The sequence below is a fragment of the Clytia hemisphaerica genome, unplaced genomic scaffold, assembly GCF_902728285.1.
Source record: "Clytia hemisphaerica strain Z4C2 unplaced genomic scaffold, Clytia hemisphaerica genome assembly, whole genome shotgun sequence".
NCBI classification, from domain to species: domain Eukaryota; kingdom Metazoa; phylum Cnidaria; class Hydrozoa; order Leptothecata; family Clytiidae; genus Clytia; species Clytia hemisphaerica.
The window spans coordinates 319,635-606,564 of NW_027104597.1; the positions used below are offsets into that span (position 1 = coordinate 319,635).

General features: G+C 35.5%; 21 protein-coding genes, 2 long non-coding RNA genes and 3 other non-coding genes across 31 annotated transcripts; 10 read left to right on the forward strand and 16 right to left on the reverse strand.

The window, feature by feature from the left end:
• The first annotated feature begins 1,227 nt into the window (after positions 1-1,227).
• On the forward strand, positions 1,228-11,286 carry LOC136824068 (egl nine homolog 1-like). The gene is made up of 7 exons (XM_067080227.1): positions 1,228-1,466; positions 2,434-3,082; positions 3,531-3,650; positions 5,340-5,476; positions 5,869-5,939; positions 6,576-6,604; positions 9,966-11,286. Exons 1-7 carry the CDS (start codon positions 1,288-1,290, stop codon positions 10,134-10,136), a joined length of 1,356 nt encoding a protein of 451 aa, XP_066936328.1. The 5' UTR covers positions 1,228-1,287; the 3' UTR covers positions 10,137-11,286.
• A 1,764-nt stretch (positions 11,287-13,050) lies between these two features.
• LOC136824085 (endoplasmic reticulum resident protein 44-like) lies at positions 13,051-22,607 on the reverse strand. 2 transcript variants are annotated; one of them, XM_067080247.1, is made up of 11 exons: positions 22,436-22,607; positions 19,202-19,274; positions 18,879-18,918; positions 18,369-18,438; positions 17,545-17,763; positions 17,094-17,209; positions 16,776-16,833; positions 15,949-16,180; positions 14,679-14,820; positions 14,182-14,326; positions 13,051-13,981 (listed from the first exon to the last, which is right to left on the reverse strand). In XM_067080247.1, exons 1-11 carry the CDS (start codon positions 22,472-22,474, stop codon positions 13,775-13,777), a joined length of 1,341 nt encoding a protein of 446 aa, XP_066936348.1. In that variant the 5' UTR covers positions 22,475-22,607; the 3' UTR covers positions 13,051-13,774. The 2 variants fall into 2 exon arrangements, with proteins under 2 accessions (XP_066936348.1, XP_066936350.1); XM_067080249.1 differs by lacking the exon at positions 18,369-18,438 and adding an exon at positions 18,095-18,164 and having other exon boundaries at positions 22,436-22,557.
• Positions 22,608-27,097: 4,490 nt separating this feature from the next.
• Positions 27,098-29,601, reverse strand: LOC136824080 (cell division cycle protein 16 homolog). The gene is given in 2 exon segments (XM_067080242.1): positions 27,098-28,786; positions 28,789-29,601. Coding segments are annotated over 2 exon segments (1,911 nt in total). The 3' UTR covers positions 27,098-27,688.
• Positions 29,602-31,524: 1,923 nt separating this feature from the next.
• LOC136824047 (synaptotagmin-1-like) lies at positions 31,525-51,746 on the reverse strand. The gene is made up of 3 exons (XM_067080201.1): positions 51,641-51,746; positions 46,054-46,184; positions 31,525-33,406 (listed from the first exon to the last, which is right to left on the reverse strand). Exons 2-3 carry the CDS (start codon positions 46,109-46,111, stop codon positions 31,947-31,949), a joined length of 1,518 nt encoding a protein of 505 aa, XP_066936302.1. The 5' UTR covers positions 46,112-46,184; positions 51,641-51,746; the 3' UTR covers positions 31,525-31,946.
• A 510-nt stretch (positions 51,747-52,256) lies between these two features.
• Positions 52,257-58,542, reverse strand: LOC136824038 (E3 ubiquitin-protein ligase TRAIP-like). The gene is made up of 12 exons (XM_067080194.1): positions 58,425-58,542; positions 57,974-57,998; positions 57,590-57,719; positions 57,301-57,340; positions 57,037-57,164; positions 56,786-56,880; positions 56,476-56,589; positions 56,245-56,332; positions 55,397-55,465; positions 55,145-55,233; positions 54,769-54,981; positions 52,257-53,898 (listed from the first exon to the last, which is right to left on the reverse strand). The coding sequence occupies exons 1-12, from the start codon at positions 58,489-58,491 to the stop codon at positions 53,577-53,579; spliced, it is 1,380 nt and encodes a 459-aa protein (XP_066936295.1). The 5' UTR covers positions 58,492-58,542; the 3' UTR covers positions 52,257-53,576.
• A 1,964-nt stretch (positions 58,543-60,506) lies between these two features.
• Positions 60,507-63,225, forward strand: LOC136824081 (uncharacterized). The gene is made up of 2 exons (XM_067080244.1): positions 60,507-61,812; positions 61,856-63,225. The coding sequence occupies exons 1-2, from the start codon at positions 60,507-60,509 to the stop codon at positions 63,223-63,225; spliced, it is 2,676 nt and encodes an 891-aa protein (XP_066936345.1).
• Positions 63,226-90,995: 27,770 nt separating this feature from the next.
• Positions 90,996-94,279, forward strand: LOC136824042 (26S proteasome non-ATPase regulatory subunit 7-like). The gene is made up of 6 exons (XM_067080196.1): positions 90,996-91,248; positions 91,543-91,635; positions 91,868-91,965; positions 92,440-92,520; positions 92,920-93,011; positions 93,193-94,279. The coding sequence occupies exons 1-6, from the start codon at positions 91,035-91,037 to the stop codon at positions 93,650-93,652; spliced, it is 1,038 nt and encodes a 345-aa protein (XP_066936297.1). The 5' UTR covers positions 90,996-91,034; the 3' UTR covers positions 93,653-94,279.
• Positions 94,280-94,977: 698 nt separating this feature from the next.
• LOC136824056 (chromosome partition protein Smc-like) lies at positions 94,978-97,912 on the reverse strand. Its single transcript, XM_067080209.1, has 7 exons — positions 97,712-97,912; positions 97,373-97,459; positions 96,682-97,077; positions 96,126-96,184; positions 95,907-95,945; positions 95,521-95,548; positions 94,978-95,281 (listed from the first exon to the last, which is right to left on the reverse strand). Exons 1-7 carry the CDS (start codon positions 97,865-97,867, stop codon positions 95,072-95,074), a joined length of 975 nt encoding a protein of 324 aa, XP_066936310.1. The 5' UTR covers positions 97,868-97,912; the 3' UTR covers positions 94,978-95,071.
• A 562-nt stretch (positions 97,913-98,474) lies between these two features.
• LOC136824060 (uncharacterized) lies at positions 98,475-101,267 on the reverse strand. The gene is made up of 2 exons (XM_067080212.1): positions 101,160-101,267; positions 98,475-100,514 (listed from the first exon to the last, which is right to left on the reverse strand). Exons 1-2 carry the CDS (start codon positions 101,260-101,262, stop codon positions 98,512-98,514), a joined length of 2,106 nt encoding a protein of 701 aa, XP_066936313.1. The 5' UTR covers positions 101,263-101,267; the 3' UTR covers positions 98,475-98,511.
• A 5,437-nt stretch (positions 101,268-106,704) lies between these two features.
• LOC136824059 (uncharacterized) lies at positions 106,705-108,580 on the reverse strand. Its single transcript, XR_010849093.1, has 3 exons — positions 108,409-108,580; positions 107,707-107,844; positions 106,705-106,972 (listed from the first exon to the last, which is right to left on the reverse strand). It is a non-coding gene; the product is annotated as an uncharacterized lncRNA (long non-coding RNA).
• Positions 108,581-108,818: 238 nt separating this feature from the next.
• On the reverse strand, positions 108,819-116,338 carry LOC136824062 (tetratricopeptide repeat protein 36 homolog). The gene is made up of 2 exons (XM_067080218.1): positions 116,011-116,338; positions 108,819-109,124 (listed from the first exon to the last, which is right to left on the reverse strand). Exons 1-2 carry the CDS (start codon positions 116,297-116,299, stop codon positions 108,847-108,849), a joined length of 567 nt encoding a protein of 188 aa, XP_066936319.1. The 5' UTR covers positions 116,300-116,338; the 3' UTR covers positions 108,819-108,846.
• An 86-nt stretch (positions 116,339-116,424) lies between these two features.
• LOC136824061 (NAD kinase-like) lies at positions 116,425-154,752 on the forward strand. Of its 4 annotated transcripts, none has more exons than XM_067080216.1 (12): positions 116,425-116,542; positions 137,569-137,699; positions 139,403-139,527; positions 144,708-144,824; positions 148,834-148,963; positions 150,818-150,926; positions 151,599-151,684; positions 151,990-152,092; positions 152,318-152,409; positions 152,650-152,907; positions 153,181-153,266; positions 153,769-154,752. In XM_067080216.1, exons 2-12 carry the CDS (start codon positions 137,598-137,600, stop codon positions 153,932-153,934), a joined length of 1,374 nt encoding a protein of 457 aa, XP_066936317.1. In that variant the 5' UTR covers positions 116,425-116,542; positions 137,569-137,597; the 3' UTR covers positions 153,935-154,752. The 4 variants fall into 4 exon arrangements, with proteins under 4 accessions (XP_066936317.1, XP_066936315.1, XP_066936314.1 ...); XM_067080214.1 differs by lacking the exon at positions 116,425-116,542 and adding an exon at positions 133,203-133,413; XM_067080213.1 differs by lacking the exon at positions 116,425-116,542 and having other exon boundaries at positions 137,434-137,699.
• Positions 154,753-157,072: 2,320 nt separating this feature from the next.
• Positions 157,073-163,302, reverse strand: LOC136824040 (galactosylceramide sulfotransferase-like). The gene is made up of 3 exons (XM_067080195.1): positions 163,051-163,302; positions 162,499-162,684; positions 157,073-157,837 (listed from the first exon to the last, which is right to left on the reverse strand). The coding sequence occupies exons 1-3, from the start codon at positions 163,265-163,267 to the stop codon at positions 157,512-157,514; spliced, it is 729 nt and encodes a 242-aa protein (XP_066936296.1). The 5' UTR covers positions 163,268-163,302; the 3' UTR covers positions 157,073-157,511.
• On the forward strand, positions 158,782-161,704 carry LOC136824041 (uncharacterized). The gene is made up of 2 exons (XR_010849091.1): positions 158,782-159,194; positions 160,088-161,704. It is a non-coding gene; the product is annotated as an uncharacterized lncRNA (long non-coding RNA).
• A 512-nt stretch (positions 163,303-163,814) lies between the features above and the next one.
• LOC136824046 (type-1 angiotensin II receptor-associated protein-like) lies at positions 163,815-177,460 on the reverse strand. The gene is made up of 7 exons (XM_067080200.1): positions 177,229-177,460; positions 166,450-166,484; positions 166,088-166,202; positions 165,757-165,844; positions 165,473-165,506; positions 164,973-165,043; positions 163,815-164,736 (listed from the first exon to the last, which is right to left on the reverse strand). The coding sequence occupies exons 1-7, from the start codon at positions 177,268-177,270 to the stop codon at positions 164,588-164,590; spliced, it is 534 nt and encodes a 177-aa protein (XP_066936301.1). The 5' UTR covers positions 177,271-177,460; the 3' UTR covers positions 163,815-164,587.
• Positions 177,461-178,943: 1,483 nt separating this feature from the next.
• On the reverse strand, positions 178,944-194,135 carry LOC136824052 (pre-mRNA 3' end processing protein WDR33-like). The gene is made up of 17 exons (XM_067080205.1): positions 193,664-194,135; positions 193,328-193,461; positions 192,590-192,658; positions 192,036-192,140; positions 190,937-191,032; positions 190,317-190,468; positions 189,989-190,086; positions 189,495-189,621; positions 188,877-189,028; positions 188,241-188,319; positions 187,719-187,829; positions 184,330-184,418; positions 184,025-184,105; positions 182,951-183,057; positions 181,937-182,081; positions 180,231-180,329; positions 178,944-179,767 (listed from the first exon to the last, which is right to left on the reverse strand). The coding sequence occupies exons 1-17, from the start codon at positions 194,037-194,039 to the stop codon at positions 179,280-179,282; spliced, it is 2,508 nt and encodes an 835-aa protein (XP_066936306.1). The 5' UTR covers positions 194,040-194,135; the 3' UTR covers positions 178,944-179,279.
• Positions 194,136-194,346: 211 nt separating this feature from the next.
• Positions 194,347-195,388, reverse strand: LOC136824053 (bis(5'-nucleosyl)-tetraphosphatase PrpE [asymmetrical]-like). Its single transcript, XM_067080206.1, has one exon. It carries the CDS (start codon positions 195,319-195,321, stop codon positions 194,473-194,475), a length of 849 nt encoding a protein of 282 aa, XP_066936307.1. The 5' UTR covers positions 195,322-195,388; the 3' UTR covers positions 194,347-194,472.
• A 10,961-nt stretch (positions 195,389-206,349) lies between these two features.
• LOC136824075 (forkhead box protein J2-like) lies at positions 206,350-216,295 on the forward strand. The gene is made up of 5 exons (XM_067080238.1): positions 206,350-206,776; positions 212,480-212,554; positions 212,750-212,857; positions 213,014-213,440; positions 213,592-216,295. Exons 1-5 carry the CDS (start codon positions 206,447-206,449, stop codon positions 214,629-214,631), a joined length of 1,980 nt encoding a protein of 659 aa, XP_066936339.1. The 5' UTR covers positions 206,350-206,446; the 3' UTR covers positions 214,632-216,295.
• Positions 216,296-216,614: 319 nt separating this feature from the next.
• LOC136824074 (ran guanine nucleotide release factor-like) lies at positions 216,615-222,878 on the forward strand. The gene is made up of 7 exons (XM_067080235.1): positions 216,615-216,744; positions 217,468-217,584; positions 217,948-217,999; positions 220,720-220,766; positions 220,945-221,002; positions 221,745-221,845; positions 222,243-222,878. Exons 1-7 carry the CDS (start codon positions 216,659-216,661, stop codon positions 222,361-222,363), a joined length of 582 nt encoding a protein of 193 aa, XP_066936336.1. The 5' UTR covers positions 216,615-216,658; the 3' UTR covers positions 222,364-222,878.
• A 166-nt stretch (positions 222,879-223,044) lies between these two features.
• On the forward strand, positions 223,045-239,379 carry LOC136824072 (uncharacterized). 2 transcript variants are annotated; one of them, XM_067080233.1, is made up of 9 exons: positions 223,045-223,198; positions 227,118-227,374; positions 228,682-228,927; positions 229,620-229,972; positions 230,501-230,835; positions 231,662-231,791; positions 235,032-235,745; positions 236,111-236,291; positions 239,330-239,379. In XM_067080233.1, the coding sequence occupies exons 2-8, from the start codon at positions 227,118-227,120 to the stop codon at positions 236,266-236,268; spliced, it is 2,193 nt and encodes a 730-aa protein (XP_066936334.1). In that variant the 5' UTR covers positions 223,045-223,198; the 3' UTR covers positions 236,269-236,291; positions 239,330-239,379. The 2 variants fall into 2 exon arrangements, with proteins under 2 accessions (XP_066936334.1, XP_066936333.1); XM_067080232.1 differs by lacking the exon at positions 239,330-239,379 and having other exon boundaries at positions 236,111-236,877.
• On the reverse strand, positions 223,570-225,042 carry LOC136824073 (uncharacterized). The gene is made up of 2 exons (XM_067080234.1): positions 224,846-225,042; positions 223,570-224,377 (listed from the first exon to the last, which is right to left on the reverse strand). The coding sequence occupies exons 1-2, from the start codon at positions 224,973-224,975 to the stop codon at positions 223,662-223,664; spliced, it is 846 nt and encodes a 281-aa protein (XP_066936335.1). The 5' UTR covers positions 224,976-225,042; the 3' UTR covers positions 223,570-223,661.
• Positions 239,380-247,463: 8,084 nt separating the features above from the next.
• On the forward strand, positions 247,464-256,771 carry LOC136824037 (acetyl-coenzyme A transporter 1-like). Its single transcript, XM_067080193.1, has 7 exons — positions 247,464-247,901; positions 248,506-248,791; positions 249,045-249,226; positions 249,478-249,619; positions 249,975-250,141; positions 255,297-255,524; positions 256,175-256,771. Exons 1-7 carry the CDS (start codon positions 247,467-247,469, stop codon positions 256,331-256,333), a joined length of 1,599 nt encoding a protein of 532 aa, XP_066936294.1. The 5' UTR covers positions 247,464-247,466; the 3' UTR covers positions 256,334-256,771.
• Positions 256,772-261,746: 4,975 nt separating this feature from the next.
• On the reverse strand, positions 261,747-261,818 carry Trnah-gug (transfer RNA histidin (anticodon GUG)). The gene has a single exon. It is a non-coding gene; the product is annotated as a tRNA-His (tRNA).
• A 223-nt stretch (positions 261,819-262,041) lies between these two features.
• On the forward strand, positions 262,042-262,115 carry Trnai-aau (transfer RNA isoleucine (anticodon AAU)). Its single transcript has one exon. It is a non-coding gene; the product is annotated as a tRNA-Ile (tRNA).
• A 123-nt stretch (positions 262,116-262,238) lies between these two features.
• Trnai-uau (transfer RNA isoleucine (anticodon UAU)) lies at positions 262,239-262,331 on the reverse strand. The gene is given in 2 exon segments: positions 262,239-262,274; positions 262,294-262,331. It is a non-coding gene; the product is annotated as a tRNA-Ile (tRNA).
• Positions 262,332-264,845: 2,514 nt separating this feature from the next.
• Positions 264,846-268,688, reverse strand: LOC136824044 (activin receptor type-2A-like). The gene is made up of 5 exons (XM_067080198.1): positions 268,320-268,688; positions 267,259-267,944; positions 266,842-266,980; positions 266,402-266,535; positions 264,846-265,998 (listed from the first exon to the last, which is right to left on the reverse strand). Exons 1-5 carry the CDS (start codon positions 268,654-268,656, stop codon positions 265,729-265,731), a joined length of 1,566 nt encoding a protein of 521 aa, XP_066936299.1. The 5' UTR covers positions 268,657-268,688; the 3' UTR covers positions 264,846-265,728.
• Between the last annotated feature and the right edge of the window lie 18,242 nt (positions 268,689-286,930).

Below are 286,930 nucleotides of genomic sequence, written 5' to 3' on the forward strand. Positions count from 1 at the left end.
TTGCTCAAATTCAAAGAAGACAGTAACTATGACGACTAATTTAGGAATTGCTGCAATTATGTCAAAACATATCAATGGACATTGATGAAGATTTTCATTTTACAAAATGCTTCTGCATTTCAAAATGCATTATGATAGCTCTTGTTGTTTTTGAACTGATACTTTTTGTTGAATCATATCATGTAGATTACGTCATGATTTCTCCCCATATTTGGAGAGCAAGACCTTGTGAGATGGGAGAGAATTCCATTCTGACCAAGCCTATGATGTTTGGGTCGTAAAATGTCAATACTTTCATTATTTTATGTTCATGAAATGGACACTGTTGATTTCAATTAAAAGAAAAATTGATTTGGAAATAGACATCAAGATTCAACTTTTTTTGGAAACCAGTTTGTATGTAATCTATAAATATCTATGGCAAAGTTTTCGGTGAAAATGAATCAGCTGGAGCAGTTTTGTAGTGTAATACATCTCATAATTAATAGCCTTTTAATCATAAGTCATTTCAGTCATTCTTTGAAGAAAAAAAACCGTATACTGTTGAGGAGGTCCATTTTCCATTCCAAGGGGGTAAGGTTTGATACGTGGCAGAATTCCATGGGGGTAGCTTTTTAAATCCTACTAAAATTTCAGAGGGGTTTAAACCTGAAATTGCCTGGAATTGCCTGGAATTGCAGGGGGTTACAGCATTTCCAGCCACAGAGGGATGAACCTCCTCAACAGGGGGTATATGGTTTTTTTTTGGAAAAGCCCATTCCCGAGATAAAATTTGTTTCAATTGAACTAGGATGTTTAGTTATGTCTTGTTTATAACCACTTAGGTTACGTCATATTTTCCTTCGTTTCGAGCGTAAAACTCCTACTCTTCGGGCTATGAGCACTGCTCTTGTTTTGAATATTGAAATTCTCCAGATAAATCGCATGCGCACTGAGGTTTTAATGAAACAATAGAGAGTTTCGAAACCTAAGCCAATCAGCTGTGTTTTAAACATTCTTTTATTTAAAATCTCTATTGATAAACATCTTTAGTGAATGTTGTCTATTATGTTTAAACCTATTAATAAGCAATTCCCGGTGGGGGTCACTAGTGGCCGCCTATAGCAGTGCCTATAGACCAAGAGTAAGGCCTAAAAGCCTGGATCTGTCTAATGTGTAGACTAATAACCACTTTGATTCCTAATCTGATAGGCTTTTAAAACTGAATGAATGTTACGTATATTTTAATTCTAGAAAAATGAAATTTAAAAAATACACAAAAATCTAAAACAATATCATGCATCAAATATGGATTCATCTGGTGGCACTTCTAAAGTAAATGTTTCATCTGAGAAAACTGATGGGGGATCAATTGACATCAACAAAGGAGATTCAACTTCTGGCGATCAAAGAATTACAAAGGAAGATGACAGTGAAATTAAAGAAAAATGCGAATACTGTGGGTCGGCAGAAAATAAACTTTTCAGGTAAGTTTATAAAATGTCTAGCTTATTAAATTTCTTGATACACGCTTTGTTTCGTAAGAACCAGTATAACTCAACTCTTCTTGTTTGTTCATAGGTTTTGGCCTTGTGTTTTTAAAATTGTTCTTAAATTAATTGTTAAAGTTTTGATAAATCGTGCCATTTTGAGCATTCTTTTCTTTTGCTAACATTGTATGTTGAATGTAGGGCAAGCTTACTCATGGCCACACCTGATGCCAGACTTTGGTCTTCATCTACCCGCTTTCCATTTATTTCTCAACTTTCTTTAAATTCACTTACCGGTTTTCTCTCCGCTAAATTTGTAGATTTATATTGATTGTTTGTCTATTGTAAGATTGTTTTTTTTGTGGGTTGTTATTTTTTGGTTCTTTGTTTTTATTTTGTTATTGTTGTTGGTTTTAAGGTTTGTCGCTGTTTTGTTTTGTTGGTTTTCAACTTTTGTCCTTGTTGCGTTAAGTTGGTGAAAATGATTTCTCGCTCTGTTTGAATGTTTTTGATTTTTAGTTTGACACGCGTTTTCTGAATTTTAATTAGCTTTTTCAGATATAAACAAGTTTTTTGGCAAAAGCACTTTTTATAATACAATTTTAATTATATATAGAAATAGTATTATATTTCAAGTGTTCGAAGAAAGCTCATAGAACTATCAGGGACCTAATTTCAATTTCAAGGAGGTTAAAATTTATTTTAAAATTGCTGATATGAAAACGGCTTCTCTAAATTAATTCCTTACCCTTCCAGGCTCTTCAGGATTCCCTACTCCTCTACTCTAAAAGTCCCCTTAAAACGCTATCTACCTTTTCATTCCATAAGCTATTTTGCTATCCTTAGAATCTTTTGAAAGAATTAATCACTTGAGGGTGATAATAAGACCTGCTACCATTTCTTTGAGTTCCAAGGTGGGAAAGAAGAAACCATCAATACAACAACCTCCTTATTTGTTATTTAGATGTGCAAGGTGCAAACTTGTCTACTATTGTAACCGAAACCATCAGAAATTACATTGGCAACTCCATAAACCAGAATGCAGTATCACCATAACCCCTGGTACATCATCTACACCAAGAGATTCTACTGGTGGTGGTGGGATGACATCTAAACCAGTCAGTGTCATTCGACAGACAGCTAATATCCATTCCACAGATATGAACAATCCACGTGCCCACATGATTCCTTTGTACGCTGTTCGTGATTACGATATGGACGTGGATGACTACACAATAACAAGCTCCCCAGCTATCAGTAAATTATCGCAAGATGGTTTTGAAGATCGAGAGGTGGTCCAGAAATTTGCTGATTATTTAGTTAAACAGATGCATGATGAGGGTTACTGTATTATTGATGATTTTCTTGGTGAAACCAAATCTGCCAAAGTGTTGTGGGATGCTGTTACTCTCCTACAGTCTGGCATCATGAAACCTGGTCAAGTCATCAAAAAGAACGAAATCAAAGGAAAAGAAAAGGTCAGAGGAGATGTCATCACTTGGATCACTGGACAGGAAGAGACTTATGAGAATATGCCTCTGATTATGAATCGTGTTGATAGGTTGATCAGGTATTGTAATGGAAGACTGGGTAATATCAAAGGAAGGACACCGGTGAGTTGAGGCATTTTAATATGAATCCTTATAACTGGAATGGTTCCTTAAATTGAACAAGTTTTATGGTTCCTACAATTAACAATACCTTGCTTAAACCTTACTCCATAACGCGGCGAAATTTTCTAAACTTGAACAAATTTTGTATTCCCCGTACATGTTCGAATTATGGAGACTCCACTGTATTTGTTGTGTCAATGTTCTCTTAACGATAATTTCATTTTGATTCTGCCCCTCCAAGTACTACTATCACGATATTTATTTTTACCCAAAGCGTCCATATATATTATTCACATGCAGTTTATTAAGAATCGTATCATGCTTCAATATTACACCCTTATAAGGAAATCTTTTTTCCAAAAGGTGCAGTATTTTCATCGAACTATTCTTCATGGAATATAATATTTATTCTTCAAGTGTTCCCAGTGTATGTAATACTGTTTTTTAGGCAATGGTAGCGACGTACCCAGGAGATGGCACAGGTTATAAGCGTCATATTGATAACACTTTGAAAGACGGCCGTGCGCTGTCTGTGTTGTATTATTTGAATAAAGGTTGGCAGTCGGAGGTGAGTCAAAAGAGAAATGCTGAACACTTTTGATGGGCTTTTCTAGAAAAAAACCGTATACCCCCTGTTGAGCAGGTCCATCCCTCTGTGGGTGGAAATGCTGTAACCCCCTGGAATTCCAGGCAATTTCAGGTTTAAACCCCTCTGGAATTTTGAATTTTATTAGGATTTAAAAAGCTACCCCCATGGAACTCAAGTTATTCTTGACAGATTTGTGTATCTCCCTATGGAATTCTGCCACATAACCTCTTTGGAATGGAAATGAACCTCCTCATCAACAGGGGGTATATGGTTTTTCTGGAAAAGCCCAATTTATGAGATGTTTATTAGTCTAATCGCACGACGAGTTATTTTTTCTCATTTGGCGCCCCTTCAAAGAGAGCAATTAATCGTTAATTGCATCCTGTAGAGAGCAATTAATCGTTAATCACACTCTTCAATGACGGGCCAATGTTTACAAAATAGATTTTAATGTTTTTTCTTACATTTTTACTATCGAACGTTTTAATTGCATTCGAAATTAATTTTATGAGAAAAAAATCTATAAGCAACAATAGAAGAAAAACATAAAGAGAAGAGAAAAATATAAAACTTTCAGTGTAATTTACTTTCCTGACGGGGGAAAAGCAGTGAAACCGATTGTGCGATTAGCTCGTAATCACATGATAACTCGTACAATTCGAAAATTGCACTCGTGATTTTTTTGTTTCGAATTTTCCTCGTCCTTTCGGACTCGGAAAATTAATAACAAAAAAATCACTCGTGCAATTAATCTCGAATTGGACTAGTTATCATGTGATTACATATACTAATCGTATGATGAAATTTTTCCGATGCTATTGCTCTAAGCCCAAACAGTGATATTATTTCCACATCAAGGAGTTGAGCAAGTTTAGAACTAATTTCCCTTTTACATTCTAAAGTGTAAATGAATTTGATTACACTTCGGTATGCCCTCGTGAAATATCCTAAATTGCCCTCCTTCCTATACGATTATTGATACGATTAGCCTGAGATATAGTCAAACCTTTCAGGATACATATTCAACAAAACTTAACAGCGCAATCTAGTTTGTTTTAGTATAAATACCATGAGTCTCAAATTGCAAAAGAAAAAAACATTTGAAAATTAATTTGGTTGGTTCAGAGGTGTAATGAATAAGATGTGTTGTTTGTTTTTTAAACTCGTGTTTTCTAAGCGACCATTCCATCTTTTAACAATAAGCTCAACGAGATAAACCCAATAACTACTATCATGGATATAAATTTTGAGACAAAATAAAATTATCATCTAATCCCCCCCTCCCCCCATTCGCAATGTTCAATGAACGGTTGGATAGTTGTGCACACTGAACCTTGCAAATGGGGAAAGGGCGGGGGGGTTGGCACTGACATTGGCGGCTAACGGGGACGTGCCGCTAGAGTTTGAAAAGACCTTGAAAATTAGTAAATTTTGGTCCCTGTCAGATATCTTCAGAGGATAAAAAAAGGGACCCTGACCAGCAGTACCTCCCCGTTTCCAATTTCGCATGAGTGAGACCCCCGGGGGGAAGGGGGTCTGTTTCTACATATTTACTGCAAATTCCTGTGTTTTTCTCAAACATTTTAGTCGATGATTATAAACTGCGAAAAAATGTCGCACTATTAATATTCATTATCTATCTGTTTTTTTTTGGCTTCATTTTTTCAGGCTTATGGTGGCCAGTTGCGTTTGTTTCCGTTCGCATCGAAAGAGAGTGTAGATATTGATCCAGTGTACGATAGGCTGGCTGTTTTCTGGTCTGATCGCCGTACTCCCCACGAGGTGCTACCTGCTTTCCATCAAAGGTACATGCATAAATTATTAAAAAATATTTGCGTCTATTTCCCAAATGAACTACACTTGAGTCTCTTTAACTCAAAATTCATTTAGAAATACCTTATAAACATTACTCCAAACTAGAAATTTCCTTACCTTGGACTAATTTGTGTTTCCCGTGAGGGATCGAGTTATGGAGACTCCACTATATCTTAAGGGATAATGACTTACTCATCTTTATCCACCAAGTAAGTCTTTTCTGGATGTATTCTTTGCCTTTTAGACTAGACTTCAAAAGTGATAAGATTAAAAATTCCCAGTTACCTTATTATATCCATTAATTTTTGCACTTTTGCTTCGGCTATCAAATTTGTTATGAATTATACATCTTCTTAAATCAAAATCTTCTTGCGATTACCAGGTTTGCGGTGACGTTGTGGTATTTCGACGCGGCTGAACGGGAGCAAGTAAAGGAACAATATTTCTCTACGCGTAAGTCACAACAATTTGAAAATCTGAAATTTATACCGATTTTTAGGGAGAACATTCCATATGGGACTTGATTTTTATAATGCATTGTTTCATGATTTACTATTTCAAAACAATCCTTGCAATAGCGAATTACTTTAGGCGTACAAACTTTTGCGAGCAGAAAGTTTTCGCGATTTTTGCGAATTTTAGCCCTATTTGCGGAAGTAACAAAACACTATTTTTATGCACCCAAAACTTGAACTTTCTACTAAAATTATACCTCATTCGCGAAAATTAAGTTTCTACTCGCGAAAGTTAGTACATCTAAAGTAGCATTAAAAGATGTGGCAGTTATTTATTGCGTAAAGCACTTTTGAAGGTCGATATTTTATTTTCAACTTTCGTGTAACGTTGAAGAACAAACATGTTTTGGCGGTAATTTTCTGTTGGTTAGTACATTGGAAACTCTATAACTCGAATGTCTCCTTTAGTGAATCAAGTTTTATGGTCCCTTTATTTAGAAATACCTTATAAACCTTTACTCGATAACTCGAAAATTCCTTAACTCGAACAATTTTGTGTTCCCAGTGCGGGTTCGAGTTATGGAGACTCCGCTGTATTTACTTGGCTTGACATAAACTCTTTTTTTATTTGCAGTGAAAAACGCTTTTGCCAAAGGAGTATCTGTAAGTACATGTTTAGTTTTTTTCAAACCCCTTCTCACCTATCTGTACCAGAGTGTATCTCACGTTTATCGCTTCGTAGTACACTCTGTGTGCATCGTTTGTTTGATAAAAAAATTCCCGTACGGAGACTTCTGCGATGAATTATGATTTATGAATAGCAACACTTCTCTCATCGTCTCCCTTCTCTCACCAACACTCCATCGCAGCGGTCGGTTTGAAAAATATCAAATAAGAAAAGACAATGACAACAGACCCTTTACGGCGATGAATTTTGAAATTGGCCGTAGATACTGGGTCAGACAATCTTCTCACAGACCCAGTACGGTAGGATTTTTTTCAGACAGTGGGGATAAAAATAACGGACTGAAACTTGATGGGGATTGATATCCAATATCCTTTTATGGCTTGGGATTTCAATTCTTTTATTTTCAAGTCAAAAATACAGTTGAGATAGTAAATATTGTGCAGTGAGGATTGGTTTATTTGATTATTTTCAGTGGGGACAAAAATTGCAGAATAATTTTCCACCGGGGGAAGGGTCTGTGAATGGGTCAGTGAGGAGGAGGTGTTTTTTGGATTTTGTTTGTTTGTACTTTCAAAATGTGTATATGAATGACAATCCTCCAATCAGGAGAGAGAGTTATTCTCAGATGCATTGTAAATCATCATTCTCAACATTGGTCAAAGCAAACTCTATGATTTGGAGCTTTGTTGTTGATGCTCTAAGCCGATTAAACACAATCTCTCCCGTCAAGGATGACAAAGAAGTACAAAGCGCCAATCTGGTAGATTAAGAGCATCCACTGCCAGTTGCTCTCATCATATTACCAAACCCACGCCTCGAAGAAGAACAAAGATCTAGTCAAAATAAAAGAAGAACTTAGAACATCTGACAGTTCACCATTACATAAAAACTTTCTCATTGACAACAAACTATTTCGAATCAACCCTGCTGAAGTTGAACAAGAAGAAGACAGTTTTGCATACAAAGACAGTTTTGCATACAAAGACACAAACATAACTAAGTAATTCCTGAATTTCATAATCCAAATCATATGAAACATATAGGAATCAACGTAACTCTCAAGAAACTGCAACAACGTTATTACTGACGTTCGATGGCCAAGCATGTTGTACGTCTCATAAACCATTGTTTGACATGTTGCCAGGTTAAGGGCAGAACGACAAAAGCACCAGTTTATATAATTTCCTTTATGGACGGATATACCGCCTGGACTGAAGCTTTTCCCAACCAAATTGATCGAGACTGCGGAAGTCGCGTTACGGGACTCAAAGACAATAACAACTGGGGTGTAATTTTACCAGGAGTCTTGTTCGCGTACATGACTACCGTCGTGAGGACAAGAAAATTGTCACCTTTCCAGCTCTTATTTGGAAGATTGCCTGTACTTCCACCTGATGTTGATAATACACCTATCGAGATATTAACCACTAATACTGATGATCATTTGAAGAGGGTTTCAGCCAGCTTATCTCACGCCAAGGGGACTGCCACACAACACATGAACAGGTGCCAAGTGAAGGTGGAGCATGACAATGAAAGAAAGAACTTCGAGCAGTACACGCTTTACTCTTATGTCTGGCTCACGTCTTACATAAGGAAGAAAAGAAGATCACTAATCATTGAGCTGATTGATCCCACCGGTTAGTTATCGATTAAAAACACCAAATGGGTTGATCCTGACGAATCTTGTTTACCATGATCGACTAAAGAGGCATGCCGGTGAAGCTCCAGAAACAACGCCGACAATACCAAGTAAACTGATAGCAGAAGAAACGTGGGAGGAGGAAGATGATGTACCGTTAAATGAACTAAAAAAGAAAAAAAGAGACTCCAGTAGGAAAAGGAGGACAATCTTACGCTCGCTGAGCTAAAACAAAAATTGAAGAAATATTAATCGGAATTATTTTCTTTTTCAGACTATAACAATGAAAAACTTTATATATTTATCAATAACCGTATCAATATGGTATCCAGCTTCGACTCAGACACTGAAAGAAACTTGCCATACTGTTGAAAAATTGAGTAATTGCCAAACTATAATCCCTCTTGGCTATTACACATTACCGAAAATAAAAGAATATACTGACAAGGCACTAAACAGGATAGACTCAATTTCAAAGGCAAGGTTGTAAGATATACCTACTGTGACGTCCTTTGGAAATGTAGACTAGTTTACGTCCGAACTGAATGCTCTGTATGGGAAGAAACCACTATCAAAACCTTGTTCCCTACCGTTACTAAAAATGAATTTCACGGTATGGTTAAACTCGAGAGAACAACGGAATAATAAAGAAACGCAAATTCGGACGTAACTACTAAAAAAGCACCCCAAGAAAACCTGCACCATGCCATATCATTACCAAAGCAAGAACACACTATGCAGCCCGTTGCGAAATTTAAGAATACACCGTCGAGTTTATTGGTAATTCATATATTAACCTTAAACGACATGTTTTACCAAGACTTCCCATACCAGTTAAACAACAATCATAAATTTTATATACTATGTTAAATTTAATTTCAAAGAATATAATTTTTTAACGAATGTGTTATCATTTGCTTACACAGCCTTTTTAAAGATTTTATTTTTACATAAGTGTTTCCGTTTCATATCAGACACATATTTTATATCAGGACAGTGTCTCCCTATTGTTATATTATGCTGACATAAGCAAAGAAATGTTTTTCTTTTCCTCTTTCCGACATCCGTATTATTTCAATGTGAAGAAGCTTGTGAATCAAAATTGACGAGTAAGCAAAAGCTTTTTTCACATGTACGTAAAATTTTACTTATGACCTTGAAGGGCGGGAAGTCCCCTAAGCTTACGTATAGTGTTTTAAAGCCCTTATGTAGAGTTTGCTTTATGTTCAAAAAGTTTTGAACGGAAGGAAAAGTCACGTAAGACCCTCTTAATCAACAAAAACTCTACATAATGTCGGGGAAATTCCCAAAAGACAGCCTTACAAACGATTTCCGCCTTTTTCACATGCACGTAAAGTTTTACTTTAGACCTTACGGAAAATCGTAATCGAGCTTGGTACTAAAATTAAGCTAAGAATAACTGGTGCCTGTTTCCTAAAGATTAGCACGGAATTGCAAGTAAACCCAGCTGTAAACCGAAACCCGTTTACACGTTTTTTTTATAAGAACATCCAAAATTTTTGAACCCTTAGATGTTCTTAACTTTTTGAGTTTTAAGCCTAAAAATGTTCTTAATATGTTCTTATTTTCACCATTTTTATTTTTTTGTCCATTTTCCTAAGAAATTGGGTGTTTTAGAGTCTTATGTTCTTGTATAGTTTCTTATAAAAAAACGTGTATTCTTTTTTGTTCAGGTCGATTCGGATGAGCCGCAAAGTAAAAATGTGACTACTTCATCGTCAGCAACAAGTCAAAAAGCTCAACATCCATCATCCAGCAATAACAATAAAACTCTCTCTGAAAGAAATAATGACTATGACGAAAATGTGAAATATGGACGAGTTCCTACTGACTCAACAAGCTGACATCTATTCTGTTAATGTTTCATTGATTATCGATTGCTTGTGGAGAAATATCACAGTTGAAATGTTCAGTCGAATGAGATTACATTTACACATGCTGAATACAGAATCTGAAGACCACTTCTGAGCTTCAAAATCCTCACTGGGCATTGATCTACAAGTCCATTCCTAGCACTTCACATATGAAAATGACAGCTAAACTTGAATATTACCCCTTATGATGTTTTTGGTACAGAGGTTGAAAAAAGACGTATATTATCTCAATAAGGTATTAAGGGCTACATACACTACACAATATATTGATGAACAATATCTGACAATATGGTTTGCGGACCGTAATGTACTAAGTAAATAGTAGATATTTTATTATAAAAAGGAATTTTCTTTTTGTAAACAATCACCCTTTATTGTTGGAATATTGCAAATAGAGCTGACAATATATTGCGGAAACCTTTTCAATATATTGCCAGTATTCAGCAATATATTATCAATATATTGGCTGACAATATATTGCGTAGTGTATGTAGTCCTTTATGTTTACTGATAACGAGTTTACCGCGAACTAGTGCGGTTCATACAAGACCATGTTGAGAGGTTACACCTCTTTTGACTTATGTTCGGACGGGCACATCATTTCAGCTTTCTCATAGACGATGCTATCATCGTCCGTCAGAGGAGAGGGATAGTAAACGCGGGTAATATGCCCAGAGTTTACAGCCATCACGGCGATTTACGAGAAAAATAGTGGCGGTAGGTTTTTGCCCCCTTTCGCAAAACCTAGTTGTAACTGTAAAGTGTTAAGCTTCGTTAACATGAAGGGCTCATTGTTTTGTTATGTTTTATGAGATTTGAAATTTAGCATCGATTTAAATTTAGCATCGATTTAAATTTTGTATTTATTTGCATTAGTTGTTAGTTCGGGAACACTTTCCTTGTCCTTGTAGAGATTGAGAACAAGTTTGTTGTTAGAGGCTTCAACATACTAGCATGTGGGACCTAAAATATTAATTCAGAGAGGTTGCACTGTGAAATTTAATTATATAGGTAGTGGAATAAAAACAATTTTCATTTTTTAAGAATTTTAAAATACTTTTTTTATTTCGTACACAAATTGTAAATATTATAAAACCAAAGATTTATTATAGAAACTGCATATACTGCTGATTGATTTTCGCTGTTTTCTCGTGTTCTAGCCAATGAGTAAAATCCCAGCCGAAGTCAGGAAAATACAACGTAACACTTAGCACATGCTTAAAAATTCGCCATATCTGAGACTAGATATGCTTATAAGTGCAATGCTTATAAAAACATGTAGCTGAATGCTGCACAACGTTGTTTGTGAGAAAAATCCACCTTGCCTCAACGTACCACCAAAAGATTGTTTAGACAATGAAGGCCAATGATACACTCTCCATCAAAATAGCAAAAAAAAAGTCTCGTATGAAAAAAGTAGGAAATTTTGAGAACATCTCGGAATTTCGACCAATTTCAGGGTCAAATTTCAACAAAAATTTTCAAAATGAGTAAGGTATATATGTTAAATTTTCCATTGGTCAATAGAACTTGTTTTGCAGTATAGAAAGTATTTATAGAAATCATTAATTAAATCAAGCTGCATTTTGTACGTCGTTCATAAATCAATTAATATTTTAATTGCGAAATTTCTCACTGTCACGTAATTTATCTGTGTCGAGATCATCGTGTTTAAATAAAGCTCAAGGGCTAGAGAGGAATCTTCAATCTTTCCCAAGCAAGAAAGTGAAACCTTAAATTTAAACTCGGACGAAGGATTGAATCTAATCATGGAGGTATAAAGAAAAACAGGAGTTGAATTTGTCGATAATTGGTCGTTAAAGTCTTTTGATTTCTTGTTCAATTTCGTTATCCGTTAAATTTTGTTTTGAAAAGATATTTTCTCAAGCCAGAAAATGAAAAGTTCTTTATAAGCACACACGATTTCAGACTCAATTTGTAGACATTAAAGGGACATAACAGTACTTGCGAAATTTGTAAACAAACCGTATGCAGCGGATACAAAATGAAAACAAATGTCACATGTCAAAATAAAAAATCAAACCAAATATGGCTAATTTTCATCGTTCAATTGTTTTACAAGTTTGTTTTGGACATGTGATTGTAATTGTTCTCTTTAATGACACGTGGTTCGCGCAATGTTTACATTTTACTACTGTAATGTCCCTTTAAGTTGCTGGAGAATTTTGGAGGAAAGCATCAAACAATAGAGTTCACCTTTAAAGAAAACATTGATCGAGAAATCTTGTCAATTGATGAAGGCTCGCCAAATTTACAGGCTTTTTTTAATCCAAATATTTTCTTACACTGATGTCAGAAACAATGAATCTCGTCTCATCTAATTTCTAAAGCTTAAATGAGCCAATAAGATTTCACCTATGGATAAAAGAGCTCATTAAAAATGCACGATAATGAGATTAATCGTAGGGCGAGGTTGGTTACAATAGCATACATCTCCCGTTTCTTTATACCTCCATGATCTAATGCTTTTGTTTTCGTGCAGCATATTTTCTGTATTGGAGACTATGCAGGTGAAGCATTTCTGATGGAAAATAAGTGACTTCTTTTTCCATTCAAAATGAAAAGATTCTTCATTAGCCTATCGGGCTTTAAACTTAATGTTCAAGATACTTCACTTTATAATAACGATGCATTTTTAATGGGATAATTCAAGTGATAGTAAAGGCGGGAAAATATTATACGTGCGTAGTTTACAGCCGTTATGGCTTAAATCCGCTAGAGACGGTTGCTCTTCGACTTTACAATTTTGTGCCTCATACCCTGAGAACAAAATTGTGCAAACAGTGACTGAGATCCACAGATGTATAAGCCCCAAGGACTAAATATCCGGCTTAGGCAGAAAAGTTAAAATTGGTTGCATAAATTAGATTTTAACAACAAATGAATACTATCTTTCAATAATACCATAACATAAAATTGTACATATAAATAACTAGCAATTTATTCAAATCTTAAAAATCATTTTTAAATCCCTGGTAAGATAAGAAATAAAGAAATCTGGCAATGCGACAATGTGATGAGTCTTACACAAAAAAAAACCTTTTCGACTTAAAATAATATACTTAGGCCTCTCAACTTACTCAAACAAAACTAACCGATAGTGGAAAAAAATTCGCGAAAAAAATTTCAAATATAAACTTAAAGCTAAAAAAAACTATAATAAAGAAAATTTCAAAGTATTAAACCTTGAAAATAAAGAATTTCATTTTTTGATGAAAAAACTAACCGCAAAAAATAAGGCATACAAATATTTTCGATTTACAAACCTTAAGCCATGACCATTTTGCTGAGTTCAAAAATTATCAGCAACCCAGTCCCTTGGGATCAACATGCTTTGACAGAATAACAATAGCATTAAAATACTTCTATGTAAAACTACCGCCTTCACTGTATGAATAACTAACAAGTCACTCCGCTTTTTATAAAATTCCAAATATTTCCTAGTAAAAATGTTATGTTGTGTATATAAAATATATCCACTACTAGATAGATCGCGATCAAGCGGGATGGATTCTTTTGTATAAAAAGTTTTTCGATATGAAAAGGAAAAATTGATGACTTTGCATTATTTGAACCGATAATTTTTTTTACAATTCATCTCGATAGTTTCCAGAATAGTCTCGCCAATGCAATAACGTGTATCGGTTTTCGGATGGTGCCAGTTTGTTGAAAACCGTTTCGGGTGGTTGTTTTCCCGATCCGGATCCACTGCCAGACGGTTTATCTCCAGAAGGTGCACCTGTTGGTTGACCGTCGGCTGAAGGAGCGCCGGTTGAATCTTCTGATGGTGGAGCCTTTGATAAAAAGTATTCAGAAGTGATAAAAGTTTAGGGGGACCGGCTGGGCTAGAAAACAAGTAAACAAGTTTTATAAGGTATGGTGGGCCTAAGGATGATGTTTTCATATCTTATGTAATTTTTAGCTTATATTTAGAAAATATCACGAGAGAAAGGAAATTTTTAAGAGCTTTATAAAAGGAAAGTATTTAACTTACACCAGTACTATCAGGTTGTTGTTGAGCTGGTTGTCCATGGTGATGACCTTGTGCTGCTTTGTCTTCTGGTGGCGGGTTGTGAAAGTCTTGATGTAATTTGCCAGAGTGTAAGTCAGCAACAAATTGCTTCAGTTTGCCAGGTACACTAAAAATAAGAGAAAATAAAATATGTTTGATAAGATATGTTTTTTGTTTACCTTACATCTGCCTATTTTACTGAATTGCTGCCAAAATCAAATGATTTTCAAAAATGTACAACGTAAATTCCACTTTCTTCTCCAAAAGCTCAATTTTTAGGAAATAAGAACAACTCTATCCTGACATTTCCCGGTATTAAAAAAAGCAAATCTCCTAATTTTAACTGGGTAATTTTGTGAAAACGATTACAAAACCATAAGGAATTTTTATAAATAAACAAATTTAAATCATTCATTTTCATAAAGACTGACTGAGCACTCCAGCAATAAGAACTCCGCATCTGAGGTAAGTAAACTTACTCAATTTCATTAAAATCTTTGAAAAGGTACATGTGTCGGAAGGAGTCGATGCAAAGCAATGGTAAATCATCGATACGTTTGCCGAGGTGGTGAAGTGGGTGAGAGAAAGTCGTTCCGTCAGCCAACAAAAAGTTCATCTTCCCTAAAAATGACATTATAAAGCAATATACAGTGTGTTCCAGCGGACAAATTTGTATATAAAGTAAAAATCCTCATTATTTATGCAAAATTTTATGACTACTTATACTTAACATACAGTATACGCTTTTTTTTATAAGAATGGCATAAATCCATTTCATCATTATCATGGATATTCTTGACTTTTTTGTGAAAATCATCCTAAAATATTCTTACATGCCGCATTCTTAGGTTAGGATCCTAATTCAGACTAGATTTAACATTTAGTACATACATAATTTTTGTGAAAGGAGTGAGCCTTACTTGGAGGTAATTCACAATTCACAATTCAAAATGCTCTAGAAATGGCATTCTTAGCATTATTCTTAATTTTTTAGCCATTTTCATCATGGGCATTCTTATAAAGTGTATTCTTATTAAAAAAAATCGTGTATGAATATTGTCAAAAGACAACTTAGTCAAAAAGAAATCATTGCATTTTATAAGGAGTGCGATCAATTACCGTCAACTGCTCCAACTTGGGACAAGTGGTCGCAACATATCTGGCCTGTATTTTCACTTACTGGTAAATCTCTTTGACAACAAATTTGTTTTGATAACTCCACCAAGTTTATCAATCATATTTTCTGTCATAACATGTCACGATAACTTTCACTGATAGCACGCCCTTTTTAACTTTTGTTTTCATTCAAAATGACCGGACGCCGAATGGAGAATTAGAGAACGCCCGCCGTCTAACCGCCTACCGCCCAATGTGATTAACAAATAGCGAGTGTGTAACTTGCCGCGCGAGTGACGTCAAACGCTCCATCGTTTTGCCACTAATTTGGTCTTCTTCGTTCCAGACACTCGCGCGTGTTCCACTACGGATTTTTTTCATATTTCGATTTAAAAGCCTACTCGGTGCAAAAGAGAAATCGTGTATTTTTTAATACGCGGTTCATTAAACTCAAATCAAATGACTTTGGAGGTTCGGTGAAATGGTGGTGGAATGGCCGTCCCATGTTGCGTCAGATAGTCCCAAGTTGGAGCAGTTGACGGTAGTCAGTTAGGGATAAAAATATACTTCTTTGGTTGATGTGAAACAAGAACATCATTCAGTACAGTTTTTTTTAAAAGCACATTTCCATACCTCTTTCTTGTAACAACTCTTTAGTGACAGCAGCCTTGAAACGTTGGATACTCGTCACATCGTCAGGTTTGTGGAAAAGCAACAAGAAAGGTAATCCTTCTTCCGTCAATTCCTCTCCATTCTCAAAAGTGATTTCTCGTACCAAAGGATTGGCTTTATCGTTTGCCCATGTTTTCAAGGTCTCAGCATCTTCTAGGTTTCCAGTATAAGTGGCTTCTTCTTCTCCGCTTTTCTGTAATAATGAAAATTTGACATCCTTAAAACATGTACACTACGTCGATATATAATCTAGATAAAAAATGACTAAAGCATCTTTATCTTTTTTAAAGCATTCTCTATCTTGTTTTCTTGCAGGAATGTCAAAAAATAATTTTTTCTAATTACACAATCACAAAACTTTGCGCCGTCCATACGAAATCGAAATTTTTTTTACCCGTCCCTTTAAAGCTTCAACCTGGTAGGCAGAAAGCAAACACGATCCGCTTCCAGGTTACCTATGGGTACGACACGCATTCATTCCCCTGTCTTTTAAGGCCTTGTCCAATCCATATAAAAAATTAAACCCCTGCTAATTATTAATAACATTTTTTTCCTTGGCATCAAATATAAATCAGCTCAGGTCAAATCATATATATCAGCTCAAGATATATAAAATCAAAGATAGCCTAGTAGTCGAATAAAGTAACTGATGCTTATGAAAATAATGTACCGTGTGAAAGCAACATTCATATTAAAACCTTAAAAGTTGTAGGCCATCAATTAGCTCGTTATAATTCAGTCCACTAGAAGAATGCACTATATTTTCCATGGGAAAAAAAATGATTTACCTTTTTTGGTTTGAAAGCTACGTGTTCACCAACAGCCCTTTGTTGAGCAGAAGCATCACTAAACAAGAATTATTTAATTGGTTAAAGTACAACACAAAACTGGCAACACAGAATTTCCTATTCGTTAAAAAAAATATCAAACCAAGACCTTTCTTATCACCCTTGGTACCAGAGACCAAGTTTTCATCAGAGAAATATACTGTCGATATTTATTCGAGCTGTGATACTCACGGTACTTTCTTATCTGATCTCATAGTGAAAAACATAGGAATATAAAAACAAATGATAAATTTGAGAACAATGTTGATTTCTTCTTACCCAAGAACAGCGATGAAGTCAATCGACTCTCTCAATTCATCTGCAACTTTTTCAAAAGTTTTGTAGATCGGAGATCCTTTTCCTTCAAAATATGCAATCACTGTATTTGTATTTTCCTGAAAAGTAAGGAGAACTTCAATGGTAGATGGTGGTTTGGTAGATATAGCATTTACCGTTTCTACACATATGGTAGATTTACGGATTCTACATATCTACACATATGGTAGATTTAGGGATGTTTACATATCTACACATATGGTAGAAATAGGTGCCAGATTAGCCTGAATCAGTTAATATTTATTCTCTTTTTTGTTCATCTAGAACTAAACAAAAGATTCAAAGAAGCAAGTATGAGCAAGATGTCATCAAAGGAATGACATGAAAAAAAAGATTTTCATTAATTCTTTGTAAACTACCACCCCTAAATTTAAAAGTGAAATTCCTCCATTACATCAACTTTCATATCTTCGAGCTTGGTGACATCAGTAACACTTGGTTTCAAATGTTGCTTGATGAATTGTGAGAAAGCATCAACTGAACGTTGCCCTCTATATTCTTTACGTAAAGCTTTTCCATCGCGATATATCTTCAGTGTTGGATATTTACTGACTGCGTTTTGCAAAGCAATATCTTGTTGTTGTTCACAATCGACTCTCCCCAGTTTAACATTCTAAAATAGTGCAGAACAAAGTAAATGAATTATTTGCATTCTTGAATTATCTGAATTTTTTAGAATTGACACTCAACTCGAGGAGATTATTGTTTGTTACTAATAGTATTAAGTTTAGTTTGGTGTTATAAAATATATTTTTTATAGTATGGTGAATCACTCATTCAAAATTAGTGGCAAAACAAGCATTGGAAAAGATATCTACTCTAGTATGAATCAGTATAAGTAGCTCTCAAAGAGAATTTTTTTTAAATAATGTGTATTTAATATGAAAGCGCAATTCCTTAATTGTGCTAGAACAAAGTGTTATGTTTATTTATGTTTATCTTACATCATACTGCTCATGAATTACATTTGCAGCTGAATTCCAGATAGGTGTAAGCATTTGACTAAATCGACACCTGAAAATGATCAATGATTATGTCTTTTCTGTTAGGATTTACATTTAATCAGCTTTGTGCACATTTGGAGAGATTACAAAAGAGAGATTACAAAAGTCCCCTTAGATCAAAGAGGCATGTTTTTAGATCTAAAATTTTCTGCCAAATTTTCATAATTTCTCCAAATGGGCAGGCTGCTTTACGGTTTTGTAAAAACAAACTCACATCGAATTCCTCGTGTAATATATCTGCAGCTTTGTGAAAGATTGGTGCTAGTTGTTGACTAAACATACACCTAAAAACAAAATGTGCCAAATGATGTGCTTTACAGTGGAGACATATGTACAGATAATTACAGTGTTGCAACTAAGCTTTGTGAATATGGACGGAAACTTTATAATTAGATTCTCATTTGAACCAAAAACTCATTTTCCGGAAAGACGGACATAACATATTTGTGTCTCAACTAGACGGATTTCCGTCTACAGACGGAAAAGTTGCAGCACTGTAATTAATACTTGAAGGTGTTTGGTGCAATACTTTTGTGGCTTATAGTTATAATACCTTTCACAGTGAAAAAATAATTCATTTGTGTGCTTTAAAACATAATATTGGACAACAAGAGATATAGTAGAGAAGAGCAAAAATGTAAGGTCACATACGAGGGAACAAACATAATTAACACAATAACATTTAATCTTAGAATACAGACAAGAACTGTTGCTAAGTGCTTACCAATCAGCATAAAAATTAATGAAGACAACCTTGTTTTTATCTATAAAAGGAAAAAGAACATAAAGAAAGTTAAAAACCTTTGTTCTTTCATAAATTTTAAAACATTTCTAAAAGAGACATAAAACAGTATTTTCTATGAATAGTACATAAGGTCAAAGATTTTGATTCAGTTTTTTTTTCAAATTTAAAAAACAGTCAAAAAGGACAGAAAAAGAAAGTGTGTCAATAAAAATAAATTTTTCATCAACTTTAATTTAATTTTTGCACTCAATGAAAGCAGATGAGTAAATACATTATTTAAATAAAGTAGAACTTTTATATACCTAAAGTTGGTTGATAAGTTTCACTTGTGAGCTGTAATGCATCCGGTTTTACTGAAGGGACTAAAGTTAGCAACTGAAATAGAAAAGACAAATGAGAAGAGTTCAATTCACAAAACATTTATCCATAATAATATTCAGCAAAGTAAAAAAGATAGTAGCAGATAGTAGATTATTACATATTATTGTCTTGTCCTCTAATATATCTTCTTTGCACCACTGAATTATTCTGCTTACTGTATTTCAGCAATAACTTGTACAAATAAACAATTTCAACATTTCAAATTAAAAACTTTCAAACTCAAATCAAAGACAGAATATTCAAAACTTTCTACTAACTTCAAAGTGTGACCAAGTAGATAATATATTAGAATTCCTGAATGATAAATAACTTGATGAAAAAGTTGATGAGTAAGCAAACGATATCACTCTTATTTAAAGACAAAACCTTTAACATGATGACCCTGCCAGAGCACCAGACTTGTAGAAGCACCAAGTCATTACTTGAAATAAAAACGTATGGTTATATCTATACTGTTACTAAGTTCTGTTTTTTCAGTGAAAATGACTTTATATTGGTAAAAAGCGAACCAGATATACATCAGTTTAGGAAATCCTCTAACTGCATGCTTAGCTGCCTTGACTAACAGAAAAATCAGATAGAAAAGCATGGGAAAGATTCTGAGGCTTACCGCTTGCTCCTTGACATTTCATAGGCGTGTAAGAATTCTTTTAAAAAGTTGTCGTTTTAGCCAGCAACAGCACAACCGCAACACAATGTAAATGAAGCGTGTAATTTAATTATCCAGACTGTATACACTACCATACTTTGTGTAATGTCTAATCCTGTCAGAGCAACTGCCTGGTCTTTTAAATGTTTATAAAAACAAGCTTCTGAGTAAGCTATTGGAAAAAATCACCCTAACTACTTTACAGACCATATAGTTGTTGTGTGTCAGAACTCAGTTCAACAAGTTGCATAGAATGACAGCACTGCAAAATTCAGTGTTGTTTCGGTTTTTCATAACACTTTCACGGGTGCGCTGCTATTCTACGCAACGCTTCCGATCAAAGCCTGTCATTGAAAATGATGAATACCCAAGGATTTTTCCTTTAAATTGCAAACAAAATTAAGCAAAATTTTGCTCTTTTGAACAAATCAGAGCTTTTTGGATAAAGTAGCCTTACTGCCAAGGATGGATTACAGTATGAAAAATCCCTCGGTAGGAAAGTAAAATCCTAGGATGAAAAGTTTACTTTTGGATTGGTCTACAAAGCAAAATTTTTGGTAGGGGAGACATGCCCCAGTGCGTAATTTTGCTGACGTCATCAATATGTGCTTTTCGATACAGCAAGCGGGAATAGTATCAGGACCGTAGACAACCTAGTAGAGTTGGGTTAGGGTGGGGTTGGGTATCAAGAAGGCTTACGAATGGGTTACCCTATTACTTTGTATAAACGCCCGGAGTGTTCAAAATCTAAATTTTTCGATCTTAGAATTATAGAAAGGGCGTTTATTCGAGGGGGCGTTTATTAAATTAATATTATTTATATATTTAGAGCAAATTAATCTACTCTTTTTTTTAGTTTTATACCAGGATTTTAATGCAAATTTCTTTGGGTCGGCGACTAAAATTGCATCAAAACTGATCTGGTTACAAAAAAACTACCTCCCCTACTGTCAGTGAGGCTGGAACTTCGATTTTTGAGGATTACGATTTTACCAGCTTTTTAGCGATTTTTGCCTCGCTAACCCAAATCTCGCAACCTCTTTACCTTAAGGAAGATCGAAATTAGAGTTTTTCAGCGTTCCGAAAAAAATGCATAGCAGAAATTTTTTCATCTTCACAGGATCGATTTGCAACAACAAAATACATCTTTTGGTCTTTGGGTTCGTTTCTGACGTTTTTCCTTCAAAGAATATCGATCACTTTCCTTTTCCCCTTGAGCGCGTGAGAAAAAAATGATTAGCTCACGTTCTCGCGCGGGCGAATAAAGATGAGGCGGCAATCTTGCACTGAGGGTGCTACTTAGTTTCCGCCCTAATTTGCGCCCACGATAGAATGGTCCAAACACGGGGGTATTCCAAATGATAAACTATGTTGTTCTGTAAGTGTTTTTTTCTGAGAGATACAAATAGTATATTGAATATTATTAACTCATTTATTTAAGTATTTTCGAGCGCAAATTTAAATATATGGTTAAATAAAAAACAAATGATGGCAGTTCTGTTTATTCCTCAAACCCCCGGGAAAAGTTTTTTTTGCCGACTTAGCTATTTTACAAATCTCGGAAAAGAACTCCCATAGGAATTCTGATACATAACCCGATTGGTTAATTTCGGAACGACTTCAAGAAAGTCATAATGGCAGATAATTTTAAAAGTTTCTGAGGAAATGTGTGTAATTTATCAATGTTGATGGCTTGTTGACTCTTTAAAGAAAAAAGATAACAGGTATAGCTTTTTCTAATCCTGGAATATCGAGGTTCCAGCTACACTGACTGTAGAGGGGGCGTTGAAAAGAAGGGGGCTTTTATTCCAAGTAATACAGTATTATTAGTTAGGGTCAGAGTTGGAGCTCGAAAGCCCTCATTTCCAATTTTACCTACATGAGATCTGGTCCTTAATTTGTGGTAAATAGGAGTTAGAAACGCTCACTCGGTATGAATTTGTGGCTCAGTGGTTAAGGTGCTGGGTTTCTGATTGACAGAACTTCGTTTAAAGTAGGTTCGAATCCCAACATCGGCGATATTTAAGAAAATCTCTCAAATCACACCATGTCTCAGAAAATAACTTCAAAAACTCATTAAACTCATAAACTTGAAGAAAACAACTCACAAAGTCCAAAGATCAGAATAAGAAAACATAGAGAAGTATCTGGGCATGTGTCTCCCCTAATGTAAATTCTACAAGGTGCACATAATTTTGGAACCCCGTTTGTCATGCTGCGTCATCAAAAACAAGCACTGTCAAATTTTGCAGCGGAAAAGCTGTGATATTTGACAATGTTGCGGAATTTGATGACAAAGTTACGAAGGTAGAAGAAAATGTTGAGTTTGTACAGACTGGACTTAAATATAGGCCGAAATTTGACTGTGTATACTTGGACCTAAATAAGATGTTTCTATTTTTTGGAATTCTAAAAGTCGCCTGTCACGTTTTTCATCATAATTCTACATTTCTAACTTGTAGGAGGCTGGATAAATTTCTGAAAATAAGTTCTAAATTATACTTACAATAAACAGAAGCATAGAACATTTTTGTATATCCCCCATTGTTAAAGAATCAAGTTATAGTTTCACATGTGCTTTCCCCCTTTTCACCAGGCAAGCTGCTGGCTTTGTTTTGATTTTTTGAATTAATGATGTCGTGGAAAAAGATCTGCGTTTTCGGCGGTATCAGAAGCACGAAGGAGGAGTGCACGCCCTTCACCGTAGAACTAAACTGTCGAGACTTTATTAACGCCAAGGCGCCCTTTCACACACGCCCTGAAATGAAGGAGCGCAGCGAAGGCGCAGAGCGGGTCGGAATTTTTACACACGCGGATTTGGCCAATGTTCGCCCAATTTAATTTTTGCCACCATCTGCCAAATAGACCTTTTCATAAATTACATCACGAACATCACTTACCTCGTTTTCAAACAATTACCATGGTGATTATATCCCTTGAGACAGTAAATGGTTTTTTTATGAATAGAAAGTAGTTTTAATAAAATCCGCTGGGAGTTAATCACCTTGGCAATAATTTCTAAACGAGGCAAGTGATGTTCGTGACGTAATTTATGAAAATATCTATTGGATTCCAACAAATTTAAATTATTTTTAATTTTCTTCTACGTTCTAGTCATATCCTGTCTCTCCAAATTGAATTCCTGTCAAAATCCCTTAAGAAGTACTGTGATGGGATGAGCACAGAAAATGGAATGTAAAGGCCGTCCTGGATATGGCATGGGGGGCACTAGGTTAATGAGGTGACTAAGTATGTCCGCACCATAAGTGTTCGAAAATATCGACCCCCCAGGAAAGCCCTGTATGTAGTAAAAATTTGAACATTTCTAATGATCTTCGAGCGAGATCCCCTGACGTATTTCGATGGTGGGTTGGCAAGCTGTACTGAGCTATTTCTCTATCGTGCGATCTAACGAACGAAAACACAGTGATCCAAAATCCCGCGTCGGGGGGGGGGGGGGGTACGGTATGTGCCGCCCTTAAGGGTACCTTTTTTAGACTCCCAAAGTCCCACTAAGGGTTGGAAAAATAGGAAAATTTCAACTTTTTACCCCCTGAAAGATCGAACTTTGGTCAAATTTGTCCCGCTAAGGGTCGTAAAAAAATTGCCAAAATTTTCTTTTGTTTTCTCCTTTTTAGTCCCGGTAAGGGTCCAAAGTTCGAAAGTCGGGCTGCACCCCCCCCCCCCGTCAGCTCGCAACTCTAGTACCCCCCCGGTCCAAAATGCTATATTTTCTTCTTGTGTAGAGGATACTGCATTGTCCAAAATGTTTGCGCCTTATGACCCTTACGGCTGCATGGGCATATAGTAGTGTGTCCTGATCATGGGAAAACAATAAGTGTACTTAATTGAAATCGGCACTTAGATAGGATGGACAGAGGGAAACATCATGATTAGTAAGTATGTCCAAACAATGTAACAATCGAGAGAACGTCTTTTTAAAGTATCAATTGTACACCATTTTTTATAAGAAACAAAAATTCTCTTTAAGTTTAACCTTTTGAGTTTTGAGCCTAAAAATGTTCTTATTTTCACACCATTTTGTGGGTATGTCTTTTGTCCATGTTCCTAAGAAGTCGGGTGTTTTAAAGCCCGCAAAGCTATAAATAAAATTCTCTTAATTAATAATGTTCTTTTAATATCTTGGTGGGAAAACGTGTATACTGCCTAGAAAAAGGTGGAACGGTATTTATTTAAAAGAAAATAATCTTCGTAATTAGTGGATTTTTTATTTAATGACTTGAATAAACGATTTAAAGTTTTCATTCATTTTAAATACTATACCTCTATATTTATTAGTTTTGTCAATTTGACTGGAGTCGATTATTATCAAAAGGTTCGACGGTGTCGTAACGGTTCTTTGATTTATTTATTTGGTTTGCCTGGTTTGCCACATCCTATCATAGTTTTCACGCTTTTCTGGACATACTGTAAGACAAGGAATGTTGTCAAGGAGGTCTATCACCGAAGTAAATCTGAAGTGGAAGACTAAACATACTTCTACTTTTGAAAATTCAAATTAGATACTGTAGCGGTTTTACCAGCGTTGAGAAAATAATCATGAGTTTGAATATTTTCAAAAGAAAAAATAAGTTTAGGTAAAAAAACAACAGGTGCCTGGTTTGTATTTCAAGGAAGCTCCAGGTGCAAAAAAAAACAAAAATATTGAGTACGTTACATTCTTAAATTCTAGGTATGTGGATCAAAATTCGGAAAATTTAGATAAAGTAGTCGCTGCAAGGGCTTGAAAAAGCGATTGAAGTTCATGATCTGATCATTAATTCTTCCTTGTCGAACTAAAAATATTTTTGAAAGCTGAATGACCATGAGAAAGCATTTTCCCCTAACCTTTCCATGAAGTTTTTATTTCTGTGACGCCATCAAAATTATGAAAAAACTCAAAATAATTGCAGTTAACTCTCTAATTCGAGCCTCTACTGTCCCAATCTTTCTATAATTCGTCCTCTCAGCTAGAAATTATAGTATAAAATACTTTCTGTATTTCAAATCTATTTTTATTTCGAAGAAAGTTTTTTAACTCTTGAAGATAGAATTAGAAAAAGTCAACTGTAAAATATTTAGTCATTTTAAAATAAACATTATGCTTGAGAAAAATTATAACAGTACTGTATTTTAAATTTTTCAAAACCATTAAAATTATAAATTAAAATCAAACAAAAGTAAATTACACAAAGTCACACACAAAGAGTGTATTCACACTGTTTCTTGAAAATTTGCACAAGAACTTGAAATTATAATAAAAGTCAAAATTAGTCTATGTTCAATCAGTTTTCTCCATCAACAAAATATTTACTAATGGGGGGGGGGGTTCTCGGGCTAAATGGGCGTCGGGTATGTGCGACCCATAAGGGTTCCTTCTTTAAACCCAGAATGATCTCTTTTTTAAACCCTCAAGGGTCAAAGGGGTAATATAAAATTAGTAATTGATTCTCTGAAAGGGAATATAATATAAACAAGCAACATGCTGAATGGACCTACCTGTTGATCAAAATCAGATAAAAGTAGGTATTCTACATTTTACTATTGGTATTGAGCAAACACGATAAGTTTTAGAACAATGCAAAAACGTCTGATTTATTTTCGTTTATCATTGTGTAACTTGGTCGTCTTTTTTTGAAAATTTTATGACGAAAAAAAGCCACATTTTAGGGTACCTTGCACTCTATCTTTCTGCCAAAAATCAGGAAAAACTAATGAAGCAATTTTGCACCAAGTCCAAAAAACCTTATTTTTAGGTAGTTTTTGGCCCAAATTTGCGAAAATCCGTATTTGACGACGAAAAAAATTTTTCCGAAAAAAAATACTTCAGCCACATTTTAGGGTACCTTGCACTCTATCTTTCTGCCAAAAATCAGGAAAAACTAATGAAGCAATTTTGCACAAAGTCCAAAAAACCTTATTTTTAGGTAGTTTTTGGCCCAAATTTGCCCCCCAAAATTTTTTCTCAAAAATCGGGCTCCGTCACTTTTCAGGCATTGCCATTTTGTATCATTGTGCAAAAAATTAAAAAAAAACTAATGAGCCAATCCCGAGAAAAGCTAGCCATAAGCAAAAAGCTCGTACCCATGTCTATTTTTAGCTGTTAAAGCATAATAATTTGAGTTGAGTTCTTTTTCAGGAGATGAAACTTGGATATTCAAAATCTACTCAAAATTCCGCTTCCACTGATATATAACATGATAGGGTTATTTTCAAGTTAATATTCCGGTTTTTTTGGATTTCGGCCTAAAAATGACCCATTTTTGGCCAAAAAAGTGATGAAACGCTAAAAATCATAAATGAGAAATATGTAATTATTTTCCTGAATTTGTAAGAAATATTATAATTTTAATGTAAAGTTGTCAGAAATACATACTAGAATGAGAAAATACATTAGAACAAAAATTAGAAGTAAAAACATGAGCTAAATCCTAAAAAAAACGGGTTTTTCCAAAATTAGTCTACGAAACATTTGATCAAAATGAGAAAATCCACCTTGCAGGACCTCTAGTTCATTGTAATTCTGCATTTTGACTCTTTTTGCATATTCTGATATACTCTACTATTTGAAGAATTTTCAAGCAAAGAAATCTCAATTCAAGTACAATTGACGAAAAGATAGGGGAATTTTGACATAGGCCCAAATTTTCCGTCACGGCGTGACAAAAACTAAAAAGGGCTACAGAAAATCTTGTGGGTTGATTTTTGAATTTCTATTTTAGGTTTCTGATTAACACTATATGGTTGATGTTTCATGGAGAAAATTAAGGCCTGATTCCACTCTCATAGATTTTTACAGGCTATTGAAAATTTTCCGTCACGGCGTGACAAAAACTCTGACCTAGTACTAGTCAGTGAAAAAATGGATTTGAAAGCCTCAAATCATAGATTAACCAGTCCAAGTCCTATAGAAAGTTGACTCAGCTTGCAAAAGAGGCCTTTTGGTAAGTTTTTTGAATCTATACCTGAAAAAAAAACCCTGTAATAAGGACATCATTCCAAAGCAGTTTTTTCAGTACCGTAGCAGCAGGCTCAGATTTAGCCTATGTTGATTTTTTCGGGAACATATGCATGTTATATATCAAATTGTCGGAAAATTTTATGTAAATTTCAAAAATGGTTAAAAGTAGGGGTTAAAAATGAAGTCAATGAGAAGAAAATGCAAAACTTGATGATTTTTTCTCCTATTTTGGCCTGCGATTTTACAAAAACCTAAAAAATGCGATAAAAAATTTCTAAAGCGAGGTTTAAGCTCTATTTTTTTTTGCTTTTTGCTACAAAATACCATAGCTTCCCATAAAAATAGGTTTTAGAGAGATTTGAAGACCTTCATTTTTTGACATTTTTAAAATTTTTGGGTACGAGCTTTTTGCTTATAGCTAGCTTGTAACAGACGAACGGACAACGGTCAAATTAAAGGACCTCCCGGTAGGTCCAAAAATCGACTAGCTGAAAGGGTCGTACAATCTGATAATTTTGAGCTAAAAGTTGGAAATATAGCCCTTCAAAGGGTCGCAAAAACGTTGAAATTTTTTAGTCTCTTAAATGGTCGATTTTCAAACTTTAGCTCGGACACACCCTTCACCACAAACCTAGTACCCCCCCTGGATACTGTACTGGTTTATGAATTCAGCAAATTTTTCTCAGAAGTTTTAAACGCAGATACTTTACATAAAATTTTCGCCCTTGTGTGCATGAGCAGTATATAGATCAAATCATAAAGTTTGCTGAATAAAATAATGCTTTAAAAATATTATATCTATAGATCAGACATTTCCAATGACATATTCGAACAATCTTCCATTGTGGACTCCATTTCCATGACATCACTCATATTAGTTGTTTTACATCCATCAAAATCTGATGTTTCGTCTGCATCAATAACACTACTGTCTTTCATGCTCAATATCGAGATGCTCTGTTTAGTTGCATTAGATTGTTCTAGAGATTCCTCAAGTGGGTCGATATTTTCTATATTACTTGATTCAATTGCTGACAATGATTTCAATGCTTCATTCAGTAGCTGCATAGAAAGCGTATCATCTCTTTTTAAACTTAAGGCTTTATGAAGAATTGAAACAGCTTCAGTGTACTTTGAGGCGAGCAAATAACAAAGTCCCATAGCAGCACAAGTCCCTGAATTTTTAGGTGCCATTTGATAAGCCTGTTTATGGTAATCTAATGCATCTTCATATTTTCCTAATTTACGCATAACATGGCCAAGGTTATTAAACAATGGCTCCCAAATATCAACAAAAGTATTGGGGTCATTTTCAACATGGCTAACTTTCTTCAAACAGTCGAGCAGAAGGCTTTCTGCTTTTTGGTATTCACCATTTTCATACGCCAAAGTTCCAAGCTCTAACTTGATGTGAGGATCATGTGGAGCAATTGACATTGCTTCTTTATAGAACTTCATGGCTAGTTTTAGATCATGAGATTGGGCATATTCTCTACCAAGATTAAGGAAAGGAAGATGAGATCCTGGCATGTATTGAGATGCGCTAAAATAAGCTGATATTGCTTGGTCTTTCTCTCCATCAGATGAGAAACTATGGGCAAATCCTAACCAGGCAGGGCCATATGTGTTGTTGATTGAGGTTGCTTTACCAAAGTATTTCCTGGCTGATTCATTCTTTTTTATCATGAGATAATATGAACCAATGGCGTACCAAGAAACTGAGCGTGTTGGATAAGTGTTGACAAGGCGATGAGCAAGATTATACAATTCATTTGTCATTTTCAAAATAGAAAGACATGAAATATAAAGTGGTAAACACCCTTCATGTAAGTTGTCTACTTTCAAAACATACTTGGTATATCTCAATGCTTCTCTGAAATTGGAATTATTAAAATATACTTCTCAGCTAATGACACAATGTAATCAAGATTTCCTGTCATTGGTTGCAAAACTGGTGGAAGAAGTTCTTCAACAGGCTTTGAATATTTGTTAATAAGATTCTTATACACAAATCTTAGCAGCTTTGCTTCCTCCTCATTGCATTGGGTGTTGTACGGTAAACTCTCTAAAAGTTGATTTTCCTCAGCTGACGTCAAACTATGGTGTGAAACAAGCAGGTTAAAAGCTTCAAAACAATAAATATCATGCTGTAACGCATCCTTGAAACATTGTGTGGCAATTTGTCTGTTTTCCAAAGCTTCATAAACAGTTCCTTTTAAAAGAGAGACTGCTGCCTCTAACTTTCTACTTTTGGAGCTTCCTGCATATGGAAGAGAAAGAGAGCTTGAAATGATGGCACTGAATTCACCATCATCATCCGCAGCGATAGTTGAGGTGGATGTTGAAATCAAAGGATTTGTGTTGATTGATTCTTTAAAAGTGGTTTTCAGTTCTTGCTCTTCCCCATCTAGAACATCGAGGGCACTTCTCCATTCTTTACATTCCACAAAACACTTTGCTGCCAAGTAGCGCCCAAGAAGATTGGTTGAGGTTAGTCCTTTTGATTTCAGTAACTGGGCTGCTCTTAACGGTTGTTTCGACAAGAATAAACAATGCGCTAACCAAATAACATCTTTTTGATCGTTCTTAGACAATGTACAGACTTTATCAGCCCAAAATAGTGCAGAATCGTAGAGGTGAATGTCGATATATTGACGAACTAAATTTCTAATTTGAGTTAAATTCAACTTCCCGCCGATATCATCCGCCATCTTGAAACTTCAAGTGAATGTTAGTATTATGAATTCCGGTTATTTTTATGCATTCGGGTTATCTGTCTGTATGGTGGAAGTATTGGCCCGGAAAAAGTAATTGCCACCGCAGGAGGGAGCCTAAAGCTAAAAAAGCGACCGAGGATGATGTTGTCTGTACACAGACCCAGTAGCTTACTGTGAAAAGCACAGGTCGATATCATATATCGACGCTGTGCCGACCAATCTTGATTCTATTCAGCGCGCAATCAACGCAGAGAAAAGTAACCATGACGACCATCCAAGATCTTGAATGAAGTTCAAAGTTTTGATATTTTTATTCCCGTCTTCGAAAACACAACTCAAAAATATCATCAATGCTTTTTAAAAAGAGTCAGTGATAGAGAATCATAACATAAAATCTGTCTATTATTTCGATTCAATTAAAATAGCATTTCCATAATTGGTAGTTTAGTAACTAATGTTATGCATTTGGGAATCATGTAAAAGATTTCTTTCGAAAGAAATTTTTGGGGAATTCGTAAACTGCATACTGATGCAGTCTGCTAGACATCAATATGGTAATATCTACTCTTCATCTTTGATTCTTTCTACAGTGATTAGATTGACACATGCGCGATAAAATTTCTATTATTGGTCTGCAGAGGTTGAAACATTCTTTGAAAACTCAACCTCCGATACTCAGGGTACCATCAGTAGCTATATCTAATTTCAAAATTTATTGTACTACAACACGATAAACTTGAGATACACTCTGGTATAGAGTACCGAGGATGGTGTTCATATAGTTTCATGCATAATAAGAAAGTTGGGTAAGTATCTCATAATTTTGTGCGTTTTATTAGTATGGAAAGTTCCGCTTAAATAGATTACCCATTTTAAAGCTCTATTTGTCTTGTTTTTTTATTTGTTTTATTAATTGAATTTTTAAGGCCGGTTTCCACTTACGCGCGCTGCGATCGCACCGTTTAGCTTCAATCCTTTTTGCTTGGAATGGAAAGAAGATTACGTCTTAAAAATGTAGCGCGTGCTCGAAAATAAAGTTGATTACATTCCATTTTTTTCAATTTTTTTTCTATAAAAAGATAATTCGGAGTACTTTAATTTTTGAGAAAATGAAGATGTAAAACGAAGAAGAAAAAAATTAATCCTTTAGGGCTAGAAACTACATCTTTGGTACGAAATTTTAACCCTGTTGTCACAGAAATTAACACATTTCCTATACAAATTAATTCTTTATATCAAATATATCGTTTAAACCGTAATTTATTGAATATTTAGGATAAAATAAGCATTTAATACTCGTGGAACTTTTTTCTAAAGCCTTTGTTCGAGTATAATAGCTATTTATAAGAACAAAGGAAATTTTCGGTTACCTTGTTATATGGCAAGGATCTTGCGTGCCAGATTTCATCCAAAAAGGCCCACTAGATCAAAAGTTAAGGGGTGGTACGGATAACAACTCCCTTGTTTTGAACCACCCCTGAAAGCCTAGTATGAATATGGTTAACGGTATTTATTAGATATGAAGTATTGCATGGCAAGCAAAACAAAGATTAGCGCCCACTTAAAGCGAATGGGTTTTAAAGACACTTCACTCGATCAGCAGATTGATCAACATTTGAATTTTTCAACTAGCCTATTAACTAGCCGGTTCGACTTAATCATCAAAACTGCAGACTCATTGATTGCCTGTTTTATTAATTTCCAGTGACTTTTACTGAGACCACATTTTAGGGCAAGTAGGATACATCTTTTAGGCAAATTATTGAGGCCAAATCTGGTTTAAAAACTAGACAGGCATATCTTAAAGCTGAAAAAGTGTCCTTAGAAAGGAATGTAGAGTGGCAAAGTTTTTTTGGTAGAAGACAATGGGAAAATTCTTGCTTTCTCTTATGTACAGGAAAAACAAAGCTATGCATCTTAAATTTAAACGATGTTGATATATAATAAAAAACACCAGAAGATAAACGAAACTGACAAAAAATAATTCTTAGAATGGTCGTTAAAGCTAAAGACCCCTTTGTCACAGACCCGCTGGGACCCCAACCTCACTAACCCCATCCACTTTGATTCATCCCCATTCGAGATCCAATGTTTAAAAATTGAACTCCAAAACCATCACTGGATTTTTTTACCTTGGAACAATGAAGTTTCTATCCCCATTAAGATTTCAATAGGAATTGCTATCCCCGCTGAGGAAAAAGTTCCACCGGCTCTGTGAGACAGGGGTGTAGCTAAAGGCCGGATAATCTCTTTAAAATACTATTTTTTATTTGTTAGAGGTACTTGAAAATATCTATGTCGTTTTGCTTTTATGTTTTTTTTTAGTCAATCCGTTTCTTTTATTTAAATACTCTGGTTAAAAGTGTGTGGCTTTTATTGACATCGGGACATTCGCATAGGCAATGCCACTGGACGGCGGGTTCATTTAAAGATGATTGGCTAATCATCATGTCCCAGTGTTCTGCTTCGACCTGACCGCTACAATTTCGTCCGAAAGCTATCCAGCCAATTTTCTCTTGTTGCAGCCAACGGGTAGCTGAGTACGAAACACTAAGCATCAATGTGTTCAATAGTAAATCCTCCTGTGGTAAATCGAATTCGAATGGTTTATTAGAGCCAGGGTTATCTTCTGATATACGAAGAAAAGTCGTTTTTCGTTGAACGCACTCGCATGTCGGTGAGACAAGTTCGGCTTGAAAAATGATTTCTCGTTTGGATTCGTATCTTAGCTCGTCTAATTTAGTCGTTTGATCTATGTTGACGATAAGTTTAGCAGACGGTACGTTATACTCAAGTGATAACAAAATCTCTAATTTCTCGCTTTTCGGTAAAACGACAGGTTGTAGCGAGCGTGTTCGTTTCTCGGTCGTTAAAGTTTCACCGAAAGTTACAGTGGTTGGTAACATTTCAGCATTCAAATCTAAACTTCCCAACTTTACAAAGTTTTCTCCTATTGTAAATTCACGGAACAACTTCTTACAAATAGTGACTTTGAACGACAACGTCATTGAAGGTAGCTCGTTTTTAGGGAACAAGTAAAACACAAGATTATCGTCCAAATCTGCGTAAATAACACGTTTGTTACGACGTACGGCTTCAAAAATATTCGATGTACTCTTTTGACTTTTATTCGGGTTCATCAAACAACATTTAACTTTTCCACGAATGCGCGCCCCATCCAAAACAAACTCTTCAATCCGGTTCAAGTTAAATCGAATCTGTTTCAAATAAATCGCCAATTTTCCAACATGTACAGTATAATCTAAATTAATATCCAATGCGCAAGTATAGGGCACATCTTTTCCCTCAATAGGAGAGCTATATCGATTAACAATCCTGGATGGTGTAGAGCTAGCTGAATAACTACTATATCCATTTCTCAAAGAGCAATAATCACGTTTCATTAGAGTCTTATAAGCGTCAGAAATCCCGCTTTCACCATCTGTAGAATGATCCGAAAATGGAATCGGGCTTCCTTGCATATCATATCGATACAAAGACAACACTTCTTCCTCGCGTGCACTACTATTGTACGATCGACCTTCGTTGACCATCCGCCCGTCCATCCGCCCGTCCATGGCGCCACGACCAGGAGCGAAGCGTGACGGGCTCTCGTTTTGTGATATGTTCACGTAGCGACCACCACTTCCAGTTCTTGGATGGTGGTACTTGTTATTACTATTGGTACCATTTTGCATGGAGCTGGTATCGAATTCTACAAGTTCTGAAGCGTTTGTAGAAGCAGCAGTTGAGAGAAGAGTTGTGTCACTTGCACTGACAGCATCCTTGTCTTGTTGATCTAAAGGTAACAGAGTTTGACCATTACCCATTTTGGATAATGTGGGTTCACACGCTATACTTTAACTTTTTTTATTGGTTTTGATGTCTATATAGAAGAATGAGGATAAGGGTTAAAGATACAATTAGAATTAGGAAAGGGAATGCTAAGAGGGGAGGGGGTTAATTAAACTTTAAAATTAGCCGACTGTCTCGATACAAGTGACAACTATCATGCCACAATTTTTGCAAACCAATTTTAAACACTCGAAACTTCTATCACTAGATTACTAGTTTTTCCGTGATCAATTTTTAATATCTACCTTCAATCCAATTAAATCTCGCTAAAAGCACGTCCAGTCCACAGCTAGAAAAACTAGTGCTGTAGAGCATTATTATTACGCTAAACCGAGTTAGAATATCGTTAAAATGAACGATTTCTCACATGAGATGAGCAGTTTTCAGCCTATTATGATTGGATAGTGAAAAATATTTAAGAAAATCTAACTGAAATATTTGTCTAGATGTGATGTCGATTAAAAGGTTGCCGAAGCTTCTGAAAATACCAAACCGAAAAAGGTGGATCGGAATTCATATTGAATAGTAATCTCAAAATATTTCGAAAATCGCTGTAAATTAAATCCTTTGTTCATTCAAAAGCCATCAGAAATCTCAAGTAGATTTCTTCATATATTGAGCCTCACATGGATTTGTAATCTTAAACAGTTGAACAAAAGATGATTCGCGGGGCAAAAAACTAACCTCAATTTGGAAATTTAGTTAGCTTCGTGAACATAATTTTTCGTTGCCGTAAATTTTTACACCTCTTACAAAACCGAAATCAAAAATTTGTAAATATCGTCCCACCTAGGGTAAGAAAATATTTTCCTAAATATTTCAAATATATTACGATTGTTATCGTAAACTTTCTGTCGAAGTTTTTCTTATTTTGCGAAATATAAGGACAAAACATATCACCCTTCTCCTCCCTGTGCATATAGTGAAGGAAAAATGAAATATGAAGAAGATAAGACGATAGAAAAATGAAGAACAAAAATGAAAAAAGACAGAGAAATCTAAAAAGGTAGATCTTCTCTCTGCTGGTGGAGACGAAATATAGAAATATGTTTTCCTTTTTTTCTTCAACGTTTTGTTATTAAATTATGAGCTGAAAAATATATAAAACTATAATAGAATACATTAGAAACATTAAAGATTCGTGGTGAAAAAAAGAAGAAGCAAAGAAAAATAGGCCTAAATAGAGAAAATAGAAAATTTTTTTAGGGAAAAACAAGGTAGATTTTTGACAAATTTTTTTTTGAAGAATTACAGACATTTTGAGACAAATCTGATATCATAAGTCAAAACATGAAAAGAAAAAAAGGAAAAAATCCATGCTCCCACGCTTAACCAAATCCTGTTTCTCTTGGGCTCATCACTACTACAAACGAATTTTAAATATCTTACTGGCTTAAAAATTATGTTTCATTTTTGGGAATCAACTTGTCTAAATCAGTGCGGATTTGAAGAGGTTCTTATTCGGGTTTCAGGGGGTACCCGATTCCCTTATTCCGCCGATTTAACCCTGATTTCCGTCAAATGAAATTTAAATATCCTGCTGGGATAAAAATTATGTTTCATTTTTGTCTAAATCAATGTGGATTCTTGTCAAGATCAAGGGAAGCTCACTCATTTTTAATTCACTATGCCATCAAATTTGGCAAAGCCTTATAAAATATACTAGGTACTCTCTTTTTATTTTATAAGAACAAATTAAGAACAATGTTCCATTGAATTGCTCAATTTCAAGCAATTTAGGGGTCAAAGTAGTAAAAATCCTCTAAAATTTGGATATAAAGCCTAAAATACCTCAATTTCATCTTGTAAGTAAGAACAGGATAGGAACAATTGAGGCTCAAACTCAAGGTGTCAAAAAATAAGAACAGTCGAGCATCGTCAAAAGTTACTGGTTCTTATTAAAAAAGAGAGTGTATACCATGTTCCTAGATTTCGTTTAGTAAATATACCCCAAAACATAGGAACAAATTAAGAGCAATCTAAGAGAGTACTGATTTTAACAAATTTTAAATCCATTTTTAAGAACATCGTAAGAATATTTAAGCCTTAAAATTTCAAAAAGCTAAGAACAGCTCAGTGGAGCCAAAATTTACCGTTTCTTATAAAAAGCATGTATTCGAGACATAAAGGCCTGATATCTGTAAAGGAAACAGCAAAACCATTCGAGTTAAGGTAATATTCGAGTTATAGAGGTTTCTTTTCTAGGAGTTTATAAGGAAATCTCCACAGGTACCAACGAATTTGATCGAGTTATTGAATGATAGAGACAATAGAGGGTTAGAGTAATGGAGACTCTACCCGAGGACTCAACGCTGTGAAAATTTTATGTCTATGAAAAGTTTAGACACGAATGCCACCATCTACAATAGTTTGGAAATAATACAATTAAGTTTACAACAGAAAGGCTATCAATGTACCTTATTACACGAAAATAAGTAGACACAAAATTTACGGCCTTGAGATTAACATGCAAAAAGATTATCACTAATTTTATTTGCTTTTTCAAGGACACCAGGGCTGGTTTTAAGTAAAGGGTTTTAATTAACACTTATTCTTATGTAATAAGGTATATTGTAAATTTAAAGTGAGGGTGGAAGAACTGTAAAATCAGGCTTTTACCCCTGGAAGTTTTAGAAGTTTTACCCCCTGGAAAAATTAAAAAAAACTTTCTTTAGACCCCTGGGAATTGTTCTTCGTATAACCCCCTGGAAATATTCGTCCATCCCCATGTATGAATAAAACTTGAAATGACTCATTGCGATAGGCTTTTGCTCGTCTTCTAACACAAAATTTTCTATGCTGACGTACAGAGGCCTGCGAATCAGTCTTGAAATGAAAACAGCACTGTGCCTAACAAACAACCCTAAACGTACGGCTGTCAAAAATGTGGAAAAAGATCGCTCTAGTTAAAAAATACATTTCAATCCCATTTGAAAATATGTTAAACCTCGTTATATCATAAGAAAGATGGGAGGGTGACACCCTACCCTTCTGTTAATAGCTGACAAAAAGAAAGCTTTCGAATCGAATTGTAAACTGCAATTACAAAACTAAAGTCTGTCTCAAAATAATTTGCAGCTGGAGAAAAATAATTACCATTTTCACAGCAGTGATTCTTCAATCTTTGATCATCATCACTGTGAAAACATTTATCAAAAATATTCATTCAATCAAAAGATATCAAACAAAGTTTATTGCTGGTTGACTCTATAAAGTAGTAAAAAACGTTGAAAACGACAAAAAACAGCCTTTTGTCGATCAACCGGCAATAAACTTAGTTTGATATCTTTTGATTGAATGAATATTTTTGAAAAATCTTTTCACAGTGATGATGATCGTAGATCGAAGAATCACTGCTGTGAAAATTGTAATTATACCACATTTCTACAAGAAATTGATTTTTTTCTTCTTCGTTTTTCATTTTCATTTTCCTTTTTTTTCCCAAATTTTTACTTGATAATATTCCACTCACGAATATCTTTTAAACGAGCACAAAATCCCAACTTGATTCGAATTCTATCAAAAGTTACAGCCATTTTTTCTCCAGCTGCAAATTATTTTGAGACAGATATTTAACTTATTTTAGACCTATTCTACTACCACTTTGTCATAAATATCATTTAGCAAGTTTTACTGACTAATCGGTTCAAAATTTAAAGGCCTTAGAGACCTAAATCCAAATAATTAAACATTATCAACCATTTATAACAACACGAAGAAGAACGAAAAACGAAGAAGAAACACGAAGAACGAACTGAAATAACACAGAAAGATTAATATAAAAATGATTACTAATAACCATTCGTAAATTAACTCTCGTGAATAATAACACAGAAAATATTTTCATGAATGGAGCGAGGGAAATGAAAAAATTTCCCCCTGTAGAAGCAAAATAAATTTCAAAGAAATATAATATGTGAAAAAGAAAAGAAAACCGAAAATGAGAAACCGTAAAAAACACCTGCTGGATAAGCCTTTTTCATCATCTTTTTAGTAGTTTCCCCATTTTTTATCCTTTATTTTTAAGCAGATGACGGTAGAAAGATGTTTCGGCTTTTAAAACAAAACTATGATTCCTTTAATGATCTTATCTCGTATTTCGAAAGGCGGAATTTAGGGCGGATGGGCGTTTGTAAATGAACACTTGAGAGTGAGAATAATGATTTAGCTCTTTTTTATAAGAACGTCCGAAATCTTTGAAGCCTTGTACTTAGAATGTTCTTTATTTCAGCAAATTGCTAATGAATAGCGCTTCGTAATGCAAACATCATGATTATTAGTTCTCTCATTTGACCGAAATTCAATCCCACAGTCCTTTTCGTCTTAATTCAAAAGTCGTGAAAGTTATTACTTGTTCTTTGTAATTGAGTGTAATTTGCGTGCAAGCGTAATAAACGCGAAGGGTGATGGCATTGAATTTCAGTCAAACATAAAGATCAATGTCTATTTTTAGATTCGCGACGGTATGCTATTAGCTGCTTTAGAGTCCACGAAGCATTAAAATGTTTTTAACTTGTTCTTAAAATTTTGTTCATCAATGTTCTTATATAGATTATTCCTATTAAAATGTACAGTTTTCGTTTTGTTTTTTGTCTTCTTCGAGCCGTAAACTGTGGGATTATTAGAGAGGTTATAAGCATGAAAATATTAATGCCGTACAGAATGTACCTTATCGGTCAAAACCTTAGTCGGCCTTAATTTTAGTCGGCCTTAATTATTAGTCGGCCCTAATTTCAGTCACCTCATCAAAATTTAGTCACTAAGGGCCGACTAATATATAATGAATAATAGCGGACGAAATAATGAATTGCCGCGGACGTAATGATGTGGTATTCAAAAAAGTTGGTTAAGGAAAGCGAAATTATAAACTTTTAATTTGTCCCAAATTTTTAGTTGGCCCAAAATTTTAGTCGGCACTAATTTTAGTCAACAAGCCAAAACTTAGTCACTTAGAGCCGACTAAGTTATAACCGATTAGGGTGGACTGATTTTCTGCGGATTTTTCGGGAATTTTCAGGTTAGAAAATAATGACGTCAAATCGCCAAAACTCAAGTCATCTCAGGAAATGTACCGGGTACGCCAAAAGAAGGTATACAGGTTTGTCAAGATATTGCGAGTAGAGGTTACGGTTTTTCGTCGATTCTATTTTATACGATATAGGAAAGCTTTTTGGTATGAAAACTTTAAAATCGGTTCACTTAATTAAAAGTTATGTTAAAAATTTTTAACATATTCCAAATGACAGAATCGGAAGCCCACAATATCTTCAGAAAATTGTATACATTTCTTTCTGGTACATCATGTTTTATTAGAAACTAAGAATATTTTTAGCAAATGGGCTGAATCTTCAGTAAAGTCACAAATTAAAACTTAAATTCAACATCTCCGTATCACAGATCCAGCACCGTCAAAAAGCGAAGTTCCACCAAAAGTACACTCTCGTCTTGAGTTGTACAAATATTTAGCGATGTAATATTTGCGATTTCACTTTTTTCATAGAATTCAAACAATTCAAGTATTCATTTCGCAATGAAAATCAATAGAATATTTCTATAATGGCTGGTATCACGATTTTATGCATTTCGAGAAGAGTGTATTGCGCTGGGAAAGAGAGAATTGTACAACCGACTCTCGCTTATTCGAACTTCTATTATTCGAATCCTTCTATAATTGGGCTCTTCCAGAAAAATCCATTGTCCAAGGTGTCAATCTGTCCAGGGGTAATTCATTGAAAAAATAATATATCCTCCACGGATTTTCTGGAAGAGCCCATTTCGAAGTTTTTCTCAGTTTCCGTCAGGGAGAAACCCTCTTAAATTCTAATCTATAATTCGAATCCATTTTATTCGAACAAATAAGGTTCCCCATTAGAGTTCGAATTAGCGAGAGTCAACTGTCAACTGTATTTTTATCTATAAAGGCTCTAATACGGTTTTCTCTCAGTACAGTCGACGCTCTCTAATTCGATCTTCAAGGGGTCAAGAAATTTCATCGAATTAAAGAAAGATTCGAATTACGGAGAGTATTTTGGAGACTTTCCAGCTGAGGGGACCAATCTTTTAGTTCGAATAACAGAAAAATTCGAATAGTAGAGGTTCGAATCAAGGAGAGTCGATTGTATGAATCATTTTGTTTGAAGCTGTATAAAAAGTGGAGAAAAAGTTCTTTTGTGCTTAGTATCGAAATTGAAAAATTGAAAAACATTTAAATCTTAGACCCAAAAATTGACCCCTTGTTGTTTCCAGGCTGTTGTTTTCAGGCTGTTGTCTCATCGAAATATCATTGGTTAGCATTATACCGCACTGATTCAGAAAAACACAATAGGACAGTGTAGCCAGAAATTGAAAATAAGTACATGAAGGAGACTGAGGATTTCTAAATCTCATTTCTATTCTTTCCTATTCTCGGTCATCAGATATCAATAGATAAACCTTGATGATAGACATGTTTCTAGCAACCAACGACTTATATAAATAAATATTTGTAAGTCGTTGCTGCAACATTGACTTGGCAAGGCAGATACTTCACGTAAAAATATCAGAAAAATTAGTTTAGAAAAAAAGTCAAAGTTTGTGCCGATAGCAGATACTATGCGATTATTCTTTAGCTAGCATAGAAGTTAATCCAACCCCTCACCCGCCCCAGGAGAAGAATTTTTGGACAGAAATCGTGAATAATCGAGTTATGTTAATGTAGGTTAGGTTGTACGCATCCCCTCTGATATGTTTAAATGATATAAGGGATGCGTATCGTGTATAATATTCCTGTCCGCAAGTTTCAATTTTCTTAAAGAGCGTTAGAAACTCAATGATTGTGTATTAACCTCTAAATATTCAAATTTTTAATTCAAATTTTAAATGATATTTAAAAATCTGTCATACAAAACTTACTAATCAAGTCTCTAAAACTGAAAAACAAAAAGACAGGGGTAACTCTCGGGCAGGAATTTTAAACACAATAGACATCCCCTGTATCAAAAAATATCAGAGGGGATGCATGCATCCTAAATAGACGGCGAAAGAAATTCACTAACCTGTAGACTGTGCTAATCGCGTTGATGGCCTGATCCATAAGAAATTGATTTGAAATTTGGAGATCCAAAATGAAAATGACTGACACAAACTCATTGAACTTTTCAAGCAGAAAAAAAGAAAAATTTGAAGAAAAATTTCGGAAGAAGAAAAAAGTTATTTCGAAAAGTTGTTGACTCCCCGTCAATTCATAGAAAAGAAAGAAAGTTTTCGATCTTTTTCAATCAGCGTGAATTCAAGTGACTGCAAGTCGAGGACTTGATCATTATTATGAATACTTTAAAAGGAAATATTTAGGAAAAACAACTAATTTAGAGCGAACAATTAAAGCGGATAAATCTCTCTCTGTGAACTAATTTTTCTAGAATTTTCTTGAATTCTATTAACTCCAAAAGAGTAATATTTGCTGTAATCACACGATGGGTTATTTTTTCTTATTTGGCACGCCCTCAAAGAGAGCAATTAATCGTTAATTGCATCCTGTAGAGAGCAATTAATCGTTAATCACACTCTCCAATGCCGCGCCAATGTTTACAAAATTGATTTTAATGTTTTTTCTTACTTTTTTTTTGCATCGAACGTTTTAATTGCATTCGAAATTTATTTTGTGAGAAAGAAAATCAATAAACAACAAAAAAAGAAAGACATAAAGAGAAGAGAAAAATATAAAACTCTCAGTGTAATTTCTGTAATTTACTTTCCTAACTGGGAAAAAGTAGTGAAAGCCATTGTGCGATTAGCTCGTAATCACATAATAACTCGTACAATTCGAAAATTGCACTCGTGATTTTTTTGTTTCGAATTTTCCTCGTCCTTTCGGACTCGGAAAATTAATAACAAAACAAGTAATACTTTAATGGACCTACCTATTTATAAAACGAATAATTAGAATTTAATGGAAGTAATGTATAATTTTGGGCATTGCCATTTTACATCATTGTGCGAAAAATCATGAAAATCTGTCGAGTATAAGTTGAAAAAATGAAGGAAACCGTTTTACGCCGGTTTTCGCCTGTTCCAGCGATTTCTAAGGAGTTCCGGATTCAAAGGATGATTTTTTTGGAAATCAAACAATGCTAAGTTTTGGGCATCATCATAAAGAACATTTTTCTGTAAAGAAACAATTAAATAAGTCGAAAAAATGTGACGGAAATGTGAAAAAAACGACGATTTCCGGCACATTTCCGGTTCTACAGACCGGAAAAAAAAATTTTTCGACAAACGGTTTTTGACACCTTTTCGGCAGTACTAATGTGCATCTATGTGCAAAAAATCACAAAAAACTAATGAGAAAATCTCGAGAAAATCTCAAAAAACCGCTTTTTTCGGGACATTTCCGGTTCTAGCGGCCGGAAAAATTTCTTTTTCGAAAATTGGGCTCTGTCACATTTTGGGCATTGCCATTTTACATCATTGTGCAAAAAATCATGAAAATCTGTGGAGTATAAGTTGAAAAAATGAAGGAAAACCGTTTTACGCCGTTTTCGGCTGTTCCGGCGATTTTTAAGGAGTTCCGGATTCAAAGGATGATTTTTTTGGAAATCAAACGATGCTAAGTTTTGGGCATCATCATAAAGAACATTTTTCTGTAAAGAAACAATTAAATAAGTTGAAAAAATGTGACGGAAATGTGAAAAAACGACGATTTCCGGCACATTTCCGGTTCTACAGACCGGAAAAAATTTTTTTCGGCAAACGGTTTTCGACACCTTTTCGGCAGTACTAATGTGCATCTATGTGCAAAAAATCGCAAAAAACTAATGATAAAATCTCGAGAAAATCTCAAAAAACCGCTTTTTTCGGGACATTTCCGGTTCTACCGGCCGGAAAAATTTCTTTTTTGAAAATTGGGCTCTGTCACATTTTGGGCATTGCTATTTTACATCATTGTGCAAAAAATCATGAAAATCTGTGGAGTATAAGTTGAAAAAATGAAGGAAAACCGTTTTACGCCGGTTTTCGGCTGTTCCGGCGATTTTTAAGGAGTTCCGGATTCAAAGGATGATATTTTTGGAAATCAAACGATGCTAAGTTTTGGGCATCATCATAAAGAACATTTTTCTGTAAAGAAACAATTAAAGAAGTTTGAAAAAATGTGACGGAAATGTGAAAAAACGACGATTTCCGGCACATTTCCGGTTCTACAGACCGGAAAAAATTTTTTTTCGGCAAACGGTTTTCGACACCTTTTCGGCAGTACTAATGTGCATCTATGTGCAAAAAATCGCAAAAAACTAATGATAAAATCTCGAGAAAATCTCAAAAAACCGCTTTTTTCGGGATATTTCCGGTTCTACCGGCCGGAAAAAATTTTTTTCGAAAATCGGGCTCCGTCACATTCGAGGGTTTATAGTAATGCACCTTTGTGCAAAAAATCAGAAAAATTGAATGAGCCAATCTAGAGAAAAGTTGGTAACTAACTAACTAACGAACACGGGTTAATTTATAGGACCTCCACCCCACCGGGGTAGGTCCAAAAATTACTCGTGCAATTATATTCGAATTGCACTCGTTATCATGTGATTACATATACTAATTGAAAGCAATTTTGAAAAATATATGAAATTTGGCCCAAATTTGGCTAAATCTTTTTTTTTTTATTCTGCAAGTCACATTTTGAGGATTGTACCATTTCACATCTTTGAGTAAAAAATGAGGGAAAAAAATGATACGATTGTGCACAAAATCCAATTTTTAGGCAGTTTTGGCGCAAAGATTTCTTTTGAAGATCGAACTTTGTCATGTGACTATGGTCAGATTTTAAACATTACCATTTTACATCATTGTGCAAAAAATCAGAAAAAAATACCAAGCCAATCGCGAGAAATGGTAATTTTCCCTAGAAATGACAAAAAGGATGATTAAAAAGCTCTTCCAATATCAATCCATAGGGTATTGTTCATAACCAGGGGGGGTACGCAGCTACTACAAGACATTATGACACTTACTACCGTGGTGATACTGTATTCAGAAGTTATGAAAACAGTTACTACACAGTGTAGTAACTGCTGTTTGGGGGAAAAAATTCTTTGTTAAAAAAAATATTTTTGTTATAAATGGACGAAAAAAAATTTGAAATTTTTCTCAGACCCAACTTTGAAAGCCTCTGGTTAGACTGGAGTCGTTTATAATGCGTGTAATACTAATAATACCAATACTACTAATAATAATACGGGATTTAGTTTGTATAAAGTATAAACGACTGGAAGAATCCGGTGTTCCAGCCTTATAGATACAGGGGCTAGCTACGCAGAAACTTGCGTAGCGAGAAAACAATTTATCAAGCAACAACAAACTCTCAAAACGAAATCAACTCAAATGAAAAACTTTCAATATATACACAAATCCACCCATTTTTTTTTCTCAAGAATTATTTTGAGCAGAAAAAATTATAATTGCAATATTGACACTTTTCTTTTGTTTGGAGTTAGTGCACAAAGGTTTCTAGACGACTAAAATTGTTCCATTCATTACTTTTTGCTTTATTTCTACTATGTATAAATTAGTCGTCTAGCTTGCTAGACTATACTCTGGTAGGCCCAACTCGTAACAAATTTCATAAGAATTCTTGATATGCGTAAGTCATTTTTCTAGCAGAAACGCCCAAAAAAATCCGGAATTTGACCCCTCTCTGTTACTAAAAATAGAAACACGGAGGTCAAAATCCGGCTTTTTCGAGTGCTTCCGTTAAAAAATATGACGTCATCTTAATATATATCAAGAATCGTGCAATTTTGGAACAAAGCAATAAATTTGGACCAGACATAATACCAAGCAAATACCAAGCAAATCGCGAGAAATGCTCATTTTCCCTAAAAATTACAAAAGGGAATTTCCCCAAATAAGAAGTTTTTTTACGGCCAAAATAAATTTTCCGAAAAAAACAACCAATTCGGTCACTTTTTAGAGAACCTTTTCTTCTGTCTTTACACAAAAAAATTTGAAGAAACGAGTCAAAAAATTTCCAAAAAACCCAATTTATAGGTAACTTTTTGGCTCAAATTTGCCCCAAAAAATATTTTTTTGCAAATTAGGCTCCATCACATTTTTAACTTTACTATTTAACATCATTGTGCAAAAACTCAGGAAAATATACCAAGCCAATCGCGAGAAATGCTTTTTCCCTGAAAAATCACAAAAGGGAATTTCCCAAAAATAAGAAAAAACTAATGACACAATTTTGCAGAAAGTCAAAAAAAAAACATTTTTAGGCATATTTTGGCCCAAATTTGCCCAAAACATTATTTTTCTAAAATCGGGCTGTCACTTTTTGGGTATTGTTATTTTCCATCACTGTCAAAAATGCATTTAAATCTCAAACCTAAAAAATTGGCACCTGTTTGTGTATTTTACAGACCAGAACAGGTTTCTAGGCTAAAATGAATTTTCTCAATACCGTTAGAAAGCATTTTTCATGCTCGTTTAGAAAAACATTACAACCTACCGGGTGCCTCAGAAAAATCTTTGGACGTTTGGCGAGCCACTGAGGCCAAGCAAAGTCTTTTTTGAACTCAAAACCATTTTTATTAGAAAGAGGATAGTCTAACTTAAATTTTGCGGTATAACTTTTTAAGTTTGGTCAAGTAGTTGTCAAGTTATAAGCTTTTGAAGTTAAAATTCACTTTTCGAAAAGTGTGAAAAACAAAAGCAAAATTTAAGTTAGCATGTCCTCTTTCTAATAAAAGTGGTTTTGAGTCTAAACAAGACTTTGTTCGGCCTCAGTGGCTCGCCAAACGTCCAAAGTTTTTTCTGAGGCACCCGGTATATCTGAAAATGAAGCCAATAAAAGTTATCGTGGAAGGTTGTTTGAAAAATGACGTAATTGCTGACGTCAGCAAAAACTCGAGGACCACCCAAAGACGTTTATTTTTGTGAAATTCAATAATGGACCTCTCAGGTACTGGATACTACTAGTTAGATCAGATGAAAACTTATTTTACAATAGTTTTTCGAGTATGGTTAGGGTGGAAAGTTTTGTCTTTGAAGTGCTTATCATGGGCATGCCCGATGCAACCCATTTAGCCTAAGGCTTTTGAATTGTCATAAAATCCATCCATCCATTTAGACATTGAAAGGTCCTCTATTTAATTTGTTAGAAATTAACTTTTTTGGGTGGTCCTTGAATTTTGCTGACGTAATGTTTTTTTAAACGAGCAAGAAAAATGCTTTTCAACGGTATGTAACATGACATACTTTAGAGAGAAAAAAATTATTTTAGCCTGGGAACCTGTTCTGGCCTGTACACTGTGCACAATTTTTACACAACTAGGCCGTACTAGTAATTTAATTCACTCTATACAATACTACCAAGTATACTGTCAGTACGCTCAGGTGGGACGGGTTGTGTCAAAAACATTCAAACCAAGAAAGATACTAAGAAACCATATCACAAACTCGTGACAAGGACAAAAGTGGCAAACCGACAAATCAATAGCGAAAAAACTAAAACTCAACAAAAATGACAAATCACAGACCAAAAGCTAGCATCAGGTGTGGCCATGAGTAAGCATGCCCTACTACTGCTACTATATGTATAGAATTGGCTTCAAACACCCTTACCTCGTCCCATACCAAACAAACTGGAAACATTCTTCTCCAATAACAAAACATGTTGCATTTTGATGTTTGATTGTTTTCTTGATTTTACATCCCTGTTTGCTCCATACTTTCTTTTCCTCCGATAAAAGGTCCTGTACGAAAGTATAGAATCTATAAAATCGAAAATTTAAATCCATCTGCCAATTATGTGGTGTGCAGTACACAGTGCTGATGAGTACATACGCTGCTCTGCCAGTCAAATCTCCTGAGAGAATATAGTTGGGCAGAAACTCTTATATTTTCACACATAAATGTGAAGATTTTCATAGAATTTAAGCCCAACAACACGCTTTTTTAAAAAAAATTTTTATTTATATTTTTTTCATTTATATTCTTAACTTTTTGGGGAAATTCATTCTAAAATATTCTTAGGGTATTTTCTTAGGTTAGGGTCAAAATTCAACCAAAATTTAACAAGAAATAAACACCTGAAGCAAAAATAGCATTTTCGTTAAAGTTTTGAGCCTTACTGGGAGAAAACTAGCAATTTACAGTTAAGATTGGTCTGTAAATGGCATTCTTAGGTTTTGTTGCCCAATTCCATGATGGTGATATTCTCAGCATATTCTTAATTTTTTGGCAAATTTCATCATGAATATTCTTATAAAGTATATTCTTATAAAAAAGTGTGTTACAGGAGATTTGGATGGCAGTGCAGCATATGCATTTCATCCTTATTAGGACTCGTCAGCACTGCGTACTACACCCTACCTAGCAGATCGAGTAGTGTAGACAAGAGGGGCGCAAAATTTGTGCAGGAGAGCAGATTTTTATAACACTGTAATTATCCATTCATAATATAACAAGCTAGATGCTGAATGGACCTACCTGATGATGAAAGTTAGATAGTAATGCAAGGAGAAAAATGAAAAAAAATCAGTCAGAAAACATAGCGTTTAGCGAAAATGCATAACGCAAGAAATTCATCATTGATTGATGGTAGGAGGAGAGGGAAGGGTTGTAGGGAAAAACTAAATAGAAAGTTCTGGTCGCAAAACTCAGTTTTATTGACAATTGAATCATGCTTGATGGTGAGCATTGTTATCAATAATGTTTTTGTGTGAAGAACATAGAAATATAAGGAAAAAATCCAATGAAAATCTGCAAAAACGGCGATTTCCGCGATTTTCAACCGGAAAAAATTTGTTCTCAAAAATCGAACTCGGCCATGTTTTGAGCATTGCGAATACGCATCTTTCTGCAAAAAATCAGAAAAAACTAAAAATAAAAATTCGAGAAAATGTCAAAAAACCGGTTTTTCCGGCATATTTCCGGCATTTTCGGCCGGAAAAAAATGTTTTTCGAAAATCAGGCTCCGTCATATTTTAGGTATTGTCATATTGCGTCAGTGTGCAAAATTTCATAAAAAAAATATAAAGTACAGCTCGAGAAATTCAAGAAATACTGTCTTTCCGGCGAAAATAGGTTGTTCCGGCGACTTTTAAAATAGTTCCGGCTTCAAAAATCAATTTTATTGAGAATTGAAACATGCTTGATGGTGGGCATTACTATTAATAATGTTTTTGAATGAAAAAACAACCAATTATAAGGAAAATGTCCAATGAAAATCTAGAAAAACGGCGATTTCCGGCATATTTCAGGCATTTTCCGCCGGAAAATTTTTTTTCTCAAAAATCGGACTCGGCCATGTTTTGGACATTGTTAATACGCATCTTTGAGCAAAAAATCAGAAAAAAACTAATGATAAAATCTCAAGAAAATGCCAAAAAACAGTTTTTCCGGCATATTTCCGGCATTTTCGGCCGGAAATGAATTTTTTTCGAAAATCGGGCTTCGTCACAACTTAGGTATTGACATTTTGCATCAGTGTGCAAAATTCCATGAAAAAATATAAAGTACAGCTCAAGAAATTCAAGAAATACCGTTTTTCCGGCGAAAATCGGCTGTTCCGGCGATTTTTAGAAAGTTCTGGCTTCAAAAATCAGTTTTATTGACAATTGAATCATGCTTGATCGTGGACATTGCTATTAATAATGTTTTTGTGTGAAAAAACAACGAAATATAAGGAGAAAGTCCGATGAAAATCTGCAAAAACGACGATTTCCGGCATATTTCCGGCATTTTCGACCGGAAAAGATTTTCTCTCAAAAATCGGACTCAGCCGAGTTTTGGGCATTGCTAATACGCATCTTTGTGCAAAAAATCAGAAAAAACTAATGATGAAATCTTGAGAAAATGCCAAAAAGCCGGTTTTTCCGGCATATTTCCGGCATTTTCGGCCGGAAATGATTTTTTTTCGAAAATCGGGCTCCGTCACATTTTGGCCATTGCCATTTTGCATCTTTGTGCAAAAAATCAGAAAAAACTAATGAGCCAATCTCGAGAAAAGCTGGTAACAGACGAACGGACGGACGGACGAACAGACAGAGGTTAATTCATAGGACCTCCACCGGGGCACCCGGAGGTAGGTCCAAAAAGAAAATTACTTTGTCATCAAAATCTGCTCTCCTACACAAATTTTGCAACCCTCTTGTCTACACTACAGAGATCGAATATAAAAAATATAAAATAATTCCACCCTTTACAAAACCAAACCCTAACATTGACACTAGTTAGTATTCATAGTCTCAAAGTGTTAGAACTTAAAATATTGTGGATCTAACAAATCATTATATCGTTATAATATAATGTGCTTATTCTAATAAAAGACTCTAGCAAGTTTCTACTCTATAATCATATGATGAAAATCTTAAAGGCTTTATTTTTACATAAGTGTTCCCATTTCATATCAAACACATATTTCATATCAGGACAGTGTCTCCCTATTGTTATATTGTGCTGATATAAACAAAAATTTTGTTTTTCTTTTCCTCTTTCTGACCAATCTTGCTCCACATCAGTGTCAAATCAATGTGAACAAGCTTGCAAATTAAAATTGATGAATAAGCAAACAATATCACTCCTATTTAAAAACAAAACCTTTAAGTTTTTACTTTCAACGAACTTTCAGAAGCACAGAGTAACCGACGGGTACACGCAACTCCAAATATAACACTTTCCGAATTCTTGGAATTTTCTTGGCTCATTTTTGTGGTGTATAACCATCAGTTTATTAATACATCCCTGTGTCACAGACCCGCTGGGACCCCAGCCTCACTTGAAAATCTGGCATTAATTTCATCCCCATTCAAAATTCAATGCAAAAAATTGTACTCCAAAACCATCCCCACTGAATATACTTGGAACAATAGAATTTCTATCTACATTGGGTTTTCGATAGAAATTTTTATAGCCTTCCCAGGTGTGAGCTGGATTACCCCCAATTTAACTCTTAAACCTTCTCAAAAAGCTGAAAAAATCGTATTTTTAAGATTTTTCGAAACTTTGCATCGAATTATCTTGATTTTGGTGATAGCTAAACCCTCTGAAACCCTTAATGCTTTTAGTACCGTTGGAAAGCTCTTTCAAAGCTCTAAAAATTTCGCTGATGGGATAGTATAGGATAATTATATTGGGCCATTCCGAGAAATTGTCAACCATGTTCAGAGAGTCTATACCCAATTGAACCCCCTCTATAGGTACTATCAAATGGTCCCTACTGGTGGTATCTACTCAAAAAAGAGGGTGATGTAACGGACCCCTTCCTATGGAATTGCCGTATTATCACAGATTTTTGTAAAGTCCGAAGGGCTAGATGTCATACTTTAAGCCATTACAGGCATAAAAAGTGAATATCGCAAGAAATCTAATTGTTTTTGAAAATCCGCGGAGCTTCTGATTGGTCAAGCGTGGAAATTCTATTGTAATGTCACGTGACGTAGGTAGGATTTCCTACCTAACCACGGCACACTTTTCAGCCAAAGTACGACATCTAGCCTTTCCAGCTTCATAAATCTATGCTTATCATAATTGCACACCTAATTTCGTAAAAAACATCCCAATTTGCATAATGGTTTCAGGTTTGCAAATAAAAAATCGGGATATACATAGCAAAAAAGAAAGAAGAAGGCTTTCCAAAAATAAATTAAAAGAAACAATTCCAGATACATTATACAGAAAACAAACGAAACGAAAATTTCATCAAGCTTATTTTTTCAAACTGTACTCCCTATCGGATTCTCCTCACAGTCTGTCCTCTTTTTCTATTTTTCGTCTTTCTTTCTTTTTTTGTTTTTCTTCAATTTTTTGATTATTTTTCGTTCCTTTTTTTTTAATCATTCCAATTAAAGTTTATATCATAATGAAAATAGCCATCAGTTGGTTTTAGTTAAAAATCTGCAAAACACTCTAATTTATATGTCGAGTCAGCATAAAATTCAATAAATGGAGTGTCATGCATCGAGTAGAATAAAAGCACTAGTTGTTAAGTTTATCAATGCAAAATGATAAATTCATCATCAGATCACAAGACAGTAGCCAAAAATTTATCGAAAAACAGAAATAAAATAGGGGAAAACCTAAAAAAAATATGGACTAGAAATGAGAGAGAGAGAGAGAGAAGTTTATAACGAACAGGGAAAAACGAAAAAAAAAAGTTGTTATCGGTTCAAACCACCTGCCGACATTTCATTGAACTACAGTCAGAAAGAATCAAGCTACAAAGAAAATATGGTACATAATCAAAAACTTTTTTTTCGCAATTGCAACTAGTAACAAATCTCCAAGGACAGCAAATATAATAGCGTGACGACTATGATTATCCTGAAGCAGATACATAGAATCGGATTTCCATGTCTTTAAAACATTATTTTGGTTTTATTTATGTCCAGAAAATATTGATCCATCTTAAAAAGCCCTCTCTCTTTCTTTTCAAATTTTATCTTTCTATAACTCTCTATCTCTCTTTCCATTTCTTTAGCTTTAATAAGCTTTCCATGTCCACATCTCATGTTTTTGGATGTTTGAGAAAGGTTGTCTGTAAAATACGATTGAAATTCCACGAAGCCCTCTATGCCTAAAGATGGATAATTTTTGTTTAATAGAGTAGCCAATGGCTGCACCAGGAGATTGATGGATTTTGAGCAAAAAAACATCAGTAGACTAGACGATTCCCCAGGAAATTTATTACCCAGAAAATTTCGCCCCCCCCCCTCTCGGAAATTTACCCCCTAGGAAATTTGTCTCGGAAATTTGCCTCTCCCCTATTAATTTCGACCAACATTGAGATTTCCAAGTCCTTGCATAATCTAACGATAGTCATTATAAAACACTGGTTCCTTTTTATTGTTAAAAGATGGAGCTTACGTGCCAAAATCGATTTATTTTGCAAACATTTTGATCATGTGATTAGAAAATGGCTGGGATTAAATCTGGCTGATTCGGCGGTTTTTGGTAAAATCCGCCAAATTGAATACCCGACAAATTAAATCGCAACCAAATCTTACTAATTCTACCATCTGCCAGATTGAATAACAAACTTTAAAAAAAATTTTAGGATGGAAATTCTATCTGAAATCAGCATTTTTAAGTAAAAACTATTTAAAATACCATGTAATATTTAATTTACAAGTGCCTAGATTTAATCCCAACAAAAATCACACTGTGGCCAACCGCCAAAATTAATATACTAATATTCATAAGGACATACCTCTAGTTTGTTACTTTCTTTTCCAAGTTTGCATTCTCCAGAACAGATCAACAAATCTCAATCATTTTCAGCATAAGTCTTATAAACACTAAAATAAAAAGATAGAAAAACAAGAAAAGCAGAAAATAACGAAAAATATATTAAACAAAATAACATCAGAAGAATAATGAAGAAAAATATAAAGTAGCTATGATTATAATAGTGATAAGACATTTGAAAGTTAATCAAGACGTTGAAAAAATATGATAAAATTAAAAGAAGGATATGTAAAGAATAGTACTGCAGACCCTGTTCCCTTTCCTTTTGGAGATTGGAAAATAAAAAAGATATTTCATTAGTTTCTCCGTAACCATAAGGCCAGATAGTTTGTTGATTTTTAAATAAGGGTAAAACTTATGGTTCTGTTTTCGAAAAAATAAGTTATAAAGAATGGCGGAATATGAATGAATGAGAAGGGGACGAAAACATTCATAATTAGGACAAAAATCAATAAAGAGAAACTATCAAAAAGGACTAAAAAAAGCAATTTTCTCTGAAAGATTTATGGAAAATCATTTTTTTAAACAGATGGGAATTATAAGACGGACACCAACCAAAACTAGTGAAATATTTTATTTAAATGTTTTTCTTATCTTTGTTGCAATAGCGTATTGTAGAATATACAAAATAATTACAAGAGGTATAGGCATCAAAATAAAATCAGTGACTTTAAAAATGACATCACATAAAAACAATCGCAAAATAACAGCCATGTTATTATTATAGCCATCTGGCAAAATCTAATGTTAAGACTTTAATCAGCAATCCTTACTGTAATTAAGCTAATTTTGGCGAATTCAGCGAATCTTGTCCATAAATCACTAAATTCATTCATGCCAAAATGAAAGAAATTGCTTCCTGATCAAAATAGATTCCTCGCCAATTTTATCATGACTTCCAAAATAACCTAACCTATAATTTTTGTCTCTTTAAAAAAAGGACGAATTGCCCTGCCATTCGCCAAAATTAGTTTTCACGAAATTGAGGGGATAATGGATAAATGGAGCATAAAACAAACAAAAGACCTGAGCAAAGTTACAAAGTTAAGACATACATAAAATAAAATAGTTCTTTAGTTTCTAAATGTTACAAAAGTTCATCCGTACCATAGTCAATCCATATCCGATCCATGCGTGCCATACGAAAAAGCCACCTGATGAAAGTCACAAATTTGACAAAAATGTTGTATATTTATAATCAAATCTATCAGTATTGGAAGGATAATCTATCCCATTGTCCAAATGCTTTCCATTCATCTCATAACAATCATCATTCATTTGAAACATATTAACGGATTTCGCTGAATGTGAATATCTTTTACAACCGTAATGTTTCTTGGTTGAGGTTTAACAGTCTTGACAAATTCATATTACGGTATAATACCATATCACTGAAACTTTGATCAAAAATAAACCATGGACTCTGTACAGAGCTCTATAGTATAAGTTCATTATTTGATCATGAGTATATAAGCACTAGTTTAGACGGCCCCATTTTTTGCCCTGTCTGTTTTAATTGTGAATCGAAGTGGGCAAAAAGTTGGCTGCCTAAAATCAATGTAATGACTCCTTTCAATCTTTGTTAAATAAAGATTTTAATAGCTAACTTTCTGCCCACTCTAACAATAGACCTTATCGAAGTTTTTTATTTTTCTAAAAAAGCGATGCATTCTGGGATTGTTTCGAGTGTATTACAATTCCTAAGAGATTTCTATTGTAATACACTCGGAACAATCCCACAATGCATCGCTTTTTTATAAAAATCAAAAACTCCGATAAGGTCTATTAGAATAGACAGGACAGAAAGTTGGCCTGAACTAAAGCCTCCTGGCTTGGCAGCTCCAATAAAATTTTTCCCACAATCAAGTATCTTCTAAACCATTTCCCAAACACCATTCTCATTTTGGTTTCTGAAAGAAGTTTGTCATCTTCGTATTGTTTTTGGGGATCTTTAGTTTTCTCGTTGTCTCTGTTTTAATCGGTGCCGGCTTTTTGAATCCAGATGTTTTCTTGGGTATATAAAGCACTTTTGATTGTCCACCCATACCGTTAAAACCTTTCTTCAGATGTGGGAAATCGCTTGATGCAGTTCTTTCTAGTTTAGATTTTTGACTTTTCACTGAAAACTTATTGTTAATAATTGTGGTAGTGTTTTTATTAATTTCTTTTAGAGGATCTCTCTTGCACATACTTGTGGTACCAACACATCTCAATCCAAACCTAAAAAAAATTAAACAGATTAGAAAAAATATCTATCATATCAACAGAACAATTAGCATTGCCAGATTTACCAGAGAGAAATGTTTTCAAATAGCTTCCTTTTTTAATTCTCACACTTTAAACCAGGTTACAAAGGAAAGCTAACATTAAGAAGGTTAGCTTTTCTTGTGGCCAAGACCTCCTTGCATGCTTAAATAAAAACCTGGATAAATTGTAGTAAAAATTTGATATTATTGATTGTAAAAGTGAACATTGGTATGTACCAGTTACAATGCTAATATCCAAAATAATTTTTCTGAACTTAAATTTAATTGGAAGTTAACTTGCTATTTCTTTGCAGAATAAAGAGGTTTTTTAATTCTTTGGTTACCCATTTTAGGAACTGTATAGATATCTGTATACTTTAAAGAGAGAAATTTGGTCAGATTTTTATTTGACAGGTGACTGGAATTTAGCAGTTTGGCAGTTGCTGGATATTTTTGGGCAAAAATCTCAATTACATAAACAAAAACCTACTTTAAAGGCTTGGGGACACAAGAAGTTTTTTTTGCGTTGGTGCAGATTTTTGTCCCAGGGACAAAATCAGCGTGTCTTTTCTGGTCTTTCAGGTATTTCCCTCACTTTTTGTCCCATGAAACAAAAAAGAACCATGGGACACACACTTTTTTTCTTGTGTTGGTGGGATAGAGGATGTTGCATTGCACCAATGCAAAAAAATCTTCTCGTGTCCCCAAGCCTTAAGACCCAAAGTAGCCTGAATTTAGGAGATGCGTGTCATGATATAATTTTAAATGGCCAAATTTTCCTTTTGTCTTGAAAGTTTATATGCTTCCCCTGGAAAAGAAAAAGCAAAATCAAACCAATTCATACTCATCAATCAATTCTTTGTCTTCATCTTCCATAGAATTATCATCAGAAATGTTCAATGTATCCACAACAGGCGGTGTGGTTGATAACACATCATCTGATGTTGGTCCATCAAACAAAATGAAACTACCATCATTATTTGTCTGCTCCTCAGCTATTTCGGCGATATTACTGTTGGCTGTTAAGCATTGACGTTTTAAATCCATGGGTGCAGGACTTAAAAGGCAAAATGAAATGCTTGGTTATTCAAAATTAAATTTAGATTAACTAAAACCAATCCCTTCCCTTCCCAGGACAATGCTTGACTGTCACCAAACCTGATTGAAATAAATATGATGGCACGGTAAAATTTCGAATAGTAAGAATTGGTGTTTCAAACCTTTCCATCATAAATCTTTTGATGGCACTTGACCGTGGACTAGGCGAAGAAAAAGCTTGCTCCAATTTTTTCAGTTTTGTTTGCAATCCCTACAAGAAAAACATTTGAAAACGAGAATGAAAACATGTGTTAGGAATGAGATACAAATTGTACAAAACAATTCAAAAGATATGGCTTAGATGCAAACAAAATTTGTAGCTCATGATTCCAATCAACAAGTCTGTTGCTAATTGAAATTTGTATTTGTCATACCTTATTGATCTCGTTAAGATGCTTCAAGTCTTTTGTTAATGTATCCACCTTTTGTTGGCTTTCAAAGACCTAAAATTGAACAATAAAATACCTTAAAGGAAGAAAATTTGGCGAATTTGGCTGATTTGACTGAAATCCGCCAAATTAAGTTCCCGCCAAAATTTCTTTTTTCCGCCATCCGCCAAATCAAATTCCCGCCAAATTAAACATTTTGTATTTTTTCGCTGTTTTGATGCCATCTTAAGGTTAAATTTTTAAGCGACCGCCAAATTAAATTCCCGCCAAATTTAGTTTGTTCGTCCATCCGCCAAATTAAATTCCCTTTAAAAAAACTTTTTTGGCCATCAGCCAAATTAAATTCCCGCCAAAATTTCTTCCTTTAAGGTATCAAAGTTATACAAACGGATACCACAAGTCATAAAAATAAATTACTAATCCCTAACAATAAAAACCGTAAATATACCCTTTAATTCTTAGTCCTGTTCATATTTTTAGGCCCAATGTGGTGAGAAGTTAAGAACAGCCGAGCCTCAATAAAAATTTTGAAATTAGATCTTAGAAATTAGAACTTTTAAATTTATAATGAGAGCCTCTTGTTTCCTTCTTTTTGTTTTTCATTGATAGATAGATATGAGCCCTCCAAAGGAAGGAGTAGGAATCACGGCGCTGACAGACACTGCGACTTGACAGACGCGATCTGCCAAGCAAACGCGAGCTGCCAAGCAATGGCGTATACCATGACACTTGAATAACACCGGGAGACCGATGCTCACGCAAGGCCGAACCTTATGAGTGGTATGGCAAGTCACAATGTCTGTTTTTCGTTGTACATAGTAAAAATAGTGTACCTCTGTTGATGCACTTTCAGCTTGTCTGCGATATGTCTTCTTTTCATTCTCTATCTTTTTCTTTGAGTCTTTCAGTTTATCATATTCCCTAAAAATTAGTGAAGTAAGTACTGAACTAAATAAGAAAAGTACAGCTTTATTCATGTGGGATGAAACACATCATCAAACATCAATTTCTAAGGTTGACTTGAGAGAAGAGCAGAGAAGAAAGAGAAGAAAAAAACAGTATACTTTTTTAGTAATACATATGATGTAGACACAACATTGACAGCGTCAGGTGTATCAGAATAATTCTTAACCATCGCCTCAACTGCGTGCCTTTCTCCTTTCACCAGTTCACTAATGCTGAAAAAAAAATTTATGTATTATGGTTACAATTCATATTCAAATTTTTCATTTTTCCTTATCAAAACCTGTCAAAACACAAGCTTAATCTTTTAAACAAGTTACTTCAAAACTTTAAAAGGATTTTACAACAGTTATAGCAGGTTATAGCAATAAGTGAATAACATAATTCATAAATTTGTTTCTATAAACTTACCTTTTGAAATTTATCAATTCATTTTCAACACTGGCTGCTTTTGCTCTAGCCCTTTGTGCCTCTGTTTTATATTTTTCCAAATAAGATAATTGACGCTATAAGAAATAATAAAATATATTTTCAGTTGTGGTAAACTCTTCTTTAGCCCAATAAGGGAATTATTCAATTGTTTGTAAAAGAATTACAAGAAGAAGGGGTGCTACCTCTGTTTATTATAGGGCAATGATTGAGATCAACCTATCAAAACAAACCTTAAGGGCATCATTTGTTCCTTGGCAGTTTCTCAAGAGTGTGCCAAGAGAAACGACTTCTTCTTTTTTATGATTGAGATCTTTTTGCATAGAAAGACTTTGCTCCTTTATGGTGTTCATTGAGACATCTAAAAATATTGTTGGTTTGGTAAAAAGCACAAAGTAACAAAAGTTTAGAGAAAGTAAGCTAAAAGGGTTATTCAGATTTAGAAAATAAATTAGAGACACAAGCAAGAGTAAATACAAATATCTTATTTATCATACCCTTTTGCTGAATAGTACATTTCAAATCTCTGATTTCATTCTAAAAATGGAGAATTGACAAAGGATAAAAGATTGCTGTGCATCTGCTAACATTAGCATTATTAGGAAAATAAGAATGTTATTAGTTATTCATTGCATGATTTTCATCTACTTGAGGAGGATTGAAGAAAAATTGTTGGAAAAATTGTAAAAAATTGTTAAATTATTACAATTTATAACCATTAGATCATCCTGCATTCAAAATCATTTGATATTACACTACCAGGGAAAAAATCAAAGTTAAATCTACCTTTAACTGTGAAGCATCACATTCGTCAATTGTTTGGTTTGCATTTTGCTCAAAAAAGAGTTTGATTGGTTCTCGAAACCTGACTCGACATTGGGGACAGGTTGAGGATTCTTTCTTCCAACGTATAATACTGAGGGAAAAGAAATGAAAATGTTAACTTCAATCAATAAGACAATACAATAAACAGCGAGTTTGATTTGCATAATAAACAAATTTGCATGCTCAAGAATCTGCATCTCAGATTTCTAGATTTATTATTTAATCTTTAAGATACTAAATTCAAAGCTCCATTGAATAAAAAACTAAGTGTATCAGTAAAAGCATCTTAACATTCAAGCCTTTGTTAGAAAAATAAAATGAAAGCATTCTGTACTGATGACTTACCAATTGTAATGAAAGGTATGACCACCTTGGTTATGAAATCAAAAGTCAAGGAAAAAATAACCGTACCAGAGTAATAAAACAATAATAGCATCCTATATTCTCTTTTTCTAGTTCAAATAGGGTGAAGGCTTTTGCCAACATTGAAACTTCCAGGTAGTGAAAGACTTTATTTAAATAAAACTGAGCTACCAAATTTAAACCAGTTTGAACATTTTAGTTTCCAGTATAGGATCAAAGAAGTCCGAACAGACCAATAGCTAATAGTTAATAGCTATCATTAAAATCAATTTGGAGAGAAAAATTCAGCTTTGTTACTAAAGGTACCACTGTACCAAATTTCATGCTTTCTACTCAAAACGCACAATCGATGCACGCTTTTCCTGGACTAATTATGGTGTAAAAATGCTTGAGACAAACATTAAATAAGAATAGATTTTGTTGAAAAGGATACAAGGACATGCTGTACAGTCTGATATTGAAAGATAATCAGCACAAATGGAACATGTGGATCTATCCATAGCAGCAAACTGATTTTTTTATTAATAGTTGATTTATAAATACATCAATCATCCTGTGTAAATAAAATATATGTTATAATTTATATTGAATCACATAATTATGGGATGAGACAGAAAAATTTATAATCGATTTTGGTTTCCGAAGGTTGATTAAAATGATTCTGCTGTTTGATTAAAAAATGATTCTGCTGTTTAATCAAAATAGCTGCTGTCATTTAATCATCAAATAGCTTTGATTATTTAATCTTCTGGGTGCAGTTGTTCAAAAGTCCTAATCCTGATTACCGCTAATCGCGATTATTATTATTAATTATTAATTGCCTCTTTGTAACTTTTAAGAGTGTTTCTAAGTTCACTTACCTTATTGGTATATATTTTCGCGTGTTACAAATTTTGCGCGAATCGCGAAATTTTTTCGAAAAAACGTGTTTCGCATGTATTAAATTTCGCGATTCACTAAACTAGGTATTTTCAGAAAGTGGGAATATAAAGCAAGAAAAAGACTGATTTTGCTTGAAACACAACGTTTTTGATGTAAAAACACTAACAAAATAGTAAGAAAATTTTTTTCGCGTGTATTTAATTTCGCGATTTTGTAATTTTGAAAAATTTAAACAGTATTAAATTTCGCGAAAAATGACCAAAAAACTCGCGAAATTAAGTACCCGCGAAAATTTGTAACACGCGAAAATATATACCAATAAGGTATATATATTGAAACACTTTCTTCCTAACTTTTAAGAGTGTTTCTAAGTTCTATTTTATCAATTTGCTTTCTTCGACTTCGTAACTTTTGAGAGTGTTTCTAAGTTCATTTTTAGCGAATTGCTTTCTTTGAACTTTTGAGAGCGTTTCTAAGTTCTCTTTTATCAAATTGCTTTCTTCGTAATTTTTAAGAGTGTTTCAAAGATCATATTTTATCAAATCGCTTTCTTCGTAGTTTTTAACAGTGTTTCTAATTTCACTTTTATAAACTTACCACTTTCTCTCTTATCAAAATATTAGTTTTCTAACTAGCTTTCAAACGCTATCCTTTTCCATTGTGGTTAGAAAATATATCCTGCTAGTTGAAAAATTATGACGACTGAATGACCGCATCAGATTTTCCGCTGATTTCCAGACGATCTCAATCGAACGGAATCGACGATCAAACCAGTCGAACCAAATCGAACGCAATCGACCGATTGAAATTCGATTGTCGAACGCAATCGAATCTCAAACGAACGTCAAAATTCTGGGTAATATTCGATTGGTTCGATTGTTGTTCGACTGGTTTGATTGTCGATTCCGTTCAATTGAGATCGTCTGGCTTTATTCTTGCAGTCTTGCAGCTTTCCAACATCCAAGCTCTCAAACATCACAAGCCGTAACAGTTAGTCACACTAGGAAATCTAGCTTTCAGAAAAAACAACATCAGTCATCTACAGGATGTATTTGCAACAACAAGGATGAGAGTTACCTGAATCAAGTTCGCAAGACAATTAAAATTAAAACTTGAAAGTTTGAAACAAAATAAAACGTGCAGCAGCCAAAATCAACCAACCAAAATTTGTCATTCAATTCCCGAGACAACGCTTTGATTTTTAAGGCCTAGTTTATACGCTAAAGTAAAAACATTCCGCACATGTAAATGGGTCATTTTAAAGTATAGCTTTTTCTGACGACCATCGAAAAATTCTTTTGCTCGCGTTACCACCCGCCCCGGGAATGTTTTTGACCGCCCGTCCGCCCGCATGCATTTTTAACACCCGTTGCGACGCGAACAGAGCATTTTTTCGATGACCGCCTTAGTGCAGCTGGAACCTCGATATTCCAGGATTAGAAAAAGCTATACCTCTTTTCTTTTTTATTAAAGAAGCGAGGCAAAAATCGCAAAAAAACTGGTAAAATCCTCAAAAATCTAAGTGTAGAATAGTATTATATTTTATCTTGTTCTTTCTTTTAGTTACAACATTCTTATACAAATATATAAAAAAGTACTAAGAAAGACACTATTGTTTATGTGGTAACTTATCATGCCTGTTATCCAGTGCCCAATCAATGGATGTGATTATCAAACTGATGATGTGGATCCTGCTATTGCAGCTGCTCTTCTAACTGTCCACAATAATGTACATGTCAATGCCCCTGCACAGACCAGAGCAGCTCCATCCAAAGCACCAAAAATCCAAAGGCCATCAGTGTCACGTAGCTCCACGGAAGAGACGTGGAACTCCTTTCTTGCACGATGGAGACTCTTCAAACGTGGCACCGCACTCCAACCCAATGAAGCCTGTCAGCAACTATTCGAGTGTTGTGATGAGGAACTTGGGGATGACATTTTGAAAAATTCCAACACCGATTTAGTTGGAATCACTGAAGATGAACTCTTAGTGTTAATTAAACGTTTGGCTGTCACCCCAGTTGCGGTGAGTGTCAGACGTTCTGATCTGCTGTCATTTTCGCAATGTAACGACGAAAGTGCTAGAACTTTTTACGCACGTATTAGAGGAAAAGCAGCAACGTGTGCTTATGCTATTGAATGCAGTGATGCCCAGTGTAACCAATCTGTAGATTTCACAGACACTATTATCAAAGACGTTTTCATTTCTGGTCTATCAGATGATGAAATAAGACGTGAGGTTCTTGGCTGGAGTGACTTGGACCGGAAATCTATCGAGGAAACTGTAGCTTTTGTGGAGGCAAAAGAGATGGCCCGTGAGGCTTTGAACAGAGGGTCCACAACTGCCTCGATATCCACCTACAGAAAACATAACAAACAAGTTCCTCAGCGCTCACCACCTAACCGCAAAACAGGGAGATGCAAAGAGTGTAAAGTAGAGATTGAATTTTCCGTTTGGAGTAGGCGACAAAAGCAAATGGTCGAAAGACACTTTTGTTCTAAATGTTGGGCTAACAACAAAAAGCCTAGCCAAAAGGAAGTGAATGCAATCGACGATGAGACAGGAGCCATCTCAATCATTGGAGGAATCACCCAACAATCACCACCGATTGATCATCTCATCTTTTCTGAAAACAGTTGGAAGAAAATGCAATCCATGAAGCATCGAACTCTTCAGCTTACCGCCAGTATTACACCAGATGACTATTACTCTCTCGGTCGAGATCCACCAACCATAAAGCCAACCAACGTTGAGGTTGCAACCGACACCGGAGCCCAATCGTGCTTGTGGGACCTTCAGAACTTTTTGAAATGTGGGTTTAAAGAGACTGATTTGATTCCAGTGAGACATAAACTCTTAGCTGCAAATAAAGAAAAGATACCTGTCGTTGGTGCCATCTTGCTTAGATTATCAGGCAATTCATTCAGCTGGAATTATGGTATACATTAGCCCATCAACAAATCGATTCTATTTGTCAAAAGATGCATTGATTCAGTTGAAAGTAATCCCAAAGGACTTCCCTTGTGTTGGCGCTGCAACAACTGTGGAGAATGCATCAATCGAGACGCATCAGTGTGATTGCCCTAAACGAACAACTACCCCTCCTCGACCTGATGAGTTACCTTTTGAGTGCTGTCCGGAAAACAATCAGAAAATGAAAGACTGGTTGATAGAACGTTACTCAACATCAACCTTCAACAAATGCACTCATCAGACTTTACCTGGAATGACTGGACCGGCCATGTCTCTCCACGTAAACCCAGACGCCACACCTCATTCAATCCACACACCGCTCCCAGTTCCAATTCACTGGCAAGACACCGTCAAGAAGCAGCTGGATGATGATGTCAACCTTGGAGTGCTTGAAAAGGTACCATTTGGAGAGCCATCCTTATGGTGTCATCGCATGGTTCTCACCCGCAAACCAGAAGGCAGTCCGAGAAGAACCGTGGACCTCTCACCATTGAATCCACATTGCCTTCGTGAGACACATCACGTCAAATCCCCTTTCCACCAGGCCAAATCAGTTCCTCCAAATACATGGAAAACGGTTATCGATGCCTGGAACGGCTTTCATTCCGTCCCCATCACTCCCGAAGGTCGACACTATACCACCTTCATAACTCCGTGGGGGCGATATCGTTACAAGGTGGCCCCACAAGGGTTCTTGGCAAGTGGAGACGGCTATTCTCGACGCTATGACGAAATAATCGCTGACGTAGAACGTAAAACAAAGGTTGTTGACGACACTCTGATGTGGGATTCTGAAAACGCTCTTGCAGACCACTGGTGGAGGGTAATTGACTTTTTAGATCTCATCGGACACAATGGCATAATTGCCAACATCGAGAAATTTCAATTTGCAAATAAAACAGCTGATTTCGCTGGCTTCACTATCTCAGAGAAAAGAGTCAAACCACTCCAGAAATTCATCAATGCCATTGACGATTTCCCCACTCCATCCAAGATAACCGACGTTCGCTCATGGTTTGGTTTAGTTAACCAGGTGTCACATTACGATAAACTTTCCGAACTCATGTCACCATTTAAGCATCTTCTAAGCCCGAGATCCAAATTTGAATGGACCGACGAACTTGACAAAGCATTCCGTGAGTCCAAAAAGCTTATCGTTGAAGCCATTAAACATGGAGTTGAAATCTACGATATGTCTCTCCCAACATCATCATCATCATCATCCTTCGACCTAGGTCCGAATGGACCTAGGTCGGAAACAAACAATAACCCTCCCTCCACAGCTCTCGATCAGCCATTGCAGTGCCCAGTTCCTCAATCTCTAGCCCTGTTTCTCGTTTCAAAGTATCAAGAAAAGTGCGCTTTCTCGAGCGCCTAGTGCCCGCAGGACACCAAAGTAAGATCTCAGACACCATTTCGTTTTTCGCACGGAAACAGTGACCTGAGAAAGAGAGCATCCTGCTAGTCAGGACAGAGGAAATTCTTGGGAGTCCATGATATATCTCTTGAAGGGTTGGGTGGTTGCGCCAATCAAGATTCTGGACTCTTTTCAAAAGATTTGTATAGCAGCCATCAAGGCTCTTCAGCATGGTTTTTGTCATGGTCCAAGTCTCCGAGCCATATAGAAGAATGGGCTCGACAAGACTTCTAAAAGTTTGAAGTTTAAGAGCGTTAGACAAATTAGAGTGCCATATCTTGTTTAACTTATTACAAGCTTTCCAAGCTAGACCTTTCCTAATTTTAAAATCGTTTTCAGAGCTGTTAATATGAGAGCCAAGATCCCAATTCCAAAGATCCAAAGTTTGATATTGGCACCATTCTTGGAAGTTAAAGGGAGAACAATCCCAGAGGAGCTGATAAATTCAGTTTTTCCAGCATTGCAATAAAGACCGACTTGACTGGCCGAAGTTTCAAGTGAGTGAAGAAGACTTTCAAGATTTTGAATACTCTCAGAAACTAAGGCAAGATCGTCAGCAAAGTCAAGATCGGTCAGAAAAAGGCCGCGGTTACGCTTGCGCAGGGGAACTTTAATTTTGATTCCCTTGTCATTAGATAAGTCAACAGAAAGTCTTAAAACATAATCTAAAACAATGATAAAAAGAAAGGGAGCTAAGGTGTCACCTTGTAGAACTCCAGCATGAATGTCAAAAATATCAGTGTCTCCGTCAGCTGTAATGACCTTTGCTTTGGTGGACACGTAGAGTGCCCTGATGGCTGAAATGAGTTTCTCTGGAATGCCGTACAATTTAAGAATTTCAAACATTTTTACACGAGATATGGAATCAAAGGCTTTTTTAAAGTCAACAAAGCAAATAAAAGCATCTTTGTTAAGTTTTCGCATTTCTTCCAAAATACGCCTGATGGCTAAAATCTGTGTAAGAGTACTTCTTCCCTTCCGAAAACCATGCCTTCGTCCTGATTGGTCAAAGATCGGTATCGGCTATTACCTATCACAGAGGCATTGTGAATGCACCACCGTGTCGCACGACTGTTGCCTAAAGGGTTGGGAAATTACGCTCGCTGGCTCCCGATTTTTGAAGCCTTCAGAAAGTCGTTATGCTCCTGTCGAAGGAGAAGCTTTAGCTATTGCGTGGTCACTTGAACAAACTAGACATTTTACCCAAGGATGTGACGAGCTGCTAGTGGTTACCGATCACAAACCACTTGTTCAGCTTTTCTCCGACCGAACATTGGATGAAATCACAAATCCTCGCTTGTTCAGACTGAAGCAGCGCACTTTGATGTGGAGATTCACCATCCAGCATTCACCAGGAAAGTTAGGTCCCTTCTCTGATGCAACGTCCCGACATCCAGTTAACGACGCATTGTCATGCATCCGCATCGAAGAGGAAGTTGATGATGATGACATTGACTCAGAACTTTTAGAAATTGCTGCCAATCAAGTCAATGATCTTCAAACAATTACCTGGGAAAGAGTGAAGAAACACTCACTCTCCGACCAGCAAACCAAGGACCTGATGGAACTCATTCAGTCAGGCTTCCCTAAGCAACCGTCCAATCTACCTCTTAATCTTAAGTCTTTTTGGAGATGTAGAGATGCTTTACATATCATTGATGACGTAGTTATGATGCAACATCGAATCGTCATACCAGAGCCTCTCCGGAAAGAGGTCCTGCAAGTACTCCATTCAGCACATCAAGGTGAAACAGCTATGGGGGAACGTGCCCGACAATCAGTTTATTGGCCAAGGATTGACAACGACATTGAACACACTAGACGAAGCTGCCTTAGTTGCAACAAAAACGCCCCCTCCCAACCACGAATGCCACCGTATGAGCCACACATTCCAACGACACCCTTTGAAGCAATCTGTTCCGACTATTTCTTTTACAAGGGACATTACTACTTTATTGCAGCAGATCGTTTGTCAGGCTGGACCGAACAATCTCGTGTACGCCCCGGTACTTCAGAATCTGGTGCCAGTGGCTTGATTGCATCGCTTCGCACACTCTTCTCAACATTCGGTGTTCCCTCCGAGCTTACAAGCGATGGTGGGCCAGAGTTTTCTGCAAAGTCAACAAATGATTTCATTGAGCGATGGGGGGTTAAACATCGAATATCATCAAGCTACTTACCTTCCTCAAATGGTCGTGCTGAGTTAGCGGTTAAATCAACCAAGCACCTTTTGATGGACAACATCACAATGAGAATGGCGACCTCAACACCGACAAAGTGGTTCGAGCCTTATTGATGAAATGCAATACTCCCGATTCAGGTTGCAAGCTGTCGCCAGCTGAAGTTTTGTCCGGCCATCCACTCCGTGATTCTTTGCCAAGCATCGAGAAGAAAGTTGATATCTACCACAACCCTCAACTCTCCAACACCTGGCGCACTGCATGGAAACAGAAGGAGGAGGCCCTTAAAGCCAGGTATATGAAGTCAATGGAACGTCTAAACGAAAATTTTCGATTGCTACCACCATTGGCAGTGGGAGATTATGTGTTTATCCAAAATCAAACCGGAAGTCGCCCAACCAAGTGGGATCGTAGTGGAGTAATTGTTGAAGTTAAAGACTTTGACCAATACCTTGTTAAAGTATCAGGAAGTGGTAGAATTACACTGAGAAACCGTAAATTTATCAAGAAATTTGAACCTCATCCACTCGTCGGACGACAGCCAACAATCCCTCCCCCTTCATTTCCAGCACCGCCCTCGGTTCAATTCAAGATTGACCCGCCTGCTCAATCAACCCCAGCTGACCCTGAAGTCACGGTTCCTGCCCAGCACATCGTTGTGCCCACATATCAAGACAAGAATCGAGTTGAAACGTGCCCACCTCGTCGATCCACACGTGAACATCGTCCTACAAAGTTTTATGATCCCCAAACAGGGAGATATGTAGATCAAAATCCGTGAGAAATCCATTCAGTGAAGTCAAGTTTGAAGATATTCTTTATTAGAAAAACAGTTAAAAGCAGTCAAAACGCAATTTACCTTACCTCCTGAGTTTGTCTTTGTTATGCTAAAATATAAAAAACCTTTGTCATTCTGTCTAATTACAAAAACCTCCAATCACTACTTCTCTGCCATCTTGTTTCACTTTAAATGCCGTGTTTTAAAATTCCTTAGCTACATTATATGTACGGAAAAGGTTTTCTCCAGGTTTTTTCAATCCTGGGATTAAACTACGAGGGCGGTTCCGCCCGCTTATTTTTCTTTCGGCGTTGAGCCCTGGGGATACTTAACAATAAAAGAGATTTTAAGATTAATGTTGAAAAGCATATTTTTTCGATAAATTTAGGCGATACTCAACAGTAAGTAAGTAAGTAAGTAAGTAAATCATTTATTTGTCAACGAAAGCGAGACTAGCGACCACACTCATAGACATAATGCTAAACTAAGGAGGTGGCCGCACGATATAATTACAACAACAAGTGAAAAAAATACTAAGTTTATAAAACGATCATACTAGGGTAATAAAGTGAAATAATTTTCGTTTTTTTAATTTCGTTTTTAATAAAAACAGAAAGAAAAAACAAAAAAAAAAAAAAAAAAAAAAAACAGATTTAAAAAAGAAGAGAATCAAAAGAATAAAAAGAAAAAGAAAAGAAAAGAAAAGAAAAGAAAAGAAATGAAAATGTTAAAATTTAAAATCAAACTCGAAAAAGAAAAAAAACACAAATCAAGTGTACGACGAGAGGAAATATAATTTGCTCAAATCTTTAAGACGATCCAATGCTAGTGTAGACAAATCATCGAGAGAAACGAAATTTTGAAGTTCATTCCAAACCAAGATGGATTGGTATAGAATTGAATAGTTACCATAAGTCACTGTTTTTACTTCGGGTATTTTTAGAAGTCCAGACTTACAACGAATTACTTCATGACGGTCAGTATCATTAAGACGTTTGTATTCAAGAGTTTGTAAAAGAGGAAGAGGTAATTTTCGATTCAAAAGTTTGAAAAGAAAGAGGATATTAAGGTATTTGACAAAGTCAAAAAATTGAAGAAGTTTAAATTCTAAAAACAGAGGAAAAGTATGTGCACGAAAGTCAGAGAAAGACATGATTCTGAGAGCTTGTTTTTGAAGAATAAGAACTCGACGGGCGTGGATTGTTTGGCGTTGCCCCCAAATCTGGGCTGCATAAGAGGCGTGACATTGGAAAAGGGAAAAATATAATGATGCTAGGGTTTTCTTGTCGACATAATGCCGAAGTTTACTTAGAGCTCCATTAGCTCGCTTCAATTTATTGCAGACAAAATCAATGTGGTGTTTCCAGTTCAGATGTTCATCGATGTATACACCAAGATACTTTACAACCTTGCTGGGTCTAAGCCGATGTCCGTTGATTTTGATTTTCAAGTCATAATCGATCTTCTTTCGGACAGGACGAAACAACAAAAGCTCAGTTTTACTAGTGTTGAGAGAGATTTTATTTGCTTTAAGCCAATTCATAAGAAGCTTTAGATCGATATTGACTTGCTTAGCGATCGGTTTCAAGGATTCGTTCTCAAAAAAAAGCATAGTGTCATCAGCAAACAAATTGACCAAAGCATATCGAAGTGCAATATGGAGATCATTCACATAAAGGAGAAAAAGAAGTGGGCCTAAAACAGAGCCTTGAGGGACACCATGTTTCATATTTTTAGAAGTAGAAATTTTACCAGAGACTGAAACAAACTGTGATCTATCAGTGAGAAATGATCGAAACCAATCAAGAGCTTTTCCACGAACCCCGTAAAAATCTAGCTTTGATAGTAGGATAGAATGGTCGACGGTATCGAATGCCTTTTGTAAATCGATGAAAATAGAGCATCCATACTTACCTTCATCCAAAGCATTTGATATTTTGTTGATAGCATAGAGAAGGGCTGTTTCAGTCGAGTGGTTTGATCGAAATCCAAACTGTAATGGGTAGATCGAGTTTGATTGGTCGAGAAAGTTCATCAGTCGTGAATGCATGAGTTTTTGGAAGATTTTGTCAATGTTAGAAAGAAGAGAAATTGGCCTATAGTTCTCAGCATCGAATGGAGAACCTTTGTTTTTGAAGACAGGGATGACTTTCGCTTCTTTCAGCTGACTTGGAAAGATACCAGTAAAGAAAGAAAGATTAATAATATCAGTGAAGATAGAAGAAAGTGTGTCCAAGTTGGAAGAAATAATTCGATACGGGATGCTGTTTGGACCAGTTGCCTTATTTTCACTGAGAGACATGAGAGTTTTGATGACTTCTGGTTTTGAAGCTAAAAAAATAAGGTGGTTTTAAACAAATCTTTGACAAATTGGCGTTTCTTTCTGTTCTATATGCAAATCACATCGAAAAAAGAATATATTTCCGCCTTTACGCGATTCCAATTGGATGAATACCGCTCGCTAACAAATTCTGATTGGCTGTAAGTCTTTAGCTTCGGGATTCTGATTGGATCATTTCCCGCGTCACGGTTGAATTTTGATTGGTTGAAAGTTTCTGAGCATGAACTCTGATTGGATGAATACCTGAAAAGTAAACAATAGTATGTAAGTATTTTGCTTATCAAAACCTAAAGAATTCCAGGGGGTTTTATTTACTTTGCATGACGATAATTAAGCCTACAAAACACCGAGAAATAAACCCAACATAGAACAGGTGTATTTTGTAATGTAGAATATGATAGCGTGAATCTTTTTCTCAATGCCTCGTAACTATGCCCGGGGTACTCGTTGCTAAGACCTTATGTTAAAAACGAAAGCGATTACGGCAAAAAGTAGCGATTTTCGTAATACATCAAATATTGATACTTGACTGTACTGCCATTTAAAGAACTTTTATGAACTTTATGAGACTGTTATCTTGGTTGTTAATGTGTTGTTTACTTGTTGCTACAAGCATGTAAAAGACTTCATGAACTTTGAGGCATTTGCCTATGCTACCCACTTTGGTTTGTTACGTTTATTTTATGCACCTTAGGTAGTTTTGTCGTTTTCCTTACCAACCATTAGGGGAAGGGAGATGTAGAATAGTATTATATTTTATCTTGTTCTTTCTTTTAGTTACAACATTCTTATAAAAATATATACAAAAGTACTAAGAAAGACACTATTGTTCCAGCCTCAATGCTCCTACCAATGACCAAGTTTATCAATTTTATACTTTCTGTCATAACATGTCACGATAACTTTCACTGATAGTGCAAGGCCATTTTGGCTTTCTAAGTAGTTGGATTAATGAAATCTTTACCAATTCAATCAGTTACCAGTCACCAAAGGTGTCACTAAAAACAGTTAGATAAAAAGTAAAATCAACTCTGCAACTGATTTTTGCCTGCGAAAATGACCAAATGGGGCCGACCTACCAAGGCGAAAAATTTTTCAAACTGCGGAAACGTTTAGACGGGGGTATGGTGGTTCCATTGAGACGGTTTTCTGTTATTATCAGTTAGGTAGGGTCAGGCTGGGTCAGGGTTGCTAGTAACGGCTTGTCACTGTGCCGGGTGCATACTCAGCGCCTTGGGCCCCGCAGGGTTGTATGGCGCGCCAAAGCGGAAATAAATACTATCTTTCATTTCGCGACACTATCTTCCATTTCGCGACACTATCTTTCATTTCGCGGCACTATCTTTCATTTCGCGGCACTATCTTTCATTTCGCGGCACTATCTTTCAGTTCGCGAAACTATCTTTCAGTTGGCGACACTATTTTTCAGTTGGCGACACTATCTTTCAGTTGGCGACACTATCTTTCAGTTGGCGACACTATTTTCCCAAAAAAACATTATCTTAATTGAAACAATACTATCTTTTTTTACGTGATACTATCTTTATTATGGAAGCCGAGAAGTGCCATCGAGAAAAAAATATTTAATTTTAGAAAAAAATTATTTAATTTTAGAAAAAAAATATTTAAGTTTAGAAAAAAAATATTTAATTTTAGAAAAAAATATTTAAGTTTAGTAAAAAAAATTAAATTTAGAAAAAATATCAATTTAGTTTCGAGAAAAAATTAAGTTCATTTCACTTCAGAAAAAAAATGTTTTAAGAAAAAAGTTTTTCTTTGGAGAGAAAAAAGAGAAAACCTTTTTTGCCTGATTCCGTGCATGCTTACACCAAAAGTCCACCGTCTGAAAAAAATTGAAAAAAGAAAAACTTTTTGATCTGATTCCTCCCGGGCGGCACACTTACTTACAACTTTCGTTTTTCATACTTCCTGGATTTGTCTTTTGTTATTCAGACAAGATTATTTTTAGTTAGTCACTTTCACGTGACTAAACTCTCCAAATAATATGGTTTTCTTCACTTAGCCCGAAAATAGATCTTGTAATTCGACGTTTATAAAACACTAATTAAATATTTCCCGTTTTCCAAAAGGGAAATATTTATTAAAACGGGCTTTCTCCATAATTTCCCGTGTCAAAACGCCTTCCGTACGCCCTGACTGACGCCCGTTTTTAATTTGACAGCGAAAAATGCACCCAGTGAAGTATAAGTAATGTATCATGATTCGAGTCGACTGATAAACTATATATATAATATATGTTACAAGTTCCTTACGGATTCTCAAGCCCGGTTATAATAGAACTATTACATGTTAGTAGCACCTAGTAACAGACCCGACTGGCAATTGTTATGTAGCAGGTTGAAACATGAGTTTTTGCTAGAAAGATGCAGTTTGTTTTCACCAAGTTAAATCTTTAAAATAAATCAAACTGTGTGGGTTTCTTTACTTCCAAACAACCTACCAATAGTTTTGGAACACTCCATAATAAAGGAAGATGGCTGTTCTTGTGGATTGACTTTCTGGTTACCCCATATAAACACGATGTGACATGAAAGTGAAGAGGCATGATTTGTTGGGTATTGTTTGATTTCTTGACTTGTATATCTCATGGCAAATGGGATAGCAAATGACTTTTCATGTATTGATTGGCTCTACATATGATACCTCTAACTTTGAACACCTCCAGAATGTTGAAAAAAGCATTTTATGAGATAAGTTTCGATTGTAATTTTCATGGAAATTTTTAAGCGACAGATTTGACTTGGCGTCAGTTTTGTTTGGTTGATAAATCTTTAGCTTCACCATGACCGTGGGATGATTTTCAATAAACTTTTGTTGTTATACACAGTCACTCTTACACATGATGACTCCAGCCATGATTGGTATCAGACAGTCAGAATGTTGGAAAAAATACATTTTACGAGAAATTGTTGATAGAAATTATATTGACTTATTTTTACAATTTTGGTGGTGTGGGTTTTGTTGGTTGATAATGTTTACACCGTGGGATCCTGTTACGGTATATTGATTGTTGTTTGTTCATAGTGGGAACCCCCCCCTAACTTTAGGGGGGGGGTTGGAGGTTTTCAGAAAAATTTAAGCAGGTGGGGGTTAGCCTGCTCACAAATCTTAGGTGGGGGTTACCCTATACAGGTGGGGTGACTTTTTTCAGGTGGGGGTTGGAGAGTTTATTTACTAGTTTTCTTATTTTGACTCAAAAACTTTCTTTCAACCCTGCTCATCATAAACATATACATTGACAGTAAAAATCTATTTCTTCCCAAGTCTAATAATTATAACAAAAGATGTATGAAGTATAAAAAGCATAGAAAATTATTTTCAAGTGATTAACCTTGCTTACCCTCAAAATTGTTAAAACAGTCAAAAACCTTTTTCAGGTGGGGGTTGGAAACTTTTCAGAATTTAGGTGGGGGTGGTCCAAGAAGGTGGGGGTTGGGTCGGTAGCATTTTTCAGGTGGGGGTTACCCTATGCAGGTGGGGGTGACTTTATTCAGGTGGGGGTTGGAGGGGTGCTGCCCACTATGTTGTTGGAATACACCGTTTAACAGTCTCGCCATCTCCACCGTAGAGGCGGTAGGTAAAAATGCTCACTTTAGTACTGTGGCTGGAAGGTTAGAGAAATGTAAACAATGCCATTTTTTTTTCCTTCCTTTAAAGAGAATGTTTTAGATGTTTGAACATGATATTAATGACAATTTTATGTATCTCTCCTGAAAATTTCACAAAAATTCATCAAGAGGAAAAGAAGTTATGATTAAAAGGAGTTCTTTACCTACCATTTCTCTGCTGGGTTTTCTTATGAGAACTGGATGTTTACCTACCATTTTTTACGGGGGAGAGTGAAGTTTCTTGTGGTTGCCAAAATCAAAACAATAGAAAATTGCGCAACCAACACCTGTTAAACGGTGTATTGATTACCAAAAAAAGAGAACCTTTTTTTGATAAATACTTTATTTTTTTCATGAACCGTGTGGATGGTTGACATCTAGTCTCTAGTCTAGTCTTGTAAACAAATGCAGTGTCTGTTTTCAAATCTTGAATTCTCTATACCTACTGAATTTTTAAAATATGCATGATACAGTAATTATGCATGGCTGTATCATTGTTATGCTGGAGTACATAATTATTCAATATGGCTGCCTCTTTAAAAAAAGGTCTACTGTTTACAAGCTATTTAAATGCTTTAAAACTTTGAGCCACATTTTTTTCTTTGTTGCTATTAAAGATAGATTTTTACTTTGTCGTAATGTAAATTTATTGTAAAGTTTTAGTTTGTGAGTTTAGTTCATCTGCAGTAGTATTTTTTCAGTAATCCTCAAATCTTGTGAATAAAGTAACATTTAACCAGACTTATTGCCCTCATTATATTCAAATTTGTATTTTTTTTAGGACTGATAAGTACATATTTTTAAACACCAAATCAAAGCAAACAACATGCCAGTTCTTTCTGGACAAATATATATGTATACTTTATTATGTGTGCTTTTTTATATATGTCAATAATGACCTTCATTTTTAAGGAAATATTTAGTCGCAATTTTGCGATTCTTGTTTCGGTTAATAAAGGTGTAAAAAATTTGGATTTGAAATTGGAAAAATTGAGTAAAAGTTTTTGGTCGGGAATAAAAAAATCGGGTAAAAAATGTTTTGGTCAGGTGATGAAATGTCGGGAATAAATTTTGTTGGGGAAAAATTTCGTCACCCCTTCAAAATTTTCGTCACTTTCCGCTGACATTTTTTTCCCATAATAACAACGTAGGTAAAAAAATTTCTGATTATCATAAATAGGTAGGTAACGGTTGTGCTAGATTTCGGTAACAAAAATTAATGTACATAACAAACCGCGAAAAGCGCCAAAATTAAAACCCGCGAGAAGTAGTTCCAATAAGGTATGTTTTAAGGTTTTATTTTTTATAAAGTAAATTTAAATTTATTTTCTAAAATCAAATATTTTTCTCTGAATTCAAATTTATTTTTCTAAAATTAAATATTCTTTTATTTTAAAATTAATTATTTTTTTCTGAAATTAAATATTTTTTTGTCGATGGCACTTCTCGGCTTCCGTAAAAAAGATAGTATCCCGTAAAAAATATAGTATTGTTTCAATTAAGATAATGTTTTTTTGGAAAGATAGTATCGTTTTAATAAAGATAGTGTCGCGAAATGAAAGATAGTGTCGCGAAATAAAAGATAGTGTCGCGAAATAAAAGATAGTGTCGCGAAATGAAAGATAGTGTTGCGAAATGAAAGATAGTGTCGCCAACTGAAAGATAGTGTCGCGAAATGAAAGATAGTGTCGCGAAATGAAAGATAGTGTCGTGAAATGAAAGATAGTGTCGCGAAATGAGAGATAGTATTTATTTCCGCTTTGGCGCGCCATAGGGTTGCTAGTAACGGCTCGAATTTCAGTCAGGTTAAACAAGAAGCCCGTTGGGCGTGAAGGCCCAGCGAAGTAACGTGTTGAAAATGAGCGTGCAAAACAGCAAATGCAAATGACCCCGTTGACATGGATCAAAGTGAAGACAGGGAAAAAAATTTCAAAATCACCGCGGTACTTCTCGAATGGTCTCCTACCAACCGGGCCTACACAGGCGCAGGTTCAACTTTCCAATAAAATTCTAGCCTGTGTATCCAGACTCAAAATTTCAGAAAAAAAAATCTTATCTGGTGTAACTAAAAATGTCGGGTACAGTTTGTTTGATACTGCCTGTGAGTGAACCCTTGTTGACAGACTATCAAAACCCAGGCAGACACACATAATTAACTTACCATATAACCTCTTTTACAAACTCAAAAAACTTTCAAAACTACTTTAAACTACATCAAAACATCAGCCACATCAGGCCACATTTAAAAAAGGCTTCTTTCCATTTTGTTTAGAAATGAACCTGTGTTTTCATTTTCATTTGTTCATCTTTTTTCACAAGGTCAGCTTTTTCCATAAATTATGCGCGCCCAAAGAAAAATATATAAAAATCCCCCGAATATTCTGCTTAGTGAGTGATGGGCGCTTTTTAACGAATTATGTGCACTCACATATGCAGGGAGAAATATCCCTGCAGGCATGTTAGTTGGACCGGACCGTAAACAAGAAAAATGATCTTTAAAGAACTAGACGATAAAATAGTTTTTACGGTCTGCATATCCAAGCTAATAAAATTCATGTGGTTAATGTGAGTTAACAGTTAATGCGAAGATCCAGAAATGACCATTTCCCGGGGGGGGTACTAGGGCAAGATGGGTTACGGGGATGCTCCGCTGGTCAGGGTACCTTTTTTGACCTCCACGAGTCCCAGGTAGGGTCGCAAAAACACCAAAATAGAAAAATCAGTCCCCCGTAGGGTGCCTATTTTTGGAAAATTTGGGGAAAAAGTAGAAAATTTGAGAAAATTTTGGAATTTCAGTCCCATTCAGGGTCACTTTTTTCGAAATTTCGAGTCCCACGTAGGGTCCATTTTTCGAACGTCAGCGGAGCACCCCCGTCGGTTGACAAGGGTAGTACCCCCCCCCGGGGACCATTTTCACTGTTCATGCCTTGCAACCATGAGAAATGTTCAATCTAGTTTGAATTTACCCATGAGCTGCATTTTAGTGCCATTAACAGATTCCAGAATCAGTTTATATACTTTGAATAATTACCATCAACTGCTCCAACTTGGGACTATCTGAAAAAACATGGGACGGCAATTCGGCCACCATTTCACCGAACTTCCAAAGTCATTTGATTTGAGTTAAGGAAAGGCGTATTTAAAAATACACGATTTCTCTTTCGATTTTACAGTAAGTGAAAATACAGACCAGATATGCAACAGTCCCATGTTTCGACCAATCGTCCCAAGTTAGAGACGGTTGACGGTATGTGAGTCGAGTTTGAAAAATCAAGCCACCGACTGTTTAATGCGACAGATCCAGAATTGACCATTTTATTTAATGTGTAGAATCATGAAAAAAGTCCCAATCTTGTTAAAGTTTACACATGAGCTGCATTTTAGTCTCCGCTAACATATTCCAATAATCAGATTTGAAATAATTCTGTGTCGAGTTTGAAAAATCAGGCCACCGCACCAATCGTCAAACGAGACAGATCCAGAAATAACCATTTTCACGCGTAGCCTCATGGAAAAAGTACCAATATTGTTCCAATTTACACATGAGCTCCATTTTAGTGTCCATTACCAAATTCCAGAATCAGTTTACTTTTAATAATCATGTGTTGAGTTTGAAAATCATACCACGTCCCACCACAGCGCACAGCCACTGACCGTTGTTAGCGACAGATCCAGAAGTGACTGTTTTCTTGTGTAGCATCAAGGAAAAAGTTCCATTCTTATTCAAATTTACACATGAGCTGCATTTCAGTTTATTTATTTCTATATCAGAAGCCATTATTTCCTAAAAATAAAGTCTTTTCGAAAGCAATAAACTAAAAATAAAAGTGATTTAAGGTAGAATTTTCACTCATAAAACTTTATGAAAACTTGAGCAAAGACTATAAGATATGGCAGAATGTTGAAAAAGGTTTATAAAAGAAAATCATTACAAAATATCTTTGGTTTGAAAGTCTCTTGACCACTAAAGCAAAGAAAATGTTCAAGAAAGTATGAATCAACCTCCTCGCTTCGACCGCCATCTTCTTTTGTTTTGAAATTTGTTTTGAAGGAGCGCGAAATCAGAAAATATATCTTTTATAGCCAGTATCCGACTTTAGCAACCTTTTCCCTCTCCAAACGGCAAAATTAAAAAGTGTGTTACTATGGTTTCAAGCGCCGTTTCTACCAAAACGGACGGACAGACAGCGGACGGAAAGTTGCAAATGAAAGGCCCTATCGCTAGCGCTGGGCCAAAAAGGGGTACTTTTATCCATATTACAATAACATTACCCCCGTCTTTTTTGTCATTCTATAAGTATTTACAAATTTTGTATTCTGCTGTGCGAGTGTGGCTCAACGGATAGCGCGCTGGGTTTCTGATCAGAGATTCTTTCATTTGGTGAGTTCGAATGCCGGTCGGGTCGATATTTGGAGAAAGTTTGAAATATAGAACAGTTAGTAGAAATCCATGGCAGTACCTTTACGGCCAATCACAATTTTAGCTTCTCAAATCTAAAATCAGCCTCTCAGATTTGGAATTCGGCTTCTCAGATTATAATTTCAACTTCTCAGTTTTATGATATCTTTTTACTATTAAAGTTTTTCTTCTTCAAAAATTAAGAATTGATTATTTTGCTTCTCAAATCATCTTTCCAGCTTCTCAGATCATCTTTTCAGCTCCTCAGATCATCTTTTCAGCTTCTCAGATTAACTTTATAACTTCTCAAATTGAATAACTGTGTTCTAATTCAAGTTGATGCCTGATGAGTTAATGCTATTGGGAATAAATATAAGCTGAACAGCTGATTTGAGAAGCTGAAAGGCTGAGAGTAAAAATTTGAAAAGTAGAATCGATGATTGGCCGAAAAATACCCTATTTGTTCCTTATATATGCAGTCCTTCCCAAATGGCAGCCATTTATTTTCGATTTTCCCGCTCGAAGCTCAGCAATCAATCTAAAAAGTTAAAATGAATTAGAGAAACGTATTAGAGAACACCTTGATGGTGGTGGGTTTGCTTGTGGTGTATTTGTCGATCTACAAAAGGCCTTTGACACAGTGGATCATGAAATACTAATATCTAAGCTAGATCACTATGGCATCCGAGGAAATACTAAAGCCTGGTTCAAGTCATATCTCTCGGATAGGTCCCAATATGTTTCAATCTCGGGAACAAACTCAAATCATAAACCAATTAAACATGGTGTACCCCAGGGCTCTGTCCTGGGTCCTCTATTATTTCTTGTATACATTAATGATCTCCATTACTGTATTAGAACTTCAGAAACCTATCACTTTGCCGACGACACTCATTTACTAAATCTCTCTCAAACTGTCTGGTCTCTGTGTGGGAGAGTGAACTCTGACCTCAGAGTTCTTGTTAGCTGGCTGAATGCTAACAAAATATCGCTTAACGCTAGTAAGACCGAATTTATCATCTTTAGGTCCAATAGGCGCCGTCTTGATACTATTCCGAAAATCAAAATTTCAGGTAAGCGCTTAACCCCAAGTAAAACCATCAAATATCTAGGTGTCCATCTTGATGAACACCTCTCTTGGAAACAACATGTTGCTGTTGTTGCTGCCAAACTTCGTCGTGCAAATGGGGCTCTCTAAACTCCGTCACTATCTCCCTCTTCCAAACCTTATCAACGTCTATCACGCTATCTTCTCCTCTCACATTCGCTATGCTTGTCAAACTTGGGGCCTCTGTGATAACACTGTCACCCACAGAATCCAAGTCCTTCAAAACACCGCCATCAGGATTATGACCTTCCAAGAACCAAGGGCCTCTGTCACTCCCACCTATAATGAACTCAAAATCCTAAAATTCTTTGATCTTGTTGAAACACTCAATATTATGTTCATATACCGCTACCTGAATAGATACCTTCCTTCTGACTGTCTTTCTACTTTTACCTTTTCTGTAATTCCTCATGACATTGGGACTAGAGCCAACCATATCAGCCTCCTTTTCATCAGGAATGTCAATACAACCACCTTTGGCCTCCACTCCCTCACACGGCTAGCTTCACGTCAATGGAATAATTTACAAGAGCATCTTGATGACAAAAATCTGCAAATCATAGAACCACTAGATTTATTATCACATATTCATGAATTTTACCTCAACAAATACGCCCCTCAGGAACCCCCTCAGCAACAATAATTGCATACCAGAGTCTTATTATTTTTTAACTGTATATATTTCATGAAAAAACTAAAAATGTAAATACAAAAAGAAAAAGAAAAAAGATTTATTTAGGATATAGGATACTTTATTATTTGTTTTATCATATTTTATTTTATTTTGCTTAAAACTTTTCATTTTTTTATTAGGTTGCACCATTTGTAATTAGGTTTCTAAACTTGGTGTCCCTTCCTTCGGGTAAATATATGTTTTGAATTGAATTGAATTGAATTGAATTGAAAATCAAAGAGATTTTATTGCCGTACAACATTCGCGCTTTCACGACAACTCGGCACAAGCAAACTCTTATTTCCAGAGTATTTGAGATTCTTTTATGGCCCCTGTGCCCAAAAGGTTAGGGTGCAAGTAATCGAAAGTGAAAAGGATGCTGAATCCTGAAGATGGCGGACAAAGAAGTGTTCACGGTTCTGAATTTGTTCAGTGGGTATCATTTTTTTTGGTTTATGAGTAATTTTATTTTAAATCCAACACACATAAATTGCAAAGTTTTTCCATCAGAAATGTATTTAACTATTCTTTTCTCTCGGTTGGGTCTGTGTGTGTGTGTGTGTTTATTTCAATTTCAACCTTTTCCAAGCTGCTTTACGACCCTCTCGACTTCTAGCCGTATTGTATAAAAAGGTTGCGAAGCGATCCAGACTCCACCTCAATTCGCAAGTTGCTAGCAAAATAGGAGACACTCTAAAAATCCCTCTAATAAAGCCGCTATAGAGACAGGGTTGTAAGAGCCTTAATGCCCCAAACACACCACATAATCCAAGGCGGCACAACACCCGCCGCCCCGCCCGCCACGCATTGCTCTTTTTTTCCTTCTAGATATTCTAGTGTAAATGGTGCCTTAAATAAAATCGAACGATATTCGTCGAACGATCAAACATTTTTATTCGAATCACGAATCGTCTGTCGAAATCATCAAAACATAAAAATAAAACAAAAACAAAAATGTACAAAGATGGCTTGTTGGTTCTTGGGCAGTTTTGATTTATTTCTTGACAAATTCGACAAATTTCATTACCTCCGTACTTCTTTATCATAGAATATCCACTTGTTTTTGCAAGGTAAGTTTCGTTCACTAAAGTAAAGAGCACTCCTCCCGCCCGCCCGCGACTTGCAAAAACTTCTCATTAATTGACCTTATTTGAAACTTGATACTTGCTGTTAAAAGTCAAGGGATGATGAAGATCCTTTCTGTCAACATTCAAACTAATTTTTTTCCATTTAACAGCAAAATAAACATTTAAAACCGAAGAACCACTGCTTAAGATTGCTTAGATGCGTGCCGCCCGCGCGGCAATTTGATCAACTTCAGATTCTAAGTCCGTGTTTCGGCTTCCGGTAATTTTGTTGCTGTCCACTGTTAGGGTACACCATTTTAAAACAGTATTTTTCGCAGTCCTAGCTACCAAACCGAGAAAGTTTTCGTGGCTTCAAGCCAAACCATTCAAGGTCATTTTGATAAAATCATCGGTTTGAAGATGTGATTTATATAGCAAATTTTTTAGCAAATTTTCGCTTGGGATAGAAGTTAAAGGTACGTGCACAATATAGCAAAACTGCTTCGCTCATAAATTCGCTTCGCAATAAATTGCAAAGTTTTTCCATCAGAAATGTATTTAACTATTCTTTTCTCTCGGTTGGGTCTGTGTGTGTGTGTGTGTGTGTTTATTTCAATTTCAACCTTTTCCAAGCTGCTTTACGACCCTCGACATGGCCCGAGAATTCTCGGGCCAAAACTTTTATTGGAATTTGCTTAAAGCCCGAGGATGGCCCGAGCTGGCCCGAGAATTCGGGCCGTGTTCGGGCCACACGCGGGCCACGCACGGGCCACACTCGGGCCAATTTTTAAAAACATGATTTAAACAGGCGTGTAATTTCAGGACTGAATTTTTTTAACATTTTCTTTGAGAAAAACTTAGTTTCTTTTAATTATATTAAGTATATGAATGTTGTAAATTCATATAAATATTAAATGTCTTATTTGGTATGAAAACATGGTTATAAATATACTTAGGGTGGAAATATTTGCTAGTAAACTGGTCCTGGTTTTAAAACTGAAACGTGTCAACGGGAAGCTCGTAAGTTTTTTTGAGCGATATAAACAAAACAGACAAATCTTATTTTGTACTATTTTGTTTGACTGGGCATGCTGAATCAATTTAAATATGGAATCTTCTGACATGGCCCGAACATGGCCCGAATGACTCGGGTCATGTTCGGGCCAAAAGAATTGATAGAGTCTCTCGGCCCGAACATGGCCCAAAGAGGCCCGAGAATTCTCGGGCCATGTCGAGGGTTGTGCTGCTTTTCTTCAAAAAAAACAACTAGCCGTATTGTATAAGGGTTGCGAAGCAATCCAGACTCCACCTCAGTTCGCAAGTTGCTAGCAAAATAAGAGACATTCTAAAAATCCCTCTAATAAAGCCGCTATGGAGACAGGGTCGTAAGAGCCTTAATGCCCCAAAGATAGATAGATAGATAGATAGATATATATTTCACCGTGCAAGATCATAAAGAATTTACAACTGACTTGCTAAACTATGGCTATAAACTATATTACATTTAAAATATATCATCTTTGATATAGCTATAAATTTTATGTGAGGTTTTTCAATTATTTGTAAATATATGATTGTAAATCATAATTATATCTTTGATACAAAAGTAAAAGAGAAAAAGCTATAATAAAAACTAATGTACATTACTACTACTATTGACTAAACTTTTATGATCAGTTTTTAATAGAGGAGCTCAATGGTTTGGTATTAGTTACGATAGGAAAACTAAGAAAATTAGATAAACTAGTAAACCTTAGCAACCTTGAAAAAAGAATGTAGTGCCCATAAAATCATTATTGGAGAGGAGTTTGGGTTAAATAGTAAGATTATACAGTGCTTAGTTTTGTTTAATAGAAACAAAAAAAAGTACAGATAACAGAAAAGGAAGAAAATAATTAAAAAAGAAAAAAAACAAAAACAAATGTATAACAATAAGAGAGAGGGAAACTGGTGGAGTTAGACAGAGCTGGTTAAATTAGAGGGTGTCATATAATTAGGGAATAATTCAAAATAAGAAAAAAAAGGAAAAAAAGGTAATAGTGATAATAACAATGATAATAAAAATAATAATATATACATCTACAAAGAAAAACCTTGGGAGTTAGGGAAGGGATTTAACTTGAGGCAAGTTTAGTGAGAAGGTAAGCATGAAGGTGGGCCTTGAAAGTGGATTTGCTGGTAATTTGGTCAAGAGAAGGTAAATGGGGGTGGATTTCATTCCAGTCTTTGGTCTTTGATCAACTTCAGATTCTAAGTCTGTGTTTCGGCTTCCGGTAATTTTGTTGCTGTACACTGTTAGGGTACACCATTTTAAGTAAAATAAAACGAAGGATAATCCGAAAAATTTCACCATCATAATCTTAATTAGAAAAATGACGATAAATGTTGTTGTTAAAAATTCTATATTTCGTGTACATCTAACACATCTTTCAGGAGAAATAAAATTGAAATTCACAAATCTGCATCTTATGTTAAAAAGTAGAGAATAATTACAGTAATTAAAATCGTAAAAAATCGTAAAAAATCGTAAAAAGTTCATTCAAAAAAGATACAAATCCCTAGACGCTTTCAAGCCATTGTTTAGAACTGGCTTGAGGCGTTTGATATATAAAGCTTCTTTGAATAAGAGAGAGGACCAATTATCACTTGAATCAATAACTTTTGTATTGTCATTAACAATGTTAATTCTAATAGAACGATAATTAGGTTTATCAACACCGAAAGTCAAGAGGGTCGTTAAATATTCGATTTCAGAGCACTCCTTCAGATGGTCATGTATAGCACTGTCCTTCTTCGTAGCGTGCTCTTGACAACGAGTAAATAAGTCCCTCTCCGTTTTTCCAACATAAGAATCACCACACCCAGGACAAACAAATTGATAAACCACGTTAGATTTGTATCTCAAAGGTGTCGGGTCTTTCATGTTTGTGTAAAAACCCAATTTATGAGTGGAAAATGTTGTTCTAAACTTAATTGCAACATCTGTTTTGCAACAATATCGCAATTTTCTTTGTAATGACGTAACTAGTTGATCACCAGCAGGACCAGCATACGGAAGACGTAACCAAATAGTTGTAGGTTGTTTTTGTTCAGGATTCTCAACAACAGGTTCTCTAGGTTTGGTTGAATTTTGGATAATTTTGTTCACGATATGACGAGGAAAATTGTTCCAGGAAGCGAATTTTCGAATTACACTGAGTTCCTTCTTCAGTTTTGTTGGATGGCAAAGTTTAGATGCTCGATTAGCAAGGCTGGAAATCCAAGCTTTACGGTAAGACCATGGCGAATAGCTATTAAAATCTGTGTGAATAGCTATTAGCTATTAAAATCTTTTACGATTTTTTACGATTTTAATTACTGTAATTATTCTCTACTTTTTAACATAAGATGCAGATTTGTGAATTTCAATTTTATTTCTCCTGAAAGATGTGTTAGATGTACACGAAATATAGAATTTTTAACAACAACATTTATCGTCATTTTTCTAATTAAGATTATGATGGTGAAATTTTTCGGATTATCCTTCGTTTTATTTTACTTTAAATTGTCAGCTGGTCATGGTTTCACACCATTTTAAAACAGCATTTTTCGCAGTCCTAGCTACTAAACCGAGAAAGTTTTCGTGGCTTCAAGTCAAACCATTCAAGGTCAATTTGATAAAATCATCGGTTTGAAGATGTGATTAGTCCGTCACAAACAGCGATATTTCGATCGCACGGAAGCGCTTCAAAACGCCAGCTTTTTTGGAGTTTTGTCTCGTTTACCCAAACGCTTCAATCTCGCGTAGGCTTAGGGGTCAAGACTAGAACCCCCAATACGAGACATTTGCCTGACCGAAAAAAAATCATCAATTTTGTTAATTGTCAGAATCGTTTACTCACTGGAAATACGCAACTTTTTGAAGTTTCATTTTTTTTCGGTTGTGCTTCATTTAAAAAAAACGAAGATGAAAAGTTACCATCAATCCCGCAAGTAAAAGAAACTATTCCGACTAGTCTACGAAAAATGCGCTCGCGCGGCGAATAGAATATCTCGCAAATTAATATATGCATAAACTTGGTGAAATCCTTTCTTTTTTATGCTTAGGTGACGTCACCATCGATCCTGTCTTGACAATGGAGAACCAAATTTGGCAATGCATAATTATTACGAGCGGCTGAGAAAGTTTGTGTGACGCAAAAATTGCGCGATAAAAACGAAGCCCTAGAGAAACGCCCACTGAAAATTGAAACTAGGAATTTATTGAATATTTCACTAATGAAGTTTTTTGTAATTATTATAAATTCATAATTTTTAAATACTATTTTTTGAAAGTCAAAGGACAATTAAAGTTAATTTAAGCTGATTAGGTAGATATTGGGCGGGCGGGCGTTTTTCACGTTCCGAGATCGGAAAATAGACCAGAGTAAAAGACGGGGCGTCTTAGTATGTTATATTAATTCATTATTATTATTTTCTTTTTTCGCGAATGAATGCAAAATGAATATTTGATTTTTGAATTAAAGGAAATATAATGTAATATATTATATTTGATTGTCAATGCCAAAAGATATTTCTTTACTTTACGATTAATCTGCTGTGTTGCCTTGCCATTTACCCCCGGATTGTTTTAGTAGGCACTTCGGTCATGTGAATAAAAACACGCGTATATGTTGACCCGACTGTGGACTGACCGAAATTGCAATTACATAAATTATTGTGAAAGTGAACGCTTACGACGAAATTTGGGAAATCAAAAAGACAACCTTTGTGAGAATGTTGAGTTTTGTTTATATGGCAGTTTGTGATGGACTGGCGTTTTATATAGCAAATTTTATAGCAAATTTTTGCTTGGGATAGAAGTTAAAGGTACGTGCACAATATAGCAAAACTGCTTCGTTCATAAATTCGCTTTTTTCAAAAAAATATCTTTCATTATTTCGATAAATATACTAAATATTTTACAAATGAACATAAAAAACACAGTAGTGCTGAGTAGTGTACGACGATTCGACAGTTGTCTTTATCAAGTTAAATGTAAGCGTAGAAAAATGGATTTATATAATAATTTGGCTGAATAATTTGAATTACATTACAAAGAAGTTAAACTAGGTATATGGGATTAAAAGGAAAGAAAATGTTAAAAAGATTAATTATGTACCATCAACTGCTCTAACTTGGGATGATTGGTCGAAACATGGGACTGTTGATATTCTGGCCTGTATTTTCACTTACTGTTAAATCTCCTTGACAACAAATTTGTTTTGATAACTCCAACAAGTTTATCAATCATACTTTCTGTCATAACATGTCACGATAACTTTCACTGATAGCACGCCCTTCTTAACATTTTTGTTTACATTCAAAATGACCGGACTCCGATTGGAGAATTAGAGAACGCCTGCCGCCTAACCGTCTATCGTCCGATGGTATTAACAAATAACGAGTGTGTAACTTGCTGCGCGAGTGACGTCAAACGCTCCATCGTATTTAATAGACTCTAGCGTAAGTCTAAAGTTCAATTACCCTTCCAAATCTGTTCAAACCCAGTTCAAATCTCAGCACATTTTGGACCTACCTGAAGGTCCTATAAATTAACCAATGTTTGTTAGCTACTTTAATGGGATAAACTTTTGCGGGATTAAAATAAATTTAGCGGATTCCGCAGATTTGGGTGTCATCCGCGAAAATCCACGAAATTAAATCCCAATGGAAATTTGGAAGGGCCTCATCCGCGAAATATCTCTAATCAAAACTCAAAATATGTCAAATAATTACTTTTCGAATGGTTACTTGCATCAAAGAAGCGCAAATAATGTGTATTTCAACAACCAACATGCATGATTTGACAGTATAAAGATGCAAAATCGTGAAAATATTGCCACCCAATAGTTACTTGTGTTACTTGTTACTTGTGTAGTTGTTTGAGCATCCTGCTTCAGGTAAGGTTCTTGGCCAACCACGCCTCTGTGTGATCAATCTGTCGAGAGAAAAAGAATCTCAGCAGATATTTTTCATGTCTATTATTGAATTTGAATAAGCTCTCCTGCACCGAGTTTATCCATGGATCTGGGGTTCATCTGGGATAGACTTAAGGTGTGTGTCCAGGGCTCTTTTGAATTTATCGATAGAAATGTTTTTGAGGTTTCTGATGCTCTTTGGCATAGCATTAAAAAGTTTAGCACCTTGCACTGCAAGTGTGCTGTCTCTAAATTTTGATGTTTGGTTCTTTGGAATTGGCAGTGTACACATCCGGCCCAGCCGGGGGTTTTCAGTGGTTTTGATACCATTTACAGTAGGTACCATCTTTTCCATCACCTTCCAGACATACATTATTCTGTAACGTTCTCTTCGCCTTTGAAGTGAGTAAATTTTTGTCTGTTTTAGACACTCCCAATAATTTTTTGGGGTGCCATTTATCTTTCGTAAGAAGGACTTTTGAATTTCCTCAAGTCTCTGAATGAGACCAACTGCATTTGGGCTCCCCAGAACGGAGCAATATTCTAATATTGGTATCACCAATGATTTATATAGTACGATCATACAATTTAAAGATCGTGAAGAAAAAGTTCTCAGGATCCAAGATGTTAAGTTTTTAGCCTTTTCGATTACTGCAGTAATTTGCTTCTGAAATGTGCAATTACTGTCCATCAGGATTCCAAGGTCTTTCACAACATCTTTGTTTTCAATCTCAACACCAGATGGTGATGTATAGCTTCCGAGTCTTGATCTCATGGTTCTTTCCATAGCGCAAGAGTTCAAATTTTATATCATTTAGCTTCATATTGTTGTCATCCGTCCATTTATATATTCTATCAAGATCGTTTTGAAGTAGGACAGCATCTTCTAGAGTTTTGACTTCCTTTGTGGCGCGAGTGTCATCAGCGAAAGATTTGAGAAAGCTGTGCACCACTTCCTTGTCAATATCCCCAATCAATCCATGAGGAAAATCAAAGGTCCCAAAACACTGCCTTGAGGGACTCCTGAAATGACCTGTTGTGAGTCAGAAGTGACACCATTCACTAGCACTGATTGTTTTCTCTCTGTTAAGAAGGACTTTAGCCACTGTAATAATTTTCCATCTATTCCTAGTTTCTTTATTTTTCGTAGGACAATTGAATGGTCTACTTTGTCAAAAGCCTTTGAAAAATCTAGGTACACAACATCCGCATTAGTATCTTCGTCCAATATATTTAGTATCAGGTCATATTGTTCCAAAAGCTGACTCAAACATGAACGCCCGCTTCTGAATCCATGTTGATTGGGATTGAACAGATTATTTTCATCCATGTGCTTTACAATATGTGCTGTGAGTACCTTTTCAAATATCTTGATGACATGGGATGTTAGGGCTACTGGTCTATAATTTGATGCCAGTGATCTGCTACCTCCTTTGTAGATTGGTGTGATTGTGCATCTTTTAAGTTCGTCTGGGACAATACCTTTGTCCAAACTTTGTCTCCAGAGGATACAAAGAGGAATAGATAGTTCTTCTTTGCATTGTTTGAGAAAAATTGCAGGGAAACCATCGGGACCTGGTGCAGTTTGGGACAGATTGTTGATTGCTTTTATTAAATCATCTTCTGTAACTTGTAGATCTGAAATGATATCTACGTTGAGTTCATTATTTTCACTCTGCATTATATCGAATGGTTTTGGTGCACTGAAGACGGAAACATATTGTCTTGACAGAATTTCAGCCATTTCTTTGCTTCGTTGCGTTAATTCACCATTTGTGTTCAGCAGAGGGCCAATTTTCTTTTTCATCTTTGCTTTCTTTCTTGCATAAGCAAAGAAATATTTTGAGTTTTTCTTTATGGAATTGATTGCTATATTTTCAACATAACACTTGGAATCCCTAAATGATTTTTGTAAGTCCTTTTCAATTGTCAAAAGTTCCTTTGTTATTTTAGTCTTCTTTGATTGGGATGTGCATTTTAAAAATTGCTTTGTAATTTTTCTTCTTTTTTTCGTAAGAGAGCGGCGATATCTTTCAACTTTTGATTTCTTCCTTGTATCTTTGGTTGTTCTGACTGGTATTCGTCCTCTGCATACGTCCAAACATATTTGATTGATACTTTCAAGAATTTCTTGTGGATCATCACTGTTAAGTTTTACATCCCAGTCAATTTGATTCAAATCTTCTTTTAACTTATTCCACTCAATTTCATTTGAGAAGAAATTCAAAGCGTTGAATTTGGAACGTGGTTCTGGTTTATCATCATCACTAGCAAAATTTTGAACTTTGAGCCTAGTTGATACCATAACAATACTGTGATGTGAAGTGCTTTGTAACACTGGTAAAATTGAGTAGTCATGTATAAGATCTTCATTATTTGACAAGGTCTACGGTGTTCCCATCTTTGTGTGTGGGTTGATTGACATGTTGGGACATGAACAACTCGTTGCAAAATCGATTTAGATCATTCAGCATTGATCTTTCTTCCATAGAGCATCCAGTTTTGGGTAGTCCATCAGGCCATGTTGACTTTGGAAGATTGAAATCGCCACCAAAAATTATGTTTGGGACAGGTTCCAAGGCGGAAAGGGCTTGTTTCGCACATTTGAGCGGTGTAAGAAGGTCTTTAGCTGTTGATGGATTTCCATTACTCTTGTCATCAGGCTGTCTATATATTACAAGCATAGTTTTCAGTCTTTGAGTAAACACAAAGGAGTTGTACACTTGGTGATTTATGGGAATAGATTATTTCACATGAAGCAGCTATATCATCTCATGTAGAAGCAGACTCCTCCAGTTGCTCTCCCTCTTGATTTTTTCTTGCGTGATGAATCACATTTGAACAAAGTATAACCTTCTACTTTTAGTTCTGCATCTTTATGGTTGTTGAGCCATGTTTCTGATAGGCCAACAAACAGTAAACTTTTATGACATATGTTATTTTCGATAAAAGGAACTTTGCTTGGAACATTTTGAGGGTACAGTCCTTGTACATTAAAAAAAGCAAAGTTGTTGATTATTGGAACTGAATTGGATTGAAGTTTGCTTGGTGAGGAATTTGCCTGATCATCGGTACAGTTGGCATCGGAAACTGGGGTATTTGAGAGGTTTGCGTCTGCTGAAGGTGATGAAGATGATTCTCGATCGAGGTGATCTTTTTGTTCAGTGTCTCCATGATTTCTTCCTTCATCAGACGGACAATCGCCACCCGCAAAATTGAATCCCCGCGAAATTTATAAAGTAGTTTGTTTTTTCGATACCAATTTTTCTCTCAATTGGCTCATTAGATTTTCCTGATTTTTTTGTTGCATTTAGGTGTATTACTATAAACCCTCAAATGCAACTAAACCTGTTTTTCGAAAAGAAAGTTTTTACTGTTGCCAGATCCGGTAGATATTTTGATATTTTCCAGATATTTTGTACATAGATGCGTATTGATACTGCCATCCATGTGTTGAAAACCCTTTTCTGTAAAGAAAATATTCCAATCTGTAGAACTGGAAATGTGCTGGAATTTGCTGTTTTTTTTGTTTTTCCGTAACATTTTTTATTTGATTTCTTTACAGAATAAGACTTATTATTATTATTATAGGAGTATATTTCGCAGGTCTATTGACCTCTATGAAACAATCTAATTCAAATTTACAGTTCACCAATAACGGTCTTTTTACATATTTTCTTAACCCTATTCGTACTAGGGGGGGGGCTCTTTCTGTTCGGAGGTCAAACTATTGCTAATAGCTCCTGAAATAATAGAGCTTTTGCCGTGAAATTTTCTGTAAATTCCTAACTTTTATTTAGCTTCAAAATAAAAAAAAATTTGACACCTAAATATTTTCACACCTTGAGCATGATGACATTTCTGACAGTAAGGTGTCACAAAAATTGACACTTTTCCAATACAAATTTATTTTCATTGTCAAATATATCGTTTAAACCGTAATTTATTGAATATTTAGGATAAAATAAGCATTTTAAACTCAGGCAACTTTTTTCTAAAGCCTTTGTTAGAATACAATAGCTATTTATAAGAACAAAGGAATTTTTCGGTTTTTGCTCACTTTGGGCATGATGAGTGACGTCATCAAAAAAATTTTTTGTCAAAAGTTACCTTACGTCACAAGGATCTTGTGTGCCAAATTTCATCCAAAAAGACCCACTAGATCAAAAGTTAAGGGGTGGTACAGGAAAAGCTCCCCCCTAGTTCTGAACCGCCCCTAAAAGCCTAGGTTGAAAAGGGTTAAAGTAGAGCTTAGCCCGAGGGCTACCTCTCACTTTCCATACACAGCATTCATCCTTCTCATTCTTCGTTTTCTCTTTAGCTTTTTCATGCCATTCTTTAATGGTTTCACGTTCTTTCTTGGAGAAGTCATCTGTTACACTGAAATTATCTTCGTTTAGTTTATGGACTGAGGCCATAATTCTTTTCTTGTCTTCTTCATTGGCCAACGTTACTTTCAATGGCCGCCATCTTTTCGTCTTGAACTTATCATCCTTCCGAGCACCGATTCGTTCCGCAGTGACAACATTTATCTTTAATCCCATACGATTTCCTACAACTTCCTCCACGTAATCTTTGTCACCGGCCCGCTGTTCCTCTTTGTTCTCATCTTTATTTTCACCTAAATGATGGACAATGATGTTACATCTAGTTAAGTTCTTCCAGCGATCTTCTTCTCTTTCTTCTTTTTCATTTTTGATAAATTTCTTGATGATAACCTCCTGTTTCTTCACCTCTTCCTTTGTGATATCTGCATATGTTGCCCGTTTTGGTTCTTTAGTGACGTCTTCTTTGTTCATAGCTATAAGTTCCTCCATTTTCTTCTCTAGATTATGCAATCTAGTGTTGAAAACAGATTCAAATATTTGCTGACCTCCATCTTGACATTCTGCTTCCGTTATTGTTTGCGTTATTTGGTTACTTCTGATTCTTTGCTTACTTGTTTTGATTTTTTCCAAAAGTATTGGCGTGACTGTAACACATTTTTTACATTCGAAGCGTCGGCTTTTGTATTGCAGACAAAGCTGAATTTGGTATGCGGGAAGCTCCGAACAAGCATAATGAACGAATCTCTGGCATTTCCTACATTGTAACATGTCATTATCCTTTATTATTTCATTCGTGAAGCATTTATTGGCGGTACAGGATCCATATTTTTCAGCATTTTCAGTGGATTTTTCATCGATTGTTGCCATTCTTTTTCATTCATTCGCAAGAGCGAAGAGCGATTATGGTGATGCCAAAACTTGACATCGTTTGATCTCCAAAGTAATCATATTTTTGAAACCCAGAACTCCTTAAAAACCGCTGTTAACATCCCAAAACTAGCCTAAAACAGTTCTTTTCCTTTTTGTGCTGTATTTCACCCGGTAGATTTTCATGATTTTTTGCACAACGAAGCAAAAGAGAAAACTTTGGTCACCAGTTTTGTTCAGGATTTTCTCAAATCTTATCCTTACTTTTTCCTGATTTTTTGTTGATTTTTCTGTTGATTAGCCAGGTAGGTCCATAAAAGTATCACCTGTTTGTTTGTTCATGAGGTGTGTTGTTTTGTATTTCACAGCACCTAGAACAGATATTATTTCTGTCATTTAAATTGTTATTTTCTACTGAATTATCCTGTGAATTCGTTTTTAGAAAACAATTCTTAAAAAAAATGACCACCACAGAAACCACTCAGAAGCCTACTGCTGCCTCATCTCAAAATCCAAAAGATGCTATTGAAAGAGTTGTTATCCACCCATTGGTGCTGCTTAGTGTTGTCGATCATTTTAACAGAATGTCAAAAGTTGGTAACCAGCGCCGTGTAGCTGGTATTCTTTTGGGGTCAATACGTAATAAAGTTTTGGATGTGGCAAATAGTTTTGCCAGTAAGTATGGTCTTTATAGGATTTCTTTTTCATTCAATTTCAATCACTTTCAGAAAGTTTTTGGGCCACCAACAAAATTCTCAATCCATATATCACATAGCCTCAGCCCCCGCTGGGGGGTTGGACTTAAAAATCAGGGGACCTAATTTTTGCCTGGGACCTAAACCCAGACTGACGCTATGTATCGTTGAACATAACACATCAGTCAGACGTTTGGTGTAAATACCATTTATTAAATGTTATAGATTAGTTGAAGATGTTGAAATTCACTAACAGATTTTTTCCTTTTCTTAGTACCATTTGATGAAGATGATAGAGATCCATCTGTATGGTATCTTGATCATGACTATTTGGATAACATGGCTGCTATGTTCAAAAAAGTTAATGGTGAGAACATAATGTTTTTTCAACTGGATCAAATCCAAACTAGATTTATCCAAACAAATTCAACTGCTAGAAATTTTATTTACAATTGCCATAATACCTTACCATATTGATACTTGCGATATTTTAAAATAATAACATCCAAGAGATAAAAAGAAAGGTTAAGATAAGAACATGGTTTAGCCTTTAAGTACACATTTTCTTTATATTATATTTATCTTATCGATTCATTTAGCTAAAGAACGTGTCATCGGTTGGTACCATACTGGACCTAAACTTCATCCCAACGATATTCGTATCAATGAGCTTGTCAGGAGATTCAATCCAAATTCAGTAAGGCTTACTATTAAAAAAAGAAACAATTTTAAACTACCCTTTTGCGAATTTGAGGTCTCAGTTACAAACTAATAGCTTGTTTTTTAAAAGGATTGACCTTCTTCATTAACTGGGGGTTATGGAAAAAGAGGTAAAGCTCTAGTTTAGACGGCTGACTTTCTGCCCTGCCTATTCAAATTGTCAGTAAGCAGAGAATGGGCAAAAAGTTGGCAGTTAAAATTTTACTTGAATAAGATTGAAGGAAGTCATTGCATTGACATCAAAAGAGGGCAATACATTGACTTTAGACAGCCCACTTTATGCCTACTTTTAAATTCAAAATTAGAATAGACAGGGCGAAAAGTGGGCCGTCTAAACTAGAGCTAACAAATTTTATGATTATATTATATGGAAGTGATTACTGTGTTTATAACGATTCTTAAAAAATTGAGGTACTCGCTTGTATTTTCAATCATTTTTGTTAATGTTTAGGTTCTGGTCATCATCGATGCTAAACCCAAAGAACTAGGACTTCCAACTGAAGCATACATTGCTATTGAAGAAGTGCACGATGTAAGTGGATCCTTTCTTTCGTTTTCGTGTTCTTTTTCTCGTAATCTAAGTGCCTCTTATTCCTTCTACATTAGATGAACAGTTGTTCTCTGTTATTAATATTATAACTTCACTATAAATTCCATTATTCGTTAACCTTCCACAATTTGATATGGAGCTTCTTCTATGGGTGCTCTCAAATGGTGTATAGGTCATGGCACCTCTAGTTCCCTTTTCTGCGTATACAGTCCACGATCAGTGTAATCGGACCAAACTTCGATTAAATATTAGCCCTGTTTTGTATGATCTCGAAAATATAACAATGTCAGGATTTAGGAAATTCATTGCTAGACGATAACGACCTGCCATAACCACCAGCAGTAGTACTGACTATTAGTTATCTTCTTTTCTTCACAACAGGACGGTACGCCAACATCGAAAACGTTCGAACACATTCCGAGTGAAATCGGTGCCGAAGAAGCTGAAGAAGTCGGTGTTGAACATCTCCTCAGGTAACGATACTATTCAAATTTTTAAAACTCAATTTTATATGTCATATTTTCTTGGCTTGGTATCGAGCACTATGGTGGCTTTGGTTTTTCTAGGGTTTACTGTAAGGGTTACTGTAGTAGGACAAGTAAAAAACTTGAGATTCTCGAAATTATCTCTTTTTATGTTTGTTTTTTTCCTCAGGGACATTCGAAACGTTACAGTGGGTACCCTCTCACAGCGTATCACTAACCAAGTGTCGTCACTTAAAGGACTACACGCTCACTTGCAAGACATTCATACGTACTTAGAGCAAGTCATCAGCGGTAAACTACCTGTCAATCATACCATCATGTACCATCTGCAAGATATTTTCAATCTGTTACCCAACCTCAACGTTGAGGAATTCATTAAATCAATTACGGTGATGACCAACGATCAAATGGTAGTTATTTATTTAGCATCCGTCGTACGTACAGTCATTGCACTCCACAATCTCATTAATAACAAACTACAAAATAAGGACTTAGAACGGGAAAAAGAAGAAGGCAAGAAAGATAAAGATGCAACAAAGGCTGATAAGGATGAGAAAAAAGATAAAAAGGACTCCTCGAAAGATGACAAATCTACAACGGATAAGAAAGAATCGACCACCAAGAAATAAATGTTGAGATGTTGTTATTTTTACTCATTAGGTTTTGAATTTTGTGAAAAAAGGGATTTCAGTGACTTTTCCGAACTGATATTGTTCATAGAATGTTATTCTCATATTACAACTGATATATTTAAATCATGTTTTGGAAATGGCTAATCCACGGTAATCTCTGGATAGACGATTCTTTATCGTAACAAAGTTACTGACAATTTAATATTAGTATACTAATCTGATATTCCAACTCACCACTTCCTCAAAATCCAAATTTTAGATATTCGGCCCCCAGATTTTCTTATTGATTTCAAAACTTTTCGTTTTCAAATTCTACCAACAATGAAATGCCAAAAGATTTTGAAAGCACGTAAGAAGATATTGAACATCTCAGGATAAACTGTTAAGGTTGGAGAGACATCTTGCCTTCGTTTGTTTTTTAAATCAAATGCAATATTTCCACAATTATTGTAACTTATTAACCAACGACCAATATCGGATTGAAATGTTGAACTTCCACTAATGTTTTGAAAGTTTTTAACTACAGGAATTTTAAGCTTCTTCATTTTCCGTAGGATATTTTTGTTATGAATTTCAACATAGATCATTTTTTTGAATTTGCAAATATGTTATAAACTGTTTGTATATTTTCTGTGTTTGTTTTCTCCCCTTCTTCTTTGCTGTTTAGGGGTTTTTCTGGACATTTTGAGGATTATTTGCATTGCCTGCCCAGTTATTATGCGTAAAATCCTGTCACTTATCAGCGCTTATTTTTGTTTTGTCAAAAAGCCATCTTTTGACCAATACGATGCTAAGGAAAAATAATTATATTGAAATCAGGAGGCACCAAAGTCCCTCACCAAAAATGAAGTTTGTAGCACAAAAGAATAAAAGCTTTATTCTTTTCTTCGTTTTTCATCTTTATTTTCGAAAATTTTTGAAATTGTTATGTTTAATATAAAATCTTTATTTTGTCATTTTTATTTTTCAAAAGTCTTTAATCTAAAATTATTCCCGTATTAGGCAAACGGTCTCTCGCGTATGTGCGAGCTATAAGGGTCTCTTTTTTGCACCCTTGAAAGTCTCTCGCATAAAACACAAAACTTCAAAAGAGCAATTGAGTCTGACGGGATTTTTAAATAACGGAATATGAAAAATCTATCCATTGAAAAATTGGAAAATAGGCTCTCACTTCAAATGGGGCAAAGTTTTCGAAATTCAGTCTCTCACACAGGTTCGATTTTCGAACTTCACATCCAACACTTTACTAACCTTCCAAGGCTCATGGAGAGATTTTAACATATCATCAACCTGAAGAAGTGCTGAAAAAATCATTCGTGTAGAAAAAGTGTAAAATATATTTATTTCATTTTCATATAGAATTTTCTAATTACAAAAAAGCCGATATACGAAGGATGTTGACCGAAATGTCGTGTACTATTTGTTGTTTGTGGTAGTGGAAGGTGGTTGAGTGGTGGAGGTGGACGCCTTGCGTTGACTTCCAGAGGAGTTGTTGGTGAGGGATGTATCAAGTGATGATTGTGATGGGTGAAAGCTGGTGACTGAAGGTGGAGGGGTTGAATAGTTCATTGTGTACGCACACGACATCCCGGTCCTAAACGCTTCTATTGAAAGTTTCTGACGTTCCTTAAATAGAAGATGGATAGATTTAAAGTCCGTTTGTTTCAAGTGTGCACTAATGATTGATGATTTCCTTGTTATTTTTCAAAGAATACTTCAGCTCTAATATATTCTTCAGCTCTTATATATTCTATACCGTTGAAAAGATAATTCAAAGCATTATAATTTCAAAGAAAAAGCTTAAAAACATTTTGGAAAGTGAAGATGAAAAATGAAAAAAAAATAATCTTTTCTCGGAAACTTACATCTTGCTCTAGTGTTCGGTTTTTATTTCTGGAAAAAAAAAGAAAAAAATTATTATTACCCATACATGAAGCGGTTATTTGAAAAGCTTTAAATAGCGATGTGTATTGAGAAAATTGAGGAATTATTACCATCAGAAGCTCTGCAGCAAGATTTTTTTTAATGTGATTGCCTAGGCGGGCCACCCTTGTTAAAGCCTAAGGTGGACCACTTACGGTTGTCTAAGTGAGATCCACTTGTGAAAAGTTTTTCGAAAAAGGTTCATTTGCTCACCTTAGTGAATTCAACAATTTAGAAAACCCACCAAGTTTTCGACATAATGCCACAGAGACAGGAAAGTAATAACCTCCTAAAATGGTCGAAATGAAAAAATATGAAAATCACTTACAGATCGTTCTTTATTGACTTTAACAGCTTCTTAAACTCCCTAAAATTTTAAGTTTTTTAGATTTTAGATTTTCAGCTTCATCGTTTATGACTCATTGTTTTCCTATTAATTTTGAAAACAATGTATCAAAGAATGAGTGATCAATACACTTGATCCCAATCTGGCTCTAGCCAAAAAATGTTTTAAAAATCTACACAAGCATTGAGGTGATGATCTTACTTTTCCATATTGTTCAGTTCCTGTCGAGAGTTAGTAGTTTGTTTGCGGACTTCATTTATCTAGAAATGAGAAGAAATATTACAATAAATTTTGTACTACCATTCTGCTCAGCCACCAACAAAAGAAGCTTCTATACAAGAAGTAGATATACTGCCTAATTATTTTGTCAAGGCGAGGGTCTGATTCTTAGGGAGAGAAAATTATACTTTTGAAAATACTGAAATATGATAAGTAATACTCCAAAAAATGAAATTCATTGAGTTTCTTTGTCACCCAGAGAGTTTCGTCTTTACACCCGTCAAATTTTTAGCACGAACGAACGAACGAACGAACGAACGAACGAACAAACGAACGAACGAACGAACGAACGACGAACGAACGAACGAACGAACGAACGAACGAACGAACGAACGAACGAACGAACGAACGAACGAACGAACGAACGAACGAACGAACGAACGAACGAACGAACGAACGAACGAACGAACGAACGAACGAACGAACGAACGAACGAACGAACGAACGAACGAACGAACGAACGGAAAATATAACTTACATAAGGAAAAATGTTTTCGTTCAAATCACATAACGCGCTGAATGATACGATTTGGTCGTCAATACGCTGCATGATATTTTCATTTAATCCATCTATTCTCGTATTAATTATTCCTTCACAACTTCCTAATTTGTCTTCAAATTTCTCTCCTAAATTTTGAAATTTCCTATCCAAATTCTTGAGCTTATCATCTAATTTTTGAAATCTCACATCAGTGCTATTGAATCTCCTTTCGAACTTTTGAAATCGTCCCTCGATGCGCTGAAATCGTTCGGTTGTCTCCTTCTTAAAGGCATTCAGACTTTTTTCGTACTTTTCCATACGGGCGTATGTCTTTTTAGTTTTGTCGTCAACAGCATCTATTTTCTTGTTCATTTGTTTTAAATGTTTCTCGCTCTAAAGGTGCAAAAGTGAAAAGCGTGAAATATTAACCCTATGCACACCTAAAAACTCTTAACGTGGCACGGTGGGCTTTTGAGGGGATAAATTCAAAAAATTCTCGGCGTACAGCTCTTTCAGCTCAGGTCTCCTTAAAACCAAGCTAAGCTAATTTCCGTCAAAACTGGTACACGTTTGGTCAGATAAACTATGGACTATTCCTAGACCTTTCGCTTTGTATAAAATAGCTGACGAGTTTCTTAGAAAATGCAAAAACTTGTCTAGTGGAATACTATCGAAAAGAGTTTCTTACACAATTTCGAATGTCATCCAGTTCATTTTCCAGTCCACGCATGATTATTTTGCGGTCGTTTTCGAAAAAAGTCTTAGGCTCAGGTTTCTAGAATAAAAAGAAACATACAGTTGTGGAAATGAAAATTGGTGTGACCAGGTCTGACAGGATAGAATATCACAAAGAATGAAGTTCAAACAAAATAGTTTCGTAAAAAATACAATACATTTTGTTACGTTCAAAAACGTATCACAGAGGACACCCTGCACAGGGGTAACAAGTCGATAACATCTTTTAAAGGAAGATTCAATTGCTAGCTGAATTTCAAAAAGTAAATCAATTTCAATCAAAGTTTTTTACCTTATCATTTCGTCTAAAAAGCCAGTTTATCAGATGGAGTATAAAAAAGCTGAATGTCACCTTGATTATTACAAGTATGAACGCAATTACCGCAATGAAATTAAGAATGCTAAAAGAGTCACCACCAAGCTCATTACTTTCAGTTTTCGGCTCCATGACTGCTCTTGATATGTTCGTAGTTCCAAAATAAAGTATGGAAAGTAACGGATTTGATTTTTAAGTTTAGAATAAAAAATTGACGTCAAAAAATGTTCATTGCAGTGACTTCTCTCCACTTCATCCCTATGTCACAGCACAGACACGGTATGGAATATCTGACCTAAGTTTTGTCCCCGGTGGGAAAAATACTGACAATTTTACTGTGGGAAATTGACTTCAATTTCATCCCCATTCGAAATTCAATGTAATAAAAGTTGCACTCTAAAGCCATTTTTTGAGCTGAAAACAATAAAACTTCTATCCCCATTAGTATTTCGATAAAATGTTTTATCCCTGCTGTAGGAAAAAGTTCCACCGGGGTAGTGAGACAGGGGTGTCTTCCCAGTTCCAATGTGACCGAAACCAAACTTGCGGCTTTTTCACACAAGTTTATCTAAAAGACGGCGGTCTAAAAACCATCTGGTTTTAGACCTAAAAATGTCAATAGTACATCAGAAGGAGATCGACACAAGTCTAAAGAATAAAGACAAGGAATCCAGTCCTTATAGCAACCTAAATATAGTACGGAACAATAAGCAAGAAAGTAGATACGCAAAATTACGTTTTTTACTATATAATATATCAACAAATAAATAAATTAGTTAACAGAAGTAACATTCTTCCGGCGGGCAAATGAAACGAGTCCAAAGTAGATTTATCCAAAAACAAATGGTTAAGAATTGTGCCAGTGCTATATACAGTTCGATAAGTTTTTCCGTATCTTCAAGGATGACTTTCATATCAGTGAATAGGGCGTTCAGCTGTGACAACGATACTTGATTATAAAGACTGTAAAAGGACTCGCGGACATTAATTTGGGATAGGTAGGTTGTTATTCGTTCATATAATTCAACCAGATCTTCAAGATCACCGAGATCATCAGCGTCCAATGACTTATAATCAAATACGCTCGCAACTTTTAAACTGAGTTTACGGTTAGATTCGGAATGTTTTTCGAGTATTCGATAAAGAAAATCATAGTCTATGTTTTTCGTATAGTTCGAAAACGCTGTTGAAATCGAGTCAGGAATAATCGCAACACAAACTTTCTTAGCGAAAGTTAGAGGCGGTCGGTAGTACGGTCCATACATATCCGAAAATACTAAAAATAATTCGTTCCAATCAATTCCAATTAAGTATTCTCGAGTTGGTTTATAAATGGAGTTAAGAACAATGTCATTTACACATCCAAAAGCTGGTATAATAAACTTTGTGAAGACTTTGAAGGTAAAAGCTCTGTATTGTTTGTAAGCGGTATTCCAATCGATTTTCTTCATTGCAGCCATAAAACGTACATAATATGTACCATTAGTGTTTGAAAACGTTGAACCAACTTCATTAATCTTACCAGTGGTCTGATTATACGCACCGACGTAATCGATTCTAATAACGTAATCGCAAAATGGTACGACATAAAACTCGAAAAAATTACAAATTTTCAGGCCAATTTTTTGGTAGTCAATATTGTAGAAAAAGTTTATGGCTGGTCCATACAGCCATTCTAGTGTACATATTTTTTCCTTAAGTCCGTCATAGATTCCAACGTAGTCGATACTTTCCAAGTAGTTGATGACACACTGTAAGTAGGGTTCAACCTTGTTGCAAAACTTGTTCCAATAGCCATGATAATCAATGCTATACACATAGTCCATAACAGGTCCATAGAACCACTCAAAGCGATGGATTACATCAACCAATCGATTGTAAGCTCTAATATAATTGATGCCACGGAAAAAAGCGATGATAGCTCTAAAATACGGTCGACAAAAATCGACAAATTGTGAAAATTTATTTTGCCAGTCAATACGGTTTATACATTCCTTGATGGGCTTAAAAACGTAAGCCTTCAAATTTTCGTATGCTGGCTCATACATCCAATCTAAGCGCCGCAATTTGTTTAAAACACTGTTGTAAATGCCTTGCCAATCTACTTCGAGGACGAGGTCTAAAAGGGGCTCCAAGATTTCCTCATAAAACCAGCTTAAGTAGGGTCCAGCCTTTTCGAAAATTGGAAAATAAAACCATTCATATTTAGTCACTTCCGCAGATAACGGCTCATGAATAAAATCAATGAAATCTATAAACAATTGTCCAATATAATCAATATGCCATGATGTGGAATCTCCGTAATCAAAATCATCATTGGCTGCATTTGGTGGTTGATATGAAGGATGTTTTTTGTGGATCCGACCACCGGTATTTTCCACCGGATCTGTCAACACAACGGTACCATCAAAAAAAGTTTTCGGCTTCTTGCCAGAGTTATCATCCTTCTTTGATGAAGTGGATGGCTCATCATTGTAATTTTTATCAGAAGCACCCTTATCATCGACTTCCGAATTGACCTTTGCCGAGAGTTTACCAGATTCATTTAGTCCATCTAAGAATCCTTTTGCAGCATCGAAGGTTTCTTCATATGTCTCGATAACCAGTTTTGTAAATTTTGAATTAAAATATACGGCTTCTTTCGGCTCAAATCTGAAATCGATTGTGCTCAAATTAGCAATTTGAGTAGGTCTGTTGCCATAGCTACAGCTTGAACAAAGTCCAAATCTGCTTGGTGGCGTGTAAATTGTAAGGGCTGTCTCCTTTCTATGAATTGGCACTAAAACAAGAGAGAAAAAAGCATTAGAAACTCTCATTGTCCAACCAAACCAATGTGTATGACCCACAATGTAAAGCCCTGTAATGTTACTACAATGTAAAGGGTTCAAATTTTTAAGAATTCCAACAAAAGTGTAGGCATTCTAAGTTCAAAGTGGGGTTAGTAGTAATCAGGTTAGCCTGTTTACTTCTGGGAGTTCTCAGAAATAAAAATCTTTTTTTCATCGAATCTTCAACTTGGTTTTCTAAGTAATTGAGATTTCTGTTTTAGAGGACACTTTTAAACAACCATGGATTTTTTTTTGGAAGAGCACCATTTAGAGACTATGCCGGCTCTTATTTTAGCTGATACAGTGGAGGCGCTGTGGTATAGTGGTCATTGGCCTTGGTTGCTGCACAGACGGCTGAGGTACGATTCCCACTCGCAGCAGTTCACTTACCAAGTGAATGAACCTTCACACGGGTCAATGTGAGGGGAATCGGGTAGTCAGTTCAAGGTGCTAACAGGACGCTAATTGAAAGCGCTTATAGTTGCGAAAATGGGCCTCAAAGCCTCTTGCGACTCAACCAAATAGAAGAAAAAAATAGAACAAAAGTTTTTTGAGCAAAAGACTGGTTAAAAGTTATATCAAATCAAACGTTGTACCTTTACCAGAAGTGCGATTCACCTTTGGGTTGAACAGCGGATATAATCTTGCAGAAGAATAACAAAAAATAAATAAAATGTTGATAAAAGTATCAGAATACATCTTGCTCTTCCAATAATTCTAAATATCTAACTTTTAAAACTGAAATGGAAAGTATATATTTGACGTAAATTTTTTGTCTGTTTGATAAACGTGACGTCACTTGATATTTAAAATTTTATATTTTGATATTTTTTTGTATTTTATAAATTTTTTTTTATTATTATATAAAACTTAAATGATAAAATTGAATAATAAACTGATGAAGGCGTGGTTACATTACATTAATTTATTTCAAAATTTCTGAAATTTTTTAATAAAAAAACAAGATCTGTAAAGATCGAAATATTGTTAAAAGAAAATGTGTTTTTATGTAATTTTTTGGTTCACACAATCTTTTGCTTTTTATATTTGATATATTATATTATGAGTATCACGCAAGCTGTTGTCAAAAACCCGAACTTTGGCAAGACGGCTCACACGAACCAATACTATCGAGCATATTAAACCCTCTGGACAAGAATCTCATGAGGTGAGTACAATCAGGAAAGTACTGAGACGTCGTGACTGTATTGAAACTAAATGTACTGCAATGTGTTGGAGATCTTAAGCTTTGTGGCGGCCAGAAGTCTGGATGTGAAGCTGCCGTTTATGCCATCCTATCGAAGGAATCTGACTGTGATAGAATCCTGTTTATGGACGAGGACAACGCCTTCAGCCGTATAAATTGCTGAGGGTTGCTTTATAACGTACAAAAAATGTGTCCTTGAATTGTAACTTTTTCGGTAAAACCTATTCGCCAAATTAAAGACTCATTACTGGTGGCTATGAAATCAACTCGTCAGAGAGTACATCTCAAGGGGACCCAGTAGCCATACATACACTCTCGCTTTTGATTCTTTGCTATAAAGCATCAGTTCGAAGGACACTAATCAAGCCGTGTATGCTGATGATCTGAGTGCAGCTGGTCAACTCTTGGATCTACATATTCTTGAATGGTGGGCTTTTTTTGGTGGGCTTTTTTTCTCTATTTTTCAATTAATTTGGTAACGTATAAACGATTTTCTATAGGGAATTCGACTATTCGTCTCTTGGATAAAACAGATATAGAAAACTGTTGTTTTTAATGAAACAATACCCCCTAGAATCGCTAGCGAAAACAAAAACACTGCAGGGAAAGACTTTAGACACGTAGATTAGTTTATGACTTCAAAATGACTTCCAAATCGATGGATTCAAATCCAGGAACGAATGAAATTTAATTTTTTGTTTATGAATTACGTATTTCGAAAAGCTGACAATACCAGGGTATTATCTGGCGCTATCAGTAAGCATCAAAAAGCTGATAATACGCATGGAACGAGGTCATAGATTCACCCACTTTTTGTCAGAACATGATTTAATTAATATAATCACGATTTACTCTGATGATCAACGGTGACTGTCTACTTATTTCGTAGAAATCTTCTTCTCAATTTTGCTATTTTGTAGATATGCCTTTGCATCATTCCTCCTGGTAATTAGAGCGCACTTTGTCATCAATTTAGATCATCGGTTAAATTAGCATAGTTGAAGATCATTTTTCTAAGATTATTAAAAATTTGTACTGACAACGCATATAGTTTACTTTAATCTGTTTTTCTAATGATTTTATGAGATATAAGCTGAAATGCTGAAATAAGCAACTTTTTAGAGATAAATTATATAATTGAAATTAATCATAACCGGCCTTCAGTTATCTCGGTACACGTTTTCTTATAAGAACAAACTATATAAAAACACAAGACGTCGACGGCCAAGTTGTTAAGACCAAGTTAAGAACATTTCAAGGCTTTGTCGACTCTAAAACAGCCGGTTTCTTAGAAAAATGGGCAAAAATGCTCAAAAAATGGTAAAAATAAGAACATGTTAAGAACATTTTTTGTATTAAAACTTAAAAAACTTAAGAACATCCGGAGGCTTCAAAAATTTTGAATGTTCTTATAAAAAAACATGTAACCGGTCTTTAAATCTCGGTATATTACAAGTTTCGATTTCTTGCGGTCATTCGTGACCCTTTGAATACAATTAATTCCAAAAGATGTATTCATAATTGATATTAGCATTAGTGTATTAAGGGTGATGTTTGTAAGGGAATGTCCCTTTGTGATTTCCAAAAATTTCCAACCGTTTCTGCAATCTTGCGCAATTGATTTTGGGTATAAGTAACTCTAGCCTCGTTGGAAGTATATTTGAAAGAAGGAAATATAACTGGGATAGTGGGAATTTCAGGAGCCTTAAGAAAGTCTATTTTTACAGAAAAGGTAATGTAAGTATTTGAATAGGACATGAAAGTCTTTTTAATTATTTTGACCTGTAGAAACTAGAAAATAATTCTTTCACATTGACCTTTTGACATTACAATTTAGCTTTTCAAGTTAGGTATGTTAAACGGGTCACTTTAGCAGCATATAAAAGTAATACAGTGAAGTCCCTTAACTCGGACACGCACAGGGATCACAAATTTTTTCGAGAAATTTCGATTATTGAGGTTTATTAAGCATTGTTAACTCGGGACCATAAAAAACTTGTTCCAGTTAAGGAGACATTCGAGTTGTAGAGGTTCTAGACTCTACTGTAGCAGATAAAATTTAATTGAAAAAAACACCCCTGTCTCAGCTAGGCTATTGCGCAACACGGCAGATAATTCAAGTCAGTTATGTGTTCTGGAGCCTTTAAATACCTTGATGTCGATATCCCTTGTAATTGTTGACGGACACGTTGACGGACATGTTGACGGACATTTAACAACAATTACCTCAACCGGGCACTCACCAAAAAATAGGGTTCTCTGAGTCTTAGAATCGAAAAGTTTTTTTTAGAATTTCGTTCCGATACTTTATAAATCTTCAAAGTTTACTCGGTAAATCATGGTAGCATGATTTCCAAGAACCATCTCGTACGCATGGAGGTCGCACATTGATGGGGGAATTTTTGACTTTTTTTATTCAAAGATTTTTTAATTTGTTCGATTTTCTCATTCGGGTTATTTTTTGGCTTAAATTTGTGGTGTTTTTTTCACTATGGCATCTATGAGATTTTAAATCAAATTAGTTAGTGAGAATTCAATAGTTGGAGTCTCATATTTTTTTTAAAAGCAGCCGAGTTGCTAAGTGTCCAGCCCTGAGAATGGTGAAAAAAATAAGCAACCTAGCCCTGAAACTGAGCATGAACCGGGGAAGTAAAAAATGTGCATATAAAAACATTCAGTGAGATGAACGATTTTCAGATGGTGATGGCACCGAACCTTTAATCAGTGCATCATCAGATAGATCCTGAACTTTTGCCAAGATTGAGATGTCAGCAATGATGATATACAAGTTTCGGAAGAGCACATGGAGTTCCAAAAGACATATTGATAAAACATCTGTTTCGATCGTTTCTGTATAAAAAAGTTTAACCAATTCCCTTCAATAATGGGAACTTTTATTCATTCGAATAATTTCTAAGAATACAGTGGGCAGAACATGTGCATTATAAAGAATGTCTATGATAAGCAACGTCGATGCGAGTTCTTCGAAACGAAAAATTAATTATGAAGCTAATTAAAGATGTTAGTCATCAACATTGATGTTTTTTTCGTTTTTTTGTGTCAGTTTGTTGTGAGCAAACTGTTCAGTGAGGACTGTAGACTTTAGTCAAGAAAGGAAAAGTTCAAGGTAAACTACACAATCAGTTGTTATTTCAGTTTAATTTGCATTTCTAAGGTTCTTAGGGAAATTCCGGAAATAATCTGAATAATGGTTTCCTTTTCTATCAAATTTTTCTTCTAGATTTCAGCAAAAATGAAAAAAACAAAAACAGCATTTTTAACCAACCTCATTTCCATCTTTCTTACATTACGTCATTGTTCTTACGTCAACTCAACATCTCCGGCGCCATTATGTTTCTTACGTGCTGGACGTGAAATCATATTCCGGTTCAAAAGACCTTCTAACGTTCTCGCAAGTCAAAGTAAAGACATCTTTCTACAATGGACAAACATCAATGGCAAAGTCACCGAGACAAAATCATGTTTCTATTCGACAAAGGTAGATCAATTCTTTTGCCCGACTCCGTTGAGTGTTTATGACAAAGACTTGTTGAAACAAAGAATTTCTAGTTTAAAGGCTGTCGATAGATCGAAAAAAGTGACAGTTTTGACACACCCTCAAGCTTTTGTTCCTTCCCAACACCTTTTCGATTGCATATCAAACCACGATGCTCGAGATATACGATTCAAGGAATCTGACACAAATAAATGGGTTTTATCTTGGAGAAAATCATCTTTATCGAAATGTTTTAATCCCTCATATGAAGTAACAGTAACTGGATCAAATCAAGCCTCGCCAATCATCACAACCAAAATCACAAAATGTAAACAACCAAATGGCAGATGCGAAATAACACTTCCAGACGACGTACGAAAAGATGGCACCCTCAAAACAGTCTGTATAACCTCTATATTCTCATTAACTTTAAAGAACTATTATACCATCACTACAAAAAGATCGGAGTTGTGCACAGTATCAGAATTCAGTTCTAAATACCGTTTGAAAGTCGTGAACACCAAAACAGGAAAAGTCGTCGAGGATTATGGGATTTGGCACCATCCATTAGGCGGTGACAACTTGAACAAAACGACCCTGCAGGAAATTAAAAAGACAAAACAAAAAGTCATGACAAATTGGAAGTTTTTGAAAAATGCAAAACAACCACAAAATAGCAGATAGGATCGAGAGTGATTGACAATTTTGTGAAACACTTGATTCAGTTTACTGTATTGTTGCACGAGAATGAAAGCACAAGAGCACAAAATTTTGATATATAACTTACTATATCCTACAGTCAGTTCAAAAAACATTTTGAGAATTTCGGATATTTTCAACGTTTTTCAGAATTTAAAGTTCGGTTGAGAACGGTGATTTCAGTACTTCCGCTATATTTCATTAGATATTTTGATTTAATGGTTTAGTGGCCTCGGCTTCATTGGGATATTTTTTGAGCTTTTGAATCCCAATATCCTAAGGTCTTCTTCCTTCCTAAGTCTAATGTATGATCTTAAGAGTTGAAGCTCTACATATTCCAGCATTAACTTAGAGCACTTAAAAATCATTTGTAGTTTTTAAAATTTTGCAGGGAATTCCCCTTTTAATCAAATATTATGTATGACTTTGATTGCACTAGTCACTAGTTTATTTTATATACATAAAAAGACCAGTTATTAATATTTATATATTTGACTTCGGAGGACAGTCTTGCTCGCAGATCCCCTCTTTCATTACAAAAAAACATTTGAAACCAAATTCGTTAAAATTCGAGAAAAAAATCACATTATACCACAAAATTAGTCTACCAATGACCTTTTGAACTCTCCAAGTGAAGTGTGTTGCTCTGTAATATCGTATCATGTGACGGCATTCTTTCAAAATATTTTGACACAATCCAACGAGCAAGAAAAATGATACCATCAAACGAAGTATGATCTCAAATCCTTACACGAAGCACTTGTTTTCCTACTTTTAGTCAATTTACTTTTGTAATCTGTAATAAAATCCACGCTTAATATAGACTGTATGTAATACAAATGGTTTTGAACTGTATGTAAAAATTGTAATTCTTGTCGTACGCTACGTTTCAAACCAAAACAACAACATCTTCGTTTATTGAGTTTTCTTTCGATGTGAATCTCGATTCGATAGATGACATCGGATAATTGCAAATCGATGTGTCGATCTCGTTCTTCCATACATTTCTAACAACGTAAAATAAAGGAAAATCTCTTAGCCTCGCAAAGAAAGGAAGCAAACTTTGGATTTAATTCCAGCCTGTAATCTTTTTTTCATTTTTGATGTTTCTGGTTTCCCGCCTGGTTTTCCTGAAGGGACGAGCTGGAGTGTTTATAAGATACATTAATAATTATAAATTTGAAGAGATGACAAGTCCTTTAGAAAAAGTAAGGAAATTGTTTTATTACAATTTTTAAAAACTCCAACTTATTACATAATGGCAGAACCATTAAGATTAGGAAATAATTGGCAGCTTGGATCTCTAGGCTAATTTAGTGGTTGTTTTCCATAGGAAATCTTTCCTATTCCTCGACACTTTAATTCAGTTTAATTCATTTTCTGAGTTGATTTATTCACAGATTGTATAAAAAACCCTGGTCTGGAAGCGCATTGTTGTAACTTTTTGTTATAAAAATCGTTTTGCTCAGTTTTTGGTCACGTTACCAAATACTCCTCTTGGGATTGGTTCAAAAGTTAATCACATGATCAAAAAGTGAACAAAACAAAATAAGTTCTCGACACAAGTTCAAGTTCGCAACAATAAAAGGAAACAAAAGGCATCCAGACCGGGGTTTCTTATACGGACTATGATTTATTCTGAGAAAGATTTGGAAAACTTTGAACCTAAACGAGGGGGATATACTCGGAGGTTTAAAAAATGATAGAAAAATCCTGAAGTGGTGAATAAAATTGTTAGTACCTGATAAAGAGCGTATTCTTTATGAAGTTGGTTATTTTCATCCAAGCTTCCTTGTAAGATGAATCTAGTTCGATCTAACTCTTGTTTGACAATACTCAAATTCTCTGAGAACAACATTTCTACATCACTTTCATTCACCTGAAAAATTGGCAAGATCATAATGCTAAAAAGTTGACAATACTAATATGAAATACTATCAAAAAAGAGACAAGTTTAAATTTTAGACTTATTAGATTGATTAGTCAATAAATTATTCCTCTTCTGCAAAACAGTCTGAAATATTATTTTCCCGAAGAATTTACATCACATTTAAAAAAGACTTTTCCATGTCATAATCTACGTTTTCAAAAAACTCTGTTCGTCTCTATTTTAATAAGACCATTAGGAGAATATTAAAAATAAAGTCTTCTTTCTTCTAGAAGGGAAAAGGCACCCTGCTTGAGTCCTTTTAGTTCCTTGTTCCCATGATGTGCAAGTAAAGATAGAATTGGGATTTGATTAAAGGTTGTGTTTTTACATTAAGTGTTCTTAAAGGGTACCTTTTGTGGATTTCCAAAGTCCCGCTAAGGGTCGAAAAAAATCTTAGTTCAGGTCGAAAGTCGGGCGGCACCCCCCCCCCGTCAGCTCGCAACTCTAGTACCCCCCCCCCTCGGGCTTTAATCTAAGAAATAGTTAAATCTAAAAAGAAATGGAAATTCTTACCTAAATATCATAGCTTTTTTTAATGAAAAGAAATGGTTGATGGTTGGAATCATTAACCTTTTCCAAAGGTTTCGTGTTTTTAGTACTATATTTTTCTACTTCACTGCAGTAATAAACTTTTTATTGTTGAGCACTCTTTTGCGAATTGAGAGAAGTTTTACAAAGGTAACAAATCGTTGAAAACCTACGAAATTGTCGAAAAGTCTTAATAAGTATTTAAAACTTAATCATTAAAAGGAATATAGTATATAAGACTCAATGGTCATGAGCTGTCTTTTTTATCAAAAAGGTAAAAAAATAGGGTATAAATATCTAAATAATATGTTTAAAATTCTACAGTTTTTACATAAAAAAGATAAGTAATGTTAAAGCAATAAAAATTTCTGGAAATCAGTTGACTGGTGGGAGATAAAAAAAAAAGAAAAAAAAAAAAGATGTTCATTCTTTGTTGACTGGAGGATTGAATTCTTTAGCAAAAACTTCACACAACATTTGATTGCATAAAGCTGCATAAGGGTTCATTTCAGTGATCTGTTGCTTAGCAAAAGCATTCCCAAGTTTTGCAGCTTTTTGGAAATCTTCCAGAGCAGTTTCATTGTCTTTATTGAGCCTGCTGATTAGTGCTCTTTGGACGAATGCTTGGGACGCAGCATAACCTTTCCCTTGACTGAGTTCGATGGCTTTGTTCAAATCATTCATTGCACTTTCATTTTCACCTGTATTAAAAAAATACAGTATATGTGAAGAAATTACTATCTTCTTAACTATCTTAACTATCTTCTTTCAGGAGATTTGGGTGACAGAGCAGCATATACACATTTCGTCCCTATTAGGACTCGTCAGCACTGCATAATGTGCTGCATACTAACTATCTCTATCTGCAATGCTGATGCCAACAAAAAAATAGATAAAATGATAAGAGGGCAAAAAAGAGGGTGCAGATGGTGGAAACCTAAAAGAAAATCCTTTTTTTCATTTGCTTGAAATAAGCTGAATAGCCTGATGGAAACTAAAAATGTGTACCCGGGACTGAAAGTAAATAAGGCGAAAAAGGTTCCCCATGTCCAATAGTTGTTTTGGAGAACGCGACGGCCTATTGAATAACAAATTACTCCACATCTTTCCTTCAGCCAATAAAAACGTGATAACGTGATCTTGTCTCTAGGTAACTGTTGTGGAGTAATTATTATTCAATAGACCTTTTTTCAAAGAGGACGTCCTGTTGAATAATTATGTAGTCCGGCCATAAAAACAATGATAGAGCCATGCATGATTACTGATACTTACTTTTGATACTTTTGATACTTTTGATGGGTTTCTTGAGTCTCTCAATCATCCAATTTGGAAATCCGATGATTCACCATTTCTCTCACACTGTTTGAATCCGCTCTCCTGTAGGGATAATAATTCGGGAGCAGTGGTTCGTCCGGCAGTGTGGAAAGAAAAAGGTCAAGTTGTCTTTTGAATTTAATTTTTGTGCAGTTTGTGATATTACGAATGTAGAATGGGAGAGAATTGAAAAGCTTAGGTCCTTCTTCAGATAGTGAGCCTCTCCAAATGTTTTTGTGTTTAGAATTTACTTCTTTAAGGTGGCATTTTCGTCCGAGCCTCTGGTTTTCGTAGCAGGTGATACCATTGAGTTTCAAGCCCGAAGGGCTAGAGGTCAATCTCCTTGGTAGGATTTGAAGCCAACAAATCCTACCAAAGTTGCGCGGTTTTGAGCGACCCGCCTGGTTTTTACACAAATGACAGATTGAAACTAAAATTTACCGCTCAATTTCGAAAAATATATCACTCGAAAACAAAGGAATTGCTAGATTCAATCCGTCATCAAAAATACGGCGCATATTTTAAGGCTTCAATTTTTCTTGCCTGAGAAAGGTTAGAGATTGACCTCTAGCCCTTCGGGCTTGAAACTCAATGGGTGATACCCCCTTTGTTCTCAGAGTGGTTGAAATTTGGAGAAAATTTTTCTAAGATATACCAAGTATAGATGATTTGATATCTTTCTCTACGTCTTTCCAGACTGTATAGTTTTAAAGTTTTAAGTTTTTCCCAATAGTTCAGTTTTTGTAAAGAGAATATTCCATTTAGGAATGATTTTTGAAGCTGTTCTAGTCGTTGCATTTGGTGTCTCTTGGATGGTGATCATAGCTGTGAACAGTAATCAGTGTGAGGGACTGCCAATGTCTTCCATAGGGTCAGCATTACAGTGGGGTCCCTTGTTTTGAAAGTTCGATATATCCACGAACTGATGCCTTTGACTTTGTCGATTACATTTTCTATATGATTGTCATATGTCATACCCACATCTAAAGTGATCCCAAGGTCTTTGACTGTCTTGGTCTCTATCACCTTTTGGGTATCAGAGAAGTATTTGGAGAATTCTTTAAGTTCTTCATTTCTACCATAATTGAGATGTTCAAATTTAAGTCCATTCAATTTCATGTTATTCGATCCAGTCCACTCATAGATTGCGTTCATGTCATCTTGGAGCTGAATGATGTCAGCATGGTTTTTGATTTCTTTCATTAGACGTGTATCATCAGCAAATGATGATAAGGTCCAGGGGCAGAGTTTGAAGATAGGGTGTTGATTTCGTTAATAAAATCAGCTTCTGTGAGGTCTATATCACATAGTTCAGAAGTGTTGTTGTCATTTTCATTCAAGTCGTATCTCTCCAATGGTTGAGTAAAGACAGAACTGTATTGGTTCTGAAGTATGTTAGCCATACGTTTACTGTCATTTGTAAGTTCATTTGTTGACGGATCTATTAAGGGTCCAACCTTGGGTTTATGCTTTGAAAACTTCTTTGCATAGGCATAGAAATATTTAGGATTAGATTTAATTTTTGAAGTAGCATCAAGTTCTCGCTTTTGTCTTTCATTTATGTGTGACCGTTGAAGCTTGAGTTCAATATCGATAAGTTTCTGTGCGATTTTGTTCGTTCGATGCCTTTTTTTCAATTTTGATCTATTACGCATTAAAACACGTCTGTGATCGAGTTTGGTTCTGTATGGTTCAGTGCAGATTTGACAAATGTCTTCAAAATAATTTTTTATTTTTAGGCAAAGCTTCTTGACAGCTTCATCTTTAAGTCGGATGGTGTTGACAGGAGCTTTGGATAGGAAAGATAGAGTGTCCATTATAACGTCCTTGTTGAACGACAACTTCAGAGAATTTATGTTTTCTTTCGTTGGATTTTCTGGATTGTATGATCTGAGGCAATCTCTGATTTTAGGTGTTGAAGCCTGCTCAGCAAGTTCAGCAAGGGATGTTTTCCAGCCTTGAATCACATCCGAAGAGACACCGTTAACTTCAGTGGATTTAGACATTTTAGGTAGTCCCCGCAACGGAAACCAGAGACTGGAGCACTTAACTGGTATATAATGAATGTAGTAGGAGTCAGTCTAAACCACAGAATTGCGAAAAGATGAAGTGTTACCTGATCAGCTGCACATGTGAATATCAGATTCACTGTCATGTGCAGCTGTTCCTCAGGATTTGGCAAAATGCCTGGGTGACCAGCCACAGGAACCTTCTTGTTGCTGACTTGGAAGTAAAAATATAAAGGTATACCTCTATGATCCAGGGCTAACCTGGTGTGTTAAAGCAATGTGGTCTTTAGTAATCTTTTCTTGCAGAAAATTATGGTACCACAACTGGTCCAGTAGAGATTGATGTTGGCCAGAGATCCAATGAAATAAATGGCCAGTTTTTGTATTATTGATTATATTATTTGATTATCTTTGATATTGATCCAATTTATTGATACAACAAATACCAAAAAATGAACTTCGCACTTCTCTAGAGTGCCAGGTTGATCGCAACCCTGTTTAGTGCTGTATTTTGCATAATTGTAATAATTATGCATGGTTTTATCATTGTTATTCTGCTGGACTACATAATTATTCAACAGGGTGGCCTCTTTGAAAAAAGGTCTATAGGCCGTCACGTTCTCCAAAACAAATATAACCAGAGGGGTACTTGGCTAAAAAGGCGTTGGTATGTGTGTGCCATAAGGTCTTTTTCCACACTCTTGAAAGTCTCTCAAAGGGTTACAAAAACCATAAAATTAGTAATTGCGTCTCTGAAAGGGACCAAAAATAGGAAATGTCAAAAATCAACTCCCTCAAAAGGTCATAGATTCTTGCAATTAGGCTAGAATTTGGGAAAAATAGTCTCTGAAAGAGTCATTTTTAGTAGTTTTGAAATTTTTAGAGCTTGAGATCGTGTTCAAAAAAGAATGACATAATTCAACTTTTTTAGTGATGATTTTAAAAAGCCTATAAAATGTTATATTTTGTGGCTACAGTTAAAAAAATTAATTCCCGTGTCCCAAAATGACTAAAATTTCTTTTGCATTTGAAACAAAATTTCTAGTGATCTTCAGTGGCTAGTAATTAGCCTTTAAAGTGTGTGAAAGATTGTGGCTTATTTTTTGAGTGGCTAATTCTACCAACTAATTTAAAAAAGGTGTAGCAACTTCAATTTAAAAGATCAGTCACCCAAATTTTGCACAGGTTACATTGAATAATAAAATTTTGAGATTATGTGAAAAAATGTGGGCTATTGATCCTTGAAAGTGAAATAATGTGGTTAATAGACTTAAAATGTACCCAGAGTCTAATCGTGGAATTTGAAAGTTTTTTGCTTGAGATGATACTTATTGAATGGTTTTGTTTTCATTTTCTAAGGATACAGCATCAGAAACGTGAATTTAAGTGGCTAAAATACTCCTTGCATTGTGATGTTTGACTTGAGGAAAAACGTTTCAACAGGCATTTTACGTACTGACTTTATTCACCATGTAAAAAAGCTGTAGTTATGAAATTTTGGGATATTGTGCTAAATATGTGGCTAATTCCATCGAAATACTTTTTGTAACACTTCCTGTATGATTTTGTGTTAAAATGTGTGGCTATTTGCATACTTAGTAACTAGTAGTTTTTCTTCATTTTAAGCCTAAGTTATAGATCTTCCCTGTCATGTTTTATTGCCACAATTAATCACATATTAATTTTGAAGAAAGGCATGCAAGGCATCAAAAGAAAGCCAATGAAATTTTCGAAAGTTTAGACAAGGTTATTTTTTTCACTCAAAAAAAAAATGTGGGTAGCCTTTTTAACAACCCGGAAATTTTAATAAGTCTTTTTAGCCACGTAGAATCACAGGGCAACTATTAGTTGATACTTTTGAATTCAGAAAGTGAGAATTTAATCTTCAAGCTATATTCTCAAACAATTCAGGTCTTTGGCATTCTTTTGTGAATGGGTGTGATGGCTACCATTTAAAATAAGGGCCTTTTTTCAAAAAAGTGGGAATATTAGCCGCATGATTTCACAAATTAGTAAGTAAATACTTCAAATATGTTCTATTTTTTACTAATTTTTCAAGAACACCAGATTCATTATTTTCATCACTAGTATTCATTTGCTATACTGTTTTTTTAATTATTGAAAAAATATCAATACAGCGAGTCCGAGCCACAATTTTTCACATTTATCACTTGAAATTCGTTCACATAAGTATATCTTAGAAAAATTCAATCTGTGATCTTCAACTTTGAACCAGTTTCAAATGTGGATATTCAATATGTGCTTAATTGAGGCTATTTCAAAAAAAGATAGAAAAACGGCAGGTACAAAATGCATAAAACATAATGCATATTGCATAATGCATAATAGTATTGTGTAATTTACAGAGCGATTTTATATTTTCTAAAACTCTCTTTTGTAGAGGCTAAAACCGTGTAAAACCCTCTTTAGAAGAGTTTCTTAAGTAACCATTCCAATCAGAGGGATTTCCCCAGACATGATATTTACTTTTCGAATCCGAACGAAAGAGAAAACATTCGAATCATAACAACAGAAAGGGTTTTCCCTCAGCATACTGTAAGTAATAAGAAAATGCAAACAGATCAGAAAGATTTCCCCTTCTTTCTTTCTCAAAAAAGGTATAAATACAAAAACATTCGAATGTAAAAAGATTGGAAGTCTATTTTCCCCGGGGGGGGGGGGGTACTAGGGCAAGATGGGTTACGGGGATGCCCCGCTGGTCAGGGTACCTTTTTTAACCTCCATGAGTCCCAGGTAGGGTTGCAAAAACACCAAAATAGAAAAATCAGTCCCTCGTAGGGTGCCTATTTTTGGAAAATTTGGGGAAAAACTAGAAAATTTTGGAATTTTAGTCCCATTCAGGGTCACTTTTTTCGCAAATTTAGAGTCCCACGTAGGGTCCATTTTTCGAACCTCAGCGGAGCACCCCCGTCGGTCGACAAGGGTAGTACCCCCCGGGCTATTTTCTTTGATCTAGTTTTCGCATGAAGCTCTTTAACTTATACATATTTTGTATATTGGCAGGATATTGGCTTATCTAACAAAAAGCATTCACATGGTTAAACATGGTTAATGCTTTGTAAGAGGGAAAACCCGTCGAAACTTATTAGCAATATTGTTCGTTCGAAAAGATCTCTGAGAAAACCCAGAATAAAGATCTTCTTATAAAATTTACGTTTTCGAGTTAGAAAAGTAATATACAGAGGAAATATTTTCGTGTTTTTTCTACACCATACTACGTTCTGTAAAATACAACTATGAAAACCAAAATGGCGACAAGTATTTTCAGTGGATCATGGATTTTCTTCATCATCCAAAATTCAAATTTACAGCCTTCTTCCCTTTAATTTCTGGTAGAAAATGGTATATTTGTTTTGTTGAAAGTATTATCTTTCAAATTCTCCTTATTATAGCCTCTAAAATTGGCATTTTTCAAATATTATGCATTATGCATTATGCAATATGCATTATGTTTTATGCATTTTGAACCTGCCGGATAGAAAAAGGGTAATATATTAGCCTCAAAACTACACATTTTGATAAAAAAAAATTCCAGTGAATTTCTATAGACCTAATCCACAATCCTGTATTTTCGCCTCTCTCATGAAACATTTGCTAAGAAGTTACAAGACATTATCCAAAATCAACAAAAATTGCATTTTTCCAATGTGTCATTCTTTTTTGAACAGAATCTTGAGAAAGTTGATTATGCGTGTGTTTACCTGGGTTTCCAAAGTTTTGAGCTTGGATTCCCAGACTAGGCAACTATCTAGTCTTTAAATGTTTTAAACAAAACCTTTCTGAGTAAGCTCTAACTACTAATTTGAAGACCATATAGTTGCTATGACGGAATTAGACACAGTGGGCCATTCCAGAATTTGTCTGTAACAGGGGGGCGGACGACACAAGATTTCCGAGGGTAAAGGTGTTCACCAAAATTCGAAATTTCCAAGGCGAGAGAAGAAAATGTATGAATTTCCAAGGCAATTGAATTAAAAAAGGCAAAAAAGAGTGGAATTTCCGATGCATTTTGCAAAAGTACATGGATTTTTATCGGAATTTCTGACCACCACTGAAAAAGAAAGTTTTTTCCGAGGCTAGAAAAAATTTAAAAACGCACGTCGTCCGACGGGGGGTAACAAAAATTTTCTGGAATGGCCCAGTATATGTCGACATTATTAAACAAAGTTACAGATGGCAGAAGAATAAAGGACCCATTCCTATAATAAACTGAACCCTTGTTGTTGTAAAATATTTTTGATACCTTTTAATCTGAATAACTGGGCTCTGTTATTGTATCCAGATGCATAACTTGGTGCAAGCTTTAAGACTTCATTGAACTGACTCAAACTTTCTTCAAAATCTCCTTTTTGGGCATTGTTTACTGCAGCAATTTCAATCTTTTTGATATCATCAGTAACCTCATCTTGAGAAGGATCACATCCTTGGTCTTCAGAACCACTTTCTTCGATTTGCAATGGATTATGAGGGTTGAAAATTGCATTTAGAACGAGTTCATCTTGCATCTTTGCACCTATCGCCTCGTCAGCCATGTTTGCTATTTTTTTTAGAATGAACCAAGTGGACAATCAAAGCTAAAAATGGAATTCCCGCTGTTTCTTGATTGCCGATTTGGTGTTGTTTCCGAGAAGAAGGAGATTGCTCCACAAATGAGTTTGGTTTCAGAGAAGGAGAAAACAGAAAAGGAAGTTGAAGCTGGCTGGCTGGAAGAAAAAAATTTAAAATTTTTTACCATTATCACCCTAACAAGGAGTTGGAGTTTTCTATTGAGAAAGGTGAGAATATTGTTTTTCTTACTACTCGTATGTTGAATGATTGCTGAGGTCCCCCATCACCAACCCAGTCTGCCAGTTCAGCACAATCTGACAATTAGTAGCACCAGTCAGTGTCAATTCTAACAGTCAACAGTCGGGTGTTTTCTACGCAACGGCAAAGATGGCGGACGCAAAACCGTCAATCTGTAACTTACGGTACTGATTTTCCAGAAATTTTAACTCTTTGCTTAGTGAACAGTGCTTAAAAGCAGAAGAAAGTTTACACCAAAGATGGAAGAATTGATGCGAAAACTTTTTCCTGAAAATTACAGTTCAACCGGTGCTGTACAATCAGAATCTTTGGTGGCGAATGTACCCGTTCCTGACCTAGCTACCGTGCCCGTGTACCGTGACTCTCAACCTCCGAAAGAACCACCTAAAGAACCACCGAAAGAACTTCAATACGAATGTAAATGGGGTTGCAAAAGGTCATTTTCAAAGCCATCGGGAAGGTCAAATCACGAAAGAAAATGTCCGCTTAAAAGTCACACTAAAGAATTCGAAGATCCTGTATCGAAAAAAACTGTCAACCTTAAAGTGACATCACTTAGCCTAAATAAAGAATCGTCGTCAGAACCGATAGATCCGAAAGATTTCCAGCCAAAAGTATGGGGCAATCACACAGTGAATGACATCGATCAGATCCTTTCTGCCGCGTTCAATGAAACCAGTCAATGGCGGAAGAATATCTTCAACGTCCCAAGTGGTGCAGTCGGTAAAAGCTTTGTTGAGGAAATCACTCGCTTGATAAATTTATGGAACAATCTGTCACCTTTGTCGAATGTCGCCTTGAAAGCCCTGTCCGTGTTACCATCGCTCCTTTTACAGAAACCATCAAAGACATCGAAATCGAGAGAACATACGAAACATCTACAGCGACGTCTGGATCTTTGGAGAGAAGGCGATTTTGACTCGTTGATCCGCGAAAGCCGAATGCTACAATCAAAATTTTCAAAGTCTGCTGCTGATCGAGTTACATCAATATCGAAACGATTTAGTGATTTGATGTTTCAAGGCAAAGTAAACGCAGCAATCAAACTCTTATCTAACTCAACGAATTCACACGGAATTGTACCAATCAACGATACCACGTTGCAAATTCTTCAGCAAAAGCATCCTAGAGGTCAACCAAAGATTGACGAGCTGATTGTTCAGGGACCATTCAACAAAATCGACCCCACGTTTTTTGAAGCCATCGATGAAGAACTCATAAAAAGTATGGCAGCTAAAACAAAAGGTTCTTCCGGCCCCTCCAAGATCGATGCACAAATGTGGCAACGTATCCTTTTGTCAAAAAACTTCGGTGATCGTTCTAGTGATTTATGCAAGGCGATTGCAAGGATGACGAGAATCATGTGCACTGAACAATGCAACAAAGAATCCGGTAGGGACATGGAGGCGTTCCTATCGTGCACCCTGATACCTTTGGATAAGAACCCCGGCATTCGACCGATCGGCATCGGGGAAGTTCTTAGACGCATCGTTGGAAAGACTGTTACAACATTCCTGAGGAATGAAATACAAGAAGCAGCTGGCAATCTCCAACTGTGCGCTGGTCAGCTGGGTGGATGTGAGGCTGCAGTGCACGCGATGGCAGACATCTACAACGACGAGAACACAGACGGTGTTCTACTGGTCGACGCTTCAAATGCATTTAACAGCATAAATCGTGAAGTTATGATGCACAACATTAACATCCTTTGTCCAACCTTGGCGATGTTTGCTACCAACTGCTATTCGAACCACGTCCGTCTGTTTGCGATTGGAGGAGCAGAGCTGTCGTCTTCTGAAGGTACAACGCAAGGAGATCCGATCGCTATGGCTCTCTACGGCATATGTTTGCTTCCCTTGACTGACACCCTCCGAAACGTACCAGATACCAAACAAGTCGCGTACGCTGACGACATCACTGGTGCTGGTAAACTTGTTGCACTACGCAAGTGGTGGGATGACCTAACGCAACTCGGTCCAACTATCGGCTACTACCCAGAACCTTCTAAGTCATGGTTGATAGTAAAACCCGAAATGTATCAAACGGCACTCGACACATTCGAAGGTACGTCTATAAAGATCACAGCAAAGGGGCATAAACATCTCGGTGCTTCTGTTGGGGAAAAAAGCTACAAGAAGGAATTCGTTTCAAATAAAGTCGAAACCTGGGTTAAAGAAATCAAAACTTTGTCAGACATTGCAATAACTCAACCCCAAGCTGCGTATGTCGCCTTCGTTATTGGCTACCGGCAAAAATTCAACTATATCATCCGAACTCTAGACGATATATCAGAATTGCTTCGACCCATCGAAAATGTCATCCGTTTTCACCTCATACCAGCCATATGTGATGGCAGACAGTGCTCCGATATTGAAAGGAAGATCCTCTCGTTTCCGATCAAGATGGGAGGCCTTGGAATCATCAACATCGAGGATGAGGCTAAATTTCAAAACGAAACAAGTCGTTTGGCAACTAAAGTGCTAGTCGAGCGCATCATAACACAATCAAATGAATCAATTGATCCAAGTCAATCGAAAAAGATGTTGAAATCACTAGCCGCTAAACGAATTGGAGAACAAAAACGATCACTCGATCAAATCGTTCAACAACTCCCATCAATCAACCAAAAAGCTTTGGAAATCGCTTCATCTCAAGGTGCTTCCTCGTGGCTGACCACTCTTCCACTGAAAGAAGAGAATTTTGTATTGAATAAACGTGAATTCGCTGACGCACTCCACATGAGGTATGGCTGGGAAATGAAGCGACTGCCCATCAAATGTGCCTGCTCAGCCAACTTCACAATCGACCATGCGCTATCTTGCCATCTTGGCGGCTACGTTATCCATCGACATAACAACGTTCGCGATACTCTGGCAACCATGATGAATGAAGTCTGTCACGACGTGTCGATCGAGCCCCAGCTTATGGATTTGTCTCGTGAACAGGTCGATTTACCACGCTCATCTGTTACTGGGAATGAAGCTAGGGCGGATGTTAGTGCTAATGGATTTTGGCAGCGGTATCAAAGAGCATTTTTTGACGTGAAGGTTTGCAACCTTTTAGCTCCGAGCTATCGCATAAAATCTATTGGCACTACATTCACTTCCCTTGAAAAGCAAAAGAAGAGAGCATATAACGAACGGATTCTTCAAGTTGAGAAAGGGACTTTCACCCCATTAGTATTTGGTGCTACAGGTGGTGTAGCCCGAGAATGCTCAATTTTTATGAGCAGGTTAGCTGATAAAATCTCGGCAAAACAAAAATGCTCGAAAAGTGAGGTTGTGAATGGCATACGACGCAAAATTTCCTTCGTTTTGATCCGATCAGTGGTTGCTTGCCTGAGAGGTGAACGATCGAGTCGTTCGTTTACCCCAGAACAAGCGGCACTGAAGGACTCCAAACTGACGGAAATTTTGACGTCCTTGCATGTTTGAGTGTTGTGGGTTAGACGATTACATAGGCTACTTTTTCGAGGGTTTCTTTTCAGTTTTTCATCATTTTGGTCTTTTCAGGTGTTTCATTGTTCTCTTTTTTTACAATTTATACAAAAGTATGTTTGTTAATATATTTGACTCATGTTGTATATCATTTTGATTAAAAAAAATAATGGCCCCCTCACGGCTCACAGTCGGGTGTTTAAGATAAAAACTGCAATTATTGCCGTAGATACTAAACACCGAAACGGGTGGGAAACTAGTGGAAACGAATGCAAACGGGTGGAAACGAGTGGTGAAACGAGTGGAAACGAGTGGCGAAACGGGTGGAAACGAATGAAAAACAACTGGAAACACATGAAAACGAGTGGAAACGAGTGCTAGGGGGTAAAGATAATTTGGCATTCGCGTTCTATTCAGGTTCTAATGGTGATTGGTGCCATATACTTGATGGACCTTTACGTTTTGGCGAAAATATATTGTATTAAGAAGTATAAAAATGATGTTTGGATAAACAAATTTTCGTTACTTTTTGCTCACCGAAAACAATATTTCCCACGAAAAATCGTTAAAACTAAATTTTATTCAGTCCCCTTAAAACAAAATTGAAAATTCATCCTTTTTTACCACCTTTTTTGTACACGAACAGGTCGAAATTTGAACAAAATATACTTGACACGTTTTCGCGAATTTTCGGCCTTTTTGCAAAATCGTTTTGCATTGCTCTTTCACGAAATTAAATTACGCGAACAAATAATGAACATCAAAGAGTTTAAAGATACAATTTTATATAAAATGAAAAGCAATATAACAGCACACTCATGGGATTTTGAATTTATTAAAAAGAGTATTGTTGCATTAAACAGACTGTACCTTTATAATCATAAAGGTTGGCGAGTCCAGTCAAAACACAGATTTGATCTGCAGCGTCACGCTTCACCTTGCCTCAATAATTAACTCAAATTGAAACAAACCATTGCCAAACAAACTCTGGTAGTTTTTTATTATTTCAGAGAAGTAAATGCTATATTATGGCACACAAATTGTTGTGTGTTTTTTCCCAAACGAATTCCAATTTCGATTGGGATAAAAAATGTGATCTATAATATATTAAAAAACTTACCACTTACAATTACAAGACTTCATCTTTCCTGAAAAACGCAGTAAACAAGCCAAGATTGGTCGCTCTCGCTGGAAGTAAACAAACACTGTAGTTAGTGTTATAGTTTGGAATGCAAAAAGCTAAAATCTTCCTTTTACAAACTCTCCTGGTGTTAATTTTCATTGTGGTGCGAAGATTATACCAGATCGATTGGAGGGCTTTTCCGAGGGCTTTACAATGTAATGGTCCAGATACACAAAAGGACGCCCAGAAAAGGAAGGTTTATGTACACCCTTTGATAAAAATAAAAGGAAGGTTTTAAAAATTGGAAGCAAGCAACACAGTACAGACAGGTCTTATTAGGAAAAAATCTTCCCTTATATTAAAAAGACTTTGCAGTGATCATTCACATCCTAAGGAAATATCAAGAATATATGCTTTGCAGCAACAACCATGTTTCTTTGTCATAAAAAATCCAACCCTAAAAAACATATAACATCAAAACACAAAAGTATCTGAAATACTGGATTTGGTTTCAAATGAAAATAAGCTGCTTACTTACTATCAAAAAGAAAATCGCTTCCATTCTGTTATCAAAGCAGCGTTCTGTTTTTAACAATGTTTTAAGAGACATTTGAAAAAAAATTATTAGTTTGATATGAACCCCTAGCACTCGTTTCCACTCGTTTTCATGTGTTTCCAGTTGTTTTTCATTCGTTTCCACCCGTTTCGCCACTCGTTTCCACTCGTTTCGCCACTCGTTTCCACCCGTTTGCATTCGTTTCCACTAGTTTCCCACCCGTTTCGGGGTTTAGTATCTACGAATTATTGCTCTTTTCGGAAATTATTGCCGAAAACGGCAATTTTTTCAACGATGAAATGCTGAATCAGCAGAAAAATAAAAAAGTAAATTAATGAAAATTGCCGTTTTCGGCAATTATTGCCGTTTTTGGAAATAAAAGTTGATTTTATCATTGAACACGTGGTATTTGACACCCTCGCGATAACTAGGCCCACTGTGCCTCGTTTAGTTTTGTTTTCAACTGGTTTTTGTTGGAAATGCAGATAGCAAAATCGAGTCATATGTAAACAAATTTACAACGGGGGTTTTGTTATCTCTTTCTGGCTGTGTTTCGGCATCGATGCAGGATCTTTTAACATATTATTTTAGAACTTTTCATGTTATTGAGCAACGAAAAATTGAAAAAATCACTTTTAAAAATCCGAAAACCCTTCTTCTCGATGCAATTTTACTATTTTCAAACACCTCTGACATCTTTGCCCTTAAAAGGACAACAGATTTTGCTGATTCAGCATTTCATCGTTGAAAAAATTGCCGTTTTCGGCAATAATTTCTGAAAAGAGCAATAATTGCAGTTTATATCTTAAACACCCGACTGGTCAAGGAGGTTTTCTCTATTGCGGTACTAATTTTTCTTTCAATTGCGATAGAATTTTTTACTGTAATTGGGGTAACTTACTTTTGGTTACTTTTGGTTGTCTTCGAGCTTCATGCTCTGGCAAGAAACTTTCTGCTTCACACCACAATGCTGCATCCATCAAACCTGAATAAGGAAGGATGTCAGCAGCTAAACAGTTTTCATGTCAAGAATGGAGTTAGAGTCGGCTCTCCTGCACCCTGTGTAACCATGAATCTGTGGCTCGTCTGGGATCGAACTGAGGTGTCTGTCTAGAGAGTTTTTGAACTTTTCGACTGTAACATTCTTCATATCTCTAATACTCTTGGGCATTGAATTGAATAATTTAGCACCTTGCACAACAAGCGTGCTATCATGTAGTTTTGAACTATGGGTGCGAACACACATCCTTCCCAATCTTGGGAGTTCCTTGAATTGAAATTTATTGTTGATGTTTGGAACCAGATTTTCAGCTATTTTCCATGTATACAGGATCCGATATCTCTCCCTTCTTCTTTGAAGTGAGTAAAGTTTTAGCTTTTTCAGACAATCCCAATAGTTTTTTGGAGTGCCAGTTATTCTTTTGAGAAATGATTTTTGGATTTCTTCTAATCTTTGGGTAGAACTGACAGCACTTGGACTCCATAGGACTGAGCAATATTCAATGACTGGAATAACCAATGATTTGTAAAGAGTAATCATTAGTTGGGGTAAACGCGAAGAGAAAGTCCGCAGAATCCAGGAAATCAAGTTTTTTGCTTTCTCAATGACTGAATTTATTTGATGTGTAAAGACAGCATCATCTGACATTAGTACTCCCAGGTCCTTCACAAATTTCTTCCTTTCGATATTTTCTCCTGAAGGGGATTTGTAGTGAGTTTGGTTTTTTATTTCTTCATCTGGACCATAGCGTAGAAGTTCAAACTTTGTGTCATTTAGTTTCATGTTGTTTTCTTCAGTCCAGTCATAGACTTTTTCTAGTTCTTTTTGAAGAATTTCAACATCCTTTGTGTTTTTGATTGATTTGGTGGCACGTGTATCATCAGCAAATGATTTCAATATACAGTACAGTACTTTTTCATCAATGTCACCAATCAATATTAGAAATATAAGAGGTCCCAATACACTGCCTTGAGGGACTCCTGAAATTACTTTCTGGGCTTTGGACTTGACACCATTTACTATTACTGTTTGATATCTTTCAGTAAGGAATGATTCAATCCATCTGTGGATTGGTCCGGATATACCCAATTGCTTTAATTTCCCAAGTACAACTGCATGATCGACTTTGTCGAAAGCCTTTGAGAAATCAAGGTAAACAACATCTGCATTCAAACCCTCATTTAATATGTCAAGAATGAGGTCGTGTTGCTCGAGAAGCTGACTAAGGCAGGATCTCCCACTTCTGAAACCATGTTGGTTTGGATTGAAAAGATCATTGTTGTTCATGTGATTTACAATATGATTTCTCAATATTTTCTCGAAAATTTTTATCACATGCAAGGTGAGTGCAACAGGTCTGTAGTTGGCAGCCAGAGATCTGCTTCCTCCTTTGTGAATTGGTGTTATGGTGCATTTTTTCAGTTCAGTTGGAACAAGACCTATTTCTAGGCTTTTCTTCCAGAGTAAACACAGTGGAACGGATAACTCATCTTTGCATTTTTTGAGAAACATAGCTGGAAATCCATCAGGTCCTGCAGAAGATGATGGAGACAGCTCATTTATTGCTTTAACGATGGAGTCTTCTGTTATGTTAATCTCATCAATCTTGACGTTTGTTTTGTCTTGGTTAGGTTGTGGTTGTGGTTGCTTTGGTTTACTGAACACTTTAGCGTATTGGTCGGCTAAGAGATCAGCCATTTCTTTGCTTCTTTGTGTAAGTTCTTCATTGCAATTCAATAGGGGTCCGATATTAGACCGAATTTTCGATTTCTTTTTTGCATAGGTAAAGAAATATTTTGAATTCTTTTTAATTGAGTCAATCACTTTGCTTTCCACGTGACGCTTTGACTCATTAAAAGATTTTTGAAGTTTTTTCTCAATTTGTAAAAGTTCATCTTTTATCTTGTCTTTCTTGGATTTGGAGTTGGTGTGTAAAAGTTTTTTTGTAATTTTTCTTCTTCTTTTTGTAAGAGAGTGACGGTATCTCTCAGCTTTTGATTTTGTTTTTGATGTGGTCTTGGCCTTCACGGGAACTCTGCTTTCGCATATTCTGTAGCATATGTTGTTGAAGGTTTCCAAAATAACATCTGGGTCTTCAGTATCGAACTCACTTGGCCAGTTGACATATTTGAGAAACATAAACATCGCTTTTACATTTTACATTATACCACAATTGCAGTCTGGCGTACAAGAAACAAATCAAGATTCAATGAGAAAACAAGCAATATTTTGTATATTTGTTTTTCCCGTGCGGATGTCTGCTGCGCGGCATTTTGGACTTTGGTTTTCGAACTGGGCTCTGGGCCAACTTTTGTCTGTTTGTGTTTTTTGTACTTATCTTTTGTCGTTTGTCTTGTTACTTGTCTCTTTGAACATGTTTGTTTTGTCTGTAGTTTTTAACCTTTTTGTGGTCTTGACTTGGTATGAGTATGTTTCTTTGTATTTGTGTGCAAGTTTATGTATTTTTTTGTGTTTGTTAGTTTGTTTGGACTGATGCTGGTCAGTTCAGGGTTATGGAATCTGAGGGAGGCTGAGTGTTGGATGGACGTTCTTATGCTGCACCTGTCGCAAGTCGGGGGCTCCAGATTACATTTATGTATTTTTTTTGGGCTTTTGGACTTTGGTAGTTTTTCGTGTTTGTATTTTTGTGATTCCCGACATTTTCCCCTCAATTTTTGAAAACCAAAATAATTTTATTTGAAAGTCCTTACCTTTGTGAGAGAAATGAAGGGTTGTTTAATAAAATTAGTTAAGTATTTCCAAAGTTATTTCACTTTCAAAACACAAAAAATCACCTTTCCAAAGAATCGTCCGCTTACCCCGCGAAATAATTTTTTGTAAGCACTAAAAATTGTGGATGAAATATAGCCTTCTACGTGACGGGGCGTGCAGAGATTTGCTGATGTGGTCTGAAAATCAGCCCAATGACTGTTAAACTTTGGCTTATTGCTAATGAGCTGGAAATGATAGCTAAAAACAAATTTTAGCACTAGAAAGCTGAAAACCTCAATTTGGAAAGTTAGACAGTCATTCAGTAAGCGTCTGCTTCTTGCAACATCTTTGCTGCTAAACCAAGAAAAATAGCAGAATGATTCAGGGAAGGTACCAAGATTCTTAATCCAGAAACAGGGTTCTTTTGCACTTTGAAGGTATCCAATGATCATCAAATATACCAAACACCCGATGGAAAACTGTTGAACCAATTAAGCAATTATCTAATGGAACACGTGTCAAACTACTCAAAAACTCGTCAAACTAACTTGAACATAAAACAAAAGAAAGTCCGAAAAGATTCATTCTGACATCAAAAATCTTGAAGTAACAGACGAAGTGATCTCAAGTAAAATATGCTATATTTCGTATTCTATCTAATACATCATTCAGGCAAAAAGTAAGTACAAATAATAAAAGCTACTATTTATAAAAGTCCCTAACTTGAACATACATCGAACAACATCGAAATGTATTTTTAATCAAACTAATTAAACTAATCAAGATATTTCCGTGGCAAAGTTTGATTACTGTTCGGTTCTGTAATCTGTAATAGAACACAGATGGTTGATTGAGTTTGATGGTTTGATTAAGAAAATCAGTTCCATAGCTTCAGCCAGGTTTCTAGCTCCCCCCAACAAAGTAAGGTCCCCCCAACAATTTAGCTCCCCCCAAAAAATTGCCTTGTGTTAGGTCCCCTAACACTTGGGGAAAAAACAAAAACATTGTCCTCCCGCCCCCGTAGAGAGAAGTCAATAATCAGTATATGCAAGTACAGTACTGATAAATGAAAACTAAATTTTACTTGTATTAATATCTATGTTTACAAATCTTTTGCTTTTTATATTTATTTAATAGTAAGATAAGAGATCTTTTAAAATTAACTGAACAGCCCCCAGAGTCTCAGCCAGATCATCTGGGCTCCCCCCAACAATCTAGGTCCCCCCAAATATTTTGGTAATTTTAGCCCCCAGGCTTTTTAAAGGCCAAAATATTTCTTAGCCCCCCCCAAAAGTAAGGGGGGGGCTGAAGCTATGAGTTCGATAGGGTTATTATTATTATTATTATTATTAATTTATTTGTCAACACAGGTCAGGTTCTATATACAAAACTATATATACAAGCTATATACAATTCTATATATATTGGCAGTAAAAACTGATGTGGACCTGCAGGCTAAGAAACAAAAAAGTAAAACCGCTGCAAAGGCGAAATGTGTTTTATGCAAAATAAGACTAAGGCTAGGTTAATTAAAGTGTGTCTGAGAAATTAATGAAGAGGATTTAGAATATGTAAATCTTATGTGTTACAAATAAATAATTTAAAATATGTATATGTTATGTTTTTATAAATATTTAAAATATAAAAATAATGAATATGTTTTCGGTTATGATATATGATATAACTTTAGTAATAAATGAAGTCTTCGTGAAGAAGAGCTCTTCCTGTCATTTTAAAATTAACTTTTTCAAGGCAGTCGGATTTTTTCAGATCCTTCTTGAAGGTTCAGTTGACATCCCCTACATTAGTCCATTTTTTTCCATTTTGAGAAAATCAACTTTATTAAGCTGGGTGTCCACTGAAAAAAAAACAAGTTCATTGCAAGTATATACCTGTTAACAAAAAATAAATCCAGACATATGTCTGGAATTAAAAAAATTAAAAGTGTTTTTATCTTTTTAGCAAAAAAATAAAAAAATAAAGTCTGTCTCAAAATAATTTGCAGCGGAGACAAAAAATGCTGTAACTATTGATAGAATTCGAATTAGATAGCGGTTCTGTGCTTTTTAAAAAGATAACTTTAAGTGGAATATCAAGTAAAAAATTTGGAAAAATAAAGAAAAATGAAAATGAAAAATAAAGAAGTAAAAAATCAACTTTTTGTAGAAATGTGGTATAATTACCATTTTTACAGCAGTGATTCTTCAATTATAGATCATCATCACTGTGAAAAAAATTTTCAAAAATATTCATTCAATCAAAAGATATATATCAAACAAAGTTTGTTATTGGTAATCGTTTTTTACTACTTTATAGAGTCAACCAGCCAGTAGCGGCCTGGCTTAATTTTCTTGGTGGTGCAAACTATGAAATTGGCGCCCCTGGTATTTTTGTCGATTTTGTCCTTATTTGCGCCCTCCATCATTAAGTGAAAATGTCAAACTGTAAGAGCAGTAACTGTTGGAAGTAAGGCCCAAAATCTTTGAGTTAAAAAACTTTTATTTATACGAAGGTTATGGTAATGATAATTTGATATCTATTTCCTCTTTATAATTTTAAATATCATAGTTTTCTGAGCAAGGAAATTTTTTCAATTTTCAACTTTTAAGATGTCTAAAAATGCTCTAATTTATACCGATTTAGCACCAAAAATAAAGCTCCTCAAATAAAAAACATGAGCTGTTGATACTTGAAATAGAAATTTTAAACCCAGTAAGTCGATTTGGTCTATATTTTTGTTTTCTAAAACTTTATCAGAAAAACTAGCTGATAATCTTTAAACTTTAGCACCGCTGGTCTTACTTTACTCTCCATTAAATATCAATGGCTGAAAGAGGCCCCAAAGATTCGAAAGTTGGCAGGAATAAGGGTTCTTCGTAAATGTGGCGCCGCAGACAAAAAATTTTGGTGTAAGAAAGATCAAACAGCTTAAAAGATCTTCTAAAAAGGAGAAAGTTGGTCAGCATAACACCACAAAAACGGTTGGACTTTCTGATTTTTTGCATGATTTTTGCAAAAAGAATTTTTTGGCTCAAAAACGCATGTTTATCTATAAGAATCACTATTAATAACCATACATCAATGTTCTTAGTCAAATTAATCGATTTTTTTATGAGATAGATGTTTTTTTTGCTCATGAGGGCTTACTTTTGAAGAATATGTGTGTTTAGACATGAAATTTTGGTTGCTTGGCGTGTTTTTATAGAAAAACTGGCCAAATTCGATATTTTTTTATAAGCACATTATCAATTACTTAGGTATTAGCTTTTCTCAAGATTGGCGCTTTCATTATTTATCATTTTTTGCACAAAGATGCATAACTATAAACCCTCGAAATGTGACAGAGCCCAATTTTCAAAAAAAATGTTTTTGGGCAAATTTGGGCCAAAAAAACAGCTAAAAAAGGGTTTTTTGGACTTTGTTAAATATTGGATGATTGATTTTTTCTGATTTTTTGCATAAAAGTAGTTAAAAGATGGCTCAAGCAGATTTTTATAAAAAACTAATTTTTCAGCTCAAAAAACGCATCTTTATCTATAAGAATCACTATTAATAAGCATACATCAATGTTCTTAGCCAAATTACTCAATTTTTTGATGAGATAGATGTTTTTTTTGCTCACAAAGTCTTGAATATGAAAGAACATTTCAAGAGCATGAAATTTTGCTTTCTAAACGTTTTTTTAATAAGAATCAAACAACTAATTTTAATAGATCGTCACTATTTGTGTTCTGAATGATTGTTTAATGGTCATGCTCACGTAGATATCAATTATATATGTGTTAAATGCATAACCAGGTAGGTCCATAAAAGTATCACTTGTTTATTTTCTTTTTCTTTCTTTTTCTCAATTTTCTTTTTACTTGATAATATTCCACTCACAAATATCTTTTCAACGAGCACAAAATTGCAACTTGATTCAAATTCTATCAAAAGTTACCGCCATTTTTTGTCTCAGCTGCAAATTATTTCAAGACAGACTTTAATAAATGATATTACACAAAATATTACTAGGCAAGTATTTAAAGGCCTTGAAATTTGCACGATCTGATATTAACACAGATTTTTCTGCTTTTTCAAGGAAACGCAGCTAAACTGGTTTTTAGTGGCTTCTGCTTTCAAAGCTCATCCAACTCATTTAGTCCAATACTTTGACATTTGTGTGTCAGCTTGCCTAAGAGTGGTAGTAGTGGTGTGTCCAATACAGTTGTGAGGAATGTGTTTTATTGAAGACTTCTTTGGGACAGTTTGTTCAATCTTTCATTGGTCCAGGAAGGATTTTGAACAAGCAAGGACCCTCTTGGGAAAGACTTCTTCCAGATATTTTTGTGTTTTGTATGTTGACAGCTTTAAGATTTCAAATTCTGCCCAATTTCTGACTTGTATGGCAGAGAATGCCTCCTTTTCCTTCGTCAAAATTGAAATTTGGTACATTACATTCAATGATGTTCCAGGGGGGGTCAACATCCAGATACCAGACCCATAGCCGGGTTGTGGTGTCTTTTTTTCCTTAAAAAGTCTGAAAAGTCAAGTTGGTATTGATGGGGGTGGGTCCCCCTTTTTTTAGAAAAAAAGAGTTATCCTCAGTTGGTATTGATACCAAAATAGGGGGTGGGTACCCCTTTTTTTAAATAATATGATTCAGAAAGTTGGTATCCATATCAAAATGACAGCAAAACTTTCCTAATTTTTGCCCTTATAGCTAGAAAATACCCTGAAAAAATTAAACAGTCTGTATTTCTTTATTATCTTGGTCGTTTTTGTATAAAGGTAAAACTCTAACACCAAAGCAAACTTGATCAAGCAGGATGTAGTGTAAGTATCAAACAAACCAGAGTAAACAAATCTTATTTTAAAGTTCGTTTTTAGTTCTTTTAGTCCTTATTCAGTTTAAAGGGATAATCAGATGAAATTTTCCCTACTTTAGATGTTATTTAGTGATTAAATCTTTAAGTAGATTTTTTAAAATAAGAGACAATAAAATTTTGAAATGATGAACATCAGATGTACTTTTTTCAAAAGACCATAATCCGCTCTTCATATTTCATCTGATCATCCAGTTCTCTAATGTTATACTCATTTATTTTGTTCCCATTTCATTTATATTGATATAACTTTTTTTCATTTTAAATATAGTACATATCAGTCTAAACAGGTTTCAATTGGATTTGCTTTTGAGTATAATGACTGTAAATTAGTAATAAGTATAAATGACTTTGAAGTTTGTTTATTTTGGACTTCAATATTTTCAAGTTTTATTTTTGATCAAGCCTGAAGCAAAAACATTTTTTCTATGATAGCATATGGTAATGAGTGAATCTATTCTGTTCTAAAATTATGTACTAATAATAGCTTCTCCTAGATTTTGCACATCAATTATATTCAGATAATATTGATTCAGATTGATTTTGCTAGCTTCATTGGGTTTGTTTTTATTATATTGTCAGTTTTCAGTCATTTTCTATTTTAGCATACAGTATGACATTTTTTGTGTTGTGTTGAAGAAAGAGAATTTCAAAAATGAGTTTTTTTGAAGTTTCTCTTAGTACCCTGTTTGTGTGGGAGGGGGTGGGTCCCCTTTAAACAGCTTTAAACTCAAATTTGTCAGATTGGTATTGGGACTAAATTAGGGGATGGGTCCCATGATATTTTGTCAAATTGAAAAAGTCATGTTGGTATCGATACCAAATTAAGGGGGTGGGTCCCCCCTTTTTCTGAAAATTATGATTTTCAAGTTGGTATTGATACCAATTTTGGGGTGGTGGTGTTAACTTAGCTCAAAAGGTCAAAAGTCAGGTTTTTGGGCTATGGGTTGGTATTATAAATGTTGACCCCCCCCCCTGGTTCCAGCTGTAAATAATAACTCTCCAATTTAGTTGTCCCAATAGTTGAGATTCCGTAGGGATGGAAGACCATGTAAAACAATTTCTGAACTTCTTCAAGTTGTTGAACAAGGCTCTATTTCCAGGCCGACCAGAGTTGTTAACAGTATTCTAGGTGATGGATAGCTAGCACTTTCCACAAAGTTAGCATAGTTTAAATTTTTCTTGATTTGAAGGTGCAGTAGATCCATACATTCATGTTTTTTAATTTTTTTAATTAGGTCTTGAATATGTTTCTCATTATGACAATTTTGTGTCCAGGGTAACTCAGAGGTCTTTAACATTATCTTTACATTCCATTAATGCTGCCTTTTTGGAAAAGTAGCACAAACTTTGCTTCTGGGTGTTTTTCCCTTAGGCAAGGTGCTCAAATTGCTCAACCAATAAAGACAATTCAACTGCATGTTATTGTTGTCTGTCAACATCGTCCGGTTTGAATATTTCTTTCATCAATTGAGTGTTGACTGCAAATGATGCTAAAATAGAATGAATGGTGCTGGTATCAATATCTTGAATCACGGTTAGAAACAATAATAGTGGTACCAGCACAGATCCTTGTGGCACACCAATAATCTCTGTTTCTGAGGATAAGGTTGAGTTTACTAAAACTCTCTGGGTTTAATGAGTTTAAAAAGATCTGATCCATTTGAAGAGTTTACCGTTTATGCTTTTTTTCAAAGTTAATGCAACAAAATGGTATCGTCTACTATTTTTTAAGTGCTTTAAAGTGAGGTTTGAAAGTGGAGTTTTAACATTAGACTTAAGACTTATAGGACCTTAGAATCTCAGGATCTAAAAGTTCAAATATTTTCCAATATGGCTGAGAATATAGCCTGGAAGTCACTTAACCCCTCCCAAATCAAAGAAATCCAATGAAACAAAGTGGCAGTACTGAAATTGCAATCCTTGCCTGAGCTTTAGATTCTGGAAAAAGGTTACCTAAAATTGCCAATATATTTCCGCGCTGATTGTAAGTTTAAAAAAAGAATTTCACAGCAATAGCCATGTGACTCATACCCAGAGGGGGGGGGGCAGTGGATTTACCAACTGACAGTATGTGCGGCGAAAAAATTGGCTTTTAGAATCGCACCCTTACAGTGCAGAAAAAAATCGGTGAAATTCATACCCTTACAGTGCATTTTTTCAAATTTTAAACTCTTTTAGAGCAAAAAAAATCAACATTTTGGAGCAAAAATTTGCAATTTTTCCCAGATTTGCTGAAATTTCCACCCTTACAGTGCATTTATCAAAAGTCCACCCTTACAGTGCATTTCTGATATTTTGAAAAACATACCCTTAACCACCGCACATACCCGTCGGTCAATTTGCCTGACTGCCCCCCCCCCCGGGAATCATAATAAAATGGTATGTGACAAAATATGTCATTATGTTTTGTTACTTTCTGTTTGTTTTGTCTTATCATGTCTGGTTTCGTGTTTATTTTACAAAGAGATGTGAAACAAAATTTGAAAGGTACTTTCCCCTGTGCATTTCCAAGCTTCATTGTGATCACGATTGATTTATTTAAATTTGTTGTAAAAGAACCATTATTTATGAAAGTTAAGTATTTTGATCATCTTAATGATCACACACTCTATTAACTTGAAAAACAAGATCTAGGAAAGTGAAGATTAACTTCACTTCAAAGCTTTCTTCAATAATACTTTAAAAAGGGAAACTGTAGGGGGCTCGTATGTTTATGAGGATACTTCTATTAGAAATAGGAATAACTAATATTTTCATCTATATTTGATTCAGATTTCAAAATGTTACACCAGTTCCTGACGTAGTATCATAAGAACAACAAAGATTTTCAAATACTTTTAATCGGCTTTTCTTTGATGATTGCAAAACATCAATAGCTTTGCCTAATTCCTCTTTTATTTCGGTGTTTGTAATTGCTTTTTCTTGTAATTTCTAAATAATTAGATTACTATTTAGTGGTCTGTGTGTATGTGTTTCTTGATAGTTTATTTGTCATTGAGAAAAGTTTGTTGTTGTGTGTTGAGATCTCATTTTACACACACGTTTTTCTCAGTCTTTAAACATTTCTTCAAGAGTTAAACACAGATTTTGATTGTTGCGAGATCAGTACAATCATCAAAACTTCTACTAAGATGGCTACAATAGGTATGTTTAACGTTGATTAATCAATCATTAAGAGTTGAAAAATCTGATAATTTTTAATTAACACACAAACGTTATTTGTAACGGTCTTTTAAATTGAAACCATTTTTTGCAGGGCTGCTTTTAAAGGGAATCTGGGATGAAAAATGAAACTTAGCCATTACCATGAAAAGCTTTTTTTAAATCCAAAACAAAGTTGTTTAATAGTGATTCTATCCCAAGATATTGACATCCAAAGTTCCAAATTCAGTTGGTTATGCCTGGATAAGTTTCATTGCTCCTGCTGGAATTCTTAAGGATATAGATATAATTGATATAATAAAATTGAAATGAAAAAAATGACAAAATGAACTGAATCAAATTCAATCTTTGGAAGTACTTGAGCATTGATAAGCTTGCCGTCTTCTGATATCATTATAGAGATTCTGAAAATTTACTTGCTTAGTTTTCCACAAGCAAGCAAATTGATCTAAAATGGAATGTGGGTCTACCAGTGTTTAGCAATACTTTCAAAGTGAATTTGTGACATATTTATTTTCATATTATCCAGTGCTTTAATGATAATAGTCTCAATGTAGGCTGAGTCATGAAAATTTAAAAAAGTTTATTGATTGTCCCACTCTAAATATCTATCAAGTGCTTCTCACATGATGAAATAGGCGGTTTTAATGATCTCATTTGTCATTCCTTATTGCTCTTAATTAGTACATAATTGCATGTGAAAAATCATTGCTTGAATATTTCTCTTGATTTCTTTTCTCATCAACGAAAAGTGGTTTGCTATGTCTGTCTGATTTTCACTGTAAATGTTTTTATGTTTTCACATCTTACTTTTGACTTCTACATATACCTTATTATCCTAAAGACTTGAGAAATTTTTTGGGGAACAGTGGGTACATAAAGGTACATAAAGCTTTTTTAGTCCACTTCCCAAGCATTTTCAGATTTTTGGACCTACCCCGGTGGGGTGGAGGTCCTATAAATTAACCCGTGTTCGTTAGTTAGTTAGTTAGTTCGTTCGTTCGTTAGTTACCAACTTTTCTCGAGATTGGCTCATTCAATTTTTCTGATTTTTTGCACAAAGGTGCATTACTATAAACCCTCGAATGTGACGGAGCCCGATTTTCGAAAAAAAAAATTTTCCGGCCGGTAGAACCGGAAATGTCCCGAAAAAAGCGGTTTTTTGAGATTTTCTCGAGATTTTATCATTAGTTTTTTGCGATTTTTTGCACATAGATGCGCATTAGTACTGCCGAAAAGGTGTCGAAAACCGTTTGCCGAAAAAAATTTTTTTCCGGTCTGTAGAACCGGAAATGTGCCGGAAATCGTCGTTTTTTCACATTTCCGTCACATTTTTTTCAACTTATTTAATTGTTTCTTTACAGAAAAATGTTCTTTATGATGATGCCCAAAACTTAGCATCGTTTGATTTCCAAAAAAATCATCCTTTGAATCCGGAACTCCTTAAAAATCGCCGGAACAGCCGAAAACCGGCGTAAAACGGTTTTCCTTCATTTTTTCAACTTATATTCGACAGATTTTCATGATTTTTTGCACAATGATGTAAAATGGCAATGCCCAAAATGTGACAGAGCCCAATTTTCGAAAAAGAAATTTTTCCGGCCGGTAGAACCGGAAATGTCCCGAAAAAAGCGGTTTTTTGAGATTTTCTCAAGATTTTATCATTAGTTTTTTGCGATTTTTTGCACATAGATGCACATTAGTACTGCCGAAAAGGTGTCGAAAACCGTTTGCCGAAAAAAATTTTTTTGCGGTCTGTAGAACCGGAAATGTGCCGGAAATCGTCGTTTTTTCACATTTCCGTCACATTTTTTCAACTTACTTAATTGTTTCTTTACAGAAAAATGTTCTTTATGATAATGCCCAAAACTTAGCATTGTTTGATTTCCAAAAAAATCATCCTTTGAATCCGGAACTCCTTAAAAATCGCCGGAACAGCCGAAAACCGGCGTAAAACGGTTTTCCTTCATTTTTACAACTTATACTCGACAGATTTTCATGATTTTTTGCACAATGATGTAAAATGGCAATGCCCAAAATGTGACAGAGCCCAATTTTCGAAAAAGAAATTTTTCCGGCCGCTAGAACCGGAAATGTCCCGAAAAAAGCGGTTTTTTGAGATTTTCTCGAGATTTTCTCATTAGTTTTTTGCGATTTTTTGCACATTAGTACTACCGAAAAGGTGTTTCTTAATTGCTTTCTCCGTTCCAATAGATATATAAATCGAAATTTAAAATTATACATTACTTCCATTAAATTCTAATTATTCGTTTTATAAATAGGTAGGTCCATTAAAGTATTACTTGTTTTGTTTTGAATTGTTCTTGTTGTCTGTTGTAATCTTTACAGTCTATGCAATAAGTAAATCTTTTACTCTTTGAAAATAAACCAATGCAGTATTTCTTTCAGACACCCACAATACAAGTTAGATTTGAGTATCTGTGTTTCATACCAGCTGAAACACCTACCTAATTGGTTTTCAGTTCTCAGAGACTGCAGAAATTCTCTGTGACGTAACAAATCATAATTGCTAAAGGTTATTTCCCTTAGATTTTAGGGTCCCCATAAAACATTTTATTTAACCTTCGATTAGGAAAGAATTGGTTCCCTTCTATAATAACACGGAGATGTCTTCTCCACTTTAGCCTTTTGTTGGGTCTCATTCATGCTTGCTTTAGTAATTCCTTGTATCAGAGATGATTAGTATTGTATACATTTTATACAATATAGCAACATTAATTACATTTTCAATTTCGAATTTTGCTTTTCTTGCAGAAAAAGTTTTGATCTATATAATGTCATAATTGCATCATTTTTGCTTTTTATTCTCGGCTATGATGGTATTTTTTTGCCTGCAAAAGAAATCTTAGAAATGTCACGCATCACTTTCAAATGTATTCTCCCCCACCTTTGTTTTTGACATGATGAAAAATTCAACCGTCCTTCGAAGCATTGTTGTCGCTTTGTCCCAAATTTCCATCTTTTTCATTCTAACACCCTCCAACTCAATTTCACGTAAGCAAAGAAAGGAAAAATTCCTTTTTTTTTGAGATGTATCATTTTATGATCTGATGCTAAAAGATTTTGGTCATAAGGAAATGTTTTTGTTTTTATGTGATGAATGACAGCTTTTAGTACAAACTACTGACAATAGGTTTAGTTGAGTTCTATAAGATCTAACAGTTATAAAAGTATTCGAAATAAGGAATTTTATGATGGTTATTTAGATTTCCTGTGTGTGACGTTTCATTTTCCAAGTTTCCGAGAAAAAGTCAAATATGCTTGATGAGAAAACAAAGAATACTACTTAAATGTAATTTGATGTCATTTTTGTGAAATTATTTGGTTCATTTCGTGTGTGAGTTCTAGAGAACAAAGTAAAACTAATTTAATGTTGAATCACTAAATCTATGAAAATTATTGACTTCTTAACCTTTTCTTATACAAAAGGAGTTTAATGACGTGTTGTTCGATTGTCTCACAAGGTATCGTCCCTTTCCATCTAAGTACAGACATTATCTAGGAAGTAGAGAAAACACAAGAATGACAAAAATTGATGCAATATTTATTAAAAATACTTACGCATCATATAACAAGATTTCTCTTCTCACTTACAAAGTTCATTCAAACTTAGTTTCATCAAAATGCAACATAATCAGAAATTGTACTATACAACAGAAGAAGGAAAAAAATTCTTTGAAATTTAATTTCATATCTCCTGTTCTCTGTTTGTTGTTTTGTATTTAAAAATAAAAAGTTACATATTGGACGAAAGAATTCTGCTTAGATTTGCATGACACGAATATGTATTTAAAGTGTTTGCCTCTAGATGATTCCTTATCATTCATTCATTGTGTCTGTGTGTATCTAAGCTACAGTTTGATGAAAATTTTCTTTTGCTGTGAGGTGAAAACCCAAGTAGAGAACAAGGGGTACAAAAGAATTCTTTGTTTAGACTGGTACTATATAAGTAGAAGCTCTGAGCTAAGCATTTTCATATAATTGCAATTTGTACAGTAACACATGAGCTTCTGCTAAACAGGGATTGATATTATAACCAGAATAACATCGAATAAGAAATGATTTTCCAACTTGGATACAGTCAATTAAACGCTTCTACAATTTCTTACTTACTAGAAGCCAATAGAACACGAAAAGCTGACGAGATGTCGGGAGCACAAGACACGACAAACAATGTTGATCAAGAATTACAGAAAAAATTGAAAATGGATACTTGTGATGGTGGCAAAGAGAAAGCAAGATTGAAGGTATGTATTTTACAGACTTTTTATTATTCTAAACCAAAAAAGCTACAACAATTAGAGACACGCACGTGAAAACAAAAATTGTTAAAGGCTTTGGAATTAGAACATTGTAAAAACATCCTAAGGATTTTGTGTGGAGGACATATCCAAATGTGATAGTTTTTGTAAAGTCATTAACTAACCAGATGTGGCTGTTCTGACGATTGCAAAGTCTGTTTCGTAGAATTACCCAGAAAATATTTCCGTAATTTGGAGTTTCTGTTCCTGTCTTTTCTGGCTAAAAATACGTTCCCGTTGGAAAAATAACCTGAAATTTGCTTATTAGCAAATTCATTGAACCCTTATACCTATTGAAGATCGCTAAAAGTTTTGGAACTCACGTTAGAAATGAGAGATTTTCCAACTCAATTGACATCCAGTCTTTTTAGTTTACTTCCATTTACTCACTGGATAACTGAGACAGAGGTATTTTCTAAGTCTCTGTACAAATCGATTATTCCCATGTGAAAAACTATTTTGCAATGGAAAGGTATAGAAAGAATTGACTGATCTAACCCCAAAAAGTAGTTATTCTAATTTTATTGCATTATCGAAATGCAATAGTTTGTGTAAAGTCTTTGACTAACCAAATTGAGGTTTTGATGTGACTGCTCTGACGATTGCAAAGTCTGTTTCGTAGAATTACCCAAAAAACATCCTTTGTGATTTTGGGGTTTCGGTTCCTGTTTTAATTACTTCTTTCTCTTGAAATTATCCTTGTTCTCGTCAAATATCACGATTAAGTCTGACAAGCTATTTCTGATAAGAAAACTAGAATAAAATGCTTTTGATCAATAGTTGAAGTCAATAAGCAGACGGATTATTCAAATACTTGAGATGTCTTTGACACCCTAATTGATTTCCTATACATATTATACTATCCTTTTAAAAGCTTGGACTAGAAGTGTATCTAATGTGTAGAGTGCTGATTTAGAGTACTATAAGATTTATTTAAGGAATCATTTCTAAATGCTGAAGGAAGTCTTATCAACATCTACAATCTCTTTTTATATTAAATTCCTTTGCTTTGAAGTTGGTTGGATGTTTTTTCTTGATAATTCTAAATTCCATTGGAGGTTAATTATACTACTACACATCTTTAGAAAAAATATTTTTCTAAGTTCCGCCATCTCAGTTATGTTTCGAACGATAGTTTCGCTTAGTTTAAACTGTTCTTAATAAGTGGATGTCTCTATACGTGTGGATGTTTTTAATTATGATTTGAAGACCTTGCGAAGTTTGTCATGCAGATGGCTTGAATTGGATATCTTTCAGATCAGCTAAGACTTTTTTTTGCTTGGAGATTTCGGTGTTTTGAACAAGTATGACAACCTTAAACAAAGCACTTGAAAGTGTGAATAGGGTCTTATTACCTTTAGTGAGTATGGATTTGATGTTTTATTCAGGTCATTGAATACTGGGATGAATATAAGAAAGTTTTATCAATTAGATTCCATTGAAAGTTTGCTAGAATAAGCTGCTGAATTTTGTATTAGCAGAGTATTTGGACGAATATTCCCAGAACAAAAATCATGAGAGAGATACAGCGAAATCTCCATCCAAAACAAATAATTAGGATGGAAGTTTTGAACAAAAACCTTTGTTTTGAATATAAAACCTAAAGCTTGTACTGCTTTTATTTATGAACATTTCATTTTATTCTTCAGAGTCAAACGAGCCCGACGGTACAAAGTCCACGAGTGACGGGACTTCGCCAGAAAGATGCTTTCAAAGCTCCACTACCCATCTCTTTCAATCGAACTACTTCGCTGTATTCAAGGAGTATGGAATGGTAAGTTGGCTTCCAAGCTAGCTCTTAACTAATTCTTCACAGTTTTAACCATCTTTACGTTTTAAATTTTTACATGAATACTGTATTTCCTCCATCAAATGCGGTGCTTATTAGATATTTGTGTTTAAAAAGATAATCTTCCTTGTACATTACTAACCTCGGCTGAATATTGGAAAAAGTGTTACTAAAGAGCCCCTAAATTTCCTCTCTAAGGATATCCAGCCATGAATCGATCAATTTTTGTTAAATCGGTACAAAAAGCTTTGACCAGACGAAAATCGGTAGTTTTTGTCAAAATCTCTCAATTAAATCCCGCCCCGCTCAAATAGTTTTTCTCAATTCACAAAACTATTTTCCCGCCAAAGTGTATTTCCTTTTAACTTTTAATCTTACAGGGCATACTACCTCTCAACCTTTTTCACTAAAACTGTTTGCTAGACATTCTTGCTGTGGATTTCTTCCCTTTGGACTTCGCTTTCCTCCTAATTTTTTCAATAAAAAAGGGGATATTGATTACAGCGCTTTCACGTGGAAAAAAAGAAGGAAGCGAAAATATCAATTTACATCATCTAAATCTCCAATTAGTCATTCCGCTTCTCACTTTCGCCAATATACGTTATCAGAACAATTTATACAAGAATATTAGGATTCGATGGCCAAAATATTAGAAATAAGTTAAGAACATTTTCACTCCAAAACACCCGATTTCTTAGGAAAAAGGGCAACAATACTCACAAAATAGTGAAAATAAAAACATGTTAAGAACATTTTTAGGCTGGTGTAGACCATCCGAAGGCTTAAAAAATTTTGAGTATTCTTATATAAAAAACGTGTACTCCAGTCGGTTTTAATTCCCTCAAACGCGCTAATGAGGTCCATTACTTATCTTAAATTGACGTCAATCATTTAAAACGATAATTTTTTTACTTTCATTTTCGCTTTCCAATCAGTCATTTAAATGTTGGCTTTTCCAACGAATGTTGATTGAATGATTTGGGTACGCCGGTGTATATAACTTAGTCCTGTTAATTAGCTGAGTTAATGTCTATGGGACGATCGTGGTTTGAATATTGATCACATTTGAACATTCATTTCGCGATTATAATACCATGAAATTCATATCATTTATCTTAAACGTAGAGTTTACGGCCGGTAATGAAGGGCAATAAATCGCAAAGTAACCTGAATGAATCGATTGAGTTTAATTTAGCAATAGAAAGTCAAAGGTGTTATTCTCACGATTTTAAGGTTGTAAGCTTAGTTATTGGAGAAAGTACAGCATTTGAGAGTGGTTTCGAATTTATTTATCTTAGTATGCTTCTCCAAGTTTATTATCATGTGCTGTTCCATAATATTTCCATACAGGAGGTAGACGAACCTTTTCAAGTGAAAACAAATTTCTTGGGAAAGTGTAGATGAGAGAGATGGAGATTCAAGAATAACTTTTTACCCCCCTGGAAAAATGAAAAAAATACTTCTTTAGAGCCCCTGGAAATCCTTCTCGGATTACCCCCTGGAAATGGGAAATGTTCGTCCACCCCCATGTATGGTCATATAATGGAATGGACCCATGCTTATCATTTTATGTTGCTAGGAAGGAAATCAAAAAAGCAATTCATAAGTTATAATAACTCCAAGGCCACCCAACAAAGGAACAATTCGTGAAATGAGTCGGCAAAGATAGTCAAATCATGTAAATTGAGAATACAATTAATTGCATTTTATGAGTATTTTATTTAAGTTATTAAGGATGTTTTACGATCTTCCAGTCAAATTGAACTTCCCCTAAGTAAGCTGCGGGGGAAATAAATACAAGCCATTGGAACAGACTATTTTAAGTAAATGAGTCAAAAAAACAGGATAATTAAGAGTAATTATTCCCCACGCCTACTTAAGTAAGCTCTTAGTTTTTGCTAGAAAAGACTGAGAAATATCGCAACATTTTAACATTTAGTGTCTGGTCGTGGTATGACCAGAGTACTGTAGTATTGTGTGTTATATTGTGTTAAAAGTTTAATTTTTGGAGTTCCTTTTCCGGAATTTGTTGAGTTTTAGGGATATAATTTTACTCTGTGCCCGTATTTTGAGATTTCCAGTATTTGTTTTTCTTAGAAATTGATATGTAATGTGCAATTGACTCATTTGTAAATTTTAGAGAAACCAAAGCAAATCTTTGCGCAATTTTGTAAAACAAAGAAAGTACTGTTAGTTCAGTATTGGATTAATTAATTTTCCATGTTTTCGTATTATTGAATTCCCAAGACAGTTTATTACCAATGCTATGATCATGATATATTTTAGTATCAAAGTAGCATGACAATAAGAATGTTAAATGGACAGAAAAACCGAAAGAGATAAAAAAATGTTTGACGTTAGTATGGAATTTAGTTTTTTGAAGTTTGCCAAAATATCTCGCGATCTTGCGCGTGACATTGTATTAAAAGATAAAACTGATATGTTTGAATGTGGCAGAACATTTTTTTTGTCGATTTTCTATGATGATTACAGTATACTTTATGGTCAGTAAAGACTGAAAAGCTTGAATGTTACCTATTTTTTATTTGGATGTTTCTGGTTTTTCGCCCAGTCTTCGCAAAATATATTTGTATGTTAAAGTCCATGGTGGGCAACGGTGAACAGCAGAAACATCAAAATAAATACCTAGAAATTACAGGTCTGGTCATGCTCATCGAATTAACGGAAAATATCGTTTAAAATTTTGATGTATTTAAATTCCCATTATTTGTCGTGACACATTTTAATTGTGTTTTTGTGTGAATTTAGCAAATGACAGCAAGCCCTAGCTAACCTGAGATCAGATTGTGATTGTTTTTTGCCCACCACGCAGAAGCTCTAAAAAGATGGGTGAAAACAAAACAATCTCGATATCGTGAGGACCGCGCTCATCTAAAAGGACTGGGAATGACAACAAAGTTGCGTGATTATGTTTATGAATAGGGCGCCGTATCAGGAAAATTTAGTTTTTGACTTTCCAGCGCACAACAAGATTTTTGTTGTAGAATTTTCCGCGGCAGGACTATTTTCCTACGATGTTTAATTTTCAAGCGCCTTCAGAGGTTTACCGTGCGCGTAAGAAAATTATGAACAGCTGTTATCAGGTTAGCCCTAGCTCGCTCTATGTTATTCTTAAAAAGCCTTCACGGGTCTCAAATATTTTGTGTCTAAGTTTGAGTTGTTTTTTTTTTTCGGATAATTGAATCATTTTTTTCATCATTAATTTGCAGTTAAAAATTGATAAAATAGCCGAAGAAAAATTTAAATGTGGAATATGGATAGTTTGTTTGCTCGATTTTTCGATGGAAATTTATTCATGGATCAACACAGCATGTTTCCCGTGTCCGTCAGTCAAAAGAGTAAATCGAGTGCTCTCAAAACCCCCGGGCACTATTTGTTTGAAATTTTTGTCCGAGTCATGAGGATGAGGTATAGATTGACTTATTATTCATGTTCTTGTTAATAGATCTTATCGGAGTTTTTGATTTTTCTAAAAAAGCGATGCATTTTGGGATTGTTTCGGGAGTAAGTTACAATAGAATTCCCTCGAGGAATTCCTAAGAGATTTCTATTGTAATACTCCCGAAACAATCTTTTTTCTGACTGTCAAGAGACTTTGTCGTTCTTACATAAAAGCGCAGTGCATATTAGTGTTGTAGATTACACCCCCTTCTCACAGACCCAGCAGGTTTTTTTCAGCCAGTGGAGGTAAGAATAACGGACCAAAACTCGATGGGGATTGATATTCCCATGTATTTTATAGCTGGGGATTTGAATTCCATTGTTTTCGAGCCAGAAAATTCAGTGGGGATAAAAAAAATAAAGTTTTGGAGTGAGGATTTGCTTATCTGATTAATATCAGTGGGGACAAAAATTAGAGTATAGTTTTCCACTGAGGACGATATTTTGGCCAATTTTTCCATTGAGAGGGGGTCCAAGGTGGGTCTGTGAGAAGGGAATGTTAGATTACAATTGAATTATCGAACAACTATCTGGTTACTCAAGAAGAGGGTCACAACAAGTCTTGCAGTCTTATGAGTCGCGGGAAGTAAAGGAAGAAATTTTGGCGGGAATTTAATTTGGCGGATGACCGAAAAAGTTTTTTAGAGGGAATTTAATTTGGCGGACGGTCGAAAAAACTAAATTTGGCGGGAATTTAATTTGGCGTTTGCTGAAAAATTTATCCTTAAAATGGCGTAAAAACAGCAAAAAAAATGCAAAAACACCTTAAAAGAGATCATATTTTCAAGAAGTTTAATTTGGCGGGAATTTAATTTGGTGGATGGCGGAAAAAAGAAATTTTGGCGAGAACTTAATTTGGCGGATTCTGGCCAAATCCGCCAAAATTTCTTCCTTTAAGGTACCCGCATAATAAGCCTGAGAGGGGAAAGAATCTAATTTTTTAATGAAGCACTTGCTGGAAACCGTTATCTTTTTGAGTGTCAATTAATTCTATGTCAAATGGATGATTTTTTTTAAACATCTCTTCACATCTCACAGTGATCTAAAAACGGTCAATTTTAATCTATATAAGTGATCTCGCTACGTTATTTTACTTTGAGGAAGTCACAATAAACTTTCCGCAAGCTGAGCTTAAAATTCTCGAAACTCCTCTTTCATTATGACAATTATCGAGATGTTGTCGCGTGACTTGAACCCCTTAATTGTAAGAAATCAGTTTGAATATATTATAAACACTAAATTTCTGAAACCGTTAACGAAACTATACGCCACCAAAATAAGCTCTAGTCTATTTAATTTTTCTAATAATAAAATAATCACCTTACTGACCCAAAATTTTCGTATCATTTTATTCTCATTAACTTGTCTTTGAATATCTCCAAAGGTCAGCTAAATCGCTTCCAGCGAATTTTATAAATCTTCGATAGAATATCCAAGATTTTTGAATCCTTTGGATGCTCTTAACTTTTCGAGTTTTGAACCTAAAAATGTTGTTAACATGAGCACTTGTGTCCATTGTCCTAAGAAATCGGGTGTTTTAGAGTCTGCAAAGCCTTAAAATGTCCTTAAAAAATAAAAACTTGTTCTTAACATTTTGGCCATCGAAGCCTTGGTGGTTTCATATATAGTTTGTTCTTATTAAAAACGTACAATGAACTAAGTTTTTACTAACCTCCTTCTTGGTGTTCTTCTTCTTTCAACAGGCAGAAGACAGGACGCGGACGTTTCTTGTTCGGTCCATCACCCAATCATTCTTTCGGACCAAAAGCTTCTCTATCTTCTGGTACACCGGAACCCTACGATGGAGAGTGGAGAGACATGTAAGTGCTTCTTTTAGTGGATTGGGTGTCACGAAAAAAGTATCATATCGAAAAAAAGTAAGAATGTCGTGTTTCTCTCTTTTCTTTTTTTAGTAGTACGCTATAATACAAAGCACACAAAAAATTTCTACTCGAAGATGTGTTTTGATATTACACCTTTTTTCCTGGACACCCTGTATATCATTTTCTACTCCCATAATTGGGTACCCTGAGTTGTGTTAATTTGATATCAGGCTAAATAGTACGCCCAATATTGCACGAGTATTAGGTCATTACAAACCTACCTTAAAATCTATCACTTATTCCCAAAACAATTAGATGTGCTGTTTCATTACTTTCATGAATTTGATTAAATTGTTACCTAAACCATATTGGACGGACGCCCATTTAGAGATTTGGGCGTAGTTCAAATAAGGTGGCTAGTGCTGTTCCAGAGTTTTTAAAAGACGGTTACCTAAAACTTTTACTTACTTGTTGAGCTTGAAGTAGTAGTCCCTTTTGTCCCTGGTCTGTTTGTCTGTCTATGTGTTGTAGTATGTACCGCTCGATCAGGTCGCTCGCTGCTATTCAACTGAATGGCCTTCCATCTCGAGATAAATACATGTCACTTGAACATGATTGCATCATCAAATGAAATCCTAATCCTTCACGAAAGCACAGTGTAATTAAATCAAAATCTTTTAATCCCTTCATTAACAAAATACCATCACAAGATGTTAATTGGAGGGGAAAACAAAAATGACGTGCCATAGGGCTAAACTGCTGGGGAACCCCCCCCCTCCTAACATGATAAAGGTTTTCCGCTTTTTAAAATCTTAACTTTCCCAAACATGGTAATGGTCATGCAACCTTTCTGGCGACTTTTTTCTTTGGGATTCCTCAAATCGATTCTTCAGGTGGTTGAAATTTGGACTTGAATGTTTTCTTCACATTTCAATGACACGTTGGTGTGTTTTAAAAATAATCCTCCATAATCTTTACATCAAAACTATTTCTATTTCTTAATAACTATCCGTACAACAACTTTTCGAACTGCCATCCATTGTGTCCTTGCCTGATTGCTGTTTTCCCTCGTTCGGTGTTTTCGTTGTGTGTAGATGCTCAGCTAGATCACTCTGCTACCACTACACTGGATACACGTCATTTAAACTTGATTGCATCATCAAAAGAAATCCTAATCCTTCACGAAAGCACAGTGTAATTAATTTAAAATCTTTTAATCCCTTTATTAACAAAATATCATCACAAGATGCTCATTACAGTGGAAAACAAAAATGACGTGCCATAGGGCTGGACTGCTGGGGAAAAACCAACTCAACACAACAAAAGTTTTCCGCTTTTTAAAACCTTCTCCGACAGATTCAAAACAAAAGTGAATGCTTCAAAGGCAGGCCTGGAAGCTAACCACTATGTATTGAGTCGTGTCTATTCAGCAAACTTATGCAACTAAACCACATTTCTGACAACGCCTCTTTCTCATGGGAATCTCCGACTCATTCTCTGAGTTGTTCTACTTCTATTTCTAAATCTATAGTTTTTACGTATATAGTGAGTAGTTATTCTGATATAGTTTGAAAATATTGAAAAAATTTATATTCAAACTTTATAAACGCAATTCTCAGCTCGCACTAGCTTGCTCTGTAAACAAAATCTCAAAGTAAACACCCAACATAATTTTACTAAGTAGAACCAGGGGGGTTATAATGACTCATTCAAAGAATTAGGTTTTGCCAGGGAAAGACCCAATCTTGACTTCCAAGTATCTAAATGATGAAGTGACAAGTGGATCAGAGGTCAGATCGTATTCGATATATATTTTGCGCTTCAGAGGGATTCTTTCCTTCTTTCACTTTTCTTTCATACCGTTCGCCCAATAATGGTTACTGATTTAAGTCATACTTAGATTGTCCTTAAAGACTTTGTTTGTATATTTTCGGATTGTAGCTGTAGCTTTGTTGTTGGATTGCTGCTAGGTGTGGTGATGAAAAATGAAAGCATTTTATGCACCTACAAAACACGTTGTTTGCTTTATTCGACTTGTTGTCAAATAACCAGGATAGATGTAATTAACTACGTGTGTAGTTGTTTACTAGTACTGCCATCATATACTAGTACTTATTTGGGAGCAAATTTTTAACCCTTCCTTCTCGCATACCTTTTCTTTGGTAGAAATTCTTTCTCTACTAGTACTGCTCTAAAGTCCTTCATCTATCAAATGGTCCAATTTAGTGTCAGTGTCAAGACTTCGATTTACTCCGATGAAATCACCAGTAAAGCTTCCAGTAGATACCCAGCAGTTTGTTTGGAACTTTGCCATTAGACGATTGTAAAGTACTAGTAGCACGTGAAGTGTCTTGTTTGAAGCAAGCGCTTCAATTAGTGTCACGTCTTCAGGGAAAACCTCGACCAGAGCTCCTTAGAAAGTTAGGGCTTTTGCCATCAAAGAATGTAGATCTACTAGTAAACGGTTGTTATATGGTGAAGTGTATACCAAACCATTTTCGTCTTTTCTGATAGTGTTTTTCTTTCGGTAATGTCCATTCTGCTTCTCTAGGATTCAATTCTTTGGGATATTGTAGAGAATCCTCAAATCCTCCCAAATACGACAAAAAGATGCAAGAAAGTTTGCAATTCTTGAAATTCTTAACCTATTGCACCAACAATCGTCATACTTTAAAGATTTTTCATCAGCTTGAAAAATTCTAAGTGGAAAATAAATCTACAGGTTATAAGACATTTGCAGGATGTTCTGGAATTCATAATTGTCCTCATAAGAGCCTTGAATGTTACCCAGGTATTGCACCACTTTGCCCCATTCCGTTCTTCCCAGTCCCCTATGGCATGTCACATGGTGGCGAGACAACCGCACCCGAAACATCCAACAAATAGGTATTAAATCCGATATTGAAAAGATGTAAGATTAACATGGTCAGCAAAAGTAGTGGTGTAACTATGAAGCAACAGTTAGATCAAAAATGACGAAATCATTGTAGAGAGGAGAGAGTTATTTAACCATGTCATTATCTGGTGATTTAATTGTCCGGCGCTACCGAATACATTACTTAGTTCTCATTTCTTATTGAATATCAAAGAATGTTAAAATGAGTATTCAAACAAAAAGTCATATGCTTATATAATGCTGAATAAAAAGAAAGATATCTATTGTTTTGATTGAGATAATATTTCCCTCTTTTATGCAAAGCAAGTCCCACAACGATTCGTATAAATAGATGGAGAGCTCCATAACGGCCTTATCAATGAAGCGTAGGACTACTAGCAACTCTTTTCAGAAAAAAATATACATCTCAGTTGTATACAATTTTAATCAATTCGATCTTAAATGCTGTTTTATTTATTTCGATTGAGGTTTTGCTGAGAATTTTTTGTACGTCGTGTAGCTGCTTCTAGAAACCACCGTGTTTTTTGCAGCAGTTGTAAGCTGCAGTCTTTGCAAATTTGTCGTTACTACTGTTTTTTTGTGACCTTTCATAAAAATTGCTGATTCTGTAAGATAGGAATTACTATTTCGGACATATAATAGAGGAGACATTATACTGGTCAATTGTTGGATTCATCAAAGTGTTTTTGTTGTTAGTGTGGAAAGGATTGGATATTATAATGACCATTTTACCATTCGCCGAAAGTAAATTTAAAGTACCCAAAGATAATTTCGAATTCTTGTAAGCATTTCTACTTTTTGTTTGATGAAAGTATTTCAGGTGTGATTTGTGAGCTCGAATCAATTCATTCTTTGCAACCCATCAATCAGGCTTCAGTTTTGAATCGTGAAAAAGCCTGAAGTTTGAGCACTCTTCCATCTATCAGTTAATCATGGATTCTTTCTTTCCCATCCATTAGAATGATGACTTTGATTCTCTTTAATCTTTTTCATTCATAGCTCTGTATTTTTCTTTCTTTACTGCGAAAACCATGATTTCACCTTTTTTTTATACTTTCCTATCCACCAGAAGGATGACTTTAACATATCTGTTTATTTCTTATCTATCAGAGGGATGATTGATCCATCCAACCAGCATTTGGAATGGCATTCTCCACCGCAAAACGTATTGATCATCAAGAAACACATGGATCAAGATGTCACCAAACAATTCAAAGAAATGGTCAAATGGCTCATGACTGTAAGTTTCTCTCTGCTATCCTCCTCTTTATTTTCCTAATAGTCCCCCAGCGGTATCTCTGGTGACAATTTGCTCAAAAAATCGCACAAATGGCTCATTGCAGCTCATTGTTGTAACTTGCCTCCTCAGATTCTTCTAGACCTTTTTATTGATGAATTGCAATATTTTAATGTTTGTTAAAAAAAAAGGCGAATAGAATGACCCATGAGCAAGCGTTATAAGACACATTGTATAAAAGTGCTGACTGGATTGGAGGAAATGACATGTACTGACCTAATCATATGGTATTTTCTAATTATTGACCTGTTGTAGATTCCCCATACGAGAAAACCTGATTTAATACTCCTTTTTGAGGTCATGCTTTTTTTCCTCCAAGTACTACATCATATGGTATAACTTCAAATTAATAGCTTTAAAAAGATCAGTTTTTATTGGAAATTTTTTTTTCAGAGGTCATTCCTCGTTGTTATATGATGAGATTTAGGCATTTTTAAAAAATATGAAAAGAATGCTAATTTCCCCTTTAAATTGTTGTCCAAAACACACTTATTGTAACTGATTAAAATAAATGTATGTAAATTTTATCGTGGTAAAATAAAGCCACGCATGAGTAAGCTTTCTGAGGATCCTCGATGAGTCAAGTGACTGGAAGCCACGTGCTTAATATTAGTCAAAACATAAGTCATCTCTCGAGTCAGCATTTTAAACACTGGATGTGCCTCTGAAGTTCTTACTCACAGGAAAATCTACATTATTAGAAAAAGCCATTTATTTTCTTCCTCGAAACGGCGGTCTAGAAAAATCGCATAGTTTTACGCTATCATGATTTCCTTCCCAGAAAATTAAAGTATGATGTGATTTTCTTCGAGATGGTTAAATGTTTAGATACTTACCATTTCCTCAATTATATTTATTCGTAATGGGGGATATGTAATAGTTATCGGACAGTTGCGAGTACAATATGAGAAATATTTTACGAGTTCCGAGATTTTTCCGTACAATATTTTCCGAGCCTTTAGGCGAGGAAAATATACGGAAAATACGGAACGAGTAAAATATTTCCATATTGTACGAGCAAATGTCTGATAACTGGTTTATCGGTGACCCAAAAAATGCACTTTTTGTGTTGGAAAAAAGCGCATGGCACTTTTGTAGCAAAGTGACGTTAGATTGCTGCTACCGCTACAATGCAACAACATCTTTTCGTCAATTTATATTTTTACATGTAAAATACAAGATATATTGTACTCTTTTTAACCAATCAGATTGCAGATATTTTTTGGATCGCCGATAATGAAAAATACGTTTAGAAAAAATTGTCATTCTTCATATGTATCAAACAAGGAAGGAAAATTAGTTACAATTTTTTATATAATGTGATTGCTAATTCCTTCTGTCGGTTTCCGTGCATTTTGATATAATTTATGCATTTTCATACATGTGAAACTATTTGATGGCACAATTTTTTTTGCATGCCTACGTTTCCCTTTTCATGGTAAATTTAAATACTTTTTACGGTACTTTACTTTTGCATTATGAAAGTCACTATTAAGTAATTTTACCACGTAAATATAGAAATAATCAAAACCGCCACCTCTTAAGACCACCCATATCAGATATATCTTCCTTACATAATACAATCTGGGATAAAACTTGTTCCACCTTTAAAAATTCTCGGATCGTATGCAAACTATCAAGCATATAAATTTTGCGTTAGTTTTCCAAACTCCAGTTAAACCAGTGCTGAATCGCTAGCCTCTAGAAAACTACAGGAGCACGAATCCGTTAGTGGAAACAAGCAGTCTAGAGTTACCAGAATGATCTAAAATTGGAATACGACCTTGTTTTTTTTAGGAGAAAGTGATGACAATAATTGTCGAAGAGAACGTTTTGTGTGAAGAATTAGTCGCGTTCGATGAAGACTTCCAAACCTACTCTCAAAAAATCAAACCGTTCAAAGCAGGTAAAACACATTTTCAGTTCGTTAGCTTTTTCTGAGGAGAGGTAACTAGCATCAAATCAGAAAAACTCTCACATAATTACAAACCGTACCTCTAAAATGAGTTCTACCTAAAATTTTCAATTTGCTAATTTCACAAAGATATTTATTTTGATTTCTCGTGACTTCCCCTGAGACGCACGTGGATTAAATTATTTCTCCTAGTAAAAGGGGATTTACATCTCCAGCATACTCTATCCACACATCTCACTATTATCTCCATCATCTGTTTAATTTATTCACAGCAGTAATCCTATTAAAAGAGCATAGTTTAGTTTGTGTATTTATTTTTGATCGAATCTATAAAACTAACAAACTTACTCCCACCTCTGCGGTGTCATCTCTAGTTTCTAGAGCTCTTGACTCAGCGCGTGATCATATTCAGGGTATTCCCTTTTTAGACTTACTTAGTTGACGCTGTCTAATTCCATTGTTCGATGCGCTCCATTATTCGATAATATTGAGTCAACAAGAAACTCTACTAAACGATTCTCTACCATTCGCTACACTTCCTCATCCGATGAAATCCAGTTCCCCTTGAAAATCGAATTGGATAGCGTCAACTGTACTATGTTTCAATGTTTTAATGTTTCAATGGAATTTAGACATCATTTTCACTTCTTTTCTTCCCCTTAGAGAACGGCAATGCACGTCCTTCCGTCGATTTGATCGTTTGTCTTGGTGGAGATGGTACTCTTATCCATGTTTCATCGCTGTTTCAGGTATGATGAAGAAATTGAATTTACTTGCACTTTTCATTCACGATACGAATTGAGTTTTCCCGGTCAATAGCTAGACTATAAGCCGAATTTTTCGTTTATTTACCGGTAAAGTTCACTGCTTATTTCATCTGATACATTCCTAGCCTGTACCAAACTCGAAAAGAACCGAAAAATACACACGGCAAGATTTTTCAAAAAACCTCCCACGTGTGTTCGGGGTACATTCCTCGAAAGCCTCTTTTCCTATCATAGTCATCGGACACGAACAATTTATTGATGAAATGTTCTTTCTTCCTTTCTTACAGAGCCAATGTCCACCGGTCATCGCCTTCCATATGGGCTCATTAGGTTTCTTGACGCCTTTCAGTACAAGCTCTTACAAAGAGGATATCCAAGCTGTCATGGATGGTATGTTATTATCTGAAACCATCCTGCACATAAGCATGTTTTCCTGCCCTTATATAGTTCAGGGAAAAAACGTCCAATACTTTCTTTGATATAACTGATCACCGGCGTTTGTCATCCAAAAGTTACTCCTTTATGAAATTGAATTTGTATCAAACTCTATTTGATGCTAAACTTGGATTTCTGAACCAATCAATTTCAACATGGTTGATTTCTTTTTCTTTATAGCAAACCTTGGCTTATCACTTCGAAGTCGTTTGAAATGTCAAGTTCGACGAATGAGTGAATCTGGTGTTGACGAAGTCGAAAGCGAATTCTTGGTAAGATATTTTCTGTTCTTTATTTTGGGTTTTATCCAAATTCTTGTGGCCTTTAGTTTGTGCTAATTTTGCCTTTTATGAATATTACATTGAGTATGAGTTGTCAGAAAATATAGCACTACTTTGACGATCTAACTAGATTAAACGTACATGTTATGGTTGTCATACTAAGAAAAGCCTTGTGGGTTTTATTGCTTGTTAAAGTTTCTCATATTTCCGATAACTTTCCGATATTTTCAGGTGTTAAACGAAGTCGTGGTCGACCGTGGTACGTCCTCTTCCGTCACGCACGTCGAGATTTATTGCAACGGACGTTTCTTGACAACACTTCTGGGTGACGGTCTGATCATTTCCACGCCGACCGGAAGTACCGCTTACTCCATGTCCGCTGGCGCCTCCCTGGTGCACCCGAGTGTTCCGGGAATTATTGTGACACCCATTTGTCCGCATTCCCTGTCTTTCAGACCGATCGTTCTACCGGCTGGTGTTGAACTTAAGGTACTTTTCAGTTTTTTTCTTTTGGTTAAAAGAATAACCAGAAGCTTCATGCTTTTAAAAACTTCACAACAAAAAGTCAACCTCAAAGCGTGGAGTTTCGTCCTTTCGGTTCTCACTAAATTCGAAAGTTTCTAATCTTCGTAAAGTCTCATTCTTAAAATAAATTCAACTGTAATATTAATATATTGCGAATAGCTGGCTTCTTTAAGGGCTGGTCTTTCTTGATCAAAACGTTTTAACCAATATCTAATTTCATTTCATCTTTCGTTACAGATCATCGTGTCAACGGAGAGCCGTAACTTCACACCCATGTGTTCATTTGACGGACGTAACCCAAAAGAAATGAACAAAACAAAATAGTAAGTATTTCCCTCTCCTTCAATAAGTTCAAAATTCTTGATATGCGTAAGTCATTTTTCTAGCGGAAACACCCGAAAAAGCCGGGATTTGACCCCTCTCTGTTACTAAAAATAGAAACACGGAGGTCAAAATCCGGCTTTTTTCGAGTGCTTCCGTTAAAAGATATGACGTCATCTTGACTTACGCATATCAAGAATACCTACCGATTATTAATTTATTATTCATTCATTCGTTCGGACCCTCTTCATAAGCTTTTAGCCTAGTTTCACGTTATCCAAGGTTGGAGGAATCCATTTTTGCTCTTTATTCCCCTTTGCCATGTGTTTGATTCTGCTGATAAGTTTGTTCTTCAGAAACATAGTTAAACTGTACATTCATTGAGCTGATATTTTATTTGCTCGTTTCACGTTACGGTGGAACCCAATTTTGTGTTTGGTTCTGTTAATAAGAAAGAACAAAAACTGCGAAACAATCGGCTAATGTTTCTATTTTCTCGTTAAGTTTACGCGTGACAACGTCTATCTATCCTATCCCATGTATCAGTCACGAAGATCATTTGGGAGATTGGTTCAACAGTTTAGGAGAATGTTTACATTGGAATCGCCGTGAAACGAAGCGAACTTCTTCATTCAAACGCCAACAAAAAGCTGTCAATGGCCAACGGTAATCCGATCGGGATAAATACTCTACGTTTCGGGATTATATCCCGCTGTTATATTACCCCGATTTGGTAATCATGAGATGGAATCGCCTGTTTTCGGGTTGTGAATCCCGTTTATGAAATTGGTTTGACTCAGTCAGGAAGTCAATCCTACCAACGAACGTTTAGATAAACGACAAAAATTTGTTTGAAAATGAAAAGCTATTTAACAGACGTTTAAAAACTCGTAAAAAGTCAAATGTTTTACAGAGAGACAACTGAAAAAAAACAACTCTTCAAATATTGAATTAAATCCACAAAATTATATTTTAAATTTGGAAAACAAATGTGTACATATTATTTTTATAACATTATAACTTGTTGGATATATATTACTGATAATTTTTTTAACAATCATTCCTTCTTTTTTTTATATCATTCACGATTCACTTGTATCCAGCTTCTTCTTTATTTTGTTTCCTAATTTTTCTTTCAATGGTAAAATGGTAAAACTATTAAAATGATCAGATCGCTTCAAAATGATATACTAATTTCTTTCTTTAACGTTTTTATAACCGATAAATCTGATTTTCTATCACGCAATGTATTACTCGCGCATTCGTCTTCTCTTCAATTTTTTCAGTCTTTTTATTTCCAACTTCCAACAAAAATTTGGGCCGGTTCCAAAGTATATTTATTGCATTATTTAGATTTTAGGGAATTTAAAACGGGTTAAGTTTTTTTGTAAATTTTTTTGGACTTTTATTCGAGCCTTTTTGTACGTAGATATTTAGTTTTGAAATACCCTAATTGAAAGTAATAATGAACAATTTAACATAATTAAATCATTATCTTGTCTTTCATTGAAACTATTGAAATTTGCATTGATGTTTTTTTGAAAGTTATCGGCTTCTACTGGGTGGGAAATATTGATTGGAAATGACGCAAGTTGTCCAAAATTACGATAGTAAGACTCAAAGTTATACGAGGTATGAAGGTTGTCTACCTTAGGTGAACTAATTTTAGCAGGAACTAATTTTCACTGCCGAAAAAATATTCGAAAAAATCTTAATTTGCGGGATTTAATTTTCGTTGTTTGGCCCTATTTTGGACACATTTCTTTCATTTTTCTAGGGATTTTTAAAATTTTGTGATGAAAAATGGCCGAATCTGTAATTCGCGGGATCTAATTTTCGCGGTTTTTCGGCAGAAAATTAGTTCCCTTAAGGTAATTCTACTTTCGGAAGAAATTTACTGATAACAGGCCTGATTAGTTTGAGTTATATCTAAAAATCTTTGAAATCGTTAAGTTAAAAGTTTTGAAAAGCTAAAGCAAAAATGATGATACTTGAAATAAAGGCCGAGGTAAACGATTCCAACATTCCATCCAACATGCCATTTTCTCTCTGTTGGACGGAATGTTGGAATCGTTTACTCGAATGTAAAAATCGGAAAGGAAGAAAAAATTATGTTGGAAGAAGGAAAAAAGTGTTGGATGGGAGTTTGATTGCCATCAAACATTTTGTCCAACATTTACTTCTTTTTTTCGTGTTGGATCATGTTGGATTCGTTTACTCAGCTCACATCCAACATTTGAAAGGGAATGACGTCATTAGAAATAGAATCGAATGTTTTTTTGTCAAAAATTCGAAAAATCTCGTAACAAATTTAAAATGGTAGAGAAGCTACTAGCTCGAATGTTTTTTTTTTCGGAAAATAAACCAGGGGGGGGGGCACTGAAATTAAGCGATCTATCGTAGAGGTGTGACCCTTTAAAAGTACGTTTTTCAGGCTTCCCAAAATGCACTGTATATGTGTAAAAAATGAGAACATTTGACCATTTTTTGCTTTGAAATAGATATAAATAGATTTCAAGAAATTGCACCATAAGAGTCGATTTTTCGCCAGAATTTTCTCTGCATTTTAAAATTCCAATTGTTAGACTATAATTTTTGTCCGCATGAACAGCAGTAGTGGCACTGGTTACACTGGTCATAAAAATTCTCGCCATTTCTAATTTGAAAAGAATGAATTAAAAAAAGAATGAATGAACACCCATGTTGGATGAAAATGATGTTGGACATTTTAAGGAGATCCAACACCTTTCCAAAATTCATCTAACATTCGTCCAACATTTCAATTTCAATGTTGGATGAAATGTTGGAATCGTTTACCTCGGCCTTAAAGATGAAAGCCTCATTTTGTCAACTTGTTTATTTCGCTATCGAGGTAGGTAATTTATGACGGATGGTAATTTATAGACCGGTATGTATAATACACATATCCATTTCCAGATGACCACTGAAAAGTTTTAACAGTAGTAGGCTTATGATCATTGAGTTTGAAAGCCCAAAAGGAACCAACAACACTCTTTCATGGGAAATGAAGCCACTTATCTGAATGCTTGGCATGCGTGGTTGTTAAACAAACGCCAGATTTCGAATAAAAAGCTGAGTGAAAACATAGAAAACGCTTGAGAGTTTTGGTTTTGTTACCATTGAAAAGGTATTTTGCCAAAGGTATATTGCCAAATTCAAAACGTGTATACACGTCTGCCGGGTTTGAAGGGTTAAAGCTTCACTTTTTCTTGCTTGAGAATGAAGAAGATTCCTCCCTAGCCATTCGGTTATTTTTAAGTCGATGTTTAAACTTAATGGGTTTGATCTGAACATGATCGGAAACGGTGTAAAAAGTGTCATGTCAAACACCAAATTCTTTAAAATGCTCACTTTCGCATTTCAAATTATCATTGTTGCCCAAGACGTGAGATATGATGACGATTCACAGTTCAGCTATTAGATTGGGTCTGTAAAATACACGAATTGAAGAGTTTCACGAGTAGCACCATCAAATGCACTTCGGCTATCTATCAAAGATATCTTTCATAACAATCTGATTGGCCAAATACCAAGGTTGTAAGTCGAATATACCATTCGGTGACGAATGAAAGCGAATTGAATTTGAAGACTTTCAACCATAGGTTTTCAATTTTTTGTTCGGTCAGGCCTGATCAGAGCTGTGTGATGCAAGAAACTTTCTACATCAGACCGAAGTGTTAGACAGAGAAGGGGTGGGGGAGACTTCAATTATTCAATTCAATCATTAATTATTACTTTTCGAAAAATCAATGGCGTATAGGGTTTGAAACAAATGAAAAACGAGAAATTGAAATCAAGGATTTTCTTTATTGTATTCTTCTTGTAAATCGCGAAGCAGCTCTTTCCGTAACTTCGCACGAACGAGCTTATAAAAATAGGATGCTTCCTCAGGTAAACAATAATTCCCATCTATCAAAGCGAGAGGTTTTTTAATGCTTTCACACTTGTGTGCATACCTCTTGATTGAGTTTTTATACATCTCAACATCATGATTTAACGCGTCTCTAGGATAAGCATGAATAGAATTTTCAAATTTCTCTTTCGCTTTTTCATACAGCATAATATCAACGGCATTAAATTCCCTAATCATTTTTTCCACATCTGGAGGAACTTCTTTCCATCGGCTCGTCGAGTCTTGATGATTAATATTTTGCCGAACGAACACCAAATCTTCAAAAGGAACACATAAACGTTTAGCTAACAAAAGAATCGATTCGTAGAACCGTTCACTCAATACTATTTATCTTGGATTTAATTTCTTTTTCTGTTGAGTCAGCATTTAACCCGAGACTGAACGATTGGAGGTTGGGGCGAACAAGCTGCTGTAAAAGGAAATCATGCATCTCATCGCGATCAAACGTGTTATAAACTGCACGAACTAAATCAGGGTTCTTCAAAAACACGCGGACACCATCCCAGAAATCAAGTTTTAATAACGTAAGCATCTCAACTGCGTAATGGACGAGTGTGAATTTGTACATGGACACGAAATGCATGATGGGATCACGAAGGGAGGTGATGATCAACGGGCGACCAAACATCATGCTGGATGCTGAAAAAGAAAAGAAAAGAGCTATATGCTTAACCCTTTAAGTGCCAATGTCAAGTATAATAGACATGGGCTATGTAGGAAATTTAAAAAATTTGCTGACTTCAAATTTCGTCTACTGTTAGGCATTTTGACCACTTTTCAGTGTGAAAATTTACCAAACATTCATATCTGATAGGGTCGTTGTAGAGGGTGTATATCTTCTCCTCGTAGAGTGCTCAATAAGTAAATAGAGCGTTATTATAATAAATAGTTGATACAATATCTTTGTTTCAAACTCAGAGTTTCATGGTGCACAGACATCTGATAGGGTCCATTTTTCTAACTCAAGCGGCACGTCCCCGTCGGCCGTCAAGGCTAGCGCCCCCCCCACCGGGGCCGCTAATAAATTCGAATTTTATTAAAAGTTACAGTCTGTTTTGTCTCTGCTACAAACTTTACTCAGAGTTTTAACCAAGGGACCATTCAAAAAGTACGCACGCACGCTCGAGAGGGGGGAGGGGGTACTCCCAAAAGCGTACGAAAGCGTACGAGGGGGAGGGGGTCCTTGAGGAGAAGCACGTACGCTCGTAATTTTTCCTAAACTGTCTTTTTTGAGAGATAAACGAAATATTTTCACATCAAAAAATGGTTTTTGCGATTGTTATTTTTCATTTCTCCTTTGGTATTTTTGTTCATCTTATAGATTCTTTTAATTTCTTGAGACTTTGTTATAAATACGATTGGATACCTACATATTCTACTTTTACAAGAGTTTCAAGTTTCGACTTTGGTTGGGGGGGGGGTGTACTAAAAAGCGTATGCACGCTGAAGGGGGGGGGGTACACATAAAGCGTACGAAAGCGTACAAGGGGGAGGGGGAGTCAAAAATTTGCCGTTTTCGAGCATACGTACTTTTTGAATGGTCCCCAAGAAGGTTTCGAAAGTAGGAAGAGTAACTATTCATGATTGGTAAGATAAAAATGTAAAAAAGCTTTAAAGTTTAAAAAAGAAAGCTTATTAAAAATTTAATTTCAGTAAAAGAATGATAGACAGAAAACCAGTTTTATATAATGTTATACTTTTTTATTACTCTGTCACTTGTTTTATTGGGAGAATAAACTGTTTTTTAATAGCGATACTAATTTTTTCAGAAAAATGTACGCAATAGATTGTTATTGCTGGGTCCTTATATTGGTCACAGTGTTTATGTATAGCCTTGGTCTGTATGGCGTTATAATTGCATTCATCAGATATCCGATACAAACTGGTGTAGTTCACGCTGCTTATGTGGCTTTCCATCTGTGTGATGTCACACTTGTTTACTTTTTTCACAGAGTATTGGAAAAGAAAATATATCATTGGAGATTTTTATACGTTGGTAAGTTTGATGAATAAAATCATTGATATCAGTTTTCCCCTCTATAACTTTGATAAGTGTGACGTATCCATTCAGGATGTATAGCACATTGACCTCCGAGCCCGAAGGGCTAGACTTGAGACTCCTGGATGGGAAACGAAGCCACTTATTTCCCTATCCTAAACGCGTGACCCGTGTGCTTTTCACACAAACGCTGGATTGAAAGTAAAACGTATCGCTAGATTTCGAAAAACATGCCGCGTGACAACAAATAAAAGCGCTAGATCCATCATTCAAAAAGCCGAAGGCTTCACTTTGTTTTGCTTGAGAAAGGTTGAAGTTTCATCTCTAGCCCCATCGGGGCTTTGAAATCAATGGAATAGCACATACATTTTATCCTTTGCCAATTTATTCATATCGCATCTTATTACTTTAAAGCAAGAAATTTTGGCGGATTTGGCGGATTTAGCCGAAATCCACCAATATAAGTTCCGACCAAATTTAAATTATTGTATTTTTTCTTCAAATTTGTACTATTTCAGGCCTTTAAAACAAGTTTTCTGCTTATTTAACACTTGTTTGATAGCGTTTTCTTGGCCGAAAATATCGTTCATCCTCCAAATTAAATTCCAACCAAATTTATTTTCCAGTAATGTGGCAGACATTAAATTCCCTCTGAAAAAACTTTTCAGACCTATTGACAAATTAAACTCCCACCAAAATTTCTTCCATTTAAAGATTTGACCAAACCCTTGAGTTTACCATTCGATTTAGAAAAACAGAGCTCTTCGAAATTTCAGAATTTCTAACTTTGAAGCTCGGGTCTTATGGAGAATCTTTTTAAATAAATTGAACAGACTTTCCATAAACAAATAGCCTTATGACGAATTATCCTAATTTATCATCCGTTTTAGAATTCGCAGTGAGCTTTCTTGTTGCATTGTTACAAAGATCTGTTGTTGCAACAAATTGGTTTACAACATGGGCTGTCTTGTCATTCGTTCACTGTTTGATCTTCAACATAATGAAAATCTTCACATCCTCTGACGAAAATGATGTCCCAAGGGAAGAAAATGACGACGAAAACGATGTCCCAAGGGAAGAAAATGACGACGAAAATGATGTCCCAAGGGAAGAAAATGACGACGAAAATGATGTCCCAAGGGAAGAAAATGACGACGAAAATGATGTCCCAAGGGAAGAAAATGACGACGAAAATGATGTCCCAAGGGAAGAAAATGACGACGAAAATGATGTCCCAAGGGAAGAAATGACGCCGAAAATGATGTCCCAAGGGAAGAAAATGACGACGAAAATGATGTCCCAAGGGAAGAAAATGACGACGAAAATGATGTCCCAAGGGAAGAAGATTGGATTAACTCAGTCAACCGTCAAATATCGACTAGACCGGAGATTATCACATATTGTGAAGTCATCGAGCCTAAAATTTACTTTTGGTCATCAAAACAAGTCATTTGGAGGGAAGAAAAAGCATTTGAATATGACTACTGGATAGATTTAACAGACACTTTAAAGATCGGAAAATTCCAAACTGCGTGGATGGTGAGGGTGGACTTTGATATACAGTTTGATGATAAAGAAACAGAGAAGTTATACAAAGAACATGTGAAAACAATGTTACACGAGTTACCAGAATATTGCAAAAATGCAACAAAGGTCACCAAGACTATCATGAAGATAGAAGGGAAAAGCGCAGATGAAATTCAACTTTATTATAACTGGCCAAAGATTTTACAAGCATTTATATCTCCTATTGGTCGCCTCGTCAAATTATACAGCTGGATTTTCAAGAAACTCTGTGCAAATCTTTTTACAACGAGAATCGTCATCACAAAAGTGATCTCAAACAAGAACATTGAAGTCATATGTTGATTAAAATCACTTTCTTGAGACGAGAAAGATTGGCAGGAACGCTCATCATTTCATACCACCGTTCAGATAAACAATCAGAATGAAATTTTGAAAGACAATCTTTTTATACGTAAAATTTGAATGATTTTATCTTTTAAACACTTTTTTTTGAGCAACTCCTATTTTCGGGTCATTGCTGGGGTTAGGCTGCACGCATCCCCTCTGATATGATTTGATATAGGGGATAGGTATCGTCTAAAATATTTCTGTCCCAACTTACCCCCGTCTTTTCTTTTTTCTTTTTTAATTATGCGTCATAGCAATACAATGACTTCTTTTTTCTTTGTTCAATGAATGAGAATTGATAATTATGAAAGCAACAGCACAATGACTTCTTTTTTTCCTTTCTTTGATTGGATATGACGAAATTATGTGAAATTATGCAAATTTTGGTTACCCCAAATTTGAGGTAACTCTCGGACGAGAATTTCATGACGATACGCATCCCCTATAACAAAATAAATTCTGGGGATTCGCGTAGCCAAGGCTGGGGTTGATTAGCATTCTAGCTCATTGTTTTCTGAAAAATTTACTTTGACCACCCCTGATGTTTTACCATATTTATTCAATTTTTTTAAAGGTACATAGAGTATCAACGAGATGTATTTTTTATCATTGAAATCATTTATTTCCACCAAAGATATGTTTAGATCATGGAAAAAGTTAGTACTATACAATTTATACCTACACAAGCAAAAATGTTGAATATTGCAAGCTTTTTCCCAGACGTGAGTTTTTGCCCGAGGGGGAAGGAGGGTACTTAGTCAAAATGGGTACCCCATGTGCGAGCCATAAGGGTCCCTTTTTCAAAGTCTCTCAAAGGGGTACAAAAACCATTAAAAAGAAAATTGGGTCTCTGTAAGGGTCCCAAATTCACGAAGATTGAAATTTCCTCTCTCAAAGTGTCGCGTTTTTCCGAAATTTGAATAAAAACAAGTGAAAATCGACAACAATTTTGAGAAAAGTCTCTCTAAGGGTCCCAAAAACGCCAATATTTCCTATTTTTTAAGGGTCAATGTTTGATTTTTGGCTCGGCCATACCCGTCACCTCGCAAACCTAGTACCCCCAGGAGGGGTTCTGTCTGAGCCGAAATGCTCATAGCATCAAGCCGGAACAAAAAGAAGTATCCTTGGATGGCTGTAGGGCAAAAGGATCGAGAAATATAAAACTTTAAGTTCCAAAATTTGTTCCTTAAAATAGACTTTACCGGAGTTTTTTATTTTTCTAAAAAAGCGATGCATTGTGGGATTGTTTCTGGGGTATTACAATAGAATTCCCTCGAGGAATTATTAAGAGATTTCTATTATAATACCCCCGAAAGAATCCCACAATGCATCGCTTTTTTAGAAAAATCAAAAACTCCGAAAAGATCTAATGTCAAGAAGCGTGTACCTTGTTTTTCATGAAAGATAAGTTCATCAGCTACCAATTGACATTTCTCATTCGGTTTCTTGACCAGTTTTGATTCGTCAATCTGGTACGGAAAGTTCATATGATGTAGGTCGGTATTGTCCATGCAGATTTTCATTTTTTTCTTCAATCCATAGTTCAGCAACATGCTTTTTATGGTACTAGAACCTGAAAAGGGTGATATTTTCATTATTCATGATATGCACCATTGAAATGTCTTCCAAGGACCCAATAGCTGATTGGTTGAAAGTAACGTATTGTCAGATATTACGTCACTTAAATCAATCAGCTTGGGTCCGTGATGTAATGTCAAAAGACATTGCAATGGTGCATATCATGAATAAGAAAAATATTGACAGAAAGAGAGATTTTATGGAATATTGTTGACCTACGGTACGAGTATTACGTAGTGCATAATTATAGGTAAAGAAAAATATTTAAAAAGGGTTTGTTATTTGCCATTATTGTAAAAATAGAAATTACATGTGCAGTAACTTTTAGAAAAGAAACAAAGTTTATGAAATAACATTTTACCTGTTTTTTGTATTTTGATATAAAAAATCGAAACATTGTTGTTCTGTTTGCATGACGACATCTTAACATACGAGGGGGTCTCGTCCTCATCCTTCGTTAAGAGTTTGTTGCTACTAGCTTGTTTGGATGACTTTGAGAGAAGCACATAACCAACTGCCAACATTAGTGTGGCCATGAAAAATAATTTATGTTTGTTTTGCCAAAATGCTTTGCCCATTATTTATTCATTTCCATTTATAATTATCCTGTAAAAATCAATGAAGATATTTTAAGAAAAGCAATTAAAACAATCTGTTTGACAAATTAAAGATATTTGTTATAGTAAGAGAATTTTATATAAATTGACTTTCAGAAGCAATAAATATTGGTAAACAAGAGTTTACCTTGCCTGTGGCTTCTATACCGAGCTAAAGCGATTGTACCAATGTCAATTGAATAAAAACCTGGTCTAGAAGTCTTTGGGTTGTCTTTTTTTTTCGAGGTTAAGATTTTTTAGCCATTCGTTTTGGTCACATGATCAAAATTGACGTCAGAGATTGGTCAATAATATTTGGAAGCCACTGCAGTGGATTGGCAATTGTGACGTCACCCAGCAAAAAGACTGTAGATCACTCATTCGTTTTGATCACGTGACAAAAATTCAACCTTTTTGCTTGCGTTTTCTGCCAGGTTCTATATTCAATTGACATCGATCGTATCGAAGAGACAAACAGACACATAAATAATTTAGACCTCAAAAGGGGCAATCAAAGAAAAAACTAAAATTGGTAAAAAGGCACAATCCAATCCTTTAATAATGTGTTTCAAAAAATAAATGGTGTCAAACTAGATATTCAAACTAATACAAATAATAATCAATTTTTTCACCTAATTTTAATAATTTAACTATAAAACGAGCGTATCTATAAAAAAAATTCATAATATCTAATAATGTCCATTCCAGAAGAAAAAGAACCTCAAAATCAAAAGAATTTGACTGAAATTAGTGGCTGAATATTTGAGAATTTAACTAGAATGTAAAGTCCTTCCCATTCCTTGAGAAGCAAAAACAATGCCATGGTAAAAAATATGCATACAGTAATACAAAAAAAAACATAAATAGTGCAAATTTAAAGTAAAACAATTATATATGATTACAGAACATAGATGAATGATCACACATTAACAACTTAAAAAAACCTTTGAACTGTTAAAGACAAAGGAACTAAATCCAAAGAAAGATTCAGGGCAATTCCAGTCTTTTTAAAGAATTTTACAAATGGCCTTGGAAAGGTTTTAGGTTAAAGTGTTGTTGAATTAACTTCTTGAATATCCCGCAACAACATGATGGAGGACCAACTATTTGTCAAACCTCTGGAACTTAGGAAATAGTCCTTAGTACCAAAACTATCTAGCTACAAGAACAAAATACTAACATGTACAATTAACAGAGATTACAAAAGCGTTGTCCAATATCAAAGATTTTTAAGAAGATGAAGTGTTTTGGTATAGTGAGTATTCTAAAGGCATCCATGACAGTTCATAAACACCGTGAGGTTTACGGAAAGGGCTGCTGAGGTGGCTGGTATTGAGGTGGTTGATCCTTGGCTCCACCATAACCGCCATATGCTCCGCCTCCATTGTTTTGATCTAAACGTTCGTAAGCAGATGCATTTGGAGCCTGTCCTTCTCCTTCGTCACTGTTGACTGCAAGATAGATTAAAAGTATTTTCATGAATAAAATAATGAGCAGATTGATAATAGAAAATTATAAATTACATAATTTATACTATTTCATAATGTGGTAATCCATGTTGTGATATGGGAGAAAGGTTTCCCAAAAAAGATCATTCTTTAGAGATCTAAGAAAAAAAACTAACATTGCCATTAGCTTACAAAAATCTAACTCTTTTTTGAAATTTCATAGAAAAAAATAATTTTACCTCTGAAAGACCATTCTTTGTAAATAAATAAAGAAGCAACTGGTTTCACCAAAATTAAAAGGATATAACATCTAGATATTTGTAAATTAATTAAGAAAATTTTTTAATTGTCAGGTTATCATGATAGCATTTTTCAATAATTTTTCATATCTACATTCATATCTATTTTCATATCATTATAAGGATGCTAAGATGCTAGGATGCTAAGATTTGAGGCCTTAAATTAGCAATTTTTTTCATTATCTCGTAAAATGAAAGCTTATAAGATATTCTAACCATGGCAAACGATCCAAACGGCCCTTGACCCAATAAGCGTAAGTATGGTATAATATCAGGGATGATCAAAGTAATCTAATTTGCCTCAGACCTGACCCGAAAATTGGAGCCACTTATAAAACGAATGTGTTATTTGACTCCATCATTGCCTTGTCCTGAGAAATAGGACAAAGTGCCTGTTTTCTATGAGATTATAGAGAACAAAATAATGTGTGAAAAGATACGTTGCGTTGAAATTAAATGTATTGTAAACACCACCTGTAAGAAAACAAATATTATAATATAAATCAAACTGAAGCTGCCGTAGCACACAGATAGAGCATTCAGCAATAGTGCCCCTATACCTGAAAATTTATCAAAAGGTATGGTAAATTAAATAGGTTCAAGGGTAAATGGAGAGATCCAGGATAATGAGACGTCCCTACCTTCAGGTAGACAGCTACTCAAATTTGCCTAATAGCAAAATAAACAAACTTTGACATATGACTTTAATTCAAAATATATTTACCAGCCTTGGCACCATTTTTACTTCCTTCAAATCGTACTCCAATATTGATAATATCGTTTAGCAATGTGAAAAGCATTCCAAAGAAAAACTAAACAGATGCAAATGATATGATTAGTACTAGTAGTTGTCATCGACGAACTTGTTTTAAAAATGTGACCTAAGTGAATGTTTTATCTTTTGAAAGACTTGTCAATAAAACAGGCCATATTTTATAAAGGCAAGGCAGTGTCCTCCGTTGGTGGCCAAAAAGGGCACTTTTTCCAGTGTTTTTCCACTAAAAAGGCTGTTATTACCAATATTTTAGTGTGATTGAATTTTAAAGGAATCATACAATTTGTACAGGAACAGGAGAGATTTTGTCGTATTCAGCCCAAATACCAATCAGTACAACAAAATAGTTTGACAACAAATAACCAGACCCAACCCAATCCAAGCCAACTGCAGTCCTAAAATTTGAAGAGATAAGTTTTACTTTAAAAATATTAATACTGATACAGAAACAACGTTGACAAAAGCTAGATTTATGTCGACATTTGCGACGGTGCCAATAGGTTGTGAGGGGGGGGGGCTTTTTTTCAACTCATTCAACAAATTGCTTTGCTAACTTGAAAAAAACAGCAAAGACACCAAAACTTACATTGAAATTTTCTGTAGTATAAAAAATTCAAAAATTCAATACAAGAAAAAACTTACCAAGTGACCATACAAAACAGTACCATAAAGATCATCTAAAAAGGAAGACAAAGATTTCATTTTAGCAAATTTAATTAAAACAATCTTTTTGTCAATGGGTTTTTTTCTGAAGTGCTTCCTTTCCCCTTCGGAGAAAATTGATCACTTTTAGTTTACTTATTGAGCGTGCAAGAAAACGATTCGTTCTTGCGCGGTTGAGTAAAGTAAAGATAAGGCGACAATCTTGCAATGAGGGCACTATAAGTTCTCGCCTTACTTTGCGCCCAAAGTAGAATGATCTAAATACGAGGATGTGACAATAGTTGTTTGGGAGAACGTGACGACCTATTTACTCAGTTCCACATATTAAATACTCCACCACTTCGGGCTAGAAATTATCTGCTCTGTATTACAGAAATAAAACCCTAATACTTCAGCAAGTCAGGCAGGAGGATTGGTGGCGTTATCTTGTGCTAATTTGGGAGAATGTTGGCTTGCACATTTGAACAAAAGTTGTTGATAGGTAATATCTAATTTCCCCACTGGTTTTACTTGCATCCACTGAAGTGTGGAGTAATTAGTTATGAATAAGGTCCCAATCAAAAATAAATCCCTGTTTTGTGAAATTTTTACTGTCAGCCACTAAATTGACCATAACTTGGGAATATTATGTGGCTTACACTTAGGAAATTAGCTATCCATTACATGAAGTGCAAATTTTTGTGGCTTGCTTTAAAGGGGAGTTACAAGCAAATGAAGTGTGGGCAAAAAATGTGGCTTACTGGTCAAGTGGCTTACCCTACCATGAAATATTGAAGGCTGAGTTCTCAGTAATGGAAACAGTCAGAAATATACTTTCTTTTCAGCATTGCCAGCAAAGGGCTAAATTTTTCATTAGCTGCACTGATTTGTGGCTTACAGTTTTTTAAGTGGGCAAAAATTTGGCTTACACAAGGGAAATATAGGTGAAATTTTATGTCTCACATTTTTTAAGTTTTTGGCACTCAATCATTAAAGTATAACACCAGTTGGTGTATAAAATTACGAAAAATTTTAAAAAGTACAATTTTGCGGCTTACAAAGTCACATTAAAAATTCATGAAAAGTAAGCCACAAGAAAGTATATTTAACAGCTAGAAAGTATGTACATTTAACTTTTTTTTTTTAATTCAACCTTTCCTCTGTCAAGTTAAGTAAGTCCCATTCTAAGATCTCTTATCTAATTTGTGTGGCTTACATTTCTAAAAAAGATAGAAATTTTGATTTGAAGCCACTTTTTAGCCCAGTTAACGAAAAAAACCTTATTCATAATGTCTTAGTATTTCCCACAATATTGTAAAATTTCAAGACTTATCGATTAAGACTTCATCAGCTATGACAAAAAGTTGTTTTTGGGCATTTTCCAAAATGTCACACTATTTTTGATTGGGATCATAAGACCTTTGCATTCTCCCAACGACTATGCTAAACTATCTCACTTTTAAGTGTTTATTTTTCTGAATTATTATTATTGCTACAAGCTTTTATGCCAGTTTGAAATTTTGGATTGTCAAAGCTGGCTAATGATTCTAAGACAGCTGTTAATAATGGTAATATTCACATAAAAAATATACATTGGCATCATTAGGGGGTTGAAGGGGGGATGTTATTGGCAATGCATTTGGGTTAAAAAATTGATCGGCTAATGGTGTAAATAAAAAGTTTGGCTTTAAAGTTTGTAATGTTCGGTTCCTTTTAAGCCAGATTTTTTTGTTGATTTATCAATGAATCCATTCATTATCAAAAGGCAATAGATTGTTTACTTCATGCTTTGTTTGAGACAATATTTTGACTTAAATGACAAATAATTGGACAAACTGGCTACTATTTGGTTTTACGATGTGCAATTTATGCGAATAATAACAGCAGGTAGTTAACACACTAAGGTTTCATTTCCAAAAGCCACTCATATTTTCATATGAAATAAAAATCTAGTTCATTTTTTAATGAAAATGTTTACATTTTTAGCCATTTTTGGCAAAATGACCTAAAAATCCAAAAAAATTTCAACTCTACTTTAGGCGCACAAACTTTCGCGAGCAGAAACTTTCACAATTTTGGTGAATTTTGGGCCTTTCCGTGAATGTCCAAATGATCGAGTGAGTATTAGATCATCAATAAAATTGATAGGTGGTCACTGATCACCATATCGAACGTTTGATAGGACCCTCCCGGCGCTCCAGAAACGTCCAGAGCAAAAGTGCCGTTTTTTTGTTCTCTGGAACACCGGAAGATTCTGGAGCACTTCCGGAGCACGATATCTGCGATATAATTGCAGTAGCGCTCGCCGTGCTAATCATGTGACAACTAACTGCGCACGCACATGTTTTAGAAAAATCAGCTGACTCATGGAAGTGAAACCTCACGTTTTTTAATTTTTTCAATATTTCGACAAGTGATGCTTTCGAATGTGACAAATTCAATTTCATTAATGGCTGAACCATTATATCAATATTTTTTGTAACCATGTTTAAACGGTTTTTTAAGAACGTGTTAAAAATCTGCTCTGAAACTTTCCGGAGAGAAAAATAGTGTTGTTTTAGCTGCTTCGGAAAACTCCGGAAGTTTCCAGTGCAGCGCGCCGGGATCCTGGGAGGGTCCTCGTTTGATTAGTACCGTCTGGTTTATTTATTTAAGTTTGAAACACTCCACCTTGATGGGCAAAATTTACAAATTTAGCAAATTCCTATTCTTTATAACAGTATAGACCTAACCAATGAAGTATAAGCCTGAAGGGCTAGAAGTCAATCTCTTTGGTAGGATTTGAAGCCAACAAATCCTACCAAAGATGCGCGGCCTTGAGCGGCTCGCCTGGTTTTTACACAAATGACAGATTAAAACTAAAATTTACTGCTAAATTTCGAAAAAAATATCAATCATAAACAAAGGAATTGCTAGATTCAATCTGTCGTCAAAAATGCAGCGCATTTTTTAAGGCTTAACTTTTTCTTGCCTGAGAAAGGTTAGGCTGCACGCATCCCCCCTGATATGATTTGATATAGGGGATGCGTATCGTCTAAGATATTCCTGTCCCAGCTTACCCCCGTCTTTTCTTTTCTCTTTTTTGATTATGTGTCACAGCTGTACAACAACTTCTCTTTTTCTTTGTTTAATGAATAAAAATTTATAAATATGAAAGCAATAATAACACAATGACGTCATTTTTCTCTTTCTGTGATTGGATGTAACAAAATTATGTAAATTTATGCAACTTTCGGTTACCCCAAATTTGAGGTAACTCTCGGACGAGAATTTCATACACGATACGCATCCCCTATAACAAAATAAATTCTGGGGATGCGTGCAGCCTAGAGAAAGGTTAGAGATTGAACTCTAGCCCTTCGGGCTTTAAACTCAATGGACCTAACTCTTCATACAAAAATTACGGGAAACGCATGTTTGGACTTTGTACCTGCACGCAAGCACTGAAGCCAAAGTCCCGCAAAGGCAGGACAAAAATCAGTTTTTTGAAGTTTGCAAAAAAACACCACACATTGATTTTTCAAATTCAGTATGTGAGGCCAAAAAAAAAAGTAGTTTTGTTTCCGGAAATGCGGGTGACGAAAAAAAATCTCAAAAATTTTTTTTTTTTCAATTTTCCTAGAAAAACTCTAATTGACGTGTACGAAAAAATAATCCAGGTTCGATGTCTCTTTACTTGAAAAAACGAAATTTTAAGAAGAAGCTGTACTCTAAGGTAATTCTATTCACAACAACATAAAACAGGAAAGTAGAAAACATTTGTGACAGAAGATTTTCTTTTTCAAAACACAAGTGACATACGTAAATCTTTGAATACAATCGTTAAAGTTTTTTTCTATTTGCGGCCGGGTGAGATATATTTTTTCCAAAAAAAAGTTCACCCGGCCGATTTCCGGAAACAAGACTTTTTTTTGGCCTGAATAGAGCAGTAAAAAATACAACTTTTCTATTTTTCTTTTTTTTTTGCAAAAGTTCTAGGAATGACAATAAAGGGATGATGATAATTGAATACTATTTATTGATGATCCGCGGCACTAACTTAAAGCTAAAATTGCTTCGTGTACTCTTCGCTTGAGAAAATGATTGACAGATTGAAGTTTTTCACCTGCGCAGGAGCTCGCAGGTGTTCTGCGAGCGTTCTTCTTGGCTCAATCCTCCAGTGTGGAAACGATGCAAAGTACACGCTGAATTGTTATTTGATAAAAGTGAGGTCCACGCCAAAAGAAGTTCGGCTTGTGGAAAGGCTGGCGAAATTGCAGGGGGGGGGGTAAGCCCCCAACAAGTCTAGGGCTGAGCCCTGGTGGGGGTTCAGGGGGCAAAGCCCCCGAAATGCTTGAAATTTTGATCTTCTCATGGCTAAAAGTTGCTTAACATTTGTAGAAAAGAGCTTGAATTGCTGGTACTTCTAAGAATGAAATGTATAAAGTTAAAAATGAATGCTGTAGGAAGCATTTTGATATTAGGGGACAAATGTTCAGTGACACCGTGAGGGCCGGTTTGGGCTGAGGGGGGAAATTTTGAAATCTAGAGCTCTAAATTAGCTAAAAACACACTCAAAAAAACTAAAATAATTCGAATAAAGGCAAAATTAAAAGGTAAAATACTCCATTTTATGTAAATCATGACTATGAGCCATATTTTAGGAATTAATGGTATTAGGGATTAATGAATTAAAAGCGCTTTATATTCTATTTACACTCTACGTCGTTATATGACGGTCAAGGGAGAGCGAGGTGGATGCGTTTAAACCATTGAGTTTAAAGCCCGAAGGGCTAGAGTAGAATCTCTAATCTTTCTCAGGCAAGAAAAAGTGAAGCCTTAAAAAATGCGCTGTATTTTTGACGACAGATAGAATCTAGCAATTCCTTTGTTTACGATTGATATTTTTTTCGAAGTTTAGCGGTAAATTTTAGTTTCAATTTGTCATTTGTGTAAAAACCAGTCGAGAACAAATCCTACCAAAGTTGCGCGGCCTTGAGCGGCTCGACTGGTTTTTACACAAATGACAAATTGAAACTAAAATTTAACGCTAAACTTCGAAAAAAATATCAATCGTAAACAAAGGCCTGGTCAATCCTCAGACCGCGCTAAAAATGGTAGACTGAGATGTGATAGATCATTTTGATGGAAGTTGTTGGAATGTTTACACCAGACCCGATCAATGGAACTTGTCGAAACAATCGAACAATCGAACTAATTGAACTCCATCGAACGATTAAAGTTCGATTAAAAAAATTAATCGAACCTAATCGAACACTCACAATTTTTGAAGCAATAGCAGTTCGGTAAGTAAAAAGTTCGATTAGTTCGATGATATAAAATCCTCATATATCTTCCCTCGCTAGCAAAAACTTTGTCCTGGCACGCGATTGCCATTTCGACAGTTCCCGGACTTAACAGCTTGACGTTTATTGTACCAGGATATTTGTCTATCTGGAATATAAAGTCAGCAGCCCCTCTGTTGCGATTTCGCGTGCGGCCGAGTGGCGGAATACTACGCCCCAACAAACTGCCTTTGGCGCTAAAAGGATACAGGAAAAGTGTGTAATCCATTATAGAAGTGATTTCCCGATTTACATTCCGAATTTGGCTTTGAAAAGAAGCTAATATACGGTGGCGGAGCAGCACAAACTTGTCAAACAAAATTGGTTTATCGAACTGATCGAACCGAAACCCATTGATCGAACTTAATCGAACACTCACAATCTTTTAAAAAATCTTAGAGTTCGATTAATTTTTTTAATTGAACTTTAATCGTTCGATTGAGTTCAATTAGTTCGATTGTTCGATTGGTTCGACAAGTTCGATTGATCGGGTCTGGTTTACAAGGCTCTTGACAGAAAACTGTTTGTTTTATTGTCAATGATGACAGTGCGGTTATTAATTTTGTTAGATCTGACAAATTGATGTTTGTAAGTGCACTTTATAGTTTTGATTCCCATTGAAGAATCATATTCTGGTTTTCATGTTATTTTCAATGTTTTTAAACTGATGATGGTGGTCAGATGACACCGAAACGTCTTGAATAAATTTTGATTTTATGAAAATAAAATGAAGTCGCTTCTGTGTTTGAAATTTTTATTGAACTCATTCAGTGGTATTACAGTCAAGGATTATAACCTAAATAAGAGAATACCCAAGTTAGAGGATCACCTTATTTAGGAGATTTTCAGTCTCTTATTTAAGAGAACGTTACCTAAACCAGGAGAATTCTGTACGTTTCACCAATTTACTTCAGAGCAGACTATTTGCTCAATATGAAAATAAGATCACGTTTCTGTGATTCCGATGACCCAAAAACCAAAATAAAATATGATTTCATTCTTTTTCAAACTTCGAAAAACCATAAATAGCCTCATTTGCATTAGCCTGGATATCCAGCCCGTAAACTTTTTTTTGATTTTGATATTTCTTATGTTTACGGTCTGGTTTACCTAGATCGTCTGCATTCTGATCTGAGGATGATTATGTGAATATTCTGATTGGTTGGGTTCAAGCGAATCAGAGATCTGAATGGTGGCGCGCATATAAGAAATTATGCGAGCCAAATTGAAGTGTTCGCCTAAGTATTTGGATGGATCGCGTGGGCGATCAGCAAGGCGGGTATGCTGCTTTGTAAATCTCTCTGATTTTTCTTCTTCAAGGCAAATAACAATAGAATGCCTAATTATCTCCCTTGGATGTTTGACCACGCATCCAAATAAAAATAACAATAATGGTAGGGAAGAAGTGGGAAGATCAAAACATGATGTTCTGGTTGTTTTCTTTTCATACTTGCTTAGATATCTAGTTTTAATTTTCTTAATGACATGGTTGCACCGTGTAAAGAACTAAAGGTATATCTAAATTTTGCTTCAATTCTTCTTTTCTGTTTGCCAATTTTGTAGTGCTGTTTTGGGTTGGAAGTTTTGTTTTGATAATTGCGAAGCGAATTTATGAGCGAAGCAGTTTTGCTATATTGTGCACGTACCTTTAACTTCTATCCCAAGCGAAAATTTGCTATAAAATTTGCTATATAAATCACATCTTCAAACCGATGATTTTATCAAAATGACCTTGAATGGTTTGGCTTGAAGCCACGAAAACTTTCTCGGTTTGGTAGCTAGGACTGCGAAAAATGCCGTTTTAAAATGGTGTACCCTAGCAGTGAACAGCAACAAAATTACCGGAAGCCGAAACACGGACTTAGAATCTGAAGTTGATCAAATTGCCGCGCGGGCGGCACGCATCTAATCAATCTAACTAAGCAGTGGTTCTTCGGTTTTTAATGTTTATTTTGCTGTTAAATAGAGAAAAAAATAGTTTGAACGGTGACAGAAAGGATCTTCATCGTCCCTTGACTTTTAACAGCAAGTATCAAGTATCAAATAAGGTCAATCAATGAGAGGTTTTTGCAAGTCGCGCGGGCGGGAGGAGTGCTCTTTTAGTGAACGAAACTTAACGTGCAAACCCAAGTGGATATTCTATGATAAAGAAGTACAGAGGTAATCAAATTTGTCAAATTTGTCAAGAAATAAATCAAAACTGCCGAAGAACCAACAAGCCATCTTTGTACATTTTTGTTTTTGTTTTATTTTTATGTTTTGTGATTATTTCGACGGACGATTCGTGATTCGAATAAAAATGTTCGATCGTTCGACGAATATCGTTCGATTTTATTAAGGCACCATTTACACTAGAATAACTAGAAGGAAAACAAAAGAGCGATGCGCAGGCAGCGGCGGGTGTTGTGCCGCCGTGGATTATGTAATGTGTTTGGGGCATTAAGGCTCTTACGACCCTGTCTCTATAGCGGCTTTATTAGAAGAGGGATTTTTAGAGAGTCTCTTATTTTGCTAGCAATTTGCGAATTGAGGTGGAGTCTGGATCGCTTCGCAACCCTTATACAATACGGCTAGTTTTTTTCTCCAAAATTCACTTATTGCACTTTCTGTCTAACAGACTTTCCACCACACTGTCTTATATTTTATGGTCAAGGTTGCCATTCTAAATTGATTTATCACTGCTGAGGTACCATCTTGAAATTATGCATGTCATTGTGTGCATATATTTACTTGCAGCCATGGGATTCATGCAAGAAAATCTGTCAACAGGGGTTCACCTGATTTCTAGGTGAACCAAGCTCTATAATTTTAGAACTTTGTCTGACTGAGGTAAAACTTATTTTTTCTAAAATTTTGAGCTTGGAGATCCAGGCTACATTTGCATTTGTTGACGTAATTTTTAAAATAATGAAGAAACACTCTCGACCTTCAAAACGCGTTTTCTTCTCAACACCCTTATTTAGGAGAGACAAGAGCGACTCACTTTCTGTTTGACCCGCGTTTTGACCGCGCTTAAATGCGTTTCTTAAATATAGCCCGATCTATATTATTACTTTTCACAAAATTCTCATGATGTAGATCGGCCTTTAGATTGATAGACCCTAACCATCCTAGGTCCACGAAACATAAGCAGAACTCAACCAAATTTTGCTAGAAGGGAGAAAAAAACGTGCTCAAGAGAAAAAAATCTCCTACTTTAAGAGACCTTCTCTTAAATAGAGTATATCTCTTATTATAATTTAGGGTATAATCCTCAACTGTATTAGATGTTGTTTTAGAGCTTTAGAGCTAGCCTGTATATAGTGGGGGCGTACGAGGGTCCTGGACACCGAAATACCGACAGTTTTTCACAAAATTACCTCAATACCGACACATTTTTTACGAAATACCGACACCGACATTTTTTTCAAGCTGTCGACAAAAGATGAATAGTATTTCCAAGTAGATAAAAAATGTTATATAACATTTTGCTTATTATCATGTTTTTTTTCAAAATTCTAATATGACATATCACAAAAAAGGATGGATTTCTGAGAAATAACCCTTGATTTTAGCACCGTTTCTTTGACGTTTTGAGAAAAATTACCGTACAGTATCACTGATTGAAAATTTAACATTTTCCTCACCGAAAAGCATCTCAAACACCGAAATACCGACACATTTTTTGTTAATCACCGAAATACCGACGCAAAAAAGGTCAATTCCGACCAAACTCAGGGTGTCTACGGATTTTTTTTCGGGATTTTCAAGGTTTTTTTGGTCATTTTTAAGTGGTTTTTCAAGGTTTTTTGGCTAAAACTTTGGCACTTTTCAAGGTTTTTTGATACTCAGTTGACATGGCTTTACAGGAATTTTTTTTTTTTTCAGAATAGAGGACAGCAAATAAAATTGATTCGCTTTTGGTGCCTGGGGAATTACTTCCACAGTTAAGGGCGCTGACCATAGTGAATTTTTCATAATTGCTGTGTTTAAAATGTGTTTTCTGACTGATGTAACCAACAAAACTATGGCATGTTATACATTTTCTGTTAGACAAACTATTCCTGAATCTGAAAATTCAAAAATTGCATTGAAAAAATTTGATGAAGAAGAAAATGAAATTTTTTGCGAGGAAGAGTATTTCAACTTTGAAGAGCTTAGTTTCGACGAAGAAAAAACATTTTGAAAATTTTTTCGCAGTAGATGGTGTATCTTTTACCGAACAATAAAAATTTTTGCGGAAAATTTTTGTAAATGCTTCTTTGTCTCGATATCTTCAAAATAGTGGTTTTTCAACAATTTTCATCTGGATTTTGCTTAAAAAAACAGTCATAACTTTTGACACATCTTTTTAGAAAAACTTTCCGCAAAATTTAAAATAGTTCAATTCTTTGCGGACAGTGTAAGAAATTTTGAAACAAAAAGGTTAATTACCCATTATTAAAACTAAGCACTTTTTGTAAAAGAGGGTGAAGCAACATATTAATATTATTAAAATCTTTTTAAAGTTCATAACATCATTTTTGCAATTAAATTCTTAATTACTCTTTAGGGGATTCGATTAAAAAGCAATTTATAAAGGCAATTCTTTGCTAAAAGTGTTAAGGAACCTGAAATATAACTCAAATGTTCAAATACCAAAATCAATTTTTGGACTATGGTCAGAGCCGTTAAATTCCTATCTCCCTCTCAATACTAGAAAGAAATACTAGAAATACTAGAAACAATACTACAAAGAGAAATAATCCAGCTCCCTAGTCTTCCAACTGTAGAAATAAAAAATTAGAAGCGAAACCAATTGTTTACAGTGACCGAGGAGGTGCAACCATGGTTTGCGCCGACGAGAGAAAATTTTGATTTTGACTCTTTCAAATCTGTTCAAATTACAAAAATCAATTTCCAAAAGAGTTATTTTAAGGAATCTTTGAAATTTTATTGATGAACGGCCATTATTCCAAGAGCAAGACGCCCTGAAGCGATTTGAAAATTGGGGAACAGTCGATTTCTTAGGGCTCATGCAAACATGAAATTAGTGACAAAAACTCAGCTAATGATAAAAGAATATGTTGCATTCGTTGCGACAGAATCACAACAGAAACAGGGAAATATGGAATTCTCTAAATGTTATAAAGGTTTATAGCGCCGCAGGCGGTTATTTACTTATTCTTACTTTTCGAATGTCTGGATAGTGCTCTTTTCAAGGTTTTTAACGATTTTTCAAGGTTTTCAAGGTTTTTCCCAGAAAATTGATAGTTTTCAAGGTTTTCAAGGTTGGGTGGTTCATTTTCAAGGTTTTCAAGGTTTTCAAGGTCCCGTAGACACCCTGGTACGCCCCCCCCCTATATATAATATATATTCATATAACTTTTTTTAAACTTTTAACAATCATGTCATAGTGCGGGCGGGGTCGATAATCGAAAACAGTCTCATCATTAGGGGGATAAAAAAACAACAAGAAAGAAGTAAAAAAACATACCCTCATGGGAACGCTCGGTATTCCACTCAAATTCAATGCCATTTTATTTTGAGAATCGTCTTTTCCCTCTTCTGTTTGGAAAGTATAATGTTTTAACTCTAATGAAATTGTTAATGAATAAATGATTATATTTCTAGCAGTGAAGGGCAGATCAAATGTCACGTTTTGATGAACTTGCTGAGTTTGTTGTCTGTTGTTCAGTTGTTGCAAGAGTCAAGTCATGAGACTGCTTACAAATTTCGTGGAATCAGCACTTTTTTATGAGGCGCTTTTTACACTAAAACCGCCTAAACGCCCGAAAAAAACGCCATCACACGCCCTATTGCAACTTTCCATACACCGAGAGGGTCGCAAAAACACGAAAATGTAAATATCAATCTCTCATTAGTAGTCAGAGGGTGTGATTTTTAGAAAATCTGGGAAGTAAGGATGGCACCAGAAATTTTTGAAATATCAGTCACATTCAGGCAGGATCCGTAAATGATTGCAAAATTTGAAATAAGTCTTGCACCTGCATAAGGCAAGGATCAAGTAGTAATGCGGGGGGGGGGGGGTACTAGGGTTGGTGAATGAGGGGTATGTGCGGACGGGACCTCCGAAAACCGACCCTTAGAGAGACTAAATTTTAGTGAAAAAGTGACCCTTAGAGAGACTTTTTCGAAAATTTTTCTCTGATTTTCAAAAATTTCCTACCCTTAGTGAGACTTTTTTGTAATTTTTTCTCTCAAAATCAAAATTTTTTTCTAAAAATCGTGATTTTTCCCACCCTTTGAGAGACTGCTTTGAAATTTCCTGATTTTTGTAACCCTTAGAGAGACTTTGAAAGGTGAAAAACCCGACCCTTACCGTCCGCACATACCCAGCACCTATTTTTGCCTAAGTACCCCCCCCCCCGGGGAAGTAAGTAAATTAGTAGACCCTCTATAGGCCTGCGGTAAAATAAATAGCAACAAGAGGGTAGCATCGTTAATTTATCTCATGCACTAACTAACGAAATTTCTACGAGATCAAGCTTGTTCTCTAGTAGGCTGCTGACATCCACAAACTGGTTCGTGTCCTTATATACTTATAAAAATCTCAAAACTTAATAAGTGGCAGGGGTATGGAATGAAAATGTCCTGGGTAAAAAAAATTTAAAAGGAGGCTAGAATTACAGCAGAATTAGGGCAAAATAAGAGGAAACTTTCAAAAACATTTTTCCAAAATTAATAAGCCGGAAGGGGGAGTTAGAATAAAAATGTCCTAAGTGGAAATTTTTGAAAAAATTAATTTTTAGCGGTGGGACACTTATTAGGTACCAGAGAGTACGTGCTCTAAAGTAAAATGCGGTTTGTAGAGGTCTGCGATTCAGACTAGATCTCTGACGTCTATCAGTAATGTAAATAAAACCTGTGATACAAGGCGACGAGGTTGGCTTGAGATTTGTCCCCTGTCAAGCACTAATGATGGCGCATTTGTTTAATCTCGGTTCTCTTTAATTTAGCGCGAAAAACCAACCCTTATGGTGCATTTTCTTGAAGATTTTTGATCATGTTAGGGCAAAATATGGTCAAATTTTCCGAATTTAACATCCTTTTTGCTCATTTCGACCCTTACACAGTGCACTTTGGGAGGCTTGGAAAAAGGACAGGAAAAAGGTCAATTATCTGAGTGCTATTCAGTCTCTTTATCCTTCGGCGAACGGACGAGAATTAATGTTAACAGTGATTCAACAATTTAACGAAACAGAAAATATAAATGTTTTCTTTTTCAAAAAATAAAAAACCGCACAAAAGGTACTGGAAATACACAAGTAATAAATTTTTGTCATAAAAATCCCATCATTTTTCTCTTTACTTACAAGATTAAAAATATTTACTAAAGGTGGGAATTTATTTGTAAAACAATATAACCAAAATCGTTCTAAAAGCTCTTCAATCTCCAAGTAAAAGAAGATAACCAGCAATATTGGCTCACTGCATTTTCTATCAGAGCTCTAACAAAACGCCGAAGCACATCCATTCATTCATTGGAACCGTAACTCCTTCTCCATCATATGAAAATCTAACTTTTCAATAAGGTGGGCGTGGTGGGCGACCACCATGGAAGTTCGGGCGAGGTCCTCTCATGCGAGGAGGACGGGGTCCACCAGGACCAAAACCTGGACCAGGAGGACCATGTGGCCGGAATCTAGGTCCACCTTGAAATTGTCCTTGGAAAGGAGGATGAGGTTCGTATCCTCCACCTTCCCAATTCTCATCGTAGCCCTCTCCTTCGTTGAAATGCCCTGGCGGTGGACCATGAAAATCGTGTGGCGGCGGCGGTCCATCAAAGCGAGGCCGTGGTCCTGGAAATCGACCTCCATCAAAGGGCGGACGCATTGGTGGTGGTCCATGAGGGCCACCAGGTCCGAAATGTTCATCAGGGCCGTGATAGAATCCTGAAGGGCCGATGTGTCCAGCATTAGGGTCCATCCCGTCGTCATTGGGCCTTGTACGTTGGTTGTACCTTCTTTTAGCTTCATGCATACTTGGTTCTTCTCCTTCATCCCAATACTCTCCTATAGAAAAAGGTGATCAAATTTACTGAGTTTCCTGTTAATCAACTAGTAACACTCAGTTGATTAGCTTTGTTGTAATTTGCATAAAACGAGTCAAAAAAGTTATTCAGGATAAGCACAAATCAATTTTTCTTTCTAAATTCTGTCTATAAAGTATGTGGAAACTTAATTTGACTTTACTTTCACAAATTTCCACCTCGTTGGAAAGCGAGTAATGAGTGGATTGTTATAAGCCCAAAATTATTTCATTATTTTACAAATTGAAGAAGAAAACTGATGAAGAAGAAAAAGAGGCCTGTTTCAAGTACTGGTGCTACATATATTATATATACATCATTTAATAGAGGAAAAAGTGTTCACATACTTTGAAATAGACTTTCAAATCTTTCTCTTTCTACTACTTTTAGAATGGTGGGTAAATGGAAGTTCAATATATCAAGAAAAATCTAAATCGTTGTTTTACCTTCTAAGAAGTCAGGTACAGGAACATCCATGGTAAGCAACGAAGGAGCGCCTGGTATAAACCCTCCTCCGTGTTGTTGTTGCTCCATCGCACGTCGATCTGAACGAAAATAAAGGAGCGCGGTGATAAATTATCAAATGTCTAACTGACCTCAAATAGACAAATGAGATTCGCTCTCTGGAAACTTGTGATTTCATTGTCCTTGTTTTAAAATTTTCAAAAAAAGAATTCATGATATGCACCATTGCAATGTCTTCCACGGACCCAACAGCTGATTGGTTGCAAGTGATGTATTGACTAATTTTACGCCACTTACAACCAATCAGCTGTTGGGACCGTGATTTAAAGGTTTTTTTTGATTGAAAGGTCTGATGAGGCTGATGTAGTAAAAACAAGTGCAACAAGATTAGAAAAAGGTTTTGAAAAAATGAAAATACATTGAATAAAAAAACATCTCAAAAAAAGGGAATTTTACTGATACTCTTTCGAATGTTTTTATGTTTATAATAAATAGAACGTTTTCTATCTTATAATCAAAACCTGTCAGAACATTCGATCGTAAATTTTGCTCGAAATGAACTTTGCTATTTTTTTGTTTACAAAAGCAATAGAATGTGAGGTCACATCTCGAAACAACTTTCGATCTTTCACTTGTTTGCAGGATATCGTTGCGTAAAAAAATTGCTTTAATTTATCTGACTCACCATGAGGACACTGCCTAAAACTAGGTCACAGTGTGGATGTAAACCACACTGAAACGACCGCCTTCCATCACGCAATCGCGCATCACGCTCGCGAAAGAGCGCGCGCACATTATTAACGCTTACATGTCATGTACCAGATAAACATGTCATCTCCAGTACATTTTAGATTATTCATTGAAAACAGATTACAATATAGTCATTTTTCATGTCTCGATTATTCAATTCCGAATATAAGACATTCAGGAAAAAAAAAGAGAAACACCTGGGTAAGTGGGTAATCTAGTTAAAAAAACCGAAAGTAAATGGTAGACAAAGTAATGAGCCAAGGCAAAACGAGATTAGCGTACCACTATGAAAGAAACCGCCTCCGGCGGTCGATAAGCTCCTTTTATTCCCGTAGAAAACCTTTAATGTCAGAAGATATTGCAATGTTGCATATCATGAATATAATCAACAAAAGATTGTGGCTAGTCTAGTGTATTAAACGAAAGCTCTGATAGTTAAAAATTGTAAATCTTATAATTTAGATAAAAGAGGAAGTTGATGGCCCGGGGGGGGGGGGGTACTAGGGTTGCGAGCTGACGGGGGGGGTGCCGCCCGACTTTCGAACTTTGGACCCTTACCGGGACAAAAAAGGAGAAAACAAAGGAAAATTTTTGGAATTTTACGACCCTTAGCGGGACTAATTTGACCAATTTTGACCAAATTTCGATCTTTCAGGGGGTAAAAAGTTGAAATTTTCCCATTTTTCCGACCCTTACTGGGACTGAAATTTGATTTTCTGATTTTTCCAACCCTTAGCGGGACTTTGGAAGTCCAAAAAAGGTACCCTTAAGGGCGGCACATACCATACCCCCCATTTGCCTAAGTACCCCCCCCCCCGGGGTTGATGGTAATATTTTCCGTTGAATTTTTCATTTCCAGGGAAGATGGGCTGCCTAAAACAACATATCCATTCGGATTTAGTTCAAAATAAGAATCAAAATAAACTAGGCTTCTTACTTCTCGTTTTCTCCATGTTTTCTTCCATCTGTCTCTCGTGATCGTATTGTGATTTTTCCGCTTCTTCGATAGCCCGCCTTTGTTTTCCCGGATCGATACGGAACTTCTTCAGTTGATTACTTCGCGAGAATGTATAAATTTGTGCCTAGCATAAAAATAATTATTGATTAGGTATTGTGTTGTTCAATTTGTCATTAACATTTTGGAGTCTAGAGAAAGTGTTCAAAATGCACCCTGAACACCCCTGTCTCAGTAACCCATTGGGTCTTAAAAGTTCACCGGGGTGACTTTGAAATGAGAAATATCCACCGGGGTAGAGATTTCAGTCGCTGGGTCAAGAAAATCGGTAATTTTTTAATACCGGGCAAAGTCAAAAGGCAGGATTTTTCCCTGGGTTTGTGCCATTTACCACTTTAGAAAAATCGGGGTTTTTGATCAAGTTCTCGTTTTTTGCCCGGGTTGAGATTTCCATTGTTCTTCACTCGATTTTTACACCGGGTTATCGACCGGGGCGAATCTGACCGGGCCACTGACACAGGGGTGTTAAAGATATTATCGAATATTCTTCAACAGGACATAATATCTCGGGTACATTTTTCCTTGTTTATTTCAAGGTCTAAGAATGTAATAAAGCTGAGTCTTCTTAGGTCAGACCTCTTTAACATGAAATGTATTCTTTTCTTTTTCCCTCATAAATAACTCGCAACCCTCAATAACTCAAAATGAAATATTCAATCTTTTTGAAAGTTAGAACCTCTCAAATTAACTTGAGTTACACATTGAACTTCATTCATCAAAAGTGCAGCAGAATATCTCTTAATCGAACTTCTATCATTCGAATCAATCTTTATAGAATTCGAACTTGTTCCCAGTCCCCGTCAAGGAGAAACCCACTCAATATACTTTCTATAATTTGAATCTCTATGTAATTCGAACATTCGAAATTCCCCATTAGAGCTTAGAGTAAGTTCGAATTAGCGAGAGTCAAATGTACATAGGTGAAAATCTTCTTACAGGAACGTCTGTTTCCTTGGGTTTTGAAACTTCGAGAGTGGATTGTTCCAACAATGCTTTGACCACTGGTGAATTTAAATCTGGCTTCCCTTCCTGTTCTTGTTCACCTGAGAATCAAAAGAATTTTTATTTAATGATATTGAAATTCGAATTATTTTCAAACATTGCTTACAGAAATACATATTCAATATAAAATGTTGGACGAATCGGCTTATGTAAGGATGGAATGCCATTGAAACCTAGTCCAGTGGTCCAGTGGCTCATTTAATCGAATCTCTATAACTCTCCTTAAACAAATTTATGTTCCCAGTACATGTACGTGTTCGAGTTATGAGACTCCACTGTATACCGTATTACTTCGAATAAACGCCCGGGGCGTTTATTTAATTTTTTTCGATTTTAGAAGGGGCCTTTATTCGAGGGGGCGTTTAAAAGAAGGGGGCGATTATTGAATTACTTTGGTCTAAAGTCGAAAATTTAGAGCAAATATACCCTTTGTTTTAGTTCTTTATCAGGATTTTAGTGCAAAATTTCTTTGGTTCAACGATTAAAATTGTATCGAAAACTGCTCTGGTTACAAGAAATGACTAAAATCTTCCTTTTCAAACCCAGTTAACACTGGTATTGAAGTATTAAAGTCACAAGTTTCTAATAAACGCCCCTCTCCTAAAAGGGCGATTATTTGAAGGGGGCGTTTATTTGAGGGGGGCGTTTATTAAATAATTTTCCTTTTAGGAGGCGCGTTTATTCGAGGGGCGTTTAAAAGAAGGGGCGTTTATTCGAAGTAATACGGTAACCTGGCAAATTACGAAAATGCAGCACATCAGGTAGAAATTGCTTTTGATAGATGTAAAACCTCTGGTGAAATATAAATGGCGGATTCCAAGTCAAAGCCGAAGTTGAAAATTGGCTGAGAAAATAGCGTAGTAATACATGGGGAAAATTCCTATTTGTAAATTGAGAGCCGAGTGAAGGTTTATTCAAACTGATGTTATCCCGTAACAATTATCGTATTATCATATAACACCCACATTACTGTATTACACGGATTATAAACGACTCTAAGTCTAATACCTTTGCTGTTCTCGTTGATGGAGGTGTCTGTCTCCTGAGTGGTGTCCAGTTCTGATTGTGATGTGTTCGGTATCTCGTACTCTACAAAAAATTTGGTTCAGTATTAATCCGTACTTATATCCATGACTGTGCTTAAAATGGTACTTGATCTAGAAAGGATCTGCATCCTATTAAAGTCAGGTATTTTTTCAGAAATACAAAAATATAAGTTAAACTATAGCTCGTGGCAGGGGAAATGGATTTGATCAATAAAAAATTGATAAAGGAGAACCAACCAAAATAAATGTAACAATAAAAAGACATACCATAATCGTCTTCAAAGCCAGTTGGCAAAACATTGAGATTGTATTTGTCTCGCATCTTGTCTCCCGGTCGATTCCGCGTCCAAAATTTCCTATAACAAATTAAGAGAGTGTTTTAAACAGTCACTTCTCCTTGACCAACAGTCGATTTGTTTAATTGTTTACTGTATTCGCTACACGCTAGAAATGGCAGTGGTCTCCTGGAAGGGGCTTAAACAGAGACTGATCAAAGGCACTGCAAGCGAACCCTTCACGGATTTCTGTAATTACAAATTATTACACAGCGTTTGAAAACTACGGTTAGCGAAAATGGAATGTACCAAACTTCGAAAGTGACAAGACGTCATCAAATTGTGACGTCGAATATTTCAAACTGACGTCAAATATATATTTTTTGTTAATTAACATTTTTGCGAATCAATGTTTTCAAAATCTTCCCAGAATAAGCGTAAAGTGTCGTCGATAGTATTGTTATTAAGGATAGTATTGTTATTAAGAATAATTTTGTTTGAAAAATTATTCCTTGGAAGATAGTGAGAGACTTCATCTCAAGTAATTGTGAAAATTGTAAGAAATACGAAAGACTTTTTCAAGAAAGTCAGTTAAAGACAAATTGTTTGTCTTCGTTTCTCTACCAAGATGGAGAAAACAAACGAAGTAAATTACCGCGAACTCTACGAACAAGCTAGACAGGTTAGTTGAGAGTATCTTTAGCTAAGATTTCCAATTCAAACTCAACAGTGTTAACCGTATGCATAAACTTTGAAAAACTGCTTGGAAATTTACATCGTCTTTTAAAAATTTCTTTTTTCTTAATTTCAGCAAATTGAGGAACTCGTTCAACAGAATCACCAACTCAAGATTGAAAATGATAATCTTCAAAGCAAAGCGAGTCCAAAAACCTCTCTTATTGGAGCTGAACAAATCAAGCAACTCGAAACTGAACTTGCCAGTTACAAACAGAAAATTAATCGACAAGATCAAGACAATATCCAGCTAAAAAACATGCTTCGTATTGCTAATGAAAAAGTCGAGGAAAATTCCCGTAGAGAACGCGCCGTCTTAGAACAGTCTATGCGACAAATGCAAGAGTTGAAAATTCAGTTGGAAGAGTATGCGTGTAAAGTAGAATTCTTGGAGAAAGATAATAACGATCTCCAAGCAGATTTAGAGTCTGCCGATAAAGAGATAGAAGATGTGGATCAACAGAACGAAGCTCTTGAGCGCCGTTTGGAAGAAACGATTGTGGAACAAAACGGATTGGATTTCTGGATCCGGAAATTAGTGAAAGAAAAGCGTGAACAACGAGGACAGTACGAGAAATCTTTGGCAGAAGCACATAGTGAAATCAGGATGTCAAACATCACAAAGGACAAATTATCTGAGCAACTCGCCAAATCCGAGGCTGATCTAAAAACCGTTGTCCACTCACACGCAATCCAAATGAACCATGATCTCACGATCCAAATTGGATTAAAACATCTTAAAGATTGTTTACAGAAGAAAAGCTTGTTTTCCACATTGTTCAAAAGTCGAACGACCGCATGCAAACTTGATGTCGTTCAAAAACTTTTAGCACATGTCGGCGGTGCTTTGAACACCGCTGCATATTTTCATTAAAATCTCTTGTATTACAACATCAAAAACAAAATCCTTGCAAAATATATATCAACATCCAAAATGTTCCAGCATAGTTATTTTTCTTAAAAAACTTCGATTCCCTCTTTAATTTGATCCTTTAAACAATCATTATTATTACTTATGCACGTGCATTATTCATAGAATTATATTTCACAGGTCTATCGACCTCTACGAAATAATTTAGATTTATAAATATTTTCTACTTCTTCATCTGTCGTCCATTCGTCAGAAGATATGGGCAGAGAAGACGTTGTTTTGGTCTTTGTCCTAGGTTTTCGAACTAGGCGAAGGTTTGTTCTAGGGCTTCCTCTTACGTGCCAAACGAAATCATCATTTTTTACATTCATTTTATTCGCCTTTTGGCACATATCTTTAATAATTTTTCTTTCGTTGATGGTGAAGTCGTCTGTAATGCTAAAGCCACCAATTTCATTGAATCGTTTCAGCTTATGCAGATTTTGCATTATCCGTTCTTTTTCCTCTATACTTTTTAAGATCAACTTGATTGGACGCCAATGTAGCCCTTTTCTGTTTTGTCCAATGCGATGATGGTGGGACGGTTTGATATCTTGGACGCCAATGTTACCTAGTATACCTTCAATATCTATTCTGTCTTGTTCCTGTTGTTCCTCTTTGTTATCTACCTCTAATTCCACCATTCCATGTATAATAATATTTCGTTTTCTTGATTCGATGTCTCTGTCTTCATTCTTGTTTTCTTGTTGGTGTTCTCTAACTGCTGATTTGATATTATCCTTGTGTTTCTTAGTTATTTCAGCGTATGTTTTTTCTGATGATTTTTCTATGTAATTCGTCGTTAGCTTTATTTCTTCTTTTATAATCTGCTTGGTTTTTTTTGTTTCAAAGTCAGCCATCTTATTGGTTAAGATGTTTTCGATATCGTTCTTAAGGCTGCGGTTCTTGGCTAGCTGGTTGTTGAGCTTTTTAATGACGTCGTCCTTCTTCTCAATCTCCCTCTGCATCATATGATACGAGTTCTCACCTATTTTACTCATTAGAGATCGTGTTATCCGCACGCAATTCTGACATAGATATTGTTCGTTATAAGTGTTGGCAAAAATTTGCAGCTGATAAAGCGGTAATTGTGTGCACTCGTAGTGTACCATACGGTGGCATTTTCGGCATTTTAGACGGTTTTGGTCATCGTCATCTGAGCAGGAGGTGAGAGTGCATGTTTGGTTTTGTTTAGCTTCTTCAAATGGTTGTTTTTCTTGCTTTTTGTCGGTTTTTTCGTTCATGTTTTTGATTTTGCTAAATTTCAACCATTTTTGAAGAACTACACAAAATGCGTGTTGATTAAATTAAATTAAATAGAGAAACTTTTCGATTTTGAAAACCACCGTACGTTCGGCCAAAAATCAGGTCTCTAAAATCGGACCCTTACAGTGCAGGAAAAATCTGGATGAAAATCGACCCTTGTAGTGTAATTTTTCGAAATTTTTTGCCCTTTTCAGGGCAAAGTTTTTTGAAATTTCTCAAATTTTACCTCAAAATTTGGTATTTTCTCAAATTTTACACCCTTACAATGCACTTTTTCCCATTTGCTCACAAATCAACCCTTACAGCGCACTTTCCAAAGTCCAAAAAACCTACCCTTAAGGGCCGCATGTCCGGTAGGTCACTTACCTGGAGTCTACCTCGATCTTATAACCGAAAAAGTACTCGATTCTAAATAGGAAGATCTGGGCCACCGAACTATTAGTGAAAAAAGATAAGTAATAGCGTCTTACGTGGTATGATCGTTGGAGCCAGTGCACAAAATATGGCCCAGCGGATGCCATTTCAAATCCCAGATCATGCCGTCATGAGCTCCTTCTATACAACCCAGCTCTTTTTCACACCTGAAAATAATGTTGAAATTTGATCACCCTTCCTTTAAAATTTGGAATTTATTCGATTTCTTCGTGCTTTTAAATTGACCGATTCCGCCAAACCCAGATAGGAAAAATCTTCAACCGTAACAAAAGCAAGCAGTCTGTTCCTAGCTGACATAGATTTCACCAACAAAACAAAAACAAACCACAAAACTATAACGTTTTCAACCATCTCTAAGAAAAATAGAATCACTTATAAGTCCGCATCCTCTTATGGTTTGTAAGGCCTTTTTTTAAGATACCGGAGATAATTTGCGTATAAAAGCTTTTCCATTGAAAAATCTCCAGTGTTGGTCAATCATATATCTTATACCTTCACTTTTAACAAATAAGGTACGTGGTAAAGAGATACATTTTGTGTAGAGGAAGAACACTCACCCCATCAACCAAAACATAATGGATCCATCAGAACCTCCACTTGCAAACATCTTCTCGTAGATGGGATGCCAATTCACAGCTATAAAAACAAGTCAAACAAAATTTCTCATAATGAAATTTATACCATAATATGAATGGAGGTCGCTAATCTTAAGACAAACCCTCCTTTACCCAGGATTTGACAACCTTTTCAAACAGGTTCAAGAAGTAATTTTATGAAGCATTTTTTACAAGGCTGGCTTTAATGACAATGCAGCAAAACTTTTACAATCCCAAATTACAAAATAACGCCTCTTTATTGAAGTTATTAACCCTCCTTCTGGTAAAAACACCAAATCTAAGTAAGGACTTCCCTTTTTGCAATACCCTTATATAAAGACGAAGCAGCAATCTTAAACCCAGGCAAGGATATTGAAGTATTCCCTGATTTCCTTATCAGGTAAAACACAGAAAAAATATAGGGTGCAAATTCGATTTTTCCCTACTGCAAGGGCTTCAAAAGTTTAAAGTGACGTCAAAAAATCGAATGTTTAGAGCCCGAAAACCTGGGCTCAAAACATTCGAAAAAGTCGCAAAGTGGAATAGACGTTAATTGCGTAAAAAAAACGCAGTGACGTCTAGTATTATCTAACTCACAAGCAGCTTCTTTCTTGTGTCCGCGGAATGTAGAAATTTCTTTCATCGTTCGAATATCAAAGACTTTGACCAATCGGTCACGTGATCCACTGAGCAGCCAATTACCGTTGCTGTTCCAATGTAAATCCATCACAGTACTCTTGTGACTATGTCTGTTGTGTGTTAAAGAAAAGGTGATATTATTGTATTATTATAAAGAAGCACATTGCTTTGGGGGCCGTCCACATAGTACGTACGCACTAAAATGTCGAAAATCGAGTAGCCCCCCCCCCCCTCTGTTCGCAAGCGTACGCAAATGGCTATACCCCCTGGTAAGTACGTACTTTTTCATTCACTGTACGTACGTACATTTTTCTTTGACCACTCCCCTCCCCTGTACGTAAGCATATGCTTTGGAGAAGACCCCCCTCCCCCTTAGTGCGTACGTACTATGTGGACGGCCCCTTGGGAATGAAATGGAATGGAATTGGAACTTGACAAACAGCAACAGCAAACTCGCTATCTACCATAAACAATTATAGCATTGTTTCCGTACATCATCTGATGGATATTTTCATTATTTTTTCGGGCAAACTAGATGAAAACCAATTTAATGAAACATAAGAAAAGTCATCATACATTGTTGCTAGACTGCTGGCTGATCTTGGATCCCACAATTTGAGAGGCTGTTGACTGTCTTTGCTTCCGGAGGCTACCAAACTTTTTGAGGGATGCCAACCTACGCATTTAACATCTGCTCCGTGACCTGTGTAGAAAATATGATAATTATTATCCCTACATCTGAGCAGCCGATCCCTTATTGTTAAGGTGGCTCATTTGACTTAGGTACAGAGCTAGCCATGGCGCGGTTAAGTGGTTCACTTCACTGGACTTGGCGTCAATTTCAGAGCACAAAGTTTAGCTAGAGATCGCATATTTTCCTTTGTAAAAACATTGCTTCGAGGGAAAAAACTTTTGAGATATGGAACTTAGACACCAAAGGGGTCGAAATAAAAAACGAAAATAATGTGCTATGTTTATTTTGATTTACAAATCTCTACTTTGGGGATTCTCTTGTTTCACTTTTACAACATGGTAAACTTTGAATTTAAATGATATAAGGTAATATTTACCTCTTAACACTCGTTCTTCTAAGCATCGGTAAAAATCCCAAACTTTCAGTAGACCATCATCAGAGCATGTCACAAATTTATTGTCGGTTGGACAAAAACTAAACGAAAAGAACAGACCCTTTAATTAAACAAAGGGTAGAAAAGCTTAATCAACAAAATAGATTTAAAATAGATTTCATAATCAAAGTAGAGTCATTAAGTACTACTGGTCTTCGAAATTGATAAAAGTTCTTTTGAATCATTATCTTGAATAAACATCCCTCTGCAACAGGCTATAACACGATAATATCATCCCCCTGATTTATAAATAACGAGCAAAAGTACACACCTCAATCCTCTGATAGGGTCATTGTGAGCTTGTATTAGTTTCACATTATTCATATTGCTTTGCCAGTATTTGATGATTCCGTTGTGATCTCCTGATAAAAGCCACATATCGTTGTGAGACCACTCCATCGCTCGAACTGCACTGTCGTGTGCCTGTAAATAATGAAGCAGACAAATTCATACCTGGAATCCAATCATGTGGTTTAAAGTGGTTTACATCAGCTAAAATCTCGTCAGCTAAATCTTAAATGATGATAAACTGCTACCGAGTCAATAAGGAGTCAACAAAAAAGCCTGAAATAGTACATCTCTTAATATCAAAGTATTTTTTCAGAGATATCTAATATTTTAAGCAACCGCAATGCAAGGGTAGAGCATTTGGCTATAGTGCGCATGGCTGTGGGTTCAATCCCTGGCTTGGTCATACCAAAGATTTTGTACTTTTACAAAATGGTACTTGATACTGCTCTGCTTGATGTTCAGTAATTAAAGAGAAGGATAAAGGGTAAGTGGAGCAATCCAGAGTGAATGAATGGCACCCTCCCCTACTTTCAGATCGATTGATGGAAAGAAGAACCTTTTGAATGCGGCCGCAATCTCAAAAAAAAGAATTTAAATTACCTGAAGAATAGTCTCAAAGTTGAATGTCAATCCATTCCATAGTGTAAATTCTCCGCTGCTTGTCCCTGTTAAAACTCTTCTGCCTTCAGGTGTCCACTAAGAAAAAAGTTTAAAAGGATTAACAAAATAGCACATAACAACTTCTGCTGAAAACTTCAAAAAGTTCTATCATTTTAACAAGAGTGAGTGTATGTAAGATGTTTCTCAGTTTGACTACCCATTAGCTAACATCAGACTTGTAATTTCTTTATGACATCTAATTATAGCGTCAGCCTGGGTTTAGGCCGGGGGGGGGGGTGGTACTTAGGCAAAAATAGGTGCCGGGTATGTGCGGACGGTAGGGGTCGGGTTTATCACCTTTCAAAGTCTCTCTAAGGGTTACAAAAATCAGGAAATTTCAAAGTAGTCTCTCTAAGGGTGGGAAAAATCACGATTTTTAGAAAAAAAATTTGATTTTGAGAGAAAAACTTACAAAAAAGTCTCACTAAGGGTAGGAAATTATTGAAAATCAGAGAACCCTCTCTAAGAGTCACTTTTTCACTAAAATTTGGTCTCTCTAAGGGTCGGTTTTCGGAGGTCACGTCCGCACATACCCCTCATTCACCAACCCTAGTACCCCCCCCCCGGGTTTAGGTCCCAGGCAAAAATTAGTCCCCACCCCCTGTGTTTTAAGTCCCCACAAAGATTTTATGAATTTTTTGTTAGCCCGTAGGACTTTTGACCCTAGACACTTTCAAAAAATTGATCCAGTAAAAAGTTTTTTCCAATGTAAATTGCGTTCAGTTCTAAGTTTAAGATAAAATATTTTGCACACTTTCTATAAAAACATTGCGCCACAGGCGAAAATTTTTCAGATTCATGAGCTTCAATTTGAGTAATTGAAGTCAACTATTAAGCTGAATTATTTTAGCCCCCACGTTAAGTGATGAGATTTTAGCTCCCCCCAAGTACATAGGTCCCCCCAAAAAAGTGATGTACTTCCAGCCCCCTCCTTTTTTGGGAAAAATTTAGGGTGTAATCCGCCCCCCCCCCCAACCAGCAGGGGGGGCTGACGCTATGTAATAAAACAAAAATGATGTTTTTAAGAAAGAGTTCTTACAGCAACGGTAAACACAGGACATCTAACTTTGTTTGTGGACGCCCTTACAAATCTTGACGTTACAGAATTCACTGGGTTGTCTTGTAAAGAGCGAGGTTGAACAATCTAAATGATAAAAATCCAAAGAATCAAATCTCCTTAATAAAGATATGTTTTAAGAAGAAAAGCAATGGAGGGAGTAGTACTGTCTTAAATTACGGGGTGTGCCACAAAACGTTTCTCTCTTCGAATTTGATTTTCTAATTCAAACTATGAATTTAAAAAAAATAATTCTTTTTGCGTTGGAAAGAAGAAAGATAAAATGTTATTTTTAAAATTTGGTCCATTGGATCAAATGAATATAAATTTACTTCCAGAATGTGCTTGCAAATAATAAAAATCAGAGCCTATTGCAGGATTAAATAGATCTACCCCCATGCAGTTAGGCTGTTCGATCAATTTTTGAGCATTCAATTAAAAGGGAAATCAATGAAATAGTTTCTTATTAATTGATATTCTTCTTGTTCGCCGATTTAAATCTCAGTCAGTTGTTTTCATCAATGTTTATAACTTACATCTGTGTAATAAAGTGGGTCACATTGTACAATTGGTTTTTGAAGAATGGATCTTTTGTATAATCGATGCTAAAATAGAAAAAAATGAGTGGGGCTAAAATGAATTGAATGTTTAATCAAAAGAATTAGATAGAAAGCAGAACTTTGCAAACAATAACACAAAAGATGCTACAGTAAGAGACAAAAGAAATTGTAAATAGCAGTCCTAGCAAGCATGAAGGCAGAGCTTTCACCTACGGTGCGCAAGGTGATGGGTTCACTTACCATAGATTGAAAGATTTAACTGTGAATATTTTACAGACCGATAAATATGAAGAAAGAGAGGAGAAAGGGAAGTATCGACCAATCAAGGTAGTATTCGAAAATGAAGAAGACAAGAACAAAGTCTTGAGAGCCATCACGACATACAAAGGCCCTCCTTCATCCTATCGAGCAACAGAAGACCTGGCAATCAAAGAACTGTGCAAAAGAGCAAACGAGCTCAATGCTCAAATGAAAGACAAAAACATTCAATTTAAAGTTAGGGGAAGCCCCAGAACAAGACTTTACCTAAAGAAAATTGTAACAACAAGCGATTGTAAAAAGACAGGTTCTTAGAGGCCCACGACGTGCCTTGAACCTCAATCCTTTAATAAATATGCAAATATACCTTTTTTGGTATAAAGATTTAAAATAATTGTTCTTAAATAATACACAACCACACAAAGAGAGAAGAAAAACTCAATAAAAAGAACATACTTTTAAGAGTTGTATTGTTGATGCATTATAATCCACAGTTCTCCTTTGAATGGAGCGTCGCATTCGTTTCCCATCGTACTCTGCAGGCGCAGTTTGTGTTTGAACTTGAGTGTTTGGTCTGAAAACTCTTACACCTATAAACCAAAAAAAATGCATGAAAGATAGCTTAAAAACAAATACTATATTAGTATAAAAGACAAATTTTTAATTGTTGGTTTTAGCCAATTATATTTTAGCATTTTGAAAAAATAGGAGAATCATTGATAAAACTCAGACAGCAACTCAAACTAATCTGTATCTACATATCACATCTGGTAAAACAAATCTCAAACTAACCTGTATCAACGATTGCATTTTCAGCATCTAGACCTGGAATAATATTGATTTGTTTGAATAAATTTGTTGAAGTGGTTGTACTGCCATTAGCTTGCGTAAAGATCATTGGGACAGCTGCTGTATAAGACGCATGATGATGGTGGTGTTGTCGGTTGTGGTGATGTTGGAAATTAGGGTGCCTATGGTGGTGATGGTGTGGCCGATGGTGTTGATGTTGGTGATGGTGGAATTGTTGACGCTGGTTGTAATTACCGCCATGGTGGTGGTGCTGTTGCTGTTGTTGCGGTTGCTGTGTTGGTTGAGCTTGTTGTTGAGGAGGAGGTGCATCTGCAGCAGGTGTAACAGATGGCAGCGGATTTTGCACCAATGTAGCCATGTCAAGTTTTAGGGTAAAAAACTGAAGATTCTCAAGTTGTGGATAGTTGCATTTATGAGTATATTTTTTGTCTAAAAATGAGAATAGTTTACTATATATATGAATACAAAATTAGGTATACTTATATATAAAGAAACCAGATACAGATTTCAGATAAAGGTGGCATAAAGAAAAACAATTGAATTTAAGTTAATTAATCTGAATTAAAAATTCAAATTTAAAATTGAAAATAAAACAATTTCAACTGATTTCCCAAAAAAACAAAGAACCTTAATAAATTCAAATTTAATCTATTACAAAGTTGATATAAAAGCCGATCAATCAAGATAAATTTAGATATTACATTGGTTAAAATAACTTAAATAATTGTGCAAAATATACAAAAATAAAATTGTGTGATTTCAATTCGAGAATGAATGTAAAATAACCAGGATTAACCAGTTGGTTTCTGGTAAACACTTTTAGCTTGCACTTGGATAATTTCTTTTGTTCCATCTTTATCCAAAAGTAAGCCTGTTAATTGGTTACCATAAACACAGCCTGTATCTAGCCCAGTTGCGAATTCGTAACTTTGAAACTTTCGTCTAGCATCATGGCCAAAATAGATATGCTCTGGTCCTGGCCATAATGATGCCCAAGGTTTACCTTGGTCAAGGGATTCTGCTGACTGGTAATTTTCTGCATCCAATTCAACAATGTTTCTCATCAAAATCATATCTTTGATACTTTGATTCTCTAAATCAACTTTTGGTAAAAGACCTGCGTGTACTACAATTGCATTGAAATCTGGAAAACTTAATGTGTATGGTAATTCCTTTAAATAATCAATGTCATCACAATTTAAACCTTTAACCCACTGCCACCGGGCTGGCGGATCATAATCATTATGTTTTTCAATCATGAGTACTTCTCTCAGTGCAGCTGCATCATGGTTTCCTTTGACTGCAAAATGCTCTAAATTTCTAACATATTGAAGTGAGCCAACATTCTCAGGTCCTTTGTTTACAAGATCTCCAACAAAAATAGGTAGGTATTCCTCAGTTGAAAAGCGTTCGTTTACTTTTTGGAGTAGTTCTTTCAATTCATCTAAACATCCATGAACATCACCAATAAAAAATAACTTTCTGTCTCTGACAACCTCGTTGCTAAGGACAATATGAGATGTTTTAGGAAGGGGTATAATTAGCTTCTTTACATCATAACTTTTGCTTGAGGAATGTCTGATAATGATTCGTGAAAATTGAGACAGTAGGGAAATAAAGGATGGTACCAAAGCAGCCATTGTAAGTTTGAACTAATGAAAGCTAAAAAAGACATTTCACAAAAAGTTCATACAAAAAAGTCCCCCCTGCCACCACGCTGCTGGCTAGAAATAAATAAAAAGAAGGAAGTGTGTGAGTCATTTAAATACGACTGAAAAAGAATTAAAATATAGTTGAACAGTGAAAAAAAATGCAGCTATTATTGTTTGGTTTGACAAAGAATTAATAAATATAATTAATATTTTTGGCGAGCGGTAATTAAAACAGTACCCAATACCTTAATAAACAGCAAATTTATATCAGTTTTTCATACTGAACATTAGACAAATAAGCTCCTCATTAAAAAAAGGCTTTTTGTAATAGAGTAAACAAGAACAATGACCCTGAATATGTAGTGCTGCAAATAAGGAAATGTAGGTTGCCCGTAATTTTTACGAGCATAGCAAGTAAATTTTGAGCAGGGGGGTCTGGGGGCGCTCTAAGCCCCCCAGCGGGGGTTCTAGGGGGAGGAGCCCCCTTAGAAAATTTTGGAGTCTGAAATGACCCTTACATTGGCTAAACACCTATTTTAATTTAAAATCTGTTCCTCTTTTATAGCGGTATTAAGCATCTAGATGGGTTGTAGAGCACTTTTTTTATGCTGCTGTCAGTCAGTGTTTCTTTAATCAAAATATTTTCAGGCATGCCAAAGCTATTCACTACCTAGAAAGTAATAATATTGTCTATAGTATTGTTAGGTGCCAAACTGCACACAAGTAGGGTAGTGTTTGTAACGAAGAAATTTAGATAGGTCAGCTATCTTTCAGTGATTCAAGCGTTCAAACTGTAAAATAAAATAATGAAAAACATAAAGAAACTAGAAAGAAAATGTGAACAAAACTAAGTTCTAAAGCTAGAGTGAGACTCGTACGAGTGAAATGATTAAGTCCAGATCCTATAGAAGGCATCTGACAAATGTGTATAAATATCAGTCATGAAATAATTTTGAGATGCCATGTTCCTAAAAATATATATAAAAGAATTTAAACAGCATGTAGGAGGGAGAAAGAGAGGGAAAACAAATAAAAAGAAAATCTCTTTGAGAGGCGTCAACAACAGATTCATACAAAAGCGATGTGCAAAAAAGTGTGTTTATTGACGTCATAAATATTAGACGCAATCAGGTATTAAGGGGAGTTTCTAAACATCGACCAGAAATGGCGACCACGACCGGCGACCAGATAAATTTGGATTATTGAGTTTATCTGCTCTCTCTCCACCGTAGAGAATGTTTAAATCAAGTCCTCAGAATACTTAAAAGTGACCATTGAAGTAACCAGTCATTTTCTTGACAAAGTGACAGGGTCATTAAGTATGATGTTTGTAAGCTTTGTTACACCAAATATTTTAATTATGCTGAATGAGATGCCTTTAGTATGAATAGATAGAACTTGTCAGTAGGAAAAAATTGGGAAGGCCAGTTTTAGAGATATGAATCTAATCAATTATTCTATTGTCTTTATGCTGACAAAATGTCTAATTTCGACAGAAATAACAATCTGATGATGAAATACAAAGCTTCTCAAACCATTTTCAACAAATTTTGTGCCACTAATTATTTTGATGCCAATAATACAAAAGGATAGAAATTGACACCATAATCAAGCTCCAAGAGTGTCGAAATGGTTGTTTTACGTATTTGGCACATGGCTTTAAATAGATGAGACAGGGGTGAGCTTATTCTTCAATATGATATATTATTCAAATGATTAGGAGAGACTGTATTCACTTCATTGTAATATATAAGGACACTCTACGTTGGAGAAAGAGAAAAAACTCGATAACCCAGATGTATCTGGTTGCTGGTCGTGTTCGCCGGTCGTGGTCGTCATTTCTGGTCGGCGTTTAGAAACTCCCAGTATTAAGAACTTTTTTATAAGAAAGAACTTTTTTGTTATGAAAATAGCCAAGGTTGTAAATACGAAGGAACCAACTTTTTAGAGCAGTTCTTATAATTATAGTTGGTAAGTATGAGAACTAAAGAAATGTAATTAAATGATTAAAAATACGAAAGAAGCCTATAAATTTTAACCGGACAAAGTGAAAAAGTAAGCTTCAGAATGACCGGTAGAAACTACGAAATGACCGGTAATTACCGGTCACCTGCCGTTATTTGCAGCACTGAATATGGAAGATGGAAAGGTGAAAATTTCTATAAGGTCTCTATAGCTACACAAAAGCAATTGAAATTCCTGGATTTCCAATACAAAATCAATTTTTAGTGGAAAAATTAACATTTTGACAAATTCTATGGAATTTCAGATTTTTATGTCCATAAACAAACTCAATAAAGTGAACAAATTACGAGTGTATAATTTGCCGTGCCATCAAGGTCATGTGCTCCATCATGATGTCGCTAATTTATTTTTATCATTTTCCAGGAGGGAGGGTTTGGGAAAGTTGAAAATGGTACCAAGATTTAGCTAATGAAAGCCGCCATTTGTATTACAAACCTTGATAGCCCCACAGCTTGCTATCCATTGCAATTTAAAGTTAACGATAAATTTCTTTGATCTTTGACTATTTTCTTTTGCTCAATCAGTTAGTGGAAGTGCCTCATTTTAAGCATGTTCAAAGTTCACAATAAAGACTTTCTTTTTATTCTTTTTTGTTACGGAAACCAAACGAGTGAGAACAACTAAAAGTCTGACGCGATCTTTATTAAGATAAAAATGACATACTGTACTGTTTAACAACATTTTTCTACGTCATTTTTTTGAAGCCTCTCTGTAGGAGAATGTGTCTTTCTATAAGGAATTTTATAACACTTCATGGCAGATTAAAAAGACGATCAGAAAACAAAAGCTTCTTTGTTTTTCATTTTCGCATTTATGGGGAAGAATGAAATTTTCAGAAGATGCTTTATTCAATATGAAGATTATTCCCATTTCCTTAAAATCGCGATTCCCCATGGTTGCGAAATGGTGGCTATGGGTAATTCCTTTGTTCTTTTGCTATTTTGTTTATTCTATGTGACGTAAGGACGCTTCACAAATTGAAGTACTTCCACTAACTGTTAATACAGCAATTCTTTTACAAAAATCAAGCTCAAAATCCCACAGTTTAGCTGTATTGACTGGATTTCTGACAGTCTGGGAAATCCTTCTAATTGCAAGCTTAACTTTGGCGGGCGTAAACTACACGCTTATCATATTACACCCTGTGCAATTGCACGCTTAATTTTCTGCCCTGCTTGAGGAAGCTTGAGTGAAATAGTGGGGTTCAGTTTATTTGAAAACAAATGAAACTATGGTCAAACGGATGAAATTTGATTTTTGCATTGAAATCTATGTTGAATTTTGCGTAAAATAGTCCTGGCATATCCAATTTTTTCCCGGTAAAACTTGAGGAAAATCGTTTGTTTTGAGCTCATACGATACTCACATTGAGTACGCAAAGCGATTCTAGCTTTACGATAGATCATCAGTGGATAGTATTCAATTATCATTATATACCTTTATTTTCATTCCTAGAACTTTTGCGAAAAAAGGAAAAATAGAAAAGTTGTATTTTTTACTGCTCGAGTGTGTCAATGAGCTGAATTTTCTGGTCTGTAAAATTTATCAAATTTTTCAAATTTTTCGATTTTCATAATGAAGAGTTTTGAGCTCAAATTTAAACGTATAAACAAGTTCAGAATATTGTGTAATTGATATAATGTGAAAATATAACCTTTTAACTGAAGTTTAGGGCAAACTCTTTTGTTAAAACTGTCAAAAACCACGAGTAAACGACCACTGAAGTAAGGTCCTAAAATTGCTGTTTATCAAAAAAAGCAACGATAGTTAAGGGTAAAAAACAACTGTTTAGGGTGGCCTGTGCATAGGGGCACCTGATCTAGGGTCAGGGCTAACCCACGTGGGCCGACCCACGGTTTGGTCCCCAATTTATCTGGCTTTCAAAAAAATCTAAAATGGCTTTTTGATAGCCAATACAATCGCTGCATTTGCAGGTTTAGTGGGCCCCATTACTCTGCTAAAGAAGATTCATTGGATTCGAGGAAACATCAAAATTACAGACCAGACAAAGAATTACGTAATGCCCTCTGCAAGCCACTGTGACTGGCTGATCGGGAAAAAGACGCGGAATCTGATTGGCGTAGAAAAAAGTGAATTTTTTTTAAGAAGGAGGCGGGGAAGAAAAAACAGGCGAAATGTCCCAAAATGAACTTCAAAAATCAAGAAACTTGCAATAATTGAAAAGAAAGAAATGAATTTTATTCTTCTTGTGAAACATTTTATAGGTCATTCATAGGACAGGGATGTATCTAAACTAGAAGGACTAGATATCAGATTTAGAACAACAAAACAAGGTGACATTTTGATACACAATGCACAATATATTTTAAACTTTCTGTTGCTCAGACATAAAAAATCCAGCAAAAAATGACTCCAAAACCATCTGAAATCCATTTTTTTCTACATCCCGAAGAAGAAAAAGGAAGAATATAAATAAATCTAATATAAATCAAGGTTTGTGTCTTCATTCCTTAGAGATAAAGAAGATACTTTCAGTGAGACAGGGATGGTTAGCATAAATACCCATCTTTTACTTCCATTCTCTTTTTTATAGACCATGATAGCATAACATAGCATTTTAATCTACTTTCTGCCAGAACAGGGATATTAAAAAATGAAAGAGCCTCAGCTCATGGTAGATTCGCTGGAGTTAGGTATTTGGTATTCGGGATTCGCATTCGGGATTCGTAAAAGCTCAATAAAACCTTAACGAAAAAAGATATTAACTTGAAATAAAAAACGGATGCAAGTTCCATGTCAAGAAAGATATTCCAAAAAAGAAAAATTCAGAATATGAGCTTAGTTGTCACATGACTACGGGAAATTCCCCTATTCGGGATTCAAATTATTTCAGTGACTTTTTTCAAAAGCTTACCAGTCATCAGGAAATGGTTGGATTGACTTCGAATAACAAACGGATGCAAGTTCACATGTCAAGAAAAACATTCCAAAAAAGAAAATTCAGAATATGAGCTTAGTTGTCACGTGACTATGGGAAATTCCCCTATTTTGGAGTTATTTCAATTTAGAGACCATTTTTAAAAAGCTTACCAGTCATCAGGAAATGGTTGGATTGACTTCAAATAAAAAACGGATGCAAGTTCACATGTCAAGGAAGATATTCCAAAAAAAAAAATTCAGAATATGAGCTTAGTTGTCACGTGACTACGGGAAATTCCCCTATTCGGGATTCAAATTATTTCAGGGACTTTTTTCACACACACACAATATGGTCCATTTGTTTCACAATTTGAAAATATGTAAAAATTCTTCGACGGTTTTCCCATAATTCATAAAACAGTCCGGAAACTTCGAAAAACATTTGACAACTTGCTTCTTCAAGAAAGCATTTGAAGCTCCCTGGTTTCGCATTCGAATGAAAAGCTCAGTGACTCTAGGAGTCATATCTTCAAACATGAGTGTGCTACGTGCTATCCTTAAAATTTCTGAAAAGATGGATCCATAAAAAATGCACGATGGGATGTTACTGTCGGCATGTGGCATCCTTACAATGAAGAAGGGAAAAGGCATCTCTCTTATCAAAAAGTTTGTATCTAAAAATATTGTTTTCAACAGTGATATCTAAATCTAAAAACGATGCATGGACGCTAGAAATCGCTCACAAAAATTGACAATAATAAAAATTTTGAGCAAAGGAAACGTCATCAAAACAAAAAGTAAGAAGAATTTACCGACTCTCCGACTCAATTTTACTCAATTTTCAGGAGTCGGTCGGGCGACGCAAAACGAAGATATTTGTGATTGCCGCCTAATGTCAAGATTTCAATTAATGCCAGACGTTAATAATCGCTAATCGATAAAATTGATTATCGATTAAAATCGATAGCTAATCGATAATTAATCGATTGATTAAATATCGATTAAAAACGATAATCGATAGCTAATTGATGCTTACAATTTTTTAGCACTCAATTAAATTATCACCATAGATTTTTTTAATCGATAATTTATTGATTTACAGTGTTAATAATTGATAATATCGATGAAACTTGGATCGATATCTAATTGAAATAATCAATATCTTATATCTGATCGATATCGATACTCACAATTTTTTAGGCGCTGCAATATAAAAAATTTTGGAATTTGAGTTATTTTTTCATCTGAAAATTCCTGTCATCCCTCCCCCCCCCACATACACTAAGATTTTTCTGGAAGAGCCCATTTTCCAAACACTCAAGAAAGAGATTTACTCCAGAAGCTTTCTACCTATACCTTTTTACCTTTGTTTCTTTTGATCATGATCTTCAACGATACCAAGCGGGGAGAGGATAATTACAAGGTCTCAAAAGAAGGTTGTCTATTGCTCATTCCGACATTTTAAATTTTCCGGGGGTTTTGTTGTTTGGAATTGATTAACTAACAGTTAGGTAGGGTCAGGGTTGCTAGTAACGGCTTGTCACTGTGCCGGGTGCATACTCGGCGCCTTGGGCCCCGCAGGGTTGCTAGTAACGGCTCGAATTTCAGTCAGTTTATAAGTTGATGTCGGAATGAGCGCTAGACAACCTTCTTTTGAGACCTTGTAATTATCCTCTCCCCTGGTACTTGTTGAGCAAAAACAATACTAAAATTCTATCCAAAATGACAGATATTTTTAGACCATCTCTCAAATGGTTAGGTGTTTATTATAAAGACCTTGTTGCGAAGCGAATGTACATGAGCGAAGCAGTTTTGCTATCGTGTGTGCGTACCTTTAGTAACTATTCATTCCTTTCAACTCTCTATAAGGCAGGAGATGGGAAAAACGTTTCGAATCTCCGAGTTGCGCGATACCAAAATATAAAGGAGATAAAATACAAAGGATATTCAGCGAAATGGTAACTCAAATTACCTCCGTCATATCAAATTTGACGTATACGTCAGAATGATACGAAGAACGAGTCAACCCTCCGTGACCCGTGACGTCAATGTTTAGGAGATAACAAACACGAAGAACATCCCGGGAAATGATAAAACAAATTACCTCCGTTATAGTAATTTGATATTATTTGAATTTATTGCAAAGCGAAAGTGATGCCATTATGCTTTTTCAAAAATCAAAACAAACATGGAAGGTTGTTGCTATTCTCTTTTACTTTGTTGTCTTTGGTGTTCATGTTATTAATGAGTTGAATTGGATCAATATTTTTGTATGATTGTCACAAGAAATGGCTTATGTTGTAGTGTACTTATCATTCTTTCCTGAATCGAATGTTTTGTTTCCATTTTGACGGTTGGAATGAGAGATGCCAATTTCTTGCAAAAAAAGGACAATTTTGTAATTTTCACTGACTTAGGTTAGTTTTCACTCAATCTTAGATCAAAATCTTCTTCTTCTGCAATATTGACTTAACTGAATTAGAAAAAGGTGAACCAGGAGAACCAAGAAGAACGGAGGTGAACTCATCTGGTAAACCAGCTGAATCGAGGTGAACCCAGAACCCAGATTCTGCACAACTTCTTACAGTACTTTGAAATTTTCTTTGTGCATTTTGAACGTGGAAAACCTTTGTTGTCAACACACTTTTGACAAGCCTTTAAAACATGGAAAATTTTTTGTTGTCAACTATAAAAATTTTCCTCCACATTTATCTGTTTTAATGTGAAAAACTTTTGTTGCTTATATGAGAGTTAATTCATTTAATCTTTACAGCTCACCCTAATAGAGACTTATACGCATACATAGTTTTGCGTTCTTTTAAACCACATGTACCGTGAGATTGGGTAACTTGCATCAGTGGAGGCTAACATGCATAGCCCTCAAATGAATGATCTGAACTGGTCTTTAAAATACAACTACGCAGATCCGCTCGCGCATCTTTACTCTACAATTTTTGTTTTGATTTAACTTTGTATTTTAATGACCTGTCAGGTCTTTCATTTGAGGGCTATGCATGTTATCCTCTACTGATGATGCAATCTAGTTACCCAATCTAACGGTAGTTAATTCCCGTGATAAACAATGATGAATAATGAATCTGTGTGGTACAGTCACTTTCTGTCGGGGTTGTGGATGGCGATGTGTGATATGTCGTTCTTTGATACAGTAAGTTGGTCTAATGTCGAAATCCGTCTTCTAATTTCGACACCGTTCTTTAGAGATAGGAACAATAGAAACTGAGGAAGGTCGGAATCGCTGATTGACTTTGATTAGCGCGATGAGAGGAAAAATCTTTAGTCTATCAGTGATTTCGACCTTCTTATTATATATTCCTATCCATAAAGAAGGATGTTGAAATTAGAAGACGGATGTCGACATTAGACCAACTTACGGTAGTTAGGGTTTGTCGTTCTTCATTTTGTTGCTTTTTAATAGTTATTTTTCTTTCTTTTTTAGATGGTCTGGAAACATTAGATTAAAAAGTCTCTTTTCTCATTTTTGTTGGCATTCTTTTTCAAATGTGGAAACTTCTGTCTTGAACTTGGTATTTGTGTTTTAAATGTGGAAAGCTTTTTTTGTCAATTTGGAAATTTTCTTCCACGTTTGACGTCTAATATGGAAAACTTTCGTTGGCAACTTGAAGTTTTCTTCAACTTTGGGCATTCTTTTAGATTACAAAAATGTTTCCCATAAGATATTTTTCCCTCCTTGCAATCTGTTGGAAATTATGAATTTGGAATTGCTTTGTCCTGTTTTGTTTCTTTTTTTTTTAACATTATTAGTTATATTACTGTATGATAATGCAAAATGACCTTTTTGAAATTATGAAATTTTCCTTGGTTCATTTTATGATATCCTCCTTTTTGTAAAGGTGAAGCGTGATGCTACAGATCAAATCTGTGTTTTGACTGGACTCACCAACCTTTATAATTATAAGGATACAGTTTGTTTTTATTTTCTAAGTTCAAAATGCCCTGAGTGTGTTTAGTGTTTTCATCTTCTTATATTGTTGTTTCTTTAAACTTTTTTGCTATTTATTCTAGAAAATGAAAAATAGAACGGTTGAAGCTTCATTTTTCTCAATGAGAGATAATCTACAGATGTCATTTTTACAGAGAGGGACTATGAAAAATTTGCAAATGATAGGATATTCGGAAAGACTGCAGCAAATGTAGAGGAAAACTGCACGTAAATGCCGCATCGTTGAATATAAGTCAGTTGGAACCACTACATAGAAATGGCAACTATTGCCTTAACGGGAAATATATCCCGAATGGGAAGGTGAAAATAACCCAAAAATGAAACTGTTTCCAGATTGAAAATTTCATCACTTTTCTGTTTGCCGTTTTGATCAAGAACTTTTCATTGTTCCCGAACGGGAAGTTGAATTTTTGTAAACAAAGCAGATTTTTTTTTCCCGATCGAGAAGAAGTTTCCAAATCCAACACATTATCACACATAATTCTTTAGGAATGGGGAAAGTAGAATTAAGAAATGATTACCCGGTGTATTTCTTAACTACTTGGTGAAAGGTATCAGTTATTTACCTTCCACGACCATTTCCGGAGTGCTCAGAGGTCACATTCCGATCGGGATACTGGTCAACTTCCTGATTCCGAAACTCTATCCATTTCGGGAAGTTTCTCACCTTCCCGTTCGGGATATATTTCCCGTTAAGGCAATAGTTGCCATTTCTATGTAGTGGTTCCGACTGACAGTGTTTGTATGTCATTAAAATGTTTTGCTTGCAACTTGTGAATCGAGGAGGCTCTGGAACGCTTCGCAACTTTTATACATATACGGCTTGTTTATCACGCTGGACTTCTTTCGCTGTGGGCGGGGGCGAGACGCCCCGGCGCCCAACCACAGAACTTTTAACTTTTCACGGTACTCAACCTGCACTACTTTTTCGATATCATATCACAATCGCGCGTGGTATGAGTTCACAAACACAAAAAGGTAACCCCAACGAAAGATAAATCACGCAAGTACATTCCACTACCGGGGTGACATTATCTGACATTATTGACGGTCGATTGAAACGTACCCCCGGGGGCACTCGATTTCTAAACGACGGCATGTGCCGCCGAAAATTTGGCTTTCAAAATCGGACCCTTACAACAGTGCAGCTTTTGAGCAGTGAAAAGGTACCCTTCGATTCTTGCGAAAGTTACAACCCTTACACTTACAGTTTATTTAGTTTGTTTTACTGACGCAACCTGAAAATGAGCCTGAGATGTCGACACAATGTACAAAACAAATCTGTGTAGAACATCTGGAAATTGTCGATCTGTTCGCACAGATATTTATTTAAACTGTTAGCTGGAAATTAAGTTTCTGTTCTTAAGATCTTAATTAAAAGTCCTTCAGTCGAGCTGGAATTTAGCGATCTGTTCTTATAAGATTTTGTCATCCCTGGTAGATAAGAACAGTTAACTCGCATAAAATCAATCGCCTGGTAAATTCGTACCTGTTCCGAAAGTATTTTTACCTCCTAGCTGGAAAATATAACTATTCTGAAGTATATATAACTATTCTGAAGTAAAAATTTCTCCCCTGGAAAACGAGGAGGAGCTGTTCTTAATTTCGGGGAAATCCTTCCAGCTGGCAAATCAGAACAGAACAGATATTTGCAAATTTTAGGTCGGTGGCTGCTTCTGCCCTGCCGGCGGAAAATATCGATATACATTGAGTTTTAACGCTTCGAAAACTCATAAATGGCTTCTAATCTAAGGCATCAAGCAGGGGGCGGGTGCTTTTGGTCTGCAAATTCTGCGTTTCCATCATTAGTAGATAGTATAAATCGCATATCTGTCAATAACGTTCCGTTTTAGTTCTCCCTTGGCGCATGTTTACGGCTACCGTGTAATTTGTCACGAAAAACATTCTATTTTCACGAAATTCCTCGCGAAAGACGGGGGTTTTAATCAAAGCTATTCCTTATATTCTGCAATTGCCAAAGGAGCCAGAACTCTGAAATACAATGATCAAATTTCTTTTTTGCTTCCAGAGCAACTTTGTGACTTTTGATTCCACAGTTGGAACTATGTTATTTCTTCTGGATATTTGACAAAGAAACTTGCACCCTAGCAAACATTCCCGTATCTAAATCGCAATTTTGATTGAGGTTACGTTATCTCTGTCATTTACAATGGGTCAGAGATTCTCCTACAATTTTATACATGGTACTGCAATTTCAAAATCAAAATGGCGAAGCTGAACTCGAGTCTGACAGCCATGGATTGGCTTCCTCAACTCTCTGTTGGGGGAGCCTTGACAACTGGTAACCCTGCGAACATTAATCAAACACAACCCATGAAGGCTACCCAACGTGTACCCTTTGGACAATTTGATGTAACTGCAAAATATGATGGCACTTCAGAACGATTTGGAAAGTCAAAACCTCCATACAGTTATGCAAATCTGATAGCATTTGCTATTAACTCTACTGCTAAGAATAAAATGACTCTATCAGAAATATATCAATGGATATCTGAAAGTTTTCCTTACTATAATGAAACTAGCAATGGCTGGAAGGTGAATGTTTACATTTTTATTTATTTATTGTGTTTTGTTTTGATTTAGCTATGTTTGTTCCTTTTGTCACAGTGTTGCAACTCTTGTAAACCAAGGCAATTGAATATCTCAAAAAGTCTACAGTCTATTGGTCCTATATCATTCTGGTTGTATTTCCCACACAGCATGGTTAGCGGTATAGCCCTAACTTTTTCCGGTACTTGGGTGCACTTGGCAATTTTGAATTTGAAAAAGTCCCGAACATTACTCGAACTAGCTTGCATATGTTCAGGCCAGGTTTTTGGAAGTGAAAATCCAAAATTTTGTGGCTCAAATTGATTACCGTAAGTTGGTCTAATATCGACATCCCTCGTCTAATTCCGACACCCTTCTTTAGAGACAGGAATATAATATGAAAGCTTGAGTTGAATCACTGATTGAAAAAAGATTATTCCTCTCTGACCACTAAGCAAAGAAAAACAGTTTTAACCTTTCTATCAATTTCAGCTGATAAAAAGGGTGTCGGAATTAGAGGAGGGCGGATGTCGACATTAGACCAAGTTACGGTATTTTGGTATGTTTTCCAGCCATACCCTTGGTCATTTTGTATTCTTTTCAGCAGTTAACCAGATTGCACAGTATACGTATGACAGAAATCATCTAGATCAAAAAGTAGTTGAGCCTACATTATCAGAGGATACCTTAAATCAGTCTAAATGTCAATATCCCTCTTTTAATTATGACACTTTTTTTTAGAGCAGGTATCAATGGAAAGGTTGAGATTGCCGATTGAAACTATATTTCTTTGCCTAGTGGTCAGAGGAGAGGCACACATCCTTCAGTCAGTTAGTCACACTAGCGTCCCGCGTATAAAAAATTAATGCTGCGAAAGCGCTATATCATTTACTTGACTCGCAAGCAAAATAATGCACCACAAAACTTTTAAAGGGATTCATGAAAAAATAACCCAGCACTTTTTAATGAAATTAACATTTTCAAAAACTATGAAAAATTGCCCAAAATTTTAGCCTTAGATGAAAAATTTTTAGCCAAGCCAACCTTGAAAACTAATTTGAAGATCAACTTCCCAAGAAAAAGATCTACGGGGGAGACGGAACCCACCTAGATTTGCGCACCGCCAGATAGGCTTTTTCCTGGAAATTTTGCCGGACTTCGAACACTGACCCCTTTACCTGTGCGGAATTTTTTAATTTTGCGTATAAACAAAGCCTTAAAAATTGAAGCGCTGTCTCAGGAATTGAATGACAAAATTTGGTTGGTTAATGCTGCACGTTCGCAATCAGTCATTTTGTCTCATTTTAAGTTTTAATTATTGTCTCAGAAACTTGAACTTGATTCAGGTAACTCTCATCCTTGTTGTGGCAAATACATCCCGTACCTTGAGTGGTCCTAGATTCAACAGCCCTGCCTAATTCCGCCTAATTCCGACCCCAAATAACAGTTATGAAAAAATTCTATGTTTACAAATCTTCCTTCTCCAAGTTGAACGATAAACTATTGCAAGGACTCTCGAAACAAAACATCTAACATGATGGCTATAATGTCAAGATGTCAATTAATGTGATCAAAAAAGTGTGAGTTGTAAAAATAATTACCTCTATTATTCTGAATCTGTTGTTCGTGTTTAAAACGTTAACAATTTATGTAATAAAAAATTATGTTTTGTATAAGAAGCACAATTATTATAATTTGGTTCAAATCAATGTGTATCAAATCTTTCAGTTTAGTTGACACTTTGGTATCTTCATTGCGTTACAGCGAAAGGTTTGTTTTTGTTTTAGTTTGTATCTTTGAAAGACCCCATCAGATTTAGGCAGGGCTGTCGGATTTAGGATTACTCACGGTAGATGTCTGGATTTCCTAGTGTGACTAACATTGGCAGTTCAACCCATTTCATTTTAAAGAAAATTGGTAGCCAGTCAAAGGTGCTGACAGTGCCCATTTAAAAAAAGCTTCTATAGCTGTGAAATGTGCCTCACAGGCTCCTGCAATTCAACCAAATAAAATAGAAAAAAGAAGCACTGTTAAGCTGTCTTTAGCAGGCTAGCTCTAAAGCTCTAAAAAAGCATCTAATAACATGAAAACAAACCAAAACTATTAAGTGTACTTACAAACATCAATTTGTCAGATCTAACAAAATGAATAACGACACTGTCATCATTGACAATCGAACAAAGGATTTTCTGTCAAGAGCCTTGAAACATTTCAACAGCTAAGCTAAGTTCAACAATTTTAGTGTGGTTCGAGGATTGAGTAGAGAACACTCCCATTACGTCCGCAAGCTCCTGCACAGGTGAAAAACTTTCTTAATCTGTCAATCATTCTCTTAAGCGAAGAGTACGCAAAGCGATTCTTTTGGCAAAAGCGCGGGAAAAAAAGCTGATATGCGGGGTGACAAAATCGATTTTTCAGCTTTTTTAGCCTCGTTTCCATTCAGAATTTCGTCGTCGTGTGCAACTGTCTTAAGTCCCAATATGGAGAATTGTCACCTGCACCCGACTGTCTGTTGTTTGGCAACTCCGCAAAAACAAACAAATACCATTTAGGCGTGAGACAGCGAGGCACTAGCTTTTTTGTCGTGATACGTTGATTCAATTTGCGGAACGTCTTTGATGAGGCGTAGGGTCAAGTGAATCTGTTTGTTCAGAGTTGTACGTTTCTCGTTTCTGAAGCGTATCGTCGGCAACCAGCTGTTCATTTCGTACACTGGTCACAACCACAACGCAACGAAAGCAAAGAAAAGTTAAAAGCCAAAGCTGATTTGAAAAGATTTCAGAAGAAACAGAATCTCATTCGTTTTTCAAGTTTTTCAAGTCAACAGGTATTATGTTGATACTTTTGGTTTTCTCTTTAAATTTTTAAATCATTTTTGTAGTTTTTTGTATCTGTAATATATTGGGAACTTCTTACAGTAGAGATTTTTTTTTTAAGTTATGTGTTTGTTTCTGGATGGTATTCAATTAACATTATCCCTTTATCCCTTTATTTTCATTTCTGGTTTTTAGTTGTAATTTTGCTGCTCTATTCACAGCATTGGGTACAGAGTAAAAGTATGCATTTCTATCCTTGCACCTTTGCCAGGCAGTGCCCACTGGTGGCCTAATAGGGCACTTTTTCTAATGTTTTTCCATTAAAAAGGCTTTTTCCACCAAAATTTTAGAGATTTCAGGAGGGGCAGCATCTCTGTGTGAAACCCCCCCCCCTTTGGAAAGCAAGGGAGTAGAACCATTTAAAAAATCAAAAATGGGAGGGGTCTTTTTATAACGGGAGAGGTAAGCAATAAAGGGAGTTGAAGCTTTTAAAAGGAGGATAAGGATTTCAGTATGAAAATTTGTACCAATTTGAGACTAAATTTTCCTGGGAAAACATTTTTTACCGTTACTATTATTTTACAGGTTTGATATAAAATAGGTTATGTTACACAAAAAATTATCCCTCTTTCCAAGTTCAGATAATCCTGGCTTTTCTTGTGTTCCAGGTTTTTTTGTAAAGAAGCCTAAGGAAACTAATTATGAGCACAACCAAGATTTTCTTCAATTCCAAGGGTTTGTCAAATAAATGTCCAAGGTTTTTGAGTAACCTGGTAGAGTGTTTAGAAAGTGTGGATATATTCAAACAATGAGGCCAGAGCACCAGAAAAAACCTTCACTGCTCTGCACTGTTTGTTGTTTTCGCTGAAAAGTCTCCCCAACTTTTTGTTTGGCATCAGGAAATTTTTGTCAGATTTAATGATGTCAAACCATTACCAGTCATGTTTTAGCATGATATATGGAATCAACATACGGATACAATATGAAAATTTGGCAAAATATAGTTAGGGTTTTTTGATCTGCCTTGTGTGTGTGAATTAATATTATTTATTTCTTTTATTATTCAGAATTTTGAAGAAATCCTTTAATAAGCTGGACCAAGGTGTGCAAAACCTGCGCTAGTTTAAAAAATTGGAGCTGATCTAAAAACATTAGAAAATTCTTTTAGAATACTTGTGCATGTGAGATATAAGTTGTCCTCTCCTATATTACAAAAGATATCTCAACTTTTAAGAACAAACAAAGCGTTGATATGGTAAAATTTCTTATTAAATATCTCGGCAACCTTTAGAACGATTTCAGAGTTGATGCCATAACAATAATTTCTGTATGCTTGGAAGATTTCTTTGTTATTGCATCATAAATTGTTTAGATCGCACTTAATCATTCAGCAGTTAAAAAGTATGTCCATTGCCTTTAGTACCAGATTTAAGTCTGGTTTAGCCAGACAGGTTAGCCTGTCAAAACATTTTGGTATAACTCTAAAAGAAAACCGAACATGTAAAAATATATTTTATAACCCCCACAAGTTTTAATAAAGGTGCAAAATGGAAACTCATTTGTACTTGGAAAGTTTCCAGTGGGCAATTGACCTTTTATGCCCTTGAGGGGGTTCTTGCCAGGTGTGAACTTGAACAATAGCAACTTCTCTGAATTTTCACTTGTTGTAAGAAATAGTAATTATTGTAATATTATCCTTGCCTTCAGTATTTTTAAATCAGTTTAAATTTAAAAGAGCAAGCGAAATGAAGGTACCTCTGTTTGTGTAACCTGTGTTATTATCAGTCATATACCTGTGTGGAAACTAATTTTTGCCGTTTTGGGTGTCGTCCAAGAAATTTAGGAAATCGAACTTTCATATGCTTATTCTATTACAGATTATTAATGAAATCTGTAAAAGCCCTTTAGGAAAATGAAAGAATTTTCTTTATAATTAGTTAAGATACTACAAAAAGTCACCTTATAATAAGGTAACTGTCATCTAATTTTATAGTTTAGTACTTTTGTATTGTTAATCGCTTGGTGAATTTCCCTTCCCTAACGAGCATAAACCTGAATGCGCATAATCGAGCGTTATTTTATGGTCCCTGGTTAGGCTTCTCAATATTAGAATGAATTGATTTTGATTTCATTAGGTAAATTTTCCTAAGCTTTCAAAAGTGCTTTACTTATCCCTTATTTTTTTGGGTAATATGATTTTAAGATTTAGAAGTTCCCAAATGACCTTTTAAAGAATGTTATATCAAGGTAGTTTAATGCTCAATTTTTTCACTTTTGAATTTGCTATTTTCCCTTGCATTGTTCAGGCTTGATAGTAACAAGTTCTTCGATACTTGTAGGTTTCATTGATAAAAGTTTGTTTGTCTTTTTTCCATTCATTACACAGAGGGTGCATAGTGATTTTTTAATATCATTTTATGAGGAAAAAAAATTGTGTTTGAATTGACTTTAGAATGAATTATTAAGTTTTTAATGAAAATCTCATAAAGAGAAATCACAATGGCCAAAAATAAATATTTTCAAAATAAGAAATTAAGAAAGAAAAAATAGAAACAGTAAAATAGAACTTGAAAAAATAGAATACTATTTCAGTTTTGCAATTAATTATTCATTGATTGTTCATTCTTATTTTTGTTCAATACAAGTTCAATACAAATCATCAGTTCCTTCCTACTCTCACTTGACAGAATTAAATTATGACAATTAATATTTCAATTAGCAAATTAATGACTTTGGCATGAAATAGATTATTCAATTAAATCTATGTCGCACTCTTCCATTCATGAAATATATTTCTCATTCATTTTGCAAATTATGTTTTTCATCAAGATTGTTTTTGTCTACTTCTTATGATGCAATTTTCTTACAATGATAATTTGTTTTTGTTTTGTAGAATTCCATCCGGCACAACCTATCATTGAATAAATGCTTTATCAAACTTCCTCGGACAAAAGATGACCCAGGAAAGGTAAAACAAAACCTGTCCTCTTTTGATTTTGTTGAAACATTTATGCTAATTTGAATAAATTTCTCATCAAATCGAAACCCAAGAAAGTTTTTTTTAAATGAAACCCAATCTTGAACTTAAACTTACAGCAACCATGAGACATGCTTCAGTTTTTCCTCGGAAACTCATTCTAACATATTCCTTTTCTTTTATCAGGGCTCTTACTGGGCAATAGACACTTCAAATATTCATACAAATTCAGAACAAGATTCTTACAAACAATCAACAAATCAAACCAAATTCAAGCTAAAAAATGATACCAGAGTAAGAAGATTTCTTCTTTTTTTTTAGTTTATTTTATTTTAAATGAAGAAACTTCTGGAAAATTATTTTTAAGAAAAAATCCTTCATTTGAACTTTGAACTGAATGAACTTCTGAACTTTGATCTCAATACATTACAACCTCTTTTATTTTCACAGCAACTATCACCATACGGTAACAACAGAGGTCATTCCCCTGGGAGGACTTCACCGATTGTTTCTCCATCATCGCCACAAAAGTTGAATAATTCTTTTGAATCAACAAGTAGTTCAGATTACTCCAATCCAAATAGTGTCGGTTCATCGCTTGAAACACCTCAAATATTTGTCAACAATCAATCTGCTGCAGCTCTTGCCACTCAAGTAAACTCTACTAAACCCTCATCTCAAAAGACAGACCCCTCAAGGCAATGTGCGTTAGACAATAAAGTTTTTGCAGAACATTTTAACTTGGACGATTTATCAGCATCCTTTAGAAGTTTATACAAATCAGTTTTCAGCCAACAGTCTTCTTCCTCGTCCATATCCTCGTCAGCTGGGATGAACTCGATCAGTTCTGTTTCCTCTCAAAACTCAACACCCAAAGGTAAGTAGATTTTTTCAATATGAAAGCAAAATCTTATATTTTTCCTAAGTAGTATGTTTTTGCTTCTAATCACAAGGTAACTACGCGATAGATGAGAACATATTCTAAAATACTGAACAATATTTAAACATATCCAAATTGTTCTTTTTAGAAAAAAATATTTTCTCATCACAACTGCAACCAACTTCATCATCAGGCGGTGCCAATCATTTGTCACATTCTGGTCAATTGGCACCTGTCTCAATCACCGAGCCGTCAAACAGCATGTCTGAGAAAGAAGTTCTAAGTACCATGGAAGCCTTAATGTCAAGTATGAATTCTGGCGACTGGGGAAGCATTATGCCTGATCAGTTTTACAGTTTGATAGATTCGTTACAGGAGATGGACGGGCTTGACCAGAAAGATATAGACTCTTTAGAAGAGTCGTATACAAACTATTTGAAATTGCAAGGAACATTTGATTACCTTGATAATGATGATGTTGAATTAAAAGCAGAACTTCTTCAACCTTCTCATCACAATATTCAACAAAATAATTTCAGTACAATCCCTGAAAATCATGTCAGCCCACATGGTAGTCCTTACACAAGTCCACTACCACCGCCTACTTTACAGCCAAATCCAAATATGTTAAACCATGGTCGAATGAGCCCTGCAAGTTCTGCAACATCACCAATGCCTACTTTAATGGACAGTAATGATTTAAACCACGTGTTACAGCCTATGTATGCAAATTCTATGAGCCCTATTAATCCTAACAGTGTCTTAGGTAAATCAACATCAAGCAATGGTTCAGTTGGAAGAAACATGGCAATGAATCCCCCAGTTTCAAATCAAATGAATGCTCGATACTCCATGAATGCAAACAGCCCAATGCAACCATCACCCTTGAATCATTACAGCCATTCTCCATCTACTTCTCCCCAACCTCCGCCCTCTTACTCACCTCAACCACCTCAATACACCAACCAAGGTTCGCCAGCTATGCAAATGAACCATTCCAATGAAATGAATCGTGCTTTAATGCAAGGTAGTCCACAACCACCTCCGCTCTACCAACAACCACAGCCGCCAAGACAACCATCGCCAAGAACGGCTCATCAACAACCACGATCACAGAATCAACAATCGAGGAAGCTTTACCAGCATGTTGAAGATGAAGAAGATTTTGATTGGAATTCTCTCCTATGATGCAAGAAATAACAAAATATTAGTTAAATCCCTTAAATATTCAAGAAATGGTTCCACCCACACCAGATTATGCATACACGTTATATTACAATACAATACAAAAAATGATTATTATGAATTACCACATTACCAGGGAAGGAATGAAATCCAATTGCTCAATGATTTGAAAAATATAGTCCAACTAGAATCAAAAAATATTCAAATTTAAAGTAAAATTTAATGTGATTGGATATGTTGAGTATTGGTTGAACACTCTTGCATCCTCAACAAAACTATTAATACTGGTTTTCAGTGAGGGTAATTCAGTTTTTATTTGCACTTATTTTTATGACGACCTCCTCTGCAAATGTATATAGATTAAGTTTTTTGGCAGGAAACCCAGGGTGCTGGAAACAGATCCTGGCATCAGAAGAAAACTAAAACTGAAATGGAATTTTCCTTTAACAAAATGTTGAGAAAAAATGTAAAACGGAAAAATTATGTAGTATATTTATATTTTGAAAAAAAAACAAGTATTCTTACAGTACTGTATTTATATTTTTGCTTTTATTGTTTTAGTTTTTTTTGTTTTATGTTGTCTTGAAATGGAACATTTTGCGCAGATTGTTTTCTTAATTTTTCATGATGGAGTAGAAACTGGCTCAAGTTCTGAACCATATACAGCCGAGTCTCCATGATTCGATCAACTCTACATTACATTTCGATCGAGTTTTATGGTCCCTTCAATTAACAATGCCTCATAAATCTTACTCCGTAACTCGAAATTTCCTTAACTCTAACAAACCTGCGTCAGAGTTAAAGAGACTCCATTTTATCACCAATCACGACATGAAATTAACTATATTGCCCTTTTGTGTTTACTGCGTGTGCAAGATTTCCATTACTCCTTTTTTGTTATTTTTTGCTCCAAGTTTTTATTAGGTGACAATTTTTGCAGCTATTTATTATTTTGATACAGTGATACTATTTTTTCTTTATAGTGGGTTTTAAATAATGTGCTGGTGGTACAAACTTAACAAACAACCAAAAATAACGGTGTAGGCCAATCTAAAAAGGCTTCTTGATTGACATATCGCCAAGGGACATTTTCCTTGATTCTCATTTTTTCGGCTAATTGAAAAATGATTCGCAGATAACCTAAACCCTCTTTCAATACAATAAATGACAATATGTCATTTGTAGGCTTTTCTGCCTTAAAATCACCTCACTTACTAGTTGATTTAATCGAATAGATTCTACGTTGTTTTAATGAAACTTGGTCTACCAATTTTTGGTTAGTTTGTTCATTTGCATGAATTTCAAGAATTTTTTTTCTTTTTGTAAATAGGAACTTTTTGTATATGATGAATTTTTATGCATTTGGTTTGTTGTCTGTTCTATTCTCTTATGATCTTTAAAAAAGTCGGAAAGAATTGAAGAGCTCCGTGATGACATATTGTTGAGTTTTGAATTTTTTTGAATGACATATTCTTCTCTTTAAAAAAGCGCTCTGTACTTTTTTGGGTTATTGCAAACTCTTTTTTTCTGGTTTGGTATCAAGTCTCTTTACTTTTAGTATTTTAAATTTTTTTAAATGAGAAAAAGTGTAAATTCTGTATTCTTGTAAGCAAGGAAATCCACCCAGTTACTAGTGTGAAATAGTTTTTTCTAGTTGTAAAAAATAACTATTTTGTCTCTTTTCTTCCTTTCACATTTCCAGGTTCAGAACAAATTTTTAGCATTATTTTGGTATTTCGACCATAATTAGCATCAAACATCAGACACCAATTATTAATTTTATTCCTTATATTCGAGAAGGTCTATTAGAGTAGAGAGCGTGTTTCTCTCCTGTGTCAAGTTTCACTTTATTGTATAGGTGAAAAGTTGAATCATGGCCTCTCTTTCGATCCTCCTAAGATAAGCTTTCAAATAAGTTCTTGAATGTTATAAATTTACCGTTCTTATACAATATAACCACTCTCTTTCATTTTATCTTTCCATTTCAGTGAAAACAAAAAAATAATCAAAAATAAATAAATAATAGAAAAATGTCTAACAAAGATAATGGGAACGTTCGAGATTTGTTCGGAGGGGCTTTAAGTTGCTTTTTTCCCACAAATGCTTTGGACATGAGGTAAGTGATTATTCATCACCCGAAAAAAATGCACCGTATTCCCTTCAATTAAGCACCGCGGCGCTCTTAAAATTTCAGTGCAGTGCACTTTAAAGGCTATATATATGGATGAAACTTGAAAATGCTCAATACTAAATTTTTGATTTTTCAACCTTTTTAATTCCTGAATATTCACGAGTTTGTAACGAATAACCCCTTAGATGTTCACAAAATTGACTTCACATCCCTGGTGTTGTCCGACATCCTCAACCGCAGAAGGAGGGAAGAAGGGTAGAGGATGATGCCGGATAGGGAAATCGTTGCGCTTAGAATACACAATTGCCCCTGTGTCCACGATACAACCGAACCATGGTTTAATGGTGACATCAATCAAACAAGTGGGTAGAAAGCGTGCTTATTCAACGTCATAGTCTTGTATAGAGTATGGTACCCAGTCCCCTCCACATGATCTCTGGTTGATTTAGGTGGGGGTATATTTATCTACCAAGTGAATTTCAGTACTGAGTGGACATAGAACCAATACCTCCCATCTGGGAGCCGATGCGCCTACAATTTCTTTCTCTTTCTGGAAAAGCCCTAGGATACAAGAACATATAGTTGACGCTCTCTAATCCGATTTTCAATGGGATTTTCAAAGTGACTTTCAATATTATTGAATAATGGAGCGTATCGAACAGTAGAACGTCGAATTAGAGAGCTTCAACTGTATATTTATTTAAACAGTGAAATTCGTGAAGTACCGAACAACCAAGAAGTGTTCCATCATCAGAAAACCGATCAAAGTATCATGTTTGATATCCTGGAATATCAAGATCAAGTACATGGGAGCGAGGCTATCAAGTAATTTTGTATTTTTCACGAAAACAAGTTTCTCTCTTTGAAACTAATTTTCTCGAAATCTAAATATTTTAAAAGAACCATTTCTATTTCATTAGAGAAAAGAAAGATAAACTTACATTATGATGGGTCATTTATTGAATTCGATTCATTAGATCAAAAGTTATGCTCAATTCAATAAAAAGGTTACTTTCAGAAAGTGCTCGAAAACGTAAAAAATCGCCCTATCCCTAGGGGCAGTAATTTTTTGTGGCACACCCTGTATTGAAGCTAACGGTGAGACGAGATCACAGATTTCTTACAGTTAGTGGACACTAAAGCGCAACGTGCATTCTTAATTATATCGACATTTTCTCAATGCAACAGATATCATTACATGGACATTGCAGAAGTAAATGATGCCAGTGAAGAAGCAGAAGTATTTTGATTATTGAGTATTTTTCATCAATTTTAATTTTCTCAGCATATTCGATGGTTTTCCTATTTTGGTACCCTTTGCTCAGACTGTTATTGAAGACTCCAGGGTATTAAGGTGGGGTCTAAATGCTTGCAACGTTACAAATCTGCCTCACAAGCTCATTTTGGGCTCAAAAGAAGCGTATAACTAAGTAGAATAAGATTCAGTCTAGGCAGATGTTTTATGATTTAGAAATTTAGCGTAATTCGCAAAAAACCTTCATTTTGCTAGGGGGGGGGTACCAAGTTGTGTTACTGGACCAGTGCCGAAAAGTTGTACTTTCTTGTTTTTTGAGACCACCACCACTTAGTACCCTGGTACTAAGTTGAATTTACCCCTTAAAATAGGTTTACCACCCCTTAGTACCCGGTACAATCTTGATATCACCATTGAGAAATGACACACCACTGTTAAGTACCCTGTACTAAGTTGATTTTCCCCACCTCCTTTAAATTTTCTAAAAAACATCAAACAATACCCGTTCAAGTACAGAAATCGGCCATACTCGCTTAAAAGTCTTCTACATAGTTTTTCAAGAGCTTTCAGATTCTATAATTGGTTTTGGCCTAAAATGAGTTCGAAATTTCCATAAAAAATGAGCTCTTGGGCTTTACCCTAGGTTTTCAATAAATGGGTCCAGAAATAACAACCCTTAAATATTTTCTGGGCCGCTCTTCTAATATCAATCCACAGGGTATTAGGCATGTCTGGTCCAAGTTTAGTGCTTTGTTTCAAATTTGCACGATAATTACACCGATCAGGCCTACTATGATAACACCCAGGGGAAAACAAAAATTTGATAAACAATAAACGTAATAAACATCCTAATAAAATGGTAAGAAATGAATATAGACTGCCTATAACAAGAATTTTTTTGTGATTTTTCAGGATTTTGAGTACCAGATACTAACTCGATGCCTCATATTTGGTATTGAGACCACCATTTAGTCCCTTGATACAAAGTTGCAAAAATGTTTTTTTAAATTAGGACCACCACTTAGTACCATGTACTAAGTTGTTTTTTACTTACCTTATCAAACCACCACCCGGTACTGGCCCCCACAACTTAGTACCAACCCCCCCTGATTTTGCGTAAATTTTTGCTATTTTGAGATGACGTCATAAAAATTTAAATTCTTATAACTTTTGATATAATAAATAATAATAAATAAATAAATAAATTGTACCATCCCCTAAGGGGAATTGGCCTAAAAATTGTTAGGAAAAAAAAACTAACAAATTTAGGATATTCATTGCGCTGCTAGGTAAAGAAAAAAAATCAAGAAATTATATTGCAAGCATCTCTCCAGTTGTTCCTGTCCATAGCGAGATTATACCAGTTGTCTTTATCAATATTAGCCTTTTTAAGAGCTTTAAACAAAGAGCGACCGTAAGTCATTTCGGGAGAACCCCGCGGTCGTTTTTCACTGACCCACGACGAAATCATTTTCCTTGGTAGACGATTCATATCCATGCGTACAACATGGCCAGCCCATCTTAACTGCCTTTTAACAATATAAGAATCGATACATTTGACATCAAGACGATTAAACAAATTCTCATTCGAAATATGCTTTTCAAAAACATCAATCATATTTACTCCACACATAGCTCTTACACATCTATTGTGAAAGGAGCGCAACCATCGATATAACTCCTCTGTCAGACACCAAGATTCTGATCCATAAAGTAGGATCGACAATATAAGGGATTCATAAACCTTCCCTTTCACTTTCAAATTTAATTTTACATTTCCGAAGATACATTTCTTCAACGAACCAAACATATTTCCCGCTTTTTTAACTCGAAGTAGCACATCTTCTCGATCGGAACAATCGCCAGTGATAACAGATCCAAGATAGGTAAATCTATCTACGACAGGGAAGAAATAATTATCGGAATAAATTGAAATTTTGACCAAAAATGCACAATCCTGACGTCATCATGCTTTTAAAAAAATTTTGAAATGTTTTTAAAATCTGCATAAAAATGCATCTTTGGTCAAAATATGAAATTATTTTGATGATTTTATCAAAAGTTATTAGAATTTCAATTTTTATGACGTCATCAAAATAGCGCAAAATTGAAGCTTTTTGCGAATTACGCTAAATTTCTAAATCATGAAACATCTGCCTAGACTGAATCTTATTCAATTAGTTATACGCTTCTTTTGAGCCCAAAATGAGCTTGTGAGAAAGATTTTTAACGTTGCAAGAATTTTGACCTCAACGAACCCGCCTTATTACCCTGGAGGAGGAGTAGGGAGAGTATTTAAGAGAACTAAACACCAGGGCTTTTCAAACTGCACATTATAACTTATCAAGTAATAAGGAACTAACTTACAATTGCTACACGGTGTTTCCTGCTGGCGCAATCTTTATTTCAATCCATTATAACTTATAATATAATATAAGTAGACATTTAGAATTATTCTCAATACATCGGTGAGACAAATGAATCTTCTAGTTTCTCGATGTAATATCCTTTTCTTTCTCATAAATCGTGAGCTTCCAGTCAAAGTAAAGCTTTCTAAGAGCCATCTTTCCTGAATTTACCCATCACCTGTTTAGGTAAACTTTTTAATAAATCAATGCGTTAACTAAACCCATAAATTTGGGTTTTTGGCTAAATGGTACGCATTTTCTTTTTAGATACTCTATGTTTCATTCCCTTCCCTTTAGGTGAACACTGTCGAAGAAATACCAAAAGAAAATTTGAGCATTAAAGAGTAAGTATACTTTGCAAGCGCTCAATAAAAACACTGTCTCTCTGGGATTTTATTACCCCCGTTTGAACCTCTGGAGAGATTTGGTATTGACATGGTGAGGTGGAGTTCAGGGTCCAACTGTTGAAAATCGTTTAATAGTATAATGAGAAGAATCATGAATATTCTTTCTTCGTTGTAGATGTTCACAAGCCTTGTTCTTGCTTGGCAGACAAATGATCTCCAAATATAAAGAAGGGGTAAGAAAAATTTGTGTTATCGATGATAGCTTGATGGAAGATTTGCAAGAGATGCCATAAATCCCGTATACTATATATCCCACATTTTATCCCTCGGAATGCTAACAAACGTCTTTCAGTTGTTAAGCAATTTCTACCGTGACAGAGCCACGAGAAAACATAAAGGGATGCTTTTATTCAAAACTACTCTAAGGTCCCGAATAGACGTCCCGCTTATTAATTTTCGAAAACTTTTCGGACTCCCCCCCTCCCGTTTATTAATTTTCTAGTTTTTTGTTTTTGAGTTGAAGTGTAAATCAGGCTTAATCCATTTCGAACGTTCGAAAATGAAAATTCATAGAAGTAGGTAAAAGGAAACTTTAAATATTTTCAGACCCCCCCGTTTATTCAGACCCCCCCGTTTATTATATTTTGCAAAAATTTCGGACCCCCCCTTTTATTCAGACCCCCCTACTATTCGGGACCTTAGAGTAGTCAAATACTCGTTCCTGAAGGCCTACTTGCAAATTCTAATAAGTGATTGCTCTGGATTGCTTGAATAGAATCACTCTATAAAATTCAATTTCTCACAACTAAAAAGTCTTTTTTTAGTTCTTAGTATCATTGTTTGGGTTGCTGATGGCAAAGGCGAGCATTTAAATTTAGCAAAATTGTGTTATCTGTTTGAACGTCTAAGCGAAAGAAAAATCTTATCAAAAATATTCTGATCGAATTTTGTTAATCCTTGTTGTTATTACTGCAGGCAGATGCAAAAAACTTGGTGAATATTTTGATGGTTTTGTATCGTCTACCTCAGTACGAAACTGATCTGTTGATTATCATGAACGACCCTGTTGCTATAAGGTACCTCTCTAATTCTTATTTTGACTTTTAAACCCAGCAGGCACACAACGTCGTTTCAACGTTCATCTAATGTTCACAACGTCATATAACGTTAGATGAACGTTGTTACAACGTCGTGTGCTAGCTGGAAATGTATTTATAATTAATTCTCAATCATGTCATCAATTTTTACTTATCAGTGGGACTACAATCAGAGATATCTGCTTATCTTTTGTCTTTCTTGCCTAAATGTGTGTCTGTATCCAAACTGTAGATAGACTGGATAATTAAAAAAATCTTTACTCTTTCCTAGACTGATGCCTGGGATACGAAAATAGTAGAATATAGGTCATTTCGATCATTTCAGAACCCATCATCCAACGTTATTGTCAACTTTTTTTCCCCCGTTTTTTTACAGTACAAAAAGTAGTAGCAGTGGTAACAACACAACTCCAAACGATGCTTCTAAATGGTCGGAAAAACTTTTCAAACAGATCGCTTGTTCACTCAAAATTGTTGATTCCTCACTCTTTGGCTGATTGAAATGAAAGGTGGACTAAACTGGATGATGGTGTCGTTGTATTACAAAAATTACCCCTTCACTTCCTGGTATGAAAAAACATCTGAAAATGACGTTGATTCTTTAGCACGAAGCAACTGCATACTGTGTAAAATTGTCCGGAAAAAATGACGTTATAATGGGACATCTGAAAACAAAAACTTTTTTAAAAACGTAGGAAATTATAAGTGCTGCATAAAAGTCAAGTATAAGAGTTATATGGATGAGTTCGAGTTAAGTCGAGTTAAACTTGAGATTTGTAAAGTAGGAGCAGGGCTTTTCACCGTATGGTGTACTACATTTAGGGTTTATGAGGAGAGAACCACCTTGCCAAAAAATTCGAAAAATTTTGAACTATAGAGCTTAAAATCAAGGAGAAATAATTGTACTATCGTGGTTTGGACAGAACTACTAACATAATTTCATATTCTTACAAAAAGTCTTTAGATTTTACCACATACAGTACATTTAATTTAAAGAGATTAAAATAACTTACCTACTCATTGCATTTTACTACTGCAGTATTGAAAACATTACAAAAAATGACAAAGCCTCTTAAAGTGTACTAACTGAAGTCTGATCTAAAAGGCCTCTAAAGTGTATCTATGACAAGAAGATTATTTTGGTTGCATTTGTTTTAATATCATCAATTCCTCTGTTTAGAAAATGAATAAAAATGAAAAAGAATTGATATATAAATTTTGGTATGAGTTGATGTATCATCGAAAGATCTTGTGTTCATGTCCGTGGAAGGAAAATCACGCTGAATAATATTTGACAAGAGTTGTTCTTGGCTCAACTAGAGATATACGAAGGTACGGAGAAACGTTTTATTTGTTTATTTGTTTAACGTAACACAAAAAATGGTGATTATACTGACTTTAAAGGTTATATTTTTACATAAGTGTTCCCGTTTCATATCAGACGCATATTTCACATCAGGACAGTGTCTGCTTATATAAGAAAAAAAATATTTCTCTTTTCCTCTTTCTGACCAATCTTGCTCCACATTCGTGTCAATTCATGTCAATATGAAAAAGCTTGTGAATTAAAATTGATGAGTAAGCAAACGATATCACTCTTATATAAAAGATAATAACTTGCTCATCGGCTTGTTGGGATGAGCTTCCCACTTGCCTGGTGCCTGTTCGTTTGCACATCTCTTCTCAGAAGATCAAATTTGAAGAAAATAAATCAAGTTATTATAAGGAAAACAATTCCCCTGGAACCTCAGTATCTTTTATGGGACATACTGTTAGTGCAGTGGACATTGACATGCTATACAGCTTCAATATTTCTGTTTGATATCACTTTTTTAATCACCACGTCTTTAATCAATAAACTTCTGAAGCCAACCCTTTCAAGAAACCATTTCAATATTTTGAACGAAAGTTCGATTTGAGGGAAAATGCATTGAAGGCAAACGAATGGTTCTCCAAAAAGAGCCTTCTTTCCATAAAACGACCGTCTGTAGGTTTTGATATCTTTTTCACCGACTTGGAAAATTTGTTTGACGTTGACTTGAGCGTGTGGAGAATGTTGCTTTGCTTCTTTTACAAGATTCTGAACGTGTTGTTCATATGACTCTTTCGTTTCTTCGTCATCAAATTCGAATTCAATTTTCAATTCACCAAAAATCGCTTCTTCGATTTGTGATTTCACCAAATGTTGTTCAGTCACATCGATCCAATGTTGAAATTCGAACTCTTTCAGATTGCTCCAAATAACGCGTTGTTTTCTGCAGCACAAAGTTCGAGGTTCCGCAGCCTCGCATTGAACAATCACTTTCGGTTCCTTTAGTAAATTTTCATCTAAAAAAGTTGCGACTTCTTCTAAGACGAATGATTGAGCTTGCTTTTCACGATTATATTGGTATAAACTTCGAACCATGAGCAATACAAACATCAACGGTAATGAAATGACGTAAAATGTTGGTGGTTGGGATGGAAAGAACAGAAAAATGATCAGAAATACAATTCCATTTGTCGCCAAATCTAAAATTGTAAAAGAACGTCCGAAATAGAAAGTGAAAGAAGGAGAGTATGTAGATTTTGAGAAAGTTTTATTTTAGTTTCTTTCTTGGGTACACCGTACAGTTGTTGAGACACGCTATGGATAATTCTTACAGTAGCTTATTACAGCGCAGTAGCTACCGGGGGGGCTAGGGGGTGCTTAGCCCCCCGCCCCCAATAATTTTTAAGAGTGATTTTTTCGTAAAATGGAGTATTTTACCTTAAAATTTTGCCTTTATTCGAATTATTTCAGTTTGTTGAGTGTGTTTTTAGCCAATTTAGAGCTCTAGATTTCAAAATTTTCCCCTTCGCGGAAATGGTTGGCCCTCACTGAACTTATGCCCCCTAATATCAAAATGCTTTCTACGGCACTGTATTACAAAGGTTGAGGTCTTATGTTAAAGATTATACAAATGAATAAAAAAAGATTGAGGTATTTCGAAAACTTACGAACGATGAAAATCACACGAAAACATTTGTAAAAACATCGGCTTTTACATTTATCTTTCGATATAATTGTCACATAAAAACATATGAAGTGAAGGACTGTAGCAACAAGCGCATAAATAACTGAACCCATTTTATTATCAAACGGCAACTAGAATATGATTTTCTCAAAACCTTTCACTATATTTTATTAACTTCTCCCATCCCAACGTTATACTTCCTAGATCAGAAATCTTAATCTTTCATAAAGCCAAAAAATACTTTTTATCAAAACTTTAATCTCAAAAAAAACAATCAGAGTAGACTAAAGGCCGGTTTCCACTTGCGCGCACTTCGATTGCACCGTTTTGCTTCAATCCTTTTTGCTTGGAAAAAAGATTACGTCATAAAAATGTAGTGCGCGTAAGATCGCATTGCTATAGAATTGCAATAGAATTGCTTCATTTTTCTCTAAACCAATAGCGTGGTAGCATTGCTAGATAAAGTGCGAGCGCAGCGTGCGCAAGTGGAGGCCGGCCTTAAAACGCATCTAAGAAATATGCCTGAAAACGAAAGAACCTCGCAAACCGGTTTTTTCTTTGACAAAATTAGTTTACAGCCGAGTCGATAGAGTTTGAGGGTCAAAACTTAGGCGGTTTTCACCATTGAACGACTAATCAGCCTCATTGGTTAGTCCAAGCAAAACCACAAAGTCGTTTTTATGCAAAAGTTGGTATCGTCCATTTGTTCCTAACCCTACCCCCTCTGTTAAACTGCCGTGTGGGTCTGTTAAACTCCGCGCATATATTTCCCGTTTTAGCTATCCCTTTATTTAAAGGTTTTGTTTTTAAATAAGAGTGATAACGTTTGCTTACTCATCAATTTTAATTCACAACCTTTTTCACATTGAATTGACACGGATGTGAAGCAAGATTGGTCATTTTTTTGCTTATACAAGCATAATATAACAATAGTAAGACACTGTCCTGATATGAAATATGTGTCTGATATGAAACTGAAATACTTATGTAAAAACAAAACCTTTAACAAACGATAGCATTGTCTATCGTTTTTATGTTCTCTTCTCTCTATTGTTTTTTAACTTTCGTTTTTCATCTCCCATACCGATTGGATGGAAGACGCGTCAATGCTTAGCGTGGTGTTCGGCTTGCAAGAGAACTGGCAGAGACTTCACTTCACCAAACGGCATTTTAATTTGGTTTATATAAAAAATGAAACTAAACACGTTTTCTGTGTAATTTCAGAGTCGTTTTTCTTGTGTCTTGTGTCTCTGAAGTGGAGTTTTATTCTATTTATTCTATTTGTTCTATTTTTAGCATTCGAGTTAGCTAAACTGAAGTGACAACTTTATCGCCTAAATATAATGATATCCATTAAGGGGCTTTTACCTTTCTCAAGTAAGAAAAAGTGAAACTTTATGATTTGTGCTGCATTTAGAATGACGAATTTAATGTAGCTCTTTCTTTGTTTTGAAGCGGCATGCTTTTGGAAATCTGGTGATGAGTTTTACTTTCAATCTAGCGTTTATGTGAGAAACGACGTGCGTCACGCTTTCTGGATGGTTTCGCATCTAACCCCTCGGGACTTTGAAATCAGTCATTGTATCTTATAATTTCACACAGCACTCCCATGCCTTTGAAATGAAAAACTCTTTAATAAACTCTTTACCAACCCTCTTGCGATGCCGATCGCACAGTTAAGCGTCTGATAGGTGGTACAGTTGTTACCGTATTATAAGGGCTGTATACTGAGAATTATTTTCTGTAACTATTCTTTTGCGCAACAATGAGTCTTCTATACACTAAAAAACTAAATTTAAGAGAGAAAATTGAAGGTATTCTGAATCGCAGAACTTTTTTCGCTAGAGGATGAGCAGAAGCCTAAACTGAAGGGTATCATTATAAATGATAAAACTAATATTATTCCGTTACAGCTACCTTAAGGAAAGAAATGTTCGCGGAATTTAAATTTAACGGTTCACAGCTCTAAATTCGGAAGTTTCGCGGAATTTAATTTCGTGGTTGAGAGGATTTTTTGTTTAAAATATGGCCTACTTTGCCCTAAAAAGACCAATTTTATAAGTGATTTTTTTAAATCATTAGAATATTCGTGTTTTGCGGGATTTAATTTTGTCCCGCGAAAATTTCTTGTTTTAAAGTATTGCACTATATCATAAAACACCTCTATTCCTTTATAAACGACTCCACTGTCAATGACTCGTCGTGGTCATTGAGGCCAGGCTGTTGAGAATTAGTTAGTAATTTCGTTTTTTTAGATGACCAGCTTAGAGGGGAATGAGAGACGTGCATTACAATCGATATTGAGCAGACTGGTCACTGTTGAGGATGTCGGTGATGTGGTTGATTGTGTGGATGATGAATCATTCAGTTTGAACCTTCTTCATTGGAAAATGTTGTCTCTGATGAAGAAACAAACAGATGAAATACTTTCCAATGAAAAATTATTTCAAGATATGGTGATAATTGATCTTTTGGAACTTCTTTTGTGCAGTGGATATGTACAAGACCACAGGTACACGATTTTTATAAGAACATTCAAAAATTTTAAAGCCTCTGGATGTTGGTAAATTCTCAAATTTTAACATGTTCTTATTTTTACCATTTTGGCCATTTTCCTAAAGCCTTAAAATGTTCTTAGCTTGTTCTAAACATTTTGGTCGTCGAAAACTTGTGTTCTTATATGGTTTGTTCTAATACAATAATGACCGGTTAGTGAGGGCTGTACTGAGAAATATTGCCCGAGGTCAAGTAACGACCGAGCTTGCGAGGTTGTTGCGTTGACCGAGGGCAATATTTTCAGTACAGCCCGAAAAAAACCGGTCATTATTGTATTTGTTAACCGTTTCCTTCAGCTTCGATTGATTTTGAGCACTTTATCCAGAAAAAATAGCGAAATAAAGCAGAAAAAACAAGCGAAAAGAGATAAAAAATTGCTATAATTTCTGACGTCAGAAATAAAAAATGAGAGAAAAGATGTCAACGCATTGTTCATTTTCCTTTGAAAAAGTGACGTCACAATGAATTTTCCTAACGACGGGCAACTCTGGACAATGTAGGCCCGTTGTCATGCGAAAAGAACCAATTGCATTGCGCAAAAAGTCATGTAGCCCGCTTCGAAAAAGTAACCGGTTAACAATATAAATAAAACGTGTACTCTCTAATTCGATGGTCATGTGAGTGTTTTTCTGGATACTTTATCAATTAATTTGTTTTCTACGTCACTGCGGTAATGAACTTTTTATGGTTGAACACTCTTTGCGAATTGAGATTATAAGTTATTTAAAGTAGAGTACAAAATGTACTTAGATCGAGGCTAATCAATATCATTTTTAAATTACAATCCTATCTATAAAGTTGATACAAGATCAACTGAATTCACAATCTTGCTAAGGCGGTCTAATAATGTCGTTCTTCGTTTCCGGTCGCTGTATCATTACGAATCGAAGGCCTTCACTCGGAATAACCCGCAGTTCTCTGACCCACAAAATCGAGGACAGTAAAAGTACTGATTACCTGTCGTCCTCAATTGGTCAAGATCTAGTCAAATTAGAAGCTTACCTTCTCCTTCGCAGAAAACACACATACATTAACTCGGTATATGATCGAAAGAGATGGTATAAAGCAAAGTTGACATATCCCCAAAATCGCCGTCCATTTTGCTCAACGACGGTAAAAACACCAAAATAATGTTGTCTGTTTAGGCGTTTAGGTGATCAAAGGCGATATAGAGCCGTACATCCATCGCCTTTGTTTTGCGACGACTCCACTTACCGTCGTCCTTCATATCCATCCGATACATAAACTCCTTATTCATTTCAGATGGATATCAGCCATTAACATTTTGACATCGCTCTTTACATTGGACTCGTATAGCATCCAAACCAATCCGTACTGTAAACGACTCTCGGTTGCCGTAGCTTTATCATTTTCCACAGATGTCAAATCCCTGGCTAGCTATGGCGAAGAAAAACTTGATCCAATCAGACGTTATTTTGATATCAAGGAGATGATGGAAAGAGACGATTTTTTTCCGATTCATAAAACTCTAAATACTTGGTTGTTAAGGTAACCTGCTTATTCAATATCACAATCAAGATTTAATAAACGACCCCCCCCCCTTCGTCGACCTAATTGCCAGAAGGTTGGAAACTGCACTTCAAAATAAGGTTATTATAGACTATTCAGAAATTAATAAACTAGGATCCCAATGAGGAACTGAAAAGAAATCGAGAAAATCAACAAACGGCGGGGGGTATGGGCGTTTATTAGGCATCATTACACTGAAAAGGATTTATTTCGATTTGTTCAAGGCCCAATAAGTTTGATTTCTTCGCATTATTGGAAGGGTTTGATAAAAACCAAGATGGTGTCCGTGTGTGTAATGACTTCAAACATTTCCTGTTAGTTCATAAAGCTTTTGGTCAAGGGTTTAGCAATTCTTGTTCAGGAGTTATGAAAAAGTTAACTGGAAATGAACTTTTAAGTCCTGGTGAATTGGAACACTATTTAATTCGTTCGAAATTTATTCGATGCCGCTATTGAATCGGCTTGTTATTAAAAAACGTCCTTTTCTTTCTTCAAAACATAGGTATGTGGTGAGCATTCTGAGCATTCTGAGCTTGAAGACTTTCGTGAAGAAGTTAACAAGAAATTAAATTTTAAATGTTGTTGAATTGGAACTCTTAAATTTAAGCCGCTATTGAATCGGCTTTTTGTTATGCTGTTAAAGAACGTCCTTTTCTTTCTTCAAAACATAGGTACGTGGTGAGCAGTTGGTCTGAGCCATCCGACATCCAATGGGCTCGCCAAAACATCCGTCCTGAATTCAGGACACCGCACAATGTTGGAGAATCAACCCACGAAATGTTAAAATACAGCGAACATAACAGTCAAGGTGTCAGCATACATGACGGACCAGCTTTTTATGATAATAAACCATGTACTTTAGAAGTATTACACGAATACGGGGCAGTATGTGGGGGTGTATCAAAGTTCGGTGTAGCAATGGCACAAGCGTTCGGCATACCAGCATGTCCGATCGGTCAACCGGGTCATTGTGCTTTTCTTTGGCTGAAAGACGGCGAATGGACAATGAGCAACGGGTGTTCAGGTTAGTTATTCATTTGAATAATCTCTATTAGTAGGGGGCCAAGCCTAGGGTCCCGTGACATCTTTCTTACGGCCTAACCATTTTTAGTCTATTCCAAAGAACAGTATATTACAAGATATTTTTGAGAGGGAGGACGCGGATTAGGCCCGGGAAAACTTTTTATGACCAAAATAGTGACGCCATAGGCAAAACTGCAAAGGAAAATAAGGGATAGGAAAATCAGGGAAAATAGCTTTTCAAAAGTTAAAATGATTGCTACCATCTGAAAGAGCATGAAATTCTGAGCAAAAAAATGTATTGCAACAACTCTCTGACTAAAACATACAAAGAAATACAACCGCTTGAAGTTCAAAAACAAACCGACGTCAGTACGATTAAGACAGGATTTGACGTCAAATCACAGTAGAGCTGACAGTTAGTTGATCTGCAACCCTGACCTCCACCTTATTTATAATAACGGAACCCCCGTCTAAACGTCGTCAGGTCAGAATAAGAAAAATTATGCATCGTTTTTCACCTCATTTACAGGAATCATCGACAGTCATACACATGAGGGCATTCAATGGACGTGGGAAAAACGTTGTGATTACCAGCTATTATGTCATGAAGCTATGAAGTCAACGAACAAATATGTCGAATCTGAAAAATTACGTTGGATTGCCAAGCTCATTCAGGATCGGAAGCTACAATTGGAGACTTTGAATTTAGCGACAGTGTCTTGTCCATACAATTATTTAGCTTGGAGAGATTTGATTCGTTTGTTGGGCTATGTGAAAAGAGAGAAGGTTGAGTACGAAGGTGAAGTGGCTGGTGTGGACCAATGGGTCTTATGGAACCTGGAGGAAATGAGCTTGGAAGATCAGGTAAAATAATTGACAAAATTGGAACGAATGCTCCTCGAAATTTAAAGGTTTTGTTTTTAAATAAGACTGATATCGTTTGCTTACTCATCATCATTTCAATTCACAAACTTTTTCACATTGGATTGATACAGATGTGGAGCAAGATTGGTCAGAAAGAAACATTTTTTGGCTTATAGAAGCATATAATATAACAATAGCAAGACACTGTCCTGATATGATATATTATGTGTCTGATATGAAACGGGAACACTTATGTAAAAACAAAACCTTTAATACGTTGACTTTGGGAGGGGTAATACGCTAGTTGGGGAGGGGTAATTGGTAATCAAATTTTACAACGGGGGAAGAGCTTTCCGTAACGTAAGATTTTTAGGGATTAGTATTGTCGTATGGAGTCGCTTTCGAGATTCCAAGAACTTTCTCTTTCCCTCAAAAGAATTCCTTATCATAACAACAGAGGTTATTCAAGTGTTGCTAAGTTACGTAACTTAACCGCCATTATGGAAGCAACAAATGTTTGATTTGCGTAAGGAGTCGTCTGTACCAGTTCAAACGTTTACCGAGTTTATGTATTTGCACTTTTGAGGACGGTAGAGTGACTGAAGCGATTTGGAAAAACCCGCAATTCCGCCCCGCAAAATCGAGGACGGTAAAAGTGCTGATTTACCGTCGTCCTCAGCTGGTCAGGATCTACTCAAATTAGAACCTTACCGTCTCCGTCGCTGAAAAACACACATACATAAACTCGCTTTTGTTTCCATAATGACGGATTTTTCTAGAGTTACGTAACTTTGGCAATACCTGAAAACCTCTTTACCTTTTTTAGTCACAGGAATCGGGCGACAAGATTCTTTCACAAGGCCACTATAATGTATCTTTGACATCGAACGTAATGGAGAACATTGAAAACCTGGTGGATGGTACCGACTCTGAATGGTATTGCAGAGATTCGAAAGGTAACAATTCTTTTTTATGACACCAATAATGCAATGGCTTCTCTCTTTTTTAACCCAATTTAGTGTGTCCCAAAAAGAGTGGACACATCTTTATAAACAAAGTAAAGTGAAATCCTCAAAACTCATTATCTAAACTGCGCTTAAAGTGAAATAAATAGAATTACAAAGTGCTCAAGAAAATTCGGTGCTACAAGGTGTTTCATGCTGGCGCAATCTTCAGGCATTGTAGATTTTATATCAATAAAGTTAAACTGGGCTTAGAATTATTGGAATAACGCTCTGTTCAATTAATGGATATTTAATACCCAAGATGATAGAATAAGTTTTGGAGATTGAAATTTTAAATATACAAGTCATAAAATTTTGCATAAATCATGAGGGTTGGACTTTATATAAAACTTTTGTCCGCTTTTTTCGAGATGCACTGTATGTCAGTTGTCGTAAAAATGATGTAATGTCATAAGACTTTTGAAGAGTGTATTATCATTATGAACGTTCATTTCTACTAAACGCAGAATCTCGCATTTTACGCAGTCCCCGTCGTCACAAGAGAAAGAGTTTGGGTTTAAATTTCACGAAAAGCGAACTTTAGCTCATCAGACAAAATCAGATTCCGACTGGATAGAATTCCGAGAAGCTCGAAATACTCTAAAAAGACAGGTAAAACACACCAAAAAAAACTTTCTACCGTAAACTTCTCTCATCCAAAAAAACGAAAGAAGTCTGGAAGCTTATTCACCGAATCCTCCACCCAAAGAAAAGTGTTATCAATATTCAACCCTCCGAATTAAACGATCACTACATTTCAACAGCTCCTAGAATCCTTGGATCACAGCCAACTTCAATCGAAGAAATCCAGCTCCTTCTTCAAGATCTTGCTACAAATGAATTCGAATTCCAACCCGTCACATATGAACAAGTAGTCAAAGAAATCAAGAACCTTCGAACTGACTGCTCTTCTGGATACGACAATCTTCCAGTTTCACTCATCAAACCTATTGCTGATCATCTCGTATCTCCACTCACGCATATAATCAATACAGGTATCGCCGAAAACACCTTTCATCAACAGTGGAAAATCGGCAAAGTAACACCTATTCCGAAAACAGAACAATCCACCACTCACCACCAATTCAGACCTGTTACCGTGCTACCCATACTCTCCAAACTTTTTGAACGTTTAATGGCAAAACAAATCGTAGACTACATTGACCAACATCAGATATATAAGCAAACCCAATCTGGCTTTCGCAAACGTCACTCGACCGAAACGTTGCTTATGAAAATTCGAGATGATATCGTTGGTGCAATGAACAAAGGGGAAATCACACTTGCTGCATTTCTTGATTATTCGAAAGCCTTCGACACGGTTGATTATAAGACACTCATAACCAAACTACGGAAAATCGGCTTCTCCGACAAGGCCGCGTTGCTCATGTTATCATACCTCAGCGATCGCAAGCAATTTGTTCAGGTCGACGACAAGCAGTTTGAACAAGGCAATGTTCAGTTTGGTGTACCACAAGGCTCCATCTTCGGACCGATCTTGTTTAATCTATACACCGTGGACTTACAAGACAACGTCGAGGGTGGTAGTACCAACCAATATGCTGACGATACTACAAATTACGAACATTGTAGACCTAAAGAAGTACCAGCCGCAATCATCAGAATGACACAACGCCTAGATCAACTCAAAGATTGGTCGACCGAAAACAATCTTGCGTTCAACAACAAAAAGACAAAGATTAACATAATCAGCCTCATAGAAGGCTGGGTTGAAAGGTTCTTAAAAAAAACGAGTTAAAAAATCTTATTTTCTCATTCTCAGCCTCAGCATGTTTCTTAGATGTTTCTTAGTTTTTAGGCATTCTGAGCCTCATGTTTCTTACAAGTGTGTTTCTTAAAAAAAAAAAAACGTGTATGTAATGTATCTGAAAAACTGTTTATTGGTAAGGCAAGTCGCCTTTTGAATGATCTCCCAAAGGCTATTCGGGAAGAGGTTGATTCTATTAAATTTCGCAATTCTTTAAAAAAATATTTATTAGATGTTAGTCTTGCAATATATATTATGCAACATTAGTTTATGACACTCGACAAATTCGACGTTTTAACAATCACCACTACTACTACTAGTAAGACTTCTATACCAATAACAATTCAATATCTCCACAATTCTCCAATCCAAGCTGCAATTTACTTCTAGTTTTGTCTATTTTCTTTCAGTCTCTAGTCTCCCAAGTTGTCGATAAGATAATAAATATTTTATTTTCTATATTTCAAATTTAAATTATTATATTTCTAGTACTTCATGTTTAGCCATTTTTCAAGCAATCGAGTTTTTTTTACCTTCAATAGCCGATCACGATCTCACTTCTTTTTTTTCACAAGCTTATTTTCAAGCATCAATCCCACATTCAATAACACTACTTTTGCTCTTCTTTTGTTCCGACAAATAATTATTGTTTAAGATAAATTTTTATTTTATTGATTTTAATGTATTTCATATTTCTCAATCCAATTCTGATGAATACTGGCTGATACTATACTTAGTCTCCACCATTCAGAATTTCTCCGAGTTCTAAGCCTTGCCTGCAGAGTTATATCTTTCAGAAGTGAATAGGCCTCACTGAAGAGATATATAGCTCTGTATTTCAACTTGCCCAGATAGGGCAGTTGTTCAATTTTATCCAAGCTTCAATTTATGATTTGGATCTCAATTGAGCGAATCACCTTTTGGTCGTACGTATATTTTTGCAAATTGAAAATGATATATAATTTTTTTTTTTACATAATAATTTATTTATTTATTTAGTTTACTTATTATAAATAGGACGAATAGCCATTGAGATTTATGGAAGTGCCTGAAATACAATTACTAATAATAATAATAATAATAATAATAATTCCCTGAAATTTCTCGCAAACTTTTCATTACACTTAGACCATAATCACACATTACGGCTTCACATCGTTCTGAAACGAAACGACTTTGGACAACGTGTGAATACCAAAAGTTCATAACCTCAAAACAATGAAGATGCTATTACATTGTAAAACGGATCGAAATGCTTCTTTCCATTATCTTCTTCAGAACTATTCCGTTTTCTTACTCCGATACGGATATGAACACTTCCTTTTCGTAACGAAAACTATACCGGAATGATGCGTAACCGTAACGTCTGAACATGGTCGCTGTCTTTGCTGGTACTATATCAAATAGTCTTCTTCTTTTCTTAGGTTGGGTAGAAATTGATTTGGGAAGACTTTGCAATATCAGTGCGATTGAAATCCAATGGTGGGGGATAAGTGTCAGCAGGAAATACAAAATCTACGCTTCCCCTGATAAGAGCAACTCCGAATCTACACTAGTTGCCACGCACCATTCAGCAATCGAATCACCTCCCCCAGATGAATATAATGAGTGGAGTAAGCTTCCAGGTTGGGATAGAGAGATGAGGAAAATCAAATTCGTTTTTAAGAAAGGTCACAAAGATCCTTGGGGTATGAATGTTTTGATCGGAATACGTCAGATTCAAATTCTTGGTCAAGAAAAGGAAGACCCGACAAGTTTGACCACCAATCTGTTGGAAAGATATTTATTGAAACGCGTTCAGAAAACATTCAGTAAAGAATTCTCACAAATTGCTAAAGATTTCTTTATAGATATAAAAAAGAGTGGATCAAGTCTAATCTCTATAAATGCTTCAATAACTACCAGTTCTGGTCAAGATTTAGCCTACAATCTTCTGGATGGCACAGACTCTGAGTGGTGGACGAAAAAGAAGGAAGCAACCATTGAATTGGATTTAGGACGTTCGTATCATGTTGCGTTATTCGAGATTAAGTGGTGGGGAATCTCATTTGCAGCCTCGTTTACAGTTTCAGTTGCTATGGGTGATGAAGACAATTATGTAGAAGTAATGACACGTGGAAATTGCTATGAACACCCTGGTGAGAATATTTTTGGTGCTTCTAATGTTTGTTGTTAGAATTTTAAAGCTCAAAGGAAAATTCATCAAATTTTAACCTCCAATCTTTCATAGGGTAGATTCTTAAGTAGGTTTGACCCAAAAGAACGAAGCTCTGTGACCTATTTTTAGGCAAAATGCCCTTACAATGGCCAATTTTCGAAATTTCATTTGGTAAATTGAACAAAAAATGGAAAATACTATATATTTTAAACTGGAACAAGTGATTATTTCAATATTAGCTAAAATAACACTTTTTAGTATCCCACTACCTTATAGGTTTTAGAGCACCAATCTAAAAATGGACAGATATAAATAAACTCATTGTGTTTTTTTTTCACTCGCCAGCTGGTCGTGATTCGTACAACGAGTGGAGTAAATCAAACGGTTGGGAACAGATCACAAGGAAAATTAAAATTCATTTGAAAGATGGGTGTATTGATCCTTGGTTTAAAAAATATTACCTTGGTGCACGGTGCATACAGATCACTGGCTTTCCTGCTTAATAAACACCATCGTTATTTACAATGTAAGACAATTATTCAAAGTCTCAAAGTCTATTATTAGAAGGATAAATGTAATCTCTGTTGTACAAAGTGCTCTATACTACCAGAAAACAAGTAGACCTTTTTGACTAATTCTTAATGTACATTCACCGATTCACCCATCAAGTATTAGTAGACTAAATAACAAGAAGTTAATTATGTTTGCTATGATTGCCGCAATCTCGTACCCAGAGCCACTTGCATCACTTTTTTGACTTTAACTGATGATGGACGTTGTTACCAGTGGCGTGGTGGCAGGGGGGCCACAATCGTACAACTTTTTATGAGCGCTGCCAGAGGAAGATAGAACAATTTTATTATAGATGAAAACTTTTATTACTAAAGGGTAGGCATTAGTGGGTTACGGGGATGTGTCACCTTTTTTGATTCTCCAAGTTTCGCTAACTAGATTTCGCAGACAATTCATCAGAGGGCGAGCAAAAAGTGACGCGTCGCATTCCCATCATCTTTTAGCAACCCGCCTTAATTATCATCATTTTTATTTTCGCCAAAATTTTCAATATGAAATATACACACAATTTCTTGAAATTACAAAAATAATTTTTTGGCAAAAGTCTCTCCTCTAAGGGTCCCAAAAACGTCAATTTTTCTCTCTCATTTTGGGAAAAGTCTCTCTAAGGGTCTCAAAAATGCCAATTTTTCCTCTCTCTAAGGGTCGATTATCGTTACCTCGCAAACCTAGTACCTCCCCCAGTGCTGCAAATAACGGCCGGTGACCGGTAATTACCGGTCATTTCGTAGTTTCTACCGGCCATTCTGAAGCTCAGTTTTTCATTTTGTCCGGTTAAAATTTGAAAATTAGAGGCTTAGATAAATACTTAATAGCGCTTCTAATTAAAAGAGAAACAGTTTTTAAATTAAAATAGGTGTTTAGCCAATCTAATAATTCAATAAGTCAATCTGTAATAACAGACTACAAAGATAGTTCCGTCAGACCCCCTGCTCGTTGCATTCGAAAAAATACCGGCCGACTGAAATTTCCCTATTTGCAGCACTGTCCCCTACCCACAGATTCCAATTCATTTGTTGATTGTTTTGATATCATAATAAAAGATCTCTATTTCTTAAAATTAAGAGCCTTGACATTCTAAAATTATGTAAAAAAAATAAGAATCGTGAGAATTACGCCTATAGTTATTATTTAGTATTTAACTTTTATAATATAAACTTTTGTGTGAACATAAAATACCATAATTTAGATTATTTTAGAATTGTAGATTTTTCTTCACGGACACACGTCTTACATATAATTATATTTATATCATTATTTTTGTATGTAATAATAGTTAATCAAACCGCAATAAATCAATAAATGCGTATTATTGTTTTAACGTATATACGACCCATAACCATTCCCTGTTGGGAATTAGAAAAGTTTAAGCAAATGTACTTGTCGAAAAGGGCGAACGCGGCGGTGGCGAGATTATTGCACCCACCGCCGCCTTCGCGATAAAATTTATTGTTTACTTTTGTCGTTGCCGTAGACAAATCACTTTAAAATGGTAGACAAAACTACGTTGCTTGAGAGGAATTTCTCGTGGAATTTTTGATTTTAATACTCTTAATTCTGTTTATTATTAATGGCGAGTAAATACTTTTCAGAGTATTTTTAAGACGAACCAAATGCGCTATTCCTTTAAACCATATGCAGGGGTATCGACAAAATTTTCCATGGGGCAGCTGTGAGCTTGGATTTTCTTACAGTAGTATAAAGGGGATTTTATTTATTTATTTTTCTCCATCCCACTAGACATAACCTGAGATCAGATTGTGAATGTTTTCTGCACACCACGCTGAAGCTCTAAAGGGATGTGTGAAAACAAACAATCTGACGAATATGCAATCTCGAAATCGTAAGGACCGCGTTCGTCTAAAAGGACTGGGAATGACAACAAAGTTGCGCGATTGTGTTTATGAATAAGGCGCCGTATTAGTTTTTATTTTTCCGGCGCACAACAAGATTCTTGTTGTAGAATTTTCCGCGGGAGGACTATTTTCCTCAGATGTATAATTTTCAAGTGCCTTTAGAGGTTTACCGTGCGCGTAAGAAAATTAGACATATATATAGTTCGTCATTTTTCAGAATTTTCAAGATTTCAACTCTCTCAAGATTCACTCGTTCGCCAGCTCTTGCGGTGAGCGGTCACGGTGTACGGGGCTTCGAACCGGGTTATAGTCCGATTTTTTAAATTCTCATTCTTTCCCCACTCTTTCCATCTTATTCTTTGAACTGTAAAATGTGTGTGAGAGCCACAGGGTTGGATAGTGGCAATCCAATCCCAGTTCCTTCTCTTCTAGTATGCTTTCTTCAACGTTGTGGCAGAAACGTGTCAAAGGTGTGGCAACTTTGTCTAGTAGAAAGTATACTTCTTTTCTTATTGTAATTTTAGTTTCTTCGGCTGGTTCCGTGGTTTTTACGTTTTAGTTTATTTTATATTATTGCGCGCGTTTTATACTTTCAATAAACACATCTTTTTACTATCTTTTATCTGTGGTGGTGTTTAATTAACACTGCTTGGCCTACCTACACAACCCTATTTCCATCATATGTATAGGAGGATATTTTCACAAATGGCCGAAATCCTGTGTAGGTCGAAAACTGAGGAACAGATAATGTGTTTTCTTGAAATATTTTTTGACTCATATTGAGTTACTTCTTTCCATCTTAACTCATATTGAGTTACTTTCTTCCTTAAAGTCATTTTAGATCACTAGTTTTACATTGACGGATTTCTATGTCATCATATTTTCCTTTTCTACTCCAACCTGATTGATTTTCTGTGAATGTTCATTCTAGATATTTGTTGTATTTGTATTGTCTTTTTGTTTTGTGGGTTTTTGTCTTTATTGTTTCCATTTTGAGTAGTTGAAGGTTTTATACTTCTAGACTATATATATATATACCGTAACTTGGTCTAATACTAATGTCAACATCCCTCTCATCTAATTTCGACACCCTTTTTATCAGCTGAAATTGATAGAATGACCTTTTTTTCAATAGTGATTCAAGCTTTACCGCCAGTCAACTGCTCTAACTTGGGACGATTGGTCGAATAGCAACGGGGGACTGGGTAGAAAAATCTAAACATAGAATTCAAAAAAAATACCGATCATCGTATAGAGCACTAAAAAATACCCCCTTTCTATGTTTAGTTTGTTCTACCTTGGGATTATAACTGAAAATATCAGTTATGATTCAAATTATGGTTTAAACTATTTTTTTTCCATTCAACAGCAAAATAAACATCAAAAACCAAAGAACCACTGCTTAGATTGCTTAGATGCGTGCCGCCCGCGCGGCAATTTGATCAACTCCAGATTCTAAGTCCGTGTTTCGGCTTCCGGTAATTTTGTTGCTGTTCACTGCTAGGGTACACCATTTTAAAAAGGCATTTTTCGCAGTCCTAGCTACCAAACCGAGAAAATTTGCGTGGCTTCAAGCCAAACCATTCAAGGTCATTTTGATAAAATCATCGGTTGGAAGATGTGATTTATATAGCAAATTTTATAGCAAATTTTCGTTTGGGATAGAAGTTAAAGGTACGTGCACAATATAGCAAAACTGCTTCGCTCATAAATTCGCTTCGCAAAAAACCTTTGTCCGCTATCAGTCTGCGCGGTAATCTTTGCCTGCTTCAATTCTTAGATAATGAATAAGAGAGGTGCGCTTAGCTAAGCCGTGCTCGCGGGCAATAAATTTATGTTTACTTATCTTGTATATTTTAGTGGTATTTATCCAATGAAAAGGATGTTGACAAAATATGCACGGTGGACTAAATATGCACGGCATTGATTATGACATCATTAAATATGTCAATGTCGATTCAACGCCCGTTCAGTGTAGCTGGAACCTCGATATTCCAGGATTAGAAAAAGCTATACCTGTTATCTTTTTTCTTTAAAGAATCAACAAACCATCAACATCGATAAATTACACACATTTACTCAGAAACTTTTAAAATTATCTGCCATTATGACTTTCTTGAAGCCGTTTCAAAATGAACCAATCGGGTTATGTATCGGAATTCCTATGGGAGTTCTTTTCCGAAATTTGTAAAATAGCTAAGTCGGCAAAAAAACTTTTCACGGGGGTTTGAGGAACAACAGAACTGCTATCATTGGTTTGTTATTTAACCAGATATTTAAATTCGGGCTCAAAAATACTTAAAAATAAATAAGTTAGTAATATTAAATATACTATTTGTATCTCTCAGAAAATAAACACTTACAGAACGACATCGTTTATCATTTGGAATACCCCCGTATTTGGACCATTCTATTGTTGGCGCAAAATAGGGCGGAAACTAAGTGGCACCCTCAGTGCAAGATTGCCACCTCATCTTTATTCGCCCGCGCAAGAATGCGAGCTAATCATTTTTTTCTCGCGCACTCAAGGGGAAAAGGAAAGTGATCGATATTCTTTGAAGGAAAAACGTCAGAAACAAACCCAAAGACCAAATAATGTATTTTGTTGTTGAGAATCGATCCTGTGAAGATGAAAAAATTTCTGCTTTGCGTTTTTTTCGGAACGCTGAATAACTCTAACTTCGATCTTCCTTTTAAGGTAAAAAGAGGTTGCGAGATTTGGGTTAGCAAGGCAAAAATTGCTAAAAAGCTGGTAAAACCGCAGGTTACAGGTCACAGGTTACAGGTCAACAAAGTGCAGACCGGAAAAAAGATAATAAGATCATAACATATACATAACATAACATCAATACATAACGCATTAAATTACAAAAAAGTAATACATGTTATTTAGTGGTTTTAGAAGGATGGAACTAATTAATTATTCAGTTATTATTTTAATGCCTTAATGACAATTTTTGACAAAAATATTAACAGAATCATAAAATCTGATGCAAGAAAAGACAAAAACACGAAAAATATTTATAATACAGAATGTGATGTTGATAGTGTGAATGGATATAAAACGGCACTAATCAGAAGCTTGTGAGGTCCCTAAGAGAGTGGTTTTAGAAGGATGAAACTAATTAATTATTCAATTGTTATTTTAATGACTTAATGACAATTTTTGACAAAAATATTGACAGAATCACAAAATATCATGTCTTACAAGAGAAAAACACCAAAAATATTTAGCATACCGAATGTGATGATAACAATATGGCTGGATATAAAATTACACCAATCAGAAGCTCGTGAGTTCTCTGAGAAGGTAGTTTTAGAGCGATGTGTTTTATTATATGTAACCATCATATAACATTACAAACATTACAATATGTAATATACCTGTTATACGTATAATATGGTTTCAAATATTTTCTGGTCTGCGTTATACACGGCGCAAACTGCAAAAGATCGATAAAATCACATGGTTAAATTTTGATGTTTGAAATGGTTTTATATGGATGAAATTGCTTGAGAATTATGTTTTTGATAATTCTTTGTGTTTTCCAAACATTTTCCTCTGCAATGACATTGATTAGAGTCAACCTGTCATCACTGACCTGTAACCTGTAACCTGCGGTTTACACAAACCGGTAAAATCGTAATCCTCAAAAATCGAAGTTCTAGCCTCACTGCCGTTAAAGAAAATAATTCATAGATAGTTCTTTTGATCTTGAAATTTAGAAATACGAACAGAAAAAGAATCAAATTTAATATTTGTTTCCTATCTAGATTATATTAGCGTTAGAATACGGTAAATTTTCACGAAAAATATTTCGCGATGGCAGTACGCCCAATCGCACCCACGGTAAAGTTCCAATTTTTAATTATCGGGAAATCGGGGAAACCGGTTCACCACGTGGATAAAAAACGTACGAAATGAAACCTGACAGAAGGTTTTCAACCAGATTTATTCAGATAAAGCTATAATAGGTTCATTACTTGTGGATTTTAAAACCTACATAATCAAAACGAAAGTTGTTGGGAAGGAAAGAGTAAACGCAAGCGTATTCGACGTGCTCTCTACAGCAAGATCCGAGTATCTGAGCAGATCTTCAACAATGGCGATCGAGTGTTCTACATGCGTGAAGGTTCAAAGAAATGGCTTGGCCCAGCCAAAGTGGTGTTTCAAGATGGCAAAGTGATATTTATTCGTCACGGAGGAATAATGGTTCGTGCTTCTCCAAATCGTCTCATAAAAGCACCAGAGGATCCAACACTCACACCAATGGAAAACAATGCCAAATCGCGTGGAGAAGAATTTGAGCAGCCAATACAGACACCAATCAATCATAAACCCTTGGTTGAAGTTTTGTCAAAACATGATGGATCCAGATCAAAAACATTCACTGAGGAAGATGTTAGTATCAATAAAAGAGCCGCCAGAGGTGATAACGATCCACCAAATCCAGACGAATCAAAAAGACCAGCAACACCAACAACAAGACAGGGACCGTCATTATCTGCGTCTCCAACAGTTAATGATGCAATCTCAGTTCAATCATCATTCCAGAAAGAAGCCACATCATCTCAACAATCGCCTATCATCTCTTCCAAAGCTTCACCTAAAGATTCTACATCCAAACGTTCATCGAGAAATTCATCAATAACAGCTCCATCACCAAAAGATTCAACACGTCAAACTGTGAAATTTAAAGACTCATCCTTAGAAACATCCACATCAAGAACAAAACAGACAGCAAAGAACCAGACGTTTCCAAAGAAGGGTGAAACCATCTCAATCAAGCAATCCTCAGAGTGGCAGTCTGCAAAGGTAATAAGTCGTGCTGGTAAAGCCAATGGGAAGTTCAAAAGCTGGTTCAACCTGGAAAGCTCAGAAGACCAATCTCCGATGGCTATTGATTTAGAAAAATGTGAGTGAAAGCAAATTCCTGATGCTCCTGAAGAAGTCAATATTGTTATCATACCAAAGAATCAACAACAAACACCTGACTGTGAACGAGCAAAGCTGGAGGAGATTGAGAAGCTCAAACAATTCAATACCTTTTCAGTAGTTAAAGACAAAGGTCAATTTCGTATATCAACAACATGGGTGTTATGGGAGAAGAATGGTGGTGTCCGAGCACGTCTTGTTGCAAGAGGCTATGAGGAATCATTCAAAGAAAGGACAGACTCACCCACAGTTTCAAAGAATGTCCTGCGAACATTTCTGGCAATTGCGCCAAACACGAATTGGGATATCAAGACAACTGATATCAAATCTGCATTTTTGCAAGGAAAAACAATTTCAAGGGAAATACATGTGTCTCCTCCAAAAGAAACTAAGTTGAAAGGAAAACTTTGGAAACTACAGAAGTGTCTCTATGGGTTAAACGACGCAGCCCGACAATTCTACGCAAGTGTTGCAGATGAGTTAACAAAGCAAGGATGTATACAATCAATTTTGGATCCAGCAGTCTTCTACTACAAGTTAAACGATTCTCTCCAAGGATTCATTGTGTGCCATGTTGATGATTTTCTCCATGCTGGAAACAATCGATTTGAGACGGACATTATCAAACCACTTCACCAAAGATTTCATGCTGGAAGATGTGAAGAAGAAACATTCAACTATGTTGGTTTTCACCTGACTCAAACATCAGATGGCATCACTATCTCCCAAAATGATTATGTTCAAAGTTTACCAGATGTTGAAATATCACCAGAACGAATGTCTCAAAAATGTGAAAAGTTAACTCCTGAAGAAACAACAACATTCAGAGCTTCAGTTGGCAAACTTAATTGGGCTGTTCAAGGATCAAAACCAGATTTCGCCTTCCACGTTGTCTATTTCAGTACAAAATTTAATGATGCAACAGTCAACGATCTAATACAACTAAAGAAATGTATCAGAAAACTGAAAGAGAGTTCCTGTGAAGTGATGTTTCCAACCCTTGGTCACCCAGGATCCTGGGGTATCACAGTGTTTTCAGATGCTGCACATGCTAACCTCAATGGTGTGAACAGTCAGACGTACTGTTCACACCATTGAGGTTAGCATGTGCAGCATCTGAAAACACTGTGATACCCCAGGATCCTGGGTCATATTGTCTTTCTCACTCGAGAAAACCGACGTTGTGCATCGCTCTCGTGGAGTTGCAACAAGATCAAACGTGTGGTACGTTCTTCCTTGGCAGCAGAAGCATTGAGCTTACAAGAAGGACTCGAGGATGGTTTATATCACCAATCTATGATACAGGAGCTATTTGGCAAAAATTGTGCAACCAACATCAAGGCTTACACCGACAGTAAAAGCCTCATTGAAGCCATAAACTCCACAAAGCTAGTTGATGACAAGAGATTACGTATTGATATTGGTGCCATCAAGGAATCTATTCAAAAGCATGAAGCCGACGTTCGCTGGTGTCCAGGATCAAAACAGCTGGCAAACTGCTTGACGAAAAAAGGTGCCCAATCGAATGACCTTCTCCGTGTTATCCAAACAGGTCGCCTGGATTGAATGATGAGACTTTATACACAAAATGTTGTTATTCTTATTGGTGATGATTTTTTAGTGACAGCGAATGTTCGAATTCTCGCTATTTTCTATTAACATTGTGACATTTTCTTTACAACGAATGTTGAAATTCTCGTTGTCCATTAACATTGTTGATCTTGTTGATTGTGATACAATAAAAGACCTTAACTCATGTTGATTAAACATGTCTCACGTAACAGTTGACATTGATCATTTTATTACATGGTCATGATTCATTTTGAACATTAAAAAAAAAGGAAGATCCTTCAATGGTTGGGATCATGCTTTTAGCTTTCGTATAATATATATTTTGGGGACCAAGCCCTCTCTCTTAATCTACTCTATAAGAACAAAAGATAAAATATGTTAGTAACAATATCGACACGCAAGACAGAAGGTTTGGTTGTGTTGATCTAGCCTGGGAATCCAAGCTCATAATTTTAGAAAAAACAAAAAATACCTCACCTCGCAAAGTTCTAAAATTATAGAGCTTGGTGCAGGTAGATTAGTCTGACACAGAATGTTATAAACAGTCTGTGTGTGAACCCTTGTTGACAGACTTTCTGAACTTTGGAAACCCAGACAAACACACATAATCAACTTACCATAAAAACTCTTTCACAAGCTCTAAAGACTTTCAAAACTACTAAAAACCACATCAAAACATCAGCCACATGTATTTAGACTTCCAGTCAACAGCCATTTTGTTTCTAAATGAATCTATGTTTTCATTTTCATTTGTTTTCCTTTTTTCTGCAAAGTCAGCTTTTTCCATAAATTATGCGCGCGCATCGAAATGCGCGCGAAAGTACTGCTAAGTAATACGCCGAAAGCTGGCCAATCAGGCCGAACCTGCATTGCAGGGAAAAATGTCCCTGCAGGCGAGTTACCTGCACCAAGCGTTAAACCAGCAGCAAAAATATCATAAACTAGTCTGTGAAAAAAGTTTAACGCTTGGATTCCCAGGCTAGTGTTGATCAGGTATGTTTTTATTCTATCCGAACTAATGTTAAAAAAGACCAAAGAGGTCCTGACTGGCTATGATGCAAGTTACCCTACTTCACGGTAATCAATAGCCAGACATCGCAATTGAACCAATCGAACATAATCGAACGTGATCGAATAATTGCAATTCGATTGTCAAACGAAATCTAATCGAATCGAATCTCAATCGAACAGCCGTGTTTGATTGCATTGGAGTAAGGTTAGATTGGTTCGGTTGATTGTCAATTACCTTCGATTTTGTTTGATAACGATTATGTTTGATGAGTTTGATTGCGATTAAATTGAATTGGATCACTCCCACGTTAGATCTTTTCAGCTTGGGCTGCTGAGCGCTTTAAAGTACCGTACGAAAGCGAATAAAACCTATTACAATCGAATCAATCGAATGTAATCGAACATAATCGAATACATTGAAAGTAATCTAAGCAATTGAACGGCTAATTCTGGGTAATATTCGATTGCAATTCGATTGCGATTCGATTGTGTTCGACAATCGAATTGCAAACGTATTCGATTATGTTAAATGGCGTTCAATTGATTTGGCGTTTGATTCGTTCAATTAACACCGTCTGGCAATAGCTAATTGTATTTGAGGTCCAACATGTTTATCTGTGTTTATATTTGTGTTCTTTTGCTTCACTGCTGTTGTCTTATAGTTTTATATAATATTCCCATTCCAATTCTTGTCACTTTTCTGAAATCTTTCCACTGTTTTTCTTGGAATAACTAGGAATAACCAACATGATCCTGGAAAGGGTTTGTTTTTAAAAGGTATGGAAAATCTTGTGTTAACTCACAAACTCCTGCCTAACTTTCCGAAGTTTATTTTTCATGAATAATAAGCTTTTAATAAGACTTTTGGAGACTACAAGGAGCTTTAATTGTAAGTGACTTCCCTCTTTTTTCAATAATTCAGTTTCTATAAAAGAAAAAGAAGTCTATCTATAACCTTGTATTATTTTTCTTCAGAATAGCCCTATTGAAGGCAAACCATTAATCATCAAGTGATTATTAGGGGCTACTTTTAAGATAGGGTGTATTTTTACACCCTCATATATCTCTCAGAGATGCAAGAACGATGAATTAGCAATAGAGTCTCTGTAAGGGTCCTAAAATTACCAAATATAGAAAATTGACTCCCTCAAAGGATCATTAAAGTTCTCATAATTGGGACCAAAGTTTGAACATTTTGGCTGTAAATTAGGCAAAAAAAGTCTCTCAAAGATTCTTTAAAAAGCCAAAAGTGGCAAAATGTTCTCTTTAAAAAGCCAAAAGTGGCAAAATGTTCGAAATTTATCTCAAAGGGTTGATTTTCTAACTTTGGCCTAACATAACCGAAAAGGAGTTTTTTACCTACCATTTCTCTGCTAGGTTTCCTTACGAGAACCGGAATTTTACCTACCGTTTTTTTTTTACGAGAAAGAGCAGTTGCTATAATCAAAACAATGGAAAATTTTTTGAACGCGTGCGCAGTCAACACTACTAAACGGGGTATTGTCGGTTGCAGTCTTGAGATGTTTGTATGACAAACAGTTTTTGCTTTTTATCTTTTTTATTTCTGTTTGTCTCTTTCTGGTAAAATCTTATTTCGATCAGATAAAAAATTCAACTTTATCTGCAAACTCGCACTGATGCATGATTAGTAAAAGTGTGTATTCAATTTTCTTCTTGTCATTGTTTTGATGATACAGTATAGTAGGCTTGAGTGTTTTCAATTATTCAACATGAATTTGTGATATCATCAATTATGTTTTCAATTGCTTTATATCTAATAGATTATAAAAGATTGAGAAAGATGAGGTTACGCGACGGGAAACAAGTTTCTTCTAAGGAGGATACAACTATGGCTAACAGAGACACTGAACTGGACAAGAAAAAATCAGAAAGTGAAGAAAAGGCAAACCTTGAAGGAGATTACAACAATGTAGCCTTGTTGCTTTTACTATACATTTTGCAAGGAATCCCACTGGGAATGGCTGCTAGTATACCTATGATATTACAAAACAAAAAAGTCAATTACAAGCAACAAGCTATGTTCAGTCTCGTTTATTGGCCATTCAGCTTGAAGCTACTATGGGCACCTTTTGTTGATGCAGCATTTTTTAGATCATTTGGACGCAGAAAGACTTGGCTGGTTCCTGTTCAATATTTGATTGCTTTGTTTATGTTGGTTTTGTCTGCGGTATGTTATAGGCGGGGGAGGTGGAACTTCATAAATCATAAAATGGGTAGTCATTACGTGATATTGGATTGAAGTGATTTTCCGTAGGAAAGTGAAGGTTTTTGTCACTTTTTGGCAAAAAGTAATTCAATTGGGTTCATTATAAATTGATTTTGGTGTTGAAAAAAATTTAAAAAATATAAAACAAACTGGGAAGTGTAAAAACGTAACAAAGGGTTGGATATCCAGGGGTTCGTTTTTCTAAAACTTGTGAATACCCAAGGGGTCATACAGCTTGAAAAATAAAAACTGACAAAATATTGAACTTTTTCAACCTTCAACTTACTATTCTTGAGAATACAGCAAGGAAATGTTTGTAATCTAAAAATTGCCTATAAATTGATATCATCCTCTACATATTTTTTGGAAAAGTTCGAGTTTTTATTCTTCCAAGTTTACAAATAAGCTTAACGTGTATAAGTTTATCAATTGCTATGAATTATTATTAATTCAAATTGCTAGGTTTCAAAATCCTACTTTGGTAAGCTAAGACAGTGGGAACTTTCATAACTTCCGAACGACTCTATTGTCTAATACCTCTAATACCTATTTTTTCATTCCATAGAAAATCAATGATGTATTAGAGGCTGAGAATCCAAATGTCATACTCTTGACAGCTGTGTTCTTCTCACTCAACTTCCTGGCGGCTACTCAAGACATTGCAGTTGATGGATGGGCACTGACAATGCTTCACAGGCGTAATGTAGGATATGCATCAACTTGCAACAGTGTTGGTCAAACAGCTGGTTGGTTCATTGGGAATGTTGTCTTGTTAGCTTTCTCGTCTCCTGATTTCAGTAATAAATATATCCGGTCAGTGCCGCAAGATGTTGGTCTGGTCACTTTGTCAGGTAAGGATATTTATCTTACCATCTCCAATCCTTAGAATTTATTTTTATTTACATTTTAAAATCTTTACTTCTTAGTAACTCTCTTATCGTAGTTCTTCCTTTGAATATGGACAAATGTCTTGAAATTAACAAATTCATCTCGGGGGCGTGAGCTGGCGTGAGTAGAATTCTACTTTAAATCATAATCTGTCTTGCATTATGTGCAGGTTTTCTGCTCTCAAATGAACATCTTCATGTTTTGCATTTTGTGCAGGTTTTCTGTTCTTCTGGGGAATCGTGTTTTTGATCACCACCACATTGGTAATGTTATTTAAACGTGAAGAAAATGAGGTGGATGTAGAAGACCATGGTGTGATGGGAATGTATATGATGTTGCTGAAGATCCTCAACCTTCCTGCCATCAAAGAACTTGCACTTATGCTACTCACTGTTCGAGTAAGATCAATTAATTTCAACTTTTGTTCAGCTCTCGGTTGAGTATCATTGTCGATACTTTAATCCTATTAATTTTTTTGCATCTTTTTATTTCTGAGAAAACTTTTAGTGTTTTTGAAAAAAAACACAACACGACAAAGACACGACATCAAAAGTTTTGCTCGCCTCTGGTCTGTATTTTAGCCAGATCTTACATTTCAGAGGTTTGTTTAACCTAGTAATCAAAAGTTTTGATTCATATCTTCTTTTAGATCGGTACAGCGGCAGCTGATTCAGTGACTGGTTTGAAATTGATCGAAGCAGGTGTCAAGAAAGAATCACTTGCAATGTTGGCCGTTCCTTTGGTTCCTCTACAGATCATCCTACCCTTAATCATCAGTAAATTTACTGCAGGTAGAATAGCTTAAGTGTCAAGAGCCTGTCAGTACTTCTCTTACCAACGCTCCGTGCGAGTGAGACTCACTCTTTGAAAATGTATGACAAATTCGAAAAATTGGACTGCAAAACCCTGTAATTGCCGAAAATTTCTCATAGTCTATTCATTCAATAATTCCTGAAGTTCATTAATTATTATCTTAATTGGTTATTGCTCTTATTACTGCTATGTTATACAAGTGGCTCCTGTTGAAGACAATGGGTAAGCTGCCTAAAAGCTAAGTGGTTATTCAGAGAACAAGCACTTAAAATATTATTCATAATAATTATTGTTATTTATACTCGTGTTCTAGTAACGTCCTTTTCATTTTAGGTCCACGCCCACTGAACGTCTATGCGAATGCCATTCCATTTCGCCTGTTGATGGGCCTGGTGTTTGCATTGCTGGTGTATTGGACGCCTTCTGTACGAGCGCCTGGTGAAGAGGAGTTTCCGTATTACTATTTCTTTGTTATCTTGTCCATTTACGCTCTACATCAGGTGAGTGCACCGAATCATACTTTATAATTAAACTAGCCGGTACCCGGCGTCGCACGCCGGTTTAGCTGTTTGCTGAACGCATTTAAAGTCCTTTGAGATGTTGGGAAGGTGGCTTAAACACGATGAAATCAAAATTAAAGGGAAGAATTCTCTTCAAACTTCACTCTATCCCTCCTGGGTGACGTATCTTTTAACCATATTTTGAAAAAGATTTTTGTGGCAAAAATGATTAGAAAACAGAAAGGGCGTCATACCCAAATTAAACCATACCGGCGACCAGCGACGTCCGAGACGGCTCTACAATTAGATTTTTTTCTCGTTTCGCTCGCGTTATATTTGCCGTAGTTCTTGATGTTTAGGAAAACTTTGATGTCAAGATACCTTATCGGGGAAAACTTCGTCGGGGAAAAGTGATAAAATTTCGGCGAAGTGACGAATATTTTTCCCGACGAAAATTTTCCCGGCTTTAATGCGTTTACCAAAACCAGCAAGTGAAGAATATTTTTCCCCGACGAAAATTTTCCCCGACGAAGTTTTCCCCGATAAGGTAAGCGGAGTGAAATAATAGACATGACACGCGATTCGTCGAAAAAAGGCAGCCGGGGGGGGGGTACTTAGGCAAGAGAAGGGTATGGGTATGTGCCGGCCTTAAGGGTGCCTTTTTTGAAACATAGCAGTTTGAAAAATCGGAAAATCAAACTTCAGTCCCACTAAGAATTGGAAAAATAGGAAAATTTCAATTTTTTGCCCCCAGAAAGATAGAATTTGGTCAAATTAGTTCCAAAAAGTGAATTAAAATTCACACAATTTCCCTTGTTTCTTCTCCTCTTTATTCTGCTAAGGGTCCGAGGGGCAAACTTCGTCATAACTTCAATAATTTTTCAAATTCAACAATGACTTAGATTTACAGCAAAATAATTATCGACATACATGTTTAAAGGTCCCTTTTTACAAAGAAAGAATTCTAGTTTTTACCGCCATTTCTTTTGAATGTATTTTAAATGTTGCTGTTGTTCTAAAAAACTTGTCTTGTGATTCTTGTGTTTTATTTTATATTTGTTCTTTTCTTTAACAGATTCTGTTTAAAAGATTTCTTTTGTTTTGAAAAGAATTCGAATGTCTCAAATCAAATAAGGTCGCTAATTACATTCGAAAACATAAAACAAAAGAAAAGAAAGAAAAAAAAAGAAAAAGTCTAATCTATCAATCAAAACAAAGTCTTTATAAAACGGCGCGAATCTGATTTAACACATTTGTGGAGCAAGAAGCAAAAGTCATCTTTTGAAAGAACAAAACATTGCTTGCGAAAACGAAAGTGACACACAAAAAACAAACCAACAAACAAACATACATACAGACTACGGCTATTAATATATAGATTTATTTTTATTGGGAAAATAATACCTTAAGTGGATAAATTTTGGCGGGGATTAAATTTGGCGAATTTGGCGATTTCTTCCAAAATTCCCCAAATTAAATCCTCGCCAAAATTTCAAAAATTGACCATTCGCCAAATTAAATCCCCGCCAAATTTAATAAAAAATTTTTAAGATAGAAATTCAATGGAGAACACGTATTTCTTAGTAAAATACCACGTATTTTTTTAGTTCACCAGAGACCAAAGCCTTCCCACTCGCCAAATTAAATCCCCGCTAAATTTTACATAATTGAGCATTCGCCAAATTAAATCCCCGCCAAAAATCGCACTTTGGTCATTCGCCAAATTAAATCCACGCCAAAATTTATCCACTTAAGGTAGTATGCCATGAAAAGTACAAGAAATCAATTTTCCTAGAAAAATACAAAAAATTTACTTCCCTAGGAAAATACAAACCTTTAATGTTCCTAGGAAAACACAAAAAGTTAATTTTCCTAGGAAAACACAAAAAAATAATTTTCTAAGAAATATACATAAAATTAATTTTTTTAGAAAAATACACAAAATTTATTTTCCTAGGAAAATACAAACAATTAATTTCACTAGAAAAACACAAAAAATTTACTTTCCTAGGAAAATACAAACCTTTAATGTTCCTAGGAAAACACAAAAAATTAATTTTCCTAGGAAAACACAAAAAATTAATTTTCTAAGAAATATACATAAAGTTAATTTTTTTAGAAAAATACACAAAATTCATTTTCCTAGGAAAATACAAACAATTAATTTCACTAGAGAAACACAAAAAAATAATTTTCCTAGAAAAATACATACCGTAAATCCTCAAATAAGCGCCCTGCTCAAATAATCGCCCCCCTTTTAGTTAAAATAATATTATAAGCGCCCAACTCGAATAAGCGCCCCCCTTTGAATAAGCGCCCCATCCAGGGAGGGGCGCTTATTCGAATATTGTTGTTGATTGAATATGATATTGAGTAGATACTTGTGTCTTAAAAAGAAAGAAAACGATTAAGAATAAAATGATAGACATTGTCAATTTCAAAATCATTTCTTTTATTCTTCCTTTTTTGAAAAATAAACCCTTTGAAACAGTTAAATTTAAGCAGATTCCAAATTTGTTGATATACTAATTTCTGAAATAAAAAAATCAACATAAAAGGGCTTGCGGAACGAGCGTTCTGTTTTCGCAAAGCGAAGAAATCTCAAAATGTATAAGAAATCGACGACTCCATTATTAATACAGAATTTAAAAAACAAACTAATAAGACCTTTACCTTTCACCAATAATTTATTGCTAGTGAGTCATAACAATAATGTCAAAGAAGAGGATGTTGAAAAAATTAAAAGACAGATAAAAAAGTCATTTGTACTCGATTTTGTAATACTTTTGTAGTAGTTTCAAAAAATCTTCCTGGAAAAAGTATAAAGTAAGCTGCTCAATACAACTTTTCACAAGGTAAAATAAAAAAAATAAAAAAATAAAACTGTAAAGAGTAACATCGTAGCATGGACTTAATAACATAGGGGGATTACAGTGGTATTTAAAAGGGTAACACAGAGTATTTCATACAGGGCTTTTAAACTGAAAATAATTTGATGAGTTTTAAAAGATCCTTCTAGAATTTTTCAACAAACGTATCCTGTGAAAAAAAGACCCTATTTCAATCATGAAGTCATAAAAACAATAACACATTGATGTGTAGTTTTAGTAATAATGTAGTCTTTCTCTTCATTGTTTTGATTCTGTAGTTTTAAAATATTACAGTAAATGTGACATTGTAATATGGACTTTTTGATAGTTTAGGATGTCATAACTAAAAGTGGTAAAGAATAAAATCCATTTTTACAAAAATATCACTAATTTATAAATTCACCACTAGTTTTCATACATTCATGCAATCAAAAAAGCAAATCATGCAATGACTTCAAACCCCTTGAAACATTCCAATATTATAAGGCAGCAATCACGAACCTCTCCGGATGCATTTCATTTTGCCGGTAACATGTTCAGGAATTTTGAGGAAAATGCTGTGAAAGAGCTTATTTTATTTGGAAATTATTTAAGGTGTTTGAACTGAATAATGACCACCAGCAGCAGTGAATTTGAAATTTTCTACTACTGACTTAAAAAGATTAAAAATAAAATGGAAGTGTATTTTTTGATTGCTGCCCTAACATGTAAAATTTAATGTCATCAAGCATCACATGTCACACACAAAACATCCCATGTACCACCAAAACATTCACAATTTTGTCCCCCTTCTTGTATAGGTATATAGCTACATAATATTAATATTGAATCTTGATGGGAATCTGGTAATGTTTGCGTTTGCTTGATCTCAAACTACAACAAAGTTTTTCTTATGTCGTGTTGAATAATAGACCTTATTGAAGTTTTTGATTTTTCTAAAAAAGCGATGTGTATTACAATAGAATTCCCTCGAGGAGTTCCTAAGAGATATTATTTGTAATACACTCGAAATAATCCCCCAATGCATCGCTTTTTTAGAAAAGTCAAAAACTCCGATAAGGTCCATTAATAAATAATGTGTCTGTTCTTCGCAGCATACCTCCTCAACAAATGTTACTGACCACAATCACCCAATATTCGATGACGTATGTATGATCTTTGTCGTAAAAATAGACAACATGACAAAAAAATCATTGTTCGGCTGAATGAAAAGTTTAACCACGACATGACATTTCCAATAAAATTATAAAGTCAAAATGCTAAAATATTTCGAAATCCAAATGTTGCTATAAATCTGACTTGACAGTTGCAGATATTTGGTTTGATCTCAAGTCAAGCCATAAAAATAGTTTTCGATGAGATCAATTGATGTAGTAGGAATGGTTACTCCAATCAATTGTCACAAAAATGTGCCATGCAGTATGGATGCCACTAGGTAAACAACCATTTGTCAAACCATTGCATTTATCGAAAATTTCAAGTTGACAACAAAAAAAAACAGCCACACACATTATTGTCGCATTAGCAAGTGGATGGTAGGACAGCTCTCCTCTCCCAGAGGAAGTGGTAAAAAACCTCAAGAATGATACTCGAGTAAAATTTACAATAAGTGTGAACAGCAGCAACGCTATTTTACAAGCAAATGATGTCTTCCAGCTTAAAAAATCAGCAGGATCATGCCTTAACAAAAATCGCCATCTTTGTTTCGCAAGTGTGCAAAAGTGAAAGTAGCAGCAACGACACAAAAACAAACATCTCGCACTTGATTGGATAGTCAAACTCGATATAATTTTAAAAACACTTTTATTTTATAAAAAAAAGAAAAGTCTACTTTGCTCGGGGTTTTTTCGTGAGCCAAATCGGTAGCATTTCTCGAACATATACAAATTTACGTCCCGCGTACACAGATCTTGCCAAAGGATGCGGAACGCGCGTTTGAGCGCGCTGCGCGCGCTCAAACGCACGTTCCGCAAAAAGCGCCCCGCTCGAATAAGCGCCCCCCTTAGAGCCTGAAAAATTAGTTATTCGAGGATTTACCTAGGAAAATACAATGAAATTCATTTTCGTCTGAAAATAGAAGAAGTCAATTTTTTTCATTAAATTGATTCTCCCTAGAAAATTACAAGAAATTAGTTATCCTTGCAAAAAGAAATATGGCATAATCTGTCATAATATTTCGTTCCCAGGTAGATACAAGAAAGATGAAAGTTATTTATAATGATAAATTTGGACGATCACAATTTCCCTAGATCATTATAAACAATAAATGAATTTTTAATTTCCAGGTGGCAGTTTATTCCATGTTCGTTTCCATCATGGCTTTCCACGCCAAAGTGAGTGATCCTACCATCGGTGGTACATACATGACTCTTCTGAACACTATTTCCAATCTGGGATCCAACTGGCCTGCTACTTTAGTCCTGTGGCTGGTTGACCCTCTCACCATGAAACAATGCACAGATGGTGGATTGGGAAATGAAGCTAACACTTGCTCAACACCTGATTTCACTAAGGTATACTTTCGAAATCAAGATTGAATTAATATCCTTGAAAGCCTCGTTTTTGTAATGGAATAGCTACAGATGACTCTCGCTAATTCGAACTCTAACGGGGAGTCTTACTTGTTCGAATAACGGAGAGAATCGAATTATAGAGGATTTAAGAGGGTTTCTCCCTGACGGGAACTGAGAAAAAGTTCGAATTATAGAAAGATTCCAATGATAGGAGTTCGGATACGCGAGAGTCTTCTGTATATCGAAAAAACATAATAAGGTTTGAACAAAGAAAACGAGTCTTCAGTGAAATCCATCCTATATTTGACACATTTGATAGTTGGTCTAAAAGACTCTTTTACTTTTGAATGCAACCACTCACAAACACTTGTTATGTCAAATAATATTGATCTTGATGTAGTAGGGGAACAACCCTTGGAATCCGTTGCATGATTCATGGGACTCAACCGCGTGTGATTGGTTCGAAAGTAGATTTTGAAACTTTCTTGAGAGGGGGCCGGGATTTAGGCCCAGCAGAAGTTTTTATTGCTAAAAACTGACGTTGTAGGCAAGATTCCTAACCCCCAAAATAGGTAAAAAAACTTACGAATTTTTAAAATACTGAGCAAAAAAAAGACAACAATTCCCTAATTTTTCAATCCTCTTTTTAGCAATGCACTGATGCTGGTGGTAAATGCAATACTTATATTGATGGATACTACATCGAATCTATTTCATGTGTAGTCATCGGCTTCATGTGGCTCCTATGGCGAAGGCGCTCATTACAAAATTTGCAAAGCTATAAAGCAACTGCTTGGAAAGTAACTTAGAACTTTGATAGTAGTTTGTTTTATCATGATGCTTTTGAGGACTCTAAATTTCTAGAACGCCAGGATGGAACCATGTTCTACCCATGTGTTAGATAAGTGAGTGATCCTTTAGCTCAAGGGATCTACTCACTCAAGTAACTTTGAAGAGTTTTCATAAATTTTACTTTGCTCCTATGACGTAATTTTTTATCTGGAAAGTGTTGGAAAGCTCATTTCATATGGAGTTGGGCTTTCGCATAGCATGAATATAAGAACCAGAGGTTTTCACTGAAGTCAGGATAAACTTGACTTACTGTTCGAATAGATTTATCTCGAGTTTTTTTTTTTAATTTTAGGAATTTTTATTATATTTCTTCAGCATTTAACTTTTATTTATTTTTAGAAAATTGAAACAACTATTCAAATACTTTGAGAATATAAACATAGATAAAGGGGAAATTTACTATGGAAACTATTTTTCTTGCCTGGACCAAGGAAGTATATTTCGGTAAATGATAAAAAATGACAGAAACGTTACATAACATATACGTCATATTGTGAAAGAATCGATCCAAGACGTATTTGTTGCTTGTAGCTCTCGAGTTCTCTTACCTGCCTACCTTCTCTTGCTGTCTTGAAGTATCTTTATTTGGTATAATTGCATTAAGACGAGAGACTATGGTGTATGGAACACAGTTCAGCGTAGGACAAGGTGGTCTTTGAGCGGGTGGAGTGGCGCAAGGACATACCCTTGGTAAAGTAGTGGCTGGTTTCTGTGTCGTTGAAGGACCATAAGGCCAAACATTGTTTGTAGGTCTTTTTGTTCTCCAGTTGCTAGGGTATACAGTGATCGGTCTACGCGTGCTTCGAATTGGTGTAGGTTGGTTGCATCCTGGTATGATTGAAGAAGTAGGGCCAAGCATCCCTCCATCGATGTTCTCACAATCAACCTTTGGCGAAGGTTTTGCACTATGTGATCCACCACAGTTTGCATCAGAATCTTTGCAATCTTTCACCTTTTTTTCATTAGTTTGATCATGGTCCTTATCCTCTACATCAGCCCTATCATCATGACCCTCACCGTCCTCCTCGTTATCCTCCTGGTCCACATCATCCTCTTCATCCTCTTCCTCATCTTCATACCCTTGGTCATCTTCCTCTTCATCTTCTTCTCCCTGCTCCTCCTCCATTGTTTCAATTTCCTTGTCCTGATCTTTTGAGCCTTCCTCTGTATTCCAATTTTTGTTGAAATTCTTTCCACCTCTCCACTTTCTTCTGCCTTTCTTTCCTCTCGCCCTTTCGCGCCAGTTCTGAGCACGCCATTTCCTAGGTCTAAGGATGAAAAAAGTTATAGATATCAAAAGAAAAACAAGCATTTTCTTTCCTGATTGCAAAAAAACTAAAAGCCCGAAAACTTTCAAGTTTCAAAAATGTTAGTAAACCCCTGACTTTCCTCAAAGAAGATACACATGCCATTGAAAATTCTTTTTAAATTACCTTTGAGGCCATTTCCTTCCTTTTCCTTTGTTTCGATTTCTGTGTCCTTTTCTGCGGTGTTGATTTCTCCACCGGCCCCTCATACCTTTTCCTCTTCGTCCGTTTAGTCGCCTATTTTTCCATTTACGGATAGACGGTATGTTGTTTTCATACAGGACCTGTTTCTTTCCTGCGTAGTCTACATTGTTGAGTTTAAAGGATGGAAAGTAGTTGCCCACATTTTGTCTTTGGAGAGGTTCGTCTTCGTGTAATGATGAAGTTACATTTTCTCCTTGGATTACCGTTTCTTCCGCAGGAGAAATTTCACATTGATCTGAAGAAGAATCAGATTGATTGTTTAGCGCTTTAAGTATACTTTGTCGTTGCCGATTCATGATATTCAAAACGTAATTTTTGGACCTACCTCCGGGTACCCCGGTGGAGGTTCTATAAATTAACCCATGTCCGTTCGTCCGTCCGTCTGTTACCAGCTTTTCTCAAGATTGGCTCATTAGTTTTTTCTGATTTTTTGCACAATGATGCAAAATGGCAATGCCCAGAACGTGACGGAGCCCGATTTTTGAGAAAAAATTTATTTGAGCAAATTTGGGCCAAAAACTACCTAAAATTAGGGTTTTTTGGACTTTGTGCAAAATCCTGTCATTACTTTTTTCTGATTTTTTGTACAAAGATGGAGGGCAAGATTCTCTAAAGAATGGCTGAAGTTGTTTTTCCCGGAAAATTCTTATTCGCCTTAAAAAACGGATTTTCGTATTTTGGGGAAATTCCCTTTAACCAAATAAGAAAATATAGCTTTTCTCAATGTTGACTCATAATTTTTTACTGATTTTTTGCACAATGATGCAAAATGGCAATGCCCAAAATGTGACGGAGCCAGATTTTTAAGAAAAATTTTTTTGGGCAAATTTGGGCCAAAAACAGCTTAAAAGGTTTTTTGGGCCTGAATGGTTTAAGTGATTTTCGTATTTGGGGAAATTCCTTACCATTTTACATTATTCAACACACAAGCTTTATTTTTCCATTCTGAATTTTTGTACAATTATTGTCACTTTTTTCTTATTTTCATCTGATGTTAATCATTAGGTAGGTCCATTCAGCATGTTGCTTGTTTCTACTGAAAAATCCAGTTTTTTGCCAGTAGTGGCAAATTGAATTTCGAGAATTTTTATTTTCATTTCTACATAAACTGGCATAGAGAATTAAAAGACTTCTATCGAGTGGGTCTCATGGTGAGGTGTTTCTGTTCGTTCGAATCATGCCCAATAATGGGTGTTTATAGATTTTTTTTTCTACTCTTGCTGCTATTTGTATTTGCTAGTATTTTGCTCGATTACTCTTAGGTTCCAAATAAACGGGGGGGTTCGAATAAACGGGGGGGTTGGAAAATTTTATAGATTTTAATAAACGGGGGGGACCTAATTGCCGGGTGGGTTGGAAATTGTACTTCTGAAACCCAAAAATAAGGTAAAAATAGGCTAAAATCAGGCTATTTAGAGCAAAATAAGGGGCCTTCTCTTTGACAGCTGAAAAACGGGGGGGTCCTAATAAGGTCCGGGGGGGTTGGAAAATTTTCGAAAAATTAACAAGCGGGGGGGCCCGTTTATTTGGAACCTAAGAGTACCGAGACTAACCTAGAGCAAAATTGTTTAAATTTGCCAAAGCTGAAGTTTTCCCTTGAAAAGTCGTGACCATCAAAAATTGAGCTAAAACCTGCTTTTATAGATGTGTTCTTGTTTTTTGCATGGTCTGAACAAATGTGGTTAAAATTACCTTAAAGGAAGAAATTTTGGCGGGAATTTAATTTGGCGGTTGTAGGATATTTTTGGCCAAAAGCGTTATTAAATAAGCAAAAGAAACCTGTTTTAACGCTATTTTAAGGCTTGAAATAGCATGAATTTGAGGAATGTGTGAAATAAATTAAATTTGGCGGGAAACATGCAACACTTACGTCTCTCAAACGAAGCAAACGACAAACAAAATAAATTGAAAACAAATTGGGTTCTTTTGACCAACATCCTTGCCAGTAAAAAGTGTTACCTTTATCTGTTTTTTTTCCCACAGTTGTTGTTTTGTTAACTGAAACCTTCTGTATGCTGATTTATATTTCCTTGTCAAGAAAGTTTTGGCTGTGAAAATCCACTTGAGCTAAAGTCTAGGCTTCTGCTCATCCTCTAGCGAATAGAGTTTCGTACAGGAAATATTTTCTTTATAGGAACCAGCAAATTTTTGTTGAGGCTCGGCTGTTCTAACTATTTTTGACACTTTTGGCCTCGAATTGTTCCTATCCTATTGTAATTTTTAGGGCAAATGAAATTTGGGTTATGTCTGGCTTAATACCCTATTGTTTTCACTGTTTTGACCCTTAATTCGACCCTTAATTTGCCCGAAATTCAGCAGTTCCAGGCTGAGGGGTTGTTCTTGAATTGTTCTTGTTTTTGACATTTTTGAGCCTCATTGTTCCTTTAAAAGTGTTCTAATAAAAAAAAGAAGGTTGTCTGTCTCAAAAGTATGAGGACATATGTTTTTTGACATCTTCTCAGCACCCATCATGCTATGTTAGAAAGTAATTACACATGTTGGAAAGATATTTCCATTGAGAATAATCCTAGAAAAATTCATGTCAAAATATCAATTTTTTTCATTTTCACTTTTCAATTTTAAAACATCTTATATCCTTTAGATTAGTATCTTTGGGAATATCTTTCCAACAGTGTATAACTTTCTAAGATACAGTAGCATGAAAAGAGAAAATAATGAGAAAATGAGAAAATATTCAAAAACTAAAGTGTCCACGTACTTTTGAGACAGACTTTAGTTACACGGGGATAGTTTTCGTTTAGCCCTCTACAAAGCCTTATCACCTTTCGAAAAATATGTTGCGCGAAAACAAAAAAGGGCTAGATTTAATCTGTCATTCTAAGTGGAGCGGCAAAAAGGATTGGGGGCTTTTAACTTAATATTTAATATATAATAATAATAAATCTCTTTTATCACCTGTAAGATTAAGTACATGGTTTGGGAAAAAATAAAAATAAAAACAAATATATACACCGTTAAAAAGAGGAAACGAATATATAAAATATATACAACGTTCAAAAAGGAAACAACGTTCAGGGACAAGATCAGACACAAATTATGTTGTGATTCTTATGACTCTTATCCAATATTACGTGGACAAGATCAAGATTGTTCGTATAAATAGTGTTTGCTGCCCTTGTGAGAAAGCTATAGTCGATATTGTTAGTACAGCTGAGTTGATGTTGATTATATATAATGGAAGGGCTAAGGCATTTGCCCCAAGCACCCAAGCCTTATTAGCGCTGCACTTAGAATGACAGATTGAATCTAATCTTTTTTTTGTTTTCGCGCGACATTTTTCGAAATCTGACGAAAGGTTTTACTTTCATTTCAATCTGGCGTTTGAGTGAAACCACCGGGCCGCGCGTAAATGTTTCGGCCCTATGTTATGACTCTCGAGTCATCGAACCCTAGGAAAAGTACTACGGATTAGAAAAAACGAAAAAACGAGAAAAATTGAAGGGACTTTCCCGTAATTCAAACTTCTCAGAAATGGGCCGGGAGAATGTGCGTTTCCCGTGCGTTTTCACCGTTGTGTATAAAATTGTTTGGGTGGTAACGAATGCGTTTTTGCCTGCTAGGGGTTAGGGAAAGTGGGCTTTCAGCTTCTAACTTTTGATAGCAATATTTGTTGCGGGCTTTGTTGACTTTGTTGTGACAGTATTCCAAGGCAAACTTAAAATCCGTAAATATAAAAAATCTTTAAAGCGCCGAAAACGCTATATTGCCATAAGCCGTGTGTCCTAGCCTTGTGAATACGGGCTTAGTTAACTATACTAGGCTAGATCTTTCGCTGCTCGCGAAAATAAGTTCCCTTTAAGCCTAAGTATTTCAAATTTCGAAATTGAAAGAAATTCATTGCCGTGACCAGGATTCGAACCTGGGTTATTGGTGCCACAAACCAATGTACTAACCACTATACGATCACGGCGTTGCACAAATGGGAAAGTTAAAAGTACTTCATCTTTTTCAGTGAATTATTAATTTCATTATCACCCAACTTCCCAACGTTTAATGTTGTTATTTTTTCTTACTGTAAAACTAAAAAGTACAGTGAGAGAGTAGACTTTTCTCTAAATAGTAAATCAAATTTTATTTGAAAATATTTTGTTAAAACGTTTGGATTGTTTGTTAAAACGTTTGGTTCATGCCAAGGCCGGTTAGCTCAGTCGGTTAGAGCGTCGTGCTAATAACGCGAATGTCGTGGGTTCGACCCCCACACTGGCCATTTTTTGTTTTCAACAAATTTCCCCAATCTTTTAAGTTCATTTGACTAGCTATAGCCAAGAGAATGGACGATCATTGGTTAAACTCAAAAGAGTCGACTAAACAAAAGGTATGACGAAAACCCTGCTCCAGGAGAGGCTCGAACTCTCGACCTTCGCATTTCTTTGTCAGTACTGACTTATAAGTACGACGCTCTAACCGACTGTGCTACTGGAGCTGACAAACATGCGAGGTTCAAATCGTGGTAATTACATAAATATTTATTTAAATTTTTATTTTTACTGTTGATTTGAACTAAACTTTCCTGTAAATCACTAGATTGGCCCTTTTTTAGTACGGTATTACGCGATTTGACGAAAAAAAAGACCGGAAAATGTATTTTAATCCTCCTAATCCCTCTCCTCTCCTCCTCTCCTAGATCCTCTCCATCAACAAAAAAATATAAAAGGCTCTTATGTTAGATCGGTCAAGTGGGCTGGATACAGAAACAAAAAATAAACAAAAAAATCACACACTCACAAACCACACTGGGCAAAGGTAGCTCAAAGAGCTACAAGTCCCCCCAACCACCACATCACATACGACGACACCGGAAAATGTATTTTAAAATCAGACGGTGACGGTATTTGGTCTTATTTTTGTCATTATGCCGGCCGGTATTTGAACCTGTACAAACCGGTGTGACGGTGTTATTATTTTTTTTTTATTTTCGGGATTCCGGGATTCAGCAAAAATTTTGACGGGAAAACGGTATTTCGAAGCCCTACAACCCCGTTACAAATTTTCAGAAAGTGGGAATATAAAGCAAGAAAAAGACTGATTTTGCTTGAAACACAACGTTTTTGATGTAAAAATACTAACAAAATACTAAGAAAAATTTTTTCGCGTGTATTTAATTTCGCGATTTTGTAATTTTGAACAATTTAAACAGTATTAAATTTCGCGAAAATTGACCAAAAAACTCGCGAAATTAAGTACCCGCGAAAATTTGTAACACGCGAAAATATATACCAATAAGGTAAGTTCTTTTCGGCTTTTTTGTTTTGATTTTTCAACCACCGCTTACCAAGTCCCCCAAAAGTCAACGCGGTCATATTTCCATACTAGAGAAATATGAAATATCGCAAATATCTCGATGCTCTCGACCAATCAAAACGCTGATATTTTTTTGGGTCGGCAATAAAGTTTATAATTATTACTAACTACAAGCTAGCTATTTACCTTAAGGGAAGAAATTTTCGCGGAATTTAATTTCGCGAATCAGAGTTTCAAAATTTCTTCCCTTAAGGTACAAAAGGGATGTAGTTTACAAGGCGGTTACAAAAAAATAATAATAAGACAAACACACGTAATTATATAAGAGCATAGGCAATCTAAAGTTGTCAAATATTTTAAACGTTCTTATAAAAAACGTGTATTGGTAGAAATCAATAAAAAAAAGTCATACTTTTATGGACCTACCTGGTTATCAAACTAATCAATGAACATTGAAACAATGAAACACATAAGACATAACTGGTCAAAATACAAGAATATAAAGAAAAATGAAAGCATATCTATTGGGAGAAACTATCAACACTGTTGAAAAAGACTTTTGAAAAAGAAATAAAAAAGCTATTAAACGCTTTTCTTTATAAAAATAATCCACTATCAGAAAAATGCACAGCTTAATAAATAAGGTTTCCAGAAAACTCAAACCATTGCGCTCTACCGTGACATTTTCTTTATTTAGAAAAAATAATAAATAAAATAATAATTTGGCTAAGAACATTGATCTATGCTTATAAATCTGTAAATGGTGATTCTTATAGATAAAGATTCGTTTTTCAGCCAAAAATAATAATAAGGGTTTCTAGGAAACTCAAACCATCGCGCTCTAAGGTGACATTTTTTTTTTAGAAAAAATAATAATAAATTAATAATAATTTGGCTAAGAACATTGATCTATGCATATAAATAGTGATTCTTATAGATAAAGACTCGTTCTTCAGCCAAAAAATAATAAGTGTTTCTAGAAAACTCAAAATATTGCCCTCCCCTGTGACATTTTCATCTTAAAAAAACTAATAAAAATAATAATATGGCTAAGAACATTGATGTATGCTTATTAATAGTGATTCTTATAGATAAACATGCGTTTTTTGAGCCTACATTTTTTTTTTTTTTGCAAAAATCTGCTTGAGCCATCTTTTACCTATTATATATATGATGGTACCCTACTTTCATGCAAAAAAATTAAAGAAACTTAAAGATCCAAAGATCCAAACTTAAAGTCCCAAAATACCGTTTTTTAGCCGTTTTTTGGCCAAAATTTGCCCAAATAATTTATTTTCGAAAATCAGGCTTCGTCACATTTTGGCCACCACCATTTTGCACCTTTGTACCAAAAATCAAAAGATTCCTATAATTCAATCCTGAGAAAAGTTGGTAACAGACGAACGAACGGACGGACGAACGGACATACATACCTCCACCCCACCGGGGTAGGTCCAAAAATAAAAAGTATCATTAATAATTTATGTCCGATATCATAACAAAGTATAAATTACATGGTAACATGTCAGACATGTAATGTTTAATAAGGTGCAATATACACGGTTTTCTATAAGAACAAACTATATGAGAACATTATAAGGCTCTGCAGACTCTAAAACACCCAATTTCTAAGGAAAATGGGCAAAAATACTCACAAAATGGTGAAAATAGGAACAAGTTAAGAACACCAGAGGGCTTCAAAAAATTTGAAAGTTCTTATAAAAAACATGTATTACTCGCTGACTTGTTCAATAAAATAATTTTTATTAAAAGAAACAAAATATAAAACAAATATACAAAAAAATTTCAGGAAATTTACGAAAAACCCTAAGACCTGATAGTTGATTTTTAAGCAAATCAAGTGTCAAAGTCATATGGTTTTTAATAATTTACTTTAGGCTTAAAAAAACTCATGATAATAAAAAGAAAAAGATAAGCATACCATGATAAAAACAACAACAAAATAAAAACAGATGAGCCTCAAAAGCTGATTCTTATAAAAAGGGGGAGCTTTATCATCATAGAGGCTCAAGGGTTAAAAACAAAATGCAAAACTAAACTAAAAAGTGGCAAGTAGGTTGAAAAAACTACTGCAGTATAAAACACGATTTAAAAAACTATTCCAATTGACATATCCAGAGCAATAATTTCATATCCTTTCATCATCGTCAATTTTTTTTTTCGAAAAAAAACTTCAAAGTATTTTTAGAAATGTTTTCCTTATTTAGGCCACACTCTGTTAACAACGATAATAAGAAAGACTACTTGTGCATTAAAAAACCACTGCTAGATTTCACCGATTTCACAGAAAAAAACATAATTTAGAAAATCATAAAACGAAAACCCAAACAGAACAAACGAAACATTTCATCAAGCTTTTCATGGTCCTGTACTTGAACATTTGAAAATCGTCCCTCACTAAAAAGTAAGTGCCTCGTTTTTATTCTTCAAATTTCTCGAACCCTTAAAAATTTCATATTGAAAGATAATCAGCGTTAAAAGTTGAAAAGGCAAAAAGGAATAAGTGTTTATTTATTGAAATCTATACAGCAAGAAGGATGACATTCAACTCTCCCAATCTAAGAAAGATCAACAATCAAAGGCTCCTTCCCGCAACTCGAGGTTGATCCTGATAGGAATGAGACGCCAGTAGAATTTCCACCAAGAGTTGAATCACCATCTCCATAAGGTGGGATATTGATTCTGGTCGCCTGTGTAGGGTTCACTTCTCCCCCTTCAGCTGCCAGTTGTAACTCCTTCAAACGTTGGAGGACACCTGGTGCACTAAGGCGTGCATCCCCTTCTTTGTCCCAGCCTTCTTCGATGGTGTTGCAGAGCTCAGTTACTTTCTGTAAGAAAAGATGAGAGAATTTCTCAAAATAATTTTCTTATTATTTGTGCAAGTGCGCTAATACTAAGTTGTTCAAACTCTAAGTAGTACGTTTTGATTTAGTTGTTGTGGAAAAATATGTCATTCAATTGAAAAGAAAATTCATCAAGTTAGCAGTGAATGGATCTTTCTGATAGACAAATTAGATACATAAATTCAGCAAAGGTAAAAAATCTGTGAAGCTGTTAATAGCTTTTTGGTCTCACTATCTATTAAACCGAACAATGACTAAGTTCATATCGCCACTCACCGACCCTTTAATGAGCAGAAGTTTCTTTTTAAATCTTTGAAACATTAGCATAAATGAATTATAGATGTTGAAAATTCAAATGACATAACAATTCATTCTAAGATAAACTTACAGGATCTCTAGTCCAACCAGCTTTCAATTTCGGTCTCATTCCTTGCTCAGAAACACAAGCCCTCAATTCTTCTAGTGTAGGATTTGTTCCAACTTCTGCTTCGAAAGGTAATTGGTATACAGGTTCTGCTGGTACTAAAACAATAGAAATGAAAACAAAAGGTAAAGAAGGATATACACAGGTTCAAGATAGGAGCCAATAAAAAAAATGTCCTCTAATTTTTGTCCTCTATAATTATAATTATAATTTTTGAAACAAAATTAACCTAGATTAACTTTTTTGCTGGAAAATACTGAAATGAAATTGCAATTTTTCGATTGTCTAGCTTGTGGTTAAATTTTGAATTTCCATTTTTATTACACGTTACAGAGACAACCTAATGCTAATCTCAGTATAGAATTCAGAAAACCGCACAGAAAAGCAAACTTTAAACAAGCTACCTTGCCCTGTATCGCAACGAGAGAGAAGCTCCCACAATATGAGACTAAGTGAATAACAGTCAATGCTTTTATATGATTCTGTTTGAAAAGCAACTGCGCCTTCTAGAACTTCAGGTGCCATATACCGTTTGGTACCAACCTTAAATGAAGAAGAAAATGAGTATCAAAAATGTAAAAATAGCAGCACGTCTTCGAATGAATTGTAATAACTCAACTGACGTCTTTGTAAGACCAGCTTTACACATTTAGTAATAGCTGACACTTTGTAAGAATTCTTAGCTATAACTTTAGAAGCGACTTTGCTTGAAGAAAACCACATGTGCTTTTGTCTATTGGGTTTGAAGAATACATGTGTGGAAATATGCAAACCATTTGATTCAATGTAAAAAATGAACACATAAAGAAATGGTATGATACCTGTCCCTTGATTTCTTCTTTATCGGTGTTTTCCGAGAATTGGCATGCTGATCCAAAATCACTTATACAACATGTTAAATTGTCTCTCACTAAAACATTACGACTTTTAATATCCCGATGAGCTATGATGGGTTTTCGTATAGTTTCTGTCATAATTTCCTCGTGAAGATAAGCAATCCCTTGAGTCATTGAAATGGCTAACTGTAACATTAAAGTCCAATCTAGAGTATTGCTTGACAAATAGTCAGCTAATGAACCGTTAGCATGATACTGCGTAACAATCCAATATTGAATCATATTGGAATCTGATAGTCTTTTCTCAGCACTGTAAAATTTCAAAATATTATCATGAACAAGATTATATTGATACATTGTCTTTTCTGTAATCCATGAAGATTTTTCGTGAGCTTGAATAATTTTAACGGCTACTTCATTGTTGTTGTAAGTAGCCTTCCAAACACAACCAAACTGTCCAACATTTACAACTCGGTCCCATTGAAGAGGTTTGGTGATAATAGGCGTTGGTGGTTGATAAGGTATCAGGGGATGACCAGACGGTATTCGTTGTTTATGGCGTTTCCAAAAATATAATAGTGCAATGACAACGAAAATGCTGCATATAACAGGAGGAATTGAATATTGTAATGTTTTGCTTTCTGGATGTTTTGGTAACTCGGTCATTAAGGCTGAAAATAATAAGAGATAAGACTTGGATCAATTAATTTTACTAAATGCTAAAAATATACCTTAAGAAAACTAATTTTCGAGGACTCAATTTCCGTGGTCTTGGATAAATACCACAAAGATTAGTTATGGAAAATACAGTTTTACTGTAAATCCAGGTAAATCTGCGGAAATTTCCAAGCAAAGTAAAAGAATTTCAGCAAAAGAAGTCTTGCAAAAGTAATATCAATTTCATACCTTCGCATTGTGAAAATAAAATAGAGAACAAACGACTAAAGCAATGACACAAAAAATCTACAAATGACTAACAGAACGTTAAAAAACGCCCAAACCTTTAAAAAAGTCATTCATAATTGTATAGATAATAAAATTCTTACTTGTTTCAGTAGATGTGCTGGGAGTGGGTGTCATCAATGTAGCATTCTGTATAAGATTTTTGTTGCATCTATTTCCAGTACAGCAACACATAAAAGAATCGATGCCATTATGCTTTCCCTTGTGTCGAAGGTGGCAGTCAATATGTGTCAAATGGTCTGGATTACAAAACCCCTTGCCTTCTTTCTCCCAACAGCCAGCAAAGCCAGGCTGAAGTTCTCCAGTCATGTTTCGATAAAATATTGTGCATACTTGATTTTTTCCACATGTTTCAAAACAGTTCAAATCTTCGAAACATTTTTGAGATTTTTTCTCATTAAGGCTTAAACATTGACTCATTTTACTTTTTTCTATAGAAATAATTGTAATGAAAGATAATTTGATTCTCGTAGAATAAAGCTTAAACTTTCTGAGTGGTCTGTCTCTCTATAAATCTATTTGCAAAATTGGCCTACCCCTTATATGTTGGCTTATAAGTCCTCACTCTTTTGAGCTTAAAAACATTCTTCCTTTCAAAGTTTAGGCCCCCAAAGAATTTAGGTCCCCTTGAATGTTACAGTTTATAATAGTCTTCCTGTTACCACAAAATCTCTACGAAAAGCAATCAAACATTTAAAAACCAAGGGGTTTAGGGAAAGTGCGTTTTAGCTTCTAACTTATTTTGATACCATAACCTAATGGGGACTTAAGGTGAGCAACCTACCATAGGTACTGCAAGTGAGTCTAATATTGACATCTTGTATCTAATTCTGCCACCTGTCTTTAGAGAAAGCAATAATAAGGTCAGAATCGTTGATCACTAATAAACAGTCGAAAGGAGTTTTTGCCAAATTTGTCAAACATTTCTTGTTGTCGAACAACTAACTTGTCTACAGGGATATTTGTCCCTGTATATGCGAGTGCATATGATTGGTTGATCCGCGCTGAGTTACTGAGCAGAATTTTCGCAGGGGTTTTTGCTATTTTCCTATGCGCCTGCATAATTTATGGAAAAGCTGACATTGCAAAAAAAAAAGAGATAAACAAGTGAAAATGAAAATACAGGTACATTTCTAAACAAAATGGCTGATGGAAAGGAGCCTTTATAAATGTGGCTGAAGTTTTGATGTAGTTTAAACTAAAGTAGTCGGTTGGATATTTAAGATAGAAATGGCAATTTTTACAACGATGAAATGCGGAATCAGTAGAAAAGTAAAAAAAGTAATTAAGGCAAGACCAATTTGATTAGTTGTTTTACGAGCCCAATCGACCCTGAAATTACAAAAATTGAAATAAAAATAGTAGTATGTAATAGTTATCAGACAGTTGCGAGTACAATATGAGAAATATTTTACGAGTTCCGAGATTTTTCCGTACAATATTTTCCGAGCCTTTAGGCGAGAAAAATATACGGAAAATCTGGAACGAGTGAAATATTTCCATATTGTACGAGCCGACGTAACTTAAGCTGAAGTCGGCTTTTATTTGCCGACGTAGTTTACACCCTAGGTCGGCGTGCCGACAAAAGAAATGTTTTGGGTCGGCAAAGCCGACCTAAAGAGGAAAAATATTTTTGTTAGGTCAATCTATTTGTGTTATCATTTGATAACACATGATAATCGAGCCTCATTCCATTCTCTTTATAAAACATAAAACTTATTAACACAATTATAGAGCAGCTGAATTTGTTAGTTCGTTAATTATTGTCTTTACCGACCTAAACAAGCTACTTAGGACGGCTTTGCCGACCTAAAATGACCTCTAGGTCGGCAAAATTTTGCCGGCCTACGGCCGGTTTTGGTCGGCACTTACGTGCCGATATGATTTAGTCTGAATTCACAGGGCTGGCATTTTTGTAGCAAAGTGACATTAGTTTGCTTCTACCGCTACAATGCAACAACATCTTTCCTTCAATTTATATTTTGTACATGTAAAATACAAGATATATTGTATTATACTCTTTTTAATCAATCAGATTGCAGATATTTTTTGGATCGCCGATAACTTTTTATTTTCTTTGCTACAGACTGCTAAATTTTCAAAATGCTTTTACAAAGTTTTGAGAATTTTATGTTCAATTTTTCATTTTATCCATGAATTAGACCTTTTTGTGTCTTTTTATTTTCTAATTTAAATTTTTGTCAATATGTAGTAGTTTTGCTACCTTTTTAAGAGATTTTATAGTTGAAATGCAATTTTTATTTTTCCGCCAACCGACTGACCCTCTTTTTGGGTAGGTTGTCCTGTAAAACAACAAATTAAATTGGCCTCATCTAAATCAAAATTGCTGTTTTCGGGAAATATTGCCCTTTTTAAAAGAAAAGTTGATTTTATCATTGCGCACGTGGAACACGTGGTATATTTGACACCCTCTCAATTACTAGGGCCACTTTGACTCGTTTACCTTTGTTTTCAACTGGTTTTTGTTGGAATTGCAGACTAGCAAAATCAAGTCATATAAACAAACTTAAAACGGGGGTTTTGTTTCTTTCTGGCTGCTGTGTTTTGGCATCGATGCAGAATGTTCACATTATTTTAGAACTTTTCATGTTATTCCAGACGTCCGCGCTCGATAGGATCGATCATCGGAACGGCTCGATGACGGATCAATATGTGATCGATGGATTACTTAACGATCCGGATAGGAGATCGATGGAAGATTCAGCCATTAAAAAGTCTTGAGTATCGATCCTTCGTTGATCCATTATCGAGCTAGTATTTCAATTGAGTATATTGATTTGTCATCGATTGTTAATCGATTCGTCATCTATTGTTAATCGATTCGTCATCTATTGTTAATCGATTCGTCATCGATCGTTAATCGATTTGTTATCGATGGTAAATCGAGTATGAGTCGATAGGGTTGATAAGATCGATAAAAGATTGATGATAGATCGATAAATAATCAATAACTAATCATAAGCTTTAAAAAATCTCCCATCCAGATCGTTAAGTAATCCATCGATCACATATCGATCCGTCATCGAGCCGTTCTGATGATCGATCTTATCGAGCGCGGACGTCTGGGTTATTGAGCAATGAAAAACCTTTTCCTCAATGCTATTTCACAATTTTCAAACACCTCTGAATCTTTGTCCATACCATATTATAAGAACATACATTTTTGCTTACTCAGCATTTCACCGTTGAACCTTTTTACCGTGAACTGAAAATAATTAAAAGAACCCGGTTTCCTTTAGAATTTAATGTGATCATAACTGCCAACCAACTCTGTTAATTTCATTTAAAAGCGCCGGCTTATTTTTTAATGAATACCTTTAAATCTCTTGCAAGTTAAGTAAATGATACGGCGCTTTCGCAGCATTAATCTTTGATACACATTTCGGCGGGATGCTAGTGTGACTAACTGGATCCTTTTTTAATTGAAAGAATTGCGATGTTTTAACTAAACTTCTTGTTTGATCTGGTTTGATAGATGAACTTGTTTGAAGAGAATAATACCAAGAATTTCATTTAAAGGTTTGTTTTAAATATTTTGCAGATCCGGTGTCAAAATAACAAGATGCATGGCAAAGTTAAATGAATCTACGGTACAGCTTAGTTAAAAGATACCCTTGCTGTCAAGAAATATCAATAAGAAAAGCTTGAAAAGCTTGAAAACACTTTAAAACACTTAAAAAGAAAGAACAATTCCTTACTTTTAATCACATAGCAGAACCTTCCTTGCCACTATTTTTTTTTACTGTTTTCAGACATTTCCGTAAACCATAACCTGATTCTTTCACAGTATCAAAACATAGTTTGGAATCTGAGCTCAAAGAAAACTCTCTCTCAGCTCAGGACGCGTTTGTACACGCGTCCTTCTTGGTACCTAACTGTTCTAGCTTTGAAAGTTTTTTGAGTTTGTACTGTAGTACCGTAGTTGGTCTAATATCGACATCCCTCGATTCCGACACCCTTTTTTAAAGACAGGAGTAATATAAAAGCTTGAATAGACCTTTTTTTAAAGAGGCAGCCATGTTGAATAATTATGTACTCCAGCATAAAAAACAATGATACAGCCATGCATAATTTTTAAAATATGCATGAGACAGTAATTATGCATGGCTGTAGCATTGTTTTTATGCTGGAGTACATACTGTGAGATTGGGTAACTTGCATCAGTGGAGGCTAGCATGCATAGCCCTCAAATGAAAGACCTGGCTGGTCATTAAAATACAAAGCCAGACGATCTCAAGCGAACGGAATCGACAATCGAACCATTCGAACCAAATCGAACGCAATTGAGCGATTGAAATTCGATTGTTGAACGCAATCGAATCTCAATCAAACGTCAAAATTCTGGGTAATATTTGATTGGTTCGATTGTTGTTTGACTGGTTCGATCGTTGATTCCGTTCGATTGAGATTGTCTGGCTTTGTTCTTGCAGCTTCCCAACATCAAAGCTCTCAAACATCACAAGCCGAATGAAATTACTTTCGATTTCCCGTACAAATTATGCGATGAACAATCCGGGGGTTAATGAAACGACGATCGAATGCAATCGAATGCAATCGAACATCAATCGAACGCACTCGAATATAAATCGAATCTGAAAATTGCGGTAATATTCGATTGAGATTCGATTGCGTTCGACAATTGAATTTCAATCGGTCGATTGCGTTTGATTTGGTTCGACTGGTTCGATTGTCGATTCCATTTGATTGAGATCATCTGGAAAAAGTTAAATCAAAACAAAAATGGTAGAGTAGAGCTGCGAGCGGAGCTGCGTAGTTGTATTTTGATGACCAGCCCACAGATATCTGTAAAGCCCGATGGGCTAGATAGGCAACTTTAAGCTTTCTCCAGCAAAAAAAAGTGAAGCAAAAATTTGACTTTTTAAATTTCGTGCCGATGGATAGGATCTAGCATTTTAATTGTTTTTGGAGCGCAAGATAAAAAAAAGTAGGCGGCAAACGCTATTTCACATCTCTCAAACCGGTGAAATTGCATATTTTAGTCACGTGACTCTGGTAGGAAATCCCTCCAAAGATGAGCTTCACTTTTTGACCAAGGCCGCAAATCTAGCCCTTCGGGCTTTACAGATCTGTGGACCAGCCAGGTCTTTCATTTGAGGGCTGTGCATGTGTTTAGCCTCCACTGATGCAAGTTACCCAATCTCACGGTAAATATTCAACATGGCTGCCTCTTTAAAAAAAGGTCTATCACTGATTGGAAAAGGATTATTCCTCTCTGATCACTAACCAAAGAAAAACAGTTTTGACCTTTCTCTATCAATTTCAGCTGATAAAAAGGGTGTCGGAATTAGAGAAGGGGTGTCGACATTAGACCAAGTTACGGTATAAGTCAAGAGGTTTTAGGTAAGTATCTGTGTAGGTATGGCTGCATTTTTTATCCTTTTTCACTTGTTGAGATGGGTGGGAAAATTGTCCACCAAAGCTACTTGAATTTCAGTGATCATTTTTGTCATTTAAATAAAAACATCAGAATTTATCAGCCTTTGCTTTATTTTCTGCGTCAGAGGGACAGTGCATGTCAAAAATTGTAACGTCAATTCTGTGCGATGGTTGAGGTAACCAGACAGTGTCAATTGAACGAATCGAACGCAATTGTGAATTGAACACACAATATTGAATAAATTGCAATTTGATTGTCAAACGCAATCAAACACAATTGAATATTACCTACCCAGGATTTCCCGTTCGATTGAGATTCGACAATGGAATCGCAATTATTCAATTGTATTCAATTGTGTTCGATTGCATTCGATTGGTTTGATATTGCTATTTTTGTTTGAAATTGTTGTTCGATTGACACCAGCAACCGTCAACCGTCCTGGGGGTAGGAATTTTTTTTATAAATTTTGAGTCTCACAGTTTGGATACCCAGGCTATTATAAGTGTAGCTAAATAGCCCTATCTGACACTGATAAACTGAACAATAAACCACAAAGACTTACAGTAGAGAACATGAACAAGAGTGAACAAGCCATAGCTAGTAAAATTATAAAACTTTTTGCTTGGAATAATGGTGAATGAGTGTCGGATTCAAAAATCGGAGAATCGGGATTATAAAATTACCGCCACCACACCCGTCATACGCCTTCCGCCCTGTGGACGGTAGCGGCGCCGGTTTCGCCAACCTCGTGCCCGTGTATTCCAGGTTTTATTTACTGACAGACGCACCAGAGAATAATTATCTAGCGCTACCAGTAAAGCAAAAAAAAAGCTGATAATACACAGGGAACAAGGTTGGGCGGTTGCAGTATTTTCTAACCTCTGAAGACCAATGATGTCAATCTAATCACTGTAGAAAAAATCAAAGATGAAGAGAAAATATTACTATATTGGGTATATTAATTTAATGTCTAGCAGACTGTATCAGTATGCAGTTTACTATTTACGAACTCCACAGAAACCTCCAAGTGTAATTGAAATGAGTTTCTTTCAAAAGAAATCTTTTACATGATCCCCAAATGTATAACAGTAATTACTAAACTTTTAATTATGGAAATGTCACTTTAATTGAATCGAAGTAATAGACAGACTTTATGTTATGATTCTCTATCACTGACTCTTTTAAAAAAAACTTTCATGACATTTTTGAGTTGTGTTTTCAACGACGGGAATAGAAATATCAACTTTGAACTTCATCCAAGATCTTGTAAAAAAAAAAAGTAAAAAAAGTAAAAAAAGGGGTGTTTCTAATCAGCGACCCAAAATGACCCATAATGAGCCAGAGCGACCCATAATGAACCAAAATGACCCAGAGCGAGCTAGAAAGCTCGCTCATTGGATGATAAATCCGACCAATCAGATTTCTCATAGAAAAACGAGGATATTCCCTCGGATATTCCCCTATATTTTGACTGTAACTGATGAAAACATATAAGCACAATAAGCAAAACATCTTTAACTTTTAATTTCCAGAATAAAAACGATTTGTCAGCAGTTGTTTTTGTTTTGGGAGAGGAGTTTTTTCCGAATGTTTTTAAGTTTTCGAATGTTTTTATTTCTGTGGGAAAGTTTCTGAAGCTTAGATGAAAAAAAGAAGAAACTCAGAAACATTGATTTGATTTTACTACACAATAAAAGCTTACGAAAAATCACGTACCTTTTGCTTTCGTGCTTTTCCATGCATCAGCAATCTTGACCCAGTAAAATCAAACAAAACAAAACAAACTCTAAATCCCAGTGTTTTATTTTCTTGGTACACGTATTGGCACATATAATAAACATAATTGATTAACAAAACTTCCCAATTCCTATCAATAATAGAAGAATAAACTTTCTTCCTTTATTTCTGTTTCTTTCACCGGCAATCAGACAGATTCCATGAAAATGTCTACGCACGCCACGTGATGGGTTTGTGTCCATCTACCATGACATTTAGTTTGGAATGATTGCTAAAACAGATTTGATTGGTCGGATTTATTATCCAATGAGCGAGCTTTCTAGCTCGCCCTGGGTCATTTTGGTTCATTATGGGTCGCTCTGGCTCATTATGGCTCATTATGGGTCATTATGGGTCGCTCTGGCTCTTTCCGCGGATTAGAAACACCGAAAAAAAAGTCTTGAAAAAGTCAAAAATTTTCTTGAATGGGCGGATGGGTGGAGCAAAATTTATGGGCGGTTGGCGTTTTTGGACAGATTTGGGCGGAAAATCTTAGGCGCCCAAAGGCGGGGGCGTTTTTGTCGAGAAAAAGTCAAAATGGAAGCTTGAAAAAACTCAAAAAAAAGTAAAAAGTCAAATGAAAATTCAAAAAGTCACACCTTTTTTCAAGTGATTTACCCCTCGTACACAGGGACAAGGTTGGAGCTTTGTATCCCCCAGCGGTTTGCGTGAATGCGTGAATGGGCTTTTTCACTTGCGCGAATGCGTGAAAATTTAGAAATAAATTGCGTGAATTGGAAAGCTTTGTCTGCGTGAATTGCGAAAATACATTGCATGAATGCGTGAATTTGGGAAAAAACTTTGCGTGATTGCCTGAATTGAAAGGGGCCTCTTAAGACATAATAAAGTTTTGAATTTGACTCAAACTACACTATCCCAAGAAGCGGTGCATAATGACATAAGAGAAAAGCAAGTAGTTGCAAACAGGATTTGAATTGGAATTAAAATGCTAAATATCTTATCTTGTCTAAAACGAAATTTATGAAGAAAGAATGTATATCAAAAGGTTTGATCAAATAAGAACATGGCTGCACTACCCAAAATAAAATACGAAGAAATCTTTAAAATATCTCATTTTTAGTGTGACCATCTTTTATGAACATTGTAGCGATGTAGACAAGTCAGTGTTGATAAATCAGCACAATGCGTTTAGAAAGATAAACTTGCATTTAAGTTTGAATTTAAACCCAGCTAAAGCTTAATACTCAGTTATGTGTGTTTTAACAGATTTTGTTAGTTAAGCATAGGGGGCATCGTATAGACGCACTACACGTTTTTTATAAGAATATTAAAAAATTTAAAACAAAAGCCTTGGGATGTTCTTCACTTTCTGAGTTTTAAGCCTAGAAATGTTCTTAACATGTTCTTATTTTCGCAATTTCTTGAGTATTTGTGAAATTCGGTGTTCTAGAATCTGGGAAGCCTTAAAATCTCCTTAACTTGTTTTTAACATTTTGGCCATCGCAGCCATATGTTCTTATATTGTTTGTTCTTATAAAAAACGTGTATAAAACGAACATAGCCTCGCGTTATTACTTTGTTACATATACTTCGTTCTGCGCAACGTCGACCTAATTATATAGTATACTAATCGTATTATAGGTAAAAAAATTGAAAAAAATGTTTCATTAAGCCTATTTGCTGGAGTTTTTTATATTTGAGAAAAAATGTTGAAGTATTACATGATAGGGTATAAAAGAGACAAAAGGGCGAATGTCAGTTAGTAAAAGAACTCATGCTAATGTCATTGCGAGTGAGACCAACATTTTCAGTTGTTAAACACAAGTGATCAAGTTGTTAACTGGCTGAGATCTTTATATGTATGTAATTTCCTTTGTAGCGGATCTCCATACAATTTTTATACATTACATGTGAAATAATTATACAAAACCACGGCAAAACGAGGAGAAGCAATTCGTTTAGTCGATTTATCACGCTCACTTCAATCTTTAAGTGGTTCTTAATAGCATTGAGTAGTCTACGCATATTTTTGGCAACAGCACTCTGGCGCGTATAAGTGGAAGGATGGCATTTATATTGTAAAATTATATTTCGTTGTTTTGGAGGCTTTTATTTTTATTGGGAGCGTTTGTGCAGAATATTTTCTACAAGATGGGTACATCAGATAGTGAGATGTTGTATCATATTTGTGGAAGGATAGCTTATCCGGTGAAGGTAACCATTTAATAAACTCAGTCTTTTTAAGGCTTATTTTGCTAATCGGAATAACGTATGTTTCACTGAAATGACCCGTGAAACGATCAAAATTCCCTGAGGAAAATTGGTCACAGTTGGGAATACTACAGTTGCAGTTGTACTGTACNAACAGTTCAACTTCCAATCGTCTTTCTTACAATCCGTATCTAAGGAACAGCTTTTGTGAACGTTTTAAACTTCTGCTAATTACCTTGGGAAGTCAAAATCATTTTTAAAACATAATTTTTAGCGACTGAACCGTTAATGAGGCCCCCAGAGGACCCTCAATTGACCTCCAAATTTTCCTCGAGTTTCATGCAATAACCCGCTTTTCCAGAAATTGGAAAATTTTTCGGAAAAAATCGGGGAAACATTGGAAAATCGAGAAAACTGCACATAATCGGTGGAAAATCGGGAAAATTCACGTATTCACGCACAAAATAGCACAGATTCACACATTCACTCAATCAAAAAGTGGATTTTCACGTTCACGCAAGCAAGTTTTTTCAATTCACTCATTCACGCAACCGAAAATGCCCATTCACGCATTCACGCAAACCGCTGGGGGGGGGGCGTTAATGTGTAAAGTATGCCTGCTGAAGAAGATTTGGAGAAGAATTTGTCAAAATTTGTTATTTGTAAGTTACTGTGTAAGCAATTGGGAGGAGATACGTTGGATAATGTTTTTTAAGGAAGACTTGTATCAGCAATTCCAAGATTTCAAGGACGACATCGCTGACAAAAAGAGCGACAAGAAACAGAAAGAATTTGTTGCAAACATCCCCGACATTGACCTCCAAAGTGAGGGTCATGGAATCAATGAAACACGACCACAATTTTTTTAAATCCCTGTTATCCAAAGAACAACCAATCCTGTTGCAAAGTGTATTGCCCGTTAAAAGTAAGATCTTCTTTTTTTATTTACAGAAGTGTATTTCTCAGGTCTATTGACCTCTATGAAACAATCTTACATCTTTACAATTTATAGATCTTATTATTCCATCTCTTTAATGACAAAACGGGCAGCTCTTCGACTCCATTGGCCAGAGAACTTAACTTTAAAATAGCAGAGCTTACAAGTATCTCTATTGCTGAATTGTTGACACTAAAACCAGATGGTACCTTCACAGTAAAAGGGCAATTAAGATGGACCGATGAATCGCGGCATATTGATTCTGTCAACAGACCAGTATCTACGATGGCCCTGAAAGCTCATTTTTGGTGCGCAAGAGAAACTAAAGATCTACGTGAGAGAGTTTGCTCTCTCTGCGAGAAAAAGTGATGTGTGTGGGAGAGAAACTTTATTGCGAGAGGCTTGACAGAGTTTCCGAGAAATTTTAACTCTAAAAGCGATATTGACATTGCAATGTGAAACAAAGTAGATATAGAATACGAGTCCGTTTTTTCTTACAGTAAACAAGTCTGTAAATTGAAACAATCTGAAGCATGTGGAGTAGTCTACATGGAGTCAGTTTTTCACTGAACTTTTATGGAAAAATGCTGGTTTTGATTTTTTGTTTTATTTCATTTGGAATTCATTGTTGTTATATTGCTGTTATAGTAGCTTCTGTACTCTCGGGTACCTAATAGCCCCCCCCGCTAATTAATTTTTCGAAAATTTTCCACCCAGGACATTCTTATTCCAACCCCCCCCGCTTATTAATGTTTGGGAAATTGTTTTTGAAAGTTCCTTCTTTTGTCCTAATTCTGCTGTATAATCCTCCTTTTCAAAAATTTTCCACCCAGGACATTTTTATTCCAACCCCCCCCCCATGCTGTTTTTATTGGATTTGGAGAGTTTGTCTAGAAGCCAAATCCACACGACAGTTAAGTTTTGCAAAGTCTTCAAGCCTTTTTCTTAAGTCTGAGATTAAAAATTGAAGGTTCAATGAGTTATTCTCTTCAACTTTTTCGAGAAGACATCTAATTAGATCATATTTCAGATAGTTTACGACCCTGCCGACCTACCAGATTTCACAAACATAGGACAAGCAAAGTCCGGTGTCGGATGAGGATACTTTTTGACACCGGACAATCTCAACACCGACCTTGAGTCCGGTGCGTCCCGGGGTGCGTATTATTTTTGAAACACACATAGAAATTTGAAAAGTTAACACCGGACTAACACCAGTCAAAAGGTTTCCGATGTGGCTGAGGGATACTTTTTGGCACCGGACAAAACACCGGACTGTCCGGTGTGCCGGCAGGGTTCATGATGGTTTTCTCAATTATAAACAAGAGCTCTCTGAAGCACCCACCACCTGTGTGGCTGAAGTTCACCCACTTTCAGTCATTTTCAGTCATTTGACTGGTTTGAAGTCTTTGGAAGTCCAAAAGCCATAAGGACTGCTAGCAAGACTAAAATAAATTTCTACCAAATAAACAAAACTTCGGGAATTTTGGCATTTGGAGAATCTCCCAAGCAGTGGCGGCCTGGCAGGGGGTGAAGGGTGTGCAGTGCACCACCCAGAAAGATCTGAAAGGAGCGCCAAAAGAGTTTTTCAAGGGGGCGCCAAAATTTTGTTGGTAATTGGGCGATTTGGCGCCCTTCGACAAGTTTATAGCGCCTTCTATAAGTGCAATGTTGATTTTTTTTCGCCTGCCGCGCTGCATTTTATTTTACACTCTTGCTTCCTTTCTCTTGAATTTGTTCAAAACTATCAACATTGAATCGTGAAAAGTCAAAGCAAGAGAAGTGTTGTGTATACACCAGGGGTTAAAGAGGATGCTGACCCCCAAAATGAGAGATCGCCAAAAAGATCGAAACTTGTTGATGCTCGCTGTGGTTTTTTGTGGTCTTATGCTGACTAACTTTCTCCTTTTTAGAAGATCTTTCAAGCTGTTTGACGTTTCTTATACCAATTTTTTTTAAATTAAAAATAACCCTTATTCCTGCCAACTTTCGAATTTTAGGGGCCTCTTTCAGCCATTGATCTTTAATGGGGAGTAAAGTAAGACCAGCAGCGCAAAAGTTTAAAGATTATTAGGTAATTTTTCTGATAAAGTTTTAGAAAACAAAAATATAAACCAAATCGACTTGGTATAAAATTTCCATTTCAAGTAAGCTCATGTTTTTTATTTGAGGAGCTTTATATTTTTGGTGCTGAATTGGGATAAATTGGGGCATTTTTAGACATTTTAAAAGATGAAAATTGAAAAACTTTCCTTGTTCAGAAAAATATGACATTTCAAATTATAACAAGGAAATAGATATCAAGTTATCATTACTACCACATTCGTATAAATAAAAGTTTTTTAACTCAAAAATTCCGGGAGTTACTTTTTCAACATTCAACGAGGCCCCCCCAGCGGACCCTAAATTCACGCATTCACGCAAAATTTTTTCGCAATTCACGCATTCACGCAAGTTTTTCTCGAAATTCACGCAAACCCGATTTTTTGGGAAATCGGGGAAATTTTCGGAAAAATCGGGGAAATTGTCAAACATTTCTACAAATTTGGGTGAAAAGCCAGTTTGCTGAGTCTGAATTATCAGAGAAGTCGTTTGTTTTTGTTAAGTAGTCGAGAGTGGGGCAGACGTTAGAAATTACAATCTACTATAAATGGTAAAATGCCCTCGTATACGAGGCCCCCCAGCGGAACCAAAATAGCAAGGCTGCTACACTCGAGAAATTTTCGCCCGGATCTGGTCATGCACTTGAGAAAAACTTAACTCAGTAGTGATTTTTTCCTGTACACCTGACTATAAGCACATTAGCTTAAAGCGCTACGTAAGTTTTTAACTTTAATCACATGCCATCACGCAAAATATTTGATTCTTCTAACATGTCACTGTCGTTTAGAAAAGGTGAAACTTCTCCAGTTAAGGTACAAAAAATATCTTAATCATTATCAAAAATAGGTCAAACAAACTCCAGGGTGACACCATAATGCTTAGCTAAGGGGTAAGGAGGCGCAACCATGGTTTGCGCAGAGAGGGAATTTTTTGCATTTCTGTCACCTCGCGTTTGGCTAAAAATACTATCTTTAATACCATTGAAAAAGAATGTAGTCTGAATTCGTTAAGAGGCGAGGTACGATCGCTTGATAGTTTGCAAAATGAGGTAAAATGATGAACATTTGTTGCGAGCGAAGCGAGCAAACAAAATTTTTAAAAAGAATAGTTTTAATCAGGGCTCGCGTCTTGATTTCCTAACGTGTAGGGGCCGAAAACATAGTGACTAAGGGAGGTACAACCATGGTTTGCGCCGACAGGGGAAAATTTCTATTTTCACACTCTGATGTGCTTAAATACGACTCCATTTCAGACTGATTTTGCCAAGAAATGAAGTTTTCAAAAGTCTGCATCATGGGTATTAAATATTTCTTTGAATTAAAAATTTTTGGTGAGGCCTGACTAAACTATACTTGCACTCGACTTTTGGCGAGTGCCGCACTCAAATCTCGGACAAACGTGCCACGTTCTGCAAACTGGGTGAAAAGGGAAATTCCCCGAGTTCACGTAAAAAACAGGGCAGATTCACGCATTCACGCAGTTGAAATGGATTTTCACGTTCACGCAAGTTTTTTTAATTCACGCATTCACGCAATTTTTTTTCAATTTTCACGCATTCACGCAACCAAAAAAGCCCATTCACGCATTCACGCAAACACGGGGCCCTTCAACCAGTCACCTGCTCTGACTTTTAATATTTCCACTTAATGATGGAGGGCGCAAGTAAGGACAAAAATATCAGGGGCGCCAATTTCATAGTTTGCACCACCAAGAAAATTAAGCCAGGCCGCTACTGCTCCCAAGTGTCAAAAAGGTTTTTCTTTGCACTTTTGAGGAATTTTTGAAAAATCTACAGACTTTTTGTCCATGATTACAGATAGACAATCAAACCAATCTTACCAGATCACAAACGCAATAGAATGTTACCCCAATTTTCAATTTCGATTGTGTTGAATTGCATTGATTATATTCGATCGCTCAAACTTTTCTTTCCAGGTGAACTTTACGATCGCCACTCTCAAACAGTAAAAGAAGGCCACAAATTTAGTTTACTTACTTATTAGCCCTTGCTTACCTAAAAAATTTGGATTTTTTGTAGGGGGAACAAACCTAGGATGACACTGACCTGGGTAGAGACATTTTTTGAAAAAAAAACAGAGCTATCCATTTAAAAGGAGGGTATAGGCCCCTTTCCGAGCTATGTTCCAACAGTACCAAACTCTGCTTTATTATACAACAAATACTTGATGGCCAAAAATACCCACACTTTTTACACAGATTTTCATAATATCTTAACTTGTGCTCCCGTAGCAGTATTTGCACTGAAAGAACAAGGAAGAAAAAGCCAAAAGTTTCTTTATTATGGCTCTGAAAAAGTCGACTTAGACACAAATCATTTTTGAATGTTCAAGTTTTGTTATTGCTTTCAGAGGATGAGTAACAATGGAATCAATATTGAAGAAACTTGTGGTAGAAGAAGTTGTAAAAGAATTAAACAAAAGAAAAAGGGAAAGTGTGTTGGTAGTAGATGACGAAGATGATGAGCCCAAAACAAAACGTTGCAGGGCTGAGGTACATAACCAACAATCCAAAAAAAGATCGTACCTGCTCGCAACGAATGTCAAAGCTTTTAACATCCATCAATGGTCAATATGAAAAAGGAAAAAGAAGAAAGACTGAAAAGGGTGAGGTCCAGAAACCAATGCAGATTCAATTAAGATGCAAGCAAAGAGGGGAAAGCGTCTATGTAAAGCCAGATTTTGGTGGGGAAGCAATTTTCTGGGTAGACGCTGATGATCCATACGAGCAGCATGACCCAGCCCACGAAGTTGACGGCGATTCACATACGAATCAACGGATTGCAGAGATAAACGAATTAACAGATCAGACGTTCTGATTCTATACACACGGGTGTGGAGCCGGTTCACACGACACATTGCACGAACACATCTACCATGGAATAAACGTAATTTTCGGAAAAGATTTTCGGTTAAACACCAGTGCTCAGCACCGTGTAAGAGAATAGCCAAGATAATGCATTCGTATACAAATTTCTTAGCTTTGTATGAAATACTGGTTGACGAAAATAAACAATTTCTCAGTTTACCAAATGCCCGACTTGCCGAATTGATTCGGGCATCAACATCAACATTATCATTATAATCTCTCGTCAGAAAAGAGCCCAGATAACAAAAGCGATCTACTATTGGTAAATGTGCGCCACCTGGTAGAACAATATTTGACAGATTGCAGCCATCGTATGTAGAAGGATTTGCATAGATGCGTTTTGGTGCTGCAACGATAAGGATTTCTAATTTGGAGGATTTTTCGTCGGTGCCAACATATTATTAGTATTTCGAGACCGTATCTATTAAAATGATTGAAGAGGAGAGGTACATACGTTTCAGTCGATTCACGCGATGTGAATAAAACAGCTGTGTCATCAGCATATTCCGAAACTGGTAAAGAGAATTCCTCGATATTTCTCTTTGTGTTGTATCTACGACCAGTTAATACATCATTAAACTTTGTATGGAAAATACAGACCGGTCTATCATACGCGTTACGCCATGATATCATTACGGCTGCAAGATAAAATATGAACAACAGAGGACCCAAAATATCCCCCTGTTTGACTCCAATAATACTTTCAATACACTCTTCTCGAGATGCATAAATTTATTGTTGTCCTCGTTTTCAAACAGATTTCATTGCTATAAAATTACACATTCACAATGATAATTGTGTTGTTTACACCTCACGAGACATTTTGAATTTCAAGTACTTTCGTTTTAGAGTTAATGTTTGCCTTTTGGGAATTTAAATTGGTTTAAATGTATAATTTCATAGCAATGAAATCTGTTTGAAAACGAGGAAAACAATAAATTTATGCATCTCGAGAAGAGTGTATTGACTTTGGGCGCGTTCACACTGGAAAGTTTACCTAATTAAATCCATCAAAGTTAAACAAAGAGATTTATGATGGATGAATACACTGGTTTATTACAGTTCTTTGTAGGTTCACGAGATCTATTATAACATGTTAATTGATTTTGCTTAAGGCTAATCCATTGGTTAATTTTTTATTGAGAGTTTCGATTTCACCTGTGATTGGTTGATATTGGTATCCATACATCACTTGAAATCCGCAAACATATTTGTTCTAATGGTTTTACTCATTAACTACATTCATCTTACACATCAACAACACCGCTTGCACTATTTCTAGTTTTTTCCTCAGTTCATTCGTTTTTGAAATCGTAAAACTTTTTTTTCACTGCACGCATTCTTTATTTATGCTTCCTTAATAAAATCTTTTGTTTTAAGGGAAGCCTCTACCCTACCCTTAAGACGATAGAGCTTACGACTCTTAATTAAGGAAGATCGATTAAAAATTACAATACTACGCGTTCGACTCTTTGTTAAATGCACGTTCTGTATTGTAGTCAACAAAAGATTCTCCTAACTACATTTTTATTAAGGAAGGTCTGTAGTGTGAACACAACCTTTGTGACATCATTAATAACAAATTTCACCTCGACACGAGCATGTAGCGATTTTAAAAGGCGAATCAATTTAGCAGGTATGCCCAAAATTTCTAGGACCTGCCACAACAGTTCTCGAGGGACACGATCGAATGCCTTAACTAGATCCAAAAATAGGACCCAAGATTCAAGGCCGTGCTCTTTTCTCTTCTTTATAGCCATTTTGACGGTAAATGGGTAATGTGTGGTACTCCATCCACACATCCTCTCCCTGATCGAAAACCACATTGCGCTTCGTTGTCAAGGGATTCGGCAACGGGACGGAGCCTGTCATGCAATATTATAGCTACAATTTTATAACACGTTTCAAGTAGCATAATGCCACGATAGTTCCGGCGGACATACTGAGGTCTCCTTTCTTTGAAAGAACCTTTAGCTATCCTTTCTCCCATTCTAGGGGTGGTTTTTCACTCTCCCAAAAGTCTAAAATCACGGATTTGAAAATTTAGTAAGTAGATTCATTTTGAATGATCGATTTCCACACTTGTGGCGGAATTCCGGAATCACCTGGAGCTTTCTCCTTTAGCTTACATGTAGCCTTTACCATCTCCTCATCAGTGGGGAAGTTATCAAGACCGGTAACGTCTTCTTTGGGTTGAAGTAAGGAGAGAACTGACTCATCATAGATAGGTTGACGACCATAAAAAGCTTTGAAGTGATCTTGAAAAACGAGCGCGTTTTCTACCGGAGTTTTACAAATCGAACCATCCTGTTTTTTCATTGATGGTACATCACTAGCTTTTGTTTTACACAGACCAGCACTGAGTTGTTTGATGTTTTCCCAAAACACTTTAATCCCTGTGTTTGAGGCGTTATTCAGTTCACTACATTTCGAAAAGATCCATTCATTTTTAGCTTTCACTACTGTACGCTTTAGGGCTTTCCTAGCCTGTTTCAGCTTCTCGGCGGTAGAACGAAGCGGTCTTGACAAATGTTTCAACATTGCAATGTTTCTTCTTTCAATTAATGGAATTAAACTATCCTCTGCTGCAGTGAACCAGCCTGGTGAAGGCTTTTTCTTTTGTGGAAGCGTACTAGATGTCGCTTTGACAGAGTCAGATAAACGTGTATATGGAGTGTTTGAAGGGGGTTGAATATTGTAATTCTCCAAAACGGAAGCACGGAAATTTTGACTGGTTACATCATTTTTCAGTCCACTATAATCAAGACGTATCAGGCGATCTCGTAGAGAAGTTTTCTTTTTGAGGCGTGAAATCATTCGAAGTTTACATAATATGGCTGAATGGTCTGAGTCGATCACGTTTTGAGAGACTCCAGCGTCCATCACATATTTGAAATGTTCCTTTTTTACGATAAAATGATCGATTTGGCGTTTTAATTTAGATCTAGGGTGGATCCACGTTGCGTAATTATTCTTTCGAAAACAAGTCGTCACTGCAAGTATTTAGTTTAATGATAAGTGGGAAGTGAAACGATGTCCGACATCGTTAGCATACGATAAGCCAAATTGTCCCACACAAGAGTTATTATGATAGTCAAAAGTTTTGTTAAGACAACTAATGCTCGAATTTGTGTCACTTTCAATTATAAGAATATCATTTGGAAGCTTTTTTGAGATACATGCATCTAGATCGTTAAAGAAATTATCCCATTCGGTTTCGGGAGCAACTCCGACTGGTGCATAAGCAGAGACTACGAACAGTCCTATGTTTCTATTATCAATGTCGACCATCGTTAAACGCACTGCTATTATTCGAGCACTAAATCGGTGAATCTCACATCCTGCCGCAGGCATTATGAGCATTTGGGCTGATGATAATACCGACTCCTAGCGAACCTCTA

Bases quoted from the DNA above. Each gene is read 5' to 3' on its own strand.
- LOC136824037 (XM_067080193.1), top strand. From the start codon at position 247,467: ATGTTTTCAATTGCTTTATATCTAATAGATTATAAAAGATTGAGAAAG. The intron at 247,902-248,505 runs GTATGTTATAGG...TTCATTCCATAG, and splicing joins TTATGTTGGTTTTGTCTGCG to AAAATCAATGATGTATTAGA. The intron at 255,525-256,174 runs GTATACTTTCGA...TCCTCTTTTTAG, and splicing joins CAACACCTGATTTCACTAAG to CAATGCACTGATGCTGGTGG.
- LOC136824062 (XM_067080218.1), bottom strand. From the start codon at position 116,299: ATGGCTGACGAGGCGATAGGTGCAAAGATGCAAGATGAACTCGTTCTA. The intron at 109,125-116,010 runs GTATCAAAAATA...TTTTTAATACAG, and splicing joins CCAGTTATTCAGATTAAAAG to GTGAAAATGAAAGTGCAATG.
- LOC136824061 (XM_067080213.1), top strand. From the start codon at position 137,511: ATGATTTTCCAACTTGGATACAGTCAATTAAACGCTTCTACAATTTCT. The intron at 148,964-150,817 runs GTAAGTTTCTCT...TGTTTTTTTTAG, and splicing joins TGGTCAAATGGCTCATGACT to GAGAAAGTGATGACAATAAT. The intron at 151,685-151,989 runs GTATGATGAAGA...CCTTTCTTACAG, and splicing joins ATGTTTCATCGCTGTTTCAG to AGCCAATGTCCACCGGTCAT.
- LOC136824081 (XM_067080244.1), top strand. From the start codon at position 60,507: ATGCCTGTTATCCAGTGCCCAATCAATGGATGTGATTATCAAACTGAT. The intron at 61,813-61,855 runs GTATACATTAGC...ATTTGTCAAAAG, and splicing joins TTCATTCAGCTGGAATTATG to ATGCATTGATTCAGTTGAAA.
- LOC136824073 (XM_067080234.1), bottom strand. From the start codon at position 224,975: ATGGGTTCAGTTATTTATGCGCTTGTTGCTACAGTCCTTCACTTCATA. The intron at 224,378-224,845 runs GTAAGTTTTCGA...TTACAATTTTAG, and splicing joins TCGTGTGATTTTCATCGTTC to ATTTGGCGACAAATGGAATT.
- LOC136824040 (XM_067080195.1), bottom strand. From the start codon at position 163,267: ATGGGCAAAGCATTTTGGCAAAACAAACATAAATTATTTTTCATGGCC. The intron at 162,685-163,050 runs GTAAAATGTTAT...CACCCTTTTCAG, and splicing joins TATCAAAATACAAAAAACAG to GTTCTAGTACCATAAAAAGC. The intron at 157,838-162,498 runs GTACACGCTTCT...TTTCTTTTTCAG, and splicing joins TATCTTTCATGAAAAACAAG to CATCCAGCATGATGTTTGGT.
- LOC136824068 (XM_067080227.1), top strand. From the start codon at position 1,288: ATGGATTCATCTGGTGGCACTTCTAAAGTAAATGTTTCATCTGAGAAA. The intron at 1,467-2,433 runs GTAAGTTTATAA...TTTGTTATTTAG, and splicing joins GCAGAAAATAAACTTTTCAG to ATGTGCAAGGTGCAAACTTG. The intron at 3,083-3,530 runs GTGAGTTGAGGC...ACTGTTTTTTAG, and splicing joins ATATCAAAGGAAGGACACCG to GCAATGGTAGCGACGTACCC.
- LOC136824044 (XM_067080198.1), bottom strand. From the start codon at position 268,656: ATGAGTCAATGTTTAAGCCTTAATGAGAAAAAATCTCAAAAATGTTTC. The intron at 266,536-266,841 runs GTAGCTTGTTTA...CTATTGTTTTAG, and splicing joins TCGTTGCGATACAGGGCAAG to TACCAGCAGAACCTGTATAC. The intron at 265,999-266,401 runs GTAAGTTTATCT...CTTTTCTTACAG, and splicing joins CTGGTTGGACTAGAGATCCT to AAAGTAACTGAGCTCTGCAA.
- LOC136824038 (XM_067080194.1), bottom strand. From the start codon at position 58,491: ATGGATAGATCCACATGTTCCATTTGTGCTGATTATCTTTCAATATCA. The intron at 57,165-57,300 runs GTATGATAAATA...CAATATTTTTAG, and splicing joins ATGTACTATTCAGCAAAAGG to ATGTCTCAATGAACACCATA. The intron at 56,881-57,036 runs GTTTGTTTTGAT...TATTTCTTATAG, and splicing joins GAACAAATGATGCCCTTAAG to CGTCAATTATCTTATTTGGA.
- LOC136824060 (XM_067080212.1), bottom strand. From the start codon at position 101,262: ATGTATTCTGATACTTTTATCAACATTTTATTTATTTTTTGTTATTCT. The intron at 100,515-101,159 runs GTACAACGTTTG...CTCTTGTTTTAG, and splicing joins GAATCGCACTTCTGGTAAAG to TGCCAATTCATAGAAAGGAG.
- LOC136824052 (XM_067080205.1), bottom strand. From the start codon at position 194,039: ATGGCTACATTGGTGCAAAATCCGCTGCCATCTGTTACACCTGCTGCA. The intron at 192,141-192,589 runs GTAAGTTATAAA...TTTATCATTTAG, and splicing joins ACCCACTTTATTACACAGAT to ATTGTTCAACCTCGCTCTTT. The intron at 179,768-180,230 runs GTAAAACAACGA...CTTTTTCTATAG, and splicing joins TGTACCTGACTTCTTAGAAG to GAGAGTATTGGGATGAAGGA.
- LOC136824056 (XM_067080209.1), bottom strand. From the start codon at position 97,867: ATGGAGCCGAAAACTGAAAGTAATGAGCTTGGTGGTGACTCTTTTAGC. The intron at 97,078-97,372 runs GTAAGAAACTCT...TTGCACCTTTAG, and splicing joins TGGATGACATTCGAAATTGT to AGCGAGAAACATTTAAAACA. The intron at 95,946-96,125 runs GTAAGATCATCA...TTAAAATTTTAG, and splicing joins GAACTGAACAATATGGAAAA to GGAGTTTAAGAAGCTGTTAA.
- LOC136824075 (XM_067080238.1), top strand. From the start codon at position 206,447: ATGGCGAAGCTGAACTCGAGTCTGACAGCCATGGATTGGCTTCCTCAA. The intron at 206,777-212,479 runs GTGAATGTTTAC...TTTGTTTTGTAG, and splicing joins AAACTAGCAATGGCTGGAAG to AATTCCATCCGGCACAACCT. The intron at 213,441-213,591 runs GTAAGTAGATTT...TGTTCTTTTTAG, and splicing joins TCAAAACTCAACACCCAAAG to AAAAAAATATTTTCTCATCA.
- LOC136824072 (XM_067080233.1), top strand. From the start codon at position 227,118: ATGACCAGCTTAGAGGGGAATGAGAGACGTGCATTACAATCGATATTG. The intron at 227,375-228,681 runs GTACACGATTTT...TATTCATTTCAG, and splicing joins GGATATGTACAAGACCACAG to ATGGATATCAGCCATTAACA. The intron at 229,973-230,500 runs GTTAGTTATTCA...CCTCATTTACAG, and splicing joins AATGAGCAACGGGTGTTCAG to GAATCATCGACAGTCATACA.
- LOC136824085 (XM_067080247.1), bottom strand. From the start codon at position 22,474: ATGGGGGATATACAAAAATGTTCTATGCTTCTGTTTATT. The intron at 17,210-17,544 runs GTAATGGAGGAA...CTTACTTTTCAG, and splicing joins TCGAAGATATGAAAGTTGAT to GAAAATACAAATACAGTGAT. The intron at 14,821-15,948 runs GTATGGAAATGT...TGTCATTTTTAG, and splicing joins AGAGTTGTTACAAGAAAGAG to GGAAGATGAACTTTTTGTTG.
- LOC136824042 (XM_067080196.1), top strand. From the start codon at position 91,035: ATGACCACCACAGAAACCACTCAGAAGCCTACTGCTGCCTCATCTCAA. The intron at 91,249-91,542 runs GTAAGTATGGTC...TCCTTTTCTTAG, and splicing joins TGTGGCAAATAGTTTTGCCA to TACCATTTGATGAAGATGAT. The intron at 92,521-92,919 runs GTAAGTGGATCC...TCTTCACAACAG, and splicing joins CTATTGAAGAAGTGCACGAT to GACGGTACGCCAACATCGAA.
- LOC136824074 (XM_067080235.1), top strand. From the start codon at position 216,659: ATGTCTAACAAAGATAATGGGAACGTTCGAGATTTGTTCGGAGGGGCT. The intron at 216,745-217,467 runs GTAAGTGATTAT...TTATTTAAACAG, and splicing joins ACAAATGCTTTGGACATGAG to TGAAATTCGTGAAGTACCGA. The intron at 218,000-220,719 runs GTATTTTGATTA...CCTTCCCTTTAG, and splicing joins ATGCCAGTGAAGAAGCAGAA to GTGAACACTGTCGAAGAAAT.
- LOC136824047 (XM_067080201.1), bottom strand. From the start codon at position 46,111: ATGCAACATGTTTTGTTATTGGAGAAGAATGTTTCCAGTTTGTTTGGT. The intron at 33,407-46,053 runs GTAAGGGTGTTT...TGTTACCTTTAG, and splicing joins TTTGTTTGGTATGGGACGAG to ATCAACAAGACAAGGATGCT.
- LOC136824053 (XM_067080206.1), bottom strand. From the start codon at position 195,321: ATGGCTGCTTTGGTACCATCCTTTATTTCCCTACTGTCTCAATTTTCA.
- LOC136824046 (XM_067080200.1), bottom strand. From the start codon at position 177,270: ATGGCATTGAATTTGAGTGGAATACCGAGCGTTCCCATGAGG. The intron at 166,203-166,449 runs GTAAGTTTTTTC...TTCAAATTTTAG, and splicing joins CTGTTTTGTATGGTCACTTG to GACTGCAGTTGGCTTGGATT. The intron at 165,044-165,472 runs GTATCTTTTCAC...ACAAATATCTAG, and splicing joins ACATTTAATTTCAACGCAAC to ATGTTATATCCTTTTAATTT.